This window comes from Crotalus tigris, unplaced genomic scaffold (genome assembly GCF_016545835.1).
Source record: "Crotalus tigris isolate CLP2741 ecotype Arizona unplaced genomic scaffold, ASM1654583v1 scf7180000018938.1368258, whole genome shotgun sequence".
NCBI classification, from domain to species: domain Eukaryota; kingdom Metazoa; phylum Chordata; class Lepidosauria; order Squamata; family Viperidae; genus Crotalus; species Crotalus tigris.
In genome coordinates, this window is record NW_024097283.1 from 612,437 (window position 1) to 856,229 (window position 243,793).

The 243,793-nt window shown below is 39.7% G+C and overlaps 4 protein-coding genes and 1 long non-coding RNA gene across 9 annotated transcripts; 2 read left to right on the forward strand and 3 right to left on the reverse strand.

Annotated features, from left to right (window-relative positions):
- Positions 1-6,457: 6,457 nt before the first annotated feature.
- On the reverse strand, positions 6,458-59,223 carry NIBAN1 (niban apoptosis regulator 1). 3 transcript variants are annotated; one of them, XM_039357635.1, is made up of 15 exons: positions 59,018-59,166; positions 43,937-44,078; positions 39,216-39,346; positions 37,958-38,089; positions 35,007-35,121; positions 34,585-34,752; positions 16,391-16,506; positions 16,130-16,234; positions 14,988-15,150; positions 13,411-13,598; positions 12,616-12,777; positions 11,935-12,045; positions 9,768-9,875; positions 8,549-8,660; positions 6,458-8,140 (listed from the first exon to the last, which is right to left on the reverse strand). In XM_039357635.1, the coding sequence occupies exons 4-15, from the start codon at positions 38,069-38,071 to the stop codon at positions 6,918-6,920; spliced, it is 2,685 nt and encodes an 894-aa protein (XP_039213569.1). In that variant the 5' UTR covers positions 38,072-38,089; positions 39,216-39,346; positions 43,937-44,078; positions 59,018-59,166; the 3' UTR covers positions 6,458-6,917. The 3 variants fall into 3 exon arrangements, with proteins under 3 accessions (XP_039213569.1, XP_039213570.1, XP_039213568.1); XM_039357636.1 differs by lacking the exon at positions 59,018-59,166 and adding an exon at positions 45,788-47,049; XM_039357634.1 differs by lacking the exon at positions 43,937-44,078 and having other exon boundaries at positions 59,018-59,223.
- A 23,820-nt stretch (positions 59,224-83,043) lies between these two features.
- On the reverse strand, positions 83,044-112,704 carry LOC120314495. 2 transcript variants are annotated; one of them, XR_005558459.1, is made up of 11 exons: positions 112,647-112,704; positions 112,211-112,270; positions 111,692-111,748; positions 108,522-109,438; positions 107,536-107,663; positions 105,599-105,766; positions 94,896-94,928; positions 94,243-94,302; positions 92,412-93,304; positions 91,325-91,456; positions 83,044-83,178 (listed from the first exon to the last, which is right to left on the reverse strand). It is a non-coding gene; the product is annotated as an uncharacterized LOC120314495 (long non-coding RNA). The 2 variants fall into 2 exon arrangements; XR_005558460.1 differs by lacking the exons at positions 83,044-83,178; positions 91,325-91,456 and adding an exon at positions 91,796-92,120.
- Positions 112,705-119,742: 7,038 nt separating this feature from the next.
- RNF2 (ring finger protein 2) lies at positions 119,743-161,531 on the forward strand. The gene is made up of 7 exons (XM_039357633.1): positions 119,743-119,861; positions 145,802-145,890; positions 146,122-146,282; positions 147,601-147,816; positions 157,172-157,444; positions 157,670-157,841; positions 161,430-161,531. The coding sequence occupies exons 2-7, from the start codon at positions 145,804-145,806 to the stop codon at positions 161,529-161,531; spliced, it is 1,011 nt and encodes a 336-aa protein (XP_039213567.1). The 5' UTR covers positions 119,743-119,861; positions 145,802-145,803.
- Positions 161,532-169,634: 8,103 nt separating this feature from the next.
- TRMT1L (tRNA methyltransferase 1 like) lies at positions 169,635-200,423 on the reverse strand. The gene is made up of 16 exons (XM_039357616.1): positions 200,149-200,423; positions 194,274-194,429; positions 186,878-186,988; positions 185,824-185,937; positions 185,404-185,468; positions 182,923-183,052; positions 181,627-181,744; positions 180,232-180,311; positions 179,434-179,680; positions 177,413-177,625; positions 175,980-176,170; positions 173,892-173,970; positions 172,605-172,771; positions 171,007-171,066; positions 170,376-170,502; positions 169,635-170,191 (listed from the first exon to the last, which is right to left on the reverse strand). The coding sequence occupies exons 1-16, from the start codon at positions 200,258-200,260 to the stop codon at positions 169,966-169,968; spliced, it is 2,196 nt and encodes a 731-aa protein (XP_039213550.1). The 5' UTR covers positions 200,261-200,423; the 3' UTR covers positions 169,635-169,965.
- A 263-nt stretch (positions 200,424-200,686) lies between these two features.
- SWT1 (SWT1 RNA endoribonuclease homolog) lies at positions 200,687-243,391 on the forward strand. 2 transcript variants are annotated; one of them, XM_039357610.1, is made up of 18 exons: positions 200,688-200,907; positions 203,588-203,660; positions 207,016-207,071; positions 207,848-208,601; positions 209,167-209,226; positions 211,029-211,158; positions 211,276-211,374; positions 212,615-212,803; positions 214,754-214,847; positions 217,239-217,381; positions 226,317-226,459; positions 228,363-228,501; positions 231,897-232,042; positions 233,974-234,182; positions 235,753-235,884; positions 237,656-237,722; positions 239,099-239,163; positions 241,999-243,391. In XM_039357610.1, the coding sequence occupies exons 2-18, from the start codon at positions 203,604-203,606 to the stop codon at positions 242,102-242,104; spliced, it is 2,589 nt and encodes an 862-aa protein (XP_039213544.1). In that variant the 5' UTR covers positions 200,688-200,907; positions 203,588-203,603; the 3' UTR covers positions 242,105-243,391. The 2 variants fall into 2 exon arrangements, with proteins under 2 accessions (XP_039213549.1, XP_039213544.1); XM_039357615.1 differs by lacking the exon at positions 209,167-209,226 and having other exon boundaries at positions 200,687-200,907.
- The last annotated feature ends 402 nt before the right edge of the window (positions 243,392-243,793 follow it).

The following is a 243,793-nucleotide window of genomic DNA, read 5'->3' on the forward strand; positions in this document are numbered from 1 at the left end:
ATTGATACATCACTTTAAGAGTTGATTAGATGTGTGAATTGCAAATCCTGAAAAATTTATTTCTCTGAGTAAAGCACACTACTTGAAAAAGTACAGAAGGATCAATTCAAATATTAGATTGTCAAGAGATTTAAAAATACAGTCCCCCTCTCTACATATTTCTTGACATGGCCCAATGAAGCTAATCATTTTTTCTTTTGCTTTGTTCCCATGTTTTTTTTTTAACCTTACCAATTCAGAAAGGAGACAACCTTAGCAATGCTGGTATAAAGTCCACTGCCCTTCCCCCCCATAATATGATAACATCATCCAGGACAGAGTTGATACAAGTTCTTTTAGGCTTCATCAGCCATTATCTTGAAGCTAAATCAGATAATAACATCAGGCAGGTGTGTTGTTGTAATGTTAGGAAGGATGTGTTTACACCCTCCTCTCATGTTACTAGCCAGCATCCATTCTAGTCATTATTTTTTTTAATAACCTAAAGAGATTGCTGAATAAATAGGAATCTCTCAACTTTTCTCAGTTTGAAAGTTAAAAGACTAAATTTGTACGTGGAATATATTTCCTAAATTACTTTCATAGCTTCTATTCTGCACTATATTCATTATCTCAAAATTAGATGTTTGTATTTACAATCTGTATATTTGTCCTTATGTAATAGGTTGCCACTATAATAGGCAAATGTGATATTCACTAGGATTTTGTAAATACCTAGCAAACAGCCCCATCAATAAGTACCAAATCTCTTTTGAAGAAATGCACAATGTGAGAGATTAATATTTTATTTGGAAATATGCAGTTGAGAAAAGTTAACCACATTACATTGCGTTTTGTAGTTTCTTTTACTCAAGTTGATTATTCAAATGAAATATCTACACATAAAGAATGTTAAATGATACCTGGAATATTCTGTGCATAGGAAAGAAATCATCTACATATGAAATTAGAGTATATCAGATTTTAAAAAGTCAAGAAGAAACTTTCTGAAATATTATTTCCTATTAAATACACAAATCTTCAAACTAAGAAAAAAATAATTTGCTTATTTTAAGATTACAAACCTAAATATATTCTCTCAAGGCTCAACTGCAAGCAATTGGACATGTTACTAAATAAAAATAATTCAGATTCAATTAAAAGTAAATATTTAGATCCCTTATTTGAGGAAACAAGTATATATTATGAATCATAAGCACAATATTCAATTTTTGAATGAAAATGGTAGATTTGCATTAATTTTATTTCTCTTTATGAAATCTAATAGAACTGTGCATGCTTTGAAAGTAATGCAGAAAAGATATTGTGCTAGATAGGGGAGCACATGTACAGCATTGCTTTAAAAAAATATTTTGCACTCTCTTATAGAAGCCTGAAAAATAACTGACTGCTTGAAAGAGTTATTATGCCTGTGCATGCTTCATTACACTTGTACCAAATCATTTTTTTTAAATATACACAGCCCTAGCATCCAACACATCTTTCTTAAGATCTAACATTATATTCAATAAGCAAAAACTTGCTTCCACATCAAATACTACAGAATGGAAGTTAAGAAACAGATTATGAAAGCATATTGTGAGAATAGGAACACAACATAGATTATTATTTTCAGTATCAATGCCAAGTTTCTTATAACATTATAAAGACGCTCTACTTCTGAAATGATATTCACCATTGCTTTAAGAGTCATGTAAGTTGACTCATTAAAACAGTTGCATCTTTTTTTAGGCTCACCAATGACCTTGAAAAAGGAAAGGTGGCAGCAATTAATAGCGGAAGAGCCTTTTCTGAAATCTCAGGATGCTAAGTACTGGTTTATTATATACAGGCTAGAGCTATGCAAACTTTAAAAACAATTCAGAAGGAATGTTCGTAGTACCTCCACTATTAATTACTGCCACCATTCCTTTTTTCAAGCTCATAGGTGAGCCTAAAAAAAGATGCAGCCGCTTTAATGAGTCAACTTACATGACTCTTAAAGCAGTGGTGTCTTTTTCAGATTTTCAGAAATCTGAAAGAAGATACGAAAGTTTTAAGTGGAAGCAGAGAAGAACTGTATTTCTACTCACACAAGCTCTGAAGTATTTCTTTCAAACTGTGTTTTGGCATGCATGGTTAATATAGATATCGAATCTATATCTATATAGAATCTTCACATGTTGTTAGGCAGTACAAACATTTTGGACAATAACTCCTATAATGTCTGATTTATTATTATGCTTGCATTTACTAGGGTCCTTATCCTAATGCTTTGATTAAATGTTTATTTCCAACATAGGAATATATTCCGTCTAAGGATCCTTTTTAAAAATAAACATCAAAAAGGACTGAATATCTAGATGTGAGGATATGTTTCCTATTCAAGGACAAATACTAAAACACTGGAATAACTGTCACTATGTATATTGTATTGCAAAGAAATAGGACATAACTGGTTTCGTGTAGAGATAACAATTCAGCTAGAATATTTTGCTGCATTGTACCTTTTAATTTTTTTAACTTATACCGTGAGAATTAAAAAGACAATACAGTACCTGAGAGGGTGTCTGTAGGGACAGTCACTTACTTAAAAATAGCAAGTGCAATCGGCCAATGAAAACTTTGCCCTGTTTTTATATGTGTTGCATGCACTGCACACATGTAGAAAAGGGCAGGGTTTTGATTGCCTGGTTGTCCCTCTTCCCCATTTTGAAACAGTGACTGTTACTATGAATGTTCCTGGTGCTTGACAGACATTTCTGAAGCAACAATAATAGCCAGAATTTAATATTTAAAATCTCAAATTAATTCACATTGTAATATAACTATGACAAAGATTAGCAACTAGAGGGCTTCCGGTTCCGGTTCCCGGCGTCACTAGTCGTGCGGGGAGACTTCTCTCCTCACCGGCTAGATTTCCCTCCGTTGGTGGGCCCTTATACGGGTCCAAAGTTGCCCTGGAGGGTGTTACTTCCGTCGAGGAGGCTGCTGTCTGGCTGAGGAGGAGCAGCGGCTCCTCCAGCTGTCTGGACGATCTCCAAGGGCTGACGGAGAAGAAGATCAGCCAGTAAAATGGCTGATCACCCTGCCGCTTCAGACCGTAAGTCAGAGAACATCTAAGCTGTGAGTGCCCCTGTGGTGAGCCCAGGTGAGAACTTTCTTTGTAACTCTCTCTTTTCTGTTTTTTTTTTTTGTTTTTTTTTTTTGATACCTGTAAGAGCTTTTGGAACTATTTCCCTGGCTTGGAAAGGCAGCTTCTACATTTTTTTGGGAAGAAAGGCGTTTTGTAAATATAAAAAAAGACTATATTTTACCTCTCTATATATCTTTTTCTTTGGATACAAAAAAGGAAAAAAGACAGAAAAAGGTTTTCTTTCTTCTCTCTTTGCAAGAACTGTATTATTTCTTTTCTTATATATTATACTTCAAAAGACAGAAAAAAGGAATTGATTTTTGGAAAAGACCTTTAATTCATTGAGGACATCTAGTGGTGAAAGTTTGATACTGCAATTTCAGGCTATTTTCTTAAAGATGGAACACTGAACTTCAAAATACTTTTGAGGAAAAGATAAGCTGTGCAGCTGTGGAAACTGTGGGGGTGGATGTTGTTTGCATTAAATATAGCCTCCACAAAAAAGAAAATGAGACCTTCTTTTAAGCATTAGTATTAAAATGGAGAAACCTCAGCCACAATTGAACTATGTACTCATATTGGAAAAGATCTATGAGGCCACTGCAGAAATATGTGCTACAATTAAAAACTATACTTTAGAATTAAGACCAGAGATTCTACTACATTTGTTCAAATTGATGTCCAGGCTACATCTGACTATAGTATAAATCAAAATATACCAGAAGAGGAATCTATAGAGATAGAAGAGGAACTTATTTCACCTGACAACCCTCTCTTCTGCAACTTAGAGAATCAGAAGAAGCAAAGACTAAGATCTCAAACCATAAAGCAACGACGCTGCAAGAAGAGAAAAAGATGCCTATTGCAGAGGAAGGGATTTATATTTTCTCAAAGACTACTATAAGCAACAAAAATGGATCCACTGGCTGAAAGGGAAGCGTTGCTATGGAAGCCTGTGTGGCATAGAAAAAAACCTAGAATTAGATTGAAAAAGAAATTTAAAACTGTTTAATGGATTAAAAGGCAATGCTGGTTTTATGGATTGTTTTAAGGATAATGATTTAGACTTAGAAGTAAGAAAACTACAATTATATACATGTGTGTTTAATTTAGTTAGATGATTTTTTTTGTTTTATGGAAATTTGTCTGGTACAGAAATATGAAAGTTAAATTTGGAGTGAAAAAAGAAACTTGGCTTTATGGATTGTATTAAGGAAAAAAATATATAATTATACATATATTATATATGTTTAAAGAGACTAAGAATGTATTCTTTGGAATAATAGATTGATTTTGAGGGAAATTATGTACTGAAATTGAAAAAACGTTGAGTTTTTAGACTGGAACTTCGAAGTGCTTAATTAATTAGGAGATTTTTGTGTATAATAATATGATTTGATAAGGTATGATAATTAATTGGATGGAATTTGAAGTTTGTGTAATGAATTGAAATGAATTAAGGTTTAACGTTTTTTTTTTTTAACTAAGTTAGTTATTATTGGAAGGAAATAAATGAGATTGGTGATAAAAAGAGGGATGAGAAAGATTAAGAGCTTGAATATATTTGGAAGAGATATTTGAAGTGATAATCTGTTGATGTAAAACAATATTTGATTATGGTAATTATAAATTGATAAAGTTTTAAAACAGGTTTAGTAGTAATAGAAATTTAAGCTAGAAATGGAATATATTAAATCTATTATGTTATTTGAGGGAAATAGAGAGATGACAGTGAATGTACTAAGTTGAGCTGTTTATGTATGTTTTTATTTTGGAATGTTTGTTTACCCAAACACCACGGTGTGTCTTTAGTACTTTTTGTTAAAATTAAAAAAACCAATAAAATATATTTTTTAAAAAAAATATTAGCAACTAGAGACTTTAGGGTTAAATCTGCCTTCTTTGCCTCTTTGTCAAATCATGACAAATCAGTTGGGAATGAGAAGTGCTGGCAAGTGTAGAACTAATTGGTGACTAATTGTTTCTATTATTTTGCTAATCTGCCATCATTTAGCCCCCCCCCCAGTGAAATTCTATTGTTGTACAGATCAAATCCTAAGTATGGGCTATAGAATGCTAAACTCATAATTGTCAAAGCATGCTATCAACTGTTCCAACATGTTAAAAAAGAGATCTGTAATTATGAGGCAATGCAAATTTATTTAATGTCTTCTTTTTTTATTTCATGCACTGAAATGAAATAGTAGAATGATGGCTTATCATCAAAATAATTTGACAGCCTATGCATTTAAAGGGTATTTATACAGTTCAGAGTTCAAAGAATTATAATCTAAAAATATTTTAGTTCTGGGGGTTGTGAATAGCAGTTAAAAAACAGGATGATGGAAGATGAGCAATGAGTTAGTAAATTAAAATTTTCAAGCAGCCAAAAGTATAGCCGCCATTCTCTGCTCTAGCTAGAGCAGACATATCAAACTCGTGACATCAAGTAACGTCGCGCGACATATTGGAGCTTTTTTTTCCCCATTGCCGGCAATGGGATGGGCATGGTTTCCTGGTGATGCGTCCGACCCGTGGGCCGGCAGTTTGAGACCCCTGAGCGAAAGAGTTCTCTTCCTGCCCAAAATGAGTGCCAAATTGTGCCAGTGGTAATTTATTGTTTTGTGGCTAATAATATCTGTAGCTGCTCTGGAATCTGTTAATGCATCTAATTACAAACTTTTAAAATTGTTTTACAATACATGATTAGTTATTCAGATTGACTACATTTGCAGCACTTGCTTTTACCATAGTAAACAAATTAACTTATCTGCCCTTGCTATCAGTTTTAAAATACTTTGTGGCCATCTGCTAGCAGTTCAACCAGACTTACTGCAATGGATTTCCCTTTCTCCTGTTCTAGGACAGGAGATTAGGGGGAAAAAATCATTCTAATCAGGCAAATAAAAGTTAGCCTTAGAAGCTAATCTTAGCCCTTAGAAGGCTCTTTTGAAGTTGAGAGTCAGAGGAGCGGAGTTATAAATGCTCTGTCCTACTCTGGAAGAATCACTGAATGTTTGAAGCCCTTTTGTTTGTTGCTATAAATTTTTGTGGTTCCCTTTAAGCAAGTATAAAGTGCTCCATAGAAGGGTATAGAAAAAAAGGATAGCAAAATTGGTTCCAATTATTCTGGTAAATTTTAAATATAGCAACCGTAACAATGATAAAGAAGAGGAATTAGCTCTCTCCATTCTCAAAGTATCTGCCAAAGCTTTTAAGTACAAAAACAACAATATACCTATGAAAATTTAAAACACTATGTACAAATTTTTACTATTACTTCTGTTGATGATTTGCTTTCCTTTTTTCTTTACTATATATCACACAAAGTTTTTTTCTTTCTTGCAACACCTGATTTTAGCACTTCCTTCCAAATTCTACTGAGAGTCACTGAAATCTCATCCACAAATAGACGGTTCATTGTCAACAGGGGCAATCAATATTTCCACTGAACTGTGTTTTCAAAAAGTAGGAAAGGCTAAACATTCTGTCAAGTTACAAATAATAGTTTGCAAAATTCTTCACCACTTGAGTGATGATTCTTTCATGATTCACTTCTAAATGAGTAAGTGACAAGAAGCAGCAACTGGCAGAAGAGTATTATTCAAACAATACAGATTTTCAGAAAGCCACAGGTTCAGATTAAAAGATGGCTCTCAAGTAGGGTGTGAATTTGAACAAATCTCTCCATTCTAGTTTTAAGGAGAGTAATCATAACTTGGGCTCAGACATTTAGAAAATTCTATTTTGTAAGTGGTGAATCAGAACAGTCGCCCTCAGTATTTTCTCAGCTTTCATCACTTTAAATATCTGCCACATCCGTGTCCACCCAGGACTCACCTGCTTGTTCAAAATCACCTCCTTGATCAAAAGTGACACTTTCGGAGTCCATGCTCACCGCATTGCTAACCTCAGTTTCTACTACTTCTAAGGAAACTAGCAGAGAGGGTGATTCGGTGCTTACGGATTCTGTATTCAACATGCTTTCTTGAGTTTCAACAGAACAGCTCAAGGATGATATCTCTGCTTCCCTCAGGACAGATTGCAGAAGGGACAACTCTGCTTCCTGGGAATCTGCTTTAATACATTGTCCCATTTGGGAATCATCTTCCTTTGGAAATGAATGGAGAGAAGAATATCCTTCTCTTATCTGGTCAGGTTTTTCACCTTCAGCCTGCTCTGTTTGTGATTTCTGTTCTTCAGACACAACGTTGTCAAGTGAAGGGCCTATTTTATTCTGGTCAGATTGTCTGTTTTCAGGAGATAACTCTGTTTGAGACTGGTCATAGATACCATCATTCTTTTTATTTGAATGCACTGTGTTTGGCTCTCTTTTCAACTCTTCCCCCGAGATATCACTGGGACTCTGTTCTTCAGACTTCTCAGAAGCATCCTGATGAATTATGGTGCTTGTTTCCCCAGATCTACTTACAATATTTGTATCATCTGCTTTTACAGTGGGGAAAAAGGGCTTCTGCAGATCACCTGTCTGATAGTCCTCTTTACTCTTTTCTTCTGCTTCTTCCTTTGGACTTGACATTCCACACTCCTGTAAATCTTGTTCTTTGTTCACAGACTGTTCATATTCTTTCAGTTCAACAGTCAAGGTCAACAAATTTCTAATTTCATTCACACCATTGTGAACTGGATGCTCTTCCGCTTCTGCTGTTCCTTTGTTTTGTTTTATTGTGATTTCACTGACATTTGTGATTGGAAGGGCTCCCTGTACAATAGTAAGTATTTTTGGACAAGATTCACTGCCACCGAGATCTGAAATTATTGTCCCCTCTTCTTTTGTCTCATCACATTCCTCTTCTTGATGGAGTTTTTCTGTTAAGAAAACCTCATTACTTCCAAGGCCAGCATCTGATTCATCCATCAAATTGGGGTCTGGCACTCTAGCTCGGCTAGCCTGTGCTGATTCTACAGGAGTTTTTAGATCACTCAAACTGGATACGCTTTCGGAAGTCAGGTTTATTTCCTCATAAAGGTTATGTTTCTTCAGATGGACTGCTTCTTTTATGACTAGGCAGGAGATGGACACAAACAAACAGAGAAAAGATATTCAGCCATAGAATAAGAGCACAGAAACATACTGAGAACAAGGCAATACTATCTTGGAAGAACTAGAGGGAGGAAAGCGTCTCTTCTCAAATCATCCATAAAGTTTTTCTTCTTTAATCAATAAAGCACTTCCTCAATCCTGTACTCCCAGATGTATTAGTCTTCACCGCTGACAATGCCCAGTGAGCCAGGTATAGATAATATATTTTGATTTTTCAACCCTGTTTTAAACCTATTGGCTAATTGGAAGAATCCAAAGGTCGCTGAATGAAAAAGATCAAGGTAAAACTGCCATCTCCTTGAATCAATCAGCCCATTTTTGTACTTGCCAAGACAGATATATATGTATCTCACAAGAAGCAAAGTTACCTTTTAGGGATTCATCAAGCAATGTCTGAAACAGAATCTCTTCATAGACATTTTCAACTTGAATCACACTGTTATATTCAGCAAAGATGTACTGTTCATACTCCTGAAGCATCTACAGAACAAGATATGATTTAAAGTAATAATGGCTAAATAGAAAATAATACATTTGCGGAAAAGACAATAAAGTCTGATACAAGGGAGGTTTATTAGAATATCTGACAGTGAAGGTGTCTTTATCTCTGCAACAAGATGAATTTCATTGGGAATAGACACAAGTAAGCACAGTGGGCTCCTCAGACACTGGAAATAGGATGTGGTTTGCAAAAATATTATGAGTACAAAGTACCTGCGTATTCTTCCTTTATTAGAATTCTTAATTCTTTTGCTAATCACTCTTTGATGCACCAGGAATGTAGCTATCAATTTTCTAAATTGATAAAAAATTATCTAAATTGATAAAAAAAGAAAATGCAGCCTTTTGCAAATTGCTCTCCTTTTTCTTTCTCAAGCTCTGAGAAAGAAGATGCCACAAATACTATGTACATGTTTATGTCTTTCCATTTGTTTTAAAATATCTCACTCCTACGTATATCTGTTTCTTAACAGAATATTCATAAGAAGAACTGCATAAATTAGCTTTTCAAATAAACGTGACACATGCATTATACACAGGATTATATAAGTTCTTCTAATTCATTTTTGTAGGTGTGATATGCAAGGGGTCCTTCGCAACATCTTATCATTTTGCCCAAAATAACTTTCAATTATCTTTTAATATTTCAGAAGAATACAGATCCTCTCTAAAGTCCTCTTCAATCCTTATATTTTATGATTTGTTCTAACATAAGGAAATAACATAAGGAAATATCCTGCACCCATTGTATTCCTTTGGCTTTCAAAGAAAGAAAAAACTAACTATTTTCAACAACCTTGGAGTTTAGGAAGAGAGATAGGTTTAAGAAAAACTTGTCATATGTAATATAGATCAGTGAAAATCAATAGGATTAAAGTTAACCATAAATCCTACAGATTTCAATGGATTGGCCCTAAGAATAACTAAGACCTAATCCAACCCATTGTTGCTGCTTTGTCTCTATCATTCCATTTCCACAGACTTTAAAACTAAAGAACCATTGTCTGCTGACATTATTAGCATTTTAGTTTTGATTTGTGAATCTTATTCTCCTTTTGAGTCATATATGTCAGTATATTAACCTACTGGTTTACAAGTTGAAGCCAATGTCCGCTGCAGTGTGGGCAGGGTGATCTGGACCAAGATTTCCTGAAATATCCTCTTCCGGATAGTACTGCTGTCATAATCATATTGCTATCAATTTTATGTAAAAAGAAGAATCAGGTATGAGATTTTAGAAAGCCAAATACCTACTTCTCATCTTCCTCCCCCGACTAACATACATCCACTAAAATTATAAAACCAATAACTATCTCTATTCTTTTATATTTATCTGTAGGATCAGAGGCAAACTTGAAGTTATCTTATATATATATATATATATATATATTATTAAGGAAGTTTTCAACAGAGTAAAAACAGTACTGTAATTTGAAAATAAGAAGCATAAAGGAAAATAAGAAGTAAAGAAAGAAAAAGAAAGGAAAAGGGTATAAAGTTCTTAAGATAGGAAGCCCCTTCACTGTAGCAAACTTGGAATAAACTTATTTATTCTTAGTGTGTTTATTTGTTCATTTATTCATTCATTTATTTTCAATATTAGATCCAACAAGGTATATGGCGTTGTATCAACGATGAAATACACACATGCCTCTATGGGTGTCTGGGTTACAGTTCCCAGAATCCCCAGCACATCTAAATATATCAGGTTGGGGAACTGTCAGCCCTACAAGGGAGACCAGACTCAATGGAAGATTCACAGTTACTTTTACTTAGATTGGCTATAGTAAAATAAAACTGCAAATCTGATTTTGTCCCTCTATTGTTTCTTTTATAACTGTATAATTTAGGGAAGTCTCTGAAAGGTTTCTACAAATCCCAGACTTAATCTTTGTTTTCCCACTTTCTCTCTTTTGTAACATTTCCCCCATTTCTTCTTCAAATCCATCCTCTTTATCTCCACACTGGTTCAAGTTTGACCGATCTTGAAAAACTGAACAAGGGTGGAAATGGCTAAATACTTCGGTGGGAAACCATTAGGACAGGGGTTTCCAACCGGGAGTGCTTGCACCCCCTAGGGGTGTGAGACGATATTCCAGGGGGTGCAAAAACTTGGGTTTTCATAATTATAGTGTATATGCATAATTCGTTGCCATTATTTCAAACTTTTGTAAGGGGGCAAGAATATATCAGAAGCGTTCTAGGGATGTTGGGTATAGAAAAGGTTGGGAGCCACTGCATTAGGAAATATCAGAATTATAAATTGGGAAGTTTTAAAAAATACCAAAAAAGCAATGGAAAACTATTTTTGTATTATTGCCAAGAACATTACATGGATCTGTCCATCAGGCCTCCAAGAATCAAGTTTGATTCCAACAAGACTTTACCTTTTTATTTTATACAGTGGCTTTCTAAAAAGTAGGTTCCTATTTAGAATATGCATGTCTACTTGGTTTGCTCTGAAACCCATATCCAAAATTTGACCCAATCTCTACCAGGACACTCTGGAGAGGATTTAATCTTATCAACAGATATGAAGGGAAATTGGAAAAATAGTCACCTGAACTTCCATAATGTAGCATAGGATGTAAATTCAAAAGCATACTTATATACACTTTCTACATCTGCTATTCACTTTATGGTCAATTCTCTCTCATGTTTTTGGTAAAAGTGACCTTAGGCCCATGTTGCACAAATATATATGATACTATATGTTCATTCAGAATTGAATTAGATGTCAGACTTCTAATTATTCAGAAGGCCAACTTCAGATATACAGCTAATGCAACTCAGGCTCCATAAAGAAATACATTTAAATAGGATGTAATGCATATTTTGCCTACCAAGAACAAACCCCAATTTTCCTTTCCTTTAGTAAGTCCTTAATTATTTCAAAATATTAGCTGTTTTAATTTTTATCTCTCTCTATTTCCAAATTTCAATTTTCAACATCTTTCCTCTTTAGATGCACCATTAAATTTATTTTCCCGCAAAAGCAGCACTACTCAAACACATGTTTACTGTGTTTTTAATATATTATCATGATCACTATTATCTCTATTAACATAACACAGATTAAAGACATACTATTAAAATATATGATATTTTGCATCTAGACAAGTCAAATAATTATCGGTACTTTTCATTAATAGTAATACAGAGAAAATACCTTCTTTGGCATTTGGATTGTATAATGAACATTATAACCCAACATTCCTACTTTGAGAACAAGTAAAAGAAATAAATATTTTACCTTAAGAACACGAAGTTTGACTTTTTCAATGGCTGTTGCCATTGTGGTTATATCTTTGGAGTGATTTAAACCCAATAGCTGCTCAAATGTATATACTACATTTTCCAGAATCTAAAAACAGATAAAAAACAGTTGCCTTATTTATTTCCTTGCAGAGGCCCATCTGCCTCTCAGATCTGTTTCTTTGTCAACATCTACTTTACTTTATTTGCAGACAGAAATATTTATTTACAAGGCATGTTGGCAATGTTTTTTCTTCTTCTTCCAAATATCTTTGTCTTTATGAATTATTGCATGAATTGGTTTGTACATGAAGTCATAATGCAGAGGTTTTTTATGGTAATACATTATATGAACCGAGGTAATAGAGCTTTTAAACCATGTTCAAGAAACTGTGGCTTAGCATAATCCACAAACCATGTATGCTTTATATCATCAGAATCTTGCCAGGTGGGACTTTGTGACTATGTAATTCGTGACTATGTGATTCAGAGATTTGATTTAAGGGTTTTTGGTTATATCTCTAAATGGAATTCTAGCTTGCATTTGGGAATCCAAATCCTTAGAAATTAAGAAATGGATGGCCAAGTATTGGTTGGTAAGTAATCCAAACCTATATTAAACTCCTCAGATCAGCCTGGATATTGCTGATGATCAAAGTATGCACGAATCCTATCATACCTCCTGCATTACATTATGTGTCCTCTGGATAACCAAGTCAATGTTGTGGAATTTGAAGCGGGTCTTGAGATCCTGGAGTTGCTCTTGAAGAAAATTGACTTTTAAATAGCAAGGCTCCATTTTGACAGAGCTGTGTGGCAGGTTCATCAGGTGATTCACATTCTGTCAGAAACACAGATTGGGAAGGAAGTAATTTTCCAATAATAGTACATATACTATCCATTCAAAAATCAGAAGGTTTTGTAACCTGGTAGGTATACAACTGTAGCAGCCCTTGGTGTCATATGGTAAATGAGAAAGATTTCTGGAGTTCTGCTGGCATTCCTCAGTAAAGAGGAATGATTAACCTATCATGGAAGGAAAAGGAAAAGAAAGAAGGCAATTCCTGAATTGGATTCTCATGTTATATGGTTGCTAAGGTCGATTTTTTGTAGGCTGTTTTGTACAATATTTTTTTTCCCCTTTCAAACATGTTGTTTTTGAGATTTTCAGGGAAATTTGAATGTCTAACAATAAACAAAAATATGATAAATCCAGATTATGGAATGTAGTTTACCACCTTTTATAATCCTGCTCTATACATTTCGGGTGAGATAAATTCTTCTTATTTTTAATGTACAGATGGAAACTAAGAGATAGTTATTTGCCCAAGGCAAGAGTATGGGATCTCAGTCAGACTTTGACCTTTGACCAAAATAAATCTATAATGCCTCAGAGAAGAAACTGAAGGCTGATGACCCCAAGTGACTCCCATCCATACAGAAAGCAAACAATTTAGCATCCCGGCTTCCTTACCTCATTTAGTGTTGCAACATCATTTGTTGCTTGAAAGGTTTGACTGATTGCATTGACTTCCTTTTCAAACAGCAGACAGACCTCAGTGAATCCAGAGCTCACTGGCCCCATGAGTTCCTCTAGTACAGAAGCTAAAAAGGGCTGAATACTTTCACTGCAACAGATCTGGATAGGTTCTGCTATGCTCCCTGAAGATTTAAGATAAACCTGAGTTGAACTCTAAGAAGGAGTCTCTAAAAACAAATAGAAGACTTTAAAGAAATATTGCCATTTTATATAATTTACTACATGTAGTTCTCCCTTACTGATTGCTCATTTGGCAAACATTTGAATTTATAGCAGCACTGAAAAAGTAGATTTAAAACTAGTCTCCAAACTTTTAGCATCCCTGCAGTCATTTGGGTGCTTTCCAACCAGCACACATTTATAATGGTCACAGTATCCCGTGGTCATGTGATCACCATTTCTGACTTCACTGCTGGTTTTCAATATTAGAGTAATACAGTACAGTAATATGTAAACTTTTGGAAATATGTTTGCAAATATGTGATTAAATCAAATAAATACTACTCATTAACTTCTTTTCACTGGGCATAGAACTTGGAAAATTGATTTTTAGATTGCTGCTATTATCTGCTGTTGGGTCAATTCAATTTCCATTAAGCTTTTGCAAGGTTTAAAAGCCTGAATTAATCCCCAAAATCACACATATCAAACCTGTTATGAAAGCAAAGGACAAAGATTACAGGTAGTCCTCAACTATCAAAGATAGTTCAATAGTTTTCATATTGCCCAAAAAGGAAATAGGTAAGGGAACTGTAAGAATGAGGTCACACACAATTTTTATTGTCAAAAAGAACACAACCAACACCCATCATCAGTTGGATTGCAAGACTGGGGCTACTTATGTATGCATATAGACATCATATTGTAGAAAAGCAAACTTTATAAGATGGTGCGTTTTACATACTTGAATAGCACACCATTTAATTGAGAAACATAATAATGGGGCTATTTCACTGTTAGAGAATACAAGTACAGTATAAAACCACCATCTTAAATATGGTTAATGCAATGATGCTGCCCTACTATGCATCTACATTTCAGAATTAAGAAAATACAAGGTATTTTCTCTAGAAAGCTGAATGCAGTGGTCACTTCAACAGATTCCTGATACAGAATAATTTGCAGGCTAGTCCTGATAAATGTGGCAAGAACTGCATATCGAAGCTGGAAGTGCTATCGATCATCTTCATTGGTACTGTATTGTTTATAGTTTTTATTGCTTTTTAATGAAACAGAATTACATCATCTACAATATTAATCATAAAATTGTAGCATCCACTTAAACAGGAATTTCCAATTGTTCTTTCCATCCCAAAAGAAACAACATGCAATGTGAACATATTATGAAATAAGCTTAAGCCCATGCTATATAAATGTAAACATCCTCAAAAGGGGCAAACATAAAAAAAAATCTTTTAGCTATATGCAAATTAGGAGTGTTAACTGATACTGTGATTATTAGATTTAAAAGGAAAAATACAAACACACTGACTGTATGACGTTCAACTTACCTTTTATTTTTGCAGCCAGAAATTCTTTCGAAGTCACAATCTGGTCTGTATTTGAACGGATAGTTCCCTCTAGTCCTAGGGTGACCTCTTTGCATTCTTCTTTCAGAGCATGTAAACCATCTGACACCTGATCATGTACCAAATGGTATGTTTCTTCTAGAATCTATGACAAAAAGCATGAATGAAATTATTTGCCAGCCATGCCAACCAGCTCCAAATCAGCTTCATGAGTTAACCGTGAAGTTAATGAATGCTCTTGTAATTAAAATGTAATTTTTACCTAAGTAGAGTCACAAATGTTGTTCATGCAGGTAGTTTTCAACTTACGATCATAACTGAACCCCACATTTCCGTTGCTAAGCGAGATACTGGTTAAGTGAACTTTGCCCCATTTTATGACCTTTCTTGCCACAGTTGTTAGGTGGATCACTGCAGTTGTTCAGTTAGTAACACAGTTGTTAAGTGAATCTGACCTCCCCATTTGCTTATTAGAAGGTCGCAAAAGGAAATCAACACGATGACCTCAGGACACTGTAACCATCATAAATAGGAGTCAGTTGCCAAGCACCTTAATTTTGATCACATGACCATGGAGAGGCTGCAATGGTTGTGAGTTCGAAAAACACTCGTAAGGCAGTTTTTTCAGGGCTGCTGTAACTTCGAAAGTCACTAAATGAACTGCTGTAAGTTGAGGACTACCGGTAATCTTTGTCTCTTGGTGGCTACAGTACTTCCAGCTGCAACATCTCTTGAAAGATACTAAGTTCCAGATTAAAGAAAGAACAAATGGTTCAGAAATATTTTGTGAAAAGAAGTCTGAATTTTGCCATTTGATAGCAAGAAACATCTTAGAGGAATGATGGTTTCAATGCTTTTAGCTAATTACATTTATAAATAAATTGCTTAAATTTGAAATTTAGCATTTTTTAAAAAAAAACAAAGGTAACAGCAATCTCTGAAATATTCTACTTTTCGGAAACATGTGGACAATAGTCTCCTTTTGTTTCAGCTCAAGACTTGTTGACTTCATACACACATCCAGGTGGCTTTCCTAAACAGAAGTGGTTGTTATTAACTTATGGGGTTTTTTCATTTTTTTAAAAAAAGAACTTCCTGATCAGAAAATATAATGTAGTACTTACGCCAAACCATGCCCGCTTTCGGTCATTTCTCTTCCCTTTCATTTTAGGGAGCACCATGCTCTGAAGGCTAGATAGGAGTTCCTCCATCACAAGGTTGCTAAGAATCTGGAAAGAGATGAAATGTAATAATTTTCTTTTTAGCCTCAAAAGCACAGAAATTGGTTTGTCCCGAGAAGGGTTGAGATGAACATGGTTTTCATAAAAGTATTTCCATACTCAAAAAGAATGGAAGACTTTTCATAAAACTCTTTATGCAAGTACCTGATTTTCATTTCCTATAATCATTTCTGACATCCCGTAATGGCCTTTCTCCTGACGGAAAAACTGGACAGCTTCTAAAAATGCTTGATCTTCAAAGGAAGGCTGTTTGAAAGGATCTGGAAGACACAAAAAAAAACTGGTTTGTATAAATAAATGTGATGTTTGTTTTCTTTTTCATAGTGTTTTTTTAAAAAATAACAACCTTGAATGCTTATTTACCTATTAGTTCTGGATAGAAATAGAAATAGCACTTAAATGTCTATACCACTTCATTGTGTTTTGCAGCACTCTCTAAGTGATTTACAATGTCAGTATATTGTCCCCAACAATCTGGATCCACATTTTACCGATCTCAGAAAGATGGAAGACCGAATCAATCTTGAGCTAGTCAGGATCGAACTCCAGACTATGGGCAGAGTCAGCCTGCAGTACTGCATTCTAACTGCTGCACCACTAGGACTCTCGTATCTGGAGTTTTTTGCAGTTACTTATTTTTTGCACTTGCTAGGTATGAAGTAATTTTGATAGGCAAAGTCTATTATGAAACCAGCCAGATTAAGTAATGCACCATGCTACATGAAAGCTCAGGTTTGACATCTTGCACTTATGTTTAGCTTGTCTTTTGTGTGTGAGAAAGCATCACTCTAGCATTTTCTCTAAGACATTTTTTTTGTTGTAGGAAAGCTGTTGAAGAAGAAGAAGAAGAAGAAGAAGAAGAAGAAGAAGAAGAAGAAGAAGAAGAAGAAGAAGAAGAAGAAGAAGAAGAAGAAGAAGAAGAAGAAGAAGAAGAAGAAGAAGAAGAAGAAGAAGAAGAAAGAAGAAGAAGAAGAAGAAGAAGAAGGAGAAAGAATAATTATTCTAGGTATCAGGTACAGTTCAGTGTAAACAAGTATAAACTGATGCAAGTTGTCACAGATATCCAAAATTTCATTTATTTATGGGACCTAAGCTAGCAATGAGTGACATTTTTATAATGCTCTCTGTTTTCACAGCCAAGTACAGAAAAACTGCTGCAGGCTGTGAAAACAGAGAGCGTTATAAAAATAACAGAAACAAAAGCAGAATATAAAGAAAAACAACTGAATGATACAGTAGATTAAATAGATGGAAAACCAAAGCTTTGCATGGACAGTATTTGAAAAACATTGAAGGAAAATGTGATAACAACTTGACATGGGCATGGCTTAAGATCGGAACCATCAAGAAAGAAATGGAAGACTTAATACTGGCTGCTCAAGAACAAGCACTACAACTAATGCCATGAAAGCAAAAATACAAAAATCCACTGACAATCCAAATTGCCGACTTTGCAATGACAAAGTTGAAACTGTTTCACATCTAATATGTGAGCGCAGCAAAATCGCGCAAACTGACTACAAAGCTAGACATGACCGAGTTGCTAAATTAATCCACTGGGCATTGTGTAAAAAATACGACTTGCCTGTGTTTGAAAAGTCATAGGAACATAGGGTAGAAAAAGTTGTCGAGAATGAGAGGGCGAAGATCTTGTGGGACTTTCAAATACACTTAGATCGCCATTTGGAACACAACACGCCAGATATCACAGTTGTAGAGAACCGAAGCGTACAGCTGATTGATATCGTTGTACCAGGAATTGTCAGAGTCAAAGAAACAGAACTGGAAAAAATTACGAAATATCGCGACCTGGCCATCGAAACTGCGCGATTATGGATGAAACATGTAACAGTAATACCATGTCATTGGGGCACTGGGAACTATGTCCAAAACTGCAGCTTCCTACAATAACTTCAGCAATGTTACAAAAATACTGCGCTACTCGGAACATCTTATATTTTAAGAAGGTGCCTGGTTGATACCTAGGATGCTTGGAATGTTCTTTGCTGATAGGAAAGAACTGTTCCACCCTTGGCATCAACTGGCCAGTTACACTATGGGAAAGAACAGGGATGTCCCACATGGCTTCCACTATATCACAGGTGTCAAACTCGCTGCGTCACGTGATGTGTTGCGAAATAGTGTGACTTTTTTTCCCCTTGCCAGAGCTGGGGTGGACACGTCCAGCCCACAGGCCTGCACTATATTGTCAGTGAAATTGTTAAGCAAATACAAGACTCAAGTCTTATTTCTAGACTCTGCATTATTATAGACATATAGCAAACACTTGGTGTTTGATGCTGCAGAGAAGAATGGAATGGAATGAATACACACACATATACACATCTACATACATTCCGTATTTGGTTCATAGGGGGGCAATTGCTGGAAGCTTACACCAAAAGCAGAAAAGAAGTCACATGAAGACACAGAAGCTTTAAGCACTGCAATGGTAGGACTAAGTCACAAATTTTCAAATTTAATTGTGATGCTTGTTTCTAGCCAGTAAGGGACAAAATGACCAGTTAGGGCAGTGTTGGTATTTGAATGCAAAGAAGATACAACATGCTCATCCCTTCTGCCTTAGTCATTTCATTGATAATGGGTCTTCTTGCATATCCACATGCTTTCAGAGACAGAAGTAGCACCCATCCTGAATCCTAAAATGGCAGTGGGCCTAGCTTAAAGAAAGGTAGCTTAGTTAGAAGATATCATTTTTCATTCTCTGAGTATTACGGCAGATTCTCAAACACTAGCAGAGCCAAAGACTGTTCTTTCTTCCTAAAGGTTCCAAAGGAAACAGACTGATTTGAAATGTTATGAAGCTCATAGCCTCAAAGGCCAAAATGTCAATTTTGTCAAGACCAATAGAATTATCAATTACTAGATTCATTTGATAGTGTAAATTGAGGTAATCAGAATGAATAAAGGTATTCAAAATGCCTATTATTATATCACTAAAATGAAGGTGGTTTTTTAAAGTTTTTATGTAAAAACAGAATAGAAAGCCTTTGGCAATATAGATTTTTGGAGTAATTCTTACCAATTGGGAATTCATTCTGTCACCATTGAATTTAATCTAAATAATCTTCTGTAATATTATTCTCTACCTCTTCTGAAAATGGAATAACATCCTAAAACTGTGTTGGAATAACAAAACATGGTTATTTATTGTTTCATTAGTTCATTCTAATAACCAGGGAACTACTAAAATTTTTTAGATAGCTTTGCCTGCTCTATAGCACAACACAATGACATCATCATTCCACAGAGATGAGACAATTATTCTTTTTCTTTTTAGGGAGAACAAACTATTAGCTTGATACAGTACAATGCTAGCAAACATATGGATTGTGGCATCTGAACCAGAACGAAGCATATTATCTGCAGAGAATACTGTTCTAAGTAGGAAGTTAATAAAATAGGAAAAATAGATTCTCAAGAAATGCAAAACATTTTGTTAATTAATTTTACCCCTTTATTCAATTTAAATCTGGTATGGAGGAATAGAAATAGCAATTATGAATGAAAAAATAGCTATTGAGGAAAAAAAGGATTCTGGTATCAGAGTTTGTTTCAACTAATGACTTGAGAGATGCCATTATCCTAAACTGTCATCTCCAAGTTTGTTCAACCCATGATTTAGTGTGACTTTTTATCTTGTTATAACTAACTGATAATTCTGCTGCATATTTGAAAGTTTCTATTGAAAAGCAAAAACTTTTAGACAATTTAAAGGTTCTCAAGAAAATTTTCCTAGGACGGCTCCTCAAGCAAAGGTAATCAACTGATGCATTAATGAGATTTGTCTCAGAGATATAGAACTTCTGTTTGTTTCTGGTAGTAGAATAGTGTTTTTCCTGTACAAAATCCACATGGGTAAGCAAGGGATTTTTATTTATAATGAAAGTGAAGAAAACATGAAGTTTTCTTTTTTAAAAAATATATTTTATTGATTTTTTACAATAGCAATCTTTAGTGCTTAGTAAACAAAAAATGTACATTCTACTTAACTTGTCTTTCTTATTCCTAACAATATTCACAAAAATACAGGAAGAATCCCCTGGCAAGCAGAACATACTGACACAGAATGCTACATGGCAAAAGAAGAAGGCTAGAGTTAGATTCAAGAGACTCAATTCGTTTTACCAGATGGAGTACTATATGATTAAACACTTGTTTGAATATGGTTAAAAGAATAGATACATTTTGAATATAAAGGGGCCCTACAGTAAGTGGGATAAGATATATAAGTAGTATAGTATTTTTTATAATATATTAGATGTAAAAATACTGGGATAGTGTATGTGAATGAAAAGTTTGCATTTTTAAAGATAATTAATTTTGAGAAAATTATGACTGATAAGAATGGTCTGAATACTGAGGGGAAATTAAGCTTAAATAAGAATCTTGAAAACAGGACACATGGTGACTTAATAAGGACTTTTATAAATACAATTGAAACATAAGCCGATCAGAAAAGATGTTATAAGTGGCTGTTATTGTTATTTGTACAAACACAAGAAAAATGTTTATATCCAACCTTGTATGTTTCGAAAGTATTAAGAATTATATTCGCTTAATTTTGACAAAGGAAAATACTACTGGAAGAAGAGAAGATCAAAGAAATATATGATTAACTAATTTATTGATTATGGAATTATAGAAATTAATTTTTACTGTTTTTAAATATATGAATCCAGACAACATGCTGTTTACTAAGCACTAAAGATTGCTATTGTAAAAAATCCTGAAGTTTTCTTTGTACTAATACAGAAGGGGTTTACTTCTAACTATTTCTATAATTGTTATTCTATTTTCCAGTCTGTCTACAATCGTAGGACATTTTTGGTGATATCTCAAGTACTAAGCAGACATTGCTTAAATATTTTTACTATCAGCCAAAGTTGTCTAGAGGCTGCCATCTGCTGTAACAAGGGTACAGATGCCCTTGAATCAAGCTTAATGTTGGTAACTGCATTTATGAATTTTTCTTGCCAGCTTTGTGGAATAGAATGGAATAGAACAGAACAGAACAGAACAGAATTGGAAGGGACCTTGGAGTTCTTCTAGTTCAGCCCCCTGCTCAAGCAGGAGACCTATATACCATCTCAGACAAGTGATTGTTTAGCCCAGGGGTAGGCAACCTTGGCTCTTTTATGACTTGTGGACTTCAACTCCCAGAATTCCTGAGCCAGCATGGCTCAGCTTGGAAACCTCTCCCTTTCCCCTCAGCATGGCTGGCTCTCTTTGATCACTTTGATCAATTGCCACTGGATTCTTCGGGACATTTTTGTCTTTGCAGTCTAGCCCACCAGCTCTGGAATTCATGGGCAACTGAATGCCTACATTCAAACATACATAAACATATCCCAGGTATCCAAAATAAATCTAATTCTTTCACAGATATGCGAGAAACTCTTATTGTAATATATAAGATGTAGATCATTATGAACAATGCTTTTGTGTTGCAAAATCTTTCTTGGAGACCATTTTAACTATTTAAATAGGCAGATGAGCAGGAGAATCATAAAGTCTTATCTTCAGAATGCAGCCAAACACCTAAGAAATAATAGATAAACAATGCAAACTTAAGAAAATTGTCATTTGGTTTCATTCCGCTTTCTCAATCAGCTAGGAAAAACAATAGATCTGAAGATGAAAGTAGAAGTCTGGAATTTAAATCAGAATCGTATGTATTCTATGCATGCACTATTTCAGCATTTTATAAAGAAATTGGCATTCATATCTATCAGAAGTTAAAAAAAACAAACTGAAGAAAGTGGAAGCACAATGGACTCTGATCAGTGAAAATACTTCAAACTCCAAATTATTGCTACCCCAGCTGAATTTTTTTTCAGACTGCATCTGATCTGCTGTCAACTGCAGTTATATTGAGAAAGTTACATTTTGCATCTAGTCTACTGTTTGTAGAATAAGGAGCCATGCAAATGAACCTCCAAACCAGGACTGTGAAGCTATTTTAGATGCCTTACAGGAAAAATCCAGACCATAATAAAAGCCATGAAGGTAGCTTTATTCTTATATTCTCACTAAATGTACCTCCTATAATGGAAGGAAACAGAAAGTCCTCTTTCAGGTATCTTAAAACCTGGACATGTTTATAAGAGAGACCAATCATTAAAGTAGCCCTCTTTAAAATCAGCAGAGATTGTAACATTTTAAACTGTACCTGGAAATTAATAGCCATTGAAGTCCTCATAACAAAGACACATAGGCATTCTTTAAGTGGTTATGAGTAGTGAGCCTGGCTGTAATATTACAATCTAGATTCTAGAAGTCATTTCCAAATGCAACACTGTGTTCAGTGTGATATAGTTGTTAATGCCTTTATGATTCTATCCGACAACTCCAGAAGTAGATGCAATTGCACTCCAATTTAACACAAAAATCTGGGCAATCTGGTAAGGGTTAATCCCAGGAGTATAACCAAACTGTAACTTAAAATGTTCAATCTCGGTAATACCTAAAATTCAACATGGTTTAAAATAAACAGACCAGAAACATTTTTGTCTTGACCTGTTTTAAAAATTGGCTTTTTCTCAACCAGTTTATCACCAGTATTGAACATTTATTTAAAACAGTTTTCTTGAAGTAGAAATAAGAAATAGAGTGGTGATACTAATCTTGCCCCATTCCAGACTACCCCTTCCCATTGACTTTATCTACCCTGTTTCCCCGAAGTAAGGCCTACCCCGAAAATAAGCCCTAGCTTGATTTTGGGGGGTGGGCCTAATATAAGCCCTACCCCCCAAAATAAGCCCTAGTTTTGGGGTGAGGCACCCACTTAAAAATTAAGCTAGGGCAGGGTGTGGGGTGTGGATCTGCCCCATGCGTCCCATACCCACTTATCCTGCAACCAGTCCCCTTCTCGCCGGCCCACTTCTTCTGAGGCATCTTCTGCAGCCAAGAACCGAGCTATGGATTGAATCAGTACTCGGCTGCATAGGCCTGACTGCAAAATGCAGGCCAGAATGCCGCTGCAGAATGAAGCTGCTCCTTCGGCCCCATAAGAAGTGGACTGACTGGGCAGGGCTGTCAGTGCCAGAGGTAAGATGTCCCCCGAAAGTAAGATCTGATGCCTCTTTTGGAGGCAAAAAAAAAAAAAAAGACCCAGTCTTATTATCTGGGAAACACAAGTATATCTAAAATATCATGGGACACCAGAGAGAATCTTGAAGGGTCAATGGACATAGGTTGAACAGGAGACTTCTAGCATCACCTTCTGGAATTGCTCCTCCATAGAGAGAGAAGATGATATATCAATTATAGCGGACCTGAATCTGCTATAAAACAGAGTATTCAAATCCCATTACAACAAATTACAGCCAACAATACCATATGTTGCTAAAAAAAATTCCTAGTGTCCAGTTCCTAGAGTAATGATCATGATGATGATGATGATGCTTGCTATCCATTCAGTCATGTAGAAGTCAAATTGAAATGAATGTAGATACATTTGTCTGCTCTATTAAGCTCAAGTCTAGATGCAAGTGACTTTTATATGACACTCTGTCATAATAAGCACTTAGTTCAGACTTGTCAAAGTTGCGACATCACATGACGTATCGGGACTATTTTGCCATTGCCAGCAATGGGGTGGACGTGGCTCCGGGATGATGAAACCGGCCTGCGGGCCAGCAGTTTGACACCCCTGACTTAGTTCATTTTTTTCCCCATGGGTGAGAAGTAAGTAAGTCTTAAGCACCTGAAAACTCTACTCAATTATGTAAATTTCCTTAAGTATGAGTTCTATGCTGCCATGACTACAAGGAGTAAACTTAAAATAGGTTGTCATTCATACTGTGTCAAGCTTCTTCTGAATTTTTCTCCAACCTTATCGTAGCCTTCATGATAGTTACCTTAGTAACCTTCAGAATTGCTCACATATCTGGGAGGTTTTTTCGGAGCAACTCAGATATCATCCTTTTCAGAGGGAGACCAAGATTTCAAAACAGAGATGACTGCAAAATCACCAAAAAGTATTTTTAAAAAATCCTTCAGATGTGTCAATCTATTCGAAGGGACCACCTTAATATCCTGCATTTTAGTAAAATTTCTAAATTTCAGCAGATCCAAGCCATGCCATGTACAGATCCTATCTATATACAAATCTTTGCTGTACCATTTACTATAGAAACAACACTGGATGAATAGAATCAGATAGCAAATAGGACAATATGTTGCATATAGATTTAATTCTCTCCAACACAAGAAGCCAGGAGAATCTCTTCACTATGCCCAAGTTCACTCTGGTTAGTTCAGGAAGGGAAGAATTTGTTTGTGAAAGAGAAGAGCAACAAAGATGATTAGGGGACTGGAGGCTAAAACATATGAAGAACAATTGCAGGAACTGGGTATGACTAGTTTAATGAAAAGAAGGACTAGTGGTGACATGATAGCAATGTTCCAATATCTCAGGGGCTGTCACAAAGAAGAGGGAGTCAACCTCCAAAGCACCTGAAGGCAGGACAAGAAGCAATGGATGGAAACTAATCAAGGAGAGAACAAACCTAGAAATAATGATAAATTCTCTGACCGTTAGAACAACGAATCAGTGGAATGACTTGCCTTCAAAAGTTGTCGGTGCTCCAACATTGGAGGTTTTCAAGAACAACTATTTATCTGAAACGGTATAGGGTTTCCTGCTTGAGCTGGGGATTGGACTAGGAGGCCTCCAAGGTCCCTTCCAACTTTATCATTCTGTTTTTCTGTTAAGTCCAGTATATTCCTCATTTTACTTTGAATACAGACTGATCAGGGGACCCAAACAAGATCACCCGAGTTCCCCTCCAAAATCATGCTCTTCTCTTTTACTTTCTCTCTTCTGATTTACAGAACATTAAAAATATTAGCTCTTCCTTTTGGTCTTTTTTCATCTTAGCTGAGTATGATATAGTTAAGTTTACTTTCTTATATCTTTTCTGTTAACTAATTAATCTTCCAGAATGCTGGGTTTCATTTTTAAGCACTTGATCAACCAACACTAAAAGCATTAACTTTAAAAATAAATGGCAAAACATCCATGCAATACTTTCCATCTTTAACACAATACAATACAGTATCACAGAGGAAGTAGTGGTGCAACCTGTTGGGCAATTTGCAAGTAAGAAGGAAAACTTTAATTCCTGTCTGTATAAGCTAAACTCAGATGCTTAGACAAATAGACATAGAAAACACTGGGCTAACTGTCTGGATCTCTTCTCCACAAATGAACCAATGTGTGAAATAATAAGCCCAGGCTTTAAAAAATAAGCCTTGCTCTGCTCTGCTGTTTGTTTATCACATGGAAATCTGGATGAGAGTCGGTGGGTGTGCGGATCCATTTTTCCTCCTCTTCAAACTCTTATTTTCCAAATACTACAAGAGGAGAAAGGACTGGATTATCCTATAGATAAGAGTGTCCAATAATTACAATCCTGTAGTGAGAACTAGATTTCCTCCATTGTATATAGAAAGACCATTGCAAAACTCTGGGCTTCGTGAAACAGAAGAGGCAGTACTTTTGGACTCATGAAGCTACTCCCATAATTCTGGAGCATGACCAAGAAATAAGAGCTATTAGCTGGCACTTAAACATACTGCTGTCTATTAGTCTTCTTTGCTTCTCAGCAAACCATGCCAGTGTTGCAAAGATTGACCAAAAAACCAGTCTTCACAGGAGTTCCTCATTCTCTCTACCCTCCCCTTTTTACTATTAGTTCTCTCTGAATAAGAATCAGGATGTCCTGAAAAAATATATCAATTTCCATACTTTTGGCCCTAGGAAATCTAGAGAAATAGGAACTCATTCCGTATTAGTTATTACTTTTAATAGTAGTCTAAGGGGTCATAGCAATAATTAGGGATAATCTGTTTATTTATATTGGAGCAGTTTAGGAAATTTTCAGATGGTAGGGGTGATGATAAAACGGCTTGTGTGTGAATCTTACCAAAACATGACATTGCTACTCCAGCCAGTTCTAGAAAACAAATCAGTTTCTTATCTTCACCCCAGAGGCTGGTGCTTTGCTTCACAGCATCCAATTTAATTTTATGATTAAGGAACTTTTTTTTTTAAAAAAAAAAAAGGTAATCAGGGACCTCCGATTCTGGCAGGCACCAACAAGCCACATGAGCACAGGTTGCCTGTTCAGGATAAAAATGATTGTATCAGGCCACATTCATACTGGGCCACACAAATATGTACTTTAATTATTCCTCTTCTAGTTGCTCTGAAATCAAGGGAAGAAGTGACAAGATACAAATAAATTCAGTTACAAGAGACAGGGATGATGAATCACCAAACTTACGTACTGCAGTTTTCAGGTTACACAGCCCTTTAGAGGAACAGTATTGATCAGATTGTGATCTATCTGTGCACTTCTCACATAGCAAAAAGGAGATGAAGTGCCCCAACTGGAACAACCACTCCTTTCTCTCTTAGTCAATGTGCTTGCAGGAGTATTAAGGTCCCTCCCCCCAAATATTAAATAATTTGTTATCTTTTAAATGCTATTTTATAAAGTCCAATGGAGTATTAAGGTCCCTCCCCCCAAATATTAAATAATTTGTTATCTTTTAAATACTATTTTATAAAGTCCAATGCATTTCCCATGGACTATCTAGTGATGTTTGCAACAGATACTTAGAATGTCTGTTATGATTTCATACTGTAGATAAAAAGTGGGAACAGATTTCGCTGCTTAACAGCACTTAGTACATTAATAGCACAAGTAAAATTTGAATTTCTAATTTGGAGCATAATCCCCATGCTATACTAGACTCCTTAAACAGGGTTGTTGTTTTTTTAATTTAGACTTTGGTAGTCAGCTCATTTTTGTGCTTAAATCATGTAGATTAGAACCATAAGCTATAAAAGAAGAAACCAGAAGGCTAATTGTATTTCATAGCTCTGGCCTGCAGGCCTTGTTGCTTCCATGTATGGTGCCATGAATTTTTCTTGTACTACTTGGAGCTCTCAAGTTATAGGATGGCATCCCTGTAGTTAAACTTTGTAAGTTAAAGACATCATCTGGCTTCCAAAGAAAAAATTAAAAGCAATTAGATTGGGGCAGGAGCACGGTGGCTCACATGATTAGGATGTTGGATTGGAGTTTAGTAAATTCACGTTTGAGACTCGAGGGCAGCTGGGTAGTGGGGTGAGCTCCCATCACTCACTCCAGCTCCTTGCATGGATATGAAAGGAGCCCCCACAGGTGTCCCTCAGGCAATGGCGATATCATTGGCTAATATTTCAACCGGCAAGCACCTTGAACAGTGCTCTGACATGAACAGGATGGGAGATTAGGGAGAGTTATTTGAAATCTTAAGCATTTTTGTACTCTAAATTAGAGTCCTATTAGGAAAACTGGGAATCAAGAATACTGTGTTTAAAAAAAATCAATGTTTTACTCTTGTAGAGAGAAGTTTGAAAAAATTCTAGGAGAAACTATGGAGTATTCAGCAAAGGATGCAGACTCCAATTATGCACAGTCTCATCCATGAAAACTTAAATTTTTTACAAATGACTATTCTAGTTAAGGATCCAGCTGCATTATAGGAAGTCTTGGCTGCAATCATTTCCCCTGTTTTATACTGCAGGAGAATTCTATAGTGTTCTGAGGTTTAATTTTGAATAGCAGCTTTGTGATTCAGCATTTGGCTACAGTTTGTTAACCTGGAAGACTGATTAAGATCAGATTTCTGGAGAGTTTGACTTTTTTTTTTTTAAAAAAAAAGAAGCTTCACTAAGTATTCATCTTTTGTAAGAAGAGCTGACTTGCTTGAGAATGCATAGAACCAGAGGTTTCCTTAGCCACTCATGTGTTAGAAAAGCTGCTAACCACCAACAGAAATTAGATGAGGTCACTTCCAAACAGGATACAGGCCTGCATTCATATGCTGTATTTATAGCCACTGAAAAATTGCATACTTCAGATGCAGAGTTATATATTACTGAATACAAATGTTAAAGGTTTTGATATTTGTATGAACACTTCCTAATCATTTGCAATAAATGCGGCCTAATTTTTATCCTGGAATTTTCCTGAAACACAAAGACTAGAGTGAGGTAATAAATAAGATGTATTTTAGGAATTTAAATCTTTTAGTTCCACAATTTCAAGGACTCAAGGATGATAACAATCAAATGTGCCATAGAAATGTCTCCAAGAATAAATCCTGAAGTGAATATTTCATTGTTTCTTCTTCACATAAAGCATCTGAAAATGTTTTGTGAAGATGAAAGAGAAGGTTAGCAAAATTTCTAAAGAGAAGAAATACAATCCCATTAATAGCTTTTACCTCTGGTGACTTGATACAGTATCTTTAAAATGCTCTAGAACAGGGGTCCCCAACCTCCGGTCCGTGGACCAGTACCGGGCCACAGCATGCCAGTAACCGGTCCACACAAACAAGGAAAGCCCCATCCGCAGGATGCAGGCAGCACACAAAACCACTCCCCCTCCAGTCCGCAGAAAAACCTTTCTCCATGTAATTGGTACCTGGTGCCCAAAAGGTTGGGGACCTCTGCTCTAGAAATTCTAATCTTAACCTATCTAACAAATTATTTAATTTTAGATTTACTGTATATCCTATCTGTCTGCAACTTCTCAAGATAATAACAGAGAGCAACTTCAATTTTTCCTCACAACTGTCTGGTGTAATAATAACAATAATAAAGTTGGGAGGGACCTTGGAGGTCATCTAGTCCAACCCCCTGCTCAGGCAGGAAACCCTATACCGTTTCGGGCAAATGGCGGTCCAGTTTCTTCTTAAAAACTTCCAGTGTTGGAGCATTCACTGATTCTGGAGGCAGGTTGTTCCACTGGTTAATTGTTCTAACTGTCAGGAAGTTTCTCCTTAGTTCTAGGTTGCTTCTCTCTTTGGTTAGTTTCCATCCATTGCTTCTTATCCTGCCATCAGGCGCTTTGGAGAATAGCTTGATTCCCTCTTCTTTGTGGCATCCCCTGAGATATTGGAACACTGCTATCATGTCACCCCTTGTCCTTCTCTTCATTAAACTAGACACTAGTAAAAGAGAAGAGCAGGATTTTGGAGGGGAACTCGGGTGATCTTGTTTGGGTCCCCTGATCAGTCTGTATTCAAAGTAAAATGAGGAATATACTGGACTTAACAGAAAAACAGAATGATAAAGTTGGAAGGGACCTTGGAGGCCTCCTAGTCCAATCCCCAGCTCAAGCAGGAAACCCTATACCGTTTCAGATAAATACGTAGTTGTTCTTGAAAACCTCCAATGTTGGAGCACCGACAACTTTTGAAGGCAAGTCATTCCACTGATTCGTTGTTCTAACGGTCAGAGAATTTATCATTATTTCTAGGTTTGTTCTCTCCTTGATTAGTTTCCATCCATTGCTTCTTGTCCTGCCTTCAGGTGCTTTGGAGGTTGACTCCCTCTTCTTTGTGACAGCCCCTGAGATAATGGAACATTGCTATCATGTCACCACTAGTCCTTCTTTTCATTAAACTAGTCATACCCAGTTCCTGCAATTGTTCTTCATATGTTTTAGCCTCCAGTCCCCTAATCATCTTTGTTGCTCTTCTCTGTACTCTTTCTAGAGTCTCAACATCTTTTTTACATTGTGGTGACCAAAACTGGATGCAGTATTCCAAGTGTGGCCTTACCAAGGCATTGTAAAGTGGTATTAACACTTCACGTGATTTTGATTCTATCCCTCTGTTAATACAGCCTAGCACTGTGTTGGCCTTTTTGGCAGCTGCAGCACACTGCTGGCTCATATTTAAGTGATTGTCCACTAGGACTCCGAGGTCCCTCTCACAGTTACTACTATTGAGCAAGGTCAATAGTATACTATACTATACCTGTGAATTTGGTTTTTCTTGCCTAGATGTAGAACCTTACTTTTTTCACCATTGAATTTCATTTTGTTAGATAGCGCCCAGTGTTCAAGTCTGTCGAGATCCTCCTATATCATAAGCCTGTCTTCTGGAGTGTTGGCTATTCCTGCCAGCTTGGTCTGCAAATTTGATGATTGTAAGTTGGTTTGAGAGAAAGCACCAGACTAAAGTCAGCCAATGAGCTCTGAGAGCTGAAAGTGAACTTGGATTTTAGTCTTTCTAATCTTAATTCAACTGCACCATACTAATTCTCAAATCAATGCTCACAAAAAGTCAGTAGGTATATATAGTATCACATACTGTAGCATTTGGAAAGATTAATCGAACGAACAGTCAACTGAATTCATCAAGTAAACAGAAATTCCATGCTAAAATAATGCACACTTACACAACACACAAAATCTACTTCTTTTGCACATACAATAAATGAACTCATATGCTTTTAATACTGGCATAGTCCTCAACTTACAACCACCATTGAGCCCAAAATTTCTGTTGCTAAGTGAAACATAGGTTAAGTGAATTTTGCCCCATTTTATGGCCTTTCTTGCCACAGTGGTTGTTAAGTTAGTAAGGTAGTTGTTAAGTGAAACTGGCTTCTTGATTGACTTTGCTGGTCAGAAGGTCACAAAAGGGGCTCATGTGACCCCAGGCTGTAACCGTCATAAATATTAATCAGTTGCCAAATATCTGAATCTTGCTAACATGACCATGGGGATGCTGCAACTGTCATAAGTGTAAAAAACAATCATAAATCACATTTTTCAATGCCATTAATTGTAACCCTAAATGGTCAGTAAGCAAACGATTGTAAATTGAAGACTATCTGTATTTTTTTGAAGATAGGAAGTATGCATGAAGAATGAAAGCCATGGGTGTTGTAAATTTTGATTGACATTAGCCATTCTTATTTATTATTAAATTTGTATGCCTATTATGTTCACTCTTGCACATAATATAAGGATTCATAGTCCAACCTGATGTATTGTGAATATGCTACTGCACATGATCTGTTTATTCTCACTTTGTTCCTCCATTCGTGTAAGTGGACAAAAGTAATCCAAAATTGAGACCTTATTTGGGGATCTGACTTTGGAGATCTTAATTTTTTTCTTATGTGCAACCTTAATCTGTTGAAGAACAATAATCTACATTCCAGATATAGATGCCATGCTGAACCTTCATTTTCACATTATGCCATTTGAAGTCCATTGATTCCAGATATGATCAATCCTTACTACACTATATGCACTTCCCATTTTTCTGGGAAAATAATATCACATAACCTTGGCATCGCTAGATTCTGGTTACAATTTCGAACAGTTCAGCCAACATATTAATAAGAAGTAGGTCTGGGAAGAAATCCTGGGAAGGAAACTTTCTGCTATTGTGGAGGTCTTTTTCACCTTTCACTTTCAGAAACACTACAATATTTATACACAACATGACTGAGTTATGATGGGTATGTTTTGAGCAAAAGCAGAGTCGACCTTCAGCCTAATTATTTCCAACAACCTTAACAAATTCTGAATTTGTTCTTATCAAATCGTATCAAATTTAACTTGCTTAGAATTATCAGACTGGCATATAAAATTACAACGCCTCTCAAGGGAACATAAGCTGCAACAGGAGGGATGGAGATGTTAGTTGCAGTGTGTCTATACTTGCTACCAATGACTGTTTACCTTTTAAACTAAAAGCTAAACATATCAGCCTTACTAGATTCACCAGACAGGAAACACAACCATATGAACTAATTCTGCTTTATTGTAAAGTTACATTAACAGAATCTTGCAAATCTGAAATACAATTCTCTGTTGCTTCCCCGTGCTGCTTTACAGCCCACAAAACTAGGGAGGGTATCTTCTAAGTTCCTTGCCCTGCCCACATTTCTGCAGCAGGCTCAACTAACTTTTCCCCTGGCTGAATCTCTTGGCCTTGTCTCCCAAGATCCACATCATTAAGTAGCCATCCTGAGGTAATTGAACAGGTGACATACCAGATGAGGACATCAGTCAAGACACGGCCATCTTGTTGCTAGATTCCATACTAACATTCAGTTAAAACATATTGCAATGAACTTCCTCCCTCAAAACAAGATCACATGATTAGGCATGATGAAATGTCAGTTTGTGCAACATAAAAAGCAAAACAAAAAACACCTAGAAGCATCTAGCCCAGAAAATCTTTAATTCAATATATCCAAATGCTTAATAAGTGGGAGAACTTTCTAGAGTATAGTAGTTCCACCCTTCTGACAAGAAGAAGTAAGAGGAGGAAGAGAAGGAACAACATTTCAGGAAAGAAATCCAAAACTGTTCAAAAATTGGAAACACTGCTTTTGTTCATTTTGCAAGTACCCTATTGTCCTCCAAAGTGATGGTTTGAAATTCAATTAAAAACAGAAACTACCAAGAGGATTGCAAGTCTGGAAACAGTTCTGCCTTTTGAACAAACTAAAGCATTACTGAAGATTTAGAGTCACAGAAGATTCACAAAGTGCCAGGAAAAACTGAACCCTTCAATTACTTTCCCAGGACAAAACAAAAGGTATTAGACTCCACACAGATGATTTTATTACCGAGGTTTTGAGAAATGAATAAGGAGATTATAAACCATGAAATGGAAAAACTTTCCCTTTAAGAATGCTTTACAGGAAATTGACTTCAGCTGACTGCTTTACCAAACATGTTCCCTGAAGCTTACCGATTCAATGGTTTGCAAAATATCAGCTCATGTGTTCCTACTATGGGATTTGCAGCACCATATGTAGGCTTGGACTTAATCTTCCTTAACCTTTCAGTGCCAAATGCACTGTATATTCACAGTTCTGCTTACAGAACTATAGCTTGGAAGGAATGGGCCTCATTCATGAAAAAGGAAGATAAAATTGGTAAAGGAAAATATTCTAGTTACCACTCCTGAATTTCAGGCCTAAGGGTTTTTAAAGCATGTTTTGGCCTGCCATGGCCATTTACATTGTGACCCTGACTATGAAGTGAGGGTTACTTCTTACATGACCAGTTCTTTCCACCAATTCCACTGGAAGTTTTGAAAAATCAGTCAATATTTGATAGATATTTCAAAATACATATGAAATCTTATACTGAGTATGAAATCATCTCAATGCTGAAACTTGACTGTGTTGGCCTTTTGCCATATGTTGATGACAAAACACACACTGAGATCCCAGTTTTATGCTCCAGTCTGAGTTTTCCAGTTAGTTTTCAAAAAATCTCAGAAAGAACAGTGTCCAGCTATTTGCCATCTCTTATTCCCCATTGGCTTACAAAACTAACAGGCTTCTGCAAGCCCCCCCCCCCCCCAAAAAAAGTTGAAACAGCTAAACACACATTTTCCTTTTGCCTAATAAAGTTTGAGTTTAGACATTTCAACTTGCTCCCTGTTTTCCTTCATAGCGAAATGGGAGAAATGTACAAATCGGTTAATGCACATTATTCTGCAAATCCTCCTGCAGAAGATTGAGAAAAAAAAGTTCTTAAGAGCAGAATGTTTAGAGAACATGCCAGTTCAGACATTTTTGGAGAGAGATGGTTAATTTCTCTGCATAAGAAAACAGGGGTCACGTATTCTCTGAGTCAACAAGTCCAGCAGGTTTTTTTGGGGGGGGGGAGGGAGTCTTAATATATAATTGTTATGCAAATTTCAAGTGCATATGAAAATTGTTAAAGGACAATAGTTGATTTTTTTTCCTTTCTGCTCTTTTGTAATGTATATCTGTATGTAGTTTAGGAAATTAAAAACATATCAGGCTTTCTGAATAAGAGTATTCTACATTTCAACATTATGTTCAGAAGCAGCCACAGCATCTGCAGGTCTCATCAGAATGACAAACCATTGTGATTTCACAGTGCAAACGCTATCCCCTACATGCTTCTCCAATATCACCTCTTTCAGGCAAATCTTATGCTCTGAAGAACCAATAAGTAAAAAATGAGAAAGCACTTTCTCTAATGTTAACAAAATCAGTGTTATTTCACTTTGTCAAATTGAACTTTTGAAACTGCAAACTACACTCTCGGTAGCAAATCTACGACTCTCTTTCCTGTATGGCTAGACAAAATGACAGAGTAAGGAAATAAATAATAGGATTGCCAACCCAGCTTTTATCTTCTCCATGTCTGACTGATTTACCAGCCAGGTTCTCTCCACAATATAGAGGATGACTTTGCTGCTGTCAACACAGTTGGTTTCTCCATCCACCACCCACTAACTGATCCTTAAAAAGATAAGCATGTATAAACACGAAGCCATATGTCTCTCATTTAAAAGTTGTTGGGTCAACTCTAAGCATGTCATTACTTATCGGGATAATGCAAGAAAAACATAGATTTTCATTTTGCTACATGGATTAGTTTGCAACCAATGGTCAAACAGATCTTTTTCTGAAAGGCAGAACAATAGCAAAGTTATCAGATTATGTCTGCTATACTCACCATGGTTTAAGTGCCTGATGCAATCGTTCAGCATGGTGCTGAATTGCTTCTGAGCTTCTGAATCCAGAAAACAGTAATAACTATGTTTAAGGAATGGCTGCCACAGGTAGACTGGAAATTCCTTTGGAGGGACAACAAAAGCCTGGGTATTCTCCTTTTCACTGGAACCTTAAATATATGCATACGTTTATGTTTTTAGTCATTCCAACAGGTTTACATGTAATTATAGACAAATTCCCAGTAGACAGGTAATCCTGCCTTAACATTTGTGCCACCTATGCTTAGTTTTCATTGCAACTCTAGGTGCTCTAGACACCACCCATGTGTGTAACCTTTTATGAAGACAATGCAACACTTGAAAGAGAACATCACTTAAAATGCTAAGCAGTATAAAAAATAAAGGGGAATGGGCTATACCTTACCATTAGGTTCTGGGAAATGTTTATCAGATAGTGAGTTATATTCTTCCCCTGTAATTAGCACTTTGCCTCCAACAGGGAAAATGCAAGTCTTTGAACTTACTCCTTTCTGGAATGCCTAGAATTAAGAAACAGTAGTAAAGATTTTCTTTTTAAAAAACAAAACAAAACAAAACACAAAAGCACCTTTGACTTAAGAAGCGGCTCCTAAAAATGAATGAAAGAATGTGAACAACACCAAAATTTCAAAATCCAGAATAGGAGGTAAATAAATGCTCTAAGAAACCACATAGTTCATACACCCCAGCTTCACTTAAAATTTCCATTTATCTAACTTTTTTTAAACTGCATTTTCTCTTCCAATAGGATTCTAGGATCTTCCTGGAAGATAGGATTATTTATTAAACATTAACATAATAGTATGTGTAAAATAAAATAAATTAGACAAGTAGTATGTATAACATTTATTATACATTAAATGTGAAATCAAGTAATAGAATTAACTTTTTTTGGGTATGGTATGATGATGGAGGGCATTTCTGATACGATGTTGTAAGATCTTCTCCTGATCAGTGCCATTAATTTAAAAGCTAGGCAATGATGGGGCCAGAATGCAACTCTGCTTAATGCTTTGAAAAGTGGAAATAGGACCCATCAGGTTGTGCAAGCATTTCCCATGCATAAAGATATTTTTGTTTAGCATCATTATCAGATGTAAGAAGACACTGTCAATAATGAGGCTGATTTTCTTCATAGCCTCTCTAGGAAAAGTGAATTATTAGATTATATCTTTCAAGTCTCACTAAATGAAATTTCTATTGTTATCTCTCCCCCCCTCATCCCCCCTCTAGCCCACAAACCAATCTCCATTCTTCAACATGCTAACTTTGTCACATCATTGGTGTCCCAGATTGATGTCCTAAGTGGGTTTCTGCAACATGCTTCTACATGGAGCTGCCCTTGAAGAGTGTTCAGAAGCTTTAACTGATGCAAAATGCAGTGATACAGGCAGTCATGGTCTTTCTGTCATACAGCACATGCAACCTCTATGCTCTGCAAGGTGCATTGGTTGCCAGTATGCTTCCAGGTTCAATGCAAGGTGCTGGACCTCTTGGTTTGGGATTGGGTTACTTATATAGGACTGTCTCTCCCTGGATTATACATCTGACAGGAGATGAATGCTCCTGTCCCATCAGGGAGTGTCATCTGAAGAGAGTCTTTTTTGTTGTGGCCCCTGTCCTCTGGAACATCATTCCCCACAGAGATCAGAGTTTCCCTAATTGCACTGACTTTTTTTGTAAAACCTTGAAGACTTGGTTTTATCAGCGAGCCTGGGGCCCTGATGATGCAAGTCAACCCATTTCTTAGTTGTATTTACTGTTATGAATTCAGTATAGCTGTTGGTTGTTTTTCCCAGCTGCTATTTATAGTTTTCTTATATTGTTTTCATTCTGTTTTTAAGTATCATTAACTGCCCAGATTCATATAGGCTTGAGATGAAACCCATGTGCATTAGTATCTTATTTATAAGATGAAAAGCTGGAAAGTAATCATTCCGAAATTAAGATATTGTATTCATCGTCATATTAATTATGGATAATCAAATCAAGGCTTTTAAATACCTAGGAATTTACTTGGAACTTTCCATCACATAAATATCAAATTTATAACCTCCCAGGATGGCACAAAAGTCTGCTAATCACCGATGACAACTTCATGACTTTCAGTAACCTTTCTTACCTCCAGTTGTCTGACCTTGAAAACATCTATCTCTAATCACATACTGGGAATACATCAAGCTACAAAGTGGAAAAGAATGCAGACAAATGGGATAGTTGGTGGGAAAGAGTGATGTCCTTTGGACCTGTTGATTTCTCAAGTGCACAAAGGAAATACAAGACACAAAAAGGATGGGAAAATGGCAATACTCATATACAGTTTATGTCCTTGGAGCAGAATCATTTGAGGTCTGGATAAAAAGACAACCACTTTAGAATACTAACGTCTTCTTAAAACTTTTTTTAAAAAATGGATAACAACATACCGTGTTTCTCTGAAAGTAAGGCCTCCCACAAAAATAAGCCCTAGCTTGATTGTTGGGAGTGGGCCTAATATAAGACCTGCCCCCAAAATAAGCCCTAGTTTTGGGGCGAGGCACATACCTAAAAACCAAGTGAGTGGGAGTGGGAGGGTGGAGCTGCCCCACACGCCCTGCACCCACTTACCTTGCAGCCAGGCCTCTCCTCAATGGCCCACTTTTTCTGCGGCGTCTTCTACAGCGAGGCCTGCAGTTCTCAGTCACAGGCCTTTCCAGAAGGTCTCTGCAGCCGAGAACAGAGTTATGGATTCAATCCATAGCTTGGTTCTCAGCTGAATAGGCCTTCCGGAAAGGCCTGAATGCAAGATGCAGGCCGGAATGCACCTGCAGAATGAAGCTGTTCCTTTGGCCAGCAGAAGTGGACCGGCTGGGAGAGGCTCTCGGTGAGTATAAAAGACAGCCCCTGAAAATAAGACCTGGTGCCTCTTTTGGAGGCAAAAAAAATAAAAAAATAAGACCCGGTCTTATTTTTGGGGAAACATGGGTATTATAAATTGCCATCCTATTTTACTCTCTTTATTTTTAAGTTGTCTATAAATGTTCTTGAGGAATAGAAATCATGGGTGGCTACAGCTCAAGACTTTTAAGGGAAGCATGTTCAACTGCCAAGAAGGGGATGGGGGAACATAAACATGGGTTGATAGAAAATCTCCAGGGTGGACTTCAGGAATGAGTTAGCAAAGCACCTCAATTCCCATTTTGTCAATGTGTAAATTAGTATTTTATTTTACATATCTGCCTATAATATGCTCCAAGGGTTACAAATGTGCCCAGTGGCTCAAAAAGTATACACATTCACCAGTTTTGGATTTCAAGCATCATGCTTGCCTCAGAACTTAATAAATCAACAGTGTACCTCTTTGCTTTCAAAGCTTTCCACGGAGTAATTATTTTTAATTACTATGTATCTCTCTTTCCATTTCTTCAGGTCTTCAGCAAAATGTGACACCTCTCCTTCATAAAGGACCATGCTGGATGATCCAGGTGGCTATAGAAAAATGATACCAAGAAACAGAATGAGCTTCTTACAAATACTATGTTCCTTTTCTTTTGTAAAGTGGGCGAAAGGGTCTAGCCTCTTGGACAGATTGGTGTGGAACTTCAAAGCACTGATATGAACATATGAGATTTTTCATGCTACTACAACAAGATTATACTGTATCTGAGCCCTGTACACTCAAATTCAGCTTTCAGATGAGCCTGAATATTCTGCTTGAGAGGAAAAGGGCTTGGAAACAAAACCAATTTACAGTATTTATTTATTTAGCTAGTTAGTTAATTCATTAAATTTATTAGCCATGAAGCCTGTTTCATTTTCTCTAGCCTAAAGTACAGGCTGATACTTTTTGCACAGGAATCTAGGTATTTTCATCATTTGTGGTTCAACAGAGTTTTTGGGAAGCACAACATAGGCTCTTGTGAAACAGATGCAACTCAAAGAGGATAACTGTGTTCATGCATTAAATCATAGTTTCCTCAATACTGGTCAATTAAACAAACCTAGAATAGATAAATTGGCATCTTGACTAAGGCATAAATTATCACTCACACAGAAATCTTTTTTGCACAATGCACAAAGGTAAAACCAAATGAAATCACATTCAGGCTTAGCTTGATGTGTAAACTAGACCACAAATGAGGACATGATCAGCCTCACAACCAACTAGAACCTTCAAACAAAGTTTGCCAGATTGTGATATAATAATAACTACAATGAGTCTGAATTACAGGTACAAAGGGAACTGGTGCATCTGAACTCAGATGGAGATGATAGCAACATGCATAATGAAGATATGGCCAATGGTAATAGCATGTGGGATAATCTTGGGAGACTGGGCAAAGAGATGAAGCCAAGAAATGGTCAGATAAAAGGCAGCTTAGCCTGTAGCAGGAGTTTAGGTCGGATGAACAGCTTAGAAGGGACTCTGCAAAGGGAGATAGGAAGAGAAATGTATTTTGGGACTTATGAGACTTTGTGTATGTAGCTTTACAATTAAGTAGAATTAACTCATCTGTCTGTATTTCCTGTATAGTCCACCTTGCAAGGCTGACACCCATAGCCCAAAACATGGGGTGGAAACATAGAAAAATATATGAATAATACTTTTTCTTACCTTTGTTTTTAAGAATTGAGACTGCAGATCTCTATTTTGTTCCAGCTCATTCTGGATCTGTTTGCAAAAGGACACAGCATATTGACGTTTATAGTGTGGGCTGAAGTTTCTGATCACCGCTTCGGTCTTTCCTGAAAAGGCATATTAAATATACAGTATCACATTTAGGCTCCATTTTGCTTAGGCTTCACAAGGGTATGACTGCCATTCCCAAACTATTTTAAAAAACATTTTCTGCAAATGGGCTATAAAACTACAGTGGTACCTTGTTACTCATCATTAATTGGTTCTGGGAAGTGTGATGAGTACTAAAAACAATTAGTATCAAACTATTTTTCCCCTAAGGAATAATGAAATGAATCACAAGGCAGCTGGCACCAATAAGTTCTAGCTTGTGGGTTGAGTATCAAACAAACAATGAATACCGGGACAAAATTTTCAAGTCAAAATGTGTTCAGTACTAAATTTGATGAGTTTCAAAGCAGTTAAGTACCAATGTACCACTGTACATGTATCTGTACTGAGAAGCAAAGTAAGGTTCTGTTATGAATGCTAAGGTTACCTGACCAAACAGGCTTTTGTTTTATCTGACCTAATCCTGGTTCTGGCCTTTTTAAAAAAAAAAAAACAAAAAACATAATGAGACAGATATCTTATCACCTAAAGAAGTCTCCTTGTTCTTGTGCCAGTGTATCTGATCAGCTCCAGAAGCAGATAACAGTCCTCAAGTATAACACTTTTACTTATCTGATTTCAGGCCACACACAGCAGAGTTACAGATCTATTTCCCTCCTGCTTCTAAAGGAGAAATACTGCAGCTATTGAGAATGTAGCACTTAATTTGGGATTCCAAACAGGGGAAACCCAGGTTTAAATCCAGCCTTAGTTACAGGACCCCCTTGGGGAACTTTGACTAATCATATTCTCTCTCAGTCTAGCCTCGCTCACAGAAGGATTATTGATTTATTTCCAGCATATATATAGTTGCCCCATTTAAACAAAGCAACTCTGAGAAGCATGCAGTAAACTGATAAACAAAAATAACCCCAAACAAAATATCACCAACTAAAATAAATATAACAATTAATTAATAATCAAGTATTCAAATATATCATACCCTTCCATGTAAGAATTCTACGCATCTTGACCGAAAGTAAACAGCCAAATCTTCATTGTCTTTCTAAAGCAGTGGTTCTCAACCTGTGGGTCGGGGCCCCATTTGGGGTCGAATGACCATTTCACGGGGGTCACCAAACAACACAGTCTGCCATTTTTCCCCCTTTTCTTTAGCTGTGCTACTCCCTTTTATTCTATTGGCTTTTGAAAGCCAATAGAATAGAGTCTCTTGAATAGAGTCTAATTCTATTGACTTTCAAAAGCCAATAGGAATTGTCCAGGCTGTCTCTGCCCTGCTGAGCCCGCCAAAAGTCCCATTCTGCAAACGGTGCTGCACCAGCTGAGTAGTCCTTGACTTACGACCGGTTGGGGGTTGCGGCATTAAAAAGGTTGAGAACCACTGTTCTAAAGCCTTGCGCCATATGTATAATCCGAGATTGCAGTAATAAGAAATCATAACTGAAATATCTATACTGTATATCTAATTCTATATCTCTCTCTATAAAAACCGAGTCTTCTTTTTGGGACATGGAAGTTTCTACAGTGGATGAAGACATCCATGTGATTGACCGTCCCTGTTGCAAGTTGAAATATTTCCTATTACTATAATCTCTCAAATTTGATTTCCTACTACTGTAATCTCTCAGATTTTTAAACAAGAAACACCAAAGAAAACATTATGAGAACTTTCCATTTCTTGAATTTCTATGCTTGGACTGACTGTACTTGATCTGTACAAATCAGCCAATTAAGAGTTTGTTACATCAGAATGATCTCATGCAAAAATGTTCGAGAAGCAAACTTCTATAGAAACGATCAATAGAAACAATCTTTTTTTAATCCTGTATTTATTTCAAAAGATTGGAGAAATGCTCTCTTCCCACCCCATACCCCCAACCCCCTGTGCCCCCTTACTAGCACATTTCCAAATTTGGTCTTGAATCTCTGGCATGCATATTGCAGTTGCTTAATGTGAACTGTAGCCAAAGTTTTCAATTAATGTGCTAGACTTCTCTGCTTGTCCCCAGCTGGGGAGTGAAAGGAAAGCCAAGAACTAAAGGAGGCAAAGATTTCCTTGGAAATCCTGGAGAAGCATGATCAGGATCCCAAAGACAGGCTCCAGACTGTCATCTCCAGATGCAACAGAATTAGACATGCCAGAGTTTTTAATCTCTCAAACAAAAACCTTCCCAAAGGGTGGAGCAATTCTTCTTTTACAAAGCAAATGCCTATGGAATTCTTTTCCTCATGTTGCTCTATTTCCCAAGAAGAATCCGAAACATACGTTATGGTATTCCTCAGCGCTGCAAAATCCCAAGAGGGTGAGGTCTCAAAAGCAGACAGAATTTTACTGCTTGAGGTCAAGGATCAGCTTGCCTCCCCTCTTCTGCACATAAGAACAGTCATGCTGGTTTTGGCTGAAACCCAATGAGCTGAGCATTCAGTATCAACCAGTGGCCAGCAAAAGGTAATCAAAAAGTTTCCAAACTTTGTGAAAAGGACTGTAAAGAATTATTGCACTGGGACCATGGTACAGATATTTCTTGACTTACAACAGTTTATTTAGTGACCATTCAAAGTGACAAAGGCACTGAAAAAAGGTGAATGATGACCGTTTTCCACACACGACCGTTGCAGCATCCTCATGATCACATGATCAAAATTCAGACTTTTGGCCACTGACACATATTTATGATGGTTGCAGTGTCCCAGAGTTATGTGGTCGTCTTTTGCAAACTTCTGACAAGCAAAGTCAATGTCAACGCTGCTAACATCGGATGTTCTTGCTTTGACAACAGATGGAAATGTAGCCATCTTTTCTCTTTCGTTTTAGAGTTAGTTGATGCTGGGAGGGGGGATGTGGATGAGAATCCAATTAGTCATAACAATAATAACTCAGCTGTGGGAATCCAAAGGTATTGCACCCAGAGTTGATAAAGATTTGGAGGGTGGAGAGCTAGGGAGAAAGCCCACGCTTCAAGCTAATTGGGGAATGTGATTTATGATTGTTAGTTGGAGGAGGGAATTGTGCTTTGCTACTTTGTGCCCAGGAGAGGGGAATTCAGTTTTTGGCTTTAATTATGTAGTGCCGATACTTGGTTTCTCGAATAAAAGATTATTTAAAGTAAACAATGCCTCAAAGTTCTTTTGAAGAGTTTCATCTGTTGGAACCATGACAGTCAGTGGGGATGGCAGATTCTCTTAACAACCTGTTATTAAATTAACAGCTGCAGTGATTCACTTAACAATCCTAGTCAAGAAAGGTCATAAAATGGGGCAAAATTTACTTAACAGTTTCCCTTAGCAAACAGACATTTTGGGCTCAATTATGGTCGTAAATCGAAGATTATCTGTAGTCCATACACCATGGTTGAAAAGCAATAACGATCCATTTTCTGAACCACAGAAAAATTAACAAGCCCAACTATAACGGATACAAATCTTCAGTGAGAGTTTATCAGCATATAAAAGCCTATATATAATCATATCCATACACAAAGTGTCTATTAAATATCTTGTTGTCTGCTCATTGTGAGGCCCTTCCTGGGATTTACATTGGAACTTTTCCATTCCTTGGAAATATCCTAAAGCTGATCCAATTGTTTCCTGCTCTTTCTTTCCTAACTTAAAACAATGCATATAAACTGAGGTACATACATCCTGTAATTTTCTGGCACTGAATGAAATCAGTCCCTTCCTCTGCAACAAAACACTCTGCTCATTCAAAGCATTTTCTTCCATCTTTAAAAAAGGTTATTCGAATGAAAAGCAACATGGTAGCTTCATTCATGTGAAGTTCTGAACTGTTAAGCCCTAAACAGCTTTGTTTGCTTTTTGTGAAACAAGTTAAAGAATAAATTGCAGCCATTTAATGGAAATCAGCCATTGCAGTCTATTCAGTGAATCGTGTTTAAACTAGGGACAGCTTCGTAGAAAATTAATTTAAAACAATTTCCAGTTGCTTGCTAAGTTCAGAACTTCACACCACACTGAAATTTTAAACTGATTTCCCATTCCCTACTGACACACTAGGATATCCATGAAATACACATCTGGGCTCTGATTTCCATTAAATGCAAACTCACTACCCTTTCCGTTTTTTCATGCACACTAGACTGGAAACTCTCCATGCTTAGCAACATCTGACCAGGGTACAAAATGTTTCTTCCCTAAGCAGATGAAAAAGCAAATTTTGCAGTCATGAGTTTAGTGAACACAGTAGCATCTAGATTTCTTCCCATTTTTGTTCAAGGCTTTGTAGCAGCAAACCTCAAAATTATAGTCTTCAGAAACACCTATAGACAATCCCAACACCACTGGAAAGGTGAAGGAGTTCTTGGAATGATTAAAACTGTAGTATTGAAGCCAAGAAGATTTCTGCAGTTTTGAATGTTAGAATTTTACATTTTTTAGGTACTTAAAACCTTTGGGCAAACCAAATAATTTTGTTTGCTAGAGAGAAAGCCTGAGTCCTTGAACTTAAACGTTTGCGTGGCAATTATTTGTTCTATTGCTAAATTTAAATCTTTGCAATATTAACAATGATTTTTATTGCTGCAGCAACCGTTCACCCACAACATTCTGTGCACATGGCCTAACAGTACCTGCATTTATTCACCAAAGCACATCTAATGGTCATTATATGAAAATCACTTTCAAATGACTCCCTATGATAACCGTCACCAATCCAGGATCCATAGAAGCCATGATGGTGCACAGAAGGTATAGATTGTAGTCAGAGATGTCCTATTTAAAAAAAAAAAACAAAATGGTCAAACTCTTATGTAATTCTTAATGTTAGAGCAGTGGTTCTCAACCTTTCTAATGCCGTGACCCCATAATACAGTTCCCCATGTTGTGGTGATCCCCAAGTGGGTGTGGCCACCAATAAGAGGGAGTAGGACAGCTAGGGAAAAGGGAAAAAAATGGCGGACAGCGTGGTTTGGCGACCCCTGTGAAATGGTCATTTGACCCCAAATGGGGTCCCGACCCACAGGTTGAGAACCACTGTGTTAGAGGCTTCTGCTTTTAATTTTAATTAAAATTTAATTTTTGATTTTAAAAAATTGAAAACTTCATTTTTAATTTTGTTTTATATAATTAAATTTATCTGCTCTTGACTTTGCTCTCTGCTGCATTTTTTCGAGCTGTCTTGAAAGAGTTGCACAATGCAGGAACTACTTTTGACAGTGTCCCTACTTCGTTTTTCAAAGTTTACCACTGGCAGTTATCCTAACAGAATTCTTAGTTTTATGCATGGGATAGACTTATCAACACTCCATTTATCATTTTATACGTCACATAAGTTAGAGAACGGTGGATCCAAAAAGAAATTTCATTTGTTTGGGTGCTGCCAATATCCACTTTTAAAAATTTATTTTTAAAAGCATGATACTTATTCTCAATCTTCATAGTAAGGAGGAAGACTACTCTTGCAAACTGCTAAATATTGAAAAGTTTAATTTCAGATCTTGGGTGAAGACCTCATTAATTCCAAACCTAAACAGAACTAAAAAATGGAATGGACATTTCACTAACAGCTGGATAGATAAGCTTAATTTGTTACTTACTAGATCAATTGAAATTATTTTCATTTGTAAAGACATCTGTTTTTTGTTTATACATACGTGTTTACAGTTCCGCATTTCCACATTTTCTAATAATACTTTACATCTTTTCAACCAAAACCTAAATTTCAAAAATCTTACATTTCCCCAGCCCTTTGTAAAAATGAAAGAAAATAAAATTCTGTGCCAGACAAATTGTGAATCGATGTTGTGATTAAAATGAGATCTTAGTCTTCAGCCAGTACAAATAAGGATAAGAGAAGAAATTACATGTTGCCAATTTAATTCATCTTAATTACTATTGCTTTTTATTTTAGAATTTTAGTTCTCTCTTCACCCTTTACAATGGTTGAGCCCAAATGATGGATATTTAATTTTCAGTAAATACATTAAAATTGTACTGTAAATTTCTTAATTTGGTCTGCCCTACTAGAGAAAGTTCATACAGAAGGTAAGCATTAAGTTAACTCTGATGATTTAACTCTGATAGTTAAAGGCACTACTGAGAGACCTTGCGTACTTGGTGGTTAAAGACACGAGGACAGCTCATTCCTGGTTTGGTTTGTGTTTATTTTATTTACTTATTGGTTCAATTTCTATGGGCACCCATCTCAGTCAATGACACTTGTTCTTCTGATACTGAGAATCTATTAGCTCCTTTGTTTTCAACTTACAGCTCTGTTTGCACTTGAAGGATATGCTTGGAGTTCTTAAGGAGCATTTAGTTTTATATTGGCTTAGGTATGAATAGATTCTCAAGGGCTCTGAGTTAAGCTTGTTGTAGAGTTGCCCGCAACTGCACACAAGTGTCACCGCATACCGAAGCTGTGAAGGGGTTGATGGGTTAGCATAAGTTGCAGATGGCTGCAAATGGGCTGACATGCTCACCTCCCAAATCCCAACTGTGTGTTTGGCAGAAGTTTGCATCTTGCACGCTGATTGGCTGATCCAACTTCCTGTTCGGTGCTTTGCTGTTGAGTGTCCCCAGCTGGAAGGTTACATTTGTAGAACTATGAATGGAACAGCTACATAACTGTCCCCCCCTCCCTGACATGCATTACCAGAGAATTCTGCTTGACCCTTTCTTGTGCCATACTCCAAAAGTGGCTACTGGAGCTGAAAAAGAGCAGCAGCAACAAGCAATCTAAAATCTATCGTAAGAAAGCTAGAAATAGGAAATCTTATTATATAAATTATGTCTCCTAGTACCATTGAAGGAAATTTGTGGCAGCCAGTTTTCTTAGGCTGTTATTTCCAACATACTGGATATTTCACATAACAAAATGTACTAAGGAAAACAATTCCAATAACCATAATGATATAGCTTTAGACTTTTTGCATTCCACTGATATTGTAACAGGAAAACAGCCTCAGCCACAACAGCTGGAAAAGTCATTGGGTGGGTGGGGGGATGTTTTATTTTGGGGGGAGAATCAGACTGGCTTGCGTATTTCCATTTTCATATAGTAAATTAAAATAGTATTGCAGACAGAGCTTTAACCTAATTCTAAAAAACATGTCAGGCAAAGCATCTGTGGAAGTTGAAATTAGATCGAAGACAATATGTCAACTAAAGAGTAGTTCACTCTTGTTTTCACATTTACAACAGAAACCATTCACTAGTCCATCTGAAATATAAATAATATTGCGTCAGGAAAATGAAGGCCAATAAACAATAAACAATGTGTAAGTTCCATTAGCTTTTTTACATTCTCTGAAATTACATTTTTACATTCTCTGAAATTACAAGATTTTTTCTTAATTAGAGAGAAAAAAACCTACCCTACCAGTAATAACAATTCACTGTATCATTTTTGGATTATCACAATTATCTAAAAGAGTATAATGTGGAGGGAATTTAAAGCATAGCACTACCAGATTAAAGGATGTGGTAAACTGCTCGGCCAGGTCAGATGTTCTTCCTTTCCTCCAGTCATTCTTTCTTTCAGTAGCACCACCATTTGCTTTGACATAAATACTTCCAGTGGTTCCAATGGCTTGTTCTAATTATCACACTGACCAATACTGCTCCTTTTAAAAATTTCATATTAAATCAAAAGATGCATTCTGCATCTTAACTAATTTAGTTCTTGTTCAGTTGTTAAGTCATGTCTGATTCTGCAACCCCATAGCATGCCAGGCTCCCTTATCCTCCACTCTTTCTGAGCTCTTGTACTGCTATACAACAACGCCAGTGTCCAAAACTTTAGTGGCCTGCACACTAGGCATTTATTTGTTATGGATCTAGCACTAAGAATATGTGGATCCACATGCCTTTAAAGTTGCAAATATGGGACTGGTGCTTCATACATTTTCTAGAATAACTTATAGACTGAGTCCTATATTAATCACATAGTTACACTGGATGACTTTCATTTGGTTGCTCCATAATAAATTTCAATGCAGAAAAATGGGATCAAAAGTTCTTTTGAAACTGAAAAGTCTATAACTAATACCATTTCCTAGGGCATAGCCTTTGTTAAGCAGTTGGACACTTTTCTATCAATGCAACTAACACCTGCTAATGTTGACTCTTACAGGAAAAACAAAACATTTTAGTTGACCACATTTCCTGTTACTAAAATATAAGGCACACAAAGAGGAAAAGGAAGACCTTAATCCTTTTTAGGCCACACGACCTTACTCAAGTTACTGAATAATAATTTTAAATCATAAGGGTGTATTTTTGCTTGTTTACATTTGGAAACCAACTTGTATCCAAGCATAGTTTTTGAAATGAATCATGGTCCATATGGTTAAAGCATATATGAAAAGGCATCCCATTTCCCTTTATACAGCTAGGCAACAAAAAGAAACAGGAAGAAAACAACAGTATAAAAGGAATACATATCTAGAGAACAAATTCATGACCTCCACACTTTCTGAAGCCATTCTGATTGCTGTGGCATGGAAGCAATTAATCGTATGTTGGGGCTTTTTTGGGGGGGGGGTGTTGCATCAGAGGTCATCAGCATGGTGCACAGGACATTCCTAGACAATGTCCACTAAGACTTCAGGTTAAATAAAAATTAACTTAACATTAAAAAGCTAAAAGCTTAAGAAGCTGATAAATCACCTAAGATTTCATCATGCTTGCAGGCCAATTCTCGTTAAGAGTGCCACTTTTTAAAGTAGAGTCCCAGAACCAGAAGGGCTCAAAACCCAAAGACACTCACTCGTGCCAGGATTCGGTTGAAGCCGGTTGTTCCTCATCCAGATGCTCACCACTTCCAGATAACAGTATAGGATGTCTACAGCATCACTTAATTCACCAGGGGCGTAGATGTTCAAATGAGTAGCATCAGCATACTGAAGATGTTTTACCCCATGGCAATGGATGAACTCACCCAATGCTCTCATGTAGATGTTAAATAGGATAGGGGAGAACACTAACCCCTGTGGGCACCTCAAATAGTAGGATAGAGGGCAGGAACTCTCCTCCCCAATCATCACTGACTAGAACCAACCGTGTAAAGGAGATGAACTAGGACAACACTGTGCTCGGCACCTCCAATCTTCTGAATCAGTCCAGAAGGATACCACTATCCCAGAGCCACCATCTTGTCCACACCATAGATAATCCAAAAGCCGGATGCATGCCATTTTCTTACCATATTCAGATCTAAATATAATTGAAAAAAAAATCTAGATAATCTGCTTCATGCAAGACCGCAGAAGCTGCTACACAACTCCTTGGCTGCCTTCACAGGCCAGGAGGGTCATGGATCAAGAGTGCCAGCGAGTTTGTATATTTTAAGGCTGCATGTTTCTTACTTATACTGCTGGAGCAGGAACAAGGTTTAGAACCACTGAGTTTAACAGATATGCTCTGTTAAAATCAATTATCTATTCCTCCGTGTTTGCTATAGAAAATAGTCATGCTCCACAACAAACTGGAGTGCTACACAAAGGGTATAACCTCCAGAGTTTCCAAAGGCCAGGGAAAAAAGAGTGGCAGGTCTCAGATGAATCGACGCAATAGGGTAACGTGCAGATCGTCAGGGTTCCATATCTGCACAATGGGGAGCTCTTATGAGAATGAGCTTAATTTTGGGTTTTCGACACATATTATGGTTTACAGTAAAGTGTAAACTCAACTGCTCTGATTTATTTACTGAACTGTTGCTTAGCATGATGTGTTAATCCAGACTTTCAGTTCCCAGTTTTGAGGACTTTGAAAGCAACGTACCAATTTTCTGTTGGTCAGAAAATACCTAAAATAAAGCAGAAATCTGTTCCCTCTCAAATAATCTAATATGATAATTACATTTACACTGAGGATTTTTTTAAACTGATTTGTTAGTTTTACAACATCCTCAGCAATCTATGTACCCTGCATAACATCATCATTTAATTACAGTAGACATCATTAAAGGAGCTGGTTAAACTCATGCTATCATAATTACATGTTACATACAACCATAATTCTCCAAATGTTTATCATCTCAAATCCAATTTTTACAATTTTCACTAAAAAATTTTCACAAGTTGTATTGTATCTAAGAGACTCCACTGAAATCAGTAGGCTGCATTTCATCTAATTTGATTTCTAATGGATAGACATGCCCAGTCAATAAACAGGTTGTATGAACTTTAGCAGTGATGATTTCTTCTCTAAGGGTGACTTTCTGGAATTGTTCCTATAATATTATTACATTAAATGATGAAAGACAAACACCATTATCCATGGAAGGGTGTATTTACTTGTTAAGAGTTCCCATCTTACTGCAGGAACTCAAGGCCACTTATGCTGGGGTTTCCTTTTTTTAGTCCTCACAAAAACAGTCCTATAAAGTACTATAAGTTGAGATGAGACTGATTGGCCCCAGTACGTTTCTGTGACTGAAGGCAGTCTTAAAGTTGGGTCTACCTATTTTTAATCCAAGTTCTTAATCATTACTTCATACACTCTCTGATTATTAAGATGTTAATAAAAAGAGTGCATGCTTCTGCGGGATAAGGGAGCCTATACATTTAGAATAGAATAGAGCTTGAAGGGACCCTGGAGATCTTCTAGTCCAGGCCCCTGCTCAAGCAGGAGAACCTATACCATTTCAGATAAATGACTGTCCAGTCTCTTTTTAAAAACCTCCAGGGATGGAGTGCCCACAATTTCTGAAGGCAAGCTGTTCCACTGGTTAACTAGGTGAAAGTTAGGAGAAAGTTCCTAACAGTGAGGACAATTCACCAGTGGAACAGCGTGCCTTCAGAAATCGTGGGTGCTCCATCACTGGAGGTTTTTAAGAAGAGACTGGACAGTCACTTGTCTGAGACACTATAGATTCTCCTGCTTGATGTGGGGGCTGGACTAGAAGACCTCCAAGGTCCCTTCCAGTTCTATTCTATTCTATTCTATTCTATTCTATTCTATTCTATTCTATTCTTCTCCTGAATCATAGGCAGAATACCATTTAACACCAGTTGCAAGGAAATTGCAAGTTGTAACATTTTGTTTATATTTGTGAGCAACTTGACTGAAATAGTATAAGGTCTTCTGCTTGAGCAGGGGGTTGGACTAGATGACCTCCAAGGTACCTTCCAGCTCTATTCTGATTGCCCTCATTGCTAGGAAGTTTCTGCTTAATTCCAGGTTGCTTCTCTCTTTGATTAGTTTCCAACCATTGTTTCTTGTCCTGCCCTCTGGTGCTTTGGAGAATAATTTGACCCCCTCTTCTTTGTGGAATACTGGAATACTGCTATAATGTCACCTCTATTTCTTCTTTTCTTTAGACTAGCCAAACCAAAATCCTGCAGCCGTTCTTCACATGTTTTAGTCTCCAGGACTTGGATCATCTGAGCTGTACTTCTCTGAACTTTTTCCAAAGCCTCAACACCTTTTCTGTAGTATGGTGACTAAAACTGGTTGCAGTATTCCAGGTGTGGTCTTACTCGAGTTTTATAAAGCGGTACTAATATTTCGCCTGATCTCGATTCTATGCCTCTGTTTATACAACCCAGGATTGTATTAGTTTTTTTGGCTGCTGCTGCACACTGCTGGCTCATAGTCAAATGATCGTCCACTAGGACTCCAAGGTCCCTCTCACAGTTGCTGATTTTAAGCCAGGTCTCACCTAATCTGTACTCGTACCTTTGATTTTTCCTGTCTAAATGTAAAACTTTGCTTTTCTCCACATTGAAACTCATTTTGTTGGACAGGGCCCATTGTTCAAGTTTGTCAAGATCTTTTTGGATCCTGAGTTTGTCTTCTGGGGTGTTGGCTACTCCTGCCAGTTTAATGTCATCTGCAAATTTGATGAGTTTCCCTTCAATTCCCTCATCTAAGTCATTTATCAAGATATTGAAGAGTGCTGGGCTTAACACGGAGCCTTGTGGTACCCCTCTGCTTACTTCTCTCTATGTGGATGTAGTATCTTTGAGGATTACTTCTTGAATACTGTTTGTCAGCCAGCTAAGCTACAAATTCATCTGGTGGTGATGTTGTCTATTCCACACTTTTCTAGCTTACCAAGAAGTAGGTTGTGGTCTACTTTGTCAAATGCCTTACTGAAATCTAAGTATACTATGTCCACAGCGTTTTGCTAGTCTATTAATTTAAAGCAGAATAGGTCTGCATGTATAAATGTGTACAAGCATAATCCTTTTCTCCATCCAATCTTCTCCATCCTAATAGGGTGCATCTACTAAAGGCCTTACATTCACTGCATAATAGTAAACTAAAAAGTAGATCATGCTTTCAGTCTTCTATAATTAGTCCTGCACACTATTTTGCAAATCTGGATATAACTGTAGAAAACAATTATGTGTGTGGCTTTTTAAAAATGCCATGTTCTACATGGGAGAACATCTGGCCTAACTGGCAATTTTCTCACCTCCTGACAATCTACTGAATTTGATTAAGGCAAGATATCTACTTGGCTGAGAGGGAAGAAAACAACCTATAGGAGGAGACAGATAGATTTCACATAATGAGATTACATCATGATTTCTGTTTTGCACATAATATTCTGGCCATAACCAGTAATATTTGGCAGAGAATTCCGAAGGTACCAAATGCAACTATGAGGAACATGAGGGACTCCACAATATCAACTTCAATGCCGAGTCTGAGTGCCATCTGAGTGAATGGGTTAACATGTTGCATCCTGAGAATTAATCCGTTTCAAAAGAATCAACCCATTTGAAGCCAGCTATTCGTCTATGTTTCCACGGGCTGAGTCTTCCCATATGTTATTATTTTGCAAGCAACCACTAGAGTCATCACATATAGTGGGAAAGCAAACCACAAGCAATGGAAACACTGCTGCAGAACCAGATCCTCTTGGGGCTATCCTTGCCTACTTTGGGGGCAGGACTAATAGATACAAAGCCATAAGTGAACCTTAGTTTGAAATAACTAAAGTGACCAGACCTATAACCACCACCACCTCCATTTTATCAGTTCTGACTCAGGTGCTCTGCCTTAAAAAATCATTTGATCCATGGCCTGACGGCAGACCTGACAGTAAGCAAACTACATAAAATGGTTTACTTTGGGATGTAGATAAAGAACAAGTCAATTATTCTTGAACCGCTCTGTTTAGGACTTGGGTGTTAATAGACTGTCCTCAATGTGACTATCATTTAAGGGTTAATCTGCTATTTGTAGTTTAAGTTCATAGCTTCAGCCCAATTCCAGCAGAGGCTGAATTCTCAACAGCAACGAATCTGATCATAATTCACAGAGTGACTATTAATAGGATAGCCAAAAAGTTACATAAGTTGAACAGCCTTAACATGAGAAAAGACCATTTCTAAATATATTTTTAATGATGGGCTTGTGAGGCAGCATGATTCACTTCAATCTCTCAATCCAAAATACCCTGCACAAATTAATGTTAAATATTCTCGTAAATCAAATCATTTTTTCACTTCTACCAAGGCACAGTATGATTTCGTAAAACTCTTACTTGTCCAAAATATAACATGTTTTAACCTGCAATAATGTTATCCCATTCTATTTTTAAGTCAATTTGCCAACATTGTTTTTTTTCTGATACTCAGCCTTTTTTTGTTTATTTTGTTGAATGTGTGAATTCAGTTATATCACAGCTTCCTAATACTAATTTATATATATTTAGTTGGAGTCACATCCATTCAATATTATGGATGGTATAGTTCTGATTTTCTCAAGAAAACTGCAATTCTTGCATTAAAATTTCAGAACAAATCAGCCCTGCAACTCTTATAATTCTATTTTGAATTTCTTTTGACTTCTTCAGAGTAAGTTGATTATTATTTATTTACTTCTTTAGGATTATAGACCATTTCAACAAGCAGTTGATAATCTCAGGGAGAGCCTTAAAAGCATGATTTCTAAAACAAACGACAGTGTAAGTTAAAATTCTTCACATGAAGAAAAGCTTTGCTTTGCAGGTTTCTCCTCATCCCAGACGCATCCTATAATCCTTGACTTTCAAACTGCATTTAAAAAATGCAGGTTTCCCATTGGAAATCTTATTTAACAATCCCCCCCTCCATGTTTACTTTTTTCCATGGAACACCATGGAATAGTAACAATTAAAAGTTGAAAATCTTTGCTTCTGTTTCTTATCCAATATTTATCCAGAAAAGGTACTTTTTGCTTCAATTTATCAGTACCGTAGAAGACAAAACAGACTAAAGATAGTCAATTTCTACTAGATGTACGTGATTTCTTTTGAGAATTTTCTGCAGATGCAACATTCAGCAGAGATGCCCCTTAAAAGAGCAGAAAATTGCTTCTTTTTATAAACCCTAGCATTTCATCTGCTGTTATAATTTAAGGATTATGGTTTCCCCAAAGTCTAAATTACAGAAGAGTTACAGCTTACCTTAGAAAGAGTAAGTTTTCTGATATTGTAACGCATTAATAAGATCAGATACACTGGTTTCTTTTCTATCAGCCAATAAAAAATAAAGTAGAATGTTTCCAATATAAATTAAAAATAAATAAATAAAACACCCATCACTGTAAGGGGAAATCTGCTTGGAGACCTTTGTGTTTCAGACAGATAAACGTTACTGTACAATTAGAAGGGCAAATGTCAGAGCAGAGATAGGTACAAATATGCACAATCCTGGAACTGGGTCAATTGATTTTTTTCTATTCAGGAGAGGAAGACAACAAATATTTAAAAAAAGAAATAAAATTATTAAAGACAGTACATTTTGATTTCTCTAAATTGCCTGCTGAATCTGTTGATTAAATGAAAACCAATCACTTCTGCAAGGCCATCTTAGGAAAAGTTTCAGCAGCAGAGTGGAACTCATTGTTGTCCAATGCTCTCAACCATGATGTGATCTATGCAGTTTTGGCTTAGGGTGTTGTGCAAATCTAGGCAGTATGGTCTGTAAAACAAACCAGTTCCATGTGTGAACCTAGCCTTTGTGCTAACAGGATTTCAGGCACCAGCTATTCAGAGATGGCTGTTGACACTGACCCCACCCCCACCCCCAGTAAACAGAAGCAGCACCTAATTAGGGAAGGCTGACTACAGAAGAAATGAGCTGATAAGTAGAAATACAATAAAATTGAATTGGGGTGGGGGGGCAGACCTGAGAAATACCTAAAGTAACCCCAAAGATGCTTTTTTCAGGAGGCAACTTGACTTTCTTCTTTTTCTTTCAAGATGTTTCGCTTCTCACCCAAGAAGCTTCTTCAGCTCTAAAGAAAGCATCTTTGGGATAACTATGACCTGGATGACTAAGAATCTCCATAGTCATTTGCCCAAAGGTAAGTACTGGTATTAGACAGACATGGAGTAAAAACTGTATTTCCACCAGCATGTTATAATGGGACATGTCTACCATTGCTTTTATTATTCCGGTTTTGCTAATACTTAAAGACTTCATATTATACATTATTCTTCATTATCATATGTACCGATATTTGAAATTCAGAATAACAAGACAAACTCAATTCTCAATCACAGCTGAAAAGGTACAGTATGTTACACATCAGAAGGCAGAAAGATATGATCAAAATGTTTTCCACCGCAGAGCTTTGCTTCCTAAAAGCTAGATTGAATTTAGGGAACAGATTGAAATGTTTTCTTCTCCAGCAGTGCTCTGCGTGGATTTTCACCACAGGAATCATTACAGCAAGAGATCCAACAGGTGGATTAAGAGATAATTTACCAAACCTGAGGTCCTGGGAAGCATCGTTTCTCACATGAATATAAGTGGATTTACTTACAATGAAATAGTGCTAATTTCAGATCCGATTCTAAGCACCCTTTTAAAAGAAAATCCAAATTATGTGTCATTGCTTTTTGTACACATAATAGATTATAAAGATTTCTCCAGCCTCTGCACCATCTTGGGTCTACAGACAACAGAGCTCTGCTTTTGATGGCTGAATTACGACATTTCATTCAAAAAATTACTTTGAAAATCTGTTTTTTTCTGCAGTCCTAACTGTCCATTAAAGTCTGTACCTGTCCTCTTTGATTGCTGTGCCAAATCAGACAGTGATTGAGGGACAGATGACAGACTCAATGGACTATCAGATGGACTGGTTACCATATTTAATCTATTAAATGTAATCTGTGCAAGACTTTATCTTTCCCCTGTCCTGATCTCTGTGCTTACACATTTGTAATTTTGGTCATAAAACTTCTGCAAAAAAAGCATACTCACCAAGAACCCAACAGATCAGAATCTATATCACATTCTAATGAACTAAGGAGAAATTTTCTGACAATTCCTTACAGTGGAACCACTAGCCTCCAAAAATTAAAAACACTGAAGGTTTTTAAGAAGAGATTGGACAACCATGTGTCTGAAACAGTTTAGGATTTCTTGCCTGAGCAGGGAGTTGGTCTAGAAGACCTCCAAGGTCCCTTCCAACTCTGTTATTCTGTTATTCTTACGCAGTTTCCCTTCACGGCTTCTCCAAACAGCTGACAGAGTTACCTCTGAATATGGAGCTTTTCTATAACTAATATGGATAATAACTGATGGTACAAATATTACCAGTATTTATGTCTGATTTTTTTCTAAGTCCACCAAAATTAAGTATCACCACATCTTTGGGAAGGTAATTGTACATGTTTATTTGGCTGTCTAAAGAAGAAAAAAAGACTCTAGTCTTGAATCTTCTGCTGCTCAGTTTAATTGGGTGGCCTCCAATCATAATTATGGAAGGTTTAAAAAGTTCTCTACCTTCACACCCTCATTTCATATAATTCCTCTTCATCTCCTTTTTTCCTTCCCTGAATTAAGAAGCATGAAAAACATATTATTGCTTTGTTTTTTTATGGAGGAAACTGATTGTTTTAATTGTTTTTTTCCAGTTGCAGGACACTCTTCATCTTGGAACAATCAGAGCAGTTGTACACAATGTTCCAAATGGAAGCAAATATTTAAAGTGTGTATTTCAGTTTGTTTTTTTTAACCCCATTCTTCATAATTTTTACATGTAATTTATTTTTTATCAAAAATATTTTTTCTTTCTTTCTTTTTTTAACAAGATTGCTAGTAGTCAGACCTGACAAATATATAAGTGATGATAGGATTTTAGGCTTGCAATTTTCATCACTTCTTACTTATCTGCATTAAATAGCTAACTCCCTTTTAAAATTTCACTCCAAATCCTTTGACAGTTTTAAGCGAGGATCACTATCACTATCATTCACAAGCCTGACCACACTCCTGTTTATCCACAACAGTTGATTAATTATGAAAAAGAAATAATATTTCTTTTCATTTTGCCTGCTCCGCTATGTGTTTTGCAGTGCAGCCCCTGGCTAATCACCCCAAAACCAGATGCGATAGCCATGATATGGACCTCTCTGGGACTCTTAAGAAGATTTGACTTACCTTCAGACTGGTCATACTTAAAGGACTGTTGTAAATAGGTTTTTCAAATAATGTGTGCACTGAAATTGCAGTACAGGTAGTCCTCAACCTACAACAGATCCATTAATGACCGTTCGAAGTTCAACGGCTCTGAAAAAAGTGACTTAGGACCCTTTTTCACACTTACGAGTATTGCAGCATCCCCATGGTCACGTGATCAAAATTCAGATGCTTGGCAACTGACTCGCATTTATGGCAGTTGCAGAGTCCTGGGATCATGTGATCACCTTTTGTGATCTTCTGACAAGCAAAGCCAGATTCACTTAACAAGTATGTTACTAACTTAACAATTGCAGTGACTCATGTAACAACTGTAGAAAGAAAGGTCATAAAATAAAGCTCACTTAACTGTCTCACTTAGCAACAGGCATTTTGGGCTAAATTGTGGTTGTAAGTCAGGGACTACCTGTAATTCTAAAGTATAAAAGTCGTGTTATCTTTACCATATGCATTTCCATACATACAAAGATCTTTTTCAGCTACTAGGCAGACAGCTACTTCTGTCTGTTGTTTGGTAACAGCTATTTCATGAAAGGCCCAGCCAAAGGAAGTCTTCCAGACACAGTCAATAATCTTAGAAAATTAGTTTGGGTCTCTCTATCGAGAATTAATTGTGCAATAACAGTTTCAAGTGCCTTTATTGAGTTTAGCATGCTCTGTTGGAATGTACCTCGTAGCAGAATTTATTTTCTTGAGCTTATCCCTCTAACTTCTTTATGGACCTGACATAATTTTTGAGAATGTCAGTTCTTTAAAATGATCTGAGTTTCAGCAAATCAATCTCTCAGTGGGATTCATTCAATTCACCTGTATTTTAGTAACAGTGGCTCCAACTCTGACACTATTATGTCACAGAATCATTTACACTAGTATGCACCATCCTTATTTGAAGTCCTGGACTAGAGATATAAAGCTATATCTTATTAGTGCATTGTATAGAGATGATGTATAAAGCACAGTGACGTACAAGTTCAATTATATAAAGCACAGTGACTATAAATTCAATTCCCAATAGAACAATATGAACCACAAAAAAATCTAATACTAAGTCTATACTTGCTCAGTCTCAATAAAGTCACAGGATACATAATCTCAAAGAAATGGCATTTCTGCCACTCCTGATTCCCCCCCCCCCAAACTTATCACTGTATTCAAACTCTTTGACTAATTAGGAGCATATCTGAGGGCTCTGGTGATTTTCAGATCTTTCTTTCTCCCCCCCCCCTTTTTTTTTTTTTTTTGCTTCTCCAATGTTTTTATGTTTATCATGTTAAGAACCTGTGGGATACCTTTACAGATGATTAACAGAAGGAGCAAATTCATCTAACTCAATAATCAACGAAAAACTCCTGTAGATTTGAAATCGACACAAAAGTTTCTAAAATATCACTTGAAAGGTTGGAGAACTTTATTATAAAAATGACTGATAGCCCCTTCGTTTTCTCAGGAAACCGCAAGCTATTTGTTCCTTCAGAGGGAGAATATGACAAGCGAGGGCTATATGACCCCCCGATGTAGCACACTTCCCATTCTCCTGCCTTTCCGCAGCTGTTGCGGCCCCTAAATATTCTTTCCCACTTCGCAGTTTCCAGGAAAAACAGTAGCCCTCTTCCCAGTTAAACAACGGTACTTTCTATTTTTCTATCCCAGCAAATCATTAAACTACAACGTGTGGACCATTCATTACTACTAGTAGGCAACTCCCCACTGCTTATCAATGCACCGGACTGCGCTACAACGCGGCTCGCGTACGTTGGGCGGTCGGCGCTCAGCCCTTCGACCGCACCGGCCCATCGTGTCCGGGAGGAGCTGGAGCAAACCCCACCGAGTTCAAAGAGAATCTCCCTCGTGCTGGCGCGCCGAGTGACTGCCCAGCCGCCACGTATGCCCTAGTGCCGGATCCCAGTTTTCGGGCCCTTCGCATAAGAACACGAGGGGCGACAGCCGTTCAGTTGACTGACGGGATCTCTGAGATCTCAGGGTGACCGTCGGGGCTCCTGGGGAAAACACGCGTTCTTCTCCGAGGGCGGCAACGAAAGCGGTTCGCCGGTTTGCAGGCGACCGATGTCAGCGCCCAGCGCCACAAGGCCCGCTTCCCACACACGGAGCGAGCGCTTCACAACGCTTTCCCGCCCGTTTCCCCTCGCTGGCCCAAACAGGCGCCCCTCGACCGCGCTCGCCCCTTTCCCGACCGCTCGGCAAAGCTCCTTCTCCCGCGACTTTGGCAGCTGGATCCGTCAGGGCGACGCGCGCCGAGCGAAGGGACGCCGGGCGCCGTACCTCGGATGTAGGTGCACTTGCTCTCGTCCAGCAAACCGGAGTTCGATCCGCCCATCCTGCCGGCGATCGCGGCGGCTGAAGGGAAGAACTGACGCGCGGACGGGCGAAGGTATCGCCAGCAGCGGGACGCAGGATGGACTCCAACCCAACCTTTCCTCTCCACGCTCCGCTCCGCCCCTCGCCCTCGGGCGCTGCTCCGCCCCGCCTCCCCCTCCGCAGCCCAAGCGCAAAACCTCCTCCAGCCCCAGGAACCGCCCGATCAGGCGCCTCCTTCCCGGCTCCTCCTGGCGGAGGGTCAGGATGCCGAAAGCGCCCCGCTCCGGGAGACGAATCCTCGCTCGGAGCAGCGGGCAGCTTTCTCCCGGCTTCTTCCTTCCAGCTGCCTCGCCTTCGCCTTTTTTCTGCAAAGTGCGGGACTAAATGCAGGGCCCTCCGGAGAGAAGCCGAAGGGGCGGGAAGGGATCGGTGGGTACTCCGTGGCCCGCCAGCGACAGCTGAGTAGAAGCGGCCTGTCTCGTCTGCACCTCGAAGGAAGGCGGGCCGGTGTGCTGGGGATGGAGCGACTTCGGCCGATCATCTGAGCTCTCTGCAGGAAGATCAACTCGCTGGTTCAAACCTCCCAGCTAACTTGCCTCAGAAAGACACACACACACCCCTCTCTCGTGGCTTTCCAGCCTGAGGCAGCGGCCATTTGGCCTCCTATTATCCTATTAAGGGGGGGAGATTATTGGGGGGGGGGGTTCTGAAACCTTAAAGACAGAACTACAGGGTAGTTCCCATCTATCTGTCCTTATGCAAAATGCCATAGTTTGTCAAATCCAAATTGCTAAACATCAGATATTTTTCTCCCACAGGTTCTTTTTTCAAAAGTCCACTGGACTTTCTTGTTTTTTCCTTGAAAATGGTTCACTTCTCATCCAGAAACTTCTTCGGTTTGGTTCAACTGAAGAAGCATCTTGGATGAGAAGCAAAATGTCTTCAAGGAAAAAACAAGAAAGTCAGTTGCCTTTTGAAAAAGCACCTTTGGTGTAACCCTGACCTGGATGACTAAGAATCTCCATAGATATGAGATATTTTTCTACTGAATTTTATTTATGCACCACTCTCTATTGAGAAATGATAAATATTCTTTCTGGAACCTCAAGTGTTTAAAAGAGTTTTGTCTAAGAGTTGATATAAATTATGCATCAGAAAATCATGATTTATCCATTTTATCTGCCTGTATTAATGAATATATATTGAAGACTAGATGAGCAATGATTGTTCTCAATGTGTCCCGTTCTTTGAGGAACATTAAAAATTATTTGAGTACAATTTTAAGACTTTTTCCATTTACTTATCACACCATTTGAAGTTTTTTTTAATACTTTGATGAAATTAAGTTATATAACAAGCATTCCCATATTGAAAGAAAAATCTTCATCAGGGTCCAGTCCAAGCTGGGAATAATCAAAATGGAGACTGCTTTAGAAAGAAGGTTGTAGTTTATTGAAGAGAAGAGCCAGATTAGAAAGATGGCTCTGGGAAAACTGACCACCTGTAGCAGGGAGTGGTGGGCTTTTATACCTTCTTGAGCTTTTGTTTGGAGTTGTTCTGAGGCATGAACTTTGATCTGAGTCTGAGTGTGCCTTTCTGGTATTTTGATGGTGGTGGATTAATTCTATTACCTCCCAAAGGTCATTTCCTGCTTCCCTTGGGCTGTGGGATTGTTGATTCTAGGGATCTTTATCTTTCTAATCCAAGCTTCCTGGCTCCAATCTTTCTGACAAGATTATCACATCTGCATTTCTGCAGACCTGGTTTCTGTTTGGGGCAGAGAGATTTGGGGAAGTTGGTTTCTGCCTTTAAGATCCTTTGGGGAAATATATTCTGCCTTTTTAATATTTCCCAAAATATTTTTTCCTCTGGATTCTTCCCACACCTGCATTCTACTAACACAGTGTAATAATATGTGGAAATGACTTTGGGGATGAGGGAAGAGATGCTGGCTACAAGTGATTAAGTAAGAGGGAGGGGAATGCTCAGCTGCCTAACAGGCAGAGAAAGAAAGTCAGAAAGAATCTTGCTTAACTTTACAAGCTGTAGAAATCTTTGGTGAGAATTTTGTGCTTTCGGATTTGTAAGAGTCTGTTAATGTGGCCTTGCAATAAATAAGAATTAGCTTTTCAGGTCATGTTTCACAGCTGTTTATCTGGGAGAAGATTAGCCTAGGAACCTACTTCTTCTAGACAAATCCATGATTACATGATCCAGGCTCCAGAGGCCTTTTCCAGGCCTTTTCAATGTATTTTTTAGGACAATGTAACTTAATATTATTAGCTATATGTTACATGTTACACTCTTCAGTTATTGATCACGTTTTCAAAGTAATATCCCCCTCCCACACCAAAAACTAAAAGACTGAAAATGTATGAATTATATTATATATATATATATATATATATATATATATATATATATATATATATATATATATTTTATATATTTAACCCTACATGTACAAATCTAGAAGTAAGTCTTGTGGAAGTGATTTTTCTAGAGAGAAATTACCAAGGAAGAACAGCTGCTGGCCATTGATACACAGGAACCAGGTGGGGGTCATCTAACAGCAGAGACATCAAAAGAGGCTTCATGAGTCCCCGGCAAACAAGTGTAGATAATACAACAGCAGAAAACACAGGCGAACCTCTTAAAAAGATGAAGCGTCATCAGGACAGACATGAATTAAATAAAAAATGGCTTAAAGCGTGTTTAGAGAGTCTCAAAACCAAAAAGACAAAAGAATCCAGGCAAAATGTATGCAGTGGCTACAAAACTCTGTTAAAAGCCTTAATGAAAAGTCGTACCAACCAGCACCTAGTATGTCCCTGAGAACATAGCTTGTAAATTGCTGGATGAAGTTTGAGAAGGAACATCCTGAAGCATTCCTAGGTGATGTGGCTCATTGGCTGGAGATATCCGTAAATCATATGGAAGTAAGATGCCAAAAACATGTGCTTTGACAGCAGAAGAATAGCTTAAAGAATCTATTCAAGCCATTCAAAATCTATTGAATTCTGAAGCAAAGTCTCAAAATAACCTCAGATGGCTTGAGAAGTCATTAAAGAAAAAAAAACATTCTGAAGGATGTGTGGAGAATATAATGGATTCCAGGATCTTTAGTAAGCCTCTCACTTCAGCAATCCTTTCGCCCACTTTACAAAAGAAAAGAAGAAGAGATACATATTGAAAGTAATTACGCTGTGGAAAGCTTTGAAAGCAAAGAGGTAAACTGTTCATTTATTATGTTCTGAGGCAAGCATGATGTTTAGCACTGCTGATCTGTTGGATTCTATTGTGAGATGCAAAACTAGTAAATAAGTATACATTCTGAGCCACTGGGCACATTTGTAACCCTTGGAGCATATTATAGGCAGATGTGTAGACTAAAATACTAATTTACACATTGACAAAATATGAATTGAGGTGCTTTGCTAATTCATTCCTGAAGTCCACCCTGGAGATTTTCTATCAACCCACGTTTATGTCCCCCCACCCCTTTCTGGGCAGCTGGACATCCTTCCTTTAAAAATCTTGAGCTGTAATCACCCATGATTTCTATTCTTCAAGAACATTTATAGACAACCTTAAAAATAAAGAGAGTAAAATAGGATGGCAATTTATGTTATTTTCTATTAAAAAAAAATTTAAAGAAGACATTGGTATTCTAAAGTGGTTGTCTTTTTATCCAGACCTCAAATTATTCTGCTCCAAGGACATATACTGTATGTGAGTATTATCATTTTCCAATCCCTTTTGTGTCTGGGATTTCCTTTCCTTTTGACAAATCAACAGGTCCAAAGGACATCACTCTTTCCCACCAACTATCCCATTTGTCTGCATTCTTTTTCACTTTGTAGCTTGATGTATTCCCAGTATGTGATTAGAGATAGATGTTTTCAAGGTCAGACAACTGGAGGTAAGAAAGGTTACTGAAAGTCATGAAGTCCTCATCGGTGATTAGCAGACTGTTCTGCCATGCTGGGAGGTTATAACTTTGATATCTCTGTGATGGAAACTTCCAAGTAAATGCCTAGGTAAATATTTGATTTGATTATTTAATTGTATCCATAATTAATGTGACGATGAATACAATATCTTAATTTCAGAATGGTTACTTTCCAGTTTTTCATCTTGAAAATAAGATACTAATTTAAATATTATTATTAATATTTCTAAGAGAAAATAATTTGTTTAATTAAATGTCTAGATTTGTTTAGGAAAGAAAGTAATGCTTAAATCTGTGTTTTTGGAGAAAGTTTATATAGAATGATGATTGTATTTAGATTTGTTTGGGATTTAAAAGTGTTTCAAGCTTTTAAATATTATTATTAATATTTTTAAGAGAAAATAATTTGTTTAACTAAATGTGTCTAGATTTGTTTAGGATTTTTAAGTTTTTTTTTTTTTTTTTTTGGATAGGTGAGAAGATTATGAAGATTGAAGGAAATATGTATTTACTTTAAGTTTTCTAAGAGTATTTAGTTTTAATGGTACAACAAAGGTTTATATGTTTATTTTTTTGTATTAGGATAAAGAAAGAGGGAGAAATTAGATTTTACATTATAGCTATAGATATTCAAAGAAAGTAATGTTTAAATTTGCGTTTTTGGAGGGAGTTTATATAGAATGATGATTGTATTTAAATTTGTTTAGGTTTTAAAAGTGTTTTAAGTTTTTTTCTCAATTAAGCCTGTACTCAGCTCTGGGAAGTCTAGGGGAGGGTTTGGGAGGTTGGGGAGGAGGGGGGTGAGGTAGGGTTGGGGGGGGTATGGGAAGGGGATTTGTTTTTGTAAAAATTTAAAAATTTTCAATAAAAAAAAAAAAAAAAAGAAAATAAGATACTAATGCGCACGGGTTTCATCTCAAGCCTATATAAATCTGGCAGCTAATGATACTTAAAAACAGAATAAAAACAATATAAGAAAACTATAAATAGCAGCTGGGGAAAAACAACCAACAGCAATACTGAATTCATAACAGTAAATACAACTAAGAACTGGGTTGACTTGCATCATCAGGGCCCCAGGCTCACTGATAAAACCAAGTCTTCAAGGTTTTACAAAAAAAGTCAGTGCAATTAGGGAAACTCTGATCTCTGTGGGGAATGATGTTCCAGAGGATAGGGGCCACAACAAAAAGGACTCTCTTCAGATGACACTCCCTGATGGGGACAGGAGCATTCATCTCCTGTCAGATGTATAATCCAGGGAGAGACAGTCCTATATAAGTAACCCAATCCCAAACCAAGAGGTCCAGCACCTTGCATTGAAGCTGGAAGCATACTGGCAACCAATGCACCTTGCAGAGCAGAGAGTTTGCATGTGCTGTATGACAGACACCCACGACTGCCTGTATCATTGCATTTTGCATCAGTTGAAGCTTCTGAACACTCTTCAAGGGCAGCTCCATGTAGAAGCATGTTGCAGAAACCCACTTAGGACACCAATCTGGGACACCAATGACGTGACAAAGTTAGCATGTGGAAGAATGGAGATTGAGTTGGCCCCCTTATTTATACAACAACATATTACATACCCCAGTGATACTTCCTCTCTCCGGGCCTTAGTTTGGAACACCAAATTCGGAATCCTAGAAGATAAAGTAATAAATGTCAATGCATATTTCCACTAAGAAAGTACTCTACAAAAAGTTATTTTCAACTATGATAAGACTTAGATAAAATTCTTGAGAGGCTGTTCTTTCTGAAGAATCCAGAGAAGTCAAAATAAATTTAAAAAGAGGTAAAGTAAAGTGAATATATTACAATAAGCAATATCTTTAACCATCTACAGCGTTTATGGTTTTTATTGCTAATATTTTGTGTACCGATTACAAATATTCATTACATATCTCAACCTGTCTCTGTGGGAGACATGGGAAATGGGTTTTTTCCTCCTGCAATATTAACAAAATACCCTATTTTAAAAGACGACTTACTGACAGCTATTAAAGAGCCTTTTTTTTCTAGAAAGAAAACAATAAGTGAATAGGTTTCCAGGCACGTATATTACATTCATAGCTAAAGTAGTTGCATTCCTCTCCACCTTCTCTATAAATCAGCCTTTTCCCAACGTTTTACCATGAAGTACCCTTGAAATAATTTTCAAATCTCATGGAATTCTTGCATAAAAATATTGTATCTGCAGTAGATATTACATGGTGCGCCAAGTTAAAAAAATATGTAGTTTTTAGGATCGTTCATGAAACTCCTAGTAATCTCTTTTAGAATCCCAATGGAAAAGACTGCTCTCAATTATCTGCTGTGGAGCTACCTCATTGAATCTCCTGCAGGGAGAGAGATTCACCATATTGCCTGAGGGATAATGCTTCATGGTAGGCAAACGATGCCATCTGAAGGTGGCGCTTCCATTATTCCTGCAGCCTTGGAAAAAGAAGCACTGCTCTCCTTAAACATAGGGACTCCAGTCCTGATTGGGCTCTTGAGTTGAGGGTTCCAAAGAGAAAGACGTAGCATCGAACCCCGAGACCTCTGAGGAATATATCAGGGTGGCTCTTGTTCCTCGTTTTGAGTATTCTCTGCACCAAGGATGAGGCCCATATAGCCTTCCCTATGTTTTTAGTTCAACCCCTAATCGCTCCAGGCAACCAAGGCGAAGGATGCTTGGACCATCATTAAGAACAAAGGGTGGGCCCCATGTTCCTAGCCTGCACCTACGGGCAATGATTTTGAAGGTTTCACCAAGGGGTCTTTTCCGAGCCATGAGAGGGCTTGAACCATTTATATTCAGAATTCCTATTGGACTCTTGGTAACAAATCAGGAAGGAGTCTGTAGCAGCCTTTCTGACTAACATTTTGTATTAAAAGGCATCAGCTTTCATGAGCCGCAGCTCACTTCATTAAAAACCGTTTGTCCTCACAGTCTTCTCCCTTTTGCATTCCAACACTCTCCCCTCCTTTTGTAGCTTTTTGGTTTAGAGTTTCACCTACTTCCTCTCTGGCCTATGTTTTTCATTTTTTTATCTTACCTAATTTCCGGTTTAAATAGATTTTTCCCCCCTGAAAGGGACTCGGTGCCTCAATGCCAAGGCGGTCTCTAGCTTAGCAGTCTGAGAATGAGGGCCGTGAAACAGAACGAGCTGCCATCGCCTGTCCCAGCTCCTCTTGCCAACCTAGAAGTTTGAAAGCAGGTAAATGCAGGTATATGAATAGGTACCACATTAAGCTTGCGGGAAAGTTACCCTCTGGGGATCACCATACGCTCTGTGCTGCACCATGCTGTCAAGCTGGACACATGACCACGGAAACACCTCCAGGAAACACCAGCTCTTTGGCTTAACAAATGGAGATGAGCAACGTCACTTAACGTCGGCCACAACTAGTGGGGGGAAACCCGCAGGGACACTTTCTTCCCCGGAATTCACTGCATGCAAACATATGCTCTGCCCTCTTCCTTTCCAGTTCCCCCTTGAAGAAAACTTGCTACACAGAACTAGAAGCAAAGCAATTTCCTTTTTGGTTCCTTTGGAAAAGAAAGAGAAAAAAGCTTACTAAAGATCCTGGAATCCACGATATTCTCCACGCATCCTTCAGAATGTTGATTTCTTAAATGATTTTCCCATGCCATCTTAGGGTACATTGCAACTTTGCTTCAGTAGTCAATAGATTTTGAATGGCTTGAATAGATGCGTCAAGCCATTCCTCTGGTGTCAAAGCACGTGTTTTTGGCCCTCTCAGTTCCATATGTTTTAGGGAAATCTCCAGCCAACTAGCCACATCCCCCATGAATTCTTCAGGATGTTCCTTCTCAAACTTGATCCAGGAATTCACAAGCCATGTTCCCAGGGAGATACTAGGTCCTGCTTGGTAGGACTTTCCATTAAGGCTTTTACGGCATTTTTGCAGCCACTGCAATACATTTCGCCTGGATTCTTTTGTCGTTTTAGTTTTGAGACTGTCCAGACAGGCTTTAAGCCATTGTTTATTTAATTCATGTCTGTCCCGATGACGCTTCATCTTCTCAAGAGGTTCTTGCGTGTTTTCTGCTGTTGTATCATCCACAGTTCTTTGCCAGGGACTCCTGAAGCCTCTACTGCTTGATGACCCCACCTGGTTCCTGTGTATCACTGGCAAGCTGTTCTTCCTTGGTGGTTTCTCTCTAGAAAAATCAAAAGGTTACATATGAATCTGGACCATCTATCCCCTCGTCCAAATCGTTGACGAAGATGTTGAAGAGCACTGGGCCTAGAACAGAGCCCTCGGGCACCCCACTACACACTTTGCTCCATGTAGATGCAGTCCTGTCCATTTTTCTATTAAGTGGTGATAACTGCTTATTTTCCTGTGGATGTGACATTTCAATTTTATTTATTTGTTTATATCCTGAGTTTCTACAATGCAAAGGAAACTTGAGATAAACTCTCACACCTTAAACTTTTTAAACCCTTTAAAATGACACAGTAAGAATAGTCTTATAAACCCAATGGTAGATTCGAAGACAGTAAAAGGAGACCAAGAATGATACAAGTACTTCTATGTGTTTGTTTTTAACCCCTTGTGCACAATTGCCTTCTTCGCCCAGGTTCAAAGATCCTCCCTAGTTGCTGATTGTGTTCAAGGCCCAATTCAAAACATCACAGATGATTCTAGGAAGCCCTGAAAATCTCCTATTCAAAGACCTTTCCTTCCAATGGGAATCCATGCTTTCATTCACAGTTTACATCAGACTGCAGCTATCACAATTGTCAACTCCACAAAAAGTTATTTTCAACTATGATAAGACTTACATAAAATCCTCCAGAGGCTGTTTTTTCTGAAGAATCCGGAGAAGTCAAAATAGATTAAAAAAGAGATAAAGTACAAGTTAATATATTACAATAAATAATATCTTTAACCATCAGCCCACCCACCCACCCTACTCTCCCCACCACGATACTGGGCTTCTACAGCGTTTATGATTTTCATTGTTAATATTTTATGTACTGGTTACAAATTTTCAATATATCCCTCGATTTGTCTCTGTGGAAAACACGGTAGCCTTTCCTCCTGCAATATTAACAAAATACCCTATTTTAAAAAACAACTTACTGACAGCTATTAAAGGCCCTATTTTTCCTAAAAACAACTTTATCTGGATTTATTCTTAAATTTAGGTGCCAACTTATATCGCTGGCATCTAAACTCTGCACACCTGCCTGGAAATTCACACGACTAAATGAAATGTATGGAATTTACAGATATTTCTAAAATTTTGTTTTCACTTTCTCATGATGGGGTACTGAGAATAAAGAATAACGATAAAGAGAAGTGGGATGCACCAGAGCTTAATTTCAAGTGTTGCTGCAAACGGTCTGAATACTTACTGTATTCCAATATGCCATTTTGTGTTTTTTTTGAAATTTCTAAAATTCTGTTTTCACTTTCTCATTATGAGGTACAGAGTGTAGATTAATAAGAAACAAACAAATTTCAACAACTGTAGCATAAGGCTGCCACATAACAAAATTGAGAAAAGTGAAAGAGATCTAAATATTTCTCAACGCACTATATTTTCATTGTTAATTTAGTATACTGGCTAAAATTACACATTACATACCTCAAGACGTCGAGGTTTATCCAATCTCAGGAGCATATTCAGCTGTAGGTTTTCTTTCTGAAATATTGACAAAATATTTTAATATTAGCCACTTTGGCATAAAGCCTAAGGGCTTCCGTGATGACTATCATTCTAATCAACTATTATGTCCAATTAATTTAATGAACCACAGGTGGACTCCAATCAAGGTGTAGAAACATGTCAGCAACGATAAAGAGAAATGGGGTGCACTAGAGTTAAATTTCAAGTGTTACAGCAAAAGGTCTGAATACTTATTCCAATTTTGATATTTCAGTTTTTTCTTTTTAATAAATTTACAGAGATTTCTAAGGTTCTGTTTTCACATTGTCATTGTGGGGTACTGAGTATAATTAATGAGAAAAAAATGAATTTCAACAACTGTAGAATCAGGCTGCCCCATAACAAAATTGACAAAAGTGAAGGAGGTCTGAATAGTTCTGGGTGCGCTATGTTTTCGTTGTTAATGTAGCATACTGGCTACAATTATACATTACATACCTCCAGATGTCTCAATTCCTGGGTCCGGTCTGGAAGAACCAGACGTTCAAATGATTCTTTCTGAAATATTGAAAAAATATTCTATTTTAAAAAGACAAACTTACTGACAGTGATTAAAAACCCTATTTTATTTGTTAAAACAATTTTATCCAGGTTGGGAATGATGCTTCTTCATCCTTAAATCTTAGGTGCCAACTGATATCTCTGGCATCTAAACTCTGCACACTTGCCTGGAAATTCACACCACTGAATAAAAGAAGATTTGGCAGGAATTACACCTTTGGCAGGAACTACAGCCTCGAGTCTTTTGGGGTATCACGCAACAAGGTTTGCACACCTGGATGGTGGATTTCCTGCCATTCTTCCTTGCAAATCCTCTTAAGCTCAGTCAGGTGGGATGGCGACTGTTGGTGGACAGCCATTTTCAGGTCCCTCCAGAAATGTTCAATAGGGGTTAAGTCAGGGCTGTGGCTGGGCCACTCTAGGACATTCACAGAGTTGTCCCTAAGTTACTCTTGTACTGTATTAGTTGTGTTCTTAGGATCATTGTCATGTTGGAAAGTAAGCCTTTGGCCAGACTGCGGTCCTGACTGCTGTGCAAGAGGTTTTAGAATAGAACAGAACAGAACAGAATAGAACAGAACAGAACAGAATAAGAGAGTTGGAAGAGACCTTGGAGGACTCAGGTGCTTTGGAGAATAGCTGGACTCCCGCTTCTTTGTGGCAACTCTGAGATATTTGAATACTGCTAGGATGTGACTCCTAGTCCTTCTTTTCATTAAACTAGACATACCAATTCCAGCAACGTTCTCCAGTCCATTAATCATCTTTGTTGTTCTTCTCTGCACTTTTGTAGTCTCAATATTTTTTTTACATCATGCTGACCAAAACTGGATGTAGTATTCCAAGTGTGGTGTTACCAAGGAGTTATAAAGTGGTTTTACACTTCACGTGATCTTGATTCTATCCCTCTGTTAATGCAGCCTAACACTGTGTTGGCTTTTTTGGCAGCTGCAGCACACAATTATTTAAGTAATTGTCCACTAGGGTTCCAGGATCCCTCTCACAGTTACTACTATTGAGCGAGATACCACGTAAACTGTACCCGAGCATTTGGTTTTTCTTGCCTAAGTGTAGAACCTTACTTTTTTCACCACTGAATTTCATTTTCTTCAGTAGCGCCCAATGTTCAAATCTGTCAAGATGGTTCTTTATCTTAATCCTATTCTGGAGTGTTGGCTATTCTTGCCAGCTTGGTGTCATTTGCAAATTTGATCAGTTCCCCATCTATCACCTCAGCCAAATCATTGATGAAGATGTTGAAGAGTACTGGGCCTAAAACAGAGTGTTGGGGCATTCCACTGCATACTTCCCTCCAGCTAGATGAAGTTCCATTCAGATGACATACTGAGTGCGGTTGGTCAGCGAGTTTTGAATTCATCTGGTGGTGATGCTGTCTAACCTACATTTTCCTATCTTATCGAGTAGCATGTTGTGGTTTACTTTATCAAATGCCTTACTGAAATCCATGTCAATTATATCCACAGCAGTTCTCTGGTCCACTAATTTTGTCACCTTCTGAAAGAATGCAATAAGAGTTGTCTGGCATGATCTGTTTTTGAGAGCACATCTGCCAATTCCTTCAGAACCTTGGGATGTAATACATCTACTCCTGGTGATTTGAACTCGTCTAGGGTGAGCAGATGCTCACTTACCATTTTCTTAACTTGTGTTTCTAGTCTGTTTTTTACAGTACTGTGTTGAACTGTTTTTTTCCCTTTGTGTAAAGATAGATGCAAAAAATGAGTTAAGTAGTTCCGCTTTCTCCCAGTTGCTTGTCACCTTCTTGCCACTTTCTCCCATTAATGGACCAATCGTTTTTGGACCTTTTATTGTTTTTTATTGTTTTTTACATGTTGAAAGAAGCTTCTTTTGTTATTTTTGACTTTGTCGCAAGTCTTAGTTCATTTTGAACCTTAGCTTTCCTCACTTCATCTTTGCAGGCTCAGGCTATCTGCTGATATTCTGCCTTAGTTATGTGACCCTCTTTCCACTTTTTATACTTGTCCTTTTTGTCTTTCAGTTTATCAGAGTGTTCTTTATGCAGCCATGCTGGTTTCTTTGGAAAGATGTTATTTTCCTTCTTCATTGGTATTGGGCTAGACTGGACTTTTATAATTTCACTGGTCAAAATTTCCCAAGCTTCTTTTTATATAATATTTTATTAATTTTCTGTTATTACAATTCCTTAATGCTTAATGAGCAATGTGTTGTCCAGATTAATTTATTATGTTTAGTAATACCAATTAAGTTCTTATTCTCTGTCCCGTTTCCAGCCATTGATAAAATAGGTTCTGTTATGTCCTGAGCCTGTGCAAGCAGGCTCGGGGCATTGCAAACGGTCCCGGGCAGGTGCAAGTTGCCCGGGACCAGACAGGCTGTCGCCAGTACTTGTGCGCATGCGCAAGTGCTGGCGTGCCAAAAGTTGCAGATTGACCCGGGAATGGCCTATATAAGAGGCCAGGAGTTTTGGGCGTTGTCGGCGTCTTCTAACTGTAAGCTGAACTAAAGAATAAAGAAGTTTCCTGAGAACTACAACTGCTTCTCATGTCTTGCCATTTCGCGAAGGACTCAACGCTGGCGACGAGGATGGGATTGCCTTACATCGAAGAAGAAAAGGTGTAAGCTTACCCAAGTGAGTCCTGAGCGGTAGGAACGGCGTTGACTCGGCAGCTACCCGCCAATCCAGCGTGCATTCGGGGGTAGGCTGGCTGATAGACCCTTCCTTCTACAAAAATGGCAAAAATTGGAAGGCTTTCGGAATTCGACGTCTCACATCCAGAGAGGTGGGAGTCCTACGTAGCCAGGGTGGAAAACTAACTCAAGGTGAACCAAGTGAGGGAAGATAGTTTGAAGGCTGCCACCCTGTTGTGCGTTTGCGGTCAAGACGCATTCGAAATCGCTGAGAACCTGTTCCTTTAGATTCTGTCAGCTACGCAGCACCTGTTCCTTTAGATTCTGTCAGCTACGCAGATCTAAAAAAGCTACTGAAGGAGCACTTCCAGCCTAAGATGTCCGTCATCGTGTGGCGCCACACCTTCGAGCAGAGGGATCAACGACCCGGAGAATCAGCCAAGGAGTACATCGCCACATTAAAGAAAGCTGCCAAACATTGCGAGTTCAAGGATCTCGAAGAACGACTGAGGGACAGATTCATATGTGGGCTAAGGCATCAAGAGTTACAACAGAGACTTTTTGCTAAGGAGGACTTGTCTTTCCAAGATGCCTTGAGAGAGGTCACCGCAGAAGAAGCAGCGGGCAGCACCATCAAGAACATGCGGCCGATCAGGAACAGTCCAGATGCTGCATCCGTGCACCAGGAAGAAGTCCAAAGAAACTCTGAGGAGGATCCAGACGAAGAAGTCGACCGTCTCCACCCCACAAAGGAAGGAAAACAAAAAGGAAGCTCTTCAGCTCTCCCCAAGTGCATCGGCTGTGGAGGTCGCCACAAGAGAGCCGACTGCAAGTTCCGCTCCGCTATCTGCAGGGCGTGCGGAAAACAAGGACACATTGCAGCTGTGTGCCTGGGCCGTCAGAAGATACAACCTCAGGAAGAATTGCGCCTGAAAGGTACCAGGGGTCCCAGCCAGAATAGGGTGGGATTTTGCGCTTCGCGAAGAAGCATCTATAGGACAGGCACACACAAGCCTATTAAGAAAAAGCTATCACTTAAAGTAAAGCTACAAGGGGTTCCATTAACTATGGAACTGGACACGGGGTCTGCACTTTCAATCATTTCTATGCATGCCCCTAGGCCAAAGTCTAAGGCCGAACTTCAGGCCTTTCTGGGCCTTCTGAATTTCTACAATTCTTTTCTTCCACATAAGGCTAGTGTAGCTGAGCCTCTTCACAGGCTATTAGATAAACAGGCTGTGTGGCAGTGGTCACAAACACATGAGGCAAGTTTCAATGAGGTCAAGGCCTTACTCACTTCTAACAGTGTACTTGCACATTTCAATGAATCCCTTCCTGTGTGCATCGCTTGTGATGCTTCCCCTTATGGGGTAGGAGCTGTACTGAGCCACCTCAGGTCTGATGGAACTCAGGTTCCTGTTGCATATTACTCCAGAACATTATCTTCTGCTGAGCGTAATTATGCTCAAATAGACAGGGAGGCCTTAGCTGTTGTTGCTGGGATTAAAAAATTCCATGATTTTTTATATGGTAGGCATTTCACGGTCTTCACTGACCATAAGCCTGTGCTGGGACTGTTTACCACACGTAAGCAAACCCCCCAAATCATCTCCCCCAGGATGCTCAGGTGGTCTATCTTTTTGTCTGCATATGATTTTTCCCTACTTCACAAACCTGGGAAGGAAATGGGCCATGCTGATGGCCTCAGTAGATTACCCCTACCGGTAATAGAAGCTGACCCCGCGCCAGCTATCAATCTTCTTTCTATCCAAGCCTTGCCCGAGTCCCTTCTGAATGCCAGGGATGTAGCTGCTGAATTGGGCACAGATCACACACTTTCACGTGTCCTTTCTTGGGTTTTGTCTGGATGGCCTGAGCACTGTCCTAGTCCTGAGTTTCAGAGTTTCTGGTCTAAAAGGAACGAGTTGTCCACCTCTCAGGGTTGTCTGCTTTGGGGAAGCAGAGTTATCATTCCCACCTCAATGAGGACTAGGGTCTTAGGTTCCCTCCACGAGGGTCATCCTGGCATTGTACGAATGAAGGCTCTTGCACGCAGCCACTTGTGGTGGCCTGGCCAAGACAAAGATATTGAAGCTAAGGTGCATGCATGCCACCTTTGTCAACACTCGCGCCCTGAAATGCCCCAAGCTCCTGTGCATAGATGGGAGGAAACTCAATCTCCATGGTCTAGGGTGCACATTGACTACGCTGGGCCCTTTCAGGGTCAATTCTTCTTGGTCCTCGTTGACAGCCATTCAAAATGGCTTGAGGTTGTACCTGTCTCATCCACCACCACTGCAAAGACTATTCAGGTACTGAGGGGGATTTTTGCTGCACACGGGCTCCCTGACGTCATTGTGTCTGACAACGGCCCTCAATTCACTTCCTCCGAATTCCAAGCTTTCTTGCAGGCTAACATGATTCGTCATGCCACCTCTGCACCTTTCCACCCGTCCACCAACGGTATGGCTGAACGCATGGTATGCATCACCAAGGACGCCTTGAAGAAACTCACCTATGGAGACTGGCATCACAGGTTGGCTAACTTCCTCCTTTCTTATCGCACCACACCGTCCACTTCTACAGGGAGAAGCCCAGCTGAACTTCATTGGGGGCGCAAACTGACTACCAAGCTTGACCGGTTGCATCCGGACAGACTGCCTCCTTCTGTCTCCCACCCCAGGGCACCTAGGCAACTACTTGTGGGTGCCCCGGTTTGGACTCGTAATTATGGACCTGGTCAAACATGGGTCCCCGCTTCTATATCCAGGGTCACGGGTCCTCTATCCTACGAGGTGTTCCTGGACAACGGTCGTGTCCTGCGTCGGCACATTGACCAACTTCGCCCTCGACGGGACCTTCCCGCTGAGACTCCTGGGACTTTTCCAGGGGGGGGAGGGGGAACCCTTTGGGCAAAGGGAGGGGCATGGAATGATGCCCATTATCAATGGGGAAGCTACAAACAGCCCATCTCAAGATTCCGCGAGTGCTCCAAACAGGAATTCAAGGAGCCCAACTAGATACCAGGCATCAACGCCTACTCCAGCCAGGGAGTCACCCCGGGGGCATAATCACTATTCACCCGCATCACGCAGTACTCCAGTCAGGGAGAATACCCGGGAGCATCCCAACAATCCATACCCTGCAAGAGAGCTGGCACACACTCCTTCTAGTTGGCCCAACACTACCCCTGTCCCCAGAAGGGGGCAAACACACAGGGAGGTAGTCGAGGAACCAAATCCCGACTACAACACCTCTGACTTCACTCAGGGGACAACTGAGTTTTGGGACAGTACTGAAAACCACACAAGCCCAGACACAGAACGGGATTCAGGGGACAGACAGCCTCCTGACAGGTCTTGGACGGACCTAGGAGGTTCTACTGAAACGCCCAACAGTGACAGTCACTTAGAAGGGCCAGAGAGCCTACAGCTAGGCGGGACAACCAGGTCACACAGAGAAAAAAGTCCTGGCCTGACGAGCCCGGTGGGCAAGCAAGCAGGCCAGGCAGTGGAGCACAGACCTTGGGAACCCCCAAGGCAAAATAGGGGGGACAGGCACGCATCACCCCTCAGTCAAAGGGTACTTGGCAAGCACCCAGAGCTTAGGAGGTCACAGAGAGCAAGGAAATCTCCTAAGTACTTGGAGGATTTTGTAACCCTCTTGGCAAAACAGAGCTAGTAGAAAAGTAAAGCACAGAGGCTGATGGAAAACGGGGAACACCTGGTATTGGGGAGCATGGCACTACACTAAAGAAATGAGTTCTGTGTTATTATGGTATGAGGAATAGTTTTAGCCCGGGGGAAGGGTTGTTATGTCCTGAGCCTGTGCAAGCAGGCTCGGGGCATTGCAAATGGTCCCGGGCAGGTGCAAGTTGCCTGGGACCAGACAGGCTGTCGCCAGTACTTGTGCGCATGCGCAAGTGCTGGCGCGCCAAAAGTTGCAGATTGACCCGGGAATGGCCTATATAAGAGGCCAGGAGTTTTGGGCGTTGTTGGCATCTTCTAACTGTAAGCTGAACTAAAGAATAAAGAAGTTTCCTGAGAACTACAACTGCTTCTCGTGTCTTGCCATTTCGTGAAGGACTCAACAGGTTCCATGTTTGATAATCTGTATCTATCCATTTCCATGCAGTCCAGTATTTTCTTAATTATCTCTTCCTCCAATGGTGTTTTTTCATTTTTCCAGTGCTGTGCAAATACCCATGCCTCCGTCCTCCTCCGGTGGCTTCTGTTTCCAATACATACTGGCCTCTCCGGTATATATACTTTATAAAAAGTCTTTGACTATTATAAAAAGATCAAACAAGGTTTAAAACAGGTTTAAAAATAGGTTAAAAGGGTTAAAAATAGGTTAAAATGGCTTAAAAATAGGTGGGTTAAAAATGCAATGTTAAAAGGGATTAAAAAGTTAGAAAGTTTAAAAGTTAAAAGTTAAAATAAAAATAAAATAAAATAAAATAAGCTTTTGCTTTTGGAGGAGCTCTTTACAGCCTTTGCTGCCTGTCCACCATCTTGGTTCCACCCGTCAGCCTTGAGCGTTCAGCAATACAAAAAGAAATAAGTTTTGCTAGTTTATAGATGTTTTCTCCTCCGTGAAAGAGTTACTATTTTTTCAAAGGGCATTTAAAGAGGGCTGGACTTGGGTCTTTTGTGACAACGCCGCTGTGCAAATACAATCCTCGCTGCTGTTAATACATGTAATGTTAAATATACACTTTGTTTATCAAGTTTTTCTGAAATTATACCTAATAAAAAAAGTTCGGGCTTAAAGTCTATGTGTTTCCCTAACATCTTTTCTAACCAAGTTCTCCGCATATTCCCCATTTACAATTACTTTTGCTATTTGTGTATTGTATATTGTCTTAATAATCTTTATGAACGTTTATAAACGTTTCTTCACTTAAACTGCTTATTTTAAATGTTTTCATTGAGGATATTGCTGTACTTTACTCCATTCAACTTTCCCTCAATCCTAACCAGTCTCATAGTCCGTGCTGCTGAAAAATACCCCCGCTCTATGATGCCGCCACTACCACGTTTCACTGTTGGAATGATGTAGGGCAGGTGATGAGCAGTGACTCATTTCTTCCAGACATAAAATTTAGAAATGAGGCCAAACAGTTCAATTTTGGTTTCATCAGACCAGACAATCTTGTTCCTCACAGTCCGAGAGGCTTTCATTTGTTTTGCACTGAGGAGAAGCTTCTGTCTAGCCACTCTGCCATAAAACCCAGATCGGTGGAGGGTTTCAGTGATGGGTGTCCTTCTGGAACTCTGTCCCATCTCCCAGCTCTGGAGCTCAGTCAGAATGACCATCCGGTTCTCGGTCACCTCTCTTAGTAAGGCCCTTCTCCCCCAACTGCTCAGTTTGTTGGGACGACCAGCTGTTGGAAGTGTCCTGGTTGCGTCAAACCTCTTCCATGTGTAAATTATGTAGGTCACTGTGCTCTAAGGAACGTTCACTGCAGCAGAAATTTTATTGTAGCCTTCCTCAGATCTGTGCCTTGCAATAATCCTTTCTCTCAGCTCTGCAGGTAGTTCCTTTGTCTTCATGGCTTTTACTCTGCTACAAATATGCATTGTCAGTTCTGAGGCCTTTCATAGAGAAGTCTCTACCTTTCCAAATCATGTGCAATCAATTTAATTAACCCCGGGTGGACTCCAATCAGGGTGTAGAAACATGTCAACAACAATAAAGAGAAGTGGGAGGCACCGGAGTTAAATTTCAAAGGTTGTTGCAAAGGGTCTGAATACGTATACCAATGTGATATTTCAGATTCAAAAATTATGAATTTCAACAACTGTAGAATCAGGCTGCCGCATAACAAAATTGACAAAAGTGAAGGAGGCCTGACTATTTCTGAATGCACTGTATTTTCATTTGTTACTGTAGTGTACTGACTACAATAATACATTACATACCTTAAGATGTCTCACTTTCTTCGTTTCTTGGAGCTGGACAAATCCCTGCAGTTTTCTTGGCAGGGTTTTTCAGCAGTGCTTTGGCATTGCTAACTTTCTAGGGTTGAATGTGACTGGCCCAAGGTCATCTAGCTGCTTGTGCCTGAAGTGGGATGAGAACACCCGGTTTCTAACCTCATGAACTAACCATGATACCAAACTGGCTTTCCTGGGTAGATAACGTAAGTTAAAAATGTATTACAAAAATACACCACAGAAGAAAAACCTATAATGGCAACTGAGGACAAATATAAACCACAATCCATCCATCCATCCATCCATCCATCCATCCACTTAATCATCCATCTCTGTATCTATTTAAACTTTCTATAGGGCTCAAGTGTTGTCTCCTACCTTCCTTCTCCTGCGTTCCATTGTCAAAAGTTGTTAACTAGAAAATAGAGATAAAGATTAACGTTACAATGCGTAATAGTTTTAACATTTTCTTTTGAAAATTAGAATGTATATTTTGAGAAACAATGTCCAGAACACCAAATAATACTCTAAATGTATTTGCCCTCCAGATCCTTAGGACAATTGTTGCACAGCCAGGGCAATTTAAAATAACATTGGTTGCCCTTCAGGTCTCCTTGTTTGCGTTATTAAGGAGCTCATGGCAGTTTAGGGGAGATTTGGTATCCTCTTGCTTGAGATGTATGCTTTTTAGGCTGTGCTTTTCTTTAATTTACTTAAAGGAATACTAAAGCTTAAGAGCTCTTAATTTGCTGATGTGCTGATTGTGTCAGAATCCAAAAGGACCCATTTCCTGGACACTCAGTCGCTGCCCTCATCCTGCCCAATCCAGCCCCAGGCCTCTGGTCTTCGGGAAGGGCCTGGACCACGGCTGTGTCATTGAACCTGGGCACCTGGGAGTAGAAGGGAGCCTTTTCAAGGCTTGTACTCAATGGGATATCTGCTCCTATTCTACTTGGCTAATTTTGGGAGATCTTTGGGAAGCTCTTAGCTGCCTCACGAACTTTCTTCTGCCGTCGTTGGTTGCTGCACCTTTGTGCCTTCGCTGCTTTGGGCCCTGAATGATGCAGAGAGATGTCCTCTGCTTCTCTTCCTTTCTTCTTCAGTCTGGAGTCAAGGCAGGTGACTTAAAGAGGTTGTCTCCCTCTTTCCAGGCAGGCAGGCAGGTAAATGGGATTTACAAAGGGAGAGAGATTAGAGAGCAGGGTGGGGAGTTTAGTTTTACCGCCTCATGGGGGTGGGGGGGAGACCAAGAGGTCCTCCCAGTTTTTTGGGAACAGTCACAGAGAATCCCAGGGCTGGAGGGAACCTCAAAGGGCATACAATCCAACTTTGTGTTCTGCATCAATTATGCCCCTTGCTCTCCGCTCAAGGTCATTTATGCCCTGGTCATTTCCTGTTCAGACTACTATGTGGGGCTGCTGCCTCAAAAATCAAGCACCCCCAGTGGGTGTGGAACTGAAGACCTGTTCCCTGAATTGGGGTGAGAAAACAGTTTACAAATGTCCAAAATCTATATCTATATCAGTGGTTCTTAACCTGTGGGTCAGGACCCCATTTGTGGTCGAACGACCATTTTACGGGGGTCGCCAAACAATGCAGTCTGCCATTTTTTCCCCCTTTTCCTTAGCTGTGCTACTCCCTTTTATTCTATTGGCTTTTGAAAGCCAATAGAATAGAATTCCTTGAATAGAGTCTAATTCTATTGGCTTTCAAAAGCCAATAGGAATTGTCCAGGCTGTCTCTGCCCTGCTGAGCCCGCCAAAAGTCCCATTCTGCAAATGGTGCTGCACCAGTTGAGTAGTCCTCGATTATGACTGGTTGAGTAGTCCTTGACTTACGAGAGAGAGAGAGAGAGAGAATCCCCGGCGCGGCGCCAGCCAGGGCGAGCGGTACGAAGGCGACGGTTGCCCGCGGGACTCTTGCCGGGATGCGGATGCGCCCAGCCGCTTTTGGGGTCTCGAACCTTCAATACGAAAGGTTGCGTTGTGTGTTCGCCACCTTTGGCCCAGGGCCAGCGCAAGTGGGCTACTTCTTACCACCCGTCTTTTTAGGCGTTTTTAGTGGTCGGAAGGTGAAAGGAGTGAAAGTATTTGCATGCTTTTGAACTGCTAGTTGGCAGGAGCTGCGGTGAGGATAGGACGAGGCGCTCGGGCCTCGAACCCAGGTTGCTCACTTTCCCATTGGCAAGCCTAGCGTCTTAACCGCTGAGCCACTGCACCATTCCAGCAATATCCCAACATTGAAAATTGTAAAATTCAAAGTGTGCTTAAATGATGAGATTTTAAGATGTTTATGTTTATGATAATATTAGTTTCTTTGAATATTTGTTGACTTGTCATAGGTTAATCTGTGGTCCAGCGATAACATTTAGATAATATTTGACTGATAATTGGTCAGTATGCTTCAATGATTAAAAGCAATGTTGCGGGTGGGGGGGCGATTTCTTGTGAGAATAAAGTGCTGCCTATCCTATTTACCTATGTTATAAATAGAATTTAATGTGGGTGGAGAACGAATGTTCTCCAAGTTTGTGGATTGATTTCTTTACCAGACTAGGAGAATGAACCTCCACCCTCATCCTACACCTGAGCTACAGATATTTGCCACCATTGCAGGAATTTAATATATTAATAGTGCAATAAAATTGCAACATTATTTATCTATACTCTTCAGAGCCTGCATATTACCTATATGTGAATCACAGTTCTATGTATGCTTGTTTCAATTAGAGCAGCGGTTCTCAACCTGTGGGTCGGGACCCCATTTGGGGTCGAACGACCATTTCACGGGGTCGCCAAACAACACAGTCCGCCATTTTTTCCCCTTTTCCTTAGCTGTGCTACTCCCTTTTATTCTATTGGCTTTTGAAAGCCAATAGAACAGACTCTCTTGAATAGAGTCTCTTTCAAAAGCCAATAGGAATTGTCCAGGCTGTCTCTGCCCTGCTGAGCCCGCCAAAAGTCCCATTCTGCAAACGGTGCCGCACCAGTTGAGTAGTCCTCGACTTACGACCGGTTGAGTAGTCCTCGACTTATGACAGGTTGAGTAGTCCTCGACTTACGACCGGTTGGGGGTCGCGGCATTAAAAAGGTTGAGAACCACTGAATTAGAGTCTATATTTATATAAGTGATGTTTGCAAAAATAGCAGGTAGACTTTTCAGAGGGTTGATAGAATTCCCTCTAAAGTTCAAGGGTAGAGATACAGAAGGTCTTCATTTGGAATCAAGATATAGAGTGTTCTAAACATTTGTAATACGATTTGATTTGCTTCCAAAGAAAATGATCTGCTGCAGAATTATTTATCCAAAAAAGTGTTTTAAACAAAAAATAGAAAATAATTCATTTAGCCTGTCTTATAATAGGCAAAGAAACAATCAAAGAAATTAAGTGCTGTAATAGAAGTAGAAGAGCCAATCTGATGTAGTATTTAAGGCTTTTAGTTAGAAACTAGGACAGTGGTTCTCAACCTTTCTAACGCCGCGACCCCATAATACAGTTCCCCATGTTGTGGTGACCCCCAACCACTTATACATCACCGGGTACCAAGGGCGTGGCCAAAGAAAAGGGGGAAAAATGGCAGACAGCCTTGTTTGGCGACCCCCATGAAATGGTCATTCGACCCCAAATGGGGTCCCGACCCACAGGTTGAGAACCACTGAACTAGGAGATTGTGAGTGCTGGTCCCATCTTGGGCATGAAGCAGCTGGATAACCTTTGGCCAGTCATTTTCTCTCAGCCCTAGGAAGAGGCAATGGCAAGCCCCTTCTGAAAACCTAGCAAAAAAGCTATAGGACTTGTCTAGGAAGTCTGTGAGAATTGGATATGATTGAACGAAAGAAAAAGGAATAGAAGTTGAAACTGAAGTTGAAGTGATGAATGGTCATTCGTTTTGAATCAACTAAGAGAAGTCAGATTAGGTTATATCAATTTATCAACCTCTCAATGTACAGGAGTATAATCATTATGACTTTATAAATCTTGATTAAACAAACCCAGTAATTTTTTTTCAACAAATCTTCTGGAATCCAATAATATTGGACTTGCAGTTCTTGTTCAGAGAGGAGGCAGTTGTGGTTTATAATGAAAAGGGCTTTTGCACATCTCCATCTGCTGTGAAAATTGTGGCTGTTCCTGAATGAGAAGGCTTTAGTAGTTTAAACAGAAGAAGGAATAGAGGGAACACGATATTAGTGTTCCAGTATCTAAGAGGCTGCTGCAAAGAAGAGGAGATCAACTGGAGATTGGACAACAATTTGTCTGAAATGGTATAGGGTTTCCTGCTTGAGCAGAGGATTAAAAGACCTCCTCCAAGGTGTCAAGGTAATTGTAATTTAGTAGCTGACTGGCAAAGCAGAGTATTTTGGGGTGGTGTCCCTTTAAGAGACTGTACCTGAGGAAAATGACAGTTGGAACCTTGCACTTCACTTGAACCATTTGAATATAACTGACCTCCTTGTATGATGTATGCTCCCTGAATGTTGTTGTTTCATGTTGTCTATTAAACCACAGTTATTTTGATAAACCACTGTCAGATGTTTGTGAGCCTATGTTGTCACAAGAAGAAAACAAGAAAAAGGCTGCAATAATTTATATTTTAAACAACACAAGGTCCCTCCCAACTGTTGTTCTGTTATTCTATTCTGTTCCACAAAGCAGCTTCTGTGTTAAAGTTTGAGAAATAAAAATGCATAGTGGAACTGGGAATAGTATGAGGGATGTAGTTTGTTACATACGGAATGCAGAAAAAAATCAGTTGAGAAACAACCTTATCAAAATGGATAAAATCATATATAGAGTAGAAGTAGACAGGGAGAAATTTTTCACATTGTCTGAAAACTTTAGGACCAGTAGTCATCCAAGGAAACTACCTGAACTTGAAGAGATCAAGAAAAAGAAAGTACTTCACACTGTGTATAATTAATCTATGGAGTTGATTACCACAAAACATGGCGATGGCCACTAACTTGAATGCCTTTAAAAGGGATTGGATAGATTCGTGGAATGTTAGTTTAAAAACTATAAAGTTGGAAGACCCAATTTTATCTCTGCGTTGGGGACAATTTGATTCCAAATACCAATTTTAGGTGAACGGTAGTGGGAGCATCCTAGAGGTGTTTCATTAACCACTCCAAGATACAAAACGTTGCACTAGAACGGATCTTATCCTTCTCTAGCAAGACTATGCTTATGTTTATCCAATCTATCCAATCTACAGGGCTTATTAAAATTATGAAAAGTGCTGGTGATTTTGGGCTGGTCTTTCTCAGTCCAACTCACCTCAAGGGTTGTTGTGGGAAAAATAAGAAGCAGGAATATTGGGTATGTTTGCCATCTTGAGTTATACATGAAAAGGTAGGGTCAAAATGGTGATGATGATGATGATGATGATGATGATGATTCTTGTCTCAGACCCTACAGACAAACAGCACACAATCATTGAGCAAAACATGGGAACTCAGTTTATATGAACTTGAAAGAACACTTTAGGTACTATAGTTACTTTCTTCTCCATCTTTGTATAGTGGTAACAATTTGTATCATTGTATTGTTTTAGTGTGAATGTGATCTTCCACACCACAAATTTTACCTGAAGAAATTACCATGTTTCCCCTAAAAGAAGACAACCCAGAAAATAAGCCCTACCATGATTTTTTAACATGTGCCTAACATAACCTTTACCCCAAAATATGCCCTAGTTAAGATTCAGAATGTATAAGTTATGTGCTTCAGATGGGCAGTTACATAAATTTAATAAATATATGCATACATACCATCCCTAATCTGAGGAATTTGTCTCTGGCATCAGAATTGTGCCTCAGTGCCTGTTTTCTTGAATATTAGTGTTTACTTGACTTTGATTATGTCTCTGTCTGTTATTTCATTTTTGATGTGTGCTGTTGTGCCCACTTTAAAAAAATGACAATAAAGGTTATCTTATCTTACTTTATTTGCTTCTGTTGAGCTTCAATTGTTGCTCTGGCTTTTGAGTCTGATATGACTCAAACTATATTACATTTCAGGACACTCATAGGGATAGCATTTTATTGTGTAAGATAGATGAGCTTATTAAATGCATGCCTTTTTATAAAGACAATGCAACACTTGAAAGAGAACATAAGTTAAAATGCTAAGCAGTATAAAAAATAAAGGGGAATGGGCTATACCTTACCATTAGGTTCTGGGAAATGTCTATCAGATAGTGAGTTATATTCTTCCCCTGTAATTAGCACTTTGCCTCCAACAGGGAAAATGCAAGTCTTTGAACTTACTCCTTTCTGGAATGCCCAGAATTAAGAAACAGTAGTAAAGATTTTCTTTTTAAAAAAACAAAACAAAACAAAACACAAAAGCACCTTTGACTTATGAAGGGGCTCCTAAAAATGAATGAGAGAATGTGAACAACACTTAAATTTCAAAATCCAGAATAGGAGGTAAATAAATGCTCTAAGTAATTTTTTTAAAACTGCATTTTCTCTTCCAATAGGATTCTAGGATCCTCCTGGAAGATAGGATCATTTATTAAACATTAATATAATAGTATGTGTAAAACAAAATAAATTAGACAAGTATGTATAACATTTAATATACATTAAATATGAAATCAAGTAATAGAATTAAATTTTTTGGGGTATGGTACAGATTTTTTTCTTAAAAGTAAATGATGATGGAGGGCATCTCTGATACAATATTCTAAGACTTTCTCCTGATCAATCCCATTAATTTAAAAGCTAGGCAATGATGGGGCCAGAATGCAACTCTGCTTAATGCTTTGAAAGTGAAAATAGGGCTCATCAGGTTGTGCAAGCATTTCCCGTGAGTAAAGGTATTTTTGTTTAACATTATCAGCTGTAAGAAGACACTATCAATAAATGAGTCTGATTTTCTCCATAGCCTCTCTAGGAAAAGTGATTTATTAGATTATATATTTCAAGTCTCACTAAATGAAATTTCTATTGTTCTCTTTCCCCTCCCCACATCCCCCCCCAGCCCACAAACCAATCTCCATTCTTCAACATGCTAACCATGTCACATCATTGGTGTCCCAGATTGGTGGAATGAGTTAGCAAAGCACCTCAATTCCCATTTTATCAATGTGTAAATTAGTATTTTATTTTACATATCTGCCTATAATATGCTCCAGGGGTTACAATGTGCCCAGTGGCTCAGAAAGTATACTCATTTACTAGTTTTGCATCTCAGAATAGAACCCAACAAATCAGCAGTGCTAAGCAGTGCTTAGAACTGTAAGGACCCACCCCACTTTGCATCTTAAGAAGACAGAACTCTTGGAATAATTCTTCCAACAGGAATCCTTTATTAAGAAAAATGGTTGCAGGCATGCTAGACAGGACTTGGGGTTCAAGCTCTCCCATTCAAGGTTTTAAGGGGTTCCCCAGTAGTCCCACCCAATCAACCCCCCTTCCAGTGATAGTTTCAAGTATCACAATTCCACCCCCTTTCCTCTTTCTTCCGTCTGGATGGAGACTTCAGATAACTACATGAAAGGCAAATACCCTTCTTTGGTATGCTAACGCTTGAGGTTACAATAAACACACATTCAGCATTAAGCTCTTTGAAGTGTACTGAAGGAAGTGAGGGCCATAAAGCCCCTTTGTTCTCCCCCTTCTCTCCCTCTTATGGCAGAATCCAGAGAAGGCAGAATTGGGAGTTTCTATATTTGATAATTAAAGATGAAATATAATTGGATTCTGACATCCGGCCCCTCTTATAAATAAGAGAGATCCACCTGAAAGAAAACACAAGTATAAAATTTAGTCAGGCTTGTTAGGATACTCTGTGTGAAACTTCTTCAATAGCTTCGGGGCTCTGACATGACATTTATGGACCCACTCATTTTGTGAGGGAGGTAGGTGTTTCCAGGCAACTAGGTACTGAGTTGCCCCATGATATCTCCTAGAATCAAGGATTTCCTTTCTTTCGAAGTGTTGTTCACCCTCCACCATGAGTGGAGGTGGTGGTGGGGGGATTTTTGGCCGTAGATGTGACTGATGCTCTCTTTTCCGCAAGCTGCAATGAAAAATTGGGTGTATTTGCCTGAGGTTTTTGGGTAATTCTAATTCTACTGTTACTGGATTTATGATTCTTTTAATTGGAAAAGGTCCTATATATTTTGGTCCCAGTTTTTTACAGGGCTGTAGGGACTTTAGGTATTTTGTAGATAAGTACACCATTTCTCCTATAATGAATGGTGTAGGCTCAACACTTTTTTTATCAGCTTGTGTTTTGTATGCTTGCCTAGCTTCATCTAGTGCTTTTCTGACTATTGGCCAGGTGTTTTGTAATTTCTCCATCCATTCTTTCAGCGAAGAGATCGTTGGTTCGTTTGGGGTTAATTCTGGCATGGGGTTGAAACTTTGACCGGTGGCTATTTGAAAAGGAGTGTAACCTGTGCTGGAGTGGACTGCATTATTGTAGGCAACTTCTGCAAAAGGAAGTAAGTCCGTCCAATCACTCTGTTGGAAATTTAAAAAGCATCTCAAATATTGCTCAAGTACTGAATGGCACCGTTCCGTTTGTCCATCTGTCTGAGGGTGATGGCTAGATGTCAGTCCCTGAGTGGTCCCTAAGAGAGATAAAAATTCCTTCCAAAATGCAGACGTAAAATGCACTCCCCTATCAGAGATGATGCGTTGGGGTGCCCCGTGCAATCTGTAAATGTGCTGGATGAAAAGTCTTGCTAAGGCCTTTGCAGTGGGACTCTTTTGGCAAGGGATAAAGTGCACCTGTTTGGAAAACAAGTCCGTGACTGTCCAGATAACAGTATTCCCATTGCTTTCTGGCAATTCCCCTATAAAATCCATGGCTATTTCCCTCCAGGGGGCTGAGGGACTTGCCACTGGTTGTAATAGCCCTGGCGATTTCCCTTGCAACCTCTTTGCTGATGCACAGGTTGGGCAGCTGGCAACATAACTTTCTATGTCCTTTTTTATTGATGGCCACCAAAATTGCCGTTTAATTAAGTGTAAAGTTTTTACAAATCCAAAATGCCCTGCTGATTTTGTGTCATGGCAAAGGTGCATGAAAGTTAGTCTTTGAGTTGTTGGTATATATAACTTTTCCCCTACCCAAGGCAACCTGTCTCTCATTGTGCACACATTTTTGTTTTTCTGGAACCATTCATCTGTTTCCAAACTTTTTCTGAATTCAATCCCAGTTTGGCTGTCCAGTTGTGGTTTTATTTTGGCTTGGGTTCTTGTGGTTACTGGTGCTGCCAGTTGTGACTCTGCCATTATTGGTCTAGAGTCTGTGGTTCGTGCGCTGTTATATTGGGGCATGCGAGATAGTGCATCTGCCAGGAAGTTCTTTCTTCCTGGTAAATGTTTGAGCTTAAATTGGAATTGGTGAAAATGCTGGGACCAGCGGGCTTGTTTGGGATTGAGTTTCCTGGAAGTTTTCAGGGCTTCTAAATTTTTGTGATCAGTCCACACCTGGAAGGGGATTTTGTTGCCTTCCAGGAACTGTCGCCACGTGAGTAATGCCCAACGTATCCCATAAGCCTCCTTCTCCCATACGGGCCAGCGCTGTTCTGTTTCCGTGAGTTTCTTGGATGTATATGCACAGGGTTGCAATACTGCATCATCATTTTCTTGTAATAGCACAGCCCCCACTGCCACATCACTTGCATCTGCCTGTATTATGAAGGGCTTGTCCATGTCTGGGTGCCTTAGTACTGGTTCGGCAGAAAAAAGTCTCTTTAGTCTCTCAAACGCTGCTTGGCACTCCATTGTCCATGTTAGTGGCTGGCTAGGTTTTACTGAGGATGCTCCCTTCGTTTTTAGTAAGTTAGTGAGGGGCAAGGCTATCTGGGCAAATGAGGGGATGAATTGGCGGTAAAAATTTGCAAAGCCCAGGAAACTTTGTAGTTGCTTTCTTGTGCGGGGTGGTGCCCAATCTAGTACTGCTTTGACCTTCTCTGGGTCCATTTCAATGCCCTGTGGGGATATGCGATAGCCTAGGTAGTCTATCCTTTCCTGGTGGAATTCGCATTTTGAGAGTTTGGCATATAGGTGAGCGGCTCGCAGCTTCTTTAAAACCGCTCTGACAAGTTTGACGTGTTCTTCTTTTGTTTCGGTAAAGATAAGAATGTCGTCCAAGTAAACAAGGACCCCCTTAAACAGGTGCTCCCTTAGAACGTCATTGATTAATTGCATAAAGACTGCAGGGCCCCCTTGTAATCCAAATGGCAAGACTTTGAATTGATAGCACCCCATGGGGCAGTTAAATGCAGTCTTCCATTCGTCCCCTTCCTTGATTCTCACGCGATAGTAAGCTTCCCTTAGGTCTAGTTTAGAAAAAAATTTCCCTTTCGATAGGTGTGACAGCATGTCTTTCATGAGGGGCAGCGGGTATAGGTTGCTTTCACTGATTGTATTCAGGGCCCTATAATCCACGCATAAACGTAAAGAGCCATCCTTCTTCTCTCTAAAAAGGACCGGGGCAGCCACTTTAGGCTTGGCTGGCTCAATGAAACCTCTCTCCAGGTTTTTTTTTATAAATCTTTCCATTTCCTCCTTCTCCTTTGGGCTCATGGAGTATAATCTGGGCTTCGGGAGTTTTGCCCCAGGCTTGAATTCAATGGTACAGTCTGTGGGTCGGTGGGGGGGAAGCTCATTCGCCCTCTCCTCACTGAAGACTTCAGCAAGGTCCCTATATTCCTCTGGTATTTCTGTTAATCTTTTTTCCTCTCCTATGGATGCTTTTTCTATTCTTGATTCTGGTAGCCTCCCTTGGGGTTTTAAGTCCATAGGGTCCCCCTTCGGGAATTTGATTTCTGTCGTCCTCCAATTTACCCAGGGGTTCCATTTTTTCAACCATTCCATCCCTAGAATCATTGGGCATTCCATACCTGGGGTCACCACAAACGTTAAGTCCTCTTCATGGTTGCCCAGGGAGAGATGTATTGGCAAAGTGGCTAGGGTAGCTGGCACCCCCCCTGCTATGGATCCATCTAGCTGGCCAAATGAGATTGGTTGTTCCAGTCTCCTGGATGGGATGCCCAGATTCCCCACTAGTGTTGGGCTAATGAGGCAGCGGGTGCAGCCAGAGTCTATTAAGGCTTTCACCTTCACAGCTTCGGGCATGGGGGGGATTAATATAGTCACTGTTTTGAAGATGGGTGTGATGCGTCCACTTACCAGGGGTTCGCCCTCCGAGCTGTCATCTGAGGCATCCACCGGCCCTGTGGTGTAGGCTGGAGTTCTTTCCCCTTGGTGAGCAGAGGTGGGGGTTTCTGCAATTTCCATCATTCTCATGGCTGTTTCTTTTGGCTTAGCTGAATACTTTCCGGGTTTGTTGATTGGGGATCTGTCTGGGTTGTGCTGGGGGGCCTTTGAGCGGCATTCTACAGCTCGATGCCCTTCTCTTCCGCACTTGAAACACCCCATTTGCTTCTTGGCTGTATCCGATGATTTCACCGGTTGGTGTGTCAGCTCAGGCGGGGGGCGGCTCCATTGTTTTCCTCGGCGGTGCCTCTTCAATATGTCGATCTCTGCTTCCTCTGCCAAGACGTACCATTCCTCAAGTCGATGTGGGTCCCCTCGGGGCAGGCAAGCATCATATAGATCATAGTTTAGTCCATCTTTGAAATGGCCAAGGAGGATGTCTTCTGGCCAATTCAGTTTGCTGGCAATGGCCCGGAATTCTTGTGTATACTCAGCCACTGGGCGTTTGCCTTGCCTCATCGTTGTTATTCTTTCACGGACTTTGCGATCAGCCAGGGGGTCTTCAAATCGTCTTCTCAAAGAGGACATGAAACGGTTGAAGTTACTGAGTTCTGGGGCATTGGAGTCATGCAAGTTCACTACCCAATCCGCAGCTGGTCCATCCAGGGCAGATTGCACGATCCGGATGCGGGCTTTGTCGCTGGGAATGTCCTGCCCATATTCCTCCATGTAGCTGAGGACTTGGGTTAGGAAAAACCCCAAGCGTGTTGGCTCCCCTTTGAATTTCACCTCCAACGGTGGACGTCTTGGAATGGATCGGTGCCTCTGTTGTGGGTGGTAGTGTCTTCCGTCCAGATTGCCATCTGTGGTCCGGTAGGGGGTGGGGCTCCTGGATCAGTAGATGTCCCTGGGGTTGCAGGTTCCACGTCCCCCTCGGTGTCTCTCCCTTTGTGGCTCCAGGAACTGGGGCGGCCGTAGGGCTCAGTATTCTCCTCTCCTAGGGAGCTGAGAGTTCTCTTCATCAGGTCAATAGCTTTCTCTAGGATCCAGTCTGAGTACGGTGCCCAGCTTCCTCCCTCTTCACTTGCGTGCAGGGATTTCTCCATCTCCTGCTTCCATTCTGGTTGCTTGGTCCCCCATCTCAGGGTCATCTTTCTTGATTCCTTTCTCCACTCACTTTTCTTTCCAATGTCCATCGACCAGCGAGGCTTGTGGTCCTGTGTCTCCACCACTTCTTCTCCTGAGGAATCTGGCCTCTCGGATCCCAACATCTGGCAAGGTTCCAACTGGGTCAGCGGCTCTCTTCCCAGGGAGTTTTCCCCCTCTCTTGCTCCATTGTCTGACATGGTAAATTTTTGCAAAATCCCCCGGCAAGGGTCTTCCTTCCAGGTGGATTAATTTTGCAAGTCCTGTCTAATGTAAGGACCCACACCACTTTGCATCTTAAGAAGACAGAACTCTTGGAATAATTCTTCCAACAGGAATCCTTTATTAAGAGAAAATGGTTGCAGGCATGCTAGACAGGACTTGGGGTTCAAGCTCTCCCATTCAAGGTTTTAAGGGGTTCCCCAGTAGTCCCACCCAATCAACCCCCCTTCCAGTGATAGTTTCAAATATCACAATTCCACCCCCTTTCTTCTTTCTTCCGTCTGAATGGAGACTTCAGGTAACTACATGAAAGGCAAGTACCCTGCTTTGTTATGATAAGGTCCTCTAGTGCTAACGCTTTGATGTTACAATAAACACACATTCAGCATTCAGCTCTTGGAAGTGTACTGAAGGAAGTGAGGGCCATAAAGCCCCTTTGTTCTCCCCCTTCTCTCCCTCTTATGGCAGAATCCAGAGAAGGCAGAATTGGGAGTTTCTATATTTGATAATTAAAGATGAAATATAATTGGATTCTGACATTGAGTAAAGGTATTTTTGTTTAACATTATCAGCTGTAAGAAGACACTATCAATAAATGAATCTGATTTTCTCCATAGCCTCTCTAGGAAAAGTGATTTATTAGATTATATATTTCAAGTCTCACTAAATGAAATTTCTATTGTTCTCTTTCCCCTCCCCACATCCCCCCCCCAGCCCACAAACCAATCTCCATTCTTCAACATGCTAAGCATGTCACGTCATTGGTGTCCCAGATTGGTGGAATGAGTTAGCAAAACACCTCAATTCCCATTTTATCAATGTGTAAATTAGTATTTTATTTTACATATCTGCCTATAATATGCTCCAGGGGTTACAATGTGCCCAGTGGCTCAGAAAGTATACTCATTTACTAGTTTTGCATCTCAGAATAGAACCCAACAAATCAGCAGTGCTAAGCAGTGCTTAGAACTTAACTTGCCTCAGAACTTAATAACTGAAGAGTTTACCTCTTTGCTTTCAAAGCTTTCCACGGTTTAATTATTTTTAATTACTGTGTATCTCTCTTTACATTTCTTCAGGTCTTCAGCAAAATGTGACACCTCTCCTTCATAAAGCACCATGCTGGATGATCCAGGCAGCTATGGAAAAATGATGCCAAAAAACAGAATGAACTTCTTTTCTTTTGTAAAGTGGGCGAAAGGGTCTAGCATCTTGGAAAGATTAGTGTGGAACTTCAGAGCACTGATATGAACGTATGAGATTTTTCATGTTACTACAACAAGATTGTACTGTATCTGAGCCCTGTACCCTCAAATTCAGCTTTCAGATGAGCCCTGAATATTCTGCTTTCAATAGTCACCAGAGAGGAAAGGGGCTTGGAAACAATTAGCTTGTTAGTTAATTCGTTACATTTTTTAGCCATCCAACTCCAATGGATTCTTGTACTGGTTCACAATGAAGCCTGTTTCTAAATGTTTTCATTTTCTCTAGCCTAAAGTACATAGTGATACTTTTTGCACAGGAATCTAGGTATTTTCACCATTCCTCTGGTGTCAAATCATATGTTTCTGGCACTGTAACTTCCGTATGATTTACAGATATCTCCAGCCAATTATCCACATCCCCCAGGAATGCTTCAGGATGTTCCTTCTGAAACTTGATCCAGGAATTTACAAGCCAAGTTGTCAGGCACATACTAGGTCCTGGTTGGTTCTGTATATCACCATACCCTCTGTGTTGCACCATGCTGTCAAGCTGGACACATGACCACGGAAACACCTCCAGGAAACACCGGCTCTTTGCCTTAACAAATGGAGATGAGCAACGTCACTTAAAGTCGGCCACAACTAGTGGGGGAAAACCTGCAGGGACACCTTCCTTCCCCGGAATTCACTGCATGCAAACGGAATTCACTGCATGCAAACGTATGCTGTGCCCTCTTCCTTTCCAGTTCCCCCTTGAAGAAAACCTGCTACCCAGTACTAGAAGCAAAGCAATTTTCTTTTTGGTTCAATGTATAAGATATAGAAAGAGAAAAAAGCAGAATATTTAGTCCACCCTGAATATAATTATTTATATTGGCTCTTCACATACCTGTTTTCTGTGAGAAAGGATTCATTTGAAAACATGTATTTTTTTCCTGGATATTTCAGGATCTTTGTTTCCTATCATCTTTTGAAGTATTTCCTCCTGCAGGCTGTGTCTAGATGCTTCCAATCCCTCCTCCAAATTTAGATGGGATGTTTCTGGCTCTTCTTCATGGAGGTGATTTATGGCTATTTGAAGCTACTTTTTCCACATACTTTAGATGCTGCAGGATTGCTGAACCCCTTGCAGGTTTTTGAAGGATTGCTGAAGTGAGAGGCTTACTAAAGATCCTGGAATCCATTATACTCTCCACGCATCCTTCAGAATGTTGATTTGTTTAATGATTTTTCAAGCCTTCTTAGGCTACTTTGAGATTTGCTTCAGAATTCAATAGATTTTGAATGGCTTTAACAGATGCTTCAAGGCATTCCTCTTGTGTCAAAGCACATGTTTTTGGCCTGCTTACTTCCATGTGTTTTAGGGATATCTCCAGCCAATTAGCCACATCCCCGAGGAATGCTTCAGGATGTTCTTTCTCAAACTTGATCCAGGAATTTACAAGCCATGTTCTCAGGGAGACACTAGGTCCTGGTTGGTACGACTTTTCATTAAGGCTTTTACAACATTTTTGCAGCCACTGCAATACATTTCGCCTGGATTCTTTTGTCGTTTTAGTTTTTAGGTTCTGCAGACAGGCTTTAAGCCATTGTTTATTGAGTTCATGTCTGTCCCGATGACGTTTCATCTTTTCAAGAGGTTCTTGCGTGTTTTCTACTATTGTACTATCCACAGTTCTTTGCCAGAGACTCATGAAGCCTCTGTTGAAATCTCTACTGCTTGATGACCCCACCTGGTTCCTGTGTATCAGTGGCAAGCTGTTGTTCCTCGGTGGTTTCTCTCTAGAAAAATCAAAACGTTACATATGAATAGTCTTAGTTATCAGTAATGGGAACTGCTTCGATGTCAGGAAACTCTTATTCCAAACGTATATCAATATTTTTGGGTGGTGGGGGGAGAGATGTTAAAGGTCCTTTCCTATACATACCTTTTGAAAAATCCCACTCACTTCCATAAGACTTACTTTTAGATTTGTTTATGTAGGATTAAATGTATAATGAGCCATAATTCATAAATTTTCAATCTTTTAGTGTTGGTGTGGGAGGGGGATATTACTTTGAAAACTTGATCAATAACTGAAGAGTGTTACATGTAACATTTAGCTAATAATATTTAGTTACATTGTCCTAAAACTTCCATTGAAAAGGCGCAAAAGCTTCCCCTGGCCTTAGATCCGGGCCACGGAGCCCTGCAAAAGCTTTTTGGAGTCCAGATCAGGCAGTGGGAGAGGGCATAAAAGCCTCCCACAACCTTAGATCTGGGCCCCAGTGGCCTGGAAAAGGCCTCCGGAGCCCCAATCCAGCCTCTGGAGACACACAGAAGTGTTTCCCGGCTTCAGTTCTGTTCTGTTGCAGAGAACATAGGCCTAAAGTACCACGAGATCACAAGACATCAGTAGTGTGAGATCTCGCCCCACTGAACTCGTGTGATATTGCGTTACCTTAGGCCTCCATTCTCTGCAAATGCAACAAAGGCCTGGAGCAGCCAAGAAAGTGAAGGATCTCGATCTTCGCAGGATGAGTATTGAAGGGCTGGTGCCTAGGGAGACTCGGACTGGGGTAGGGAAGGAGGGAATAACCAGGGTGAATATTGCAAAGCCACTGCGGTTACTTGTAAGGGTGAACTACTGCTGTGGTTCTGCAATATTTGTAACTAGTTCTGGGTGCACTATATTTTCGTTGTTAATGTAGTATACTGGCTACAATTATACATTACATACTTCCAGACGCCTCAGCTCTTCAAATTTGTTTTCCAGTCTTGGAAATTTCACTTTTTCTTCCTGAAACATTGACAAAATATTCTATTTTTAAAAAGACAAAAAAAACTGATAGTATCTTTTTTTTTTCTAAAAACAACTTTATCCAAGTTGGAGATTAGTAACTTGGTCTATTAAACCAATATTCACAATGACTTAAGCTAGATCTGCAGATTCAACCAACTTACATGGCTGCCCTACATGCAATAGAAACTCCAGGTGTCTCTCTTTGCTTTCCTTCCATTTGTCTGTGTTTAATTCTTAGGGCCTGGCTGGACAAATCCCTGCAGTTTTCTTGGCAGGGTTTTTCAGCAGTGCTTTGGCATTGCTAACTTTCTAGGATTGAATGTGACTGGCCCAAGGTCATCTAGCTGGCTTGTACCTGAAGTGGGATGAGAACACCTGGTTTCTAACCTCATACACTAACCACGATACCAAACTGGCTTTCTTGGGTAGATAACGTAAGTTAAAAATGTATTACAAAAATACACCACAGAAGAAAAAGCTATAATGGCAACTGAGGACAAATATAAACCACCATCCATCCATCCACCTAATCATCCATCTCTGTATCTATTTAAACTTTCTATAGGACTCAAGTGTTTTCTCCTACCTACCTTCTCCTGCATTCCATTGTCAAAAGTTGTTAACTAGAAAATAAAGATAAAGATTAACGTTACAGTGCGTAATAGTTTTTACATTTTCTTTTTTTTAACATTTTATTGGATTTTATATAGGTAGGAAAGGAATGGGGTCAATAAGGAAGGGGAGGGAAGGAGATAGGGGATTTGGAATAGGATAAAGATAAGTACCATAGTGGGGACAACCTCCAACAATAAGTTTGTGCTTTAACAAATAAGCGACCGTCCGGGTCTAAGTGTTGAATAAACATAGTTGATATCATAGTCAACAATTATAAAAATAATTATAAAATAAGATTAACTATAACCATATTACTAAAAGTTAATAGATAAACCAAATTTCTCTAAGTAGATAAACATAGTTAAAATCTCAAGTAGCCATAATTATCACCGTTAATAAAATCTCCACTAATCATATTCGTCACCTTCGTATTTAAAAAAACAAAACACTAAACACTAAAAATCAAAATGTTGTTAGCCCTAAACCACTAAAGCTTAATAGAAATCCTATCATTTATTCTATAGTTTAAGGTCTTTTTAGATTTTAACGTGTCTCTAGCCATTGATACAATTTTTCCCAAGTTTTAAAATACAGTAAATTGAATCATCTTTCACTTTGATCTCCAATGTTAATCTATCCATTTCTGCACAATCTAGGATTTTAGTAATTATAGTCTGATTAGATGGTAGGTTTTCATTGTTCCAAAATTGGGCAAAAACAATTCTAGCAGCTGTTAAAACATGTAATATTAAATAATCATTCTCTTTACCATAATTAGGTTTTAATATTCCTAACAAAAATAATTCCAGTTTAAATTCTATCTGTATTTTCATCATCTTTTCTAGCCATCTATGAATCTTAAGCCAATATTTCTTTGCATTAGGGCATGTCCACCAGACATGATAGTAAGTACCTGGCTGTTGTTTACATTTCCAACAAGTATTCGATACATTTTTAAACATTTTCGCTAATCGAATTGGTGTCATATGCCATCTATAAAACATCTTATATAAATTTTCTTTGTATGTTGCTGCCTTAGTAAGCCTAATATTTTTGTCCCAGAGTTTTTGCCAGTCTTCCAATTCAATTGAGTATCCACAGTTCTTTGCCCATACTATCATTGTTTCTTTAACTTGTTCTTCTTCCATCTTCCAATTTAGCAGAAATTTATAAAGTTTCTTAATCAAATTCTCATCTGTTTTTAACAGAATTTTATCCAGTGGAGTCTGTTCTTTATAAAACCTCATTGATTTTGTATCTCTTTCATATCTTGTTTGGATTTGCAAATAGGACCACCATGTTAAATCTATACCTTGTTGTTACCTTGCCTGTCTTTAAGTTTCCCATCTTTATCCAAAATATCTTTATAACTAACCAGTTTGTCATAATTAATCAAGTTTGGATAGGCGAATGCTTCCATTGTTGAAAGCCACTCAGGTATTTTCATATACATTTTATGTCTGATTTTCTCCCATTCTGAAAATAGCACATTCCTTATGGCATGGTTTTGAAAGTATTTATGTGCTTTAGATTTCTCATACCATAAGAAAGCATGCCAACCTAATTGAAGGTCGTATCCTTCTAAGTAAAGCAATCTTTTATTTCTCAATAAAATCCACTCTTTAATCCAAAGCAAAATGGCTACTTGATAATAAAATCTCCAATCCGGGAGTCCAAAGCTCCCTCTATCTTTAGATTCTTGTAAAAGTTTACATTTATTTCTTGCTTTCTTTCTTTGCCATATAAATGTTAATATTGTTGCATTTAAGTCATCAAAAAACTTCTTACTCAGTTTAGCAGGAACTGTTTGAAATAAAAAGATTAGTTTGGGTAAAATGTTCATCTGAACAGTCGCTATTCTTCCTAACAGTGATAGTTGAAGATTTTCCCACTTTTCCAAGTCTATTTTTATTTGTTTCATTAATCTCTCATCTTCTTTTAATTAATTTCTTTTCATTAATCTCTTATCTTCTTTTAATGTTGTATATTTTGCAGTTAGATAAATGCCAGATATTTCACTTTTTTAACTATTCAAGGATTTGTCATTTTAGCAAGTTGAGTTTTCTGTTTGTTAGATTTTTTGTTAATACTTTAGTCTTTTCCCTATTTATTTTCAATCCAGCCACCTCTCCAAATTTCTCAATTTTCTGTAAAAGTTTAAGAGCTGTTTCCAATGGCTCCTCTAGAATGAAAACCAAATCATCCGCAAAAGCCTGTAATTTATATTTCTGGTCTTTGATCTCCAATCCCTTAATTTCCGTGTCTTATCTGATGTTTCTAGCCAATACCTCTAATGTGAGAATAAATAACAAAGGGGACAGTGGACATCCCTGTCTAGTACCTTTTTTTAATATCAAAACCGTCTGTATAATATCCATTTAAAGTTCGTTTCTTATAAATTGCTTGAATTGCTTTAATAAAGTTCTCACCAAAATCCATTTCTTGAAGCTGTTGAATTGCCAATTTAGATTGCCAATTTAGACTGTCAAAAGCTTTTTGTACATCGAGAAATATAAGTACCATCTGGCTCCCTGGATGATTCTCGTAGTATTCCAAAATGTTTAAAATAATCCTCAAATTGTTTTTATTTGCCTTTTAGGAAGCAAACCATTTTAGTCTGAATGGATAAATTCAGTCAAAAAGTTTTTCATTCTTTCTGCCATTATTGCAGCAAAGATTTTATAATCCACATTTAGTAGCAATATTGGTCTATAATTTTTTACTTGTGTAGATTCAGTGTCTTCTTTAGGTATCAAAGTAATATTAGCTTCAGTCCATGAATCCGGTATTTTTGTCTGTGTAAAAGTTTCGTTTACATGTAAAGTTTCATTTACATTTTGTTTTGAAAATTAGAATGTATGTTTTGAGATACAATGACCAGAACACCAAATAATACTCTAAATGTATTTGCCTTCCAGTTCCTCTAATCTGAAAGATCCTTACTTCAATTGTTGCACAGCCAGGGCAATTTAAAATAACATTGGTCGCCCTTCAGGTCTTCTTGTTTGCGTTATTAAGGAGCTCATGGCAGTTTAGGGGAGATTTGGTATCCTCTTGCTTGAGATGTATGCTTTTTAGGCTGTGCTTTTCTTTAATTTACTTAAAGGAATACTAAAGCTTAAGGGCTCTTAATTTGCTGATGTGCTGATTGTGTCAGAATCCAAAAGGACCCATTTCCTGGACATCCGGTCGCTGCCCTCATCCTGCCCATCCAGTCCCAGGCTTCTGGTCTTCAGGAAGGGCCTGGATCACGGCTGTGTCATTCAGCCTGGGGGTCTGGGAGTAGAAGGGAGCCTTTTCAAGGCTTGTACTCAATGGGATATCTGCTCCTATTCTACTTGGCTAATTTTGGGAGATCTTTGGGAAGCTCTTTGGGAAGATCTTTGGCTGCCTCACAAACTTTTCTTCTGCCTTGGTCGGTTGCTGCACCTTTGTGCCTTTGCTGCTTTGGGCCCTGAATGATGCAGAGAGATGTCCTCTGCTTCCCTTCCTTTCTTCTTCAGTCTGGAGTCAAGGCAGGTGACTTAAAGTGTTTGTCTCCCTCTTTCCAGGAAGGCAGGCAGGTAAATGGGATTTACAAAGGGAGAGAGATTAGAGAGCAGGGTGGGGAGTTTAGTTTTACCGCCTCATGGGGGTGGGGGGGAGACCAAGAGGTCCTCCCAGTTTTTTGGGAACAGTCACAGAGAATCCCAGGGCTGGAGAGAACCTCAAAGGTCATACAATCCAACTTTGTGTTCTGCATCAATTACGCCCCTTGCTCTCAGCTCAAGGTCATTTATGCCCTGGTCATTTCCTGTTCAGACTACTACGTGGGGCTGCTGCCTCAAAAATCAAGCACCCCCAGTGGGTGCGGAACTGAAGACCTGTTCCCTGAATTTGGGTGAGAAAACAGTTTACAAATGACAAACCGTGTCCAAAATCTTATTTAAAAAATGCAGGGACTAGTCCAGGTGATTGCCAGGAGCGCAGGCTGACCTGAAGGTACCAAATGTAATACATACATACATACATACATACATACATACATACAAGCACGAAGCTGAAAACACCAGCCTGAAGATGACGAATGGGACTTCGTTGAAACGTCACCAAGATACTTCCAATTTTACGTGGGAGAAAACCCAAATAACCAAAGACCTACATATATATATATATATACATGGGAGACAATAAAACATAAAGGATTTAGAAGTATCAGTTATGGTAGGACCCAGCCAAGTGAAATAAGATAACATAAGATAGATAAGATAACCTTTATTGTCATTTTTTTACTGTGGGCACAACGGCACACATCAAAAATGGAATTTAGTTGCCTGCTCACAAAGTATAACACATACATGATGCACATCTAAACATACTATAAACAACATGTATAGACCCACATCTCTACATATATGTAGCAAATAAATATTAAATACTGTCCATCTTGAATATATAACGGAAGGAAGAAGCTTGAGGGTTCACAAGGTTAATGCTGTATGGATTGAAACTATGGCTGAATCTGGATGTTCTGCTATGGACACCACGAAGCCTCCTCCCAGAAGGTAACAAGGAAAACAGGTCATGAAGAGGATGCGTAGTGTCCCAGACAATCTTACAGACACTGCTCAAGTAACACTTCTGTGCTATGTCTAGGATGGGAGGGAGGGAACTGCCAAGGATCTTTTCAGCCATTTTCACCACTCTCTGCACCACCTTCCTGTCTGAAGCAGTGATGCTTCCAAGCCAGACTGTGATGCTGTATGACAGGATGCTCTCGATCGTCCCCCTGTAGAAAGTGGTCAGGACAGGGGAAGGAAGATGTGCTTTTCTCATGCGACATAGAAAATGCAGATGCTGCTGAGCCCACTTCACCAGTTTCTCACTATTGAGCGACCAAGTCAGCCCACTCATTAGCTGCACACCCAGAAATTTGAAACTGATTGTGCAAGAAGCAGTAGGAGACGTACAGGCTACAGCAGGAAGGCAAAGGACTGTCGAAGTGCCTAAAGCGGGGGAACACAACGGTGAAACAACAACAGCTAAAACAACTGGCAGCCCCAATCAGAACTCATGGACAATGAAGCCGAGAGGGGTGTGGCCAATAGGCAGAGTTTCTGTGGAACTTCAAGGCCCTTCCCTGCCCGCTCCACATACACCGTATTGCATACAACAGGGACGGTGACCACAATGGGCAGGAGAACCAGGTCCACTGGCGGGAGCGGGCCGGCTTGCGAGACTTTGCCAGTAAGAAGGGGAGTAGGCGGCGGGGCTCTGGCTCTGCTGCTGAGCGGCATGGAACGCGGCTGGAAAGGGAGGCTCTCGTAGCTGAAAAGGCCTTCTTCGCCTGGTTCCTCTTTGGGACTGAAAATCTCGGCCCCGCGGAGAAGTCCTTATTGGGGTGCTAAATGGGACAACACCCCCGCTCCCCTTTCTACCCGCCCACTTTCAGGCATCCCCTCCCCGTCTGGTTGGAGGCTGCCTTGCCTGGTCGCTCCTTTTCAGGCTACGAAAGAAAGCCAGTCTGTCGGCTACCCTCAGCGAAGGGCAGTCACGGTGTCAGTGGCCGCATGTATCCTATCTCCTGTGCTTGCCATTGCTGTGGCTTCCTTCGCCTCCCCGTGGCCTAAGGTGGTCAGAATCACTCCGTCCCTGTGCAAACACGATGGTTGCCCACAGGACTCTTGCCAGGGTGCAGATGCGCCCAGCTACTTCCTTCTGGGACTTTTTGGGTCTCGAACCTTCAATGCGAAGGGTTGCATTGTGTGTTCGTCGCTTTTGGCCCAGGGACAGCTCTTTTCTGAGAAGCACAAGTGGGGTGCTTGTTGCCGCCGTCTTTTTAGGACCAAAACAATGTTTTTAGTCGGCGGAAGGTGAAAGGAGGTGTATTTTGACGGGTGATAGATAACGTGTAGCACCGTATGCAGTGGCTTAGTCCCTTTGAAAGAGCTTTGGTTGCTAGGTATTGCTTCGTTTTTCAAGGGCATCCCTTGGGGACTTTGAACTCTCCGAGCTTCCAAAAATTCTCCGGGTTCACCAAGAGATGCTGCTTTTTGTCGGTAGGACAGATTGTGGGTTTCTAGGTTTGTCAAAAGAGTGCAGTTGGTTTGGTGATGACATCCCCCCTTTTTAAAGGCAGAACTTGACTTTTTGTTGTTGTTCCAAATGGTAAAACTCACTGCTTTAAGTTTAAACCAAATAAGATGGGAATTCTGTCATTCAGTTTCCAACATTTGAAAAAAGGTTAAGGATCTCTACACATTTTACTCCGCTAGCTCTTGCCAACTATAGCGGGCAGTGTTCATCTCCGTTTGAAGGCCATTGAGCCAGCGCTGTCTGCGTCTGAAGACATTTCCAGGGTTCTGGACATTGCAGAGTGCTGTTTCTCTTCCCACCGAAGTGGTGCCTATTTCTCTATTCGTATTTGCATGCTTTTGAACTGCTAGTTGGCAGGAGCTGGGGTGAGGATAGGATGAGGCTCTTGGGTCTCGAACCCTAGTTGCTGGCTTTCCGATTGACAAGCCTAGCGTCTTAACTGCTGAACCACTGCCCTGTTCCAGCAATATTCCAACATTGAAAATTGTAAAATTCAAAGTGTGGTTAAATGATGAGATTTTAAGATGCTTATGTTTACGATAGTATTAGTTTCATTGAATATTTGTTGACTTTGTCATAGGTTAATCTGGGGTCAAATGATAATATTTAGATAATATTTGATTGATAATTGGTCAGTATGCTTCAATGGTTAAAAGCAATGTTGTGGGGGGAAAAGATTTCATAAATTTTATTTATGAAACCTTACTTTCTTCTGTGAATAAAGTGCTGCCTATCCTACCTACATATGTTATAAATAGAATTTAATGTGGGTCGAAGCTCATTCTCTGAGCTTGTGGGTTGGTTTCAGAAGTTTCTTTACCAGATTAGGAGAACATGTCAAGGTAATTATAATTTAGTATCTGAACAGCAGAGGTGATGTATAGAGAATGAGTCAGCAGAGTATTTAGGGGGTGGTGTCCCTTTAAGAAATTGTACCTGAGGAGAATGACAGTTGGAACCTTGCACTCACTTGAACCATTTGAATATAATTCACTGCCTTGTATTCTGTATGCTCCCTGAATGTTGTTGTTTCATGTTGTATATTAAACCACAGTTATTTTGATAAACCCCGGTCAGATGTTTGCGATCCTGTGTAGTCACAACAAGAAAACAAGAACAAGGCTGCTATAATTTATAATTTTAAACAACAGAACGAAACTCCATCCTCATCCTACACCTGAGCTACAGATATTTGCCACCATTGCAGGAATTTAATGTATTAATAGTGCAATAATTATCTATGCTCTTCAGAGCCTGCATATTACCTATATGTGAATCACAGTTTTATGTATGCTTGTTTCAATTAGAGTCTATATGTATATAAGTGATATTTGCAAAAATAACCGGTAGACTTTTCAGAGGGTTGATAAAATTCCCTCTAAATTTCAAGGTTAGAGATACAGAAGATATCAAGATATAGAGTGTTCTAAAAATTTGTAATACGATTTGATTTGCTTCCAAAGAAAATGATCTGCTGCAGAATTATTTATCCAAAAAAGTGTTTTCACCAAAAAATAGAAAATAATTCATTTAGCCTGTCTTATAATAGTCAAAGAAACAATCAAAGAAATTAAGTACTGTACTAGAAGTAGAAGAGCAAGTTTGATGTAGTATTTAAGGCTTTAGTTAGAAACTGGGAGACTGTGAGTGCTGGTCCCATCTTGGGCATGAAGCAGCTGGATGACCTTTGGCCAGTCATTTTCTCTCAGCCCTAGGAAGAGGCAGTGGCAAGCCACTTCTGAAAACCTAGCAAAAAAGCTATAGGACTTGTCTAGGAAGTCTGTGAGAATTGGATATCATTGAACGAAAGAAAAAAGAATAGAAGTTGAAACTGAAGTTGAAGTGATGAATGGTCATTCGTTGTGAATCAACTAAGAGAAGTCAAATTAGGTTATATCAATTTATCAACCTCTCAATGTACATGAGTATAATCATTATGACTTTATAAATCATGATTAAACAAACCTAGTAATTTTTTTTCAACAAATCTTCTGGAATCCAATAATATTGGACTTGCAGTTCTTGCTCAGAGAGGAGGCAGTTGTGGTTTATAATGAAAAGGGCTTTTGCACATCTCCATCTGCTGTGCCAATTGTACCTGTTCCTGAATGAGAAGGCTTTAGTAGTTTAAACAGAAGAAGGACTAGAGGGGACACGATATTAGTTTTCCTTTTATCTAAGAGGCTGCTACAAAGAAGAGGGGATCAACTGGAGATTGGACAACAATTTGTCTGAAATGGTATAGGGTTTCCTGCTTGAGCAGAGGATTAAAAGACCTCCTCCAAGGTGTCAAGGTAATTGTAATTTAGTAGCTGACTGGCAAAGCAGAGTATTTTGGGGTGGTGTCCCTTTAAGAGACTGTACCTGAGGAAAATGACAGTTGGAACCTTGCACTTCACTTGAAACATTTGAATATAACTGACCTCCTTGTATGATGTATGCTCCCTAAATGTTGTTGTTTCATGTTGTCAATTAAACCACAGTTAAAGCAATGTTGTGGGGGAAAAGATTTCATAAATTTTATTTATGAAACCTTACTTTCTTCTGTGAATAAAGTGCTGCCTATCCTACCTACATATGTTATAAATAGAATTTAATGTGGGTCGAAGCTCGTTCTCTGAGCTTGTGGGTTGGTTTCGGAAGTTTCTTTACCAGACTAGGAGCACATGTCAAGGTAATTATAATTTAGTAGCTGAACAGCAGAGGTGATGTATAGAGAATGAGTCAGCAGAGTATTTAGTGGGTGATGTACCTTTGAGAAATTGTACCTGAGGAGAATGACAGTTGGAACCCTGCACTCACTTGAACCATTTGAATATAACTCACTGCCTTGTATTCTGTATGCTCCCTGAATGTTGTTGTTTCATGTTGTCTATTAAACCACAGTTATTTTGATAAACCACAGTCAGATGTTTGTGAGCCTATGTTGTCACAAGAAGAAAACAAGAAAAAGGCTGCAATAATTTATATTTTAAACAACACAAGGTCCCTCCCAACTGTTGTTCTGTTATTCTATTCTGTTCCACAAAGTAGCTTCTGTGTTAAAGTTTGAGAAATAAAAATGCATAGTGGAACTGGAAATAGTATGAGGGATGTAGTTTGTTACATACGGAATGCAGAAAAAAATCAGTTGAGAAACAACCTTATCAAAATGGATAAAATCATATATAGAGTAGAAGTAGACAGGGAGAAATTTTTCACATTGTCTGAAAACTTTAGGACCAGTAGTCATCCAAGGAAACTACCTGAACTTGAAGAGATCAAGAAAAAGAAAGTACTTCTCACCGTGTATAATTAATCTGTGGAATTGATTACCACAAAACATGGCGATGGCCACTAACTTGAATGCCTTTAAAAGGGATTGGATAGATTCATGGAATGTTAGTTTAAAAACTAGAAAGTTTGCAGACCCAATTTTATCTCTGCGTTGGGGACAGTTTGATTCCAAATACCAATTTTAGGTGAACGGTAGTGGGATAAAGGTAAATTCTCCATCTTCTACTTGAGAGCACCCTAAAGGTATTTCATTAACCACTCTAAGAAACAAAACGTTGCACTAGAATGGCTCTTATCCTGCTCTAGCAAGACTATGCTTATGCTTATCCAATCTATCCAATCTACAGGGCTTATTAAAATTATGAAAAGTGCTGGTGATTTTGGGCTGGTCCTTCTCAGTCCAAGTCACCTCAAAGGTGGTTGTGGGAAAAATAAGAAGCAGGAATATTGGGCATGTTTGCCATCTTGTGTTATACGTGAAAAGGTAGGATCAAAATGATGATGAAGATGATTCTTTTTTTCTTTTAGCCATGTCTTAGACCCTACAGACAAATGGCACACAACCATTGAGCAAAACATGGGAACCCAGCTTATATGAACTTGAAAGAACACTTCAGGTACTGTAGTTACTTTCTTCTCCATCTTTGTATAGTGGTAACAATTTGTATCATTGTATTGTTTTAGTGTGAATGTGATCTTCCACACCACAAATTTGTACCAGAAGAAATTACCATGTTTCCCTGAAAATAAGACAACCCAGAAAATAAGCCCTACCATGCTTTTTTAGCATGTGCCTAACATAACCCCTACCCCAAAACACGCCCTAGTTAAGAGCCACGCACTCCATCCCACCGTCTGGTTGCTCACAGTCGCAATGGGGCAGGAGAACACGTGTCGCTCTGGTGCTGCTGCCACAAGGTGAGGCAAGGTGGGAAGGGGTGGAGCTAGACAAAATGACAGTGTAAGGAAACAAGTAACAGGATTGCCAACCCAGCTTTTGCTTTCTCCATGCCTGACTGAATTACCAGCCAGGTTCTCCCCACAATATAGAGGATGATTTTGCGCCTGTCAACACAATTGGTTTCTCCACCCCTCACCCACTAGCTGATCCTTAAAGAGATAAGCATGTATATAACACAAAGCCATATGTCTCTCATTTAAAAGTTGTTGGTCAACTCTAAGCATGTCATTACTTATCGGGATAATGCAAGAGAAAGTTAGATTTTCATTTTGCTACATGGATTAGTTTGCAACCAATGGTCAAACAGATCTTTTTCTGAAAGGCAGAACAATAGCAAAGTTATCAGATTATGTCTGCTATACTCACCATGGTTTAAGTGCCTGATGCAATCGTTCAGCATGGTGCTGAATTGCTTCTGAGCTTCTAAATCCGGAAAACAGTAATAATTATGTCTAAGGAATGGCTGCCACAGGTAGACTGGAAATTCCTTTGGAGGGACAACAAAAGCCTGGGTATTCTCCTTTTCACTGGAACCTTAAATATATGCATACGTTTATGTTTTTAGTCATTCCAACAGGTTTACATGTAATTATAGACAAATTCCCAGTAGACAGGTAATCCTGCCTTAACATTTGTGCCACCTATGCTTAGTTTTCATTGCAACTCTAAGTGCTCTAGACACCACCCAGCCTATATGAGCATTCAGATTCCTTAGTCTGGACTCAAAGTTCCCCAGATTCAGAATGTATAAGTGATGTGCATCAGATGGTCAGTTATATAAATGTAATAAATATATGCATACATACCATCCCTAATCTGAGTAATTTGTCTCTGGCATCAGAATTGTGCCTCAATGTCTGTTTTCTTGAATATTAGTGTTTACTTGACTTTGATTATGTCTCTGTCTATTACTTTCTTTGCTTCTATTGAGCTTCAGTTGTTGCTCTGGCTTTTGAGTCTGATATGACTCAAACTATATTACATTTCAGGACAATCATAGGACAGCACTTTATTGTGTAAGGTAGGCAAGCTTATTAAATGCAGGCCTTTAAACCATGTGTGTAACCTTTTATGAAGACAATGCAACACTTGAAAGAGAACATCACTTAAAATGCTAAGTAGTATAAAAAATAAAGGGGGATGGGCTATACCTTACCATTAGGTTCTGGGAAATGTTTATCAGATAGTGAGTTATGTTCTTCCCCTGTAATTAGCACTTTCCCAACAGGGAAAATGCAAGTCTTTGAACTTACTCTTTTCTGGAATGCCCAGAATTAAGAAACAGTAGTAAAGATTTTCTTTTTAAAAAACAAAACAAAACAAAACACAAAAGCACCTTTGACTTAAGAAGCGGCTCCTAAAAATGAATGAGAGAATGTGAACAACACTTAAATTTCAAAAAGAATAGGAGGTAAATAAATGCTCTAAGTAACCACATAGCTCATTCACCCCAGCCTCACTTAAAATTTCCATTTATCTTAACTTTTTTAAAACTGCATTTTCTCTTCTAGTAGGATTCTAGGATCCTCCTGGAAGATAGGATCATTTATTAAACATTAATATAATAGTATGTGTAAAATAAAATAAATTAGACAAGTATGTATAACATTTATTATACATTAAATATGAAATCAAGTAATAGAATTAACTTTTTGGGGGTATGGTACAGATTTTTTTCCTTAAAAGTAAATGATGATGGAGGGCATCTTTGATACGATATTCTAAGACTTTCTCCTGATCAATCCCATTAATTTAAAAGCTAGGCAATGATGGGGCAAGAATGCAACTCTGCTTAATGCTTTGAAAGTGAAAATAGGGCTCATCAGGTTGTGCAAGCATTTCCCATGAGTAAAGGTATTTTTGTTTAGCATCATTATCAGCTATTAGAAGACACTGTCAATAAATGAGACTGATTTTCTCCATAGCCTCTCTAGGAAAAGTGGATTATTACATTATATCTTTCAAGTCTCACTAAATGAAATTTCTATTGTTCTCTTCCCCCCCCCCGTCCCCCACCAGCCCACAAACCAATCTCCATTCTTCAACATGCTACTCTTGTCATGTCATTGATGTCCCAGATTGGTGGAATGAGTTAGCAAAGCACCTCAATTCCTATTTTGTCAATGTGTAAATTAGTATTTTATTTTACACATCTGTCTATAATATGCTCCAGGGGTTACAAATGTGCCCAGTGGCTCAGAAAGTATACTCATTTACTAGTTTTGCATCTCAGAATAGAACCCAACAAATCAGCAGGGCTAAACATCATGCTTGCCTCAGAGCTTAATAAATGAACAGTTTACCTCTTTGCTTTCAAAACTTTCCACAGTGTGATTACTTTCAATGTGTATCTCTCCTTCCATTTCTTCAGGTCTTCAGCAAAATGTGACACCTCTCCTTCATAAAGCACCATGCTGGATGATCCAGGAGGCTACAGAAAAATGATGCCAAGAAACAGAATGAACTTCTTTTCTTTTGTAGATTGGTGTAGAACTTCAAAGCACTGATATGAACGTATGAGATTTTTCATGCTACTACAACAAGATTGTACTGTATCTGAGCCCTGTACCCTCAAATTCAGCTTTCAGATGAGCCCTGAATATTCTGCTTTCAATAGTCACCAGAGAGGAAAGGGGCTTGGAAACAATTAGCTTGTTAGTTAATTCGTTACATTTTTTAGCCATCCAACTCCAATGGATTCTTGGACTGGTTCACAATGAAGCCTGTTTCTAAATGTTTTCATTTTCTCTAGCCTAAAGTACATAGTGATACTTTTTGCACAGGAATCTAGGTATTTTCACCATTCCTCTGGTGTCAAATCATATGTTTCTGGCACTGTAACTTCCGTATGATTTACGGATATCTCCAGCCAATTATCCACATCCCCCAGGAATGCTTCAGGATGTTCCTTCTGAAACTTGATCCAGGAATTTACAAGCCATGTTGTCAGGCACATACTAGGTCCTGGTTGGTTCTGTATATCACCATACCCTCTGTGTTGCACCATGCTGTCAAGCTGGACACATGACCACGGAAACACCTCCAGGAAACACCGGCTCTTTGCCTTAACAAATGGAGATGAGCAACGTCACTTAAAGTCGGCCACAACTAGTGGGGGAAAACCTGCAGGGACACCTTCCTTCCCCGGAATTCACTGCGTGCAAACATATGCTCTGCCCTCTTCCTTTCCAGTTCCCCCTTGCTACCCAGTACTAGAAGCAAAGCAATTTCCTTTTTGGTTCAATATATAAGGAACAGGAAGAGAAAAAAGCAGGAATATTTAGCTCACCCTGAATATAATTATTTATTTTGGCTCTTCACATTCCTGTTTTCTGTGAGAAAGAATTCCTTTGGAAACATGTATTTTTTTTCTGCATATTTCAGGATCTTTGTTTCCTATCATCTCTTGAAGTATTTCCTCCTGCAGGCCACGTTTAGATGCTTCCAATCCCTCCTCCAAATTTAGATGGGATGTTTCTGGCTCTTCTTCATGGAGATGATTTATGGCTATTTCAAGCCACTTTTTCACATACTTTAGATGCCTCAGGATTGCTGAACCCCTTGCAGGTTTTAGAAGGGTTGCTGAAGTGAGAGGCTTACTAAAGATCCAGGGAATCCATTATATTCTCCACACATCTTTCAGAATGTTGATTTCTTTAATGACTTTACAAGCCATCGTAGGCTACTTTGAGATTTGCTTCAGAATTCAATAGATTTTGAATGGCTTTAACAGATGCTTCAAGCCATTCCTCTGGTGTCAAAGCACGTGTTTTTGGCCCTCTCAGTTCCATATGTTTTAGGGATATCTCCAGCCAACTAGCCACATCCCCCATGAATTCTTCAGGATGTTCCTTCTCAAACTTGATCCAGGAATTCACAAGCCATGTTCCCAGGGAGATACTAGGTCCTGCTTGGCAGGACTTTCCATTAAGGCTTTTACGGCATTTTTGCAGCCACTGCAATACATTTCGCCTGGATTCTTTTGTCGTTTTAGTTTTGAGACTGTCCAGACAGGCTTTAAGCCATTGTTTATTTAATTCATGTCTGTCCCGATGACGCTTCGTCTTCTCAAGATGTTCTTGCTTGTTTTCTGCTGTTGTACCATCCACAGTTCTTTGCCAGGGACTCATGAAGCTTCTACTGCTTGATGACCCCACCTGGTTCCTGTGTATCATTGGCAAGCTGTTCTTCCTTGGTGGTTTCTCTCTAGAAAAATCAAAAGTTACGTATGAATATTATCAGTAATGGGAACTGCTTTGACGTTAGGAAACTCTTACTCCAAACATATATCAATATTTTTGGGTGGTGGGGAGAGAGATGTTAAAGGATGTCTCCTATACATACCTTTTGAAAAATCCCACTCACTTCCACAAGACTTACTTTTAGATTTGTATACCTAGGATTATATGTGTAATGAGCCATAATTCATAAATTTTCAGTCTTTTAGTTTTTGGTGTGGGAGGGGGATATTACTTTCAAAACTTGATCAATAATTGAAGAGTGTTACATGTAACATTTAGCTAATAATATTAAGCTACATTGTCCTAAAACTTCCATTGAAAAGGCCTGGAGAGGGCCTCCGGAGCCTGGATCAGGATGCGCAGGGGCGCGAAAGCTTCCCCTGGCCTGGTTCCTGTGTATCATTGGCAAGCTGTTCTTATTTGGTGGTTTCTCTCTAGAAAAATTAAAAGGTTACATATGAATCTGGACCAACTAAAAATATTCTTAGTTATCAGTAATGTGAATTGCTTTGATGTTAGGAAACTCTTACTCCAAATGTATATCAATATTTTTGGGTGGTGGGGAGAGAGATGTTAAAGGATGTCTCCTATACATACCTTTTGAAAAATCCCACTCACTTCCACAAGACTTACTTTTAGATTTGTATACCTAGGATTATATGTGTAATGAGCCATAATTCATAAATTTTCAGTCTTTTAGTTTTTGGTGTGGGAGGGGGATATTACTTTCAAAACTTGATCAATAACTGAAGAGTGTTACATGTAACATTTAGCTAATAATATTAAGCTATATTGTCTAAAACTTCCATTGAAAAGGCCTGGAAAGGGCCTCCGGAGCCTGAATCGGGACGCCCAGGGGCGCGAAAGCTTCCCCTGGCCTTAGATCCAGGCCGCAGTGCCCTGCAAAATCCTTTGGGAGTCCAGATCAGGCTGTGGGGGGGGGCGTAAAAGCCTCTCACGGCCTTAGATCTGGGCCCCAGTGGCCTGGAAAAGGCCTCCAGAGCCCCAATCCAGCCTCTGGAGACATACAGAAGCGTTTTCCAGCTTCAGGTCTATTCTCTGTTGCAGAGAACAGAGGCCTAAAGTACCACGAGATCACGAGATATCAGTAGCGTGAGATCTCGCCCCACTGATCTCGTGTGATCTTGCATTACTTTAGCCCTCCATTCTCTGCGAATGTACTGAAGGCTGGAGCAGCCAAGAAAGAGAAGGATCTCGATCTTCGCAGGATGAGTATTGAAGGGCTGGTGCCTAGAGAGACCCGGATTGGGGTGGGGAGGGAATAACCAGGGTGAATGTTGCAAAACTACTGCGGTCACTCGTAAGGGCGAACGACTGCTGTGGTGCTACAATATTCGTAACTTTGGGACTTGCTCCTAAGTACTAGGGGATGCTCATCACATAACTCTGAACGAGCGTTAAGTGAACATTCATAACTTGGAGATTTCCTGTAACAATATCATTATGCATAGTAGAGCTTTTTTTTTCCTTTTGGAAGTTTATTTTATAGAATTGTGGATGTCTGTAATAGAATAAAATTTGGTAGTAAATGTTCATATGTGGCATGCGGAAATGATGAATTTTAAGGCTCTGGTTTATGAGAAGTGGTGTTTAACTACTGCAATAATCAAGTTTACTAGCATGTAATATGAAAGTAGTAATATGGAAAAAGACAAACAGCTAATTTTTCTATTAAGTGGTAATAACTGCTTATTATGCTGTGGATGTGACATTTCAATTTTATTTTTTTATATCCTGAATTTCTACAATGCGAAGGAAACTTTTTAAACGTGTTAAAATGACACATTAAGAATACCTGCCTGGAAATTCACACTACTGAATGAAATGTATAGAATTTACAGACATTTCTAAAATTTTGTTTTCACTTTCTCATTATTCTCTTTACTGAGAATAAAGAATAACGATAAAGAGAAGTGGGATGCACCAGAGCTTAATTTCAAGTGTTGCTGCAAACGGTCTGAATACTTATTCCAATATAATATTTCGTGGTTTTTTTGAAATTTCTAAAATTCTGTTTTCACTTTCTCATTATGAGGTACAGAGTGTAGATTAATAAGAAAAAAACTAATTTCAACAACTGTAGCATAAGGCTGCCACATAACAAAATTGAGAAAAGTGAAAGAGATCTAAATATTTCTCAACGCACTATATTTTCATTGTGAATTTAGTATACTGGCTAAAATTACACATTACATACCTCAAGACGTCGAGGTTTATCCAATCTCAAGAGCATATTCAGCTGTAGGTTTTCTTTCTGAAATATTGACAAAATATTCTAATATTAGCCACTTTGGCATAAAGCCTAAGGGCTTCAGTGATGACTATCATTCTAATCAACTATCATGTCCAATCAATTTAATGAACCACAGGTGGACTCCAATCAAGGTATAGAAACATGTCAGCAACGATAAAGAGAAACGGGGTGCCCCAGAGTTAAATTTCAAGTGTTACTGCAAAAGGTCTGAATACTTATTCTAATGCTGATATTTCAGTTTTTTCTTTTTAATAAATTTACAGAGATTTCTAAGATTCTGTTTTCACATTGTCATTGTGGGGTACTGAGTATAATTAATGAGAAAAAAATGAATTTCAACAACTGTAGAACAAGGCTGCCGTATAACAAAATTGACAAAAGTGAAGGAGGTCTGAATAGTTCTGGGTGCTCTATGTTTTCGTTGTTAATGTAGTATACTGGCTAGAATTATACATTACATACCTCCAGACATCTCAGTTCCTGGGTCCGGTCTAGAAGAACCAGACGTTCAAACGATTCTTTCTGAAATATTGAAAAAATATTCTATTTTTAAAAGACAAACTTACTGACAGCAATTAAAGAGCCTTGAAATTAGGTAAAACTTAAATACAGGACTTGGAAATGTATAAGTAAAATTATATTGATAAATGTATTGATTGATTGAGCTATAATTAGAAACATATTAACTTGAATGTGATATAATAATTAAGGGAAATAGGAAACTTTTAATGACGCAACCTGAGATATGTAAGAAAGATTTTGTTACTGGACTATTGATTACCCAATCACCTCGCTGCTTCCTAAATATCTGGATGTAAAATTGAAAAATTAATAAAACTTGTTATAGTAAAAAAAAAAGAAGTTGGGCCCATTATTTATACAACAATATATTACATACCTCTTTGAGTTGCCTTGCTTCCTCTGTATGTGCTGGGACTTTTAAAATTTTCTTCCTGAAATATTGACAAAATATTCTATTTTAAAAAGATAAATTTACAGTGATTAAAAAGACTTTTTTCCCCCTAAAACTAAAACTTTTATCTTTACTTAGTACTTTGTTGAAGCAGCTTTGGCAGGAATTACAGCCTCGAGTTTTTTGGGGTAGAAGACGATAATTTTTACACACCTGGATGGAGAATTTTCTGCCATTTTTCTTTCCAAATCCTCTCAAGCTCAGTCAGGTGGATGGCGACCATCGAGGGGCAGCCATTTTCAGGTCTTCAGAAATATTTAATAGGATTCAAGTCAGGGCTCTGGGTGGGTCACTCTAAGACATTCACAGAGTTGTCCCTAAGTCACTCCTTTTGTCAGGGGGTTATTTCAGGGGGGGGGGATATTGTTAAAAACTTGTATAAAACTTTTCAATAAAAAAAAACCTCATCCTAAGAAAACAGAACTCGTAGAGGCAGATTCTTCCAAAAGGAACTTTTATTAGGAGAAGCTGATAGCAGGCATAATAGACAGGATCTCAGGATTTTCCATTCAGATCAATAAGTTAAAAGTGCCCCAAGCAAACCCCACCCTTAAGTCCATCTGGTCAGTTCACATGGGCCAATCCCCAGCTGTCTTGGTTGCAGTGATGTTTTGTTGGCTCACATACCTTGGAGATAAAGCAGTTGCCGTAGCGCTTTCCTTTCTTCTCCCCCCCCCTTTCTAGCTGACAACAAGGGGAAAGATAGTTCACAAAGCATGTAGAAACAGCAAGGTGTTACAGTGTAGTGATAGAGGAAACCAGAGCAACAACCTGCAGTGCTTTCTCCTCCTTCCCTCCAGGAGCATGGCAGAACCCAAAAGTATAGAGAGAGTAGAGTTTGAGTTAAAGATAGAAAAGAGCCCCTCTTAGAATATGGGTTCTGACATCTTTACTGTGTTGTCTGTGTGTTTAGGATCGTTGTCATGTTTGAAAGTGAACTTTCGACCCAGTTTGACGTCTCGAGCACTATGCAACAAGTTTTAGAGTAGAATAACAAAGTTGGAAGGGACCTTGGATGTCTCAGGTGCTTTGGAGAATAGCCTGACTTCCTCTTCTTTGTGGCAACCTCTGAGATATTGGAACACTGCTATGATGTCACTCCTAGTCCTTCTTTTCATTAAACTAGGCATACCCAATTCCAGCAACTGTTTTTTTATATGTTTTAGCCTCCATTTCCCTAATTATCTTTGTTGCTCTTCTCTCCACTTTTTCTAAAGTCTCAACATCTTTTTTACATCGTGGTGACCAAAACTGAATGCAGTATTCCAAGTGTGGCCTTACCAAGGCATTACAAAGTGGCATTAACACTTCAGGTGATCTTGATTCTATCCCTCTGTTAATGCAGCCTAGAATTATGTTGGCTTTTTTGGTAGCTGCAGCACACCACTGGCTCATATCTAAGTGATTGTCCACTAGGACTTCAAGATCCCTCTCATAATTACTACTATTGTGCCACGTACCACCTAGAGCAGTGATGGCGAACCTTTTAGAGACCGAGTGCCCAAACTGCAACACAAAACCCACTTATGCATTGTTGGGTGCCGGGTAGGTGTGGCCCATTAGGTGGGTGTGGCCCATTGGGTGGGAATGGCCCATTGGGTGGGCGTGGCTGTGATGGTAATGGCAGACTGGGTGGGACTAAAAAGTTCAATCAATCAATTCCAACTTTGCAAGATCTTTTTTTTTTCCCGTGAGAAGTTGAAATTGACTGATTGACTGAACCTTTTTTTTTTTTTTTTGCACATTGCAGCAGAGGCCTAAAGTGAACAGGTTTTATAAAACCCAGCTGAAGGCCTAGGACTGGGGCAACAGTGTGCATGCCCACAGAGAGGGTTCTGAGTGCCATAGGTTCCCCACCACTGACCTAGAGACTCCAGGTCTCTCTTTGCTTTCATTTGTCTGGACAAATCCCTGCAGTTTTCTTGGCAGGGTATTTCAGCAGTGCTTTGGCATTGCTAACTTCCTAGACCTGAGAGAATGTGACTGGCTGAAGGTCATCTAGCTGGCTTGTGCCTGAAGTGGGATGAGAACACCAGGTCACCTGGTTTCTAACCTCAAGCACTAACCATGATACCAAACTGGCTTTCTTAGGTAGATAATGTAAGTTAAAAATGTATTACAAAAGAAAAGGAAGACCAACCTGAATGTGGCATGGATTGACTACAAAAAGGCATTTGACTCTCTGCCACATGACTGGATAATCAAGTGTCTAGAAATAACAGGAGTCAGTAGAAACATCAGAAAATTTGTGCAAAGATCGATGGCACAATGGAAGACACAGTTGCAGATCAATGGTGAGAGCTGGGAGAGGTTAATATCAAGAGAGGAATATTTCAAGGAGATTCATTATCACCATTACTATTTGTTATTGCACTGTTTCCTCTGTCAACAATACTGAATAACTCAGGACATGGCTATCAAACATCAAAAATATCTGCCAGACTATCCCACCTCCTTTATATGGATGATCTGAAGCTGTATGGAAAAACATCATCTGAAATAGAATCGCTGCTCAACACTGTCCGTATATATAGCCAAGATATTGTAATGGAGTTTGGCTTGGACAAATGTGCCACACTTACTATCAAACAAGGAAAAATAGTGAAAACTGAAGGAATCAAGATGCCCCACGAAAATAACATTAAGAGTCTGGATGAGGAAGAGTACTACAAATACTTGGGTATCCTTCAAGCTGACAACATCAAGCACACTGAAGTCAAGAAAAAGATTAGAGGTGAATACATCAAGAGAGTGAAGAAGATCTTAAAGTCCAAACTCAATGGAGGAAATACCATAAAGGCAATCAACACTTGGGCAATCCCAGTCATTAGGTACACAGCTGGAATAGTGGACTGGACTCAAGCAGAACTAAAAGCAATGGATAGGCAGACCAGAAAAATAATGACAATGAATCACGCCCTTCATCCACGCAGTGACATTGATAGACTTTATCTACCAAGGCAAATAGGTGGGTGTGGAATGCTACAAGTACATCAGATGGTTGAAGAAGAAAAAATGGCTTTGGAAGAATATCTGAAGAACAATGATGAAGATGCACTGAAATTAGTATATCAGGAAGGCTTACTGACTACTGGAGAGACCAAACAGGCCTACAAGAAAGACCAAATGAAGAACAGAATAGAGGCATGGGAAGACAAAGCACTACATGGCCAATATGTTAAAAAAATAGCTGGGAAAGCAGATAATAACAAGACCTGGCAATGGCTAAGAGCAGGAAAATTGAAGAAAGAGACCGAGGGACTAATTCTGGCTGCACAAGACCAAGCCTTAAGGACAAATGCATATAAAGTCAAAATTGAGAAGACAGCAACAGACAGTAAGTGCCGCCTATGCAAAGAAGCTGAAGAAACAGTGGACCCACCTGGTAAGCTGTTGCAAGAAGATTGCACAGATTGACTACAAGCAGCGGCATGACAAAGTAGCAACAATGGTGCATTGGAAGATCTGCAAAAAATATCATTTGCCTATAAGCAAAAACTGGTGGGATCATAAAATAGAGAAAGTCATAGAAAATGGTAAAATTAAACTGCTCTGGGACTTCAGAATTCAAACAGACAAGCACCTGCAACATAACAGCCCAGACTTAACAACTGTCAATAAGAAAGACAAAAAAGTCTGGATAGTGGACATGGCCGTGCCTGGAGACAGCAGAATAGATGAGAAAGAACTGGAGAAGATAACAAAATACAAAGACCTACAAATAAAAATAGAAAGACTGTGGCAAAAGCAAGCAAGGGTAGTACCAATAGTAATAGGCTCCTTGGGTACAATCCCAAAACAACTGGAGCACCACTTGAACACCATTGGCATTGACAAATTCGCTATTAGTCAATTGCAAAAGGCGGCCTTACTAGGAACTGCTTCCATGCTGCGACAATATCTGTAATACCATCAAACATCCACATCTGCCTATCCCAGGTCCTGGTAAGAACTCGATAGGTAGACAAAATGCCAAATCCAGTCTGAATAATTGGCTGACTGTGCAATGATCCATAATAATAAAGTTGGAAGGGACCTTGGAGGTCATCGAGTCCAACCCCCTGCTCAGGCAGGAAACCCTATACCATTTCAGACAAATGACTGTCCAGTCTCTTCTTAAAAATTTCCAGTGTTGGAGCATTCACCGCTTCTGGAGGCAGGTTGTTCCACTGGTTAATTGTTCTGTCAGGAAGTTTCTCCTTAGTTCTACGTTGCTTCTCTCCTTGATTAGTTTCCATCTGTTGCTTCTTGTCCTGCCTTCAGGTATCTTGGAAAATAGCTTGACTCCCTCTTCTTTGTGGCAGCCACTGAGATATTGGAATACTGCTATCATGTCCCTCCTCGTCCTTCTCTTCATTACACTAGACATACCCAATTCCATCAACCTTTCCTTATATGCTTTAGCCTCCAGTCCCCTAATCATCTTTGTTGTTCTTCTCTTACTCTTTCTAGAGTCTCAACATCTTTTTTACATCATGGTGACCAAAACTGGATGCAGTATTCCAAGTGTGGCCTTACCAAAGCATTGTAAAGTGGTATTAATACTTCACGTGATCTTGATTCTATCCCTCTGTTCATGCAGCCCAGCACTGTGTTGGCCTTTTTGGCAGCTGCGGCATACTGCTGGCTCATATTTAAGTGAATGTCCACTAGGACTCCGAGGTCCCTCTCACAGTTACTACTATTGAGCAAGGTACCGCCTATACTATACCTGTACATTTGATTTTTCTTGCCTAAATGTAGAACCTTACTTTTTTCACCATTGAATTTCATTTTGTTAGATAGCGCCCAGTGTTCAAGTCTGTCCAGTGATCGATCGATCTATCTATCTATCTATCTATCTATCTATCTATCTATCTATCTATCTATCTATCTATCCATCCATCCATCCATCCATCCATCCATCGATCTAATATCTATCTCTGCATCTATTTTAAATTTCTATAGGGCCCAAGTGTTTTCTCCTATCTTCCTTCTCCTACCTTCCATTGTCAAAAGTTGTTAACTAGAAAATAAAGATAAAGATTAAGGCGGGTGGAAACTAATCAAGGAGAGAAGCAACCTAGAACTAAGGAGAAACTTCCTGACAGTGAGAACAATTAATCAGTGGAACAGCTTGCCTCCAGAAGCAGTAAATGCTCCAACACTGGAAGTTTTTAAGAAGAGACTGGACAGCCATTTGTCCGAAATGGTGTAGGGTTTCCTGCCCGAGCAGGGGGTTGGACTAGATGACCTCCAAGGTCCCTTCCAACTTTACTACTATTATTATTATTAAGGTTACAGTGCGTAATAGTTTTTAGATTTTTTTTTTTGAAAATTAGAATGCATGTTTTGAGAGACAATATCCAGAACACCAAATAATACTCTAAATGTATTTGCCTTCCATTTCCTCTAATTCTGAAAGATCCTTACGACAATTGTTGTACAGCCAGGGCAATTTAAAATAACATTGGTCGCCCTTCAGCTCATGGCAGTTTAGGGGAGATTTGGTATCCTCTTGCTTGAGATGTATGCTTTTTAGGCTGTGCTTTTCTTTAATTTACTTAAAGGAATACTAAAGCTTAAGAGCTCTTAATTTGCTGATGTGCTGATTGTGTCAGAATCCAAAAGGACCCATTTCCTGGACACTCAATCGCTGCCCTCATCCTGCCCAATCCAGCCCCAGGCCTCTGGTCTTCGGGACGGGCCTGGACCACGGCTGTGTCATTGAACCTGGGCACCTGGGAATAGAAGGGAGCCTTTTCAAGGCTGGTACTCAATGGGATATCTGCTCCTATTCTACTTGGCTAATTTTGGGAGATCTTTGGGAAGCTCTTGGCTGCCTCACGAACTTTTCTTCTGCCGTGGTCGGTTGCTGCACCTTTGTGCCTTCGCTGCTTTGGGCCCTGAATGATGCAGAGAGATGTCCTCTGCTTCCCTTCCTTTCTTCTTCAGTCTGGAGTCAAGGCAGGTGACTTAAAGGGGTTGTCTCCCTCTTTCCAGGCAGGCAGGCAGGTAAATGGGATTTACAAAGGGAGAGAGATTAGAGAGCAGGGTGGGGAGTTTAGTTTTACCATCTCATGGGGGTGGGGGGGGGAGACCAAGAGGTCCTCCCAGTTTTTTGGGAACAGTCACAGAGAATCCCAGGGCTGGAGGGAACCTCAAAGGTCATACAGTCTAACCCCTCTCAAGCAGGAGACCTTATGCCATCCTGGACAAAAGGTCCACTCTTGCCTTTAAGTCCAAGCTTGCCTCAATAGGCATGCTGAAGCTTGAGAAGTAATAATGCCTCCTGCTCCAATTGCAGTGGCAGCCATTGACAGGAGCGTCTTTGCTCAACTTTGTGTTGTGCATCAATTACGCCCCTTGCTCTCTGCTCGTGGTCATTTATGCCCTCGTCATCTTCTGTTCAGACTACTACATGGGGCTGCTGCTTCAAAAACCAGGCACCCCCCCCCCGTGGGTGTGGAAGGAAGACCTGTTCCCTGAATTTGGGTAAGAAAACTGTTTATTAATGACAAACCATTTCCAAAATCTTATAAAAAACTACAAGGATTAGTCGAGGCGGTTGCCAGTGAGAGACAGTAAAACGTAAAGGATTTAGTTATAGGAGGACCCAGTCAAGTGAGAAGTCATAGCAAAAGGAATCAAAGCTGAGGAGGCTATAAGAGAAGTAGAAACTGATTTTGCAAGAAGCAGTAGGAAACCTAGAGGCCACAGCACGAAGGTAAAGGATTGTTGAAGTGCCTAAAGCGGGGGAACACAACAGCGGAACAATCAGCAACCCCGATCAGAACCCGCGGACAATGAAGCCGAGAGGGGCGTGGCCAATAGGCGGAGCTTTCGCGGAACTTCGACGCCCCTCCCCGCCCGCTCCGCGTACACCGTATCGCGTACCTCTCCTGCTTGTTTTCCCAGCGTGCTTTGTGGCCACTGTTTGCCGCTGCTCGCCATATTGTGTTGCATAAGCGAGGAAGGAGGCGGGGAGGGGGTGGGCTGGGGCAACCGCGATCGCACGCGCCTCAGCCCTGGCTGCGGGAGGAGGAGGAGGGGGCGGGGGCGCCGACGGCGGGGGCGGTGACGACGAGCACGACGGGCGGGAGAACCAGGGTCGCCGGCGGGAGCGGGCCGGCTTGCGAGACCTCGCCAGCAACGGGGCCGGTAAGTAGGAAGGGGACGGGGGCAGCGGGGCTCTCCGCTTTTGGGCGGTGCGGAACGCGGCTGGAAAGGGAGGCTCCCCCGACCGACAAGGCCTCCGTCGCCTGGTTCCCCTTCGTGGCTGAAAATCTCGGCCCAGCGGAGAAAGCCTTATTGAGGCGCTCAATGGGACGCCCACCCCGCTCCCCTTTCTACCCGTCCCCTTTCAGGCATCCCCTCCCCGTCTGGTTGGAGGCCGCCTTGCCTGGTCACTCCTTTCCAGGCTGCGAGAGAGAGAGAGCCAGTCCGTCGGCCGCCCTCGGGGAGGGGCAGTCGCGGTGTCAGCGGGCGCGTGTATCCTGCCTCCCGTGCTTGCCATTGCTTCGGCTGCCTTCGCCTCTCCGTGGCCTAAGGGGGTCGGAATCGCTCCGTCCCTGGTGCGGCCTCGGCCAGGGTGAGCGGGTACAAACGCGACGGTTGCCCGCGGGACTCTTGCCGGGGCGCAGAGGCGCCCAGCTGCTTCCTTCTGGGAAAGCTTTTTGGGTCTCGAACCTTAAATGCGAAGGGTTGCATTGTGTGTTCGTCGTTTTTGGCCCAGGAACAGCTCTTTTCTGAGAAGCGCAAGTGGGGTGCTTGTTGCCGCCGTCTTTTTAGTCGGCGGAAGGTGAAAGGAGTTGTACTTTGACGGGTGATAGATAACGTGTAGCACCGTATGCAGTGGCTTAGTCCCTTTGAAAGAGCTTTGGTTGCTAGGTATCGCTTCGTTTTTCAAGGGCATCCCTTGGGGACTTTGAACTCTCCGAGCTTCCAAAAATTCTCCGGGTTGACCAAGAGATGCTGCTTTTTGTCGATAGAACAGGTTGTGTGTTTCTAGGTTTGTCAAAAGAGTGCAATTGCTTTGGTGGTGACATCCCTTTTTTTTTAAAGGCAGAACTTGACTTTTTGCTGTTGTTCCAAATGGTAAAACTCACTGCTTTAAGTTTAAACCAAATAAGATGGGAATTCTGTCATTAAGTTTCCAACATTTCAAAAAATGTTAAGGGATCTCTGTGGATTTTACTCTGCTAACTGTTGCCAACTATAGCTGGCAGTGTTCATCTCCGTTTGAAGGCCATTGAGCCAGCGCTGTCTGCGTCCGAAGATATTTCCATGGTTCTGTGGCCAGCATGACATATCGCAGAGTGCTGTTTCTCTTCCCACTGAAGTGGTACCTATTTATCTACTCGTATTTGTATGCTTTTGAACTGCTAGTTGGCAGAAGCTGTGGTGAGGATAGGACGAGGCGCTCGGGCCTCGAACCCAGGTTGCTCGCTTTCCCATTGGCAAGCCTAGCGTCTTAACCGCTGAGCCACTGCCCCACTCCAGCAATATTCCAACACTGAAAATTGTAAAATTCAAAATGTGCTTAAATGATGAGATTTTAAGATGTTTGTGTTTACCATAGTATTAGTTTCATTGAATATTTGTTGACTTTGTTATAGGTTAATTTGTGGTCAAATGATAACATTTAGATAATATTTGATTGATAATTGGTCAGTATGCTTCAATGCTTAAAAGCAATGTTTTTTTTGGGGGGGGGAAAGATTTCATAAATTTTATTTATGAAACCTTACTTTCTTGTGTGAATAAAGTGCTGCCTATCCTACCTACATATGTTATAAATAGAATTTAATGTGGGTGGAGTTTCATTCTCCGAGCTTGTGGGTTGGTTTCTGAACTTTTCTTTACCAGGCTAGGAAAATGAACCTCCACCGTCATCCTATACCTGAGCTACAGATATTTTTCACCATTGCAAAAATTTAATGTATTAATAGTGCAATAAAATTGCAACATTATCTATGCTCTTCAGAGCCTGCATATTACCTATATGTGAATCACAGTTTTATGTATGTTTGTTTCAATTAGAGTCTACATTTATATAAATGATATTTGCAAAAATAGCCAGTAGACTTTTCAGAGGGTTGATAAAATTCCCTCTAAAGTTCAAGATTAGAGATACAGAAGGTCTTAATTTGGAATCAAGATATAGAGTGTTCTAAATATTTGTAATATGATTTGATTTGCTTCCAAAGAAAATGATCTGCTGCAGAATTATTTAAACAAAAAATAGAAAATTCATTTAGCCTGTCTTATAATAGTCAAAGAAACAATCAAAGAAATTAAGTGCTATAATAGGAGTAGAAGAGCCAGTTTGATGTAGTATTTAAGGCTTTAGGTTAGAAACTGGGAGATTGTGAGTGCTGCTCCCATCTTGGGCATGATGCAGCTGGATGACCTTTGGCCAGTCATTTTCTCTCAGCCCTAGGAAGAGGCAGTGGCAAGCCACTTCTGAAAACCTAGGCAAAAAAGCTATAGGACTTGTCTAGGAAGTTTGTGGGAATTGGACATGATTGAACAAAAGAAAAAAAAAACAGAAGTTGAAACTGAAATTGAAGTGATGAATGGTCATCCCTTTTGAATCAACTAAGAGAAGTCAAATATAACATTTTATAGGTGTAGTCAGTTCTTGTCTATACACATATGCATATATGACTTAATGTAAGTTCATAAAAAGAAGTGTGAATTATTGTATTAATATGTATAAATGTAAGTTTCCCACTTCAAATACACAAAACCAAATGCAACTTGTGGATGCCTTTAGAAATGGCACATAAGTACACACATTACTTTGTGGCTTAGTTTCTGGGTTCAGTGAAGCATAGAAAGTCTCCTCAATGGGGGGAAAAATAGAATTTTGATTTCAGGTATGGAGCAAAGTAAATCAGTTAATACTCCACCTTTTACTCTGATACTCTTTTTACTCTGATCAGTCACATAAAATAGTTAAATCAAAAATATGTCATGAGCTCTCAAGAGAAAAAAATGCAGAAAGAAAGGAGTGTGAACAAAATAGCATTGCTCTCTTGGTCTCCAACACTGGTTAATACAGCAATTGACACATCTGAAATGTTTTTTTCGCACGTTGAGCATCCTTTCCTCTTTAGCCGAGTCTAATATTTATCCTGCCATACAGAGTTGCTGTTGATGGCTGAACTGAACCTTCATATTCAAAGTTAGCATGCCTGTGAATACGAGGTAGCGGCCAAGTTTACATATTGTAATACGGTAGGATCAAACAAGCTACATTACAAACAGGCTACCTACCGTTATTATGATTCAGTAAATCAGCCTGTGTACATGTAAGTAAAACTTCTCCTTTGTCTCATACTTGTCAAATTTCAGTGCTTGGCCACTGCTGTCGTCATACGATTCTGGCTATAGGAATCTTTTGCCCTTTCTTACTGGTGATAGGGATGTTCTTGATTCAAAAGCTTATTCCTGTTAGTAATATAGAAGAATAATTTGGAAAGACGTTTGCATGCTTTATTTGTGTCTTCTTCTAAGCTGAACGAATTAATGCTCTTGGGTTTGTTATAATGTGGATTTGTCAAAGGATTGCTCTTTATCTGTTGGGTATTTGCTTTTGGTAACAAAAAGTGTCCTATTAAATAAGTCAAAATGTTAATCTGTTACATTATAAATATTACATTATAGTTTTGTGAGTACATTTGTAGCCAATTTATTTGGTTTAGGAAAAAAGAATTTGAAACACAGGATTATTTTTCATTGTTGGCAGAAAGATTAAAGATGGTTTTACAGACATATATTCAATCTGTTTTTTTGTCAAATAGACAGTTAAGAGACAATGTGAGAAATATTTGACTATTATTGAATAGCTACAATACCATAATGAGAAGTAGGCAGCTTTAATAGTTTTGGATGCAGAGAAAGCCTTTGACAATGTCAGAATCCAATTATATTTCATCTTTAAATTATCAAATATAGAAACTCCCAATTCTGCCTTCTCTGGATTCTGCCATAAGAGGGAGAGAAGGGGGAGAACAAAGGGGCTTTATGGCCCTCACTTCCTTCTTTACACTTCAAAGAGCTAAATGCTGAATGTGTGTTTATTGTAACCTCGAAGTGTTAGCATACCAAAGGAGAGTAATTGCCTTTCATGTAGTTATCTGAAGTCTCCATCCAGACGGAAGAAAGAAGAAAGGGAGTGGAATTGTGATACTTGAAACTATCACTGGAAGGGGGGGTTGATTGGGTGGGACTACTGGGGAACCCCTTAAAACCTTGAATGGGAGAGCTTGGACCCCAAGTCCTGTCTAGCATGCCTGCAACCATTTTCTCTTAATAAAGGATTCCTGTTGGAAGAATTATTCCAAGAGTTCTGTCTTCTTAAGATGCAAAGTGGGGTGGGTCCTTACATTAGACAGGACTTGCAAAATTAATCCACCTGGAAGGAGACCCTTGCCGGGGGATTTTGCAAAAATTTACCATGTCAGACAATGGAGCAAGAGAGGGGGAAAACTCCCTGGAAAGAGAGCCGCTGACCCAGTTGGAACCTTGCCAGATGTTGGGATCCGAGAGGCCAGATTCCTCAGGAGAAGAAGTGGTGGAGACACAGGACCACAAGCCTCGCTGGTCGATGGACATTGGAAAGAAAAGTGAGTGGAGAAAGGAATCAAGAAAGATGACCCTGAGACGGGGGACCAAGCAACCAGAATGGAAGCAGGAGATGGAGAAATCCCTGCACGCAAGTGAAGAGGGAGGAAGCTGGGCACCGTACTCAGACTGGATCCTAGAGAAAGCTATTGACCTGATGAAAAGAACTCTCAGCTCCCTAGGAGAGGAGAATACTGAACCCTATGGCCGCCCCAGTTCCTGGAGCCGCAAAGGGAGAGACACCGAGGGGGACATGGAACCTGCAACCCCAGGGACATCTACTGATCCAGGAGCTCCCACCCCCTACTGGACCACAGATGGCAATCTGGACGGAAGGCACTACCACCCACAACAGAGGCACCGATCCATTCCAAGACGTCCACCGTTGGAAGTGAAATTCAAAGGGGAGCCAACACGCTGGGGGTTTTTCCTAACCCAAGTCCTCAGCTACATGGAGGAATATGGGCAGGATATTCCCAGCGACAAAGCCCGCATCCGGATCGTGCAATCTGCCCTGGATGGACCAGCTGCGGATTGGGTAGTGAACTTGCATGACTCCAATGCCCCAGAACTCAGTAACTTCAACCGTTTCATGTCCTCTTTGAGAAGACGATTTGAAGACCCCCTGGCTGATCGCAAAGCCCGTGAAAGAATAACAACGATGAGGCAGGGCAAACGCCCAGTGGCTGAGTATACACAAGAATTCCGGGCCATTGCCAGCAAACTGAATTGGCCAGAAGACATCCTCCTTGGCCGTTTCAAAGACGGACTAAACTATGATCTATATGATGCTTGCCTGCCCCGAGGGGACCCACATCGACTTGAGGAATGGTACGTCTTGGCAGAGGAAGCAGAGATCGACATATTGAAGATTCACCGCCGAGGAAAACAATGGAGCCGCCCCCCGCCTGAGCTGACACACCAACCGGTGAAATCATCGGATACAGCCAAGAAGCAAATGGGATGTTTCAAATGCGGAAGAGAAGGGCATCGAGCTGTAGAATGCCGCTCAAAGGCCCCCCAGCACAACCCAGACAGATCCCCAATCAACAAACCCGGAAAGTATTCAGCTAAGCCAAAAGAAACGGCCATGAGAATGATGGAAATTGCAGAAACCCCCACCTCTGCTCACCAAGGGGAAAGGACTCCAGCCTACACCACAGGGCCGGTGGATGCCTCAGATGACAGCTCGGAGGGCGAACCCCTGGTAAGTGGATGCATCACACCCATCTTCAAAACAGTGACTATATTAATCCCCCCCATGCCCGAAGCTGTGAAGGTGAAAGCCTTAATAGACTCTGGCTGTACCCGCTGCCTCATTAGCCCAACACTAGTGGGGAATCTGGGCATCCCATCCAGGAGACTGGAACAACCAATCTCATTTGGCCAGCTAGATGGATCCATAGCAGGGGGGGTGCCAGCTACCCTAGCCACTCTTGCCAATACATCTCTCCCTGGGCAACCATGAAGAGGACTTAACGTTTGTGGTGACCCCAGGTATGGAATGCCCAATGATTCTAGGGATGGAATGGTTGAAAAAATGGAACCCCTGGGTAAATTGGAGGACGACAGAAATCAAATTCCCGAAGGGGGACCCTATGGACTTAAAACCCCAAGGGAGGCTACCAGAATCAAGAATAGAAAAAGCATCCATAGGAGAGGAAAAAAGATTAACAGAAATACCAGAGGAATATAGGGACCTTGCTGAAGTCTTCAGTGAGGAGAGGGCGAATGAGCTTCCCCCCCACCGACCCACAGACTGTACCATTGAATTCAAGCCTGGGGCAAAACTCCCGAAGCCCAGATTATACTCCATGAGCCCAAAGGAGAAGGAGGAAATGGAAAGATTTATAAAAAAAAACCTGGAGAGAGGTTTCATTGAGCCAGCCAAGCCTAAAGTGGCTGCCCCGGTCCTTTTTAGAGAGAAGAAGGATGGCTCTTTACGTTTATGCGTGGATTATAGGGCCCTGAATACAATCAGTGAAAGCAACCTATACCCGCTGCCCCTCATGAAAGACATGCTGTCACACCTATCGAAAGGGAAATTTTTTTCTAAACTAGACTTAAGGGAAGCTTACTATCGAGTGAGAATCAAGGAAGGGGACGAATGGAAGACTGCATTTAACTGCCCCATGGGGTGCTATCAATTCAAAGTCTTGCCATTTGGATTACAAGGGGGCCCTGCAGTCTTTATGCAATTAATCAATGACGTTCTAAGGGAGCACCTGTTTAAGGGGGTCCTTGTTTACTTGGACGACATTCTTATCTTTACTGAAACAAAAGAAGAACACGTCAAACTTGTCAGAGCGGTTTTAAAGAAGCTGCGAGCCGCTCACCTATATGCCAAACTCTCAAAATGCGAATTCCACCAGGAAAGGATAGACTACCTAGGCTATCGCATATCCCCACAGGGCATTGAAATGGACCCAGAGAAGGTCAAAGCAGTACTAAATTGGGCACCACCCCGCACAAGAAAGCAACTACAAAGTTTCCTGGGCTTTGCGAACTTTTATCGCCAATTCATCCCCTCATTTGCCCAGATAGCCTTGCCCCTCACTAACTTACTAAAAACGAAGGGAGCATCCTCAGTAAAACCTAGCCAGCCACTAACATGGACAATGGAGTGCCAAGCAGCGTTTGAGAGACTAAAGAGACTTTTTTCTGCTGAACCAATACTAAGGCACCCAGACATGGACAAGCCCTTCGTAATACAGGCAGATGCAAGTGATGTGGCAGTGGGGGCTGTGCTATTACAAGAAAATGATGATGCAGTATTGCAACCCTGTGCATATACATCCAAGAAACTCACGGAAACAGAACAGCGCTGGCCCGTATGGGAGAAGGAGGCTTATGGGATACGTTGGGCATTACTCACGTGGCGACAGTTCCTGGAAGGCAACAAAATCCCCTTCCAGGTGTGGACTGATCACAAAAATTTAGAAGCCCTGAAAACTTCCAGGAAACTCAATCCCAAACAAGCCCGCTGGTCCCAGCATTTTCACCAATTCCAATTTAAACTCAAACATTTACCAGGAAGAAAGAACTTCCTGGCAGATGCTCTATCTCGCATGCCCCAATATAACAGCGCACGAACCACAGACTCTAGACCAATAATGGCAGAGTCACAACTGGCAGCACCAGTAACCACAAGAACCCAAGCCAAAATAAAACCACAACTGGACAGCCAAACTGGGATTGAATTCAGAAAAAGCTTGGAAACAGATGAATGGTTCCAGAAAAACAAAAATGTGTGCACAATGAGAGACGGGTTGCCTTGGGTAGGGGAAAAGTTATATATACCAACAACTCAAAGAGTAACTTTCATGCACCTTTGCCATGACACAAAATCAGCAGGGCATTTTGGATTTGTAAAAACTTTACATTTAATTAAACGGCAATTTTGGTGGCCATCCATGAAAAAGGACATTGAAAGTTATATAGCCAGTTGTCCAAAATGTGCCACGGCAAAGAGGTTGCAAGGGAAAGTGCCAGGACTATTGCAAACAGTGGCAAGTCCCTCAGCCCCCTGGAGAGAAATAGCCATGGATTTTATAGTGGAATTGCCAGAAAGCAATGGGAATACTGTGGTCTGGACGGTCACGGACTTGTTTTCCAAACAGGTGCACTTTATCCCTTGCCAAAAGATTCCCACTGCAAAAGCCTTAGCAAAACTTTTCATCCAACACATTTACAGATTGCATGGGGCACCCCAACGCATCATCTCTGACAGGGGGGTGCAATTTACGTCTGCATTTTGGAAGGAATTTTTATCCCTCTTAGGAACCACTCAGGGACTGACATCTAGCCACCACCCTCAAGGAAATGGGGGGGCTGAAAAAATGAACTCAGTACTTAAGCAATATTTAAGATGTTTTCTTAGTTTCCAGCAGACCGAGTGGGCGGACTTACTCCCCTTTGCAGAAGTTGCCTACAATAATGCAGTCCACTCCAGCACAGGTTACACTCCTTTTCAAATAGCCACCGGTCAAAGCTTCAACCCCATGCCAGAATTAACCCCAAACGAACCAACGATCCCCTCGCTGAAAGAATGGATGGAAAAATTACAAAACACCTGGCCAATAGTCAGAAAAGCACTAGATGAAGCTAGGCAGGCTTACAAAACACAAGCCGATAAAAAAAGGGTTGAGCCTACACCATTCATTATAGGAGAGATGGTGTACTTATCTACAAAATACCTAAAGTCCCTACAGCCCTGTAAAAAACTTGGACCAAAATACATAGGACCTTTTCCAATTAAAAGAATCATAAATCCAGTAACAGTAGAATTAGAATTACCCAAAAATCTCAGGCAAATACACCCAATTTTTCATTGCAGCTTGCTGAAAAGAGAGCATCAGTCACCTCTACGGCCAAAAATCCCCCCCCCCACCACCTCCAATCATGGTGGAGGGTGAACAACACTTCGAAATAAAGGAAGTCCTTGACTCTAGGAGATATCATGGAGCAACTCAGTACCTAGTTGCCTGGAAACACCTCCCTCCCTCACAAAATGAGTGGGTCCATAAATGTCATGTCAGAGCCCCGAAGCTATTGAAGAAGTTTCACACAGAGTATCCTAACAAGCCTGACTAAATTTTATACTTGTGTTTTCTTTCAGGTGGATCTCTCTTATTGTTAAGAGGGGCCGGATGTCAGAATCCAATTATATTTCATCTTTAAATTATCAAATATAGAAACTCCCAATTCTGCCTTCTCTGGATTCTGCCATAAGAGAGAGAGAAGGGGGAGAACAAAGGGGCTTTATGGCCCTCACTTCCTTCTTTACACTTCAAAGAGCTAAATGCTGAATGTGTGTTTATTGTAACCTCGAAGTGTTAGCATACCAAAGGAGAGTAATTGCCTTTCATGTAGTTATCTGAAGTCTCCATCCAGACGGAAGAAAGAAGAAAGGGAGTGGAATTGTGATACTTGAAACTATCACTGGAAGGGGGGTTGATTGGGTGGGACTACTGGGGAACCCCTTAAAACCTTGAATGGGAGAGCTTGGACCCCAAGTCCTGTCTAGCATGCCTGCAACCATTTTCTCTTAATAAAGGATTCCTGTTGGAAGAATTATTCCAAGAGTTCTGTCTTCTTAAGATGCAAAGTGGGGTGGGTCCTTACAGACAACTTAAATTGGGTTTTTATATTTAAAGTTTTGGAAGGTATGGAGTTTGGGGAGAAATTTATTCAAGAGGTCAAAACAGTTTATACATCACAGCAAGCAAAGATTATTATTAATGGAGATTTAAGTAAATCATGTGAAATTCAAAAGGGTAGGAGACGAGAAAGGCCCTTATCTTCCCTGCTGTTTATATTGGTTTCGGAAGTTCTGAATAGGGATATTAGGCAAGATGAGAAAATAACAGGTATAAATATCAAAAAGGAAGTTCATACATTGAGAGCATTTGCTGACGATTTAGTTATATTTTTGCAAGACCTGAGAACTATTATAGAATATTTGATGAAGAAACTAAATGAGTTTGGAGTTTTGGTGGGCTTGTTAAGAATATGACCTCTGAAGATTGTGAAATATTGATTAAAAAGTTGGGTTTTAGGGTGAAGAAAAAGGTGAAGTACCTGGGGGTTATATTAACAAATACAAATGCTAAACTGTTTCAAAATAACTTTGGACATCTTTGGAAAAATGATATTTAATAACTTATTAAGATGGGATAAATTCAACTATCATTATTGGTAGAATCTCTGTAATTAAGATGAATATTTTACCAAAAATGCTTTTTCTGTTTCAGGCTTTACCAGTACTTGTACTGATATCCATTTAAACAATGGCAGATAGACATCTCTAAGTTTATACAGCAAGGGAAGAAAACGAGAATTAGATATAAATTATTGCAAGATGCTATGTAAAGAGGAGGCCTAGACTTACTGGATTTAAAATTGTTATTTTGATGCCTGTTGTTTGGTCTGACTAAAAGAGTGGATGACTCTCCAAAATAAGAGGCTACTCAAGCTAGAGAACCATGAATTAAGATTTGGATGGCTATTCATGCTAAACTAAGGTTAAAGTCAATGTTGATTTTAATAATCAGTTTGCTTGACATGCCATCCTAAGAATTTGGAATAAATGTAAGGTTCTCTGCGGAGATGCTCTTTGGGTGTCTCCCCAGGAAGCTTTTTTAAAGAAAAGAAATGGTGGTGAGGCCAAATTGATGGACATCGTCAAATCATATCTTTCAATTATAGTGACCCTATCCTCAAATCTAAAGAGACATTGGAGTCAGAAGGATGTGTTTGCCATTGGTTCACATATTTATAATTGAAAAACAAAAACCAGAAAAAAGAGCTATAAATTTGATTTTGTGAAGAATGAATTGGAAATTCTCCAGTACAGGAGATGGATAATCCACGGATGGGTTTTCTCTGTCTGCCTGCTCTTGAGACCAAGTAGCCAAAACTTGACACGCCCCCACTTCCTGTGGAGTCCATTCTTAACTTGATCTCTGCTCGAGAAGACTCGTTTTGGCGTGGCTCTCAGCTTATCAGGTTAGACAAAGAAATCTATTGATTGATTTTCCCTTGATAATTGACTTCCCCTTCCAAAAAAATTGCCACCTATAGGAATTTAACCACAAAATTTTCTGGGGATCAGTCCTGATCTCAAACCTAAAATTAAAAAGGGGATTGGTGGGGAGGGAAACTTTCCCACAGATATCAGCCAGCCCCAGGGCTCTGGGGGGTGGAAAGGGGGGGAAGAAGGCATCAGCAGAGGCTACTTGCTGAACCTTTTCCCCAACCACTAATTTTTCCTTGGGATCATCCCTGATCCTATATTAAAATTGGAAAAGGGGGTGTGGGGGGGGGAAACTCCCCACGGATCCCAGCCAGCCCCAGGGCTCTGGAGGTGGAAAAGGGGGGGAAAAGGCATCAGCAGAGACCACTTGCTGAGCCTTTCTCCCCAACCTTCCAAGGGATTTTTTTCCTCAAATTGGGGGAAAAAATAACAATCTCCAGGTCCGGATTCAAACTTGAATTCGGATCATCGGAGATTCCCTAGCAGCCCAGGGCAACCGCGGGCGCCATTTTAGTTGCCGCTTTCAGGAAACAAAGGCAATCCCTGACTGGGATTCCCTTAAAACGTCACCAGCGCGCCAAATTTAAATCCCCCGGCACAAGCAGCTTCTGGGAGGCCGCGGAGCTTATTTTCAGAGGGAAACGAGCCGCGGCCACCCTCCCTTTTAAAAAGCCGAAGCACAGGAAGGGAGTAAGCCCCAACTAAGAAACGGGGGCTAGAGAACCCTCCTGGGATCTGCAAAGCCCGTTTTCAGAGAGAAACGAGCCGCGGCTGCCATCTCTTGCCAGAGGAAGGCAAACCGAGCTTAGGGAAGCTCCACATCATAACTGGAAGTACTGATAGAGGCGGAATAGGAGCGCACAGCCAGCGCTCCACCCCCGATACACATAATAATAGGACAAAATATAACAATAATAAAAATAAATAAATAAATTAAAAAAATTAATTAAAGCTAAAAATTAAGCGACTGCAAGGCCAACAGGCCTAAAGGCAGAACACACAATATTATCATCATCACTATTGTTGTTGTTGTTATTGTTATTATTATTATTATTTTATTATTATTATTGTTCCTATTATTAGTATAATAATAATAATATTAATAAGAATAAATTCCGCTCTAGGTGACCGCCATTTGATACCTTGTTGTGTATTAAGTCAGGCCTACAGACCCTTTTGAGGTCGCCACTGATATTTTTTTTTTGCCTCCCTTTTCCTTTTTCTACTGGTGCACGTTGCCTGGTCACCTAAGGCCTCCGGGCGGAACCCAAAGAGTGGTTCCAAACGTGCCTTCAGTACCTCCCTCAGCTACCGTGACCTTAGCCCAGAGAGAATATTTTTGTTGTGGTCGGGTGATCAGGGGAACAGTCCTGGTACTTGTTCCAATTTCGCTCCCGCCAATACTTGCCTGCCTGAGCGTCTTCTCAGTTTTTCTGGGACTGCTCAAGCGGAATGGAGGGACCCTCGTTGCCTCAATCCATGAGCACGACCCCTCCATCTCCCAATTACGGCTGCAACACACCTTCTGACCAGAAGGCGGCAGGCAAGTGCAAAGCGAAGACAAAACATCGCTCAAGAGGCCCTCCAAGTTGGTGGAAAAGCAAGCCAGCCATAGGCACCAGGCCCTGGAGAAGGAGTTCTCCAGAGCGCAGAGGCAGGCCCAATTGGAATTGGTTCAAATGGCGGCCACCGAGATGGAATTACCATTGGGTCCATCCACATCAACCCAGAGCGTGTGGTCCATTCCAGGAACACTGCAACCACTGGATTCGCCATCCACATCAGCCCAACAAACAACCACGGCGGCAGGCACAACCACTGAGTCCACCTCTCCACCTGCGGTCACCACACCCAAAGGTAATGACATAGGGGACATTTGGGCAGATGGATGGCTAGAGGCCCTATTAAACAAAGTGGTGGACCGTGCGCTAGCACAGCGCTCCGCCCACCACGACCGGGGGCCCTCCACCTCAGCCATGCCACACTCGGAACTCCCCTCAGAGTCCTCAGGCATTCAGGAATCCGCCTCCCCGGCCCAGTCCTCCATGAGTGGTTATTCTTCACCACAAGAGGAGGATCAACCTGGGATCTCTATGTCAGAGGATGAGGAGCTTCCCCCTGAGCCCCCCTCAGGGGGATTATTTAATCACAACCGCTTCCTCACGATATTACGCAAGGCCACAGCCATTGCGGACATGGGGACGGATCAGTTTTCTCAGCCGCAAGCGACACCGGCCACCACATCCAGACCCGTATTCGTAGAAAAGGTGACAACGCAGCACCATATACCATGCCCCGCCATTTTCCTGAAAGGGATCAAGAAGCCATGGGACTCTCCCGCTTCCTTCCCATCAGTGAGTGGTACAGACAAAAAATTATACAGCACTGCCACAGACCTCAATGAGGCCTTAGAAATACCTAAAGTAGATGAAGCCTGGATCCCCTTGGTCTCCCAGACAGCCATGGAGGCCCTTAAGGCAGATGACAAAAAGTGGGAACAAGCCTTTCGCAAAACCCACCAGACAGCGGCATGGGCCATCAAAGCAGCCACCTCGGCCTCCTTTTTTGTCCGGGCCACCCTCATCTGGTTGCAACAACTACAAACCATAGTTCCTATGGATGACATACGAACACACCAGGACCTGGCTAAGATGGTAGCAGCCACGGAATACGCTGCAGATGCAACGCTCCAATCGGCCATTTTTTCATCCAGATCCATAGCATCCAACATAATTGCCAGGAGAATGCTATGGCTAAAACACTGGCAAGCTGACACCAAGGCTAAGTGGCGGCTAGCGACCGCCCCTTACTCAAGCAACGGTCTGTTTGGGGAGGCCTTGGACCCCTATCTTGTAGAGAACAAAGACAAGCGGAAGGTCATGGCACACTTGAACAAAAGGTCAGACAAACGTACCACACCTTACTTTCGTAGGCAGTCCTTTCGCCAACCGACAACCACGCCTATCAGTCAGGCACCCAAGCCATTCACTCCCAGGCAGAACAAACCGTACGGCCGCCCCTACGACAGACCGGGGTTCCAGCCCAGACAACAAAACCAGTCGAGACGACCCTTTCGTGGAACGGGTCGTCCGTACCGGAAGACAAAATGACTCCTACATAGACCTACCCATTGGAGGAAGACTAGCTCACTTCTTCCACCAGTGGGAGCAGACCTCCACGGACAACTAGGTACTACAAACCATCCAGTCCGGGCTGTCCCTGGAGTTCCTGGTCCCACCCCCAGACCAACTCATCAACTGCTCGGTCTCCAGGAACCCCACCAAACGCAAACTCATGCAGGAGGCCATCCAACACCTGTTGGACATTCAAGCCATAGAACCGGTCCCAGCAGAATACAGAGGCAGAGGATTTTACTCCATCCTCTTCGTGGTTCCAAAGACTTCAGGAGGATGGAGGGCAATCCTGGACCTCAAAAACCTCAACCGCTACATCACATACAAAAAATTCAAGATGCAATCCCTTCAGTCCATCCTGGGAAGCATCAGAGAAGGAGACTTCCTGGCATCAATAGACCTCACGGAAGCCTACCTTCACATCCCCATCCACCCAAACCACCGCTGGTTCCTTCGTTTCTGTTACAGGGGAAAACACTTCCAATACAGAGCTCTCCCCTTCGGCCTATCTTCGGCACCCAGGGTATTTACCAAGATACTAGCAGTGGTAGCCGCCAAACTGAGAAAAATCCCAATACGCATCCAATGTTACCTAGACGACATACTAATCCAAGCAACATCCCTACAGACAGCTCAGACGGACGTAAGGACCGTCATTCGCATCCTCCAATTACACGGATTCTCAGTAAACTTTCAGAAGAGCCAGACAGTTCCCTCGTCCAGGCTGCTGCATCTGGGGGCCACGATAGACACAACCAACTGTATGGTCTATCTCTCCCAAGAGCGGGTGGCCGGCATCAGGGAACTGGCTCGCTGGGTTCACAGGCAGCGTTCAGTTCCGATACTAACACTTTCCCAATTATTGGGCAAGATGGTATCGGCCATAGCCATTGTACCCTGGGCCAGGCTCCACCTACGGGAACTACAGTGGTTTCTGCTCCCTTACCAATGGCAGAACACCAGCGCATCCAACCACCTAGTCAGGATCATGGCAAAAATCCGCAGGGCGCTACGCTGGTGGTGCTCTCGGGACGTGACCAAGGGGTCACCCTTCAAGGAACCAGTCAGAGTTACCATCACTACAGACGCCAGTCTTATGGTTGGGGAGCCCATCTGGACTCCCAGTTCGTACAGGGACGTTGGTCCGCCACGGATCTGAGAAACAACATCAACTGACTAGAACTCAGGGCTATTCACCTAGCCTTGAAACAATTCAAAGACAGAATCAGAGGCCACCACGTTCTAGTCCTAACAGACAACGTAGCAGCCAAGGCGCACATCAATCGGCAGGGGGGGACCAGATCAAAAACCCTGATGACAGAGGCACGACTCCTATTCAGCTGGGTAGAGCCCAATCTGAAGTCACTAAAAGCGGAACACATATCGGGGGTCAACAACCAGCAAGCGGACTTCCTAAGCCGCACCACAGTGGACCCTTCGGAGTGGGGGCTACACCCGAACTTGTTCCTAGACATCTCCCGCAAGTTCGGGTACCCGATCCTCGATCTGTTCGCATCGTCAGACAATGCCCAGCTCCCCAGATTTTACTCTCGTTACTTCAACCCGCGAGCAGAGGGGACGGACGCCCTGAGAACTCAGTGGCCTCAGGGTCTGCTTTATGCCTTTCCCCCACTACCACTCATACCGGCGGTCATCCGCAAGCTGATTCAGGAGCGGGCAGAAGTGATCCTAGTAGCACCATATTGGCCACAGAGACCATGGTTCGCCGACCTGATGAACCTATCTCAGTCGCCCCCATGGAACATTCCCCCTCATCAAGTGTCCCTACACCAGGGAACCATCAATCACCCGGAACCCCAATGGTTACAACTGACCGCCTGGCACTTGAGCGCCAGATAATGGCACAGGAACTATTCTCTCCCGGGGCCATTACCATAATTCAAGCTTCACGCCGTCCGGCAACAAACCACATTTACGACTCCACTTGGAAAAAATTTTGCCTTTGGTGCAGGGAACAGCAGTTTGACTTACACAAACTCTACATCCCTCAGATAGTAGATTACCTCTTGGAGGGACTAGACAGAGGCCTCGCCCCCGCGACCATCCGCAGGCAAGTGGCGGCCTTGTCCACCCTCCTCACCTGCACGGATTTTGTTCCCCTAGCTCACCACCCCAGAATCCGCGCCTTTATCAAGGGCGCCTATAACACCAGACCTCCAGTATTTCACAGGTACCCGTCCTGGGAACTACCGCGAGTCCTTCATGTGCTCATTCGGTCACCATTTGAACCATTGGCGACCGTTTCCTTGCGACACCTTTCGCTAAAGGTGGCGTTCCTGATTGCCATCACATCGGCCAGACGAATTTCGGAACTGGCCGCACTGTCAGTCAGAAACGACCTATGCATTTTCCACAAGGACAGGGTGGTCCTTAGGTTAGATCCTTCCTTCATACCAAAGGTGAATTCACTCTTTCACAGGACACAGGAAATAATTCTCCCAAACTTCTGTCCAAATCCAACAAATGACCGGGAGCGGCAGTGGCATACATTGGATGTCCGCAGAGCCTTGCGGCGTTATATAAAGCGTACAGAACCCTTCCGCAAATCGGAGGCCCTATTTGTGTCCTTCCAAGCGGGCACCTTGGGGCGGAAAGTTTCTGCGGGCACCATTGGAAGGTGGATCCGAAGCTGTATCGCAGAAGCTTATAATGTATCATCCCTGCCGCCCCCAAGTCATCTCACGGCCCATTCCACCCGAAGTGCTGCAACTTCGGCGGCATGGGCTACCCAGGCGTCAATCGAGGAAGTTTGCAGGGCCGTGACATGGTCCTCGCCTTCCCCGTTTATACGACACTACAAGATAGACCGCTTTGCATCGGCGGACGCCTCCTTTGGTAGGAGGGTCCTCCAGCAAGTTGTCTCAGAGATCAATCTACCGGCCTTATCTGTTTCCCACCCCTTGGGACAGTGAGGCTTTGGTACGTCCCATCCGTGGATTATCCATCTCCTGTACTGGAGAAGGGGCGTTGGTCTTACCTGAACGCCTTTTCTCAGTACGGAGATGGATAATCCACACCCACCCCAAGTCCAGCAGGCCGCTTGTAGGGAGCTGAGAGCCAATACCTCGTCAATCATCAGCCAATTCGCCCTCGTTAAGAATGGACTCCACAGGAAGTGGGGGCGTGTCAAGTTTTGGCTACTTGGTCTCAAGAGCAGGCAGACAGAGAAAACCCATCCGTGGATTATCCATCTCCGTACTGAGAAAAGGCGTTCAGGTAAGACCAACGCCCCTTCTACTGTGTGGTAGTGATGATCACATTATTGCTAAAGTTTATCAATTATTATTGAAATTGAACTCGGAGAATGAGTATGTATAGCAGGAGTCGCCAACCTTTCTGGGTTCGGGGACTGGTGGGAAAGGGACGGGCAGGCACCTTTATGCACGCATGCGCACACGTAAATGTGACTGCATGCGCGTGAACAGGGCCATGAGCATGCACACTCTACAAATGGGGCTGCTAACGCTGGTGTGCGGCACGCGGCTTGGCTAGCACCGGCAAGAGGCTCATAGCTCACAGCTCAGCTAGTGCTGTCAAGAGGCTCATGTTTCAGCTACCACCGGCGAGAATCTCATGGCTAGCACCGGCATAAAGCTCACAGTTTGGCTAGGGCAAGGCTAGCCTAAATGGTTAAATTGACTATTTCCGAAGAAAGCCAAAACCTCACTTCTACTTTCTGAAATATTCAGGTTTGGGGTTTATTAACATTTTGGATTGACGGAGAGCTTTGTAGTTGTTCAATAAGAAAATTAATCCTCCAAAATACAACTTGCCTAATAATTGTGACACAGAGTATAATTCCTAAAATATTGTCCCTCCTACTTCATGAAGTTTATAATAACAGTCTTCTGCCTAACTGTAACATATTTAAAATAATAGTTTGTGCCAAACAATAAAATAGTCTCCAACCTCAATTTCATTCTTACATGTGGATTTCACTCAAAATTCTCAACAGTAACTATGCTGAGAGGGAACTCTGGTAGTTGAATTCTGGAAAGCATCATATTTAAAAGAATCAAAAATATCTGCTTCTAAAAATGAACAGTGGAAAAATGTGTTAACTAAAGTCATGTATTATACCTATGGTATGGCAGGATTGGCTTGCTTAGGCTTAGTGTTGTATTTACCAATATGTGTATTTAGGTTAACGTATTATTTAAGATTGGGGTGACCCTGAAATGGAAAATGTTTTTTTTTTTTTTTTTTTTTTCAAATTTGAAGCAAAACATTGGTTCTGGATATTCCATCAGGCTGATGCAAAACTGAAACTGACTTGGATATTTTATGTTTTGTCAAAATAAAACTCAAATCAGTCTCAAAGTTTCAACCATAAGAAATGGTGGGAACTCAGAACAAGCCTCTTGGCATGAAGAAATCAAGAAGGCCATGTGGTGGCAGCAAAGAGATACAGAAGACTCTATATATGTCTCTTGTCATTTAGAACTGTGGTCCCCAGCCTTTTTGGCACCAGGGACCGGTTTCGTGGAAGATAATTTTTCCAGGGATGGAGGATGGTTTTGTGTGCTACCTAAATCCTGCACATGTGCAGATGAAGCTTTGCTCGCTTGTGCAGCCTGGTTCCAAAGAGGCCAGGGACCCCAATCTAGAGGGCACCCAGAGTTTTGCAACCCAGCTACGGAAGCCTAGTCTTCCTTGAACTTAGAATACAACAATAGTTTGTCCTGTGGTACAAATATTCTTAATAGAAAGGAATGTGAAGAAAATTTATTACTGATGTCACTACAGTCTTAATACATCACACAAGACACAGTCCTTTTAATCATTTACCATCTCCAGAACAGGAGAGCATCCTGAAAAAAATTGCTGAATTAATTCTAGTTAGTCCATTAACGGGTTACTGTAAATAAGTTTTAAAACAAACCTCTTCCTATATTTTCTAAATTGAAGCCCTTTCAGGAGCATGGACTGTCTCCCTTAATCCTTGTTTTTAAAGCTTTTGTACCTGCAGTGCAGGTTTATTATATCTTTTTTTTGGTGGCGCAGTGGTTAGAATGCAGTACTGCAGGCTAACTCACTGCTCACTCCAGGAGTTCGATTCTGAGCGGCTCAAGGTTGACTCAGTCTTCCATCCTTCCGAGGTCAGTAAAATGAGGACCCAGATTGTTGGGGGCAATATACTGACTCTAAACCGCTTAGAGAGGGCTGTAAAGCACTGTGAAGTGGTATATAAGTCTAAGTGCTATTGCTGTTGCAAGTTTTCTTTTTGCTAAGAAGAAATTAGAGAATGGAGAAATTGCAATTCTAGTTGAATAAGAGGATTGGAAAGGGAAAGGGAAAGTGGAAGAGCAAAGGAGAGATGCCAAATACTGGGAAACAAACCCCTGCTTGGCTGAGGAGTAATCTGAATCATGTACAGTGCTATATTCAGCAAACAATTTTTTTACACTTGAAATGCTAAAGGGGCTGATTGATAGAAGCAAGTCTCACAAATCAGCAAGCTCAAACATGTTTTAAGCAAAATACACAGTGGACTGTATCAATAGAACTTAAAGAGCATGCACACAATGAATACATGTTTATATGAGGCCAGCCATTATAGGTTTTTAAATACAATCTGAAGCTTGCACAAATGGAAGGTAGCAAGAGGGTGCAATGCATAGAAAGTAATAATGAATTAGTGATATCAAACCAACCAAACAGGATGACTCTTTGCTTTTCAGAAACACGGAATCAAACATTCCAAAATTGCTAGCCAAACCAGGCCAAGGCATTAGAAAAGAGCTTTTGAGAAAATGGAAAGTTCCATTTAAGATTATTTGCTGAGATTACAAATGCATATGCACTCTGTGCATGCTCTTTTGTCCTGTTGATATTTTCAGAGTGCTTTTGAAGATAAATCTCAGCAACTGTAGGAATCTTTACAAAAACCAACAGTAAATTACCCTTCAGACAGAAGTTTTGCATGATGAGTAGGGAATAATCTCCATTTCTTTTTCTGTTTCAGTTGGGTAATCTGCTGCTGCCTAGACCACTATTTCCATGTTTCCATCTGTGTGCATTGAAAGAGCATGTGGCCTCAGTGCATCATTGCATTCTGTTTACACAGATTGGGCAGTCAGTAGAACCAGCAGTACTTTCAGTTCAGTTGATGCAGCATCTGGCTGAAGTTACGTGGTGGAGTGGAATTTCCTGTAGACTGGAGGGAGGAGTTAAGAGGGGCCTGAATTTGGAATTGCTGCTCTTCAGGAAGCAACTCAGGTTCAACCTCCCCCAGAATCCTTGAAGCTTTCTCTTGCTGTTCCGAAGGGAATGCATTCGGTCTGGCAAGATTCTTGTCATACAACTGACTAACAATGAAATTACGACCGGTTGTGGCTGCTTTTGCCTGACCCAGGGAGTGTCGTCCATGTAAGCTTTAGTGCTCAGGTACTGAAAGATATAACCAAGTGAGTCATAGGAATGTTGTCCAATATGAAGCTTTCTGGGTGAAAGAAATCAAAGATTCACACCAATATGAGTTGCGTTAGTGCTCAGAGTTGTGTAAGAGACTCACCGTTGGCCACATTTGGTCATGGGGGGAGAGTTTGGAAAATGAGAGAGGGGAAACCAGCAAGCCCGAAAGGGGGAGATATCTCTTGGGGAAGATCAGTTGCTCCACCAAATCAGTATTTAGAGATGAGTGATGGAGTGTTAAACTGCATGATGCCCTTTCCTCCACTGAGCTGTGCTTTGCATTGGTGGCAAATAGAATAGAATAGGTCTTCTTCAAGCTTCAAATGTTTTCATACTGTGGTGTGCCGTCACTATTATCCGCACATGCCATATTCCCAGTTTCAGGAGGGGCAACCTCCTCTATCTCCCAATATTCTCCCTCAGCTTTTGGGTTGCTAGCAGAATGGAGATGGCTGACTACCATAAGCTTCAACACTACCGCCATCTCTGTTTATGTAAGAGGAAGGGTTCCCTACTAGTATTGGTCTCCCCCATATGAAGCTAGATACAATTTAGTGATGGAATTAAATCAAGCAGTCTCCACTTCCTCTTTTGACACTGCAACTTTCGACACTGCCCTCCTTCTGACTAGCCCTCTAACTCAGGGTTTTTCAACCTTTTTACCCACTGTACCACTTTTAGGATATGGCAATATCCGAGTACCACCAGTCGCCTAACAAGCTGTCAAAAACTTGATGACCAAAAAAAAAAAAAAAAAAGGAAAAAAGTGATAAAGTACAGGTAGTCCTCGACTTACAACAGTTCGCTTAGTGACTTTTCGAAGTTACAATGGCACTGAAAAAAGTGCCCTCCAAGCCACAGCCGAGCAAGACACCTACCTACCTGCCCAGCCACGTTCTTCCTCCTGTCCAAGGTTTTCATTGCTGTGAGCATTTCTGTTGAGGATTGGCAGCGGGGGTGGGGTGGGGGGGGGTGTTTGGTTTTTATTCCCCCCGTCTGCTGGATGGGTGCAGCAGGTTTTGGTCACTTCACATGACACTGGGACACTGTGACTGTCATAAATATGAATCAGTTGCCAAGCATCTGAATGTAAATCACAAGACCCTGGAGATGCTGCAACATTCCAGCTGATCGGCGCTTCTTCTGGGCTCAGCGGAAGTGCCATGATCAGTGCTGCTTTCCAGCTGGAGCCTGGCACTGATCCTGGCGTTTCCACTTAGCCCTGCCAGTCCCGAAGAAGCACCAATCAGCTGGAAAGTGGCACTGATCCTGGCGCTTCTGCTGAGCCCTGACAGCCCTGCAGCTCCAGCCATCTCTCGCTCAGGCTTGTGCGGTGCTGCCACCAGTTCAGCTCATTCCCCTCCCCTGCTACCACTTTTCTAGGATGGTTGCGTACCACCTGCCAGCTGCCAATGTACCACAGGTGGTACCTGTACCACTGGTTGGAAAGTCCTGCTCTAATTGATCCTATTGTCTCAACTATGGCTTGTTCTGGGGGGAAGTGATGTAGTTTGGAGTATGTATATAGTTGCCAAACCTGAAGTGCAGGAAAGAAGTCCAGAAAGCTAGCCCTCTTTTAAAGCATAAAATAAAGTGCTCTATTTAATAGATGCCCACATATAACCAGCAAGCAGCAATGCTATCAATATCTGTACACAGTACACAGGCATATATAGTATCCCCAGCAAGGGAGGAAGAGCTGTTTGGAAAAAAAAATACAAGTAAATAAGTAGGCTTTATTTGTGTGAAGGTTCTTCTTGGAAGAGGAAAATGCTCTTACTGTAAAAGCATGTTTTTTTTAACAAACTAAAATTATTCTACTATCTATCTTCTATATAAATAAAAATGTAAATGTTCGTTTGTTCACAATCTTAAATCTCCGAAAGTTCTTCACCGATTGCTTTGAAATTTTGACACAACGTTGCATTTGAATACGCGCGTGTTTTTATATACCTATATTATATAGATGTCACACCTGTGACAGGTTAAAACATGCTTTTTTCTAAAAACAGCACCATCTGTTGGACATAAAAGCAACACACGCTACATGCACTTTCTCTTTTCTTTCTTTTCTATTTAGCCAGACTGAGCCACAGCAACGCGTGGCCAGGTACAGCTAGTCCTGAATAAAAACAAACTAACACTACTACCACCACCACCTATTAAATGGGCTTGGGTAGAGGGAAGTTGATCATATACATAGCTTCAGAACTGCTGCTTTTCAGAGCATGAATAGAAAACAAAGGTATCCTAGCATAATTTTGTTACAGGACCCCAGGCATGCATGAATCACTTAGATTTCCTGGATGTCCCTTTACAGTCTCGTGGATATGTCCTTTACAAACATTGCTCCTGTACATAGAATAATGGAATAACAGAGTTGCAAGAAATGTTGGTGGTCTTCTAGTCCAACCCTCTGCTCAAGCAAGAAACTCTGTACCATTTCAGACAAATGGTTGTCCAGTCTCTTCTTAAAAATCTCCAGTGTTGGAGCACCCAAAACTTCTGGAGGCAGTTTGTTCCATCGATTAATTGTTCTAACTGAAAGGAAATTTCTCCTAGGTTGCTTCTCTCTGATTAGTTTTCATCCCTTCTTGTTCTGTCTTCAAATGCTTTGGAGAATAGGTTGACCACCTCTTTTTAAACTAACAGATTAATCAAAGTAAATATTTTTGAACTTTGCAATTTAAGGGTCATTAATATTTGTAATAAAATTGTTTGCATTTGTTGAGAAATTCTTACAAACATATTGTCAACGCTGCTAATATTGGATATTATTGCTTTGACAAAATATGCAGAACTGTCTGGTATTTTTAGAGTTAACTTAGATGATGCTGGGAGGGGAGGAAAAAGATAAGGAATGCAGGGGCTACAGAACAGAAATGAACCTTGGCCAGGGCTTATTGGAGAACATGATTTATGATTGCAAAATAGGGGAGGGGAATAGGCTGGAATGTTATGTGCAAGGAAGAGGAATTCAGATCTTGGCATCCATCCATGCCATGCGGACACTCTGTTACACAAAATAAAGACTTTTTTGGATAAACAATGCCTGGAAATTCTTTGAAGTGTTTCATTAGTCGGAACCATGACACATATATTTAGCAATGAATGTTTCTGTTAAAGACATTGGAAAAAGATACCTGGGGGTTCCCAGATCCATTTATAGCTTACTACTTTCCTTGTTTAAGATAGGCAAAATAATTGGGACTCATTTTTTAAAGAATGATTTATATCTAATATTTATAAGAACAAGATTGTGAGATTCTTTGCTCAGGTGTTTTTGTACCTGAAAGAAAACATTAGATCAACTCCCAAATAATTTATCTTTAAAAGGTGTGGGGTCCCTTAGGCTCACTAAGAATGCAGTAATCCAGATAATTTTGTTCTTTTAAACTTCTTTAGAGGGAAGAACCTTGAATTCACAATCATTTTCCTTTTGCGTAAACAAAGTTTATGCAAATTTCCAATTAGAAATTTTCTGAGCAAGTAGTGGCATTTTATGTAATTTCCCTAGATCTATATACTCTGGCAACTTAATTTGAGTGAACAACTTTACCAGTTTTTCTAAAGGATTTCAGAGTAGGAAGGTTCACTCTATGGTTCCCTTTTAGTTAGAGTTCTACACGTAGATCTAATGTGATCTTTATTGCTTTGTATACTAAGAAACAGGAAAAAATTCTGCTTTGGATTGGATGATAAATTGTATTTCAGGTTATCAACCTCCCAATGTACATAAGTATAATCATTATGACTTCATAAATCATGATTACAAACTTAGTAATTTTTTTCAACAATTCTTCTTGCTCAGAGAAGAGGCATTTGTGGTTTATGGTGAAAAGGGCTTTTGCGCATCTCCATCTGCTGTGCCAATTGTGCCTGTTCCTGAATGAGAAGGCTTTAGTAGTTTAAAAACAAGAAGGACTAGAGGTGACACAATATTAGTGTTCCAGTATCTAAGAGGCTGCTACAAAGAAGAGGGGGTCAACTAGAGATTGGACAACAATTTGTCTGAAATGCTATAGGGCAGGGGTGTCAAACTCAATTTCATTGAGGGCTGCATCAGCATTGCGGTTGCCCTCAGGGAGCCGGGTGGGTGCGGCCTACTGGGTGGGCGTGGATGGAGTGGGTGTGGCCTACTGGGTGGACGTGGCCAGCTCTACATCGTTCGCATCAAGGGTGCCTGTGGGGGCTTGGGCAGTAGTGGGATAGATCTGAGGGTCTCCGGCAGAAGGGGGTGGGACCAGGGCAAGTGCCAAGGCATGGTCCACTGGAGGAGCCTCGGTGTTCCTCTCAGGCCATGCGGGGGGGGGGCTTATGGAGCTAAGACTGAATGCGTTTCAGCATAGATGGCCACCACAAAATTGTACATTGGCTCCCAGATGGCCTGGGCCAAGGCAGAGGGGGCCTGTTCCCTCACTGTTCCAGGATTGCTTTGCGGGTCACATAAAACCACATCGCGGGCCACATCCGGCCCCCGGGCCTTGTGTTTGACATGTCTGCTATAGAGTTTCCTGCTTGAGCAGAGGGTTGGACTTAAAAGACCTCCAAGGTCCCTTCCAACTCTGTTATTCTGTCATTCTATTCTCTTCCACAAAGTAGCTTCTGTTACTTTGAGAAATAAAAATGCATAGTGGAACTAGAAATAGTATGAGGGATCTAGTTTGTTACATACAGAATGCAGAAAAAAATCAGTTGAGAAACAACCTTATCAAAATGGATAAAATCATATATAGAGTAGAAGTAGACAGGGAGAAATTTTTCACATTGTCTGAAAACTTTAGGACCAGTAGTCATCCAAGGAAACAAATTGAATTTGGAGAGATCAAGAAAAAGCAAGTACTTCTCACCGTGTATAATTAATCTGTGGAATTGATTACCACAAAACATGGCGACGGCCACCTAACTTGAATGCCGTTAAAAGGGATTGGATATATTCATAGAATGTTAGTTAAAAACTAGAAAGTTGGAAGACCCAATTTTTCTCTGTGTTGGGGGCAGTTTGATTCCAAATACCAATTTTAGATGAACGGTAGTGGGATAAAGGTAAATTCTCTGTCTCCTACTTGAGAGCACCCTAGAGGTGTTTCATTAACCACTCTAAGAAACAAAACGTTGCATTAGAATGGATCTTATCCTGCTCTAGCAGGACTATGCATATGCTTATCCAATCTATCCAATCTACAGGGCTTATTAAAATTATGAAAATGCTGGTGATTTTGGGCTGGTCTTTCTCAGTCCAACTCACCTCAAGGGTTGTTAGTGGGAAAAATAAGAAGCAGGAATATTGGGTATGTTTGCCATCTTGAGTTATATATAAAAAAAGGTAGTATAACAATATGATGGTGATTCTGTTTTTCTTTTAGCCATGTCTCAGACCGTACAGACAAATGGCACACAACCATTGAGCAAAACATGGGAACTCAGCTTATATGAACTTCAAAGAACACCTCAGGTACTGTAGTTACGTTCTTCTCCATCTTTGTATTATCTTTGGTAATAGCTTGTATCATTGTATTGTTTTAGTGTGAATGTGATCTTCCACATCCCAAATAATTTGTACTAGAAGAATTAGATAGTAGGAAAAGTAGTGTAATTGTAAGAGTATTGAAAAGGTATCATTTATAAATATTAATTTCAATGGAGCAAGGAAATAATTTCTTGAAAATGCTATTTTGATCATTAGGAAGCTATAACAGATGGCCTGGAGATAGTGGTGTCACCCCGAAGTCTCCACAGTGAGCTAATGTGTCCCATTTGTTTGGATATGCTGAAAAATACCATGACTACTAAGGAATGTCTACATCGATTTTGTGCTGATTGCATTATCACAGCCCTTAGAAGTGGGTAAGTTGGTTGATGAAAAAAACCACTGCTGCAGAACTGAATAGTACCTTGGAATTATGCTCAAACCTGTGATTCAAAAGATTTTTTGGAATTGAAGCCACACAGGATACAGCCAGTGATGCATGAATGTTTTAGATATGGATAAGGCCACTGTTTTTGCCCCATGCTGGAATATGTGAAATGGGGTGCAAATTTTAAGAGTAATTATAACAAAACTAGATGCTTCTTATTTCAGCAAGAAAGGTGGGTGGGTAGGAAAGGCCAAAAAAAGCAGATTGCTACCAACATTTAATGATATATGGATTATATAGCAATAGCACTTAGACTAATATACCGCCTCATAGTGCTTTACAGCCCTCTCTAAGTTTACAGAGTCACTCTCATTTTACTGACCTCAGAAGGATGACTAATCTGCTTGTTGCCTATCACAACTCTGCCACAAAGGAACTATAAAAAATACTTTTGCCTTCTTTCTTCTCTGAAATTGTCTCCTGTCACCTATTGTATATGGCTGGCCACATTCGAGACCCAAAGAAGGTTATATATAAAGAATTTGCAGCTAGGATGGGTTGAGTATTTTTGCTATCCTACTTAATCTTGTGAGATGGGAGTCCTTGGTGCTCTCTGAGCTTGATTGTTTTCTTGCAGATGTTTCATTACCCAAACTAGTTAAACTCATCAGCACTGATGATGTTACCTAGTTTGGATACTGAAACATCTGCAAGCTCAGAGAGCACCAAGTGCTCTCATTTCAATCCTGAGCCTCAAATATTTTCTCCTTTATTGGCTTGTAGGATAGGTTTGCTGCAGTAGTACCTGAGCCAAGATCATTCAGAGCATCTTATATCCAAGCAGAGACTTCAACTTGGAGTTCAAGTCAGGATTTGTATCCAGTATAATACACTGACTCCAAGTAATAACTTAACTTTTTTCAGCCTATGTAAAAGTGGGTACATAAAGAATACGTGGCTCCTTGTACTGTTGTCACCAAATAATGTACAGGACTAAGAGCAAAGAGGGTCAGTGAGCATTGACCAAATCATTCTATTGAATTCTATACTGCCTTATTCTTTTTAACTGCTACGTCTTTGTCAGTTATGTGCAAATCTTATAATGTCAGTATGGAGTATAACAAATTTGTTAACCTTCAAGGATTCGGATTCTGAGATGTGCAAAATTAACAAATGGCTGTTCCCCTTCTGATAAATAGTTAAGTATTTTGAAAGAAATCACAAAGATTTGCCAACAATGCAATAAGTATACAATATTTTTGAATTAGGTAAAAACATATTTTTGGAATTCTTTTTCTTATTTTCAGAAACAAAGAATGCCCTACTTGTCGTAAAAAGCTCGTTTCCAAAAGATCTTTGAGACCAGATCCAAATTTTGATGCCCTCATCAGTAAAATTTATCCAAGTCGTGATGAATATGAGGCTCACCAGGAGAGAGTTTTAGCAAGGATCAGCAAGCACAATAATCAGCAAGCTTTGAGCCACAGCATTGAAGAGGGTCTGAAAATACAAGCCTTGAACAGGTAAAAAAAATCATATATAGTGAAAAGATGGATATACAGAGTTCTCTAGTTGGGTGATTGTCCGCATACTTACTTGTATGAAGATCTATCTATATCTTCAGACCTCAGCATAAAAAGAAAAAATAGAAAATTATGCCTACCAGAAGGTTAGAGATTTGCTTCTATTTCAAATACACATTACTGCATTGTAATCTAAAAGCTTACATTTTTAAATAAATTCCTGCTTTTTCTTTTTAATTTGAAAACTGTGGATCATGCAAAATTGACCATAACAGCCTAAATTACAATGCTTCATTGTATCCAGTAACGTTACAGCTAACCATATCCTAATATTTGTTCAAAATCTATATTTCAAATGACATTATGTCTACTAAATACTGTAAATACTAAATATATTTTAATATGTGAATTATTTTGCAAAATGAATTTCCTCATGGCATAATAATAATAATAATAATAGTAATGAATCAAGATGCCCCACGAAAATAACATTAAGAGTCTGGATGAGGAAGATTACTACAAATACTTGGGTATCCTTCAAGCTGACAACATCAAGCACACTGAAGTCAAGAAAAAGATTAGAGGTGAATACATCAAGAGAGTGAAGAAGATCTTAAAGTCCAAACTCAATGGAGGAAATACCATAAAGGCAATCAACACCTGGGCAATTCCAGTCATTAGGTACACAGCTGGAATAGTGGACTGGACTCAAGCAGAACTAAAAGCAATGGATAGGAAGACCAGAAAAATAATGACAATGAATCACGCCCTTCATCCACGCAGTGACATTGACAGACTTTATCTACCAAGACAAATAGGTGGGCGTGGAATGCTACAAGTACATCAGATGGTTGAAGAAGAAAAAATGGCTTTGGAAGAATATCTGAAGAACAATGATGAAGATGCACTGAAATTAGTATATCAGGAAGGCTTACTGACTACTGGAGAGACCAAACTGGCCTACAAGAAAGACCAAATGAAGAACAGAATAGAGGCATGAGAAGACAAAGCACTACATGGCCAATACATTAAAAAAAATAGCTGGAAAAGCAGATAATAACAAGACCTGGCAATGGCTAAGAGCAGGAAAATTGAAGAAAGAGACCGAGGGACTAGTTCTGGCTGCACAAGACCAAGCCTTAAGGACAAATGCATATAAAGTCAAAATTGAGAAGACAGCAACAGACAGTAAGTGCCGCCTATGCAAAGAAGCTGAAGAAACAGTGGACCACATGGTAAGCTGTTGCAAGAAGATTGCACAGACTGATTACAAGCAGCGGCATGACAAAGTAGCAACAATGGTGCATTGGAAGATCTGCAAAAAATATCATTTGCCTGTAAGCAAAAACTGGTGGGATCATAAAATAGAGAAAGTCATAGAAAATGATAAAATTAAACTGCTCTGGGACTTCAGAATTCAAACAGACAAGCACCTGCAACATAACACCCCAGACTTAACAATTGTCGATAAGAAAGACAAAAAAGTCTGGATAGTGGACGTGGCAGTGCCTGGAGATAGCAGAATAGAAGAGAAAGAACTGGAGAAGATAACAAAATACAAAGACCTACAAATAGAAATAGAAAGACTGTGGCAAAAGCAAGCAAGGGTAGTACCAATAGTCATAGGCGCCTTGGGTACAATCCCAAAACAACTGGAGCACCACTTGAACACCATTGGCATTGACAAATTCGCTATTAGTCAATTGCAAAAGGCGGCCTTACTAGGAACTGCTTCCATCCTGCGACGATATCTGTAATACCATCAAACATCCACATCTGCCTATCCCAGGTCCTGGGTAAGGACTCGATAGGTAGACAAAATGCCAAATCCAGTCTGAACATCTGGCTGACTGTGCAATGATTAATAATAATAATAATAATAATAATAATAATAATAATAATAATAATAATAATAATAATAATATAAAAAAGTTGGAAGGAACCTTGGAGGTCATCGAGTCCAACCCCCTGCTCAGGCAGGAAACCCTATACCATTTCGGACAAATGGCTGTCCACTCTCTTCTTAAAAACTTCGAGTGTTGGAATATTCACCGTTTCTGGAGGCAGGTTGTTCTCCAGCACTGGAGATGGATAATCCACGCAGTGGGTTGAGACTGTATTCCTGGCCAATCAGATCAGTCAGCCAAAATTGCCACGCCCAGTCCTGGACCATGATTCTTCAGTCTTGATTGATCTGGCCATACAGAAAGACCTACAATCTTTGGCTCCTGGGCAGGTATAGTTCCTTTCCATTGGGGGGGATTTCTTCTAGTAGCTGAAATTGCTTAGTTTAAAAGTTAATTAGAGATAATTTAATTCAATGTAATTGATTACTCAAAATTGCCTGGCTAAATTGTAAGACTCAGGAAGTCACATTCCCTACAGGGGAAACCACCCCCACTTAAAAGGGGGAAATCCCTATCTCCCCTCCCTAACCCAAACCCCAACCACCTTCCAGCAGCCGGCAGCAGCCTTAAACAAACGGGGAGGCTCGGGCAACCCCTCGCGTTTAAAACAAACAAAACAAAAAGACAGAAAGGCAAGCAATTAGCGAGGGAAGCGGAGGACAAAGGGGACGCATGCTGGGAGGGAGATTAATTAAGGGAAACAGCTGGCATGCGAAGGAGCAGTTTCTTTCACTAACCAGGCTGCTCAGGATTTTTTAAACGAGGCGCCATTGTCTGCACAGCTGTGAGCACGCGCGGCTCTTTGTTACAACCGCACGTGGCACAGGCAGCCTTTTTAGCACAGGCGCAATAATCTCCTGCTCCTTTTAACACATGCGCAGTAGTCTCCTGGCAGCGGCGGCCATATTTTTGTCCAAACGGGATCTAAGGCTCCCTGAGGAAGCTAGATTCAGCCGCTGGAGTGAATTTAATAGGCAAGCAGTACTGGGGTACTAAAGCATCTATTATTCATTCAGAGACATTCAAATCAGACACATAGCTGCTGGTTCCAGGACTTGGTGTCTTCTACCTAAAGTAAATAAGAACCTTTCATAACTAACTGTGTTTAGTTGCCTTTGGCTCCTTCCGGACCTCGGGTCCCCCATTAGTGGCCCGTACGCTTCTGGATTTAGTGGTGGGTTCCAGGCATCCCCAGTCGCGTGCCTGTCCTTACCCACCATAGTCAAGCCGGGTTCCAGGCATTCCCATTAGCGTGCCTGTTCTTATCCGTGCACAGTGACTAACTCTGACAATTTTGCAGAGTCTGCTCCTGAGTTCCAGACGCCCCCGGTAGTGCGCCTGTCCTTACTCAAAGTTGGAGCTCTCCTACTACCTGGGTCCCCCCTATCGCGGCCCGGCGTTAGTGGAGAATGGAGGAAGCAATCATTCCCTCCACTGGAGCCCTGCCTTCATCCTCTGGAGCACCCGCATCAGAGGATTTGGAATCCTCTGCAGCCCCTAGAAAGGCTGCAAGGAAGTCATCAAAGAAGGCTGACAAACAGGCAATCAGAAGACACCAAGCCCTAGAAAAAGAGTTCGACAGAGCCCAGAAAAGGGCCAGAATTGAAAATAGGCAGAATGGGGGGATAGGCCCTGATCTACCGCTGGGTCTCCCTTCATCCCCACGGGCCATTTGGTCATTAGGGAACTCATCACAGTCCCAAACAGAGGGTGGGGTAGGCGAATTCTCATCGCTCTCCCGATCCCCCTCCCCACGGAGGTTACAGGAAACCCCGAGGACCATACTAACCACAGCACCTGCAGGGTTGCAGGCAATGGTTACTCCTCCTGCATTGACGGGGGATCTGCTAGCTACCCTAATAGCACAGGCAGTGGACCGTGCATTTGAGGCCAGGGCTCAAACTTCAAAGCCAAGTCTCTAGGACTTAGAACGAGGCATCGGGAGGAAACGGAGGACCATCAGGACCTCTCCTCCGTCTCAGACTCGTCGGTCTCTGAGGAAGCTTACCTGGACCAGCCAGGTACGTCACAAAGGATTCAAATGTCTGAGGAAGAGGAGGACACCTCACCTCAAGGGCCGTCCTTCAGCGGCCTGTTTAACCCTTCTCTTTTTGTTACCATTCTGCGCAAGGCTGAGGCCACAGCCCATCTGGGGCATGGGACACCAGCGGAGCCTGTCACAGTTGACACGGAGGCTGAGCCGACGTTCGCCGAAAAGGTAACCACTCAACACCGCATACCATGCCCGACCATGTTCCTAAACACAATAAGGAAACAGTGGGCAGCGCCAACCTCCCTACCGCTTCCTAGCAATGCGGAGAGGAAGCTATTTAACGTAGCAAGGGAGCTAGAGGGAACATTGGAAGTGCCGGTGGTGGACGAACCCATAGGTCCTCTGATATTGGACACGGCCATATCAGGAGATTTTGCTGAGGCTCTTAAAGCCGAGGACCGAAAGAGTGAGTCCAACTACAGGATAACGCACCAGGCAATAGCTTGGGCTACCAGGGCGACTACCTCCGCGTCCTTTTTCACCAGAGCCACACTTTGTTGGCTCCGTGAGTTACACTCACCAGGAACTCAGCAAAATGGTAGCGGCCATGGAATATGCGTTGGACGCGACACTTTTAGCGACCAAGTTTTCAGCCAAGGCAATGGCGGCAAACAACACGAGCAGGCGCTTCCTCTGGCTAAAGAACTGGCAGGCGGATACCAAATCCAAGTGGAAATTGGCTTCGGCTCCGTACCAAGGGGCAAAGCTGTTTGGTGAGGCACTAACGCCATACCTGACAGAGAACAAGCACAAGCGCAAGGTCCTTAAACACATGCTTAAAAGGCAGGACAAAAGACCCGGCTCCTGGGGAAGGAAACAATCCTTTCGTGCGGAAGCCAGGGTCAACTACTTTCAAAATTCCCAACCCTTCCAAGCTAGACAGGATAGGGAAAGACAGGGGGACAGACAGAATACAAGACATAGACAAACGCAGGGAAGACGGCCCTTTCGGGGGAACAACCGCCCCTTCCGCCGTACCAGATGACTCCCACCCAGACCTTCCCATAGGGGGCAGACTAGCAGGGTTTGCTCCCCAGTGGGAAGAGACCACCACGGACGTATGGGTCAGGAACACCATACGTCATGGTCTATCTCTAGAATTTCTCTCAAAGCCCCCGAACCGCTTCCGCCCGTGCCCCTGTCCCACAAACCCAACAAAGAGAAGGCTCATGAACGAGGCCGTTCAGCACCTTCTAAACATACGGGCCGTAGAGCCGGTGCCTATGAACCAGAGAGACCAGGGGTTTTATTCTATCCTCTTCGTGGTCCCAAAACCCTCGGGGGGTTGGAGAGCCGTTTTGGATTTAAAAAGGCTAAATTTCTACATAAAATACCGCAAATTCAAAATGCAGACACTACGCTCCATCCTTGGAAGCGTAAGGAAAGGGGATTTTCTGGCATCGATCGACCTCACGGAGGCATACTTGCACATCCCTATCTCTCTGGCTCACCGCCGCTTTCTACGGTTTGCCTACAGGGGACACCATTTTCAATACAGGGCACTTCCATTCGGCCTGTCATCAGCGCCCAGGGTGTTCACCAAGATTCTGGCGGTTCTGGCAGCACACCTAAGAAACGTACCAGTCAGAGTCCAGTGCTACCTGGACGATATTCTAATCCAGTCATCGTCCGCCCAGCAGTCTCAGGCGGACCTACAGTTAGTGATAAAACTGCTGCAGGACCACGGCTTCTCGTTGAACTTTCCAAAGAGCCATCTAACTCCAACTACGAGAATACTCCATCTGGGAGCGGTCATAGACACAAGGGAGTGCAAGGTGTACCTATCACAGGAACGCCTCAGCAGCATAAAGAAAGCCGTAAAACAGGTAAGCCTCGGTCAGTTAGTGACGCTGGTCTGCCTCTCCCAGCTGCTAGGGAAGATGATATCGACCATAGCAATAGTTCCTTGGGCAAGGCTGCATTCAAGAGAACTGCAGTGGTTCATGCTCCCGTTTCAGAGACAGCAAATCACTGCATCCCGGAAGAGGGTAGGCATACCTCTGAGAGTACGACACTCCCTCAGGTGGTGGCTATCTCCAGCTCTCCTCAGGGGGTCCCCCTTCAGGGAACCAGACAGAGTAGTAGTCACAACGGATGCGAGCTTATTCGGCTGGGGAGGCCACTTGGGGACCAAGTGGACACAGGGCCGCTGGTCAGCGGTGGATCTCCGACACAACATAAACTGGCTCGAGCTGCGGGCTATTCACCTAGCGTTAAGGCATTTTCACAGCAGCATAAAAGGCAGGCACGTACTGGTCCTGACGGACAACGTGACAGCCAAGGCCCACATAAACCGTCAGGGGGGCACACACTCTCGCTCGCTCTCGGCCGAGGCCCTCCTACTGGGGGCCTGGGCGGAACAAAATCTGGCCTCCATAAAGGCCGACCACATATCGGGGGAGGCAAACATCCAAGCAGATCTGTTGAGCAGATCAACAATAGATCACTTGGAGTGGCAACTACACCCGAGGATCTTCAGGGAGATCTGTCACCGCTTCGGGCTTCCCCAGGTGGACCTTTTTGCCTCTCCTTCCAATGCCCACCTAACTCGCTTCTTCTCCGATTCCCATCCAGGGGAGCAGAGCAGACGGACGCGTTACGGAGCCCATGGCCAAAGGGACTCCTGTACGCGTTTCCACCCTTACCTCTCCTTCCGGCGGTAGTACGCAAGATTCTGCGGGAAAGGGCCGAGGTAATCCTTGTGGCCCCTTATTGGCCAAGGAGACCTTGGTTCGCAGACTTGAGGAGTCTCTCCCGCACGAATCCATGGCGGATTCCTCCGGAGAGGATCTCCCTCAAGCAGGGGGAGATCTCCCACCCAGAGCCACAATGGCTACAACTAGCCGTCTGGCTCTTGAACGGTCAATTTTAGCCAAGGGGGCTTGCTCACAGGGTGTAATTAGGGTCATACAGGCATCAAGGCGCCCCTCCACGAACCGTATCTACGAGGCCACGTGGAGAAGCTTCCAGTCATGGTGCTCTAAACAGGAATTGTTACTCGAAGGGATCACAATTCCCAAGATCCTAGAATTTTTACTAGATGGCCTAGAGAGGGACCTCTCGCCAAACACGCTGCGCAGGCAAATCGCCGCCCTCTCAACTATACTTTCTGCCAGCCCCGGTGAATCCTTGGGCAAGCATCCCTTAATACGATCCTTCCTCAAGGGGGCTGCGAACATCAGACCGCCAACCGTGCACAGGTATCCATCGTGGGAACTACCACGAGTACTACAAGCTCTTACCAGAGCGCTATTCGAACCACTCAAAACATGTGACATTCGCTACCTGACCCATAAGGTAGCATTCTTAGTAGCTATCACGTCAGCTCGACGGATATCCGAGTTAGCTTCTCTCTCAACGAGGAAGGACCTGTGTCATTTTCACAGGGACAAGGTAGTGCTAAGAATAGACCCTTCATTCATTCCAAAGGTCAACTCTTTTTTTCACAGATCACAGGAAATAGTCCTACCAGACTTCTGTCCAAACCCAGCTCATCCCCTGGAGCAACAATGGCACACCTTGGACGTACGAAGGGCACTAAGACATTACATTTCGCGCACAGCGGAATTCCGTCGCTCGGAAGCGCTTTTCATATCCTTCCACCCCGCTACTAGGGGCCGGAAGGTCTCGTCCTCTACCATCGGTAGGTGGATTAGGGCATGCATCACTGGGGCATACCAGGCGGAGTCCTTGCAAGTCCCCAAGCATATCACGGCCCACTCCACAAGGAGTGCTGCCACCTCAGCAGCATGGGCCATGCAGGCTTCTATTGAAGAGGTATGCAGGGCAGCCACTTGGGCCTCGCCCTCTCCATTCATTCGTCATTACAAAATCGACAAGTACTCCTCTGCAGAGGCCTCCTTCGGTAGGAGGGTTCTCCAGCAGGTTCTAGACCAAAGTTACACACGGGACCAGTCTATTCCCCAACCCAAGGGACAATAGGCTTTGGTATGTCCCACTGCGTGGATTATCCATCTCCAGTGCTGGAGAAGGGGCGTTGACTTACCTGAACGCCTTTTCTCAGCACGGAGATGGATAATCCACACCCACCCTTATAGACTAGGATAATAGGGTATATTTAGTGGAGCCAAAACGTCTTACTGTCAGTCAATGGCTGCGCTCGAGTCAAGACTGAAGAATCATGGTCCAGGACTGGGCGTGGCAACTTTGGCTGACTGATCTGATTGGCCAGGAATACAGTCTCAACCCACTGCGTGGATTATCCATCTCCGTGCTGAGAAAAGGGTTCAGGTAAGTCAACGCCCCTTCCACTGGTTAATTGTTCTGTCAGGAAGTTTCTCCTTAGTTCTAGGTTGCTTCTCTCCTTCATTAGTTTCCATCCGTTGTTTCTTGTCCTGCCTTCAGGTGCTTTGGAGAATAGCTTGACTCCTTCTTCTTTGTGACAGCCCCTGAGATATTGGAACACTGCTATCATGTCCCCCCTCATCCTTCTCTTCGTTAAACTAGACATACCCAATTCCAGGAATCTTATATGTTTTAGCCTCCAGTCCCCTAATCATCTTTGTTGCTCTTCTCTGTACTCTTTCTAGAGTCTCAGCATCTTTTTTACATCGTGGTGACCAAAACGCGCTCTACATGGGGCTACCCTTGAAAAGTATTCGGAGACTACAGTTGGTCCAGAATGCAGCCATGCGAGTGATAGTGGGTGCTCCTCGATACACCCACGTTACACCTATCTTCCGTGAGCTGCACTGGTTGCCTATTGGTCTCCGGGTCCAATTCAATTTATTACCTTTAAAGCCCTATATGGCTCAGGGCCTGGCTATTTGCGAGACTGCCTACTACCTCATAGTTCCCTTCGTCCGGTTAGATCCCACAGGCTGGGCCTCCTTCAGGTCCCGTCGGCCAAGCAGTGCCATTTGGCGGGGCCGCGGAGGAGGGCTTTCTCTGTGATGGCGCCCACGTCTTGGAACCAGCTCCCCCCGGAGATTAGGACTGCTCCCACACTGTTGGTTTTCCGTAAGCTGCTTAAGACCTAGCTTTTCCAGGAGGCCTGGGGTTTATAAAATCTGACCCCTGGATGACTGTTTTTGTACTGTTTGTTTTGTTATGTTTTATGTGTTTTTATTGTTAGCCGCCCAGAGTCCTCTGGGAGTGGGGCGGCTTATAAATTTTAAAAATAAAATAAATAAATAAAATAAAACTGGACGCAGTATTCCAAGTGTGGCCTTACCAAGGCATTGTAAATGCATTAATGTATTAATGTATTAATACTACTACCGTTTCAATACTACAGCTATATAATGGTGATGGAGGGTTTTATGTTGGATATGTGTAATTAATGAAAAAAATAATCATAGGGTGGACAAAATTTGCTAACTGACACAAAGACTCTGAAAATGAACTTGGATTATTTCTTGATTGTGCTAACTAGGTTACAGAGAGGCAAGAAGCAACAGATAGAGAATGGCAGTGGAGCAGAAGACAATGGTGACAGTTCGCATTGTAGTAATGCTTCAACCCACAGTAATCAGGAGGCTGGACCAAGTAACAAAAGAACCAAAACGTCTGATGATTCTGGGCTTGAACTGGACAATAACAATACAACAGTTGCCATAGACCCAGTACTGGATGGTGCAAGTGAAATAGAATTAGTTTTCAGACCCCATCCTACGCTTATGGAAAATGATGACAGTGCACAGACAAGGTAAGCAGTGATTCATTTTTATTTTAGAAGGAATACCGAATATGGTAGTAGATGAATCCAGTTAAATATTGTAGGCTCTGTATGAGTTGATGTAGAATAAACAATAGAAAATACTGGATTGTGTTTACGTATCTGTAGGATTGTTTTGCTCGTAAGACTTTCTATATCTGTTAATCTTACTTCTTGTAACCTGTAGCTACATAAACCCTCTTTGCTTTTGTACAGGTACATTAAGACCTCGGGCAATGCCACTGTTGATCACTTGTCTAAGTACCTAGCTGTGAGGCTAGCCTTAGAAGAACTTCGGAGCAAAGGAGAGTCTAATCAAATGAATCTTGAAACAGCCAGTGAGAAGCAATACACAATTTATATTGCTACAGCTAATGGCCAATTCACCGTGAGTAACTGTTTGAGCAAAAATGCAGTTGGGAAAAGGCATTGTTTCAAAATAAATTTGAATTCTATTCAGAATGTCATTATGCCCAGGGCTAAACATACAGAGGTAGAGCAAATAAGGCATGCTGTCAGGTGTGTCTAAAAGGTATAATCTATATACCCGGGCTTAACCCTCTGTGTGGAAAATTTCTGAAAAGGACTTTTTTCTGTTTGATTTCACTTGTGCTAACATAGTTATTTATGCATGCATTACAGTGTGAGCTTGGGGGGGGGATGCACATGTGCATATGTTGCTAAAAAAAAAACATGAGGAAAATCTAGTTTCAGATCATTGTTGATTCGTTTCTGAGCTTTCCTGTTCATCTCACTTTCTATACAATCCTAGCAGAATTATTTATCCCCTACCGTGGAAGGTGAACATGTAGAAAATATAATGCAAACAACCAAGTATTTTGTTGTACATTAAAGCCTCAACCATGTATTATCTCATAAGCCTTTGCAGAGAACAGCTCTGTTTCAACAGAAGCAGGGAGTACAGTTCTGACAAAAAGGGCAAAATATGTATTCTTGTCAGGTGGGGGAAGAAAGGAGATGAAGAATGTTAAGAGACTGACCATTAACAAAACAGAAACTTTTGGGGGGGCTTTTGGGGGAGGAGGCATGTAATTCTCTAGTCCACGAAGGCTAAAAATGGCAGTGGGATTATTTCAGTCTCTGCAAATATTCTTGTCACCGTGTGTCCAAGGTGGTTATCCTTCAACAAAGCAATTTTAAAGTTGACCAAAGGATTTCATAGTCTCAGAATAAACTGAGATTTCTTATAGCGTAGTATTTTATTTTTATATGGTTTATCATTGCAAGATTGTGTCACATTTAGCTACTGCTTTGTTAATAGTCACTCTCTTGCCTCTCCATTCTCACTATTCCCTCTTCTCTTTCCACCTCCTATGACAGCTGCTTGATGTTTGGACTCCACACATTTGATGAAGTGGATTAGTCTTTAAAATATCATAAAACTCTGCTGCAGAAAACTAACATGGCTAACCTATGAAAATGCTGAATATAAACATACTAAGTGAAAATGCTAGGAAACTTCTATTTGTATATCTGGAATCTTGATCTGTTACATGATGTTTAGGAAGGATGAAAGGTCTTTTTATTTTGGACTTTAAATATACGGCATGCTTCTTCCGACATCCTGGAAACCAATGGGAACTTATTGCTGTTTTTACAGTGCCTAAAAAAAGAGTCTGTATACTTTATTGGCTGCAGCTCCCTACTGACTGGCCTGCTATATCCACACATCTTTTATTATTCCCCCCCCCAGAATTAGTGTTCAGTGAATTGTGGGAACATACAATAAAAAGGATATTATACGGAATCTAGCTGATATATTTATTCATTACTGAACTATGTACTTAAAATAAATTACAGTGACCTTTAAAAAGGACTAAATCAGACCTAGCCTCCTATACACATTGTATCAATCTTAAAAGGATTTGAGGCTTCTAGAGTAAACTTAAATATATAAGGTCATATAGATCACGGGTCAGCAAACCGCGGCTCCGGAGCCGCATGCGGCTCTTTCAGCCGCCTCCTACGGCTCCCTATCCTCGGCCACCATGTGCAGTCTGAAAAAAAAAGTAGGATTAAAAAAGTTAAACCAATCAATTCAAACTTCTCAAAAGTTTGAATTGATTGGTTGAACTTCTTTGGTTTGTGGGCAGTCCCACAAACCACTTTCCTTCTTCAGATTGCACATGGTGGCAGCGGAGGAAGAGCCGGGAGGATTGCTGGAAAGGTGGCAAAACCTGGGTAAGGAGCCGCGGGTGGCCAGTGTTGGGATGCCTCTTTACTGCCCGGTGGGTCTCCTCTCACCTTGCTCCGCCTCTATTAGTCGGGGGGGTTGCCGGGGGTCTTGGTAGCTCCCCCATTCTGCCCACGCCTTTCAGCCGTCTCGCGGGTTGAGAGATTTCCCTGTGGCGCCTGCCCGGCCCTTTCCCCACTTGCTGCGTGGCACCTCTTGGCCGTCCTCCTGCTTCTGCCACTGCCATTGGACTCTCCATTATTTATTTATTTATGAATGAGACTTATATACCGCTTTTAAGTGCAAGCACTTTCTAAGCAGTGTACACCAGTAAGCAATATATTTACATTGCCCCCAACAATCTGGGTCCTCATTTTACCTACCCTGGAAGGATGGAAGGCTGAGATTGAGCCGGTGAGATTTGAACCGCTGACCTGCTGAACACAGTCAGCTAAAGTGGCCTGCAGTACTGCACTCTAACTGCTGTGCCACCTCGGGCCGGGCGGCCGCGCCCCTTCTCCATCCCCCCCGCTGCCACTGCTGCCGCCGGGCTCTCCACCACCTGGCACCACCTCGGCCCAGGCGGCTGCACCCCTTCGCCTTCCGCTGCCACTGCCACAGGGCTCTCCACTGCCCTGCCCCACCTCGGACTGGCAGGCCGTGCCCCTTCGCCATCCTCCTGCCACTGCCGCAGGGCTCTCCACAGCCCTGCCCCACCTCTGACCGGGTGGCCACGCCCTTCGCCTTCCACTGCCGCCGCTGCCACAGGGCTCTCCACCGCCCTGCCCCACCTCGGCTCGAGCAGCTGCGCCCTTTTGCCTTCCTTCTGCTGCCGCAGGGCTCTCCACCACCCTGCCCCACCTCGGCCCGGGCGGCCACGCCCCTTCAGCATTCTCTTGCCACTGCCACCACTGCTGGGAGTACCAAAGGTCCGGAGGGTTCCCTCCTGCTGCGGATGCACAGTGCCAGGGCTTACGGGGAAGGGGGTGTGGGTATATTCGGGGCCTAAAAAGTTTTCCAGGACAGGCTCGGGGCCGGTCCTCTTTCCCTGGCCGCAGAAGGGGCGGCGCAGGGTCTCCACTCGGGTGGGCGGGCGAGTGAAACCCCGAAACCTTTCGCATTTTTTGCAAAGAAAAGCATTTCGCATTAACTGGCACCGCAGGGGGTAGTCTCACGGCAATGCTGACCTTCTGGGCCGTGGTCCACCGGCGTCTTCTTCTGCAGGTAGCAAATGAGAGGCGTTTGTGTCTGCGACACTCTTTGGGAAGAGTTAGCCAGGACCTGTGATGGGACCAGCCCTGTTCCCGTTTCTGCCCTGGTTTGATAAATTGAGCTGGAAGGGAGGGGACACTTCTCCTGCCCGGGTGAGCCCAGAGTAGAGGTATTGTAACATTCGTTCTACTAAAAACAGGGCAGAGTTGAAAGTGCAGATTCCCAGCAGGTATTAAATCGGTCTGGATCAGCGCTTCTCAACTGCAGCAACATTCGGCCCGGGGGAGGGGGAGCTGGACGGGGACAGGGCCAGTGCATGTGTTGCCTTAGGCTCCACTTACAAACAAGCCCCTTACGACCCACCACATAACCTACAGCTGCTTTTCCTTTGGAACTGAAATATCGATTTATGTTAGGCTATTCATAGACAGGAGTGAGTGTTGTTTACGAACTGTGATTTGTTAGTGTTTGGTAATTTTCTAGTTGTTATTTTTTTTGTTAATTCATTTTCAAATGGCAATAACACTTTTCTATTTTTAACTTTGTTACTTCTTTTGGCTCCCACTCTAGGTATTAAACGGTTCTTTTTCCTTGGAGCTGGTCAGTGAAAAATACTGGAAAGTGAATAAGCCCATGGAGCTCTACTATGCACCAACAAAGGAACACAAATGAGCCTTAAAAAAGGCTTTGAGTTGGAACAATACTTGCTTTTATAGCTTTGCTTTAATTTGAAGTACCATCCTCTGCATCATGGACAACTGCACATAGACTTGGATTCCCCAATGAATATCTCTAGACAGTATTTGGTGTGATACCTAACTTATATTTTTCTTTCTGAAGAACTGAATGATCAGAACATTCCACTGTTACTGTCGTATGTGTTCTTTTGATTTGGTGGCTCTTAGTTCATGTGCATGAAGTTAGTGCACAAATTTAACATGGAATGTTAAAAGGCTTTGGATGGGCAGACTCACTAGCACCTTGATGTACATTGACAAAGGAACAAGAGATGCTATAGTTCTGTTAATTATATATGATTAAGAGTAGGTCTGCTAGTAAGTAACTAATTCAGATGCTAAAGAAATAGCTGGGGCTGGAAGAAAAGATAGATTGTTCACAGCGGTACCTGAATTCTTATGCAATGCCCTGTAATGTCATTCTACTTTGTGAATAAAAAAGCCACCACATGTACAACACTGTCTTCATTCCCAGTGTCCATGGGAATGCAAGCTACTCTTTTTCCTGTTTTCATCATATTTAAGGTAAATTATTCTTACCAATTTCACATTATAGCTAAGAGAACATTAACTATAATATTGTTTCATAGCTTAATTGCAGTTTAAAGAGTGACTTAGAACTAGTTCTGGGAAAAGACTTTACAGAATGAGCATTTCTGAGTTCCAAATTTTGTTAATCACAGTTCATGGTGCAATCATATGAACATTCCCAGAAACAAGGAAAAAATATACTGATTTGTACTGATACGACTAAAAATAATAATGATGCAATATTGACAAATTTCTTTGACAATATTCTTAAACTTTCCCATGTCAATTAGGCACTTGTGGTAAAAATAAATACAGTGTGGATTGTAATGATCTTTAATTTTGATTGGATCAAAACTATATACTTACCTATCATAGCATCCAAATTTCTGTAAATCAGTTATCATCCATGACATAGTAGAAGACTCATCCTTCTGTGTGACTGATGTTGTAAAAAAAAAAAAAACCCTTCCTTTCACTGAAATGTTCCCCAGTACTCTCTTGAAAGTTTTGAATATGCTAAGAAAAGGAATGGTGCAGGAAAGTGTGGACTTGTAGGGGATTACCTTCAATATTTAGCAACGTCTTATGGTTGTTGGTCTAAAAATTATGATCTACTATAAAAGTCAAAGTCAATTACTGCAGTTGAAAGCTGAGAATATGCCTACTAATTCGAAAGATCTGATGATTGTACAAAAAGAAAAAGTTTTATAGCACTCCGTTCAATGTTAGAGGTTCCTGCATTATTTTACCACTTTGTGCCATGACAGTTCATAAGTCCACGCCGGGTTGGGGGTGGGGTGGGGAAAATGTATCATGTGTACTCAGTTTTGTTCAGTATTTTTGGTGTAATGTACAAACTATATAGCTTGCTAGTGCATGACCACTAAATATAATCACATTTCTTTTTATGTGAAAAAATGCTTTTGTATAAGCAAACATCAGGTGAAAAAAAAAACTTGCTTTGTGACTTATCCAAGAAATTGTTTAGCCCTAGATGCAGATCAAATACAGCATTCTGAAAAGATTGTCTGTCTAGGGAAGGTACATTGTTCCCAAGTTGGCGGGAAAGAATGTGAATTTTTAACTTGTTATGGTGAATTCTATAAGTATTTATATTTACTTAAATATATAAAGTAGTTGTTTTCATCAATAAACTGCACTGTGACTTTTTAATGGGTCAGCTATCGGCAGCTTTGAGAAATTGCCTATCCTTAGTGCCACATTTTCACAAGCAAGCTATTTTGGAAAAGTGACAATCTTATCATTAAATGTTACATCTCTCATTCCTGAAGTTCAGAATTCATTCATGGGTATATGTAAGAAATCCCAAAGAGAAATGAGAACCCGAACAGGTAATATATCCTCTGTGACTAGCTAAGATCTGGTGTGATTTATAATACATTTACAATAGTACTATTAACTCTGAAGGAGGTGAGAATAATCTCGACTCTCCACCCAGCCCTAACAAACCTGTGTTTTTTACAACAGCTTTTCTTTACTATAGTATATGGTGAAACAAGTGCTACAGAAAACTGTTGTGTTTATCCCATTTTGAGATTCCCTATCTGCACAATACTAGAAGCAGTAAAGGGTCACCATCTTGATCATTGTAATCATCCAACAACTACATGTTGACAGAAGCAGCTGATTATTCTTCCTGTGAAGGTGTAGGATTTGGAGGGACACAGATTCCACATTACAGTATAAACTAACTGTCCTTATATCTCTATGAATGTGAGTGCAAGCTTAAGTGATTGCTTTTGTCCTTGTGGTAATTGGCTATCCACTAACAATCATACTTGATGATGGCAATTTGAACAATTCTGATGGAAAGTGTGTTATTTTGCCTATTTTAAAAAGTACTTGGGAAACTTTCTGAAATGCCTAAAAATGATTAAGAATAATTTTGGAGGTTTGCAGGTTTGCACTTCTAGCCAAATGAGCTTAAGTTTACTGCAGAGATGTTTCTGCACTAAATGAACAAAAATTGGATTTTTTCCTCCTTCCTTCTTCCAATGTTTTCCTATTTTACTCTTTAAATTCTTCAGTGCTTTCTTTAAAATAAGATGATTTATGGCAGGGATCATAGTATATTCTAGAGAGGTTTTTAAAGATTTTCTTAACAGATTTTTTTTTTTAAAAAATCATCAATTTCAGAAATCCTGTTTTATAGCCAGCATGTTTATATATAGTGGCTACCAACATAAGCATTATTAGGCTAGGTTACAGTTTTGATCATCCACCCATTTCAGAGCTAGGCAGATGTATCTATTTTGGGGGGAGAATGAGAATTCCCTCTTCCCTTCCCATAATGGCCTTAAACTCTCCAGTAAAAATCCTCTCCTTTAGAGATTTTAAGTCTCCTTGAAGTAATCTATCTTCTGTCCAACCCAATCCCCTCTGATGCAGTCCCACTGGTGCTGAGCAGTCTATTCATAGACTGTCCCTGGAAGAAAACAAGCAGACACCTAGAAAAGAAGCATCATCAAAGGTCCCCCAAATAGTAATAACATCAAGTGCTCCTGTGATAGATAGAAAAGTACCCCAAACCCCCCCAGGAAAAAAAAGGCGAGTGTTGGTAACAGGAGATTCAGTTCTCAAGGGAACAGACTCAGCCATCTGTAGGCCCGACAGTCAATCCAGAGAGGTATGTTGCCTCCCTGGAGGAAGAATCGAAGATGTGGCCGAGAACCTAACCAAAATAATAAAAACAACAGATTACTACCCTTTTTACTACTACATGTAGGATGATTGATACCAAGATGGACCTGAAAACAGTATCAAGTGATTATGAACAGCTAGGCAAGAAGGTCAAGGAGTTAGATGCACAAGTAGTGTTTTCATCTGTACTGCCAATGAAAAGTCAACATCCCGTAAGAGAACAAAGGATTCTAGAAGTGGACCATTGGGTTGGTGTTGTCAAAAGAACTTTGGATTCCTGACCATGGTCTGCACTACCTCCATGATGGAATTTTGACAAGGGACGGGCTGCACCTCACAAAAACTGGGAAGATTGTTTTCGAAAAACGCCTGGCTCAACTTAATAGGAGGGCTTTAAACTAAAATTGAGGGGGGACGATGATCAAATTTTAGGCTCTCTAGGACCTAACTACAAGCAAAAATCCCTAGAAAACAAATACTGAGGCAAGGAGGGATGGGAAGGAAGACAAACTCAAACACCAAATAGGAGACATGGGAAGCATACCCAGAGTCAGACATAAAGATCTAAAATTGGAGACAGGGTGAACTAGAATTACTAATACATGAAAGTAGACATGATATAATTGGAACTACTGAAACTTGGTGAGGTGAGACCCATGAGTGGAACACACAGGTAGAAGGATATAAACTGTTTTAAAAAAAACATCCCATAAAAGAGGAAGTGGAGTTGCACTATATATAAAGGACCACTATATTGCTACAGAAATGCACGAGACCAAAGATGAAAACCACCTAGAATGCATATGGGTCAATATAAAAGAAAAAAAAAGAATGACATTGCCGTAGGAGTATACTATAGGCCACCCAACCAAGTAGAAAAAATATATGTACTTTTTGCTAACCAATTAAACATATGTAGGAAACACTACAATAGTAACGGGAAACTTCAATTACCCTGATATCAACTGGAAGACTAATTCTGCACCAAGTAAAAAATTGAATAGATTCCTGACCAAGTTAGCTGATAACTGTTGACCGAAAGGCAGAGGAGGGAATTAGAGGGACAGCCATACTGGACTTAATTCTCATGAACAGAGAATAAGTGATAGAGTTAAAACTGCAGGAATCTTGGGAGAGAGCGACCATGTCATACTGGAACTCAATATAATGCAAATACAAGCAATAGTACATAATTATATCAGAGTCTTAGATTTTAAAAGAGCTGATTTTAACAAACACTGAGAATTTGGGAAAGATTCCTTGGATGAAAATCCTAAAGGGGAAAATAACCCAAGAAGCTTGGGAAACTGAAAAATATGATCATAAAAGCCCAATCTAGCACAATACCACTGAAAAAGAAAATTAACAAATCTAAAGAAACCAGCATGGCTGCACAAAGATCTCTCTAATAAACCCAAAGATAAAAAGGACAAGTACAAAAAATGGAAAGAGGGACACATAACTAAGGCAGAATATCAGCAGATAGCCAGAATCTGCAAAGAAAAAGTCAGGAAAGCAAAGGCTCCGAATGAACAAAGACTCACAACAAAAAAATCAAAGATAACAAAAAAAGTTTCTTTCAACATATAAATAACAAGAAATAAATCAAGGAAACAGTCGGTTCACTAAAGAGAGAAGATGGCAAGGAAGTAACAGCAGGGAGAAAACAGAGCTACTTAACTGATTCTTTGCATCAGTCTTCACACAAAAACAAATTATAGCTGAACCCACCAAAAACATACCTGAAAAAGACAGACTAGAAATAAAAGCTAAAATAAACCAAAAAATGGTAAGAGGACATCTGTCTGATCTTGATGAACATAAATCACTGGGACCTGATGGACTACACCCCAGAGTTCTGAAAGAGCTGGCAGATGTCATCTCAGAACCACTGTACCACATCTTTCAAAAATCCTGGAGCACCAGGGAACTACCAGAGGAGTAGAAAAGAGCTGATGTGGTTCCCATCTTAAAAAAAAACAAAAAAACAAAACAAAAAAAAAAACAGACCCAGGAAACTACAGACCAATCAGCCTAACATCAATACTTGGGAAGATACTGGAAAAGATAATCAAAAAACAGATGTGTGAACATCTAGAAACAAAGTTATAACTAGAAGCCAGCACGGGTTTGTTAAAAAGAGATCATGCCAAACCGATCTTATTTCATTCTTTGATCAGGTGATTAAATTAGTGGATCAGCGGAATGCTGTGGATGTGGTACACTTGGACTTCAGTAAAGAATTCGACAAAGTAGACCACAACCTACTTCTTGGAAAGCTTAAAAAAAGTGGGATAGACAGCATCACCATCAGATGGATTTTTAACTGGCTAATAAACCTTATTCAAAGAGTAGTCTTTAATGGTGTAGATATAGTAATGGTACTACATCTACATGGATGGAGGTAGGATGGAGTACTGTCCTAGGCCTAGTACTCTTCAACATCTTCATAAACGACCTAGATGAAGGAATAGAAGGGAAACTTGTCAAATTTGCAGATAACATTAAGCTGGCAGGAATAGCTGACACCTTAGATGATAGGCTTAAAATCCAGAGGAATCTTGACAGACGTGAACACTGGGCCCTGTCTAACAAAATGAAATTCAACATAGAGAAAAGTAAAGTCTTCCACTTAGGCAAGAAAAACCAAAAGTATACATATAGATTGGGTGAAACCAGACTTAATAGCAGCAACGGTGAGAGGAGTCTTGGAGTCTTAGTAGACAATCAATCAATATGAGCCAACTGTGCAATGGCAGCCAAAAAAGCCAATGCAATCCTAAGTTGCATTAACAGAGGGATTCAATCAAGATCACATGAGGTAGTAATACTACTCTATAAAGCCTTAGTAAGACCACATCGAGAATACTACAATTTTGGTCTCCACACTATAAAAAAGATGTTGAGAGTCTGGAGAGAGTACAGAGAAGAGCAACAAGGATGGTTAGGGGAGTGGAGGCTAAAACATATGAAGAATGGTTGGAAGAATAGGGCATGGTTAGTCTAGTGAAGAGAAGGACCAGAGGAGACATGATAGTAGTGTTCCAATATTTGAGGGGCTGTCATAGAGAGGAGGGGGTCAACCTATTTTCCAAAGCACCTGAAGGCCAGACAAGGAATAACAGCTAGAAACTGATCAAGGAGAGATTCAACTGGAAATAAGGAGAAATTTCCTCACAGAACAATCAACCAATGGAACAGACTGCCTTCAGATATTGTTGGTGCTTTATCACTGGAGGCTTTCAAGAAGAGAATGGATTGCCATCTGTCAGAAATGGTGTAGGGACTCCTGCTTGGGCAGTGGGTTGGACTAGACCAGCGGTTCTCAACCTGTGGGTTGGGACCCCATTTGGGGTCGAACGACCATTTCACGGGGGTCACCAAACAACGCAGTCCGCCATTTTTTTTCCCTTTTCCTTAGCTGTGCTACTCCCTTTTATTCTATTGGCTTTTGAAAGCCAATAGAATAGACTCTCTTGAATAGAGTCTAATTCTATTGGCTTTCAAAAGCCAATAGGAATTGTCCAGGCTGTCTCTGCCCTGTTGAGCCTGCCAAAAGCCCCAGTCTGCAAACGATGCTGCAAGTTGTCTGCAGCGAAGGCGAGCTGTCTGGAAGTTTCCACCCCTCCCTGCTGAGCAACTACTAAAAATGTAAGTAAAAGAGGGCCAGGGGTGGGAGGCCAGCGGGCACAGGGAGAGTTGCTGGTGCGCGTGGGGCCTGGCGGGTGCCTTACCTCCCTTGGGCTAGGCCAGCTGGTGGCCCAGCCGGTGGTCGGCCTGCGCCGTCTCTGCCGCTCGCCAGCTACGCCTCGGCCAGTGCAGGGGGCGGCACCACGCATGTGCGGTGCTCCCAGGCAGGGAAAGTCCTCGACTTACAACCGGTTGGGTAGTCCTCGACTTACGACCGGTTGGGGGGTCACGGCATTAAAAAGGTTGAGAACCACTGGACTAGACGACCTACAAGGTCTCTTCCAATTCTGTTCTGTTCTGCTCTTTTTCCCTACAAGCTTAAACTTGGGGGGTTTTAAGCCAAATTTTCTAGGTTTTTTCTTTAAAAAAAAATAATTATGAAAGAGGACACAAATAGCAGCAGAACTTTAGTTTGCTCTGTTAGTTTCCTCTTGGCTCCATCCTCTGGTCGTCTAGCCATTCAATTCATTGGAAAAAGGAACTGTTTTTAATATGGTTCCTTCTGATTTTTTTTCTTTTCATTATACAACTATTCAAGGAAGGTAACTGAATTCTAGGAAGATGTGCAGAGATTAAAGGGTATCTTTCAAAATGAAATATTTCAGAAAGTGAAAAAGATGCTACTTTTCACATTTGAAAGAAATAATGAACTGCACAGTAATCTGTATACTAGCAATCCTCAAGATATGACTGTTAGGGTATGATTGTTCTTTGATAAAAGTCTATTTGATAAGAATAGGCCAATAATCTAGATCAAATTTAATCTAGATCAATCAATAATCTTAACTTCATTCTACTTAAAAATGACTTTCAAAAAGTATAACTCCAAATTACATCTAACATCAAGGACCATATTTCAGTCATGGGATACAAGCTTCAGAAGCAAATCTGTGTATATTGGGGAGGGGTAAGAAATTAAGAATCCATCTTGAATTTTATCCAAATTGTTTAGAAACTATGTAAGTGATGGGCATTTTATAGCAATAAAAATATTAAAATTCTGACTTCTGATACTTTTAACTACAAAAAGCAGTCAGTGGCAGGGCCTAGATTCTTAAATATAATCTCTAGATCAGGCTGGCCAACCTTCTTCCCCTTACATTTTTTTTGGAAGCCAAGTATTTGAATTCTTAACACTAATGAGTTGAGACTCAAAACAAATGAAAACACTTTAATGGTAGGTACTAGCTGTGCTTACACACATGCTTAACGTCTTTCAATTCTACATTGTCTTAAAAATATACACCTGAACAAAGAATTACAAGTCAGAAAAAGCAGGGTAGTTACCAAGTTTAAATGCAAGCATTACATGAAAAAAAATCCTGCTGAGCTGGGAAGTTAACTGTACATACGTGATTCCTCATCACTTTTTTTTCCCTGAAAAATTTGAAAATAGCCGAACAATCACAAATGTTGAGATGTAGGGCTCAGTAGATGCTGTCAACATAAATCTTCAATAAAAGACAGCAGGTTCCAGAAGGACCCTTTCAAATGCTCTCTTCTGCAAAGTCACCTTCCGTTCCCGCTTGGACATCCTCAATTGCCTGCAAAGAGCCATCTGCTTGTCCTCCTGTATATGTAGGAAGGCTGTATTTCACAAGGATAGATTTAAACTGTATCAAGGGGGCATTGGTACGGACACCCATAGGGTCAAAATGGGTTCGGCTTACACGATATCCGGCTTCAAACAGAGACTGCAAGAACTTATTTAACCTGGGGGGAAAAGTATAGGCATAAGGTAAGTGCCTTTAGCACTTGCTCTTCCTATTTTCCCCACAATTCCAACCCTGACAGATAGCAGAGAATATGACCGGCTCAAAGATACTTAGTAAGAGCAGGACCTGAGTCTCCCTATTCCTTAACATTTACACCATTGATGTTTTAAAATTGCACTTACTTTGGCATGTTCATTCCTTTAATGCTGTGCCTGTGGACATTATAATAAAAGGCAGGATGCTCAGCATTACTTTCTAACTTCTGGCGCTTTGCTCCATTTTGGTTGATTTCAACACTTTTCCTTTTCTCTGCAACAGAGGTCAAGCATCAGAACCTTTTAATATCTTGGTAAATATTTGCTTAGCAAGGGAAATGGTGTATGAAATATGGAATGTGCAAAACGTTAAGTGTGTGCTTCACCCGGTAATTACTGGTCCACGTGCATGCTGAAAGCATATGTTGGTCCAGATATAGATTTTCTGGCAGAATTGTTCTGGATGGCAGTAGCCCAGAAAAAAACTAGGAAAATGGAGGAGAGGGATAGATGGGCTGAGAGGTGTGCAGCAGCATTGCATGATGTGCCTGGATTGATCAAATAAACTTCAGAGATGCAGCTGAGTTGAAGAGCCACAAAAATGTTTGTTTTATACAGAGAAAGTTTCATGGATACCTTGTGCAAACCAAAATTAAGGTTGCTATCCCATTGTTTAATATTCAGTGAAAGTTTTTCTTGTTTCACTGATTTCTAAACTAGAATATCCTAGATAACTATTGCGGTTTCTCGGTATTATTTTAAATTGACAACTACCTACCATGCACAATGTAGTAATCAGCTGCAGCATCTGATGTCTTAATAAATACACCACTTTCTTCTAAAATATAAGGAAAACAATAATTTGGTCATTATAGGGAACAAATACATATTTGATATGATGAAAAGGCTGAGTTGGTACTTAGTACCTTTATAGTAAAAGGACTATTGCTCAGAACAGCACTAATTTCAGTAACTCATACTGAATATTTGGGGGCTGAAGTGTTGAATATATTTTCACATATTTTATTGCATTTTTATTTCGATACAAAATGCAATAGACTTCACTAATACTTTTTGTCACTGTTTTGATAAGGCCACTATAGCTATTTAAAATTGCTCCTTGTAAGTGAAATTGCTACTGAAAATACAGAGAATCTCTCTGATATTAAAGAAACAATGAGGGAAATCCATTTTTTTAAATTCTGGAACTATGTAATAAAAAGTAAACCTTCTGATTTCTGAAGGGCAAGTTATTTTCTGCTGTATGCCAAGACCTAGTACTGTTACTATCTCCAAAACAGATGTAATAAGAGCCACAACTTTCAACCTAAACGAAAAACAGTAGTATTGTGATTATAGTCATTGGTTGTCTCATATATCATAGAAGATACTTGGCTCCTATTAAATAATCAGGGCAATATGTATAAGACACAATAATAGTGAAATAGAGAAACCTGAAGATTTGCTGTACTATTGAGTAGGGCTGTGTAATTATTTGGAGCATGAATGTAACACATTCCTTTAACTCATGGGTGTCAAACTCGCCGCGTCACGTAACGTGTCGTGATGTATCACAACTTTTTTTTTGCATTTCTGGAGCTGGGGTGGGTGCAGCATCCACATTATGCAACCGGCCCATGGGCCGGCAGTTGGACACCCCTGCTTTAACTCCTTAAAACAGCTCCATAAGGCAACTCCAGAGAATAGCCATGTGATCCCACTTAAAAATTGCTGCCATTTCAAAGAATTACATAGAAGTGCTACTTCTCATGCAGTTCAAAGCACTTTTAAGAAATCCCTAACCTACAAATCTTACTACTCTACTCAATAAGGAGGGCTGAGAAAATATCTACAGACCCCTCACACCCTGGACATAAGCTGTTTCAATTCCTCCTCTTGGGACACTGCTACAGGGCACTACATGCCAAAACAACCAGACACGGATATCTTTTCTTCCCTTGTGCCAGCATTCTGCTGAAGTAGTCTTCTGTCTATTTATCTATGCAATATGGATGTATTACTAGTATCCTTCTAATCATTTCTACTACTATTATTGGTAGTATTATTATGATTATTGTTTTGCATATACACTGAAAGTTTATGCACTGGCAACAAATTCCTTGTGTGTCTAATCGCACTTGGCCAAATAAAGTTTTTTATTTCTATTTCTATTCCTACTTGATAACATACTACTTCATGGGCATTTTAACTTTTTGCAAAAATGAACACCACTAATTTATTTTTCTTCCTCACATAAGAAGTCAATAACAAGCAGAACACAAAGCCTGATTTAAAGCCCCTTATTGGGTTTGTATATTAAATTGGAATTTTTTACAAATTACTAAACATTTATTTAACATCATCATGCCTTCTTACCTTGTTTACTCTGACCAGTGGGAGCATGAATTGAAAACTGTTTCAGTGTTGTGCATTCTGCCTCACAGATCAGTGTTTTTAGAAGTGCCTGGATGTCTTCTAGGCCGTACTGAACTGCTTCAAACAGCATTCTTCTAAGAAATCCTGTATTGAAGAGGGATCCTGACCTACAATACAAGAAAACTATAGAATGTCATGGAGAAATTTATTTTAAAATGAGAGAGTAATTATTTTAGAAAAAAAATATCATGGGGTGATATTGCTAATGTTCATTTCCCAGATTTTAAAGGGATTTAAAGAATTTGAAATATATTTAGATTTCTCTTTTGCAAACAACATATTCAGAAAGCTAATTAGTGGAGGGGGGAAAGATCCTGGCCTGTTTCCCAAACAATAATATTTTATTGTTCCCAACAAAAATAAAAACTGGGTTAAAAAAAAAGTGTACTTAGCCTATTTCTCCTAGTAAATCTTTAAAAAGGAGGGCATCTAATAGTTAGGAAAACTACATTCTAGTTATGCACATCCAAAATTATGTAGGAAATATGTTTGCACTTTTTTTTTAACAAAAGTCCAAACTGTGTAACCAGAAATTTACCTTACAATGATCATGCAAATGTTTTTATCTATTTCCTCTTTTGCTTCTAATAACCACACACAACATTTTCAAATAGCACAAATCTCTTCTGGAGTGCAATAAGTAACATTTTAGGTAAAAATAAATCTGACTGATTTCAGATTGATTCTGATATAGCAGTAAATTAGAATGTAGTAATAACAGACAGCCAACCAGAAATGTTCTTTGAGATTCATTGAGCTTCAGTGTTAATGTCTTATTGGGCAATGAGGAAGCCGTGGAAGAGAAACAAAGAGGCATATGGGTGAAAAATCTGGATTAACAACAGAAAAACCAGGAATATTCAGATGAATAACTAAAAATGGTACATTACATAAATTTAGAGTGCACCGTAGTGTTCAGTTAAAGCCAATGAAAAGAGTTCCCCTAAAGAACTATTTGATTGTACAATGAAAAATACAATATCCAACAAAGAGAAAGTAAATGTGAGATTATTTTGATTTTTTTTTTGCATAGCCTTGGTTAAAAGATCTTGCATCTATCTAATTAGAAGAGATTTTAACTACATTTACTTCCAAGTAAGTAAAAAAGGGATTGCACTTTAGATGCTAGATATGGGCAAGAGTATTTTATTAATGTAATATACATCCTTCGCAATCTAATTTTCATTCTTATCCCGAAGTGAGAAGAGACTCAAAAAGAATACTTACCACAAAGGTCCCAGTTCAACTGCTGTCTTCCCAGTCATTTGGCTATGGCAGTCACATGGGAGCTGCCAGTAAGGATTGTCTGTGAAAAAGAAACAGCAAAACATATTTTTTTCTAGATCTGAGTGATATATAATTTATAAATGTTATGGAAATTGTAATGTTAATAAATTAAAAGTCATTATAATTGCAAAAGTAATTTGTTCTGGCTGTTACTAAACACCATAATTTCAGAAATGGGTGAATTAATCCCTGCAGGCATGCATAAAATATGAGTTTATATTACAGCTTATTTCCTCTGATAATTCTCCTAAATTTGATGGGGAGCTGAAGTTCAAGTGTAATAATAGCATTAACACTTGAACAATGAGATTTATTTATTTTATTTATTTATGAGACTTATATACCGCTTTAAGTGCGAGTACTCTCTAAGCGGTGTACACCAGTAAGCAATGTATATATATATATTTACATTGCCCCCAACAATCTGGGTCCTCATTTTACCTACCCCGGAAGGACGGAAGGCTGAGTCAACCTTGAGCCGGTGAGATTTGAACCGCTGACTTGCTGAACACAGTCAGCTAAAGTGGCCTGCAGTACTGCACCCTAACTGCTGTGCCACCTCAGATTGAAGTTTGAGTTAAAAAGCTTAGGTTTTGTTTTTGACCCAATAACTGTAACTTGATTTAGCCTGCCTCATGGCACTATGAGATACTAGCTTATTTCAGTAAATTCAACGCAGAAGCTTTTCTCTAAGAAACACTCCATGGAAGAGGCAAATTCAAGTTCTGGGTTATCATTATTCAACTCTACATGTCCACTTAGTATGTTTTACAAATATAAACTGAAGTTAAGCCCCACCAATTGTGTACATGACTGCAGCCTTCCTGTACAATAAGTTCTCATTTCTCATGAAAACAATACCAATATTGTTTTCAATTATTAGCACATTAATTTTATTCTTCTTTATGCTGTTGCTATTTCTCATTGTTAAGAGATTTCTGTTGCATAAAGAGGAAGGGTAGAAATAAAATGTATGCAGGACTATCATCTAGATCACAGGTCGGCAACCTGCGGCTCCGGAGCCACATGCGGCTCTTTGAGCCTTCCCCTGTGGCTCCCAGCCTCCTCTGCCTTTGCAGAGAGAGACAGAGACAGAGAGAGGCAATTGCACTTCCCTGCTTCTCTCTCTCTCTGTGTGTGTGTGTTTTGTGTGTGTGTGTGTGTGTGTAAAAGAGAGTGCACTCACAGTGTTCTCCGAGGAGCTGAAAAGCTTTCTGGGCGGAGCTCCTCCCTTTGCTGCGTCTCAGCAGGAAGCAGGAAGGGCAGAAGAGAGCTAGCTAGCCCAGCTAGGCTGACTCAGGAATTCTGGGAGTTGAAGTCCATGAGTCATAAAAGAGACGAGGTTGCCTACCCCGGAGGTTGTTGGACAACAGCTTGAAGCTTGCCAGGTGAGCAGCAGATAGGGGGGGGGGGAGAAAGAGAGAGAGAGAAAGAGATAGAGAGGGAGAGAGAGAGAGTGGGGGAAGAGGAGTGGCAGATCAAGGGCAGATAGAGAGGGAGAGAGAGACCCTTTTGACATCTAAAATGAAGATAACACTGCATATATCCTTTTTTTACCTGTGTGTGTATGTAATTTTATTCTCTGAAAGCATTCTCTTGGTGATCATTGTTTTAATAGTATGGATATTCCCAAGAGTCATATTTTTACTTTTATTTTTAATGTGTATATGTGTGTGTGTGTGTGTGTGTGTGTGTGTATACACACATATACACATACACACACCTATAATAAAGGTAAAAAAGGATATATGCAGTGTTATCTTCATTTTAGATATCAAAAGGGTTTTGCGGCTCCCAGTGTTTTGTTTTTGGTGGGAAACGGGTCCAAGTGGCTCTTTGAGTGTTTTGGGTTGCCTACCCCTGCTCTAGATTATAAATCAGCACTGTACCAAAATAGTCTGCTACACAGAAGTTAATTTGAGAATAGAATACTATTGAACAAACAAGCGACACAAAATACACACGCTGTGGTGATTTTCCTTAACTGAACCATCCTGAGAATTACCTGAAATTACAAAATAGAATTACCTTCTATCATGTTGCCCTCTCTTTTGAATATCCTCTCTTCACACCATTGACAGTGAATTAGGTGTCGAATTTTCTTGACAGTATCATCTGCAGAAGAAGGACCTCTCAACACTCTCACTTGTATTAGTACAAAATGTTCAAGAGCCGCAGCAAACAAAACTTCAATGCCTTTGTTGCATCTAGCAGCAGCTCTGTAGAAAGAGAAACTATTAAGAATAGAATCCAGCAAAGGCAAACTCTTCCCAAATCCTACTCGTAACTTCATGTAGAAGCTTGTTTTCAATGGATAATTTTTTGGATTTCTGAATGCAGCCAAGACAAATATACAAACCCAACCCATTGATTCCTTCAGTAATTTATTTATATACTGCCCAACATTTATATATTGCCCAACTCCTGGTTACTTTGTGATGGGAAGCAGGTATTATAAAATGCTTAAAAAAACAATCTAAAATGAGAAAACAAAAAAGAGCAAAGATGGCAAAAATAGCTAACCCAGATAAGAACAAAGGAAAAAAAGAAAAGAAGAAGAAAAGAAGAAAAAAACCCTTCAATCACACTTGGCAAAGGGCTGGGCAAAGAGTCAGGTATTCAGGGGCCCCACCAGTAGAGTGAAGGCTGCTTGAATCTCAGGGGAACCTCATCATAGCTACCTATATTTTTTTGTTTAAATCCCTAATTCCATCAAATTAGTTCTTGCATGAATTGAGGCTTAATAAATCTGAACCCAAAATAAAAGTGTAGTTCAAGTTGATGTTTTAAAATGCGCGGGTCTATTCACATTGTACAACTGACTTCTACCCACATAATGAAAAGAGAATTGCCATTCTAGAGGGCAGGCACCCAACTGGAGAAGAGTTCCTTCCCTGTTATAATGTTTTCAAACCAACAGTTGGATGTTATCCCAGAATAGTTTTGTGGCATTTCAAAGATCTATACATAATGGGATTGCTGTTGAGACTTCCTAAATCAGTTTGATTAAGAAACCATTTTCATAATCAATCCTTGAATATTTTATCTGATGATTATTCTTATGTAGCATAATTGTTCTCCCTTTATAAAGTGGCTCTTTAGTAATTACCTGAATGTGTTTTCTTGAAAGAAATCTATTTCAGTAAGTTCCCAAACTTTTGCAAAATTGTTCCCTAGACCTGCAAACCATCAGCCCTAAAATAATTACTAGAGATTCAGTTTCTGCTTATTTTTGTTTACATTCAGAGACTGTAAAAAGGTTGTAAAGGTCAAAGATACAACATTCATCTTAGTGGATCAAACCTTTTGTATACAGGCTCTGAAGAATTTTTGTCTTTATACATTCATAATTCTTGCTGAAGGTTACTGGGAAACGGGATGCAAAAATCAATTTGCATCAAATCAAAAATCAGAGCCACCCTATATTAGAATTTGAAACTATTCTGGAAATGCAACTGTACCTTGCCACAGCAGCAAGTACCATTCTAGCAGCCAGTTCCTTATAGTATTCTGTCCTGATAATATTGCAACCATAATGACGTTGGGCCACATGCTGCGCCTTTGAATAGAGAGAACTTGTATCTGTTGATGTCACTGAAACAATTCCAAGATTTCTTATATTTCTGAAAGCTGCATCTAGGTAGTTTACTGATGATCCAAATGGGTCCAGGTGGCTGTATGATAATGTAAGAGACAGAACATAGCACAGTTAAAAATTATACAGCAAAGAAAATGTACGCACAACCTTCATCTTGCCATACACTTCAACAAGAATTCCTTTCAAAAAAGTACTGTCTGCCTAAGGTTGTAATTTTATGTATTATATGCAGGGCTTTTTTTGTTATAGAACACATCAGAGCAGAGTTCCGGCACCTTTTTTCGACAGATTTGCGTTCTTTTCCTATTTTTCCCCTTCCTATCCTCGTTTGTTTTTGAAATGCCCCGCTGGTGGTATGGTGCAAACAGGATCCCCTCCAGCACTGTCTGTCTCCTCTAGGAGGAGCCATGAGGCGCTGGAGCACCACAGCCAGAGTGTGGCCTGATTGGCTGGGTCAGACTATGTGGTGTGGAAGCCGATGGTGGCGGTGGGAGACACATAAACATGAAGGCCCTCTTTCACGAGAGGGTGAGTGAGCCTTTTGCCTTCCCTTAGAGAAGGTGGGGTGTGAGGTTAAAAAGAGGCAAAGTGAGAGGAAAGAAAAGACGGCTGGCGTGGAAACTTGCCTGACAGCGAAACTTTGCTGTTTCAATTCCTTGGGTAGTTCAAAGGCTGGGATGTCTATGAAAATTTCTGTTTAGTCTTTTATACTTTATATTCAAACTGCAGAGGGGAAGAATAAGAATAAAGCCAATGTCTTGTGATTTGGAGGTATTATTAATAATATATATTAATTATGTATTGGCCAGATGTAAAGGTAGACCTGCAATATAAGGCTTAATCAGATCTATTTATTAAATTGGGTTTAACTTAAAGCTAAATTAAAAATAATCTGTTCACTGACAAAGTTTCAACTTTAATTTGTTTCAAGTCAATATCCGTATTAAACTCCAAATGTAAATTTTTTCACCTTGTTTGACAACTTCTTAAAAATAATTCAATCTTTTACAAGCAACCACATTTTGTTTTATTGGGCCAATTTCATTCCACATAGAAAGCTGACATTTCCATTCTTTAAACTAAACGGGTATGCCAGTGGTAAATGTCCCAAAAGATTAATAAAATGCCTTCTTGTAATTTAAAGCCACACAGTGCATGGTAACATTAATAGTATTAACTTACCTTGAACAAAATCCTAGTCTTTTAGATACACTAAAAATTGAAGGGTTTTTTTTTCCCAACTACAAAGGTAAACCTTATAGGGTAGGCAAGGCGGGTTGTATGACGTGTGGCACTTTTTTTTTTTTTTTTTTTACAAAAACACTGATTATATGTAACATTTTAAAAAAATCTAGTGCACATTCATATCTAAAGTAAAACAAAGTGTTGAATATATTGACATTTTATGATAATCATTCCAATATGTTTACAATATAAGCTGACTGTAAGAGCTATATACATAGAAAAGTGTGCAGTAAGCTCAATTAACTACCCGAACCCAGATGAAGAACGCAGTTTTCTAAAACCTGGGATTTAACAGACATTGTAGACAGAAGAAAGCGGCAAGAAACCAAAGTGCAACAATGATTCTTAGAGATACTTTTAAGCAATCTTAATTTTCCAAATCAAAGATTCCAGAACAGAATTAAAATTCCTTCAGCAAGTAATAGTCTAGCACTGATGTTCTTCCTCAATCAATCAGGTCTAGTTCACAGGATACTAAACTGTAATAGTATATCCTGTGAATTATGCATTTTAGTTGGACTTAAACCTTGAGCCTGCATATCAATCTCATTTTTGTGTTGATATCTATACTACTCCCCAGCTAGATATTGGGAAGCACAAGTGGGGAAAGTGCTGATTGAAATAGGACAAGAAACTTACATGAAATCGAATGCTCTCAAATGCATGATGACATTGGCATCCAATTTTGTCACCTCAATGGTAGGCAAGTTTTCTTCCCCTTCTTCCATTGGTTCATCACAGTCATCTTCCTCAAAATTCATCACAACTTTCATCTTATTTAAGTGACAGTTTTCTTGAATCATAGTCACTGAATTTTCATTGTAGTCATTAATTGTGACTTTTACTGAATTTCCAAGATGCTTTGCCCACTGTAATCCCATTATACCTGGAAGGTAGATGATACACACAAGATGATGAATTTAGCAAAAGACACGCCTACAGATCTATGACCTCACTATGCAGAATGTAATATTAGGTTTGAATTATTTAGGAAGCATACATATACATGTAGTCCTTGTTTAATTACCATAATTAGGATCAACAACTTGGTTATTAAGCAAAATGGTCAATAAGTGAGACCACATCTGTGCTTACAATCTTACTTCAGTTTTCCTTTGCTCTACAGAACTGAGAAGATCGTAAATGCAAGGACTGGTAGAAAAGTTACTTTTCATACTGAATCACTGCTACATAAGGCAGTCGCTAAATGAGAATTACCTGTAGTTCATTTAATAAAACCATGAAATCAAAAGAACATTTCCCAATTCTGTTACACATATATATGCACTCATAAAATTTAAAGGCAGAGCAAGTTTTAAAAAAAGGTGCATTTATAAGCATCTTTATTCAGAAATAAACTCTATTAATAAGACTTACTCCTTCAGATTACAAATTCTCTTTACAAATTATAAATCAAAATACATAACAGTGTATTACCAGTAGCTCCAAATGCATCCAGACATTCCAAAGGTTTCCGTTCCTCAGTTAGAACAGTTAAAGCACAGACTATAAGTTGTCTAAAAGAAAAAAAAAGTATACTGAAAATATATGTAAACCATGCATTTATTATTCTTATATCTTGTTCGAACAATATATAACATAAGGCAGTTGTAATTATTCTTATTGTTTTGGCCAATCTAAAGTACTGAGATTTTTGGCAGGGCTTCAATTGTGCTAGGCAAAGAATAGTCCACTTCATGTACAATGCTAAGACATAGCGCAATTAATTTGTTTTTGTCTTAAAAGGATAAACCAACTGATTAGCGTTATCTGCAATCAAGCCAATGTAGCTAATTCACTTAGTCATTCTTACTTGCTGGCTAATGGCCTTAATAAAAATGGACTTGGATCAAACATAGTTAAAAAGTCTTGGAGTAGCATAATTTGTGAGTATATAGCCTGTGTAACATAGTAGTTAGAATGCTAGATTAGAATTGAGGAATCCTTTCAAAATACAGCTTCCTGATATGTCAATGGATTATGACTATTCCACTCAAGTATTTTTTTTTTGCAGAAAAGTTAAAAATGAGAACCCCTTCCTCAAATGTACATGTCTATTTAGCAATAGCAACAGCACTTAGACTTATATATCATTTCATAGTGCTTTACAGCTCTGTCTAAGCGGTTTGCAGAGTCACCATGTTGCCCCCAACAATCTGGGTCCTCATTTTACCGACCTCGGAAGGATGGAAGGCTGAGTCAACTGTGAGCCAATGAGAATCGAACTGCTGAACTGCTGGCAGTTGGCAATCAGCAGAATTAACTTGCAATACTGCATTCTAAGTACTGTGCCATCACTGAGAAAAGTGACTTATAACCAGTCCTCACACATGGCAGCATTCTCCATGGACATATGATCAAAATTCAGGTGCTTGGCAACCGGTGTCTATTTATGACGGTTGCAGCCTCATGGGATCATGTAATCGCCTTTTACAAAACTTTCCCAGCTGGTTTCTGAGAAGCAAAGTCAATGGGGGAAGCCAGATTCATATAGCATGATTCACTTAATAACCATGGCAAAAAAGGTTATAAAATTGGATGCAACTCAGTTAACAACTGCCTTGTTTAGCAGTGGAAATTCTGGTCCCAATTGTGATTGTAAGCTGAGGACTAATTGTAGTCCTGGTTTTTGTAGTCTTGGCTATTATTTTAGTTCAAACCTCACTTGTACTCTTGGTTGACTGACTGGGTTTCTAATAATTTATTAGGTTCCCCTTAATCCTTTGTAATCCACAATACAGCAAAAGTGTATATAATTATTGGCTCCTGTTAATAAGAAAATTTACAATATTTATTTATAATTCTTCCCCAAACAATTTTATCATTTCTTACCTGTTAAGTTTCATTTTGGGGTTAAAATAGGAATCTGTTTTCTGAGGTGTTGAATAGTTAGGAAGGACTTGTACATCTGTGTCCGCTTCTTTCAGTACTTCATATTTAGGAGCAAGGGCTAAGGATTATTTTCAGATGAAAGAGCATTATAGCCCATTTCAGGTGATCATTCAAAGTTCCACAAATCACAGATCAGAATCTATCCTATTCTCCTAACTTGCTAAATGATACTAACCAGAGTTTCCACATTGGGACTGTATAAAAGCTGGAAAGTAAGTTCTAAAATGTGCGCATGAAGGGTGAGATGGTTCTAGGAACAACTATCTGGCTAAGATTATTGTTCCTGACTCCTTTAATCTTGGTTAATAAAGACAGGAGAGAATGAAAGAGTCCTACTGATGATACCTGCATGGTGTATAAAGTTTAAAACTACCATAATAATTAGATTCAAACTCAAATATGTGGGGTATTAAAAAGAGACATTCAAAGAAGTAAAGCAGGTTTTTGATAATACTTAAAACCATTTTATGGTGAAATGTTACCACTATGCCATCATATTAAAGAGAATTTAAGATGTGCTTAGATTTTGTCACAATCCTTAAAAGAGATCCTTATTAGAAAAAAAAAATCATCTGGTAAAATATATGACAGTTTTTATAGAAATTCTAGAGCAGAAGAGAGGATATCTCTTGGTTAGGGACTATTTCTAATGTCATCGCCTACAACTGTTTTACATTAACTATGTCAGCTAGAATTAATAAGAATTGTAGTTAAGAACACATGAAAACCACCAGATATATATCACTATTTTGTTTGTTTCCCAACATCGATTCACAAATGGTGGCATTGTAGTTCAGAAACTTTTGGGAGCCACAAGTTCACTATTTATGTCTTAGATGTATTTCATAATCAACATTTTAAAATTGTACAATTAAAAAAGAACAAAAAAGGACATATGCTTTTCTAGAGGAAGGAAACAAACTACAAAATACGATCCTTGAATTACAGTTATTTCCCCGATAATTAAATCCAATAAAATAACACTTCACTATGTAACATTGTTAACAACTCAGCTTACCCTCTTTAAACAAATAAGGTCAAATAAAGATACATAAAAATTGTACCTAGAAATTACAGAAACCTTGTCCTTTTAAGATGTTCTGAGTTCCTAGACAGAAATATAAAATCATAAAGTTTCACTATTCTAAATTTATCGTATATTCAGTCTATGACACTGAACGTTCAAAATAATGAGATCTTTATGAAGAAAAAAACAGAGATATGTTAACTACTTACTTGAAGTAAACCTTGATTCAGTTTCTCCTTTATTTACATGTCGTTTAACATGTCCTACCATATCACTTCTTCGGCTGATAGTTGCTGAACAGACAATACAGTGATAATGTGATCCCATTTTTATGGATATCTATAACACACAACACATGCAAATCTAAAGTTCAATAAATGTTTTTATTAATATTATACTGTATCTATGTCTTATATTTAAAAAGGAGTCCTAGATAAATTATATTTTAATCACCAAGATTTTAATTTATTGAACTCAAAAAGCAAACTAAAGTTTAGATCAACATTTTATCAAAAGTGATACTGCTAGAATACTGCAATGCATTCTATATGTAAGATGATTTTCAAAGTAGTTTAGAACAGAAATTTCAGTATCCAATGAACTACTAATGAGCAAAGTAAGAACATGTTATCAACTGTTGAAAGAATTGCATTCATTCTCAACTTGTTTCTGCATGCAATCTAAGTAAAGATATGAGAAACCTGATAGTGTGCTTCCCCTTTTCTTACATACTTCTCCCAAGCACTGAGATCATTGGCCTATATATCTGGCTTATATATTATTTCAACTCCCTTATTTATCTGAAAGTATCCTGAGAAGAATAAGATGAAAATCAGTATCAGTGTTGGTACTTTTATTATGTCATTCCCTTCACATTACTGTGATTTTTAAGATAAATATTTTTATCCATTCTTCTGGCTTTTTAGGAGAGTCATTACTGTCTTTGATTATAAACTGGAACATAAACTGGAACATCATACTATATATATATTGATAAATTCCATACTCAAATATTTCTCTCATAAATCCTATCATCTTTTTTTGTAGTTCTAATATTTCTGACACAACTATATTAGAATAAGATTACTCAATACTTTTACAATCTGCCTGCTATCCTCATTTATATAACTTTACTACATAAAAATAAATCCTATATGTTCTACTACTACAGACTTCTGTATAGTCTACTTTGAACTTTTTCTACTTTTCTCAACTACTATTTATATCACAGAAAAAGGAACCATTTTAACAGAAAAGAGTATACATACCTCAGGATTGAACTATGGAGTCCTTGGTGCTCTCTGAGTTTTATTAGTTGCTTGCAGATGTTTCATTATAATTATCTGATTAGGTAACATTATCAATGCTAGAGAACGTGGGGTTTGCTCCTGGTTTATGTGCAGTAGTTTCCCCTACTATGGCTGGTGGGGGTATGGTTTTCTCCTTGGTAGTTTCATTAGATCAGGTAGTCACATAATTCATACGTGATCACTCAACCTACTACAGCACAACCAACACAAGCCATGAAACTACCATAAATGAAATACATCTCAGAAGCAAACAAGAAATTATTTCAAGCATACAGCATTACCCTAGCACTTAAACCAACTAAAAGTCAAAAGATACAACTCTTTAAACTCCGAACAGCTGGACAAACTCAACCATAGTTTCAAGTACAAAAGCATGAGCATCCTTCTTGCTGTTGTTAGTTGCGAAGTCGTGTCCGACTCATTGCAACCCCATGGACAATGTTCCTCCAGGCTTTCCTGTCCTCTACCATCAGTCTATTTAAGCACACGCCTACTGCTTCAGTGATTCTATCCAGCCACCTCATTCTCTGTTGTCCCCTTCTTTTATTGCCCTCAATCTTTCCCAGCATTAGGCTCTTCTCCAGTGAGTCCTTCTTCTCATTAGGTGGCCAAAGTACTCGGGAATTCCTGGAAGCTTGACATTCAGACAAATCAACTTTCAATGAATAAACAGTGATAAAGCATATTTGCATACCATTCGAAACGGAAATAAAAAAAAACCAAGAAGGAAACAAATAGAGCAGAATACATCCACTAGAGCAGCCAACACCAAATAAACAGGAATTAACATCAAGTAGTCAAGTAGAAAACAATAGCCTACTTAAGGAACTACCAAGGAGAAAACCACATCTCTACCAACACCATCAGAGCAAGGTTTTGTACATAAACAGGGAGCAAACCCCACATTTAGTAGCATTGATGATGTTATCTAGTCAAATAATGCAATGTCTGCAAGCAAACAATCAAGCTCAAAGAGCACCAAAGATTCCACAGAACCATTTTGTTTCTTTTGGTTAGAATAAAAATATAGGCTAGGTAGCATCACACAGAATATGTAACTGATAGAAAAAAGTAGTTATAAACCTTCCCATAACATGTAATTCCCTTATATACAAAATACCTAATAACAAATAAACTTTCTGTCACTATTACCTATTATGCACGAAAAGGTACAAAACCGAGGTACAAAGTTTACATTGTAAACTGGATATTTATAGTGAACACTGAATGGAAAATAGGTGAAAATACAATGTCTGAAAGGAAAGCTTATTGCCCCCATTACCTAGAGAGCTCAAGTTCAAAATTGAGATGAATATAATTCATAAATAACTAAAATGGAAGTTATCATAGCAACAATTCACATAGCTGAATAGCTGTTACCTGGTCTCCTACAACACTTGGTTTCACCGGCCGGCACGGCAAGTCACAGATGCACATTCTGTAGCCTGAAATTCAAAAAAGACATTGGACATCTTTAAATGATTGCAGAGTTTTCAACACTGAATTCGTTCATGTTCTAAAGTTCTATCTTGTCAAACTGTTTTAATTTTAACTTCTTGAAATGTTATACATTGGAAATAAAATGTTAATCACCACTAATAACATACATTTCATAATCTGAGATGTGGAGAGAGGAAGGCGATAGCTTCAAATCATCATCACAATTGTGCATCCATATTTTTAAAGCAAATGCCTAATTATATAAAGCTGATAAGTGGGAGAAGGCTTATATTAACACAAAAAGTAACAGTTGTCATCTAACTGCATTAGCATTAATAATGGTGTTTTAGATACACTTACCTTCAAATTCAACAGACACTTTCCAATGAAGATTCTGAAGGTGGCGACGGAGCTTGTGACTGCTGCAAGCTTTGAACCTCTCTTCAGGACATAATGGGCAGGACCTCTTGTCAGCTGATAATTTAAATTAAACCAAAAGAAGAAAAAAATATACAAAAACCCAATATTTCAGTTTTGAAATAATGAAAAATTATTTTTAAGATTTTTTGTCAATGTACAGAAGTAGTATTTGTATCTCAGCTCAACCACTTGCAATCAAATAATTAAGAGCAATCAAATAATTAAAAGCTCAAATATCTAAGAAACCTATTTGCTTTAAAAGCCATGGTTTAAGGTTTAGTTGAATTAGTGTTGAAATATCTGTGATCCAAGATAGAAGTAGAAATCTTTTATTTTTTTTATACGATTACGATAATAATCTAAGTTTACTATAAAAATAAGTAGCACATCATTGCCTACTCAACAGATACACTTTTCTTTGTTCCATTCCATGCTTTCCATCCATTACAGATGAATTTGCTCCCAAGCCTCTGTGAAATTAATTCTACTGCATCTTCTTACTTGGATCTGACAACAAGGGTAGAACTGCAAGCATAACCCTAAATAAGTGAAATTATAATTTTGTTTTTTTTCCTTAATTTTTTTTTATTTACTATTACTTTTGGTAATTTTTTACACATATTGCCTAGATCAGAGGTCCCCAACCTTTTGGGCACTAGGGACCGGTTCTGCGGAGAAAGGTTTTTCCGCGGACCGGAGGGTTTTGTGTACTGCCTGCATTTTGCGGATGGGGCTTTGCTTGTTTGTGTGGACTGGCTGCTGGCATGCCGTGGCCCGGTACTGGTCCACGGACCGGGGTTGAGGACCTCTGGCCTAGATAACTATCAGGGATGCATGACTCCTTATTTGGTTCCTATTTTAAGATCAGTAATATAGTTTCCTTAGATTATCTCAGTTTTCTGTAGTTATCAAGCAAAGTACTTGTCCAAGAACTGAATGCCACAAGCATTGCATTTCAAACATTTGTTGTTTCTTCTGGAAATATTTTAAATACCTGCCAGTTGTTGGTCTTCATTCTTGGAATTGGAGGAAATTAGGCAGCCTTCCTGCAAATCAGCCAGTTTTTCTAAATCATCAAGGGTCCTCTGAATTGAAATATGTTTCTCTAAAATAAAGAATTCAAATTACTTTTCAGCAAAGGCTGTGTGTATATGTGTGTGTGTGTGTGTGTGTGTGTGTGTGTGTATGCACTATACATAAATACTACTTAATTTCAATCTTTCAAAAGCTTTTTAAAAAATTTGGAGTCTTTGTGCACTCCATCTCTTAAGGAATCCTGTTTTTACAATGGCCCACGTATCATCTTGCCTATTATGTTATCATAGCTATGTAATAGTACAAACAAATCCAAATGACTAAAAATTCATTAAAAACCTCATACTAAAATTTCCACAACAGCACATACATTGACAATATATTTATGTTAAAATAGTACATAGGCTTGTAACTAGAATATCTGTGGATCTCATCAGCTACGTTTGAGGATTATCTGACCAACTGCGTGTGTTTGGCTTGCAAGTTTGAATGGTCACTCAATGAGTGGTTGTTAAATGAGAACCATTTTTAGTATCAAAAAATGTTCATGCCATTTGTAAAATCATACATGTTCATAGGTTGCATTGAAAGCAAAGAATTTCCTCCATGGAATTAGGCTTAAACTCTGATTTCTATCTTTAAAAAATTTAACTATTTGGCTCAGTGATAAAGAATAAATAGACTTCCGGTGGTTAGAGACGATGATGGCGGCTACATTGTAGCCGTCCTCCTGGGACGGCGTTAGATCTGCGGAGCGCAGCGGACATCAGCTGGCCCGCGGCTCGAAATCCCCTTCCCGGGTGAAGGGAAGGGGTAGAGAACTACACGAATAGAGGTAGAACCCCTTAACCCCCCCTGGAGCTTTTTTTTTGGGGGGTAGAAAGAGCGTTCCCTCGGAGTTCGTATTCTCTCCGCCTCCCAGCTGTTTTTGTTTCCTCGGAAACAAAGTGAAACGCCGCTACCATCTCCGCGCTTAAAGTGTTCTGGTGAGTGACTTTTAAAGCGGACAGAGCTGTTTAAAGGATTTTATTTGTAGTTTCTCATTTCTCTTTTAGTCTAGGTTGATTTTTTTTTCTTTTGCCTTTTGCTGGTGTGGAGAGTGAAAGTAAGATGGCGATTTGAAAGTGCCTTTGGTTTTTTTTTTCCCCCCTCCGGAAAGAAAGCATTGATTTAAACAGAACGTAATGGACTATATAGTTCTTTTCTTTTAAGCTTTTCTTTTTTTTTTTGAAAGTGCTCTGGTGGCTTTGAAGTTTTTTTTTGCACTCTCCTTTGCTTTTTTTTTTCTTTCAAACTTTGAGGATTTTAGTACTTTTTTTTTCTTTTTAAGAAGGAAGAAAGAGAGAATAAGATTTTTTTAAAAAATGGCTTCAAAGAGGCAACCAGCTTCTACAGTTTCTAAGGTGGCTTCTTCTCCTGCAATTCTACCAGTACAACAACCTAAAGCTACACCATCAGTACAGCAACCTAAAGCTACACCTCCACCTTCTCCTCCTTTGCCAGTATTATCGGTACAAGACATGAAAGATATAATGGGAAATGCTGTATCCCAAATCAGAGAGGAAATGAAGGACCTTCTTGGACAGAATAAATCTGAAAGTAGAGAGGAAATGAAGGACCTTCTTGAACAGAATAAATCTGAAAGCAGAAAGGAAATGAAGGAGCTCTTAGAGGAGAATAATACTATTTTGAGGCAAGATATAGTAACAGCTTTATCAGGATTGGCTTCTGTAGTCAAGAAGCTTGATTCAAGAGTGGAAGAGGTTGCAGATAAAGTAGACCTCTTGGAAGATAAATTTGAAGATATGGAAAAAAAGATGGAAATTTCACAAGATGATATTCTTATGTCTCAGTACACGGAAATGGAATATGCCCTGAGAATCAGGGGTCTGAAAGAAGATATGAATCAAGATTTGATAGAGATGGTGGTTAATGACCTTGCTGTTGTTTTGAATAGGGATAAAGATGGATTACGTAGAGAAGTGGAAAAAATTTACAGAGTTAACTCTTGGATTGCGAAGCAAAAGAATTTACCAAGAGATGTGGTGATTTATTTTGCCAAGAGATCTCTGCATAATGAAATCATACAAGCTTTTTATAATAAGAGCTTCCAGATTGCTGCCCAAGATGTCATCATTCTAAAGGAAATCCCATCTAAAATTTTAAGAAATAGAAAAGACTTTGCTTTTTTAGCTAATGAACTTAAAACAAGATGAGAGATTCCGATGGGTATTGTTTTGAGCCATGCGGGGACACGCTACAGACTTAACACTGTTACTAAAGCAAAAGAGTTTTATAACTCGGTCCTGGGAGCAGGCTCATCTTCATTCATGATTCAGAAAGTTTTGGATGGCAAAGAGGTGGAACAGCAGTCTGAAGGATTAGGTCTGATGGTTGCTGGAAAGTCACAGGTTGAATGGTCTCGACAAACAGAGATCAAAGAGCAAAGAATGACTCGTGCTGCACATAGACGCAAGGAAAAGGAACAACAAAAGAAAGAAGTCAAAGAATCTTCTCAAGAAAGTGTCTCGTTGCCGGTGGGAGGAGCAAGACCCAAGAGTTCTGCAACACATTCTTCAATGGCAGACCTTCAGGTAGTCTTCTCCAGGCTTCTGGTTAAGGGAGTGGTAAAGTTCCTGACCTGGAATGTTAACGGCCTCAACTCCCCTCAGAAGAGAAAGAAAATCTTTCATTACTTAAAACAACATAACAATGATATTATTTGTTTGCAGGAAACACATATTTTACCTAAAGATCAAAAATACTTAGTCAATGCTCGTTTGGGATCTCATTTTGTATCTTCTGCTCCTGGGAAAAAAGGGGGTGTAGTTATCTATGTTAAGCAAAACTTACCAGTCTGTTTGGTAGAATCAGATCCTCAAGGAAGATATGTTATGATTGAACTTGGTTTATATGGTAAGAAAATACTTATAGTGGGATTGTACGCACCAAACCAACAACAGGAACAATTTTATAGACTGCTACATCAGAAACTAAGTTCGTTGGACTATAGATCTGTGATATTAATGGGAGATTGGAATGGTGTTTTAGATACACAAAGGGATAAAAAAGGATTTTCTACTTTTTTCAAACAGGCTAAATTACCCAAAGCTTTTTTTGATTTGAAAGAGGACTGGGAGCTGAGAGATTATTGGCGTGAACGTAACCAAGAGGAGAGAGACTTCACCTTCTTTTCAGATAGACATCAATCCTTCTCAAGAATTGACTTTTTCCTGATTACAACTGACTTATATTTCAGGGTAAAGAATGTAAAAATTTTTCCTAGGTCGTTGACGGATCATAGTCCAGTTTGGATGGAGTTGGCTGATGAAAAAGAGGAGAGGAGATCGTGGAGGGTGAATGAGAACTTATTTAAACAAGAAAAGAATGTTCAAAAATTAAAGGAGCATTTAATTTTTAGCATTTGCTTTAAATATGCATAAGGGAACTTCAATATCAATGGTATGGGATGCAGGTAAAGCTTTTATGCGTGGGATTTTGATAAAAATGAATAATGTCTATAGACAAAAGCAGATTCAGAAACGTAAGGAACTGGAAGATGAGATTAAATTAAAAGAAAAGTCTTTGATTTTAAATCCTACAGATGAAAAGGTTAAAGAATCTATAAAGTTGTTAAAAACACAATTTAATATGTTGATGGCGGATCAAACCGCAACTAATTTATTGTTTATGAAACAAAATACATTTTGCAATGCTAATAAACCAGGGAGATGGTTGGCTTACCAATTAAGAAAGAAACAGAGACAGAGAATTATAGACAAAATAAATTATAATGGTAAATTAGTGTATCAGAAGGAGTTGATCAAGAAATCTTTTTTAGATTACTATCAAAAATTATATAAGAGTACTAATGTACAAACTTTAGATATAAATAATTATTTAAGTGAGGCCAACTTCCCTAAATTAACAGAAGATCAGAAACAAGAAATTAATGGTTTAATCACCAATGAGGAAATTGTGACAGTTATTAAGCAATTAAAATTAGGTAAAGCACCGGGTACGGATGGTTTGACATCCATTTATTATAAAACCTTGGTAGAAGAGATGATTCAACCTTTATGTGAGCTTTTTAATAATATACTACAGGGCTCAGAGATTCCTCCGTCATGGTGTAGAGCTTTTATATCTTTGATTCCAAAAGAGGATCAAGATCTCACTTTACCAAAGAATTATAGGCCCATATCTCTTTTAAATGTAGATTATAAGATTTTTGCAAAAATTTTAGCTAATAGGCTTATGAGGGTTTTGCATCAGCTTATACATAAGGACCAATCGGGTTTTATAACTGGTAGGTATATGAAGAATAATGTTAGACAAATTATTAATTTATTAGAATATTTAGATAAGAATAACCAAATCTCCGCAGGGCTGATATTTTTAGATGCTGAAAAAGCTTTTGATCAATTGAATTGGCAGTTTATGTTAAGATTAATTGAGGAAATGAATTTTGGAGAAAAAATATCACAAGCTTTTGGTGCTATATATCAAAAACAAACGGCACAACTTATTGTTAGTGGGGGTTTGTCAGAGGTTTTTACAATAGAAAAAGGTACAAGACAGGGATGTCCATTGTCACCGTTACTGTTTGTTTTAACTTTGGAAATTTTGCTGATCAAAATTCGAGAGTCGCAGGAAATAAAAGGAATAGAAGTTAACAAAAAAGAATATAAATTAAGAGCTTTTGCAGATGACTTGGTGGTTACTTTGTCTCAACCTACCTATTCTGTAGTAAATTTATTACAACTGATTTACCAATATGGACGGGTTTCGGGTTTTAAAATTAATAACAATAAGACTAAAATATTATCTAAAAACATGACTAATTTGGATAAGCAGATTTTGGTTAATCTGACAGACTTTGAAGTTGTTGATAAGATAAAATATCTGGGGGTTACCCTATCTGTTTCTAATGTAAAATTGTATAAAAACAATTATGAAAGGCTGTGGGTCAGGGTACAAAAAGATTTGAAAAATTGGGAGAAGTTACAGTTATCTCTTATGGGAAGAATTGCAGTGATTAAAATGAATGTCCTGCCAAAATTTCTCTTTTTATTTCAAATGTTACCTATTTTAAAGAATGAGGTTAACTTAAATGAATGGCAGAAAGGTATCAACAAATTTATTTGGGCAGGGAAAAAACCAAGGGTAAAGCTTAAAATTATGCAAGACTTCCGTGAGAGAGGTGGACTCAAGGTACCGAATCTGAAATTATATTATGATGCTGTGGCTTTAACACTAATTAGTGATTGGGTTGATTTAACAAATGTAGAAATACTCCATTTGGAGGGTTGGGATTTACTTTTTGGATGGCATGCCTATCTAATTTTTAATAAAAAAGTGGATCGGGTTTTTAAATCTCATATTATAAGGATTTCTTTACTTCGGGTTTGGAGGAAATATTATAAAAGTGAGTTTAAAATACCATTATGGGCTATACCTTGGCATGCGATAGAGGGGATAAGAAGAGGAGTTAAGATGGATAGTGTTTCTTATGCGCAATTACTCAGGTGGGATGGTAAAAATTGGCAGTTAAAATCTTTGGAAGATTTAGCACATGAAAATATTATATATTCATGGTTTCAGTATAGACAAATAGCTGATAGATGGAAGATAGATCGTAATGTGGGTCTGCTCAGAGAAGATGAAAATCTCTTTAAACAAGTAAAAGATCAAAGGCGAACTCACATTAAGAGAATTTATGGGGTGCTAGTAGAACTGGACTCAGAACCAGAACTAATTAAAGAATGTATGATTAAATGGGCACAAAATTTTGGTGAACCAGTTCTACTAGATACCTGGGAAACCATCTGGGTGAGGAATGTTAAATTTACACAAGCCCAGAACTTAAGGGAGAATTTTTACAAAATGTTTTACAGATGGCACCTTGATCCACAAAAAATGTCTCGTATGTATCCTGACTTACAGCCTAAATGTTGGAGATGTGGTTGTTTGGATGCTACTTATTATCATATTTGGTGGTCGTGTAAAAATATAAAAGTTTTTTGGATTAAGATATGGTGGAATATTCAAAGAATTTTTAGAAAGAGGGTAAAATTTACCCCACAATTGTTTTTGTTAGGTATTGTTACTGATTGTGATGCTAAGGAAGTTATATTGATGTTAAATTTGATTACGGCCGCTAGGCTGTTAGTAGGGCAATATTGGAAGAAGGAATCTTTGCCTACCTTGCAAGAGTGGTTTTTTAAAGTTTCTTATTTGGCGGAAATGGCAAAGATTTCGGCTTTCTTAAAGGAGCAATCGCAAGAGAAATTTTTTGCGGTATGGGAAAAATGGATAAATTTTATACAATATAAATTGGATATAAAAAAATATCATTTAGCTTTCTAATAACTTGTATATAAACTTTAATATTTTATAGATTGTACTTTTTTATATCTCTTTTCTTCTTTCTCTTTTCTTTTTATTATCTCTTTTTCTTTCAAGTACTTTTTCTTTTTAATACGTATGCTTTTTTACATATATTTTATTGTTAATTATTTTATAAATTGTTTATGTAAGGTATTTAGATATATTTATGATTTATACTTTTTCAATTTTTTTAAGATTCTTAAAAAATTTAATTAAGCCTATATTCAGCTCTGGGAAGGTCGGGGGGGATGGAGAGGGAGGGTTGGGGTGGGTGGGTTAGGGTTGTTTTTTTTTGTTTTTTTTTGCTTTTTGTAAAAATATTTAAACATTTTCAATAAAAAAAAAGAATAAATAATATGTATTTTGCTTTTATGTATCTCTGGGCATAATTTGGAATACCTGGTGTTGAATATTTACTTAAGTGCATATACTTAATTGGGCAAAATCCCAGTGTATTCAATGGGTTTCCTTATTACTAACTGCATTGGGATTACATATCAAGTTTCATTGACTGCCTGGTGGCCCAGATTCCTCTCTAGAAATTTGGGGTAGTTTTATGATGCATAGAAGAATTCTATCGTGCTGAGTTTTGACAGTGGCTCTAGGGAATTGCATATATATTTTAATAAACTTAAACTGAATTTAGGAACCAATAAGTGTAGGTAATACATTCCTGGCTAACATTATAAGATTTTGTTACAATGGTGTAACACTACATCAAAAGTGATGAGCAGTGATAAGTGAGGTTTGATTTATAAATACTGGGAGAAATAAATATGAACATACCAAGAATTCACATCTTTCCTTGAAGCTGTAATATCTTTCAACATAACAAATTAGAGGATGTACCTCAACTTATACTCTTTAACTATATGTCTTTACTCATTTTTAAAAGATAGATGGTCAGAATATTTCTTGTAAATCACCCCAAATAAAGCAAAGGTTTTCATATTATCCTTTCAAACCTTGTGGAGTTTTAGATGATGCATCTAGTAGATTACTGTTAAGATCTTCAATGGAATTTTGATCTGATTTTTTCATTTTGGCATTTATATCTTCATTAATGATTTCTGTATCTTCTGTATTTCTGCTATCAGGTTCTTTGGAGACATCCATTCCATCTACAGAAAAAAAAAACAAGATTGTAAGGCAAAATAATATATATTAATTAACTATAATATTTTCTCTTTAAATCTATTATAGTATTCTAATTAATATATTTGCAATGCAAAAAGTCTGAGATAAAAGATAAATTAGGCCTATTACAATCAACAGGATTTCAACATGGCATCACAAACAAGTCCCACAGAATTTAGATTTTTTTTTTCCAAACAATATTTGAGCTTGTATCTAACAATTTGAAAAGGAAAGTAGAATGTCTAGTGCCAGATTTACTAAAAATAACACTTGTGCAATACTAACACTTGTGCAAATACTGATCTAAGGGAACCGGAGTAAGCAATTAATTTTTCCAAGGAGCCACATGGGAAACTGGGACTATTGTGGAGGACAGCTGCAGCCCCCCCCCCCACCACCATTACCTCCCTCCTGTTGCAGGTAAGATAGTGATGCTCAAAGAGCTGAATGTAGCCTATGGGCCAAAATATGCCCAGGTCTGTTTATTTGTTTTTTAAAAAGGTAAAGGAGTCCCTTCAAAATTTACCCCACTAGTCATTGCCGACTATAGGAGGCAGCGCTCATTTCTGTTTCGAGGCCATGAGTCAGCAATGTCTGAAGATATTTTCATGGTCATGTGACCAGTACGAAGTCATGGAGCACTGTTACCTTCCACGAAAGTGACACCTATTTATTTATCTACTCGCATTTGCATGCTTTTGAACCGTTAGATTGGCAGGAGCTGGGATGAGAAGGGGAGCTCACTCTGTCATCTGGTCAGCCCAGTGTCTTAACTGTTGAGCCACCCTGCTGCCCCACGTCTATAAAAGAACATTTTAAAAATTATGTATTTTCATTTGCACTCTTGATTTCAAACCTAATATAAATGCAAGATCAAGCTAACTTGTAAATTCTGGTTAAGATGGGACTTCTCAGTTTAGCAAAAAAGAGGGTATTTATGTTCACAAAAGTAGAACTACAAAAAGGCAGTAAGTAGTGTTTCTTCTCAGGCTTTAAATTGTAACAAACATAAAATGTCTATTTAAGACTTTCTATCTTTTTTACCTATTTTTATTAAATAACTTAACAAAATGAAAGCAAGGTATACATTTACAATGTTCTAATTCACACCTCTCATTGTAAAAGACCCTGATGTTGGAAAAGATTGAAGAACTAAAGAAGGAAGCAGCGGAGGATGAGATGGTTAGATAATGTCATCAACACGTGTATGAATTTGGGCAATCACTGGAAGACAATGGAGGACAGGGGGGCCTAGTGTGCTATGGTCCATGGGGTTGGGAAGAGTCAGACACGACTTAGCAATTAAACAATTCACACCCAATACTAAATTATAAATAGCTTGATTTGTTCTGGTTAAAAGCAAGGTGCAAGTCCATACGAACATTAAGTAGTGCCCTGCTGGACACTAATCCAGCAATCCTCATAGTGGTGAACTAACTGCACAGGGCAGTCCACTACTCTCCCATCAAATGGCCCTCAGAGGCAATCACATTGCCATCAAGCCTAATAGCCACTGAACCCCATGATTTCCATTAATTGGTCCAACCTGTTTTTGAAGCCAGTCAATCTGGAAGGCAGAGCCCCACCTCTTGTAAATTATAGGTTATCTTTATCAGCAACCAGACTTACTTAATAAAGCACAATAAAAAATCTGATTTAGTGTTGCATGCCAGTTAAACTACTGCTTATAAAGGTTTGTATAGCAAATTATGTATCTCATGGCAGAATGATCCTTGTGGTATCCTTAGTGGTCTGTGAGCTTGGTTGTTTTCATGCAGGTTTCATTATCCAATTAGCAAAACATCATCAGTGCAAACGAGTATTTATTTATTTATTTATGAGGCTTATATACCGCTTTAAGTGCAAGCACTCTCTAAGCGGTGTACACCAGTAAGCAATGTATATATATATATTTACATTGCCCCCAACAATCTGGGTCCTCATTTTACCTACCCCGGAAGGATGGAAGGCTGAGTCAACCTTGAGCCGGTGAGTATGGAGTTTACTTCCAGTGTAAGTGCCCTCACAGTTGTTCACCCTTCCGGAAGCCCGTATTCCCCCCCCCACACACCTTCTTCCAGCTCTGCTGTCACCCTAAATAGTATTTCCCACCCAAGCCTTCACCATTGTGACCACTAGTCTCCTACCTGACTTGGCAACAAAGAATGCTGCTCCTCACTGTCCTATTGCCACCTCCCCAGCTGGGTCTAGCAAGCTCCCTTTGGCAGACAAGCCTCCACCACTCTGCCACCTTCTTTGCACACACCACAGGGCTGCATCTCTGCCCAGAGCCTGGATTCTGGGTTATTAGCAGGAAGAAGACAGCAAGATCAACTGTGGATTGTTGAAATAGTAGCAGAGAGGCTGCAGGGATATGTGGTGGATTGTGTGCACAGATAGAGGGTTAGATGAGTGGGGGGAGTTGAAGCGCCTATATAGTTGTGAGGAAAAGCCTTTTTTTTTCATTTGACTGCAGAAGTGCTGAAATGATGGTATCTTTGAGGACCATTCATAAGCCATATTTTCAGCACTGTTTTAATTTTGAAAGGTCACTGAGTAGTCATAGATTGAGGACTATCCGTAAAATCAAGCAGCAGATCCCACACTTACTTGCACTGATGACATCATGTAATTGGGTAAAAAAATGACTGCAAGGAAACAACCAAACTCAGAGAGCACCAAATTCTCCATAGTTCAACCCTGAACTATATTCTCTTCTATTTGAAACATAGTCTTTTCGTGCATTGTGCCCCTTAACAAGTTTCAGTTCAGCAAAAGTATGCTTGCCAATTCTGCTAAAATGGGAATATACAATCATTTTTACATATATGTTTTATTTCTCTCAAAAAACCTTAAAGCAGTAATGAAATCTATTTCACTTTTAATCCTGCTCATGGCTTGTTGACACTTACAGTTCTGGCTAAAAGACTTACTAGTGCAGGATTTGTGGGGAATTCTGATATTTTTTTTTTAACTTTGTAAGGCAATGTCTCGAATAAAAGAATGGGCAAGATTATATATTACACATTCTTTATATTTATTAACTGACACCCAACATACTTTAAAATAGAATTAAATCCTTAATTCCATCTGTATCAGAGCTAGAAACCTACGGCCCTCAAGGTGTTCCTAAATTACATTTGCCAGCATCCAACATTTACCCAAGGTAATTCAAAGTATAGAAGACCATCAGAGTCCCCTCTTGATCTAGTTTCAGGCTCAAGAATATTTGTTTAGCCTTCTTTTAGCCTGTTTAGCTTTCTGTTGGGTTTTCCTTATTCACTTACAGAAGGTGTTCATGGCAGCTTGAAGAAGAGAATGAAATAAAACATGTCATCTATTTGCTTTATTAGTATATCTAATATTGCCAGGTTAACAACTGGAAATCCTGGAAGCTCTCAGATATTAGGTCCCTGAAATAATTTGCCTTTTGTATGCCTTTCAGTATCCTAAGCTGGTACTGGAAAAAGGGAATGTATGTTTCTTAAAATTTTCAGATAGGTATAATTAACTATATTTCTCATTCTTCCCAAAGGGCACTCAAGCAGTCATAAAATAATCAGATTAAAAACCTCAGGGTTTTTGCCAGAAAGCAAATCCTAACTATTGTAATAAACAAATAAAACAAAATGGACATAAATATATGTTCTAAAGCTATGTTATAGGGCTATACAGATAGTCCTTGACATACAGCCATTCATTTGGTGACTGAAGTTACAACCGTACTGAAAAAAATGACATGACCATTTTTCACACTCGGGTTACAGAATCCTCATGGTCACATGATTAAAATTTGGACACTCAGCAACTGGCTCATATTTATGACTGTTGCAATGTCCTGGAATGATGTCATTTAATCACCTTTTGCGACCTTTTGGATGCCAGATTCACTTTACAACCATGTTGCTAAATTAACTGCAGTGATTTATTGAACAACTGTCTTGTATAACAATGGAAATTTTGAGTTAAATTGTGAGCCATAAGTCAAGGACTACCTGTATTAATACATTTATTCAATATATGATTTGTCCGTACCTCTGCTTCTAAAGGAAAACAAAAAAAACATTTAATTTAAAATAATCAAATACACTTGTCTAGACATAAAAGCAGGACAAGATAAATTTAGAAAACGTGTAGATATAGGCCAGAATTGATTTTATGAACTACAGGCAGTTGCACACTAATGCAATAGTGTGAACTATAATATCTTGCTACTTACCTAGACAAAAGAAATAAAGAAAATCTAAAGGATAAAAGAATTCAATGAACATATCACTATATATATATATCCAGAAAAAAACAAGCAATTCTTTAGAAAAGTTTTTGCTTGGATAAGGAAATCTTTTATTTCTTTGGGCTATGGCAAGTTGGAATTTAGTTTGAAATGAGTGACTTTGTGATTTCCCCCTTTTGACTACAGTATATGAAATGTGGAGTCCTTGATGCTCTGAGCTTGGTATTTTTGCTTGCAGACATTTCCACAAACAAATGCTCAACTTCAGAAATATAGTGAAAAGAGGAGGAATAGATAAGGCTGAACAAAGCTTTGTTTCCATGGTTCCAGATTTAGCTTCCATGTGCTGCATATCTCTCCTGAGTCGATTGAAAGTGACTGAAAAATAGCTGACATTGAATAAGGAGATTTCAATCTGGCACTGCTTGAACAATGAAGTACTAAGCTTCCCAAAGGAATTACTAATGCAAGATTTGTTTGCTTAGGGGCAGGATCTATTTAAACAATAGAATCGTTAACATCAAAGCTCTCCAGAAAGAAAGCATCAGACAGACCAATGATGCTCCTAGACTTAATGACTGCAGTTGAGGAACAGAAATGCAGGCAGCTGATGTTTGCTGGGCTTTGCCTAGGGGCATTCACTGCTAATGAGGCCAGATGGCCCTTGGATCTGATAAATAGTATTTGGCACTATCTGGATTCTCTTTTTGATAGAGAATCATGCATGAAGAAATACAATTCTACCAATGAGTTGCAATTTACCTATTCCATCCTTTAATGCAGTGGTTCTCAAACTATGGTCCACAAACCCCGGGGGGGGGGGCTGTGATGTTGTCACATGGAGTCCATGAAGGTTTGAAGAAATATTTAAATCTTGAGTTAAGTCTTGGGGGTTTGTGGCCATGGTCACAAAAGGTATTTAAAGGGGGTCCGTTATGAAGAAAAGGTTGAGAGCCACTGCTTTACTGTAAGGGGGGGGAGGGGGGAATCTGGCAATAAGAAGAGTCTCCTGACACTTTCTTCCAAGAATTTTTATGCCAGAAACATGGGGAGCCACCTCTTTGCTCTCTTCCTGAAGAGGACATCCTGTACAGTAAAGCACATTAAATGCTAATGAAAGAAATGTGTTTTTTGCAACAACTAGTCCTCAGTCTAGGAGGCACAACTGGTTGAGGGCCCGCAGCATTTCTCCTCCCCTTAAAGAAGGCTTAATATTTGCATCCCTACAAACCGTGGCATCTTTTTCCCATCCCACAGCAGTTCGCGAAAGGCGCCTCCTAGATGTCAGGAAACCTCTGACCGACGTGCCTAACATATGAACACGCCTTCTAACCGTCTGAAAAGGTTCCTCTCAAACGGGGTGGGTAACGAGAAGCAAGGCCGGGGGCAAATGCAATCTCTCCCTCCTTCTCCCCAGGGCAAAATCCTCACTCTGCAAGCGGCTCCTGTCCCTCCTTCCCTTTACTCACTTAGCTCTTCCGCAGCCTCGTCGTCTTCATCCTCTCTGCTTTCCCTAAGTCTGTCTTCGTTGGGGGGCGACGGCGGTAGTTGTAACAGCAGCGGGGCCTCCTCAGCCGCCATTTTTCCCACAAAGCGAAGTTGAAGAGGCGAGGATTTCTTTGCCCTTCTCCTCCTCCTCCTCAGACTGCTGTGCAAAAACCCCTCAAGCTGCTGCACTTCGCGACGGCAAGAGCAAGGCTACGCCCCCGTGACATTTTGAACTCTCCCACCAGAGGCCTACATTACCCAAAATCCAACGCAGCTCGTGAACTACAATTCCCAAAATGCCGCCATGCTGAATGCGACGTGCTGCCTTTTTGCCAGGCGACAGCCAGCGGGCAGTTGGTGAACTACAGTACCCAGCGTGCAACTCGAAGGGGTGGTGTTTATGCTCCAAAAGGGTATATGTCGCGGGACACCTCAGTTTGGCCGGTTGTAGTAGAACGTCAAAGAGAAGCCGATTGGCTGCCGGAGGGGCCCCTTTTATTGCAAGAGGGCGGAGAAGCTGGGCGCCTGAGACGTCAGAGGAAACAAAGCCTCGACCAATGGCCAATACTTTTTGGCCCGAAGGTGTCTTTTAGTAACCGAGAAAGAGTCATACAGCGTGGGCGGGGAGCAAAGGTTTTAAGGAACTCAAAATGATCCCTCTGGAAAGGTTGTCGAGCTCCTGGGAATCTTGATCCGGGTGTTCCTGTGTAAGTCGTTCCCGCTTCCGCAAAAGCTACAAGGTAGGTTAGTTTCAGTTAGATTTGACATGGTGTTGTTTGAATCCAGCTTTACGGTTTCTTTAACCAATTCCGGTCAAAGCGAGACTGGTTGAACAACGGAATTGTGCTCATTTATTTACACAGCCTGTCTTAGTTAAGTTAAAAAGCACACGAGAGGGGACAAGTATTTTAAAATGGGGATACAGTGGAACTTAGAAACTGAAAAGCACCCCTTCCCTTGTGCTTTGGTAACCAATTTGGCTGATTGTGATACTAGTTGCTGTCATCTTTTATTGACACCACCTTGCAGTGCTTCTTACCCCATTTTAACAAAGACTACGGATGTTTGCTCTTTTATTTTTAATATCTTTTTTTAAAAAAGCAAACTTCTACAGTCATTATAAGAAAGCATTAATATCCACTCCTCCCCCTTAGTATAACTTTAATATCACACATAGAAATATAAACAGTGGAAACTTTACTTTAGTCATGACTAAAACAATTTAAAAAAAGACTTATATGTTGGTTTCCTTTCAAATTGCAAGGTGGTAATGTTTCATTATTAGCCTTTTAATAAAGGTGGTATTAGCATTTTAGAATGGCATCCCTGTCTCCTTTTGAAGTTCAGTAAACCATGTTTTCTTTTTAGCCAAACCCATTTTTAATGTACAAAATTTAATCTCGTGAAGTAAACAGCACTTTATTCTGAAAATGGCTGAATACACTTGCAAGTTTTACAGAAGATACAAACTCAGTTGGGAAAGAAAGTAATGTAACCCATACATTTGCCACTTGTGGAATGTTATCGAGAATCAGTGTTTTCTATTGTTTAATTTTCACATGTAACAGTATCTTTTCATGTTTGTTTACTTGCTCTAGTTTTGTACAATTTTTATTAATGTTTTACAAAAAGTTTAAAAACTAACACCAATAAAGAGCGTAAGAAAAAAAAGAGGAAGGAAAGCAAAAGTTAAAAAGATCCAAAAAGAAAAAAATAGAAGTGTTTGATTTTCTTTGCAGCAAATATAAGTACAATCACAAAATTATCTCTTACTCTATGATTACAAAAACTTTCACTTTTTTCCATTATACATTTTTCCTAATTTATTTATTTATTTATGAGACTTATATACCGCTTTAAGTGCAAGCACTCTCTAAGCGGTGTACACCAGTAAGCAATGTATATATATATTTACATTGCCCCCAACAATCTGGGTCCTCATTTTTACCTACCTCGGAAGGATGGAAGGCTGAGTCAACCTTGAGCCGGTTTGAAATGCTGATCTGCTGAACACAGTCAGCTAAAGTGGCCTGCAGTACTGCACTCTAACTGCTGCACCACCTCGGCTCAAAACCACAAATCAAAAGTATATTTTTTGCTGTTTCATTCAAAAAGTGATTTCCAGTTGACAGTAAATATAGATATTACTTTTTCTTTAATCAGAGCAGTTAGTGTAGCCATTTCTGCAAGCTCCATCATCTTGACCAACCATTCCTCTGCTATAGGTAGTATCAAACCTTTTTTCACTTTGGAGCATATAATAATGTTGCTGTAGTTGTCATATATAAAAACAAAGTCCAGTGTCTTTTTTCTAATTGTTTGTTCATTAACTCCCCAAAAACGTCTTGGTTTCCAGTTGTACTTTAACTTTAAAATCTTCTGAATTAAAGCATATATTTGCACCCAAATGTTTTGGTTTTTTTACATGTCCACCAAACATGATAAAATGTCCCTTCATGTTGTTCACACATTTCCAGCAAAAATTTGAAATACATTCTAGTCAAGTTCCTTAGTGAGAAATACCAGTGACTCATCATTTTATAAAAATTCTCTTAAGTCTGGAAGACAAGGTAAATTTTGGTCCCTTTGACCATATAGTTTTCCATTGGTCTATTTGTATATTATAGCCAAATTTTTTAGCCCAGTTTATCATACATTTTACTAGCTCTCCTTCTGTCTTATATCTCAATAAAAGTTTATACATTTTAGTAACAATATATAATTTAGTAATCAGTGCATAATTCTGTTTCAAATTCAGTCTTTGTTCAAAACCATAAAATTTTTCATGCACTATAAACTTTTATTTTAATGGTGTGGACATAGCCTATATGTCCATCACCCCAAAAATAAGTTCATCTAGATTCATAATTTCTACAGTCTCATGACTTCAGGTGGAAGGTAAAAAAGTAAGTCAGCATTCTTGTAACACCTGAAGTCATGAAACTGTAGAAATACACAAATAAAATGTTTAAAGAAGGAAAGATTTAAGGGAAACAGGCAGCACTATCTTTTTTGTACAAACTAAGCACAGTTTAAGAAAAGCATTATAGGAGCAAGTTCTGATCCATTATTTAGCCACTAAAATTTAACAAATATGCTGTCATTTGAAACGATTCCTGATAAATCTAACATTGACTGTACTCCATTTACTAAGTAATAATATATATCATGTAACTAACACATGAGCATACACATTGTTTTCTCTCTTCACCTCCTCCTTTCCTTCTAATCTATCATTGATTCATTTGTATTACATTAAATTTCCAATTAAACCTAAGATAAAAGTCAGAGATATTCCACTACAGTATTCACTGCTTAAATTAGGAATAGCCAGCCTATTCGGAGCTTTTGTGCTTTATGTAACTCCTTGGAAAAATATCTAAACATACTTGTAATTAAGATTGTAGTACTTTTTTTCAGACTTTCAGACCTAAGCATGTCAAAAAAACACAAAAAGAAATCCAGTCAAAAGGATGACACCTCGGATAAAAAGGTAAGAAAATCTAGCTATTACCTTTATATTAGCTTTATATTATCCCCAGTGTGATTGGTCCATCCCTCTTGTGCCAGCAAAACGGCATGCTGTGGATCTGTCAACCAAGGAATTTGGCTCTTGGGAGTCCAGGAGAAGAGCCTTTTCTGCAATCGAAGCTGCCATCTGGAACATCGTTCCCCTCAAAGTGAAATCTGCTCCCACCATCTTGACCTTTTGTAAAGATCTTAAAACCTGGCTCTGCCAGTTGGCCTGGGGCTAGGATAGGGGTGTGTTATCCTGGAGATAATTACTGGATTAATAGAGTATCTGACCTCCCTTTACCGTATATCCTCTGCTATCTTAGCTATTCCTCGTTACTGTATTTATTGTTTACTGTTGCAGTCTTTGATATTATAATTTTATTGGATTGTAAGCCATCCAGAGTTGTGTGACAGTGGGATAGGCAGCAAATAAATTTAATAAATAACAATAATAATGATTATGTTTTTCATTGCATAAAAAAGAATGGAAAAAAAAGCTAGGATGGTACCATGAATAGAATATGATCGATGACTAATGATAATATTCAGTCTTAATGCCATGTTTGCAGTATTAAAAATATGGACAGTCTACTTTTGTTCTCTGGATCTTGGATATAACTGAAGTCAATACAGCATTTTATTACCTAACAGAATTAAACATAACCCTCTTCAAGTGTTATGCTCTTTGCTTTTTCTCCCCATCAGTTACTTCCTAATGCTTTAACTTGCCTAGGCTGAGCAGAGATGGGGCAAAAAGCTTTATTCTCTAGGAATTAGGAGAACATGTAAGAGTGGCCAGCTTATATACACCCAAAACTGCAGGCCAGACAGCTGCAGAAGACATGAAGTGGTCCAGTGTTTAGGTAACAGTTGTAGAGGAATAAAGGACCTTTCCCTAGAACAGGGCTTTTCAACCTTTTCACCCATTGTACCACTTTTAGGATATGGCAACATCCGAGTACCACCAGTCGCCTAGGAAGCTGTCAAAAACTTGATGACCCAAAAAAAAAAAAAAGGAAAAAAATGATAAAGTACAGGTAGTCCTTGACTTACAACAGTTTGCTTAGTGACTCTTAGAAGTTACAATGGCACTGAAAAAAGTGCCCCCCCCCAAGCCACAGCCAAGGAAGATACCTGCCTGCCCACCCGGCGGCGCTCTTCCTCCTGTCCGAGGTTTTCATTGTTGTGAGCATTTCTGTTGAGGATTGGCAGCAGGGGTGGGGTGGGGGGAGTTTGGTTTTTATTCCCCCCCCCCCCGTCTGCTGGGTAGTTGCAGCAGGTTTTGGTCACTTCACATGACCCTGAGACACTGTGACCATCATAAATATGAATCAGTTGCCAAGCATCTGAATATGAATCACAAGACCCTGGAGATGCTGCAACATTCCAGCTGATTGGCGCTTCTTCTGGGCTCCGCAGAAGCACCAGGATCAGTGCCACTTTCCAGCTGATTGGTGCTTTTTCAGGGCTCAGCAGAAGCACCAGGATCAGCGCCAAGTTCCAGCTGGAGTCTGGCATGATCCTGACGCTTCCACTGAGTCTTGACACCCCGAAGAAGCGCCGATCAGCTGGAAAGCAGCACTCATCCTGGCACTTCTGCTGAACCCTGACAGCGCTGCAGCTCCAGCCATCTCTCGCTCAGGCTTGTGCGATACTGCCACCGGTTCATCTCATTCCCCTCCCCCGCTACCACTTTTCTAGGATGGTCGCGTACCAGGTGCCAGTGTACCACAGGTGGTACCCGTACCACTGGTTGAAAAGCTCTGCCCTAGAACATTTTTATTTTCAAATATTTATTTTGGTTCCAAACCAGGCTTTTCAGATGCAGAACAGAATTTAGATTGCATATTTACAATCTTATTTTTTGAGTGTGCTTAAATAAAAATACAAGAAAAGTATCATTAGGTTCTCAGATTTTGCCAAGGACAGGAGCTTTATAAAGTCAAATAGGTAAAAAAGTGTTTTTTAAGCATAAGCAAATATTTTTTCTATTTCCCATGGTGGGTTCATCATTTAAATAGGCACATAGGATAGAGCAAATGTGGAAAGTCAGGAGAATTTAAAATTATTTTTGAATGCCGATGAGCTTTTGTTCATAACAAATGCAAAATTGGCAAAGCAGCAGTTAGTAGTGGCAATGGAAAAGGCCACTGTAATTTCAAGGAATTTAGTGACATTTTGATTTCTCCTTCATATTAAGGAAAGTCTAGAATTTTGTAGTTCGTTCTGAGCAAGCATGCTTGGTTTTTTTTTACTCTTGTTGCTGAATAAAGGAGAAAGTGTGTATGTGTGGGGGGAGCTTCACATAGCTTCAAAGATTTTCTCACTATGAAAGATTCTTGCTTTCCATCTTAGAGTCACATGCCATTCAGTCAAGGTCAGGTTTTGCAGTCTCCTGACCAAGTTTGATAAAAACCTTGGGATTGTTGTTTCTTGAGAGCTTCTGCACAGAACCTTGCATTGGGTACTGTGGAAATTTGCCACCCCTTAGTTATCTCTGCTGTCATTAGCAGAAGCTCCTGGCTGTTTGTAAGGGATCTGGGAGTCATCTTCCTTGGTGCGTATGCTTTTTATGTTATACTTTTAAATACGTTTGCTTGAATTAATAATAAAGCTTAAAATCTTTTATTCACTGGTGTGCTTATTGATTCTGGATCAAAAAAACAATAACACCCAAATACCTGGGCACCTGATCACTGCCCTGACACTTGACAAAACACAGAAGACAGAAGGTTCTAACTGCTTGAAGCAGTATGTTTATACATAGTATATGAGGATCATGAAATATTTGATCTAAGAGTATCTAACTTGGGGAAACTTAGGGATTTAATGTTAAATTGTAACAGTGAGTCATACTAGTTAAGCTTTTGCCGAAACTCAAGGACAGCAAGATTAGAAGACTCTTGCTCAGTGTTTAGGCTATAAAATAGTACTTATTTCTACCATACACTGAACGTCTGCAGGAATTAACATGCAGATTGTGCAAGGAAAAAATTACCAAAATGTATCTAGAATAGTAGAAATAACAATGATCAAGAAGTAGTTATTGTTGAATCTTAATGGACATTTTTTGAAGTAGTATATGCAGGCCCATAGAGATTAATGAATATTACTGTTAATACGATACAGTAAAAACAACTAAAGTGAAAGAGACGATTATAAAGGCAGTAATAATCTGATTTAAGAGATCATATCCTGTATCTGTTTTTGAGGAAAGAATGATGCATAAAATATAGTGAAATTCCATGCAACTTTGCTTTCCCTATTGTGAAATATTATTTAATATAAGGCTGGAAAACACACATGCTTATAAATATTTCTTATTCTTTCAGAAACCAGAATCAGCAGAAATTGGGAACAGACATGCAAAAGAACAGATGGACCAAAGGTAATATTTTTCTTTGATAGGAAGAATGGAAGTATTGATATTTTGAAGGTTGAAAAATCTAAATTGGGTATATTGGACAGAACAACTGTTTGAAACCTGTTGATTAATTTGGAATCTTTGATTGGATCATTTTAGTTGCCTGACTTTTAATCAAATTATAAAGAAAATGATACTCTTGTAATAATCCACAATGCACCAATTTTATAGGTTTTTTAAAATTCTTTTATTACTTTGCCTAACTGATCTTTACTTGTACTATTGTTCAGTTATCGGGGAAAGTTCCCTACTGTTTTTAGTTTTATTTGTAACCTCATTATATTTGAAATTGTGTTGCTATGTTGCCATAAGCAAAGAAAGTAACTTATGGAATGGTCTTCTAGATACTATGGCTAATAGAAATAGGCATCCATTGCATAGCTTCAGCTATATGATAATACTTATGCCATTTGTAATGTATGAATGAGAATTCTCATTCCTAATGTAGCAATATGATATTCTTTGGATTTTTTCGATTTCAATTCTCATATGGGAATACAGTTCTTATTTAGAACTAATTTTTAGAATTAGATTAAGTATCTCATTTTAAAGAAGCTAATAATTTTATAACAAGCTACCTGTCACATTTTCTGTATGTATCAATAATTTACTGATAAGTTCGGATTTTTCTCTAACATTTTCCTGTTAAATAAAAGATTGGATTATAATTTAAAAAATCCACAGTTTACCTTCCACAGCCTTAACTTTCTTTAAAGTGATTTTTAATGATATTTTTGCAGAGTGAGTGGTGCTGGATATATGAAAGCAAAAATGAGTTTGGAACTCAAAAATTCTAGTACAGGACTTGAAACAAAGATACCAAAAGACTCACAACACAGTAATAGTGCTTTAATACCTCTGGAAGAGCGTGAAAAGATCACCATGCAATTTAAAGCCACAGCTAATCTTGGTGAGAAAAGAAGCGTTATGGAGCCTGTAGTTGTCTTCCCTCGTAAAGAACAGTCTGGCACGAATGGTAGTGATCCTGATGACAAAAAAAGGAAGAGGTTGTCGCACAATTTGGGGATCATAAACATCAGAGAGAAGGATAAAAAAAAAGATAAAATGGAGAGCACCAAGTTTAAAAAAGTAATTATAAAACACATAATGGAGGAATTCAAGGAAACTGCGAAACCTGCAGAATGTTCATTCCTTCATAAGAAAAAATCACTAAGAGTGAATGAATTCACCCAGAAGATGAACTGTACCAAAAGCCATCATGTTCCAGCTTTACCTTTTACTTTCTCAGATTCTAAAGTGCATATACAGGCTTGCAAAAAAGATAATCTTGAGAAAGACAAGCATCTTTCTTTAGAACTTTCCAGCAAAAATGGTAAAGAAGTCAAATGCAGACTCTCATATCACCTGACAAAGCTGCCCAAATGTTGGAAGTATAAAAATGAAGAACTAACATCTACTGATTCAGAGAGGAATATTTGTAATTCAAGGATTCAACAAAATAAATATGAACCTGTCACATTTCATTCAAGTTGGGTAAAGTAAAAAAAAAATGAGATATGAAATGGTAGTTTTGCTTTTGTTGATATCGCTTACTGGTTTTTAAATAACTTCCATGGGTTGATAATGTAAGAATATAAAGAATGATTCCTTAAATAGTAAAGGAGTTCTTGTTTAGACAGTGTATCAATAAAGGGGTGCATTCTTTCACTTCATAAACCAATGAGGAAGATTCTAACTTCCAAACACTACTGAAATTCAGATTAATCAGATATAACAAAGACTGATTGAGCAGAGATCTAGACTGTAGTAAATATTGGAAAGCAGATTAAGTTAGGGCTAGGGGTGCTTAAAAGTGATGGATAAAGACAAATTTTGAAGGAGAAATGCAAGCAGACTATGGGTTAAATATGAGAAGAAATTAATAATACTTCAATCATTTGAAAATATGAAATGAAACCAAAAACATTTTCTAAAACTATAATGCATTTTACCTAGTTCCTCTGGCATTATTTTTCTTCCTTTCAAAATTGCTTCAGATTCCAAGTAAAATTCTAACCTGTAATATTAACAGATAAGTACTTATATATCTTTGTTACAGAGCTCCGCATCCTCATGTTCTTCCCTTGAAAACATTGAAAATACAGATGTGGACCAAGAGGTTAGAGATTGTTTTATCAGCATTCCCTAAATGCAGTTTTTAATTCATACTAGCCAAACTTTCGATTGGGTTTTTTTCCCCTCATATTCTGTTTGTTCTCATCCATTCTAATATATGCTAATAATACATACTTAGAGACTGGATTTTTATTATCTAACCCAGTGGTGGCGAACTTATGGCACGGGTGCCAGAGGCGGCACTCAGGCGCCGTTGCCCCAGTCCTAGGCCTTCAGCTGGGTTTTATAAAGCCTTTTCGCTTTAGGCCTCCGCTGCTGTGTGCAAAAAAAAAAAAAAAAGGTTCAGTCAGTCAATTTCAACTTCTCACAGGAAAAAAAAAGATCTTGCAAAGTTGGAATTGATTGATTGAACTATTTAGTCCCACCCAGTTGGCTGTTACCACTGCAGCCATGCCCAGCCAATGGGCCACACCCAGCCAATGGACCACACCCACCCGGCACTCAACGATGCATAAGTGGGTTTTGGGTTGCAGTTTGGGCACTCGGTCTCTAAAAGGTTCGCCATCACTGATCTAACTTTTGGGTGTTTTACAATTACAAAGTTTTAAAATAAAAATAGTATATAAAAACAAAGTATGTTACCAACAAAATCACCCATAGCAGAAACAAATTGACATTTCCACTGCAGAAGAAATGCATGAAAATTCTATACCTCCCAGGAGACCATTGCAGAGGTTCACAGAAATATATGTACCTTGGGGGGAAGGGGCAGAATGGATAACTGGGAGGAATCCAAAAGTACGGTAGCCTAATGAGGACTGAGCATACTTATTGGTCAAGGTATCTAAAAGTAATGAAGAATGAACATACTTGTTCTGATCTCAATTCCAAAACTAGATAGAAAATGAATGAAGAGTCCCAGCATAACACTTTGAACTTGATAGCGAAACCTGTATGAATTCCTACCACCATGTTTATTTAAACAATATAAATAATACAAAGTTAAGAGAAATTATAATAGTTTGATTCCAGTCAAAATAATCAGGATTTGTATTGGCTAATTCCCTTCTGAAATGTGTGCAAACTAGAATTCTTGGAGAGAGAAACGAAAAATAGGATAAAGAAAGTATCTTACCTCAATGTATCAAAATATATAGACAGGTTACACATATCATGCAGTGTTAACTACAGGTTTGTTAGACCTTTCTGATAAATGTTTTCACTGAGAACAATTTTTATTCATTGCCATTAGTATTATTCATTTATTTTCCCTTTTCTTCTGTATCATATTCATCTACCATCTAGATCAGTGGTGGCGAACCTATGGCACGCGTGCCAGAGACGGCACTCAGAGTCCTCTTTGTGGGCACGTGTGTCGCTGCCCCAGCAGAGTTCGCCAAAGTAGCGAGCACCTGGCATTTGGAAGTGACATTGCATGAAGTGAGCGAGCAAGCGGCGTTGGCCCCCCAGGGATGCCCCGGAGATGGCGAGGGAATGGCCCCGGCCACACTCACCCAGTCTGCCGTGACACTGCAGCCACACCCACCCAGTGGGCCACCCCCCCCCGAGGGTACCACAATGCTGATGCAGCCCTGGCACTTTGCAATAAATAAGTGGGTTTTGGGTTGCAGTTTGGGCACTCGGTCTCTTAAAGGTTCACCATCACTGATCTAGGTGGAAAGAGTAAGACAAGGAATAGTATCTTCCTTCCCTCTCTCTTACCAACCCACACACTTGGAGAAGTAAATAGATAGTAATAGGAAGAAGGAAAAGCAGCAATAACTGGGAGTGCTTCCTTATCTTGTTCTTAAGATAGCAACTCACATTTTACAATTATTTTTATAGATGCAGATTGTAGAAGATTTACATGCAGCTCGTATTGAGAAGAAGATGGATCTGCCTGTCGTGCACACTTGTGGAGAGTTAACTTGCATGGAAATAGATCTTGCAGATGATGAATCACATATATCATCTAGTAAGCTTATCTGTGTATTCTGCTGTCTCTCCATTAACAGACTGGTGGAAAGAAGAAAATAAATGAAAGATAAAGCCAATTATTGAATTATATATATATTTTCTTCTTTTCTAATAGATATTTTCTCTGGGTTGAATACTTTGATTGTGATTGATACTAATATAATGATCAGCCATTTGACATTCATCAAATATTTAAAGAATGCTGATATCCCAGGTATGTGTGGATTTATCTCGGTAACAAGTCGTGGTCAAGTATATCTGATCTGAAAGATGTTGCTTGTCTATTACCTGCCACATCTTTTTTCAATCTGAAAGCTAAACTTCAATCCTGCATCTTATAGCAGATAGCTTCATTTCGCAAACAACTTTGGACTTTTTTTCTTTTAAGTTACCTTTAATAAAGCAATATAACATGATTTGATGTATGCAGGCATGAATTTATTTTATTTTATTTATTGACCACTCCTGATACAAAATGTACTGAAGTAGTAGACATCACACAAAGTTAAAAGATGGTGGATCAGTTTGATTTCAAACAAAAAAATCTAGAATTTTTATTGGCTTGCTTACTTTTATAACAATGTGCTTACTAAGTGTCTCATATACTTGGAGAATGTCTATTGCGTATTATGATTCAACAAATTATTGTACAATCATTTAAAACAAGATTCATAAAGCTTGTTAGGATCATCTTCAAACATTGAGAACAGGCATGCCATTAGGAAGGCTGATGTAGCTGCTTCTCAGAACTTTGGCAAGTTGCAGGTCCCTGTACAGATATTTTCACCAGGTGTGCCAGCAAAGTAAAGCATGAAATGCTTAATGTGCAAAAATAATATTGTAATATTCATTCTTTAAATGCTCTGCAATCTTGTAGTTAATAAGTATTTTACTTTAACTTTTATCCTCTCATAATCATTATCAGTGTCAGCTAAGCAAGGATGCTGAATTGGGGAAAACTTGCCACTTCTGGTCATAATACTATCCTTTCTAGTTTGAAAATAGTGTAAGTGCATTTATTTAACATGTTAAGAAAATTGCTTTTTCTTTTTTATGCTTTTGATAGAATTAAAGAGAAGTAATTACTGAACTAGTAAACATCTAATTTAGTAAAATCTTATTTATAGTAGTCTGAGTTTTGAATTGAATAAAGGAAATTTAGCAATACACCAAATTGAGAATAAGATGCCTGACCAAAAAATCCAAACACACACACACACAAAGATAGTTTTGAACTAAACAGTTTTTTTCCCCCTCTCTGGAAATCCTCTCTCTGGAATCAACAGATAACAAGACAGAGATTTGGAAATTAGAGGATAAAGATACAAAACAAGAGGATTATGGAAATGTTTTGTATAGGAATATTGCAACCATGTGGATTTCACAAATGCAATTTTTTATTTTAAGAACTTTGATCATTTTTGACAAAAATGCTATTTTTTTCTCCTAATTAGGCATAGGCAGATTTTTGCTATTAATTCCCTGGGTAGTTCTGCAGGAACTGGACAACTTAAAGCGAGGGAAGATATTGGAAAACGTTAGGCAAAAAGCAATCCCTGCAGTTCACTTCATCTATACTTGCCTGAAAAATCAAGATCCAAAGTTGTGGGGTCAATCCATGCAGCTTGCTTCTCAAAAAACACGTAAGTTATTGTAGAAATAGTCATAATTTTATTCTTATTCTTAGATCCCTAAAATCTTCAGTAAGTGCACATACGTGGTAACAAACCTCATTCCAACAGAAATTATTCCATCAGAAATGAAAATACTGAGGATGAACTTTTTTATTGCCTATTTTTTTCTCTGGTCTAAAATAATGGTGTTGGCTGCTTTCTATGAAGTCAATGATGCAATTCGCAAGACCATCCCTTGCCCACCCACCTTCCCAGTTGCAATGTATGCTGTATCTACAAAATGATTAATTCTCCCATCGATCAGCAAGTGCAAAGAAGGACTCAAAGGACTAGTTTTTCTAGACCTACTATAATTTCCTTTTAAGAATGTTTCTGTGCCCCAAAGACTTGAGAAGCAGTGAAACAAAAGTAGCAAGTTACTGCTCATAAAGTGTTCCCAGCCAAATGCTAAATAAAATAAATCACAAGTATAAATTGGTTCAGGGAAAGCAATCTATTTTGTTAGTTTGTCATAGTCATCAGCAGCAGCATTATTTTATGATTTCTTCACCTGCATATGGTTGCTGATAGCAGAGAATTAAATTTTAAAAAGAGATAATTAAAAGATAGGTAAAATGCATAAGAGAATAAGAATATTGTTATTCAAAATAATAAAAGAAACTATATGGAAGAGATGTATCTTAATGCTTTTTTTAAAAGAGATATAGAAACTGGGGACCAGTTGTACAATAAATACATGCTGCCACATGAAGAGAACACTAAAAAGTAGTATAGCTTTAAACATCTGTAATATCAATCTTTCCAGTTGCTTGACTTAATGCTTGGTCGCTTAGTGTTTTAAACCAATACCTTAAATTAAGCCTGGTAAGAAGCAGCACCATCTTTCTGTATAGGCATTTTTGCACCATTTGAAGCTTTTTGATACTTTACAGCAGTGTGTCTTTGAGATAATCAGTGCATAACCAGGAGGCCTATCCCCTGAGATTTGGAAGGCCACTACTTCCTTAGCCTTCCAGGAAGCCTCAAAGATCTGACTTTTCCCCAGACATTGAGCCAGGATGAAAATTAAATGAATATGTATTTGGGATAGGAGGGTTATGCTGCCTGAGTTTTGTGCAATGGTTTTAATTTTGTCTGTTATTATTGTGAATCATGGCTTATTCTTCAAAATGAGCTGCTGTCTATTTCAAATACAATATAACAGTAGTGGCGAACCTATGGCACGGGTGCCAGGGGCGCTGCTCAGAGCCCTCTCTGTGAGCACGTTCGTCGTTGCCCCAGTCCTAGGCCTTCAGCTGGGTTTTATAAAACCTTTTCGCTTTAGGCCTCCGCCGCCATGTGCAAAAAAAAAAAAAAGGTTCAATCAGTCAATTTCAACTTCTCGCGGGAAAACAAAAGTTCTTGCAAAGTTGGAATTGATTGATTGAACTTTTTAGTCCCACCCAGTCTGCCATTACCACTGCAGCCATGCCCACCCGATTGGCCATACCTGCCCAATTGGCCACACCCAGCCAATGGGCCACACCCACCCAACACTCGACGATGCATAAGTGGGTTTTGGGTTGCAGTTTGGGCACTCAGTTTCTAAAAGGTTCGCCATCACTGCAATATAACAATCATAGCCACCAGCTATACTTGGTGTAATTAGTTGAGAAAGTAACCTCCATTCTTGGTCAAGTTTGTGTTCTCTTGAATAATGTTTCCTTCTGAGTATTGGCACTTCACTCTTGCACTGTATTGCATTACATTACATTATGTTACGTTACATTTACTCCCAAGACAGAGCTGAAGCAAACTCTAATAAATACTGAACATCAGGAGCAAAGAGGATGATTGTAAATGAAGAATGCCACAAATATAAAAATATTTTTTCTTGCCTCTTGATGTGCTATTTCTGTTTATTCATCAGCCAATTGTTTTAGAATATGACACTGTAGTCTCTTCTTTCTGAATTTTCAGAAAGTTTCACTACTGAGAACAATGATGATCGTGTGTTACAATGCTGCCTTCAGTATCAGAATCTCTACCCTCAAGCTGAAGTAATCTTACTGACGTAAGTTTTTTGGTGTAACTTTCCAATGGAGGATCTACATTTCATTGACAGGGTAATAAGCACATAATCATTTTAAATACATTTTTCAAAAAAGTAATGCAGTTACTGATTTTTCTCAGCAGCATCCCTTTTTAAAAACACCTTGGGAACTACAGGTAGTCGTCAACTTACAATCATTTGTTTAGCAGCCATTCAAAGTTACAATGTCACTGAACAAAGTGACTTATGATTGGTCCTCACACTTACTTTAACCATGGTAGCATCCCCATGGTCTCACAGTCAAAATTTGGGTGCTTGGTGATCATGTATTTATGACATTTGCAGTATTCCAGAATCATATGATAGCCAGTTGTGGCCTTCCCTACTGGCTTCCGACAAGCAAAGTCAACCATGTGAGTCATTTAATTGTAATCAGTTGCTGGTATGGCGAGTTTTTAAGTTGTTTTGGAACTGTTAATGAGACCGTTAAAAGTTGTTTGTGCTGTTTGTAATTGTTCTGGCAGCAAGATCTGACTGCTGGTACAGGACGGATTCTATTGCAAATCAGGGCTGTTTCTGAAGGAGGTAGAGGAGGAGAGGTCCCAGGGCTTAGGGAGCAAAGGAATTGGATGAGGCTGTTGGCAAGCCCAGAGGATGGGAGAGAGGCTTTTGGAGGAATCGGAGGCGGCAGCAACATGCTCCAGGGGTGAAAAGGAGTGAGGCCCCTTTAAGGAAAAGGTGGAAGAGACAGGATCAGAAAAAGAAAAGGAGGCGAGGTTGTTGTGCAGGAATACAAGCTAATTTGAGGGTTAATTTACATGGAGCTCCATTTCGATCTGTCCTGTTTGCCATCGTTTGCTCCCTAGGCCTAGAGACTAAAATGGACATTTTGAAACTTGGCCATGAACAAGAAGTGTATATCGAAGGTGGTGACCCTTTGAGAGCTGTATGCAACAAAATTTCATTTTGATGCCAATTGGTGTACATTCAAAGTGATTATTCTATTCTATTATTTGCTTAACAATTGCCTTAGGAACAAAAATTCTGCCCATAATTATGGTGGTAAATTAAGGACTATGTGTATGTAGATTGGTGTAATGTAGTGGCAAATTATCATATTCATATATGTGTGTGTGTATATATGTATATGTATATGTGTGTGTGTATATATATATTAATATATTAATATATATTAATATATATTAATAAGAATAGTGAAAATAAAAATGTGATTCCTGGGTGAATCCATAGTCAATTACCAATAAAACGTGAACACCAGGAATATAATAAACCATAAAAGTTTAATACCATCACTGATCACTAAGCTTTCGTCAGATACTTCTGACATCGTCAGGGTTAATGCTGGTCTGTGGGAGAGTGCCTTTGACGGCTCACCTATAAAGGCACTCTCCCACAGACAAGCATTAACCCTGATGATGTCAGAAGTATCTGACGAAAGCTTGGTGATCGGTGATGGTATTAAACTTTTATAGTTTATTATATTCCTGGTGTTCACGTTTTATTGGTAATTGACTATATATATATATATCTATATATATATTATATATATATATATATATGTAGGTCTTTGGTTGTTCGCGTTTTCTCCCGCGTAAAATTGGAAGTGTCTTGGCGACGTTTCGACGAAGTCCCATTCGTCATCTTCAGGCTGGTGTTTTCAGCTTCGTGCTTTGCTCAAAGCACGAAGCTGAAAACACCAGCCTGAAGATGACGAATGGGACTTCGTCGAAACGTCGCCAAGACACTTCCAATTTTACGCGGGAGAAAACCCGAACAACCAAAGACCTACATACAAATACCCGCGAAAACCTCAGAAAACATATATATATATATACACACACACACACACACACACACACACACACACACATACATATAATATATATATGCACACATACACATACAATCTTTAATTGGAGATGACAATTTCTCAAGCAAAGAAGTTAGCAGACTGTTGTCAGAAATAATACTTTTTTTAGAACTATTGTCTTTCATTTTACTGAAGAGCAAATACTATATTGCTGTTTCAAACAATCGAACATGCAGATACGTATATGCTTATGTAGGAATTCTAAATAAAGGAGGATGGTTTTTTTTTCAATTAGAGCTTCCAGAATCCTAACTCTTTGAAAACAGAATTTTGCAAGTTTAACTTATACAATTGCTTGTTGAGAGTTTATTTTAAAATGGCTTCATGCAGGTATTGAGAGATTCACCAGCTCATGTAACACAGAAATAGGATATTTTAAATCACAATTCATTGAATATATGTATGTAATGTTCACCCATCATCTAAGCCAAAATCATAGCTCAGCATTATGGATACCTTCAGTTGTCTTCCTTTTCCCAGGAAAGCAAAACTAGGTATGTTTATTTGTATTTCTTTAATAGGGATGATAAAAATTTGTGCAACAAAGCCTTAGTGAGTGAAATAAAGGCATATAGTAAAGCAGATTTAGTTGCTGCGTTCCAGAAAATGACTCCAAAGGGCACAATTATAAGTGAAGATACTTCCAATAACAAGTGGGAAAAAGGTTGGTTTTTCTTTATATATTTTCATGATAGTACTGCCTTACAATAGAATTAATTGAGTAAGTGCCTCTGAATTTGGTATGATTTATTTCCAGGTAAACATAAGATTTTGCAATGTAAAACTAAAAATTGCTTTAAAAAAAGTGCGTCATAAAATAAATATTTCCAAATAATCATCACTGATAAAATGCCAACATTACCCTAAAGAAGGGGTCCCCTGGTCCATGGACGGGTACTGGGCCGCAGCATGCCAGCAACTGCTCCACATAAACAAGCAAAGCCCCATCTGTGGGATGCAGGCAGCACACAAAACTACGCACTCTCCAGTCCGTGGAAAAACTTTTCTCCACGGAACCTGTCCCTGGTGTCCAAAAGGTTGGGGACCTCTGCCCTAAAGTACACTGTGCACAATTATTAGGCAAGTGAGTATTTTGACTATATCATCATTTTTATGTATATTTTCCACCTCCAAACTGTATAATCTGAATGCTTAGTGGATATAAGCATATCAAGTGATCTGTATTTGTGTAATGAGGGAGGGTGTAGCCTAAGAAGATCAACAACCTATATCAAGGTGTGCATAATTATTAGGCAGCTTCTTTTCCTCAGGCAAAATGAGCCAAAAAAGAGATTTAACTGACTCCGAAAAGCCAAAAATTGTAAAAAGTCTTTCAGAGGGATCCAGCACACTTGAAATTGCTCAGATATCGGGGCGTGATCCCAGAACCATCAAACGTTTTGTTGCAAATAGTCAACAGGGTCGCAAGAAATGTGTTGGGACAAAAAAACGCACATTAAGTGCCAAAGATTTGAGAAGAAGCAAACATGAAACTACCAGGAACCCATTATCTTCCAGTGCTGCCATGTTCCAGAACTTCAGCCTACCTGGAGTGCCCAGAAGTACAAGGTGTTCAGTGCTCAGAGACATGGCCAAAGTAAGGAAGGCTGAAAGCCGACCATCACTGAACAAGATGCATAAATTGAAATGGCAAGACTGGGCCAAGAAATACCTGAAGACAGATTTTTTAAAGGTTTTATGGACTGATGAGATGAGGGTGACTCTTGTGCTGTTCCAGTAATGGAAGTGAAAACTTCAAAAAAAGTACTGGCTTCGTAGAAGGAAGGAAAGTCTAATTCCCTTCAAGACAGAGCTGATTCCATCTTTCTTATGATCATGGATTCTGTCATTTTTAAATCGCCTGCTTATATATGTCTGCAAAATTCAACTATTAAATATCACGGCTTTCACGCAAACTGTTATGTAATAACATATGAATTTCACTTGCTGTTTTCTTCCATTTCTTGTGGGTTGGAATGTAGAGTTTTTATAACCTAACTAAGCACTGACTTTAATGTCACTGCCAATAGACTATAGAGAGTTATACAGCATTCCCTAATGATGCCTTTGACAATGAAGCATATTTATAGGAATTAGAATTGAAGGAGGAACAAAAATCTTTATCAAACAGATACTGCCGCGGACATTTTAACTATACAATTTGAGCGTAAGTAGTCCATGGCTGGATCACTAACGGGCCCAGAGCTCCTTCGACTCAGATGCCAGCAAGATGGAGATGAGGTACTGGTATGGGCTGGTATTATTAAAGATGAGCCTTTTCAGTTGGACCTTTTCAGGTGGAAGATGGCATCAAGGTCAACTCCCAAACCTGCTGCCAGTTTTTAGAAGACAATTTCTTCAAGCAGTGATATGGGAAAAAGTCTGCATCTTTCAAGAAGACCATGATTTTTATGCAGGACAATGCTTCTGTCAGAATCCAACTATATTTCATCTTTAATTATCAAATATAGAAACTCCCAATTCTGCCTTCTCTGGATTCTGCCATAAGAGGGAGAGAAGGGGGAGAACAAAGGGGCTTTATGGCCCTCACTTCCTTCAGTAGACTTCTAGGGAGCTGAATGCTGAATGTGTGTTTATTGTAACCTCAAAGCGTTAGCACCAAAGAACATCACCATAACAAAGAAGGGTATTTGCGTTTCATGTAGTTATCTGAAGTCTCCATCCAGACGGAAGAAAGCATCAAAGGGGTGGAATTGTGATGCCTGAAACTATCACTGGAAGGGGGGTTGATTGGGTGGGACTACTGGGGAACCCCTTAAAACCTTGAATGGGAGGGCTTGGACCCCAAGTCCTGTCTAGCATGCCTGCAACCACTTCTTCTTAATAAAGGATTCCTGTTGGAAGAATTATTCCAAGAGTTCTGTCTTCTTAAGATGCAAAGTGGGGTGGGTCCTTACATTAGACAGGACTTGCAAAATTAATCCACCTGGAAGGGAGACCCTTGCCGGGGGATTTTGCAAAAATTTACCATGTCAGACAATGGAGCAAGAGAGGGGGAAAACTCCCTGGAAAGAGAGCCGCTGACCCAGTTGGAACCTTGCCAGATGTTGGGATCCGAGAGGTCAGATTCCTCGGGAGAAGAAGTGGTGGAGACACGGGACCACAAGCCTCGCTGGTCAATGGGCGTTGGAAAGAAAAGTGAGTGGGGAAAGGAATCAAGAAAGGTGACCCTGAGACGGGGGACCAAGCAACCAGAATGGAAGCAGGAGATGGAGAAATCCCTGCACGCAAGTGAAGAGGGAGGAAGCTGGGCACCGTACTCAGACTGGATCCTAGAGAAAGCTATTGACCTGATGAAGAGAACTCTCAGCTTCCTAGGAGAGGAGAATACTGAGCCCTACGGCCGCCCCAACTCCTGGAGCCTCAAAGGGAGAGACACCGAGGGGGACGTGGAACCTGCAACCCCAGGGACATCTACTGATCCAGGAGCCCCCACCCCCTACCGGACCACAGATGGCAATCTGGACGGAAGACACTACCACCCACAACGGAGGCACCGATCCATTCCAAGACGTCCACCGTTGGAGGTGAAATTCAAAGGGGAGCCAACACGCTTGGGGTTTTTCCTAACCCAAGTCCTCAGCTACATGGAGGAATATGGGCAGGACATTCCCAGCGACAAAGCCCGCATCCGGATCGTGCAATCTGCCCTGGATGGACCAGCTGCGGATTGGGTAGTGAACTTGCATGACTCCAATGCCCCAGAACTCAGTAACTTCAACCGTTTCATGTCCTCTTTGAGAAGACGATTTGAAGACCCCCTGGCTGATCGCAAAGCCCGTGAAAGGATAAAAACAATGAGGCAAGGCAAACGCCCAGTGGCTGAGTATACACAAGAATTCCGGGCCATTGCCAGCAAACTGAATTGGCCAGAAGACATCCTCCTTGGCCATTTCAAAGATGGACTAAACTATGATCTATATGATGCTTGCCTGCCCCGAGGGGACCCACATCGACTTGAGGAATGGTACGTCTTGGCAGAGGAAGCAGAGATCGACATATTGAAGAGGCACCGCCGAGGAAAACAATGGAGCCGCCCCCCGCCTGAGCTGACACACCAACCGGTGAAATCATCGGATACAACCAAGAAGCAAATGGGGTGTTTCAAGTGCGGAAGAGAAGGGCATTGAGCTGTAGAATGCCGCTCAAAGGCCCCCCAGCACAACCCAGACAGATCCCCAATCAACAAACCCGGAAAATTTTCAGCTAAGCCAAAAGAAACGGCCATGAGAATGATGGAAATTGCAGAACCCCCCACTTCTGCTCACCAAGGGGAAAGAACTCCAGCCTACACCACAGGGCCGGTGGATGCCTCAGATGACAGCTCGGAGGGCGAACCCCTGGTAAGTGGACGCATCACACCCATCTTCAAAACAGTGACTATATTAATCCCCCCCATGCCCGAAGCTGTGAAGGTGAAAGCCTTAATAGACTCTGGCTGCACCCGCTGCCTCATTAGCCCAACACTAGTGGGGAATCTGGGCATCCCATCCAGGAGACTGGAACAACCAATCTCATTTGGCCAGCTAGATGGATCCATAGCAGGGGGGGTGCCAGCTACCCTAGCCACTCTGCCAATACACCTCTCCCTGGGCAACCATGAAGAGGACATAACGTTTGTGGTGACCCCAGGTATGGAATGCCCAATGATTCTAGGGATGGAATGGTTGAAAAAATGGAACCCCTGGGTAAATTGGAGGACGACAGAAATCAAATTCCCGAAGGGGGACCCTATGGACTTAAAACCCCAAGGGAGGCTACCAGAATCAAGAATAGAAAAAGCATCCATAGGAGAGGAAAAAAGATTAACAGAAATACCAGAGGAATATAGGGACCTTGCTGAAGTCTTCAGTGAGGAGAGGGCGAATGAGCTTCCCCCCCACCGACCCACAGACTGTACCATTGAATTCAAGCCTGGGGCAAAACTCCCGAAGCCCAGATTATACTCCATGAGCCCAAAGGAGAAGGAGGAAATGGAAAGATTTATAAAAAAAAATCTAGAGAGAGGTTTCATTGAGCCAGCCAAGCCTAAAGTGGCTGCCCCGGTCCTTTTTAGAAAGAAGAAGGATGGCTCTTTACGTTTATGCGTGGATTATAGGGCCCTGAATACAATCAGTGAAAGCAACCTATACCCGCTGCCCCTCATGAAAGACATGCTGTCACACCTATCGAAAGGGAAAATTTTTTCTAAACTAGACCTAAGTGAAGCTTACTATCGCGTAAGAATTAAGGAAGGGGACGAATGGAAGACTGCATTTAACTGCCCCATGGGGTGCTATCAATTCAAAGTTTTACCATTTGGATTACAAGGGGCCCTGCAATCTTTATGCAATTAATCAATGACGTTCTAAGGGAGCACCTGTTTAAGGGGGTCCTTGTTTACTTGGACGACATTCTTATCTTTACTGAAACAAAAGAAGAACACGTCAAACTTGTCAGAGCGGTTTTAAAGAAGCTGCGAGCCGCTCACCTATATGCCAAACTCTCAAAATGCGAATTCCACCAGGAAAGGATAGACTACCTAGGCTATCGCATATCCCCACAGGGCATTGAAATGGACCCAGAGAAGGTCAAAGCAGTATTAGATTGGGCGCCACCCCGCACAAGAAAGCAACTACAAAGTTTCCTGGGCTTTGCAAATTTTTACCGCCAATTCATCCCCTCATTTGCACAGATAGCCTTGCCCCTCACTAACTCACTAAAAACGAAGGGAACATCCTCAGTAAAACCTAGCCAGCCACTAACATGGACAATGGAGTGCCAAGCAGCGTTTGAGAGACTAAAGAGACTTTTTTCTGCCGAACCAGTACTAAGGCACCCAGATATGGACAAGCCCTTCATAATACAGGCAGATGCAAGTGATGTGGCAGTGGGGGCTGTGCTATTACAAGAAAATAATGATGCAGTATTGCAACCCTGTGCATATACATCCAAGAAACTCATGGAAACAGAACAGCGCTGGCCCGTATGGGAGAAGGAGGCTTATGGGATACGTTGGGCATTACTCACGTGGCGACAGTTCCTGAAAGGCAACAAAATCCCCTTCCAGGTGTGGACCGATCACAAAAATTTAGAAGCCCTGAAAACGTCCAGGAAACTCAATCCCAAACAAGTCCGCTGGTCTCAGCATTTTCACCAATTCCAGTTTAAGCTCAAACATTTACCAGGGAGAAAGAACTTCCTGGCAGATGCTCTATCTCGCATGCCTCAATATAACAGCACACGAACCACAGACTCTAGACCAATAATGGCAGAGTCACAACTGGCAGCACCAGTAACCGCAAGAACCCAAGCCAAATTAAAACCACAACTGGACAGCCAAACTGGAATTGAATTCAGAAAAAGTTTGGAAACAGATGAATGGTTCCAGAAAAACAAAAATGTGTGCACAATGAGAGACGGGTTGCCTTGGGTAGGGGAAAAGATATATATACCAACAACTCAAAGAGTAACTTTCATGCACCTTTGCCATGACACAAAATCAGCAGGGCATTTTGGATTTGTAAAAACTTTACATTTAATTAAACGGCAATTTTGGTGGCCATCCATGAAAAAGGACATTGAAAGTTATATAGCCAGTTGTCCAAAATGTGCCACGGCAAAGAGGTTGCAAGGGAAAGTGCCAGGACTATTGCAAACAGTGGCAAGTCCCTCAGCCCCCTGGAGAGAAATAGCCATGGATTGTATAGTGGAATTGCCAGAAAGCAATGGGAATACTGTGGTCTGGACGGTCACGGACTTGTTTTCCAAACAGGTGCATTTTATCCCTTGCCAAAAGATTCCCACTGCAAAAGCCTTAGCAAAACTTTTCATCCAACACATTTACAGATTGCATGGGGCAGCCCAGCGCATCATCTCTGACGGGGGTGCAATTTACGTCTGCATTTTGGAAGGAATTTTTATCCCTCTTAGGAACCACTCAGGGACTGACATCTAGCCACCACCCTCAAGGAAATGGGGGGGGCTGAAAAAATGAACTCCGTACTTAAGCAATATTTAAGATGTTTTCTTAGTTTCCAGCAGACCGAGTGGGCGGACTTACTCCCTTTTGCAGAAGTTGCCTACAATAATGCAGTCCACTCCAGCACAGGTTACACTCCTTTTCAAATAGCCACCGGTCAAAGTTTCAACCCTATGCCAGAATTAACCCCAAACGAACCAACGATCCCTTCGCTGAAAGAATGGATGGAGAAACTACAAAACACCTGGCCAATAGTCAGAAAAGCACTAGATGAAGCTAGGCAGGCATACAAAACACAAGCCGATAAAAAAAAGGGTTGAGCCTACACCATTCATTGCAGGAGAAATGGTGTACTTATCTACAAAATACCTAAAGTCCCTACAGCCCTGTAAAAAACTTGGACCAAAATATATAGGACCTTTTCCAATTAAAAGAATCATAAATCCAGTAACAGTAGAATTAGAATTACCCAAAAATCTCAGGCAAATACACCCAATTTTTCATTGCAGCTTGCTGAAAAGAGAGCATCAGTCACCTCTACGGCCAAAAATCCCCCCCCACCACCTCCACTCATGGTGGAGGGTGAACAACACTTCGAAATAAAGGAAATCCTTGATTCTAGGAGATATCATGGAGCAACTCAGTACCTAGTTGCCTGGAAACACCTCCCTCCCTCACAAAATGAGTGGGTCCATAAATGTCATGTCAGAGCCCCGAAGCTATTGAAGAAGTTTCACACAGAGTATCCTAACAAGCCTGACTAAATTTTATACTTGTTTTGTTTTCTTTCAGGTGGATCTCTCTTATTTTTAAGAGGGGCCGGATGTCAGAATCCAATTATATTTCATCTTTAATTATCAAATATAGAAACTCCCAATTCTGCCTTCTCTGGATTCTGCCATAAGAGGGAGAGAAGGGGGAGAACAAAGGGGCTTTATGGCCCTCACTTCCTTCAGTAGACTTCTAGGGAGCTGAATGCTGAATGTGTGTTTATTGTAACCTCAAAGCGTTAGCACCAAAGAACATCACCATAACAAAGAAGGGTATTTGCGTTTCATGTAGTTATCTGAAGTCTCCATCCAGACGGAAGAAAGCATCAAAGGGGTGGAATTGTGATGCCTGAAACTATCACTGGAAGGGGGGTTGATTGGGTGGGACTACTGGGGAACCCCTTAAAACCTTGAATGGGAGGGCTTGGACCCCAAGTCCTGTCTAGCACGCCTGCAACCACTTCTTCTTAATAAAGGATTCCTGTTGGAAGAATTATTCCAAGAGTTCTGTCTTCTTAAGATGCAAAGTGGGGTGGGTCCTTACATTCATCAAAATACTCCACTGTGTGGCTAGCCAGTAAAGGCCTTAAAGATGAAAGAATAATTTCATGGCCTCCTTCCTCTCTTTACCTAAACCCTATTGAGAACTTGTGGGCCCTTCTGAAATGGGAGATTTATGGTGAAGGAAAACAATGCATCTCTCTGAACAATGTCTGGGAGTCTATGCTTGCTGCTGCACAAAACGTTGATCCTCAACAGATCAAGAAACTGACAGACTCCCATGAATGGAAGGCTTATGACTGTTATTGAAAAGAAGGGTGGCTATACTGGTCACTGGGGTTTTTTTTTTTTTTTTTTGGAAATGTCAGAAATGTTTATTTGTACATTTTGAGTTGTATGTTTATTATTCTCACTTTAACAGATGCAAATAAACAAGTGAGATGGGCAAATTTTCATTTTTCATTTAGTTCCATGATAATTCTGCACACTGATAGTTGCCCAATAATTGTGCACACATAGATGTTGTCCTAAGAAAGCCAAAATCTCACTTTTAGTTTCTTAAATATTCAGGTTTGAGGTTTATTAGCATTTTGGATTGACTGAGAGCGCTGTAATTGTTCAATAAGAAAATTAATCCTCCAAAATACAACTTGCTTAATAATTGTGCCCACAGTGTATATGCCACATTAAAATCTAACTCCAGCTGGACAAAAATTCTTGACTTAATTGGCTAAATTTTTTTTGTGGCTCTAAATCGGAAGTCTCTAACCTCCATGCTGTGACCCATTCGGAATCAAGCTGCGGAAGTGATGGACATACGTGTGCTGCTCCACTGATGGAGAACCATCCCCTCACACACATACACTGCCTACGCTGCCGTCCACAAAGCTGGAAAAGTTAAGGACTGCTATTCTAAATGACTGTTAGGGGACTAAAGAAATGGTTGTTGTTAAGTATAGGGGGAAAAACACTTTAAAGTTTATCATACTAATTGCAATGAATTGGCTGGAGAAATAATTTATATTTTGGTATCAACAGAGTTCCTCAGTTAAGTTGAAGAATTACTGAAGAGCCTTGATATGCAAATAGGGAAAGTATCAGAGATAATTTGAATATAGTAGTTTTTGATATGGAAGAGCTTGGACGGTACAATCAGGGCATCATCCAACAGGACTGGGAAGCATTTCAGTTTTCAAAGCAAAAAGTTGTCTTGGCATCAGCTTGCACCTCCTTTTACCACATGAATCTTTTCCCAGGATGATGCTAATGGCCTAATTATGTTTATACCTAATTCACTGGAACTGTAATTGAATTGAAACGTTAATGTTGGTTTTGCTCATTAACAGATAAATACCTCAAGAAGACTGAAAATAATTCTACTAATCGTCTTTCAGAAGTTATTTTTGATATGGAAAAAAGCTTGGGTGATGTTTTATCTTCTATTTTAGAAACAGAACTGAAGATTGCTTTTGGAGATCTATGGATTGAGGTGAATATTTTCACTGTTCAAAAGAAATATATGTCTTCCATTTAGGGAATTCACGTATAATACATCAGTGTATCTTACACGAACTTACGTACGTTCTAACTCCAATTTTAGTTGCAATTTGGTGCAGGTAGGCATTCTGCTCCTTCTATAAGCAGAAAAGGCAAGGATATTTTTTGATATGGCTGTTTCTGCTAGCCACAAGAATGATAGGTTCTCCCTCCCCCCTTTTTTTGTGATGACAAACTCTCAAGATTATTTTCACTTTATGGCATACAGCAAATTGTTTCATATTTTTAGATAGTATATTTTATATTTAAATGCTGTTCCCTTATAGTAGGTCTTTTTGTATCAAAATTTGAAATGCATCTTGTTGGCATATTTGCCGTGTAAGCCTGTGCTAAAGTATCCTCAAGTCACTTCAAGCGCGCCTTCTGAAAGTTCTCTTAGAATGCTTCCATTTTGCAGCAGAATTTTCTGCGCATATAAACCATTGTTGCTATACAGCTTGGGGCTGTCATTCAGGATCCACTTCACAAGGTAGCACACAAGGTGGGTGCAGAATAAGAACAATTACCATCATTTATGTCAGCTCTGTCCACCACTAGAAGAATTTTTAACTGCAAGCTTGTTCTAACTGTCCAAAATACAATTCCCTAAATTAGGTATGAGTCTGGAGGAGAATAAGGAGCAGGGCCAGGCTGACAGCTTCTTTCTGACCTGTTCCTTCTTTTTTCTAAAGTAAACTCCCCTTTTCATAGGACACAGAGACATGCCCCAAGCCCTGTCACCCATCTTAGCAGTTTTGGTACAACTTGGATGCATGCACATAATTTCCATACATTACAAAACATCGTATCAGATGCTATTAATTTTTTTGAACCTCATTCCTGAGTAAGACGATACCAGAAACTCGGTCAAGGGGAGCAAATGTGCTTGGTAGTGACCATGGTTGTTGCAAAGAATTAGGAAAAAGAGAACATCAAGAAATGATGCTAGAATGCCTCACTGGAAGTCTTGGAGTTTCACATAACTCCGGGATAGCACAATTGTCATAAATACATGCCAGTTGTCAAGTGCCCAAATTTTGATCACATGGCCATTGGGATGCTGCAAAGGTCGTACGCTTTTAAAAAAAGATGTGTTTAAAAATAATTAAAATGCTATGTTCCAGCAACTGTGCGGAAATAACACCTTTGAAACCTTCATCAAAAATCTGTGTTCGTGCTTAGTGTATTTTGGATTTTAGATAATCTGAAACTTATCAAATTAGGGTGCCCATGTCTTACGTAAGCAAAATGAGCAAATCGCTTACCATCTATTACAAGTTTGCATTCTTAATGCCGGATTTGCTTATTATTTAATGCTCTTCAGATTTCCTGATTCTCCATAACTGGCAAAATTGTGCCAGCTTCTTTTAGCCATCTGTGGCAGCTGATTTAGGTCAGTATTTTTTGTTAATGACACCTTCATAGATTAAATAACATCTGAAAATTTCAGGAAGATGAATTCTATCCTCCATTACACATTTTTGTCTTTTGCATTACATGGTGTGATGGCATACAAATGTTTTGTAAAACCTTGACATTTTGTTGACCCTTCATAACTTCACAATAGTGACAAATTGAAGGGTTACAAGCTTTTGTAATATACTTTCAGGATGAAAATAAGTCCCCCTGATATAATTTGTCTTTAAAGAAGAAAATAAAGTATTAGAAGAGACTATATTGTGGTATTATTAACCCTATTCCAAAATCAAATTCTATCACTTATTTTATATGTCTGTCTGTCTCTCTGTCAGAACAGGGAGGAGTTGATACAATTACTAAGTATCCTAGCTAATGTAGGTGGCATGTTTCTAGAAAAAATATTGAAATCTGACTAGTAAATGATTTTTCTTTCCTAGGTAGTATATCATAAACCCCCTTGGACACTAGCAAATGTGTTGGAGTGTTACAAAAAACACTGGATGGCTGTTTTTGGACAGTTTATATCAAGAAGCCTTTTTTCAACTATTGAATATCTCTATGCACATCTTTGTAAAGGTAGGAGTATTTATATTAATTTGCAAAATTAGATCAAAAGGGCACAGTCATCAGTACTAAAAATGTAAAGCTTGTTTTATTTTTATTATTATTGATTATGGTTGGTTGCATAGTCTGCCAGATATCTAGTCTGGATTTCGCATTTTTATGCACCTATTGAATCCCTCCCAAGAACTTGGGATATGTGGATGTTATAATTTAACAGTATCAAAGATACTGTCACAGGATGTAAGCTGTTCCACGTAAAGTTGCCTTTTACACTTGATTGTCGATGGTTTTGTTAATGCCAGTGGTATTCAAGTGATGCTCTATATCAGAGGTCCCCAACCTTTTGAGCACCAGGGACCGGTTCCATGAAGAGAGGTTTTTCTGCTGACTGGAGGGTGCATGGTTTTGTGTGTTGCCTGCATCTTGCGGGTGGGTCTTTGCTTGTTTGTGCGGACCGGTTGCTGGCATGCCGAGGCCCAGTACTGGTCCACGGACTGGAGGTTGGGGAACCCCTGCTCTATATGTTTTGGGATTGCATCCAAGGTGCCTGTCACTATTGGTACTATCTTTGCTTCCTTTTGCCCTGGTTATTCTACTTCTATTTACAGGTGTTTGTCTTTTATCATTTTTTTCCAGTTATTTCTCTTTTCTTTTGTCTCCAGATGTTGCAATGATCACAATTCAGACTTTTTTGTCTCTCTTATTGGCAGTTATTAAGTCTGGAGTGCTTAGATATGCTTATCTATTTGAATACTAAAGTTCCAGAGTACTTTAGCTTCTTCATTTTTTATTACTTTGTCTATTTTGTGGTCTAGCCATTTGATATACTGGCCATATAATACTTTGCCTTCGTGTATCTTTTCTATTCTTCAGTTGGTCTTTTTTTAGGCCAGTTTGGACTCTTGTCTACTCAATAAGCCTTCATGGTATATTAGTTTCAATAAATCTTCTGCACTGTCTTTCAAATATTTTTCCAATGCCCTTTCTTCTTCTTCAACATTTCACACCTATCTATGCTTCTTGGTAAATAGAGCTGTCAACTTTGCTGCCTGAAAGAAGAGCATGAATCATTGTCATTATTTTTCTGGTCTTCCTGTCTAGGGTTTCTCCTTCAGCTTGAACCCAATTTATTATTCAAGTTATATATCTAATCACTGGAATTGCCCGGGTGTTAATTGCCTTGGTGGTATTTGAACTTTAAAATTATCTTCATTCTTCTGATACTAACTTTTTTTCTTGATTTCAATTGTTTCATTAGGAAAGATGCCCAGCTTTATTTGTTTGTTTGTTTGTTTTATTTTACTTTCAGCCCATCTTTCTACAAAGTGACCTATAACAGAGTTCCCAACCACTGCACTGTGGCCCACTACCAGGCTGTGGCCTATTCAGAACCGGGCCACATGAATGGCGGACCAGCATGCACATGCACGCAGCTTGACTTGCAGGAGCAGCGGGCCAGTGCACATGCACATACAACTCAACTTGTGCAAGTCGAACTGTGTGTACATGTGCTGGCCAGCTGCTCATGCAGCCCAGTTCCCCTCTCCCCCCCCCCCCGCCATCCAAGCTGCCAAGCTACAAAGGTTGGGACCACTGACCTATAAAAGCGGCAACACTGTAATAACAAGAATACAAAATTATGATTAAAAAAATACAAAATCATAATTAAAACATGAGAAGGGAAGGAGCAAGATGCACAGGGAGATGAGATTTACTATTAGTCCATCAACTACCTCCAGCATGGTAGTTCCCCCCTTGGGCCGCCGGGCCAGTTGGCAGAGTCAGGTGTTCAGGCTCTTGTGGAAGGTCAGGAGGGGGAGAGCAAGCTCACCTCAAGAGGTTCTAAAAGGCCAGGACCACAGCAGAAAAGGCTCTTCTCCTGGACCCTGCCAGCAGGAATTCCTTGACTGACAGGATCCACACTATGCCTTCTCTACTTGTATGAATGAAATGGGCCTGTCCCATATACCTGAGACAATTCTTCAAGGAACCTGGACACATAAAGCCATGCAAAACTTTGCAGGTAATAACCAACACCTTGAATTGTACCCAGAAGGAGACTGGAAGCCAGTGCAGTAACATGGGCCATTCTAGGGTTCCCAAAGACTGTCCATGCCACTGCACGGACAGTTGAAGCTTCTAAATGCTTTTCAAGGGTAGCCCCATCTACAGCACATTACAGTCGTCCAAGTCTGAGATGACCAGGGCTTGAATGACTGAGTGCAGGGACTCCTGATCCAGAAAATTTTGACTTATCTTCATTGAGACTCTTATTTCCATAAGGCATCTTGATTCCTTCGGTTTTCACAATTTTTTCCCCTGTTGGTGGTAAGGGTGGCATGTTTGCCAGTCCAAACTCCACTGCAGTATCTTGGCTGTATATATAGATGGTGTCGAGCTACAACTCTACTCCAGATGGTGTTTTTCCATACAGCTTGAGATCATCCATGTAAAGAAGATAGGATAGCCTGGTAAATGTTTTTGATGTTCGATAGCCATGGCTTGGCCTGTTCAATATTGTTGACAGTGGAATCAATGCAATGACAAACAGTAGAGGTGAAAGTGAGTCTTTTTGAAAGATGCCTCTGTTGAAGTTAACTTCTCTCAGTCCATCACCATTAACCTGCAACTGTGTCTTCTATTGTGCTATTGATCCTTGCACAAGGCTTCTGATGTTTCTACTGATTTCTGTTATTTCTTGGCACTTGAGTACCCACCTAGTCATGTGGCATGGAATAGAATGCCTTCTAAAAATCAGTCCAGACTACATTCAAGCTAGTCTTCTCTTACAGTTTTCCAAAGTCATCTTGTCAATTGGGAGTTTATCTTGTGTCTCTCTGCTATTTAGGGGGTTTCTTTTCTGTTCAGATAGAAAGAGCTTGTTTACAACTAGATGCTGTTGGACTGTTGTTAAGCAGGAATTGGCTAGATGCCTGGCACTGCCCCCTTTTGTTGTATCTTTCATTATCAAATAGATTTTGCCATATGTTAACTGGTCTTCAATTTTACTTCCTTACAATATGTTGTTAAAATACTTGACAATGAGTGTGTGCAGACCAGTCAGATATTTCAAGCAAAAGCCATACAGTTCATCTTCACCTGGTGCTGACCAATTCTTGATCTTCCTTGCCCTTTTCTCTGCTGTTTCTGCTGATATTACAATATTATTATGTTATGATGGCTTCCTTTGGCAATGCCATGGAACTCTGTCTTTCTTTTTCGCCTCCTTCCTCCTCTTCTTCTTCTCCTCCTCTACCATTTTGTATAACTCAAAACAGAGCAATAGAAATTAATCCAGTTTTAAGCCTTGTAATTGTTCATCTCATAGTATATGTTCTTAGGAATTTATTAATAAAGTAGCCAAGATTTCAGAACTCAACAACATTTTTTTCTGCTTCCTGTCTCAGGTAAAATAATTGAATATTCAACACTAAGAGATGTCCTCCAGGAATCAAAAATGTTATTGGAAATGTTCAGTTCAAGATCCACCTATGATGGTTTTCTTTCACGGGCTTTAGCTCAAGTGGAAAAATTACTCAAGACTGTTGAAGAGGTAACCCAGCCTAGGTTTTAATAAGCATAGTTCCTTTTAAGTGCATAAGCCTGATTACAAGATTGATAGCATTCACATTTATCATCATTCAGAGAAAAAAGTTAGTTGTGTCTGAACTGTTTCCTTTTAAGTGGAAATTAATATTGCATTTGCAGTGGATAAAACAAAAATAAATTTCACTGCTGAATAAAAAGGATTGGCTTCTCTAACAGCAGTGATGTACAAATTGTGAAGATATGGGAGGAGGCCATCTTGGAACCTTCAGGCATAGAAGTCCTTAGGCCAGGGGTAGGCAACCTTGGCTCTTTTATGACTTGTGGACTTTAACTCCCAGAATTCCTGAGCCAGCACAGTCTACGAGTCATAAAAGAGCCAAGGTTGCCTACCCTTGCCTTAGGCTCTGACTCCTATTGCTTCATGCCTTCTAGGTTCCCAACAGAAGACAGATTGGAATAACAGCATGGAGGGAGGGAGGGAAGGAAGAGACACAGATGCTTCTAGTATACATCTTCCCTTCTACTTCCATACCTACCATGTTTTACTGAAAATAAGACCCAGTCTTATATATTTTTTTTTGCCTCCAAAAGAGGCACCAGGTCTTATTTTCGGGAGATGTCTTATCTTAGGATCCCTACAACCAGGCCTCCCACACCCTGACACCTATTGCGCTGCTGCCTAGTGCGACAGAAGGCCATGAGGCTCAGCGCACTGATTGTGCTCACAAGCGGCGGCGGCGGCAGGATTGGCTCAGTGAGCCTCACAGCATCCTGCTATGAGTGGTGGCACCAGCATGAGCAGAAGCACTGACACAATTGGCGCGACGAGTCCTGCGGGCGGCGGCACCGGCGCAATACGCCAAGTGGTGGCAGAAGAACTCAGGCAGCGACGCAACAGTTGTCGGGGCATGGAAGGCCTGGCTGCAGCAGTCCTAAGGTAAGAGGGTGCAGGGTGCATGTGGCAGCTCCAACCCCTCCCTCTGCCCTAGCTTGATTTTTACACATGTGCCTTGCATGGGCTTATATTGGGTGCACGTGTAAAAATCAAGCTAGAGTTTATTTTCGAGATAGGTGTTATTTACAGGTAGACACGGTAAGTAAAGTATCACTTATGGCAGCACACCACCACCCCTATCAATCTTTTCTTCTTCCTTTCTTCAATTAGATAGCCTATTGACTTCTCTTCTACTCTCTAGTGTCTTCTTTCTCTTCTTGCCTCTTGCCCTGGTTGTGAATAATATATGAAAAGAGAAAAGCAACCAAATTTAGAGTCGTTCTGATGGAAAGTATATTCTGAATGGGAGCAGGAGAAGAAACTCCCTCTAAATTTAAGAGTCGAGTAAGGGAAGAAAGGATATCTGAGAGGGGAGAGAGAAAAATATTTTTATATTGCATCTGCTACTATCATGAGAAAACTAGCTTCCTCTCAACCATAATTGCTTCGGCCAGAGAGCGGTAGGCACCTAAATTATCTTTCCTCCAAATCACTACCAAGGTATATGTGGTAAAGAGTTCTTTATTTGGAAATATTTACAGGAGATATTTTCAGATATCTCGAGGAGAGCTCTATTATTGTGTTCCTGGAAATAGAGCATGTGGAAAAGCTTCCATAGTAAGCAAGGGCCTGGCTAGAAAATATTCAGTTTTAGAAAATCACTATTGTGAGTTTATAAATTTATCTTTAGGATAATATTTGAAAATATTTGCTATTACTATTTTTTTTTCCTCTGTTAAGTTTTATTATTTTTAGATTTTAAATTGCATTGTGAACTGCCCATGTATAATTTATGAAATTATATATAAATACTTCAGATAACCAGCGAAGAAAGTGAATTATATCTTTTTTGTGAAAGCAGGGGGAAACAAAAGTTATCTTGGGTTTTGGCATTCCTCAAGTTGACTCTTCTTACTGCTTCTTTGTTGTGTTTTCTTAAGATGGAGTCAAGTACAGGAGAAAATTCTAAAGATACCCGGAAATCTAATTTGGGAAATGATACATATGAAAAAATGGAAGACGTGATTTTGTCAGAACACACTCAGACAGGAGATAAGTCTCCATTAACAAAGTGTTCAGCACAAGAAAACAGGCACATGGAAATTTGGTCTGTCCTTGAAAGTGTATGGAACAGAATCAATGTGTTCAGGTACTGTTTGCTAAAACAAATATTTACTAAAACAATATTCAACCCCAAATCAGTATGCTTTTAAATAAAGTCTAATATAAAACTTTCCTTACAGGATTTAAAAAGTTCATGTGTGTTATGTCTTCTTGCAAACATGCTCCACTGTTGAGCATGAATTGTGAATTCTTTTTGGGGGGGGGGTGGAAACCTGCCTAATATTTTCTTGTGTAATTTAGTAAAGTGCTAGATACTGGAATGGCGCTGTATCAATAATATTTCTGCATATAGTGTTGCCACCAATAGGCTGCATATTGACTCATGTAATATTAACTAGTTTTACAAACCAGCTTGAAAGCAGCAGCTTCCTTGTGAGTAAGTCTCTGGACCAGAGTATGAGCGTCTGCAGGCTCAGGACCTACTAAGCATAAAGGCTGTTCTCAAAAAGGGGCAAGTGTGGGGGTGGATTGGAGAAGATGGTTGAAGGATATGCCAGAGAATGACAAAAATCATCTTACAGAGAAAATACTTGCTAGATTACCCTTATTAGGGCCCTGTGTACCAAGCCCCTCATTCTTCTGAATTGACTAGGACTCAGTTCATTACCCAGGCAGATAAGGGAGCTGGTTCCTCATGCTGGAAAGCCTTTCTTAGAAAGGGGCCGGTGACTTCTCAACTAAGGAGTTTTGCTTATATGTTCACAGATGAGTCTAAAACCACTGCTTCCATGGTTAGATTTTTTGAGTTTTACTTTGAATTTTGGGTTTGGACTGCTGAAACTTTAAATTCTCTCTCTTTTTTTTTCAGTCCCTGTCCCTGACTATCAGGGGACTGGGAAGTATAAACTTCAGCAGGTCCTTTACATGTTGGAGAGTTCAGTATTTGCTTTCTGGTACTGTCCACCCCACTGTTTTTGTGTTTCTGTCCTGTGTATCTGGTCCAACTCATTGCTTATAAGGGTCTCTGCCACAAAATTGCTATTTAATTATTGGAAAGAGTGGTTTGATTTTCTCTCAATTTGCAAATGATTTCACACATAATGAATTGGTCATTCCAAGAACGTCCATGGTTATTTTTTTCCTTTTTAACCAGCCATTGGGTGCTTTTCCCCACTTATATCTACTATAGCAGGGGTCCCCAACCCCTGTTCCGTGGACTGGTACTGGGCCACGGCATACCAGCAACCGTCCGCAGGATGCAGGCAGCACACAAAACCATGCCCCCTCCAGTGCGCGGAAAAATCTCTCTCCACATAACTGGTCCCTGGCGCCCAAAAGGTTGGGGACCTCTGTACTATAGCATAAATGTGCCCTAGCAATATGACACCATTAAAATATTTGCCTTCCCCTAGATATCTTAAATCTCAAAGTATATAATATCTTTTAGGCCTTGTCACTTAATATTTTGGAGGGAAGTCTATTGACTGCTGCGGTTTAGACAGAGGTGATAGTGTTGGGTTAGAGATCATCAGTTAGGAACAAATCTCATGTCTGTATAGTTTTTGGCAAATTTGATGGGATTGGATTGCAATGGGGGAAAATGAATCCATGTTAATTTGTAATTAATTTTTTAACATTATTCTTTTTTTTTTTAGTTTTGAAATTTTCCAAAAAGTAGACCTTAGTGCAATACCCCCAACTTCGAATATGTCTTCCTTTCAAGAAGCTTTTATGGGTCTGCACAAATTAATGAGCACAGTGAATGAAATTCTTGCTGGAATTCAGCAGTGAGTATGCATGAATTGAACAGCGTGTGTGTGGCTCTGATATAACCTAGTGTTTTCTCAGCCATTTGAAAAACAGGAATAGCCACAAGAGAGCAGTAACTGATTACATAATGAATGTGAAGCAACAGTGGGGATTTTTAGAATTCTCTAGATTCTAGAGACAATAGCCAAGGGCCTTAGGTTGCCCATTTTTGATACGGTGACACTCTCATAAGGCAAGATGTTATATAACAGGGCCGCTAAACACAAGTTTTACATATCAAGTTGAATAGCATGTGATGTATCCTGTACTTGTTCTCTTGACTCTACTTATTTTCTATACTTACTGCCATGTAAACATGCTACATGATTCTGGGATTCATATACAGGCTCCAGGAATGTATTCTTGAGATAGGGAATCCTGGGAAACTCAGAAACCTGGTTCACTGCTATTAAATATCACAGGAATACATTCACTTCAGTTAGAAAGCTGATCATACTTAGACAATGAGTGATGTTCCTATAAATCTTGCCAAGCTGCATGTGTGGCCTGAAACCAATCAGGTAGGGCAGATCTCAGTTTCTTCTAAAGTGTTCATGGTATCCTTCAGCTATCTCAATAGTTCAGGCTCAGATATCTTGGTAGCCCGGCTGGGGGTGGTGGAGAGGGGAACCTGGCTGCATGTGCTGCTGGCCAGCGTATGCTCATGCAGCTTGACTTGCACAAGGCCTACTGCTCGAGCAAGTGGAGCTGCGCACATGTGCGAAACGGTCTGTTGCTAATGCGGCCCTGTTCCAAATAAGCCACGGCCCAATAGTGGGCCATAATACAGGGGTTGGGAACCCCTGATCTACTATATGTGTGGCTTTCTCCTTCCCTTGTAATTTTGGGAGGTGGCATCTTGGAATTGTCTACTACTTTCCGCAATTGTTTACAACTCTTAGACATTTCTGAGGAGTTTCCATAATGCCAGTCTGGTTTCCTGGGCTTCATCTCTCAGCCCAGCCATTTTTGCAATCCAACCTACCTTTCTTTAGCATCCTGATTTGCTTTCAGATGTCTTAGTTATGGGGTCTTCCTCCAATCTTAGGCAAAAGAAATTCCTGTATGTTTTTCTTTCTGGTTGGATTACAGTGGTAAATGTTACTTAAGATAGGTTTATAGCTTTTAAGGAATTAGTTCTTAAAGAGCAATTCAGGACTGGTTGTTGTAACCAACTCCTGTCTTTCCATCAGCTATTTCCTAAATCCTTTTTTTTTTTTTAATCCAAACAGCCAACTGCTTTTTAGCTTCCCTCGTTTCAGGATTGACCAGCCTCCTACAATAGAAATAGTGCTTAATTACTAAACAGACTATCCAGTAGCCTGAGTCAAGTTCAGTTTGTGGTTTGGTGTCCTCAAGTAGGACACAAACAATTAGAGAGAGTCATTATGAAAACAAAATTGACTAGCTTTGTACTGGGAGACTGAGACCACGCTGGGCTGTGCTACTAAATTTGCCTTCAATGCCATCTAGTGGCCAATGGTGGATCACATAGTCTGACATATAATAAAAGTGATATATATTTTTTTCTTGTCCAACAGAAGCAGAGTAAGGGTATACAGTATGAATATTTCCAAAGTTACCTTTTCACCTGCTGATTAATGTTTTGTAGGAACAGGGCAGGTTTTAGAATCTAAACTGCATATTAAAATCTATTTAAAATTGTCAGGAAGGGGGGTAGGCTATAACATTTTTAACATTCATGTTTTGAAAATCCTTTAATTGTCTATCTCTGTTTCTTTTTTCTAGAGTCTTAGTGCCCAATAGTAGCTTTCAAGATGTCTGGGCTTTGTATAAATTCTTAACTAATAATGAGGTGGGTTATTTAACTTTCAGGTATTTGGTATGTTTGTTATTATCAAATTATCTATGACAAAAAAGACATAAATTTTGGCTAAAGATTTTAAAACAGTCTGGTACATATTTTAAAAAAAATAAGGTTTATGTGTGTACTTTGAAAAGATCTACAAAATTATTTAAATGCACTTCACTATATCTACATGTTATAAATTTATCTTACAGCAGTAGCCTGTTGCATTGTAGTCTAATAAAAGTGCCATTTTGGTTATCAAGTCATAAATTGGTCAAGGTTGGTAACTCACTGGCTATATAAAGTACTCTCAAATTTGACAAGACAAAATTATTAATTGATGGGGAGGGTTAAGCAGCAAAATAAGTACTTTTAATATGCACAACTTTCAGCACCCATTTTGCTCTGAATGATTAAATTCCCCTCTTATGACATCATAACATGGAAGGTTACACTCTGTGTTCAGATGAGGTCTTAAAAAATGTTCTCCCCCTCCCAATGTCCCTTGAGTACAAAAGAGTTGCTCTAGTTCAGACATGTCAAACTCACAATGTCGCGTGACGTATTGGAGCTTTTCCCCCATTGTTGTCAATGGGGTGGGCACGGTTTTGTTGTGGTGCGTCCGGCCCATGGGCCGGCAGTTTGGAACCCCTGCTCTAGTTCAAACAGCAAAAACATATGGGGAGTGTGACATAGTAACTAATGGAATGCATGTTTTGCTTAGCACTGATTTACTAGCCAAAACTGTAGGAGAAGAGCAGGCAGAGTTAAACATGTCATCAATATAGAGTCTTTGCATTGCTACAAACAATCCAAGTCGACCATTCCTTGAATTCCATTGACCCTTATCTAGTGCCAATTTAGTGCTGACTGTTTCTAGATTAGATTCTTGTGTTATAGGCTTGAATAAATCTTCTGTGTTGCAACTTAACTTATGGCCCTGATCCTTCACACCTGACAAAAGCTTACATCCCACAATCTTGATTAAGCCATTCTTTTCCCACTGCAAACAACATTTGCACATGAATTAAGATTATCAGAAAGGGGAAGAAGCTTCTTGAATGAGAAGCAAAATGTCTTCAAAGACAAAAAAAGAAAGCCCAGTTGCCTCATGACAAAGTACCTTTGGGGCAAAAAGGGGAAGCTTTCTCAAACTCTCAGGGTTCACTAAAGTTGTCTTCCATCAAAATCTTTTGCTGCAGATGTTGCTCTCTACAATGTTAATCTGTGGGCCAATTCATAAGAGTTAATTTAAAAAAAAAATCTGAAGCTTTTATTTGCTTTTATTACGGCAATAAATAATTCCCGGTATATAACATTAGTATTTGATAATTAATGAATTTTCCTACATTAATGAGTTGGTGTTTTTTTTAAATTCATAGGTAAATAATAGTACAAAATTTACTGCTGAGGAACTCTATGATTGTATTTCCCAAGAATTATACAGGTAAGCTTTTTTTTTTTTAAAGAAACAAAAATAAAGTTATACCAAGTGTTTTTCATAACCTTCCTATGCAATAGTCTATGCAAAATCTGTTTTTTTTAATCCTAAGACTTAGAGGTCAGGTGGCATTTTAACAAAAATTTATAAGGCTATAATTAAATATGAATATCACATACTCCTGAGAGTACCTGTTGCTTGCTTGCTTGTTTGTTTGTTTATTTATATAAATTTCCCAAGACTGTTTCAGAGAAATAATCAATTTGTGATGCTTATCAAATAATCTGATTCCTTTTCAGGTTCTTGATGGTATATTGGCCAAAATGAGCAAACAAATAGCTATTTTTTTTTCTTTGCAGCTGCTTTGGAGCACTACAAGTAGCCTTGGCATACGACTGTAATGGAGCCTACTTCACAGTCGTTAAGCGAATGCCATGGGCAATAAGCAAACCCCTTGGTGTTAAGTGAACATGGGTATTAAGCAAATGGCACAATTTTGCCAAAAAAACCAAACAATGCTGGTTTTTAGCAAAACAGTTGTAGAATGCTGTCATGTGACTGCAGGATGCTGCAAATGGCCATAAATGTGGCCATGATGCTAAGTACCCGAAATTTGGTCACATGACAGTGAAGAGCGCCCAGCTATCCGAACGACAAATCCAGGTTGTAATCCCCCTTTTTTGGATGGATCGTAAGTTTGAATGGTAGCTAAGCAATCAGTTATAAGGTGAGGACTACCTGTTAAAAATTTAAATATTAAATCATTAAGAGAGAAAAAAAGTATCAGTGTAGCTTGAAGAAAGTAAATATATTAGGGAGAATATTTTTCTTTCAAATTATTTGTTCAACTTCATCAGATCAAATACAACAATAAACAACCCATAATTAAAACATAGCAAATAGGGAAACCTTCCAAAAATATATAAAAATAGAGAATGAAATCAAATCAGCACAGCATGTTTCAGACCATGAGGCTTTACATGACACTCTGTGTTAGCAATTGTCAGATGGTACCTTTTTAAATTAAAATGCTCCTAAAAGTTATTGTTTCAATATTAGAAACCCCAAAGGTAAAAAGGATATGTGTACACTATGCATATGTCACTTTTTCGGGTTTCATGGTGCCTTGAGATCTTTATATTAGGGAAGGCTGATTTTTTGCTAGTGCTCTTTTCTAAAGTACCTCGCAGAATTTCCTTATATAGATAAAATTGATGCATATTTTGGGCAGCCAAGGTAATTAATCAATTAATTTCATCCTAAAATGTAATTATTTTCTTAATCATGTCTGAAATCAGCTTTGAGGATTCTGGGCAGAAATCAAGTACAGTCATATACTGTCATTATTGAATGAATCTCTCCCATATTTTCATCAGTCGTTTGGTTACAGGATACCGTAGATAATTATCTAGCTTAATTTGATGGCATATCTGCAGGGCTGAATCTTGATACTTACTGAGATGAAGTTCAGGAGAAATAATTGTTTTGTCCAGGACAGAATTATTCAATAGCAACTTCCAGATTCTGGGATAATTTTAAATCTGTCATTGGTTTATAATTTTGTTCTAATAATCACTGGAATGTAGCAGAGACTGTCCCCTACGTCTTATAGTGATTTTTATATTGATCACATGAATGAATATGCTAAGGTAGTTTCATATATTAGGAAAACTGAAAGGTAGGTAGTATTTGTGAAATTGTCATTCACCTGACATAAAGAGATTGGTTTTCCATTGATGGAAAAAGTGACTTTTTGAAGGGAAGTGAGAGTGTATCAAATGAAAGAACTAGAAGTTTAACCCACTTTCTAGACAAGAAGTCCTTTAAAAATGGATTGAAATCCCCTTTTAACATTATTAAATCACGTTGTACGCATGCATTTAGTTAAGGTAAAGTAGTATCACATCTAAAAGACTATGAATTACTTCCTGTTCTAGAAGGATCACTTCTGAAAAATTAGCAGTCTAAAATCTATGAGATGCATTCTGAGAGAGAAAAAAGGTGGGGATGTGTTATTTTTGGAGAAGGAAGCATGTAGAAATAATGGCTCATTGGTGAGATTTGCATTTTTATATGCCCAGATGTACATTTCTACATAATCTTTCAAAGCTAGAGATGGAATGCTAAACGGATGTCAACATAATTAAAAAAGGAAAGATACCATGAGACCCATATAATAGTGTATCTAATATATCTTGTCATTATTGCTTACTTTACATATATCTTTAAATTACTTTAACTATGAGGAATTCCAATTCCAAAGCATATTGGATCTACACGATGCAATGCATTTAAGCATGATTTCCTTGTTTCAATATTCATTTACATGATAATAAATTTTAAAGAACCTAGCAAAAAGTCATCTTAAATGTTAGCTCCTCCCCAAAAACATATATTGTGGTAACTAATAGCCACCGATAAAGACCAATTAATTATGCAAAATAGTAAGACAGCCTAGATTAAAATTTATCTCCCCAGCAAACTGGAAGCCTGCTGAAATGGTAACTAAGAGGGAATGCAAAACCCTGAGTACTGCCCTGTAAATCCTTTTCCTATATCTTCGCTCGATGCACTGCAGAAGTTGGCAAGATCTATAGAATAAGGTTTCTTGAAAGATGTGGATAGCTTCCTATTGAAAGTGGTATTCCTCAAGGTAACATGCTTAGAGCATTAAAGGCTATAAAGAGTACTTTAAATCAATACTCACAATGGAAGCTAGTGCAACCCTTAGAAGAAAAGAATCTTGTGCATTTTGAAAAGCTGCTACAGAAAGTCGTAACAGAGGAGATTGGGCTAGGCTTAGTAAATTGCATTTTTCTCGTTTTCTCATTTCCTCCCCAGAGCACGGTTATCAGTCGGATGCGGCCAACTAATTCAACTGGAACATACTGTTAGACAGTGCTATGAATCGGTCCTTTTGGAAATCAAAAACAGAGGATGGCTCTAAATCCTTCAATTAACTGAAACATTTGAAAGACTGGTTTTCTTCTCTCCAAACAAAACAAACTTATGACTCAGCTACCTAAAAGTTTAAACCTCTGTAATTTATTGGTCTTCCTTGCTGTTTTTAGCAACTTTGTTTGAAGATCACACTTAAAGAAACATTAATCCATGGTTTGGCCTTATTTGTATATGTTTATGTGTGTGTGTGTGTGTGTGTGTGTGTGTGTGTGTGTGTGTGTGTGTGTTTCCACTTCCTGGAAGAAAACACAGAACTGGGACCATGGTGAAGGGATTTTTAAATCTTCCTGACAATATTAGTTTTTACTCCTTATGTAAATTACTGCTTTGGAGATGGAATATTTTTTTAAATCTTTATATTACCCATTCCCAGAGCAATATTCTAATGACAATGACATAGCTCTATCCCTCTCCTTGCCCAGCATATCATAACTTCAAGTTGAATTGTGCAGACTTTTTGATCATGAAGCTTGCAGATGCAGTTATGTATATTTTATTAGCCCATTCCCTGCAAACAGTCTCAATACATAATGCCCATCTGTCTGCTTTTCTTGACCTACTGAACTTGTAGCTGTCATAATTACAGTTTCTTGAAATCCCCTCTTCCTTCCAGCTCAACCACCTCACTCAAAACTGCAGAATGTAGATATCAAATGCCATGGTATCTTCTTTGGCTGTGGAAACTATGGAACAATACAGCACTGGTCAAGAGACAGGGAGAAGGAAAACAGGTGATCTCAGTGGATACTCATGGCAAGCTGAACCAAAACTCTGGCTTGCATTCCTCTCTCCTCCATTGTAAGATTCTTATATTGGGAAAGCATGGAATTCTTGTGGCCAATTTATCGTCATCCACTCAGCATAACTAATTATCCAAATAATTGTTGTGCATTTGTGTGAAAAGATACATGCCCAGGAATCCTGGTGAATGTGCAAAAGATTCTGTTGTGTCACCCAGAATAAACTAGGATTATATAACCAAGCATTTTTGCTATTTTTACAAGAGCAAAGTTCCTACCTGACTGGAAACCAACTTTGTATGCTAACTGGGGACAAAGTTTCAGGGTTGTAGAGGGGGACGTATTTAATTTGTGCATGTCTCTTTTTACAGTAAAAATGTTTTAAATCTGTTTGCTATTTATTGATGTATTCTGTTGTTACTTTTTCACTGGTACCATCTGACATGTTTTAATGGAAGGAGATTCCATACTATTAAAGATTCATTTCAAACATTTTAATTTCAATTTTAGATTAAAAAAAATGTTTCATCCTATCTATTGACTTGACATCCTCTGTGCATGAAGACATTGCAAGGAAGAGGGAATAGTAGGTCCATGCATCTGATTGTTTCATTTGAGAGCCCATTTAGGGTTATGTGCTCAGAACTTATGTTATGCAAATAAGTTACAGTTATCTCCTTAATTTCTGTAGAGCTAAACATTATCATTCTAGAAATGTTTAATTACAGTTGGATTCCTATGCTGATATTTCAGAGCATCCATTACATATAATTTGGATTAGACATTGATTAGACAGAGTATCCATTACATATAATTTTGATTAGACATTGATTAATTTGGATTAGACATCCATATAATTTGGATTAGACATTTCATTGGAGAACTAACGATTGGTAAACGGAAGTAATTAAAGACTTGAGGCTTATTTACAATAA

Excerpts from the sequence above, each read along its gene's own strand:
- NIBAN1 (XM_039357634.1), bottom strand. The coding sequence starts at position 59,072 with ATGGGCGGATCGAACTCCGGTTTGCTGGACGAGAGCAAGTGCACCTAC. Across the intron at positions 35,122-37,957 it reads AAAGCTTTGAAAGCAAAGAG|GCATTCCAGAAAGGAGTAAG; the intron begins GTACACTGTTGA and ends TCTTAATTCTAG. Across the intron at positions 8,141-8,548 it reads GCTTGATGAATCCCTAAAAG|TCATAAAAGAAGCAGTCCAT; the intron begins GTAACTTTGCTT and ends TCTCCTGCCTAG.
- RNF2 (XM_039357633.1), top strand. The coding sequence starts at position 145,804 with ATGTCTCAGACCGTACAGACAAATGGCACACAACCATTGAGCAAAACA. Across the intron at positions 146,283-147,600 it reads ATCACAGCCCTTAGAAGTGG|AAACAAAGAATGCCCTACTT; the intron begins GTAAGTTGGTTG and ends TCTTATTTTCAG. Across the intron at positions 147,817-157,171 it reads AAAATACAAGCCTTGAACAG|GTTACAGAGAGGCAAGAAGC; the intron begins GTAAAAAAAATC and ends TGTGCTAACTAG.
- TRMT1L (XM_039357616.1), bottom strand. The coding sequence starts at position 200,260 with ATGGCGGCTGAGGAGGCCCCGCTGCTGTTACAACTACCGCCGTCGCCC. Across the intron at positions 186,989-194,273 it reads ATCATCTAAAACTCCACAAG|AGAAACATATTTCAATTCAG; the intron begins GTTTGAAAGGAT and ends TCTTTATTTTAG. Across the intron at positions 179,681-180,231 it reads GGATGCATTTGGAGCTACTG|GTATAATGGGATTACAGTGG; the intron begins GTAATACACTGT and ends TCTACCTTCCAG.
- SWT1 (XM_039357610.1), top strand. The coding sequence starts at position 203,604 with ATGTCAAAAAAACACAAAAAGAAATCCAGTCAAAAGGATGACACCTCG. Across the intron at positions 207,072-207,847 it reads AAAGAACAGATGGACCAAAG|AGTGAGTGGTGCTGGATATA; the intron begins GTAATATTTTTC and ends ATATTTTTGCAG. Across the intron at positions 232,043-233,973 it reads TACTCAAGACTGTTGAAGAG|ATGGAGTCAAGTACAGGAGA; the intron begins GTAACCCAGCCT and ends TGTTTTCTTAAG.